The sequence below is a fragment of the Lissotriton vulgaris genome, chromosome 7, assembly GCF_964263255.1.
Source record: "Lissotriton vulgaris chromosome 7, aLisVul1.2, whole genome shotgun sequence".
Lineage (NCBI taxonomy): Eukaryota > Metazoa > Chordata > Amphibia > Caudata > Salamandridae > Lissotriton > Lissotriton vulgaris.
The window spans coordinates 492180316-492468673 of NC_141695.1; the positions used below are offsets into that span (position 1 = coordinate 492180316).

The 288358-nt window shown below is 47.1% G+C and overlaps 1 protein-coding gene across 4 annotated transcripts; it reads right to left on the reverse strand.

The window, feature by feature from the left end:
* Nucleotides 1-420: 420 nt before the first annotated feature.
* Nucleotides 421-216609, reverse strand: TMEM220 (transmembrane protein 220). Of its 4 annotated transcripts, XM_086930567.1 has the most exons (7): nucleotides 216255-216605; nucleotides 168153-168182; nucleotides 133439-133499; nucleotides 115557-115680; nucleotides 75380-75439; nucleotides 45976-46127; nucleotides 421-2688 (listed from the first exon to the last, which is right to left on the reverse strand). In XM_086930567.1, exons 1-6 carry the CDS (start codon nucleotides 216369-216371, stop codon nucleotides 45995-45997), a joined length of 525 nt encoding a protein of 174 aa, XP_086786693.1. In that variant the 5' UTR covers nucleotides 216372-216605; the 3' UTR covers nucleotides 421-2688; nucleotides 45976-45994. The 4 variants fall into 4 exon arrangements, with proteins under 4 accessions (XP_086786693.1, XP_086786694.1, XP_086786695.1 ...); XM_086930568.1 differs by lacking the exon at nucleotides 168153-168182; XM_086930569.1 differs by lacking the exon at nucleotides 75380-75439.
* Nucleotides 216610-288358: the final 71749 nt, after the last annotated feature.

Here is a 288358-nt window from a genome sequence, read left to right on the forward strand (position 1 = left end):
CACACACAAGGATCAGACAAATCCTGTAGGTAAGCACTTTGAAACAGTATATGACAGTAGGATAGATGACTTGAGCTATTGTGTACTAGATTAAGTGCCAAATAGAATCAGAGGGGGCAACAGGGAATGTTGCCTGAGGCAATTGGAGTCCAAACATATTCTTAGATTTAATGCCAAAGTTCCGGCAGGATTTAATACAGAAGAGGATCTGTATATTCATATATAGAACAGTGACAACAAACAGTGGTTTAGATTCAAGTAGGCAACAGCAGTGATGATGTGTAATCCTAGTTTAATCCTAGTGGTGCGAGCCTGCATGGAAGTCTGCACTATTAATGATTGGTTCATAGACTCTTTATTTCGATTATAAAATCATAAAAGACAATCCAGCATAAATGAATCCAGTAAAAACACATTGTATACATTTTAACTATTTATTCTAAACAACCCTAAAACAAGTATTAAACTACAAGTCAAGACTCACTATTAAATGACCATGATTAGTAGACAATCAATAAATAAAATAGAACACTCAGCAGCTCTAGTTTTATGCCATAAAGAAGTTAAAAAAAAAGAAAAAAGAAATGTACACAACCCCAGAGCTGAATTCAGAATAAAAGGACACATCTTTAGGCCCTGAGTTTGTTGGCCCGCAACCGCCATGCCCACCCAAGAAATTCTGCGGTAGCAATAACAATGGCATACTGGGGGCATGACTGTAGGATCCTCAAGGCTTCACTGGCAACCCTTGTACCGATGACAAGACATATAGGTTTAAGCCATATCCTCCTCAGGACACTCTAAGCCGAACAAGCAAATAGCATGTGGGAAATAGTTTCAGAGTAGGCCTGACATAGCAGGCATAGGTCCAGAGTGGGTCTAAGCCATCTGCTTGGGAAGGCTCTTGTGGGTAGGGAACTGACCCTAAACTGATGAAAGAGCTTCCTATCCAGCGGTTTTAAAATAAGATCCCAGTAGGGCTCAAACTCAGGTACATGCTTGACGGATAGGAAGTCACTGTTGATGATCAAAAGAGCTTCTTTTTAATCCTGATCTTGCATACATCTAGCGTACACTGCATGCCAATTTGCACAAATGCACTGTATGGAAATGGGCACATGCCCCTAATTCTTTGTGTATGCATGATATTGGGTTATTTTATGTTTAAATGAAGTTTGTTGATAACATAAGTTAAAATAAATAATACAAACATCTGCAGGATTTTGCACGTTTTTACACATTTGCAAAATTTTGCACATTGCTGTATAACATTTTGCACTATATGCATCTTTGCACATATAATATATTTGATTGAACATTCCGTACCTGTGTGCAGAATGACATTTGCCGACATAGTGGCCAGGAAGTAAAAAAAAATGAGTGCAATGTTGTCATGCAAATAATAAGTCTGATAAATACACTCTTTGATTCTAGAATAATCATCAATCACTATTTAATTTCTATTATTTTATTTCATTTCACTTTATTATAACATTGTATGTAACAGTTGGAAGAGTGATCCTTATAAACGATTCAATGAGCAGCATTATATTGTGTTACATGGGTGTTGAAATGAAATGCACTGTCACTTTAATTTTAATGTCACAAGTATAAAAAGGCCAAAATGGTACTTTGCATTTGTTGTGAAAAAGACCACAAAGACGTCCGAAACGCGTCGACTGAGCTACAATAAAAGTCTACTGGAAGCAAACCTGAGCATGTTGGAGCCTGGTTTGTAAGAGTAAACGGGTGTGTGGAAATAAATATATATGTGTATATATCCCCCCTTTTATACTCAACGACTGGGTGGCTAAGATCTGTGTCGGCAAGCCAAGAGTCTAATATGAAATTCAAAAAACATGTTCAATTATGTAACAGTTACAAGCCTGTGACTAATTCATGAAGACAAAAAGGTACAACACAAAGTGTTAATCAGTATCCGCACAACAGTGCCTTTGAAAATGTTCATTCCTCATCAGTTGAGAATTTGTGATCATAGTTATAAAATGAATTTTTTGCATTTGAACTTGTGGCAATCTGATGTATATTTGGAAGCCTACACACTGCATGTCGTTATAGTCAACGAGAGAGACCTTCCAACACGACACAGTCCTGTTTTCTGGCCTTAAGGAACATTTGACAGATGGTGCGGTCTGTGAGCGTGCAATGCGAAAAACAATGTGGCCCAAAATGAGATGTCTATATATAAACAGTTAATCTCTTCCATGATAAAAATACTCTGTGTACACCAGAAGGACACTTCTTAATTCTCCACCCAGGTTTCCTGCTCTGTTTTTAATTTAATCTAGCAGTGTTTAAAGATATCTCAACGGGACCTCCAGCACACACCTAACAAGCACTCTGACCTCCATGGCCGGAACAAGAATGTTCATAATGTTCAACGAAATATGCATAGTGGAGGAAGGTTCTCAGCAGCAGATATTCCACAGTGAAAAGGCTTATGCCTCGTTGGTTGTTCAGGACTTGATAAGTTTATGGTGAGTATTGGAAGCCTTACATTAAGGTAGACGTGGCTTTGTCTAAAATAACTTTTTTTGAACTGGCGCCAGATGATTTAAGACATAAATACGTTGATGTGATTCAGATCCCAACCATCTTCGGAAACTTATTCTGTTTCGTGAAGACACAGATAAGCGTGATCTTTAAGTTTACCTGCTCCTGTATTTCCTGAAACAGTAAACACACACTGGTTAAGTATATTAAAACTGGTTTTCCTTAGATCTTTTGAACACTCATGCAACATGCATTTCCACCACTTATAAGACTAGAAACACTCTACTGATGTTGAAAACCGGCCAGTGCCAGTTTTAATATCTAAGTACATCTTACCAAATGCGCACAATACTTGCTCTAATTAGTGTGAATCATGAAGCCCTGAATCAGGCCTTAACCATATAAACCAGTGCCTAAGGCTCTCTAATGGTTGACAGGCTTGATTTAAAACACCAGTATATGCTACAGCTCACCTGAATTCTGACTCTATTGAGCCCACAGAAGACTTGCTCAAATATCCATGAAATGCCTTCCAATAGCGTCTACAAGTACTTCCAAAATGGCGTCCCTGATCTATGATGGAGGGAATATAAATTGCTCTAGATACCTTTTCTAGAAAATACAAACTTTGAGTGAGCAGAGGACCCTTGAGAACCTAGGCACCCATAAGCTTTATAGCTGCCAAGGTTTCAGATTGCTATGTGTGACATTTTCATAATTTCACTGTAATTATGAGTGACATTTCAGCGACTATGAGTGACACTTTATCGCGAGCAAAATCAAGCAATGAAGAGGAGGGAAACCTATAATTATCAGAAACTACACCCTCAAATGGTCCATATTGTATAGGGATAAATATTTTATTGACCCAGATTCTGAAATCACACGCATGTGAAGACTTGAGCTGAGCTTAATGCTGTGCCGTCCCACAGCTTTGTTACTCTCATACTTCACTAGAGCCTAGGGCCATATAAACGTTAGATTTAGATTGGGTCCCAGCATACGTGTGTATTGAAAAAGTTTGTCTCCCCCCCTTTACCGTCCTCCCCACCCCCGGCAGCTATGCCCCCCTCTCCCCTCGGAAGACCACGAGCACATCTGCAGCTCCAACATCAACGTTGGGAACATAACATCGTTCACAACCTCCCTGCTGCGCCAACGTGGTGCACACTCCCCTGCAGTTCTTTCGTGGTCGTTCTACGATTCTCTGTAATACATTTTTGCTGAAGCTCGAGCTGATGATCGGCGGGAGTTTTAACGCTGCAGATTACAGCGCATCAGTCTTTCATTTGTGATTCCTGACATTAATCATTCAGTTTACCAGTGCTCTATCTTTCAATGGGACTTGTTGCACTCTCACCTTTCTCTTTAACTTTACATACGCCGATCCCTTGACCCCACCAGTGAAGGGCTGAGGTGGGCACAGCCCTATAAAAGTGAGCACCAGGCGCACAGTTAACTGCCGAAAACGAGAAGCCCTTAACCTTTTAAAACCTTTATTTCACTTACACATAAACATAGCCCGTCACTTTAGCCGAAAGAGACACCTACCTGCACAAGAGCGCGTATCACCTCATCCTGCTGGGGTGAGAGCGACGAGGTCAGGAGGAGCAGGAGCTGCGCAGAACATCGAGAAGCGCGGGCGGCAGGAAGTATTAACTTCAGCAGCGCGGGCAGTGACGTCAGTTTAATTTCGACGCCACGTGCCTCTACAATTTAGATATATTGTACCAGTAATTGCAGAACTACAAGCAGCCCCATTAGCCTCTGCCTGCTGAGAGCAGTGTGTAAAGTAACCATTGCGCTGACAGGCGCTGGAGCTCAGTTCATCATGGGCATTTATATAGCAGCACAGGAGACGCTATAATGCGTGACAATGCATTTAAGTGCGGTGATGCGGATCACCACACTGAAATGCGTACGCGTCACACCTGATGCGTGATGTTTGGCAGGACTGAAGCTTAAGAAGCAGAAAACCCTGCTACAATCCTTGGAGTGCACCACTGCGATCTGGAATTCCCAGCTTTCCCACACATGCCCTTCTATAGAATTGCTTGATTAAAAAAAAAAAACAGAAGAAAATGCTTTTGAAATCCCAAACAAAGCTATTCTCTTCAACACACCTCAGGGAAGTGTGTACACTTTCGGCTGTTGTCCTACTCCCTGACGTTCAAAGCCTGTTGCAGGCACTGGACGTATGCCCTTAGGGTCTCAAGCAAGCTGGCTGCAATTCCTACCCTCATTCTGCTTTCCATGGACATATTGAGTAGTTTTCTCCGATCTCTATTTACCCCCTTCTGACTTAGGTACAGAACAGAAAACAGCATTATCTGTATTTGTTTACAGTGGTACGTCCTCCTTCCCTCTGCTAATGGCGTCGCTCAAGCGTTCTTTACCAGTACATCTAAGCTTCAAATTATATATGTAAATCTTCACCTCCTCTAACGCAATAATACGAATGTGAATATGTAAACACGGTTAGCACGTACAGTCCCTTCGACAACCAATCTAGCTCAGCACCGGACACTGCTGTGGATGTTGTCTGCACCTTAGGAAACAGTCAAATAATAGAAATGTTTAAATAAATATTAAAAGATAAATTTGGCTTCCATGAACATGCCAGTGTGGCAAATAAATGTATTCTGCCTGAAGCCATTCATTAGAAGTAGCTGATCATATAGCGTTGTCAAATACTGGCATCATGTTTTTCACAGGAACATGGAGTAGTAGTAGTAGAAAGCTTTATTCGATTTTAAAACTGGATAAAATCATAAAAGCAACAGTCATAATGTACAATTTCATACACAATCATAAACATACAATAAAAGACAGTATTAAACATGTTGTTTACGTTAACAGAGTAAAGTCTTTCATAACTACGGTTACAGAAAAAAATTTGTTTCAGCCGAATAGTTAGATAATGCCAGACAAAATTGCTATACACACTTCAGTTTTCCGCCATGAAAGTAAGTAAAACACTGGGGCTACAGTTAATCATGTTTGCGACGAATTTTCAAGCAGTTTTTAAGAAACATAGCTATGCTTTTGGCATTAGATACTGAGTCTAGATGTTGTAGCGCCATAAGGACAGGGCGGCATCTACGCAAACCCTGGGATAACAATATTGGGTTAATCCAACGCTTCTGTGGAGATTCATATAATTTACAAAACAATAGTACGTGAATAGTGGTCTGTTCAGAAATACCATCACAAGGGCACCGGGTAATTGGGGAGGACCAATCTTGTCTCTTTGGGAATGTAACCAAACGGAAAAACATATTGAGCCTAAACCGTGTCAGCAAATATTTTTCATAGCTGGTCAGACAAAAGGTAAGATATGGTTGAATGCCTTGGGTACATTGAATAGTTAAAATATGTTGGTTTGAAACTTTATTAATTTCTTGAGTTATGCGCAGTTCCCTTAAATGTGACAAACATAACGTCCTCAAGGTCTTTCTTGTAATAGTGGATAAAATAGCAGGTTCTTTCAAATAAATAGAAAGATCCAAGTCCTTAAGAAATTTGTGTACAAAGGACAGCCACGGAACATCTGACCAGTTGTCTAGGCCCAAATAATCTAAAATTAGCACTCGTGTTAGACTACACTGCTCCGTAGTCCAAATACGGTGCCATAGTAAAATTGGCTGAATTTTAATATAATCAGCAATGTAATCCATGCCCAATTCGACATGGCAGGCAAACGTTGGTGAACACTGTGGAACGGCCAACAAAAAACGAATGAAATTGTTCTATACCCTCTGTAAAATATCCACGGGTACGTGTCCCCACACCTCAGCACCGAATACAGCAACACTGTGACACTTTGCATAATATATTTGTAAAAGTTCTTTTGGGGGAGGCTTCCCTATTTTACGCGCAAAGGCAATAAGGGCAGAAATAACTCTCAGGAATAAGAGGTGCCTGCTGTCAATGGGCGGTTTCCAGGAAGAAATGTTATCAAAAAGAATACCTAAATATGAGTAGGTCTTAGTGCAGTCCAGCTTGGTTTCTTCAATAAGTATCGTTTTTTTTCCTGGCTGTTTTTTTACAAAAATGCATAGGAAAGGTCCATTAGACCCAAAGAGGTCATAAATTTACAGTAGGAGTTTAACTGTTTCTGAAGTTGTAATGGGGTAAACGCCATAAACACTGCGTCGTCCGCGTAAAGTAACACAGGAATGGGACGACGGGCGATTGCTGGCAAGTCCTGACTCCCCTCTAACATGGCCTTCTCAAGACCGTTGGTATAGAGGTTAAATAAGAAGGGAACCAGGACACATCCCTGTCTAACTCCCTTGGTGACTGCGAAAGGGGGAGTCTCACCCTGGCTGATGCTTCCGAATACATCTCGCGTAGGAAAGATATTATCGGTGGATCTACGCCCAGTTCTGTTAAGATTGACCACAGCTTTGAGTGAGAAACACAGTCAAAGGCTGCGGTCAAGTCAATGTAGACTAAGTGGAGATTACCTTTCTTAGCCTGGGCATATTTCCCGATAAGAAGGGAGAGATTCAGCACCTGCTCCACAGTGCCCAGGCCCTCCCGGAAACCGTATTGTAGGTCTGTCATGATGTTGTTGTCCTCAGACCAGGCCCGCAATCTATCTAGGATCAAACGTCCAACGACTTTGCCAAGAGAATCCAGGAGGGAAATGGGTCTGTAGAATGCGGGGTTGTTACGGTCTCCCTTCTTGAAAATAGGCAACAGGATGGAACTTGACCAAGATTTTACAAGCCCCCCTTTTAAAGCTGCTTCGATTACTGGCGACCAGAGCTCCTGAGTATGGGTATAGATGTCCATGGGTACACCGTCCGGCCCGGGGGCTTTGCCAGACTTTGAGGATGTCAGGGCATTGGTTACTTCATCATGATTGAAGGATAGTTCAATAGGATAAGGTGATGAGTAAGTAATAGCTTCCTCCCCACTTTCATTTGGATTGACACCTTCAGCTAGGAATATTTTTGAGAAGTGAGAGACCCAACCCTCTGCTGTGATTGCTACATCAATGTTGGGGCCAAGGTTCCCATCATTCAAGAAGGGTGAGTTTACCACTTTCCAAAACATTAAACTATCCTTTCTATTACAGCTCTCATAGAGCTTTGCCCGTAGATCTTTTTTCCTTTCTTGCCTACATTCTTTTTTGGCCAAATTATAAAGCTTTCTCAGCTTCCTAACTTCCAGTTGATCTCTCACGGGTTTGCGTAAGGCTATTTTTAGGGTCGAAAGGACCTTAGGACATTCAGTATTGAACCACCCTTTTTCTTGCGAGAAATTCTGCTTTTGTTTCCAAAGCAACTCCTTGCTAATACCTTGGTAATGTTAATAAAACTAGTTGTAATCTGGTCTGCGGAGGAATCAAAATTTAGACATGTTTCTAGTAAGGGAAGGGCGCTGGTAATGACCTTGGCTGTGACAGCATCCGGATCTACTTTAGACCATTTAACCGAATAGCCGTTGATTTTGTCTATAATTATGGACTTTTGGTTTAGTAATCCAGGGTTACCAATTGTATTGCGTGCAGTTTGCACTGAGAAGGTAACACTGTTGGGAAAGTGATCACTACTGGTAATATCATCTCCGGTTAAAAATGTAAGTAGCATGTCCTTCATTTGATTGGAGATCAAAATGAAGTCAATTATGCTGTTACAGCCCCTGCCATGAAAGGTGGGGGAGAAGTCAATTGAGGGTTCAACTAAGTCAATCGCAAATCCCAGTCTAATGAAAAGAACTTTTCATTTAGAATGTTCCCAGCACTGGAGTGAGTGAAATGTGTCAGAGGTCTCCCTTCCTCATCTACAATACCACAATTTGGATTATTATGATCTTTACACAAGGTAATATTAAAGTCGCCACCCCAAATCAATTTAAAAGGCAGAGAGGAATGTCTGTTCCGGTGCTCATCTAAAACATTGGTAAGCCTATTTAGAACTTTCACAAACTCAGGTGGTGACAAGTTGTTATAGACATTTACCAGTAAATATGTATGCCCTTGGTACATTGAGAGTTTGAGTATCTGATAGTTCTCTTCATTTAGTATTTCTACAATTTCCTTAAATGAAGCGGTATTGGATACGTATACTGATAAACCTCCCTTGGGTCTACCAAAAAGGGAAGGGCGTGCACCTGAGTGGTACAATCTGTAGCCCTGAAGATGGATAGGGGATACCGCCCATGTTTCCTGGCAGCATATTATATTAAAGTTTCTAATTAATTCTAGCCAGTTAGGTTGGTTGATTTTATGACGCAGACCTGCTATGTTCCAGAAAATAATGGAAAGAGTCATACTACTAGATAATAGTACTTTGGGAGGGGAATGCGGTTGTTTAGAGAGGATTTGGGTTATCGCAGTTTGACCTTGAGGCAACAGAGAAGGATCTTGTATTAAGTTCCCAGGCCCTTCAGTCAAGATACTATTTTCCAGGGCCTTAATTAAAAGAATGCTGAGGGGAGAAAGGCTGCCACAGTAGTCCTCAGATAAAAAAATATTTTGAGGTACGGTCAGCTTATCTAGAGGGCATAAATTAAGATTATTCAAAGAGGTTGGGGTGGTTGTCAGTCATTCTATATCGTCTATTCCGGACAGAATATTAAATCGATTCTGGGTAGGAATCAGGAATGGTCTTGAAGACGATTGATGTTTGAAACTGCGTTCCTGAATAGGAAAATTGTTCCATAGTGGAGGATAGTGAATACCTGGGGGCTTGAAATAATCATTCTGATATTGGGATGGAGATCTGTAGTAATCGATCTGATGTGAGGGTAGGGGTCTAAAGCAGGCTTCCTGATGTTGCGATAGAGATCTAAAGTGGCATCTCGTGGTTAAATTGTAGCCTAAAACGATCGACCTCACATTGGAATAGGGGTCTTGTGTAATCATCCTGAAGATGGACAGGCGGCCTAGAATTATTAGCAGGGGTTAACATATTTCTTGGATAAAAATAGGTCAGATCACGGGCGGTGATTGCATTACTGCCATTGTGAGGAAACCAATCTAATATATGTCTAACTGCCCTTGTATCTCTAAAATGTATTATGATGATGTCCCCCGTGATATTCTTTATAATGGGACCTAGCCAGGAAAGGTGCCTGGCGTATAGAATTTCGCCATTCACGTTTGGAGGTAGTGGTCTGTTCGTCCTGAGCCAGAATATAACTTTCTTTTTTAGCTGGTTGTGGTTTTCATTTTTACCAACCTCCAAAACTGGGACTCCAGTAAGGACCACCACCAGCGTAGCTGCTTCCAGAGGTAGTTCCACTTTGTGCCTCTTAGAAAAGGATGGCCTCACAGAATCTTCATGATCTGTAGTTTTATGAAGATTTCCTGGAGGATTAGGTTTTCCAGGAGAATTAGGTTTTCCAGGAGGATTAGGTTTTCCAGGAGTATTTAGTTTTCCACCCACCTGAGCACCATTATCACTATTTTTCGCCTTTTGCCGGGATGATTTGGAGGGCATTAATTTTGGGGTTTTTGGATTAATTTGATTTGTGGTTTTAGCCACCAGTTGATCGGTAATGTTTAGGGGTGGTACGATAGTCGAGGGCACTGATGGGGGCACTGGGACTCCCTTAATTCCTTCTTTGATTTCATCGGTTACCTGTTCTTAGTTCTCCAGCTGTTTGGCTATTTTTTGTAATCGCTACTAAAGGCAGTATGAAAGATCTAACTAGCTTTTCAATGCTTCCCAATAAGTCAATACTAGAAAGATCTAATAATGGGAAGGGGGATTCGATAGCTGGTACAGATACTATAGGTGTGTTAGATGAGGGGCTCTTGGGTTTGACAGAATTAATGAGATTGTTCTTCTTTGTCTGTGATCTACTACCCCCCTTTCTCCTTCTTTTCGGGGGAGGACCTTGTAGACGTGGGTTTTTAGAAGATTTATTACGTTTTTTAATAGGTTCTACAGTTGGTAACGATAAATCTACCGGGGCTTCTGCCTCTCGTGTCGTGTTCCCTGAAGAGACAGTGAGGTTAATGGGCAAATAATTATTTAGATTTGGAGGGGGTGTTATGTCTTGGAAGAGTAATGGAATGCTATCCCCAAGTGATAAGTCTGGAGCCTCGCTATCACATTGCACACTGGGGAGTGGGGACATGGCTAGCTGTAGCGGGCCCAGAGATGAGTGTTTGTTCTTAATTAGCTCAACAGAGCGACGTCTCTCGGCCCGTCGTTCAGCGAGTGCGATGTCCCTATCAGTTCCTGTAACAGCCCTGGTAAAATAATGGTCTAATGTCCCTTGTTTTTCTCCTCCGCCTACTGAGGGTGTTACTATGGGGGCAGGTGATGTCATTATGTCAACTTGGTATTGTGGGTACCTCGCCAAAACACACTTAGGCTATAATATAATCACAGACCAAGCAGTTAACACACAATGTTCAGTACTCAGGTTATTCAGATATACCATGAAAGGGTGTAAATAGATCGAATTACTAGAAACAGGTACGCACGATAACAATCAGTCTTTCCTCACCGTGATTAGCACTTCAAAGGGGGGGGCCCAGCCCGGCCTCCTCTGGCCTGAGAGGGCCCGCCCTTTGCCCGGGCTTAGCCCAGCTTGCCTGCCCGCGTCCCGCGTGCGCACAGCTGTTAGCAATTAAATAGGGAATAGGAGATGAGGGCGGGAAGAGGACCAGCTGCGGCAGATTGGACCACGCACTGCCCGCTGGTCCTCGAAGTCCCGCAGGGGTCCGGGGTGAGTCTCCTTTCAGCAATGTCTTCACTCTTGAGTGGCGCCCGCAGAGCAGGGGCCGCGAGAAGTGGGCTGGAGACCAGGGGCAGAAAGAACAGCACAGCAATCCCAGAGGACAGATGTCAGCGAAATCCCACGTCGCGATGATCAAACCAATCCACCGAAATGCGGTCTAAACGGCGTTTTAGTCACTCCTGGGAGATGGGGGCGGGAAGAGGACCAGCTGCGGCAGATTGGACCATGCACTGCCCGCTGGTCCTCGCAGTCCCACAGGGGTTCGGGGTGAGTCTCCTTTCAGCAATGTCTTCACTCTCGAGCGGCGCCCGCGAGAAGTGGGCTGGAGACCAGGGGCAAAAAGAACAGCACAGCAATCCCAGAGGACAGATGTCAGCGAAATCCCACGACGCGATGATCAAACCAATAACATGGAGGCATATTAGCAAGGGCCATATCGCCGCTTTAACAGCACTTTTTGCCGCTAAAGCGGTGATATGTTTAGCGCCCTATCAGCAAGCTGTCGCGAACAGCAGTTAGCGTTCTCCAAAACCTTTGCACCCCCGAGAGTAAGCGAGGACATTGAGCTGGACAAGTCGGTACTAGACTTTGACTCCACAATCAGTAAGACTCTAGACCTTATAGCCCCTAAACGCCAAATAAACTGCCCGAAAATGAAATCGCCCTGGTTCACTGATGAGTTGAAAACCACTAAACCATCTACGAGGAAAGCGGAACGACTATGGCGCAAAACAAAAAACATTGATGACAAATTACAATACAAAATTGCACATAAAGAATATATGAGCAAAATAGCCACTGCTAAGAAAACCTATCTCGGGAAAAAAATTAAAGCAGCAGGAAATTCACAGAAAGAACTCTATTCTATCGTAAAAGAGTTCTCTAACCCCCTTGCCTGCCAAAAGGTCGCACAGGAGTCTCAGGACTGGGCCGACAAATTAGCTATCTATTTCAAAGATAAAATAAATATAATTCATGAATCATTCCCCACAGAAACAGGCACAACAAGTGAAGTATGCCACGCAGACCTCTCCTACACAAACCCCATAAAGCAGAACCTATCTGACTTTGGAACAATTTCTGAGGACGAGGTAGCTGATAAGCTAAAAAAAGCTAAATATGGATCTCCTAAAGACCCAGCGTCCGCCCAGATCTTAGCAAAACTAGCACCCGCCCTGGTTCAAATACTAACATCTATTTTTAATGCGTCCCTAACACGCGCCACCTTCCCCACTCCCTGGAAAGAAGCCATTGTGAGACCAATCCTGAAGAAAAATAACACAGACCCTAAGCAACCGATAAATTACCGCCCCATATCTCTGTTACCACTTTTCGGTAAAACGATGGAATTCATTATCAACGCGAAGCTAGCCAAATACCTGGAAGGACATACGCTCTTGGACTCCTCGCAGTCAGGATTCAGAGCGTCTCACAGCACAGAGACTGCACTGATAGAGGTGGTGGACAACTTTCAGCTGGCGCAGGACTCCAAACAGTCGGCTATCCTCATCCTGCTAGACCTCTTGGCGGCCTTCGACACCATATCCCACAGAGTCCTATTAAAGCGACTGGCGGGGATAGGTGTCGAAGGCCAAGCCCTAGGTTGGATCCAAAGCTATCTTGCGGGGCGAAGCTCCAGGGTCAAATCAGGACCTTTTTTATCAATGGCGATCGATAACGATAAGGGAGTGCCCCAGGGCTCAATTCTGAGCCCGACTCTATTTAATATTTACGTATCACCATTGGCCAAAATAATCAGGGACTTCGGCTTCGACACAGTGTTGTACGCCAACGACACTCAAATCCTCATAACCCTTGGCCCTGAACCATCAGAGAGAAGAGTGAGATTCAGGAATTGCATGTTCGAGATAAAGGCCTGGATAACCAATAATTTCCTGATGCTGAATGCAGGCAAAACCGAAATAATGCTTTTTGGCGCTGCTAAATCCATCTGGTCTCAGGAGTGGTGGCCACAGGAACTCGGACCTTGCCCCATCCCCGAAAAGCACCATTCGGAACTTGGGCATCACCCTAGACGACAAGCTGACCATGGCATCCCACATACACAAAGTAGTCCATACCTGCATAGGCCTTATGAGAAGCCTAAGGAAAATATTCAAATGGCTACCCCTGCCTTACCGTAAACCACTGATACAAGGCCTAATCACCAGCTGCCTTGATTATGGCAATGCACTTTTGGCAGATGCGAATGAAGGTATACTAACTAAACTGCAGACACTCCACAATGCAGCAGCTAGACTGACTTTCGACCTGCCCCCACGCACTCCCTCTGCCCCATGCCTGAAGAAATTGCACTGGCTTCCAGTCAGAAAACGCATAAGGTTCAAGATCTGCTGCTTAGTGCACAAATCAATATATGGACAGGGCCCCAAATATCTAAAAAACAAACTTCAGGGATACTGCCCGGAAAGAACACTGCGCTCTTCAAAACAAAAATCTCCTAAAAATAACTGTTAGAAATGGAGATAGGAGCTTCTCAAAGGTTGGCCTTCGGCATGGAACTCCCTGCCTATGGTCTTAAGATCCAACCAGAATCATAAAATCTTCCGGAGAGAACTCAAAACACTACTATTTAAGGCACTGGCGTAATACCCCTTTTTTTCTGCATCTCCCAAACCCTCTGTCAGCGCTATGAGACCGAATGGTGATATGTGCGCTTTATAAAAATAAATACATACAAAAATACATACAGTTAGCGACAGCTTTTAGGCGATAGCGGACGGTTTTGGGCCCATTTTGCATGTCAGCGATATTTATCGCTAATGACATGCAAAGTGGGCGTACCCAAACTGTTATCGACTGAAAGCCGTCGCTAACACAGCTATCGCCTATTAGCAAGGCAGGCAAAGCGATATAAAAAAACAAGCTAAGCGCGATTATCGCTATATTTTAACGCCTGTTAAAAACATGACTTACCTGTTTATCCAATGGGAGGTGGATTGTAAGGTCAAGTCCCCATTGGCGTTAATTCATGAATATCGCTGGATTTCCAGCGATATTCACGCATTTCGCCGCTATCGCAGGATATTTTAGCACAATGGAGAAAAACGTTGCTAATAGCATGTTTTCTCCGCTAACATATCCTGCGATAGGCAGCGATAAAAAAAATGCGCTAAGCGCATTTTACGATAAATATCGCTATTCCTTGCTAATATGCCCCATGGTTTTTCCTCTTCTTCATCAGAAGATGCTTAGATCGGGCTGATGCATTTTAATAATGCATAAGATACATACTGCGAAATGCCCCACCTTAAGTCTTTTCATTATCTTGAACCTAAAAATCCAGAGGTTTTGAGAAACTGCAATACTCCAACAGGAGGGTTAATACTCCAAAGAATGTCATCCAGGTTTGGCGAAAAGCGGATAGTCATCAAAGGGTTAATATCAAGAGTTTCCCTTGCACTTCTGGGAAAAAAAGCCTTGTCCTATAGCCATCTTCGCCTTCCGAGACCCATTCCCGCTAATTGCCAGGGGCCTGCATTAGACGCAAGTGTGACGGCATCAATGATGGCTGCCAAGGCACTAGCCTCTTCCTCATGGTCGCTTTTGCCACATAGCCCTTGTCTTCTGAAATGGGTTTCATTACCAGAGCAATGATGCACCACATGCCACAATAATAGCTGCGAATAAAGCAAGATTATTCTCCGCCTCACTAGATGTTGCAGAATGAAGTTCACTCTCTTGCAAAGGGCATCAATACACCCCGTCTTGGTCAGGACACAGTGGCGGTACTTATTCTCCAAGTGCTGGACCATATCAAGGACAGTGGCCTTCTTCATTAGCTGAATTCCTTCTTTCAGCCAGAGTCCACAAGGGGGATGAGTTTAATACATTTCATAGACTGCTTCTGAGGGTTGTATAACAAAACCTTGCTGCACCATTCAAGTCATGGGTATGCCAAACTTCTTTGCCGTGCTGCCAAGTAGGGAGTGAAACCCGTTGATATTGTCCAGTGGGGAATTAACCTGTGGTGGCATCTTCAACCCACTGCCAGGTTAAGGCATAATCCCTACATTCCTCTTTCCGCTGTCCTCTGGGTCTTCGTGATCACTTTATTGCCCCTCCTGCACTGCTTCACTGTGATCACCAATATAGTCCGGTTTGGACAGAAACTGTTTCTGAGGCGATCATTTAGGCTATAGTGCATACTTGTGCAGTAGAGATATGGACATACCATGTGCTGTGATAGTGGATGTGACTAAATGAATGTGGAATAGGTTGCCACTGAGGTTGGACATTGGGTTGTCTAGTCTTGAGCAGATCATCTCTTGAAAGGATCTGGAGTAATCTACTAAAACATATGCCATCTGTTAGAAATGGGATTTCTGGTTGGCTAAGGTATGCATCCAGGCTAGGCAGGAACCACCATTCAAGTCAGGGTAAGCTAAATAACCTGTGCTCACCCTCTGGTAGCTTGACACAGAGCAGTCAGGCTTATATAAAGAGGTAATGTGTAAAGTGTGTGTGCAAAACACACACAGACACACACCGACCCACCCCCTACCCCCCCAGATGACAAAACTCCAATCAGTAGAAGCCAATGTATGAATTTTTAAAGATTAAATGCAAAAATAATGCTTAGAAGTCACTAGCGGTCTAAAGGATACTTGAGGTAGTGAGGGACCGGTGCAAATTCAAAGTTCAGGCCGACCGCAAAGGAGAGCAGGCTGGCTACGGGACCCATGTAGGGCCCACTGAGAAAGTACCTTGGATGGAGCAAAGCGTCGACTCTGAGGGCATGATGCGTTTATCTTTTCCAAGCAGTCGTGTCGCTGCGTCGTCAACGAGCTTTGCTGAGGTGTAGAAAATGCGTCATCGCCCGCCTGCGCTGAGCATCGGGCTGCTAAGGCTGTGGAACTACTGTCGTCGAACAGCGTTGGTGTCGAAGGGCGATGTGTCAGTTCTGACTAGTGTAGTGGTGGTGATGATGTCAGCTTTGTACAGCAGCAATTGCAGGAAGTCTTTTGCGTCCCTGAGACTTCAGAAAACAGGAGGCAAGTGAGCAAGCCCTTGGAGATCACTTGCAGGAAAGGCAGAGTCCAGTCCTTCTTCCACAGAGTCAGGGAGCAGCAGACAGAAGGGCAATAAGCGGAAAAGCAGTCCTTCCAGACAATAAGTCCAGTTGAGTCCTTTAAGCAGCACAGCAGTCCTTCTGACAAGAGGTTCAGCACACAATCCTGAAGTGTCTGATTTCAGAGACCCAGTACTTATACCCAAATATACCTTTGATGTTGGAGGTAATTTCAAAGCAACTCTGAAGTGTACAAGGATACCTTTCAACCCAGTCCTGTCTGCCAGGCTACCCATCAGAATGCAGATGAGTGCTCAGAATGCAGATGAGCTTCACCTTCCTGTATTTGTGACAGTCTAGAAGGAATGCACAAAGTGTAGCTGTCGCCCTACTCAGATGTGTATTGGAGACAGGCTGTCAGGCACAGAGAGCAGTAGGTGCAGAGAAATGTCCACTTGCTAAAACAGTAACGTTAAATCCAACTTCACCAGTAAGGAGGATTTATCATTACCATTCGAAACATGTGAAGCATGAAAAAACTACTATTCTCGGATCAGGAATTACAGCTTAAAAGGGTATTAAGTATTTCCCAATGCTGGCTTACGAGAAGTACAGGCCCTACCTTTTACTTACATGGCACCCTGTACAGATCCTTGTACTGGGGTGAATGTATGACATTGTTCTACATTCTGTCCATCAACTGTGTTTTTTGCAATTTTCACAGCGAGTGTGCTGGGTATACTCAGACGTGAGTCCCAGGCTCTCCACACCACTGGAGTCAAGCTATCCAGGCTGAATGAAGGCTGATAGCCAGAAACCGGTCCTTGGATGCTTGATTCCGGTCTGGGAAAGACATGGCTTGGTAGTTCGGACTGGACTGTTCCCATGGGGCACAGGGTCAGAGCTGATTTGCATATAGCCAGTGTCTAACCCAGGGTGGTGTGGAGTGCAAAATAACGATGGATTTAGGCCCAGATCCTTGTACTGGGGTGAATGTATGACATTGTTCTACATTCTGTCCATCAACTGTGTTTTTTGCAATTTTCACAGCGAGTGTGCTGGGTATACTCAGACGTGAGTCCCAGGCTCTCCACACCACTGGAGTCAAGCTATCCAGGCTGAATGAAGGCTGATAGCCAGAAACCGGTCCTTGGATGCTTGATTCCGGTCTGGGAAAGACATGGCTTGGTAGTTCGGACTGGACTGTTCCCATGGGGCACAGGGTCAGAGCTGATTTGCATATAGCCAGTGTCTAACCCAGGGTGGTGTGGAGTGCAAAAAAACGATGGATTTAGGCCCAGATCCTTGTACTGGGGTGAATGTATGACATTGTTCTACATTCTGTCCATCAACTGTGTTTTTTGCAATTTTCACAGCGAGTGTGCTGGGTATACTCAGACGTGAGTCCCGGGCTCTCCACACCACTGGAGTCAAGCTATCCAGGCTGAATGAAGGCTGATAGCCAGAAACCGGTCCTTGGATGCTTGATTCCGGTCTGGGAAAGACATGGCTTGGTAGTTCGGACTGGACTGTTCCCATGGGGCACAGGGTCAGAGCTGATTTGCATATAGCCAGTGTCTAACCCAGGGTGGTGTGGAGTGCAAAAAAACGATGGATTTAGGCCCAGATCCTTGTACTGGGGTGAATGTATGACATTGTTCTACATTCTGTCCATCAACTGTGTTTTTTGCAATTTTCACAGCGAGTGTGCTGGGTATACTCAGACGTGAGTCCCAGGCTCTCCACACCACTGGAGTCAAGCTATCCAGGCTGAATGAAGGCTGATAGCCAGAAACCGGTCCTTGGATGCTTGATTCCGGTCTGGGAAAGACATGGCTTGGTAGTTCGGACTGGACTGTTCCCATGGGGCACAGGGTCAGAGCTGATTTGCATATAGCCAGTGTCTAACCCAGGGTGGTGTGGAGTGCAAAAAAACGATGGATTTAGGCCCAGATCCTTGTACTGGGGTGAATGTATGACATTGTTCTACATTCTGTCCATCAACTGTGTTTTTTGCAATTTTCACAGCGAGTGTGCTGGGTATACTCAGACGTGAGTCCCAGGCTCTCCACACCACTGGAGTCAAGCTATCCAGGCTGAATGAAGGCTGATAGCCAGAAACCGGTCCTTGGATGCTTGATTCCGGTCTGGGAAAGACATGGCTTGGTAGTTCGGACTGGACTGTTCCCATGGGGCACAGGGTCAGAGCTGATTTGCATATAGCCAGTGTCTAACCCAGGGTGGTGTGGAGTGCAAAAAAACGATGGATTTAGGCCCAGATCCTTGTACTGGGGTGAATGTATGACATTGTTCTACATTCTGTCCATCAACTGTGTTTTTTGCAATTTTCACAGCGAGTGTGCTGGGTATACTCAGACGTGAGTCCCAGGCTCTCCACATCACTGGAGTCAAGCTATCCAGGCTGAATGAAGGCTGATAGCCAGAAACCGGTCCTTGAATGCTTGATTCCGGTCTGGGAAAGACATGGCTTGGTAGTTCGGACTGGACTGTTCCCATGGGGCACAGGGTCAGAGCTGATTTGCATATAGCCAGTGTCTAACCCAGGGTGGTGTGGAGTGCAAAAAAACGATGGATTTAGGCCCAGATCCTTGTACTGGGGTGAATGTATGACATTGTTCTACATTCTGTCCATCAACTGTGTTTTTTGCAATTTTCACAGCGAGTGTGCTGGGTATACTCAGACGTGAGTCCCAGGCTCTCCACACCACTGGAGTCAAGCTATCCAGGCTGAATGAAGGCTGATAGCCAGAAACCGGTCCTTGGATGCTTGATTCCAGTCTGGGAAAGACATGGCTTGGTAGTTCGGACTGGACTGTTCCCATGGGGCACAGGGTCAGAGCTGATTTGCATATAGCCAGTGTCTAACCCAGGGTGGTGTGGAGTGCAAAAAAACGATGGATTTAGGCCCAGATCCTTGTACTGGGGTGAATGTATGACATTGTTCTACATTCTGTCCATCAACTGTGTTTTTTGCAATTTTCACAGCGAGTGTGCTGGGTATACTCAGACGTGAGTCCCAGGCTCTCCACACCACTGGAGTCAAGCTATCCAGGCTGAATGAAGGCTGATAGCCAGAAACCGGTCCTTGGATGCTTGATTCCGGTCTGGGAAAGACATGGCTTGGTAGTTCGGACTGGACTGTTCCCATGGGGCACAGGGTCAGAGCTGATTTGCATATAGCCAGTGTCTAACCCAGGGTGGTGTGGAGTGCAAAAAAACGATGGATTTAGGCCCAGATCCTTGTACTGGGGTGAATGTATGACATTGTTCTACATTCTGTCCATCAACTGTGTTTTTTGCAATTTTCACAGCGAGTGTGCTGGGTATACTCAGACGTGAGTCCCAGGCTCTCCACACCACTGGAGTCAAGCTATCCAGGCTGAATGAAGGCTGATAGCCAGAAACCGGTCCTGGGATGCTTGATTCCGGTCTGGGAAAGACATGGCTTGGTAGTTCGGATTGGACTGTTCCCATGGGGCACAGGGTCAGAGCTGATTTGCATATAGCCAGTGTCTAACCCAGGGTGGTGTGGAGTGCAAAAAAACGATGGATTTAGGCCCAGATCCTTGTACTGGGGTGAATGTATGACATTGTTCTACATTCTGTCCATCAACTGTGTTTTTTGCAATTTTCTTAGGATTACTTAGAGCCTACCTTAAGGATGGAATAAAAGTGGAGTTTAAGCCTTGGCAAGTAGTTTTAAATGCCAGGTCGAAAAGGCAGTAAACCACACACACAGGTACTGCAGTGGCAGACCCGAGACAAGTTTGAAAGGCTACTTCTGTGGGTGGCACTGTCACTGCTGCTGCCTACTAGTAGCATTTGAAGTACAGGCCCTGGGTATATGGTATACCAATTTACAAGAGACTTACCAGTACAACAAGTATGCCAATCAGGTGTACACCAATGCCATCATTCTTAGGGGAGAAGCAAATACACTTTAGCACTGGTTAGCAGTGGTAAAGTCCTCAGAGTTTAGAGGCCAACAAAAAGAATAAGCAAAACTTGCAGGCAAAAGGCAAACTGTTCAGGGCAAGACCACCCTAAGGATGACAGGTCTAACACCATCTGAGGATCTCTGGGATACACTTCAGGGTAACGGCATGGTTAGTGGGGATCAGAATTTCCATAATGTTTTGAGTTGTCATAATGTAACAGCTTCTCGTATTGATCTTTTGTTGTCTCTGCAGTGCCTCCTGCTCATATTTTAGGATATAGTGGTGGATGTTTAGTTTGTAAATGTAAATGTAAATGTACATGTATTTATATAGCGCAAATCGCCCACATCGCAGGCATCTATGCGCTTGCTTAGGGAACCCATCCTGGTATTCCCCTGTGAGATACCCCGGCAGGGTATCCACAAGGTGAAAGCCAGGCATCCCGCCGCGAGGGGCCGTTGTGGAGATTAAGCAAGCTATTGCCCAGAGTCGCAGAGTGTGAACCCGTGAGTCGAGTAGGCACCGGAGCGAGAATTATCGAGTCCGTGGAATTATTGAGCCCAACCCCCGTCGGGGCGGGGAATTGAACCCTGGTCCAGGGCCGATCTCAGCTTCCGGGTCTGCCGCCTCTAACCCCTGAGCCACACTTCTCCACCTGTTGGCATAAACTGTATGCTGTCCTTTCCAGAGATAGTGGAATGGCATCATTGACAGTGTAGGATTTGGCACTGTCAGTGACTGTGTCACTTTTGCTGGGGAGTTGTGTTTGAGGACATCAATGAAAAGATGATCATAGATGATGCAGTTGTGGTTGATGATAAGGTGGCCTTCAATGAAGGTGGGATGGTCAACATTGGGGCACTGACCTTCCCACAAAGAGGGAACTGTAGGAGAGGTCATTGACATGTATAGAGATAACTATACCATTTTTGACAAGGCTGCCCGACAAAAGTTTCAGCAAGAGAGGTGACTTGATGCCTGCCACAGTCGATATTTGTACCAATTTTTTGAATGAAGGGCCAGAATGATGTTTGGATGCCTTACAACAAGCAGCAATATTCTTTTCTGAAGCAGCTCGTCATGAGCACACGGGAACCGTGGCTCATGACGAGCTGAGCTCGTCATGAGCATGGGAGGGGTTAAAGTCTGTCGACTTTTTACGACGAAGCTGTGTGGCTCTGTGGGGCTTTTCTAAAAAAATACTCCTAGGGTGGGGGCCAGGCGCCGGAGGTCAGCGCAAGATTGTATATGAAAATGTTTCCCAGGTAGGGGGCATGCATGGGTCCCCTATCAGGCCCTCCTTCGAGCCCGGGCTGTATTTGTAATAGAGCGGACCAGGACCCAATCTCCAACCAGCAACGGACAGAAGGAGCGCAATCATACTTACTCCCAGTGGTGGTGGGATTGCGGGTGGAAATCACACAAGGAGGAACGTCTGACAGCAGGAGCGCTCCATAATACCATGAGGGGCTTATGTATGTGCTTGATTTTCTTTCTCACTTGTGGTGGCCCCAGGATGGCAGATACACCACCAATGAAATAAAGCAAGCATGGGGGTGCAGCAGGAGCACAGCAGCTCTCCCTGAAGCATCTTTATAAGGCACTGAGTCTGTGTTTGCGGGGGTTCTAGAAATTAGGACCCATCTGAACCTTTTATCACTGTTTTTAAAACTCTCCCCAGGCTGGAGCTTAGGCTGTACAGCTGGGAGTGCAGTGCCCTCTAGGGGCTTATTTTATGGTTGCATGTATTGTGACCTAAAGTTGGCTTAAAGAAGGCACTTGTTGTACATCCGTCAAAAAGTAGAAGTCCCCTTGGGTACATAAATTTGAGTAAAACTACTCACATCAAATTACAAATCACAGTATGCTAGGTATATATGTAGTAATCAAAGAAGGCAATGCAACAATCCTAAATATACTGAATACATATCACAAATTTATTAAATACAGCAGACATTAAAGAAAACCAAAATGGTCCATATAAAAAAAACATGTCATAATACATTAAAATTGCATATAGTTAAACAAATCATATATAATACATTGTAACGGGACAGAGGTATAAGGAAAAATTAGGTTCCTATTGGTAAAAAAAAGGAGACACAAGAAAATGATGAGCACAATTAAGCTTTGCGTCAGAACTGTTCTCTCTCAAATTATAATGTGTTTCTCCTTAAGCATCGACGCGTTTCGGTGAACCACACAGATATCGTCACCTTCTTCAGGAAAATGTATTACCATCCCTTAAAATCTTTAAAAATAATTCACTCGCGTTCCATCGTTAGAATTCCTGCATGAACATACGGGGAACACGTCTCCCGATACCACGATGCAATATCTGCCTGAAGATGGAATATGCTGTACCCGGACACTTTGTCGATATCACGTATTCTTTTGGGGATATCGAGCTGCAAAAGCCACCAAAATTAGCCGGTAAGTATACAGCAACGTGCCAACGTCTTTAACTTCCTAGCACGTTCGTTACTTAAACATCCTTAACAAACAGGCAGCCGCATGGTCCATGTATCTCGTTTGTTCGAAGACTTGTTGTACATCCCCCTCTAAGGGCTAAGCCTATGCTTAGATTTTATTTATTTATTTATTTTATTTTTAGAGTTTTATATAGCGCGAACTTGAACCGATTAGGTTATCAGAGCGCTTTACATAGCACCAGTTCCGTTACATGTTATCAATGCACTTTACATAGAATTAGTTACAAATACATAAAGACCACATTTCTTTTTGTTCTAGTGAATAGGGTATCTCTTCACACGAGGGAAGGTATACACCTGGCTATACTCCGACAGTCACCCAGGCGACTAGTCGTTAAAGCTATATCTCTAAACACAGGGAGGGGATACACTTGGATATAGCGCGAACTTGAACCGATTAGGTTATCAGAGCGCTTTACATAGCACCAGTTCCGTTACATGTTATCAATGCACTTTACATAGAATCAGTTACAAATAGATGTAAGGTAATCAAAATGTGACGCCCTCGAGGAGCTGATTTTATAGCTGCAGTTTCATTGTTGGAAAGTTTATAAAAAACGCACAGTAACATGTTTTGCTCATTTGTAATGCTTTATCAACAAAATAATCACAGTGAATAAGGATTCCTAGTAAATATGCTTTATTAGCAATAAGTCCATTTTTTAGTATTGATGATTGCATTTACCGCCAAAATGATGTCTTTAACATGTGGATTGTTCATCTTGAACGTTTGGCAAAGCCAGTAGACTTATCTTGTATATTTCATCTATGTTATTTTCCATCCACCAAAGTGCATAATTGTAAATTACTGCATAGTATTTAGTAGTGTGTGTAATAAATGTACTCTTCATTTTTTGTAAAGGAAAGGCACTGACTGTACAATCATTTATTGAGTGTTATTGTTGTGTACCAGTGAATGCTGAATACTAGCCCAAACCCCCTCCCCTGAGTAGGCCTTAGACTGCTCTGCTTCGCTACCCTGAGGGAGTCAAATGCTACAATGAGGTGCTTGGTTCTCAGTAAGTAGAACTGTGGACTTATTTCTTGTGGAGGCCGCACAACTAATAACCCAATTACCCAACTTAACTTGATACCACTGAAAATGAGTGTTTGTGCTCTCTCACTTGCATATGGTAATATTGGCTTACACCCAACTAACACATTTAATTTCTTGTGGGTCCCTTGTACAGCGGTATTACATGCAGCCAGGGCCTGTAATTAGATTCTTGTCTTCCAACCCAGAGAAATAAGTCGCAGATCCATCATCCTCCAGCACCCTGGTTTAATGATTCACTCCGCCAGGAAAAATCTCGTTGCAGGAAATTGGAGCACATCTGGCGCTCCAATTATTGTACGGATAAGAAAACAAAATACAAGGCCGCCCTCCTGGCTTACCACTCTGCCTGTGATACCGCCAGAACTAATCATGCTAATAGTACCATACTCAATGCCCAAAATAGACCGAAGGCCTTGTTCAAAGTAGTAAAAGATCTTTCTGGCGTGTCTTCTGCACCTAAAGACCCTTCTCTGGACACAATACAATGTAACGCCCTGGCAAACTTCTTTCTGGAGAAAATAGATAAGATCTATGCCATCTTTAGCGCTACTCCCATTGTATCTACCACTCTTGAGCCCTTACTACCTATCCCTTGTTTCGCCGATGCTTCTAGTTTAACTCCCACTGCCCCCCAACTCCACTCTTGGGAGCCGATCTCTCCCATGCTCTTTCAAAAATATCTACATGAAATAAAATCTGGCTCTCCCCTTGATCCTATGCCCCCTCAAATATTGTGCACCCTGGATCCAGCCATACTCCAGATCATCCTAGATATTTTGAATGCTTCACTGGTCGAAGTCACTGTCCCTAATGAATGGAAACATGCGATGGTGGTTCCATTGCTAAAAAAGGCCAACTCGGACCCAAACAATCCCTCTAATTTCCGTCCTATCTCACTGCTCTCGTGCTACTCTAAGGTTCTTGAAAAGCACGTTAACTCTCTTCTTAGCTCGAATCTTCTAATCTTCTTCACTGTTCACAGTCTGGGTTCAGGGCTGGCTTCTCCACTGAGACCACGCTCCTTGGTGTGTCTGAGACCATCAAAAGACAGGTGGACAACGGGGAGACAGTGGCACTCATTTTGCTAGATTTGAGTGCCGCATTTGACACCGTCTCCCATTCCATCTTGTTGTCCACCCTGAAATCTGTGGGGATTGACGGTCCTGCTTTGCTGGATTGCTAGTTTTCTCTCTAATCGCACCTTTCAAGTCTTTTCCTCCACTTCTGTTTCCTCTATCTTTACCTCCCCTCACGGTGTTCCCCAGGGGTCTATTCTCAGTCCTCTTTTTTTCAATCTTTATGTGAGACCTCTTGCTTTCTTGGCAGAGCAAGCAGGCCTCACAATCTATTCTTACGCAGACGACACGCAAATCGTCTACTCGCTTTCCACTAATAAACATCTCCCCACGTCTTCCCTGCAGTCTGGACTGAAACATATCTCTAACTGGATGCACAGACATAAATTAAAATTAAATGGTGACAAAACAGAGCTGCTCCTATTCGGTCCAAATACATCGCTCTGGGGCCCGCAACACTGGCCTCTTCAGATGGGCCCCTTACCCACCCCTTCAGCCACAGCCCGCAACCTCGGGGTTCTTCTTGACAACCAGCTGTCACTGAAGCAACATGTTGTAAAAGTCTCTGCCACCTGTACCACCATCATCAGGTGGCTGAGAAAAATCACGTGGATGCTTCCAGCTGATACCCTGAGGACCGTGGTCTAGGCCCTTGTCACCTCACGTATGGACTACGGGAACATTCTACTTCTGGGCGCCTGTAAGGAGGTAATAAAGAAATTTCAGGTGGTTCAGAACATGGCAGCTCGCCTTATCTGCAACTTACCTGTCAGGTCCTCGGCCGCCATCCATCTGCGCAAGCTGCACTGGCTGCGAATTGAGAGCCGAGTAAAATTTAAAGCCCTCTGCATAATGCACCACATCAAAATGGGTAAAGCTCCGAAATATTTGTCCTCTTTGGTGCAGCAATATGTCCCCTCCCGTACGTTGAGATCTTCCACACAAAACAAGTTTCAGATCCCCCGCGTCAACAGAGCCAAAATGGGCGGTCGCTCGTTCGCCTTACTGGCTCCCTCCCTATGGAACTCCATGCCTCAATCCTTGCGATCTGAAATCTGTTATCTGACATTCCGTAAAGGAATTAAGACCTGGCTTTTTAATACTTAACATGTATGCTCATAGTCTCTTAAACTTAGCTCATCTTCTGTTTGCTTTAGCGCCGGGAAACCTCCGGGTAGCTGCGGCTCAATAAATGCAATTATAATAATAATAATAAGTTAAATGCTAAAGTGGGCCTACAACACTGATTGTGCCACCCACTTAAGTAGCATTTTAAACATATCTCATGCATGCCATTGCAGCATGTGTGTAGTTTTAAACTGCCATTTCGACTTTGCAAAATAAACCTTTTTGCCAGGCCCAACCCTTTCTTTTTAATAGATATAAGTCACCCCTAGGATAAGCCCTAAATAGTGCAAAATAAACCTTTTTGCCAGACCCAACCCTTTCTTTTTAATAGATATAAGTCGCCCCTAGGATAAGCCCTAAATAGCCCATAGGATAAGGTGCAGTGTATCTAAAAAGTTAAGACATGTACCTTTCACATTTTACATGTCCTGGTAGTGAAAAACTCTTATTACATTTAATAAGTGCTAACTTTCATTTGGCAGCAAGTAGGAATATCAAGTTTAGTGTCTAAAGAATTGTAATATTAAACCCTCTTTACTGTTAAAGTCGGATTTTAAGTCACTATTCTGAAAATGCCACTGTTGAAAGTTTGCATTATCTTGTCCTAACCATTTGGTGCCTGCAGACTGTCTCCTGGGTGTTGGTGACTCAACGACCGTGCACCGCCTCCAAGAACCAATGCATCACTCAGCTATGGTGACACCTCACCTCCTTTACGCAATACATCATCCCTGAGCACCAATGTGCCAACGACCTGCATAGCAGTAAAGAACCAACGCATCACCTGACTTTGTGACGCCTCACCTCCTCTATGCATCGCTCTGTCTTTGACTTTGTGAAGCATCGAAGGTCCTGTACTGGGGCCAGTGCAAACTCCTGTAGCTAGCCCGTACCTGTGGGTTTGTCTTGGTCAAGCACGACCAAATAGCCTCAGTTGGAGCTATTGTTTTCTAAATGCTATAACTGCTTTTAATATTGAAGGATTTGTATGTTGAATCTTTATTGTTCTGGTCTTGTTTTACTCAGATCAATATTGACTATTTTTCTAAACTGGTGTGGAGTACTTTTGTGGTGTCTACACTGTTACTGTGTGTGTGTGGGGAAGATGCTGACTTCCTCCATACCCTCTCTTTCATTTAGTGTGGTATGAGACTCGACATACCTGTTTCTCTTGTTGTCATTGGCGGGTCACTAGGTTATACCCTAATATGAATCTTCGTGTCTCCTGAGGCGGAAGCCGGGAGCTTGTTTGCCGCATTTTTAATATTTGAATGTCACCATTACTTGTGTGTTCTTTTATTTTTAAAAAGCAGAGACTTCCTTACCCACACTCACGCTCCTCTCATCACCCGTGCAGCGGATATTAGCGCTGCCGCGGGAACGCAAATAACAAAACTCTTTTCCGCCATTACCGGCGCGAACCACGGCCACGCCCCTTTTTGAGGCCAAGCCCACCGCCACTCCTCTACTTAAGTGAAGCTGAATACGAGCGACACTTAGAATCTTCGTGTCTCTTGAAGCGGAAGCCGGGAGCTTGTTTGCGCATTTTTAATATTTGAGTGTGACCATTACTTGTGTGTTATTTTTAAAAAGCAGAGACTTCCTTACCCACACTCACGCTCCTCTCATCACCCGCGCAGCGGATATTAGCGCTGCCGCGGGAACGCAAATAACAAAACTCTTTTCTGCCATTACCGGCGCGAACCACGGCCACGCCCCTTTTTGAAGCCAGGCCCACCGCCACTCCTCTACTTAAGTGAAGCTGAATACGAGCGACACTTAGAATCTTCGTGTCTCTTGAAGCGGAAGCCGGGAGCTTGTTTGCGCATTTTTAATATTTGAGTGTGACCATTACTTGTGTGTTATTTTTAAAAAGCAGAGACTTCCTTACCCACACTCACGCTCCTCTCATCACCCGCGCAGCGGATATTAGCGCTGCCGCGGGAACGCAAATAACAAAACTCTTTTCCGCCATTACCGGCGCGAACCATGGCCACGCCCCTTTTTGAAGCCACGCCCACCGCCACTCCTCTACTTAAGTGACGCTGAATACGAGCGACACTTAGAATCTTCGTGTCTCCTGAGGCGGAAGCCGGGAGCTTGTTTGCCGCATTTTTAATATTTGAGTGTCACCATTACTTGTGTGTTATTTTTAAAAAGCAGAGACTTCCTTACCCACACTCACGCTCCTCCCATTACCCGCGCAGCGGATATTAGCGCTGCCGCGGGAACGCAAATAACAAAACTCTTTGCCGCCATTACCGGCGCGAACCACGGCCACGTCCCTTTTTGAAGCCACGCCCACCGCCACTCCTCTACTTAAGTGACGCTGAATACGAGCGACACTTAGAATCTTCGTGTCTCCTGAGGCGGAAGCCGGGAGCTTGTTTGCCGCATTTTTAATATTTGAGTGTCACCATTACTTGTGTGTTATTTTAAAAAAGCAGAGACTTCCTTACCCACACTCACGCTCCTCTCATCACCTGTGCAGAGGATATTAGCGCTGCCGCGGGAACGCAAATAACAAAATCCTTTTCCGCCATTACCGGCGCGAACCACGGGCACGTCCCTTTTTGAAGCCACACCCTCTCTAGGTGATATCCTACACCCATAAATATGTGCCTTTTCCGGACGCGCAGCGGACGAGCGCAGCGGGCGCGCCTAAGGCAAGCCCGTCTGTGCCCGTCCGTGCCTCGGCCGGGACTAGGGCTAGCCACTCTGTCCAAAACTCGTCCACCACAGCGAAAATATTGACTTTCACTAGGGAAGAGATTCTCTCCTTAAATTGCCAGACTAAACATTCCCCCAAATTAATAAATGTTGATCACTGGCTAGGACCAATTTGCTGTTGCAAGTGTAGAACTTATCTTACCCCAGAGCCGTGGTCAGCTAACACGGGAAAACACATTCTCCTTCAGGGAGGACTGATCAATGCCAGATCTATGTGCAAAAATGGGGCGCATATTCATGATTTAATCACGGAGACCGATCTCGATATGCTTTTCGTGACAGAAACATGGCTTAAAGCCTGGTGTAACCCGGTAATCACCCTAACAGTTCCTCAAGGCTATCTTATTCAGAGGGTGGATAGACAGGAACAGAGAGGGGGTGGTCTCGCCATCATTTACCGAGATTCCATTAAATGCACCATGTTCGAACTCTCTGACATTAAGCGGGCAGAAAGCATGGGCTTCTGCATCCAGATTAATGAGGAGACTACCTTTTCAGGAGCTTTAATTTATCGTCCACCAGGATCACAGAATGACTTCCTGGAAAGTCTTGGGGAAGCACTCAGCAACCTCACTCTCAATTTGGCTAATTTTACATTACTAGGCGACCTAAATCTCCACCTTGATGAGGCTGAGGACCCTAACGCAGTATGGTTGAGAGATCTAACTAGTGTCCTGGGACTCATAATACTGACTAAAGAACCCACTCACAAAGCGGGGCACATCTGAAAGTTGATTCCCCCCGTATCCAGACCTGGACTGACCATTTGCTGGTCCCCTTTAATCTAACTGTAGAAAGGAAAGGGATCAAAACGGACCATATGAAAATCAAAGTCTACACAAAGAAAGACTGGAAAAAGATTAGGGATACTCCCAACCTGTACCTAATCGCCGAGGACAGTAAACCCCCTTTGACTGGAAACACGGAGACTGATTATAATAGCTTCTGTAAATGGGTCACAGGATTCTGCGGACCAGAGGATTCCAGTAAAGTGAGCAAAAAGCGGAATAAAAGGTCCGCTCCCTGGTTCTCCCTCCCCCTAAAAGAAAAACAAAAGGAGGTCAGACTCATGGAAAGGAAATGGCGTCGTGCATACGGAAACGAAGAACTCATCATCTATAAAACATCTAGAAGGCAGTACCATGCAATGATTAAAAGTGCCAAAAAAAACAACTTTTTAGAAGCCATTAACTCCTCCAATAACAAACAAAAAGAAATCTTTAAAATTATCAATGACTTCATGAATCCTAAGATCATTAGACAAGTGATCCCCCCTTCGCTTCCTTTATGTAACTCAATTGCTAACTACTTTGAACAGAAAATATCCGACCTCACTAAAGACTTCCCAGATACGCCAGCACTGCCCCTCGTAGAGCCCATAAGACTTGACATGGAGAAACCCCAGCTTACCAAATTCACTCAGGTTAGTCTGGAAGAAACCCGCCAGGCCATTCTATCCAGCAAATCCAGCTCCCCATTTGATCCCTGCCCTCCCTTGCTGTTACATGCTCTAGTGGACACAGTAAACCCGAGCATAAATGCCATCATTAATTCATCCCTGGCTACTGCCGTTATTCCACCCGATTGGAAACTAGCCGCTGTCAAACCTCTGCAAAAAAAAACCCTAGCAGACCCCACTATGCTTTCAAACCTCCGTCCCATTTCGCTGCTCCCAATTCTCTTTAAACTTACGGAAGCAGCAGTGAATAAGCAACTGACTAGGTATCTGGAGGAAAATTACATCTTGCATCCCAACCAGGCGGGGTTCAGGGCTAAACACTCCACGGAGTCGGCACTACTGCACACTGTGGAGACCCTGAAGACTGCTATGGACCAAGGAAAAAAAGCTGTTCTGGTGCTACTCGATTTATCGGCAGTCTTTGATATGGTCTCACACCCCGTATTAATTGGCCGCCTAGCAGAATCAGGAATAACAGGAGTTGCTCTTGAATGGCTATAAAACTTTCTCAGCCACAGGAAGCAAGTTACTGTACTAGGGAAATACCGCTCAGAGGAGAAAGCATTAAAAACAGGGGTACCACAGGGCTCTAGTCTGAGCCCAGTACTATTTAATCTGTACATGACCCCCCTGATAGAGCTTTTTACATCTTTTCACATCAGCACTATATCTTATGCTGATGATACTCAGCTCATCCTCGTGCTAGACAGCAATACAACAAAGGCAGAGGAAAATCTGAGAGATTGTCTTACCGCCACATTCGACTGGATGAGAAAACACCATCTCAAATGTAATTCGGGCAAGACCTAAATTTTACCATTCGGACAACAAAACCTTTTTTCCCCCAAATCATGGTGGCCACAGGATGCAGAAGTCCCCCCAAACACCATCACTAGCCCGCAACCTTAGGATTAGGTTTGACGAGGCCTTGTCATTTAGGCAACAAGCAGGTGCTGTGGCAGGGAACTGCTTTAGCATAATCAAAGGCCTTAGAAAATTCTTCGACCTTCTCCTGCTGACAGCCAGAAAGACGGTTACGGTGGCTCTTATTACATCTCGTCTGGACTACTGCAACAGTCTATATGCAGGCTCCAGTAAAGCAGTACTGCATAGACTGCAGATGGTCCAGAATGCCACCGCCCGCCTCGTGCTGAGATGGCCCAGGAAGTCATCAGCATCAGCAGCACTCAAGATCCTGCACTGGCTGCCCATCCACAAAAGGGTGCTATTCAAAATCTTAGTTATCACCTTTAGGTCCTACCACCAGCTGGGCCCTACCTACCTGTCAAAAAGGTTTGGAAGATATGTGCCCTCCCGTCCCGTTAGATCCTCCAACCTGAACCTGCTGGTGACCCCCAAATTTAGACTGGCTAAGAAAGGAGGAAAATCCCTTGGAGTACTGGGAGCCAGGGCCTGGAATAAACTACCACTCCGATTGCGCCAGATCCCGTCAGAGACCCTTTTCCGAAAGGCTCTAAAGACATGGATTTTCAAACTCACAGACACAGCCTGTTTAGCCCTAGTCTAAAACTAACCCCCAGAGACACCAGACATTGTACTACCGGTGCCCCACTAGCTCCCTGGTCAATCACCTCTGACATGAGTAGTCAGCGCCAAGATGCTCCGCGGAGTGTAAGTTGGGCTTTACAAAAATAAAATTACATTACAATTACATATGAACACCAGGGCCGGACTGGCTGTAGCGGGCACCGGGCATTTACCCGCTGGGCCGCCAGTGTGGGGGACAGTTTTGGACCACTAGGGACTATTTCTGTTACTGGGGGCCGGTTTTACAGCACAGCTGCAAGATTGGCCCCCTGTGACAAAAGCATCACCAGTGTTTCCCATGCCAACACCCCCTATCCCCACGGCCGGCCCGACAATTGCCAGGGCCGGTATGCGTTCCCAGTCAGGCCCTGATAAACACTGGTTGGCTGCCCCTGCTGCTGGGATGGAGGACCCACCAAGCCATGCTGCAGTCAGGTTTGCTGCACTTGCCGTGTCCTTGCTACGCTGCTACCCTCTTGCCCCTGCAAGAGCTGATTGGCCCACTCATGCTTTCCTCCACACCCTCCCCCAGTCTTCATGCCTCTTGCTGTTGCGTAATTGTGGCCATTGTGGTACCCAACAACCCTACATTGGGTTTCTGTGCCTGCATGGTTGCTGCACTTTGTTGCTACATAGAGGAATTCGGAGTTTGTGTACTCAATGAGCCCTGCTGCTGCGCATCATGGTCCCATGCTGCTCCTTGCAATGTAGGGCCTGACTAGCTTGTGGCATGACCTGCATTACAGTCTGCCCAGCCCCTTAGCCTAATCCTGGATTGGTCATGTGCATCATATCAAAAGCCTGTGAAGCTTCATTGACCCTAGTGCAATGCATTAGTAGAGGTGCCTTAAGTGCTGTCATTAAAAAGGGGTGGACCCAATGCCGCCCGCCTATGCAAGGCTCCCACCTGATGTCCCATCTGCTGCTCTGCGTACCCCCAGAATGCCTGCAGCACCACTTTCCTGCTCGATTCAGCTGCCTGAGCTAGGGCTTTGTGAACGCATAGTTTTGACCCGGGTGCGTTGTTGTGACACTGTTTACTACCAACACCTGAGTGCTGTAACTGCTTATGCTCATCGCTGGGCCCTGCACTGTCACTATTCTGAGCTGCTCACTATTTGTTTGCTGTTGTTGCCCCATGTTCATCGTGCCTACATAGTGGGCAACCATGATGGCTTCAGGTGCTGCAGTATTGTTACCTATTTCTATCACCGGCCGTTCCAGTGCTAGGTACAGTTGCACAGGGGCGCTACCTTCTGGGCTGATTTCCAGTTGCCCTTCTCCCATCTTGACCCTCTTTGTTTTCCAGCTATGTTTGCCTTGTTTACATGGGCCAAGTTCTTCATAGTGCCCTGATCAGCGACCTTGACCTCTTGTTGCTGAGCCTGCTGCGGGGGAGCTCCAAAGACCTGCCCCAAAACCAATCCTGGCAGTGTGGTCCAACAAATGTGCATGTCTTCTAGATCACCAGCTGCATTTTGCTTTCAGTGTCGAGCTCTCAGAGGTTGGTCTCTGGTCTTGGTAGATGTTGACTGAGCTCCACCCGATGCTTGGTGGGGTTGCTACCATCTCCTTTCCATCCCCCTCTCTGCAGTCGGCTCGTCCTGTCGGTAGAGGTCCAGAATCTGATACCGACGTAGGGTTGCAGTTCCTCACCTACTGCCTGCCTGTCTGGGCCCTGTAGGTGCCAATAGCACTGACTTGCTGCTTGCCTGAGAGGTCTGCTGCTGCTGTGCCTACTAGATTGCTGCACCAGGCCTCCCTTTCCTGCTATACCGGTAATTCCTCTACAGCGAGTAGTGTCTAAACGCCCTTAAGCAGTACTAGCTCCAGGAAATCCTCCTGCTGATCAGCTCTGCTTCAGCTTCCAAAGTGTGTGGCTTTACTACCATACACAAAGCTTTTGTCCACTGCTGCTGGGTCCACCCATTGGCCCCTTCAAATCCTATGTGCTAATGGGGATTTGGGGGGTAGCAGACTGTAAGGAGGTCTTCCCCGGGTAATTATGGGAAGTTGGATCAGTCTCACAACTGCTCTGGGGTTGTGCGAGTTTTGGGATACCTATGTAGCCCAAGGAGTATATAGCCGGGCATTTTGTAGATACCAGCCACGATTATGTCTAGGTGACATGGTGGCTACTGACAGTTTTTTGCTGTTGTGATGTAAGAGTTCTAGTTGACAGGCAGGTGCAGTTTAGCATAGCTATTCATCAGCGTTAATATTTTACTGGTAACAACATTCGCTATAAGAGCTTACCAGGATGTTGTCTGCAGTAGCCAGAGAACGGAATGGTAGTGCAGGTCTTGCGGCTTGTAGAGGCCGCTGGAGCTTGGACTTAGTTGTGGATGGTGGGCCGCATCATAGCAGTCGCCCCATGAGGATGCCGCTGAGCGGGTCACGGCCGCATCATGGTGAATCCTTTGCCGCGCTAGTCCCTCAATCGAAGCAGCCTCCAGGCAGGCAAAAGGTGCCGATCACTTTTTGGCTAGACTTTGTCTCCTTTCTTATCAATTGGCACGATAACAGACGTCCTCCATGATTCGGGTGGACCCACATTGGTGATTACATTGAAAACATTAGTGAGCACCAGCCCCCCAAGAGTCAAGGGGCTCCTGGAAAAAATAAACAGTGGTGCTGTCCGGACCAGGGGCTCTGTTGGTAAAGGGCTGTGAGAGGGCCAATCTAATTACCTGGAGGTTAAAAGACAGAGGCAAATTTATAGAGTGTTTATTTGACAATAGCTGGCTGACCGACCCCTCTGTATGAGCATTAAAAATAGAGGAAAAATGTGTGATCCAGGAGTCCTCGTCCACATGGCACGCAATACCCGGATCCTCTGGAGATTTGAGAAATGGAGTGTTAATGACTCTCCAAAAATCCCTAGGGTTTTTTGAGAGAGCCGCTTGATGGAGTTTTTCCCAGGCATCTTCCTTGATGGTATTATTTCTTTGCTTCCTGGCCTCAAAGTAATGATGCTGTAAGGTCTTGACCAGTGCTGGATCCCTTGGGGTAAATCTAAGAGCTTGATGTAAATTTGAAAGGGACTTTGTGCAGGAGTGGTCAAACCATTTAGGACCCGAAATATTAGGGGTTCTTCTTTCCATAGTTAATATCTTTTTTGCTTCTGATACTATCCTCTCAAAGGCTGTCATTGTTGGTATTGGGTCAGGGGTAGCTGCTAAACAGACCATGATGTCATCAGGAATGTTACCGACCACATCTCTAATGAGTTTCCTTTTATCATTTCGCATTTTAGGATTATCCCATTTTTCCTTGCTATCTCTGGGTTAATGTGTCTTAAATGCTCCGGAGGAGTTCCTCCACATACCAGATTAGCAAGTAAAGCACAGTGGTCACTGAGTCCATATGACATGGTTGCAGTGTTAAAGATAGATTCGGTCAGAGATGAAGAAATCAGTACATAGTCTAGAGTTGAACCCTGACTGGGTGATCCAAAGGTGTGCTGAGGAAGACCAGAACTAGGGTCTATATGGTTTATGAGTTCCAAATGATTAATAAAGAATAATCTACTCAAAGCATCACCATAGGCATCGTGTACAAAATGGAGAGTTGAGTCACCTAGATCATTAAACATAATGTATGCTGTTTTATATGGGAGAGTACAGCAATGTGCATTAAAGCACAAGTTACTACTTGTGTAATGATATATCTGTAAGAGACATTAGTTAGTGATAGATTCCTTACCTTAGATTACTTACCTTAAAATATCCCCAGGGGTCAGACTAGATCCAGAAAGTTTTGCTTGGCAGTACCCCTGCGCGTCAGTGGGTGGCCTCCTGCGGGTCCGCGTCCGTCACTGGTGTTGTCAGCACCGAGATGACAACACGGAGGGTACTTAGACAAAACCCATGCATGCGGACGTTAGTTCTGTACATGAATTTCTGCGCCAGAAACGCAGAGCCATGCAAGATACTGACCATTGGTGCATAAAACCAGGGCCCTGAAAGGGATGACCTTAACCCTAGTAATCAGTTCGCAGAACGGGGAGGTTGGGTGGGGCAGTAAGGAATCTATCACTAACTAATGTCTCTTACAGTTATATTGTTACACAAGTAGTAACTTGTGCATCTGAAAGAGACACGTTAGTGATAGATTCCTTACCTTAGAATAGATACCCCAGCAATACCAATACCGGAGGTGGGTCTGCGAACAAGATTACACTAGAAAGTCACAGAGCACAGAATGGCCAAATAAAACGTCTCTCCGGACCTGACTGTCAAGGCAGTAGAGCTTTGTAAATGTGTGCATTGAGGCCCACGTAGCTGCCTGACAAAGGTCCTGCAAGGGAACGCCGCGTCCCAAGCACGTAGTCGCTGCAGTTGCCCTGGTTGAATGGGCATGCAGCCCTACAGGAGGCTCCTTCTTGGCTAAGGAGTAACATGCTTTGATGCACAGAACGACACACCGGGAAATGGTCTGTTTGTGCACAGCCCGACCTTTTTTGGCACCCACATAGCCAACAAAGAGCTAATCATCCACCCGGAACTGTTGTGTACGCTGCAGATAGAATGCAAGCGCACGTTTTGGGTCCAGACGGCGGAGCTCCTCCTCCCTGGAAGGATGCAGAAGCGAAAAGAAGGTGGGCAAAGTGATGGTATGCCCGATGTGAAAGGGCATGACAACCTTTGGCAAGAAAGAAGGACGGGTCCTTAGAACCACCTTGTCCGGATGAACTGAAAGGAAAAGAGGTTTGGAAGAAAGAGCTTGGAGCTCACTCACTCTTCTGGCAGAGGTGATAGCTACCAGGAAGGCCGTCTTGAAGGTGAGAAGACGTAAGGGACAGTTATGAAGGGGCATAAAGGGAGCGCACATCAGGTAAGTTAAGACAAGATTCAAGTCCCACTGAGGCATTATGAAAGGGACGGGAGGAAACGTATGTGTAATGCCTTTGAGGAAACGGTTAACAACCGGGGACTTAAAAAGAGAAGGCTGATCAGGAAGCCTCAGAAAGGCAGAGATGGCAGAAAGATAATCTGTGATAGTGCCCAGAGCAGAGCCCTGCTGGGCCAAAGACAGAAGAAACAGAAGAACCTCAGAAAGAGGGCCGAAAGGGGATCCACAGCCTTTGCTGTGCACCATGCCACAAATTTGTTCCACCTGCAGGCGTATACCGTTTTAGTGGAGGGACACCTGGCTGCCAGAATGACATTACAGACTTCGGGAGGAAGATCAAAAGCAGTCAACTGTCGCTGCTCAATCTCCATGCATGGAGGTGGAGGCTGGACAGGTTCGGGTGAAGGACCGTCCCCTGCAACTGAGACAGAAGATCCTCCCGTAGAGGCAGTCGAGGATCAGTGCTCATACTGAGTAGGTCGGGATACCATACTCTTCTAACCCAATCCGGAGCCACAAGGATGACTAGGGCCCGGTCACGCCTGATCTTCTTCAGCACTCTGGGCAGAAGTGGTATAGGCGGAAAGGCGTACAACAGACCGCAACTCCACTCGCGACGAAAAGCGTCATCGAGCGAGTGCCGCCTTGGAAATTCCAATACAAAAAACGATGATCCTAGACCTTCATTTGAAAAAGGACACAAATCAAATTCTCTGCTTAGTATATTTGATAGATCATTTCATGAGCATTCTTAAAAACGATTTATCAGCTCACAGTACTTAATACATTTTTCAAAATTGAAGGAAGCGTTTTATTCTAATATCAAATGGTGAAAAATCAAAAAATTACTGTATAATATTGATATTTAAGAGGAAAAGAAGGTTGCTCCAGGGGGAACGTGCAAAAAAGAGGGTACTCTGGTGTAGAGGTGGTGAAAGAGAATATTCATGGCAGTGACATAAGGGAAGAACCTTAATACATTCAAAAGTTGGACTGGTTGTAATTCAACGTCCTTTCGGGCCTGGCCACGTCACAGTAAATAATCTTATTCCTATACAATTTTAGTTTACACAGAAATATATTCCTATGTGGCACGTTAGGGGTGGGCTCGTGGTCTAGGCTAATTACAGGAGCGTCGATGTTTCGACCCGTCTAATGGCCACGAGGGTGGTTTGAACCTCGGCCTTGCGGGTCTTCTTCAGGACAGACTGGGGCAACCTGAGTAGGTATGGGGTCTTGTCACATAAATGCTGTGACTTGCGGGATGTAGATTCCTTGTCAATGTAAGGATGAGACAGTCAACATAGGTTCCAGGACCGTGTAGGCAATTCAGTTGGTAATTGCACATACAAGCTAGTGGCCGAAGTTTCAAGTCAGCTAAGCCGGGGTATTCCGAATTTAAGTGAAGACGGTCCACTTAGTTAAACGATCGTTGTGTAATGCCATCTGTAAATGCAGAAATGTACAGTCAATGCTGAAGCTACAATGCCTCTGAGTCGGCGTCCGTGTTCCGCCTCGTGCGGCTGGATAATCCGCAGAACTGATGACATTGTGCGTTCTCTTCGGTGGCGAATAGATCTAATCAAGGCTCTCCCCACTGCTGAAAGAGAACTTGCGCCACGTCCGAGTTCAGACACCATTTGTGATCCATCAAGCACCGGCGGCTGAGTTTGTCCGCCCTGGCGTTCAGAGAACCTGCCAGGTGTTGAACCACCAAGGTAATGCCTTGATGTTCCAGCCATGTCCAGAGGCGCAGAGACTCTTGAGATAGGGTCCAGGACCCCACCCGCCCTGTTTGTTGCAATACCAAATGGCGGTGGTCTTGTCCGTGAACACCTGCACTACACTTCCCCGGACAGAGGGAAGGAATGCCTTCAGTGCAAGTCGGATCGCCCGAAGCTCCAAAAGGTTGATATGGAGCTGGGACTCCGCCAGAGACTAGAGGCCTCTGAGCTCCGCCTCTCTCCAAGTGACCCCCCATCTCAGGAGGGACGCATCCGTCACCACTGTGTGCTCCGGTTGGGGAAGGGAGAGGGATCTGCCATTGACCCAATCGCGATTTGTGAGCCATCACTGCAAATGTTTTGCAGTTTCCTCAGAGATCTGGGCATGATCGGACAGGTTGCCCTGATGCTGCGCCCACTGGAACGTCAGGTCCCACTGCAGAGCCCGCATATGCCACCTGGCATGTTGCACTAACAGGATGCAGGAGGCCATCAGGCCCAGGAGCCGGAGGGTCAACCTGACTGGAATCCGGGATAGAGGCTGAAAGATCGGAATCATAGCCTGAATATCCCGGACTCGCTGTTCGGGAAGATAGACCCGAAACTGCATCGAATTCAGAACCGCTCCGATGAAGGGGAGCTTCTGAGAGGGACTCAGGTGCGACTTCTGCACATTGATGGAAAACCCGAGCAAGTGCAGGAGGTCGGCCGTAGTCTGAAGGTGGGAGACGACAGCCTGTGGCGAGCCCACCTTCAACAACCACTTGTCGAGGTAGGGGAAGACTGATACCCCTGACCTGCACAGATGAGCTGCAACCATCGCCATCACTTTGGTGAACACCCGTGGGGCGCTGGTAAGGCCGAAGGGGAGCACAGTAAACTGAAAATGCTCCTGGTCTACGGTGAACCGCAGGTAATGCCGGTGGGCCGGCAGGACGGGGATGTGAAACTATGCGTCCTGCAAGTCCCACGCTACCATCCAGTCTCCAGGGTCAAGGGCAGCCAAGACCTGAGCCAGAGTTAGCATCTTGAACTGAAGGTGGTAGTGGATCCTGCCACCGCCAGCGTGGGGTACTCCCTGAAGGTCAGATTAGGAAAGGTTTGGAGGTGGACGGACCCGGACGCTGGTAAATCGCTCCAGTGCACTGTGAGTCTTGTCGCCAAACAGGCGGGTGCCATCAAAAGGCATGTCCATGAGTGAGCTCTGGACATTGGGCGAGAATCCAGTCGAACCCAACCAGGCGTGGCACCGCAATGCCACAGTCGTAGAAATCGCCCTGCCCAATGAGTTGGCGGTGTCCAACCCACACCAAATGGCGAACTTAGCCACATCCTAAACCTTAGCAATCGCCTGAGAAAAGGACGCCTGCACCTCCTCAGGACACTGAGGCAACATCTGAGCAACGGCAACCCACACAGCGTGGGAGTAGCAGCCCAACAAGCAGGCGGTGTTCACTGACCGCAGCCCAGGCTGGCCGAAGAGAACAACCACTTCCCAAATCTGGTCCAGCCTTTTAGAGTCCTTATCCGGCGGAGCCGTGGGAAAGGCACTCTGCGACGTAGAGGCCAGAATGACCAGGCTCTCAGGCGTAGGGTGAGTGGTCAAGAAAGAAGGGTCACCGGGCGCCGGGTGCTGCGTCTGGCGACGTTTTTATCCACCGAGGTCCCGTGGCTGGCCTCAACCAAGTGCCTAAGAGGACTTCTGTAAGGGCATCATTAAAGGGAAGCAACTGCTCCGACGAAGGAGACGCCGTCTGGAGCACCTTGGTGAGGAGGTTGGTCTTGAGGGCCACTGTGGGGAGGTCAAGGTTGAGGGCCTCAGCAGGCCGTCGGAGCACCATCGTGTAGGAGGCACCCTCCTCCATCGTAGGCGGGGGAGAGGCGAACCCCGGGCAGAGGAGACATCGAGGTCGCCTGCATCCTCCAAGACGTCCACCCAATCTTGTTCGGAGTCACATTGCCGAGCAAGCGGTTCCTCGGACCCTTCCCAGTCGTCGTCCGCCTCTGGCGTAGAGGGGGCCGGTCGCTGCAGCAGAGCCGGAGAAGGGACGAACGGTGCCGAGAACGGCGCCGGCAGGGGTCGGACCAGTGCCTGCTCCCAATGTGGATCCCAGGCCAGAACAAAATGGTTCGGGAACCGGGACAAAGGTGGGATAAATGGCACCCAGTGCAGCGCCGAGGGCGGCGCCGGAGCTGGCAATGCTGCATCTTGTGGTGCCGGGGCTGGAGCCAGCGGTGTAGGATCCTGTGGTTACGGGGCTGGAGCCGGTGGTGGAGCCGCCGAACCAGTAGGATCTGGACACGGAACCGCAGGGCCCAAACGCATGCCGGCGGTAGCCCGAAGCCTGTAAAGGCAGTCCATGGCAGCAAGGAACTCTTGCATCTGTTCGGGAGTCGCCGACGGACCCGGGTATGGCGGGTAGGCCATGGGACTACCAGGCTCCAGAGCTCCCTGTCCCCCTCATCCGCCTCCGAGGAGCGACGGGGGGACTTCAGAGAGCGAACACGCTTCTTCGACTTCGTTTTATGGTGACGCTTACCGGAATCCGAAGGTGAAGACTTGGAGTCCAAGGAGCGATGGCTCCGGTCCCGAACGGCCCTTGACCTGGAACAGCGACGTGACGAATGCTGGACCTCCAGCAACTTCCGGCGCCACTCCCGCAAGGCCTTGGGGACCATGGCACGACAGTCACGGGAGTCGTGATCGGTCTCCAGGCAGTAGAGGCAAACATTGTGGGGGTCCGCCACCGACATAGTTTAGCGACAAGCCCCACAAGACTTAAAGCTGGGCATCCCTACGTGCACCAGGAGAAAATGTGGGGAGACAAAAGTCTCAAAATAGCGGTCAAAAAGTGACCAAGGTATGTGCTCAATCCAGATCTGCGCTTACTGGCGCGGAAAAAGAAAGAACTGACGTCAGCGCGCATGGGGAGTGCCTAAGTACCCTCCGTGACATCATCTTGGCGCCGACGACGCCAGTGACGACAGACGCGGAGCAGCAGGACGCCACCTACTGACGCGCAGGGGTACTGCTAAGCAAAACTTTCTGGATCCAGTCTGACGCCTGGGGATATTCTAAGGTAAGGAATCTAAGGTAAGGAATCCATCACTAACGTGTCTCCTTCAGATATCACCTACCCACAAGATTTTTGGGGGCTGCTTTTAAGGCTCTTAAAGAAAGTATTAGCGTCTCTTTCCAACATAATCTACAATCTCTGTCATATTCCCATTTAAGTGGTTATTATAAAATTAATTAAAAGAATAGTATCACCAGATAGTTCTTTTAAATAAAGGAAATGATAATAGAGAGAGACGTTCGAATAGGACAAGACTGCTAATTTTAAGGTGTCTTTTAACAAGGTTAGAATGCCTCCCTTGGCACGTCCAGAAGCAGAAGGGAGTATAGAAAGAGCGATAGCCGTCTAGATGGGTTAAAACTATTTACCATGTTTCATGGAGACAAACCAGGTTGTATTTATTAATAATTGCTAGCCAATCTGGATTAGATATTTTGGAACTTAGTTCGGCAATATTCCAGGAAACTAGTTTGATATATTTGCTAGAAGTGGCCGTATTGTTTGAAGTTGCCACAGGAGAGTTAGTGAAATTGGGTCCCAGGTCTCTGGGAATTTGAAGTTGATCAATATTGGTCGCGTCCTCCCCTGTCAATCACACCCGTCCAGATCTATTAGAGGACTAAAGCGGTTATTAATGGGGAGGTCAGTAACCCACATAACAGACAAAGTCGGCAGTCCAAGTGAGATACTTACCTAGTACACCGAGGTCACATATGAGGCTACTGATAGAATTCAATTTCTGGACGAAATAGCCATGGCATGGCTTAGCTCCACCCACCAGCAGTTTCTCAGAGAACTCTTCACAGTGGAGGAAATAGTTCAAGCTTTAGAAGCAATGGATGGCATGAAGGTGCCGTGCCTAGATGGGTTCTCAAGCACTTTTTATAAAATTATAAACACTTACTAGCACCACACTTCCTTGAACTGTACTGGGTGGCGCTAGGGAACAAGATATTTCCACCTACACTCCTCGAAGCAGTGATTATACTGCTCCCCAGCACAGGAAAGACCCGCAGGTATGCAGGTCGTATAGGCTGCTCTACTTATTAAACTTCAACAACAAAATCCTGGCTAAAATGATAGCAATGCAGCTTTCCCTCTTGCTTGATCAAATAATATGTACGGCCCAATCAGGCTTTGTTCCGCATAGATCTACAGCCTTGAATCTGCGTACACTGTTCGCAGTTTTGCACAGTATCTCCCCCACCATACCTGCAACTGCTGCAATGTTGGATGCTGAGAAAGCGTTTGAATCACTGGAATGGCAGTTCTTGCAGTCCACTCTGCGTAGGCTGGGCATCCCATCGGGGTTCGCAGCCCTCATTACTTTGCTGTACACCCAGCCTATTGCGCGTTTCCACCTGAATGGGACGCTGTTGGCCTCCTTCCTCTTAACACGGAGAACAAGACAAGGATGCCCGCTTTCGCCTTTACTATTTATTATAGCATTGGATGCTGTCAATCATCACCTGCAGGAATGGCACCTCCACAGGGGGCTACAGTTTAAAACTGGCCTGCTCCTAATCACACTATACGCTGATGACATCATTCTATATCTGAGTCATTCAAACGACAACCTGGCCCCAATTTTAAGGGAAATACTTAAATTTGGGACACTATCCAGGATGCACATCAACTGAGGTAAATCTGAGATGTTTCCCCTGACGGAAGAGGCGGTTGGCGTGGATTGCGAATTCCAACTCGCATGGTGTGACACATCCATTAAACACATAGGGATCCATGTCCACAAAGAGGCAGAGTAGATAATACGCCTCAACTATGGGCGAGCATTGGAAAAACTCTCCATGCAAGTGGAACGCTGGCGGAAACTTCAATTATCTAAAGCCGGCCATATTGCCATTATAACAATGGTAGTATTGCCTAAGTTCCTGTACATGTTTCATAACATTCTCATCCTGCTCACTAACATGTTTTTAATACACTCCATACCACCCTTAAACGTCTGATTTAGGGGGGGGGGGGGGGGGCCGGCGGGCAGCTCCGCATCAGCTGGGAACCATGACCTTACTATATGAACGTGGGGGGGTTCGGCATCCTAAATATTCATCTGTACTACCTGGTGGCCCAGTGCAGTTTTGCACACCACTGGCATCATTCCGACGCCCGGATACTGTATGCAAAGCCAGAGGCGGACCTTTCTGACACAGTCCCTCTGGCTGCACTGTTGCCTGCAGGACTGCCACAGGACCCTCCTGACATCCAGACGGTATCCACGACTAGCTGGGCATGGGAGCGGCTGGTCTGATTGACCAGCGGCCATTTACTGAATTCGTCAGCCCTCCCTCTGGCTGCCAATCCCTGGCTGCCCATCACATAAGAGATGCTGGTGCGCCAAACCCTTAATAAATACTCTTTGATTACCATAGGCAACCTTTTTTCTGGCGCACGTCTTCTCAAGAACGGAAGATAACCGTTTCCGGATGGCATCCTTAATGGACCAGTTTGTACTGAGGTGGCTACAGGAGGCGCTTAGAGGTCAGCTTCCAGGCTACCCCTTGGATTCGCACTACTTCCCCCAACGCTCTTTTCACAGACCAGGTGGGGATCACCTGATATCTAAACTCTACAAGACAAGTAAGGCCCTCTTTCCGACCAGGGACGCAGCGCTCCGCACGTCCTGGGAGTGCGCCCTTGGCCACCCACTACCTGGCTCTCCGTGGCACTACTGCTGTGCGCAGACATGGAAAATTTCCCTCAATCATCATAATAAATTACTCCACTTCAAATTCAATTGGAGGGTGTACGCTACGCTAACACATCTACACAAGATTGACCCCTCAAGCTCTCATGCATTCCCCAAATGCTGCGCACCACTAGCGGACTTTGCACAGATGACCTGGACCTGTGATAAGATAGAGCGTTACTGTCGGACCATATTTACAGAGCTGTCAAACATGACCAAAACCATTGTCACACCCTCACCAGGGTTATGTACATGATATCCCTAAATCCATGCACTGTTTTGTTGGCTAAACAGGAGATTGCCATTCAATGAGGCAGCAGACTCCCCCTTACACAAATAGCATGGCTCAATAGCTTAATTCACTGTAATACTAACAGTGATCTACAAGCTGACCTGCAACCAATGTCGTTTAGACATCCTGACATATGGAAGCCGTTGCAGGACTATCTTCTTATGATGCAAAATACCCCCAGCTCCCGATTTCAGTGACCTCACTCTCCCTCAAAACTCAGAGACACTACACGAGCACTGTGCCAAAGGATGGCACTACACCGGACAACGTTCACAATCCCCTGACACTTAATGTATGTCTGTGTGGATTGGGGGGTAACAAAAGCTGTACTGTCTATTCATAATTGTTAAAGTTTAATCTATGAGTGGTGCCATTCTTGTTACTGTAAAAATGAAATGTTTTTAAAAAAAAGTATTTCATACAAATTATCTGTGGAGTGGGGGGACTGCAGTCGTTGGAAAAAGAGGGATGATGTTGAAAGAAGAGGACTCTTAGATTTAAATAACATATGTAAGATATGCACACACATATATATCTAATCTAACATATTTCCTGAGTGATTCAGTGCCATCAGAATAGGGAATAGTAAACAACAACTGAGAAGATTAGAATCCAGATATATTTTTAAATCTTAATTATAAGATACTTGCAGGACTAAACGCTGAAGAGGAACTTTATGTACGTTTGTAAGGTCAGCCTTCTCCCTGTTCTTTATGGACAAGTTTAAAGTTTTACGATAGTAAGGAGCAACAGTGCTTAAAAAACTACAAGACAGAATGTTTTCTGACATAATTCTTAAGTGGTACATCACGAAATAATGGTACATTTTGAGTTTTCTTCGGTATGCACATGTTGTGCCCATACATTTTTGGAGAAATAATTTCAACATCATAGAACGATTGTTCATGTTGAAAATATTTGCAGGAACTCTTTTCAATGGCAACTTACACTATTATGAACTCATTTCATAAAAATGACATTTAGGGGCAGCTTTATTCATTTTTCATGCAACTCAACAACCAAATTTTCTGTGCTACTTTGAGCAAGAGGAAAAGCACAGTGTGAAGCCATATCTATTAAGAGTGGCATGCTGCTGCTGTTAGTCCAGGCAAAGGCACTCTAAAAAAAGATGGCTAGCATGACACAGAGATCAGTAAACATTGTCTAGCCTAGGATGTGTACCAGTAGCATACCATTTCAGTACAAATTCCTATGTCTAGACATAGAGGGATCCCACACACTGCATGTTTTTTTCTGAACTAAATATGTTATTTATTATTAGCACCTGGTTCAAGGACGTAAAACGTTGCCCGGCCATATCAGTAGATAGGCTTTGTGTCAAAACCTACAGTATTTGCGCTGATCTGTCCAATTAACGCCCAAGTAATGCCTCCTTTATGCAAAACAATGATAAACAGCACAATGGGCTATTCACGCTAAAAAGGGGGCACCTTCCCAATGCAACTTTGCTTTTGCACCCGAAAGTAAATACTAATGCATTCTTTTGCATGATCTTGCGTCACTTTGCAACAGCACAGAGATTTAGTAAATACGGGCTTTAAACTGTTTAGCACAACAGCTCTGAACTTTGTGCACGCCCAAAGCAAGGCAGGCATTACTTACTTCTTTTTTTATTCCTGTGTCATATAACCGTTTTGCAGTGACTCGGCCACGATTTGCGCATCTCCTTATTAACATAAATGTAGAGCCACGAAACGAACGGAAGGAGAGCGATGGCTGCCGCCAAAGTCAAACGAAATGTACCAATGGAATGACTGCAAAACAAAAACAGATATTCAACAATTACATAAAGCAGATGACACTATCACTTCCAAGATATTGCAAATCTACGATGCACTCCTGTTTGATTCAACCTCTCCATGTTGCTGTGAGAGTTTCAGAGTTAAAACAATATTATCAAAATGGGTTTACCAAGGATTTCCATAATGCAGTTTTTGGCTTTCATTTGTAGAATGTTATAAAGAATATACCGAATATTGCACATAATATGTAGTCATAAATCGACCCATAAATTGGTATCCCATGTAAAAAGATGGATTAAAATATTGAAAGCAAAGACGGTAAAAAAAATAAACCAAAACAGTTGGGCACTGGGTGCTCTGAAACGCAAAAATTAATAAAAGTGACACAAACTACATACAATTATATGCAGCAATGACGTTCAATAAGATGTTTAGTAGTTAGGATGTGGAGTTACCGTCATCTTTTACCGTCTTTGTTGGATCTGACTCATTGCAGACCACGGGAAAATAGGTGCATGTCTCCAATCTAAAAGATTAAATCTTAGAATTCCTTAAGACATGGACGCCTTTCTCCTAATGGTCATTTGGCCTTTTCAATGTGAATTTACCTTAGTACAAAATTTTAACCCCTTGCATCTTGTTGGTGACATTTTTTTTTTTAACAAATAAGGATAAAAAATGTAAAGCATTAAATCATATATGTAGATCCAGAGTACAGTATGCTTTATTTCCAGTGTTGAGGAAGGGGATGGGAATCATGACAGACTCGAGGCTTCGCATCTAGTGACTCACCCCACACTCAACAATAGTAATAAATAGCATATTACAGTCTGCACTATGCAACCCAAGGCAGGAAATAACCATATATAAATCAGTGTGGTTCTGTTCCAAAGGGAACAGTCCAGTTTGAACTGCCAGGCATACATGGGACCAGAGACAGCTCTCTACACTACCAACTGATATAAATTATTTAAAAAATATATACATTTGACTTTGACTCCACCTTGAGAAGAACTTCTCTCTCACCCCATGTCAATGGCTGTTTGATGCGTCAATCCTCCTCCGCTGCAATGCTTATATTGCAATGCATGAAAGACATTTAATATCTCAAAAGTGTGGTGAGTGATTACACAAGTTATTTAACCCATAAGTACACTGTATACAGAAAACAATATTTTTTTTCACAGTGCACTTAAAAACTGTTTTTGCTTTGTTTAAACACATATTTGATTATCAATTATGGCATTTATGGCATTTGCTCCTCCTAAAAGCTCAAAGGCCAAAAGCATATTGTAGATAATACACATCTTGAAAAATAGATCCCAGTCGCTATCTCCAGATAAAATCATGGAACTGAAAGCTCTCTGAGCTACCCTAAACTATGAGCAGTATATATCCACCTCGATCCTACACATTTCGTCACAAATTATCTACCAGAAATGAATCTAGACTCAATGAAAATCATCTAAATCCTTCAGGCAAAAAAATGAGCACTCTTTATTTTCAGCTCTTCATGGTTAAAAAAAAATGTGAAGGCATCTTTGGAATCTAAGAATAAACTGTCATAGTAGTGTGCCACCTGACACACAAGTGAAGACACAAGTAAAGACAAATGCTTGTCATCGTCGCAACAACAAACGAGCGAGCTGACACACACAAGCCCAGTCTTTGCAGCTCCATGCACCAAGAGCTCTTTCCCTTAGGTACGTCACAACGCCTCAACACTGCGGGGAGCTTTATACTGATCAGACTGAGGATCACCAAGTGGATGACAAACCTTTTTATGGGATTCTCTGGTTTCCAAAACGGAAAGGTGGGCCAGACTAGATAGGTCTCTTTTTGTATAACAAGCATTGGCATAGCCAATAGGTCTCGACTTTGGGACCTTATAAGTGATTATTCATGCAATAGTTAATATTGTTGCACCACGGATATTGTGCTGGATAACTAAACACATATAAGGTATCAAAGGTAAGACCTATTGGCTATGCCAATGCTTGTTAGCTTAGTGAATGGCACACCATGTATGCAGCCAACAGATGACATTCAAATTCCCCATGCCCTTAGTGTGTTTCCTATGCCAAGCATTCCATCCAACTGTTAGAAGCTGTCTGCCTTATCCGTGGGAAGAGATCTTATCTTGACAGTTAAAGGGGCTTAAACAGTGTGAACAGCTTTATTAGAAGCATTGTAAATGTGTGCAGCTAGGTGAAGTTAACCACAAAAAAATGTTCCACACAAAAGTGAATGAACACAGAAATTTGGCAACTGATGAGTCCCTTTTTAAGATATATTAAATACAAGCGATTTAGGTGAAACCTAAACAGCACTCAAGAGAACTCACACACACAGATACAAGAGCAGGGGAAGGGAGGGATAGTAATGAGCACCACAAGGGTATCAATATAGCAATGGTTATCATCAATAATGTAAACATCATGCCAACACTACATTTAACAGATAGGGCTACTACAAATGCCTCAGTCTACTTGATGCTTGTTTAGTAAAACTCCCAGGTCATTCATCACTAGTGAATATTAAAGAAAAAGACAATTTTTTTCAATGGTCAAAACATCTTTTAAAAGACAATATCAAAGCCTCCCTGGGGTGTGGGTGCCATGCAGAAAGCAATTAGTATATGTGTGCCAAGAAGAATATATGACCCGTGTATGAGTGCTATGCAGATTATCACATGCCTGGGTACCATGACAAATGTGACCTGTCACAGTCCACCCTAGTAGGGATGTCACAAAAAGTTTGATCTGCTGTCTGAAACACCACGGAGCAGTCAATGTAGCACTAAGGTACGCATCAAACAAAAACACAAAGCAAACATAATAAGCAGGGTCAGTAAATGCCACATTCGCCTCAGAGAACTGCCACTCCATCTTCTGCCGTACACAGCTGGGCTCCTTTAGGTGCCAAATCCAGAAAGAATTACAAAGGCAACGCTGTCAATCGTGAACACACTAGGACAGGGTCCAACCATTGTTCAATGTAACAAAACGGTGCCCTACTACAAACTGCCCCCACCCACCTTTCCACTGGCCCTAAAACACACAACAATGCCCAGTCAGTGACTAATCTTCATCTCTGAACTAGGCAGACGGTATCCAACAGCTTAAGAGGAAGGAGGGCTTGGACAAAGGCATGTACAGACCCCCTCAGCCAATCAGCTTTGGAACTGTGTGCTGCGCTACAATTGGCTGAGGTGCTTCCTATGCCACAACCCAAAATCATCATACAAATTACCAGTATCTGCCTTTGGCGTAGGCATTGTCCCGCATTTGTCCCAGCCCGGCTTGGCTTTGTTCCGCCCCCACTTTCAGGAGCGGTCAGCGGCGGGGGTAAGCTTGGGCTGTGCAGTGGACATTGTGGGAACTGCCTGCATGCTGCCTGTTGTGTGCCTATGCCTAGAGAAGCAGAGATAAAACTACACAGCCACTTAGTGCATTACCATCACTCTACGTGACAATATAATTGGGACAGAGATAGAGATAGAGACAGAAATTATCCGGCAGGGACAGAAAACTGTGCCGCAGGGATCATACAATTGGCCGAGTCTTCTCTGGCCAAAAATATTGTAGAAAATCTTGGAGTAGTCAGATGGGCTCGGTTCTGGGCTGCATCTTACTTTATAATAGCCTATAATATCTCGGTAATTTGTGTCTTTCTGTCCACACTTGATTACCCCTTAATTTCTTGTTAACTTTATTATATTTGTCCTTGTCCTAGTCTTTAATACACCTCTTTGAATAACCCCTAAATATAATGACAGCAAAAAAACTAAGGTCTGGGCGATAAATGGTGGGTAGGACTTGTGCAAAAACTAAATCAAATCCTTTACAAAACAATTATGTCTCTGGCATGCTGTTGAAAGAAAAATGTCAACTATTTAGTTTGTGGGAAAGGGGAAAGGATAGAAATCCCCAAGTTGGATCATATACTGTAACTACTGGAGACGGAGACGGAGGAAAAAATACGAGCGGGAACAGAAATGATGTTGAAACGGTTGAAATGGTAAATACTGTTGAGGCTGCAGAATCACATACTACTGGAGGAGGAGAATCCCGAGAACCCCCAGACTGCCAGAGGCAGACCCCCAGAGGCACCCAGCACGGGGCCCCGGGTATCTAATCAGCTCTCCAATCCTCCAGGGATCCCTTGGACCGGCTTTTAAAACAGTAGATGTGATTCTGCACAGACCTCTACACATTCCCTGTGGAATCATAGAAGAGCCCCTTGGTCCCCATCCAGCTGAGGATGTTCAGAGTAAAGATTTTACTCTTCCGGATCTAGATCTAGAACTTTGCAAGCAATATATTTCTTGTGATACAAGCAAGATTTTAGAACTAGCGAATAGCCAGCAATAACAGTTTCTAAAGGACTACAATTATTCAGCAGTACTCAATCGAATAAATCAAATTATTCTCTTTTGCAGTCACACACCTCAATGAGCCCAGATTTAAATATTAACGAAACTCAACTCAGTCAAACTATCAGGAAGGATGTATTAGTCTCAGACTCACTATTATCCCTAGAGCATCTATTATCCTCGATTCTAACGCTACTTGAAAAATTCGTAGGAGGTTCAGCCTGTGTGCTGGAAACTGTATCTCAAATATTAAAGGTATTGTTAAAAAGTAAACAGGAGAAGGTTAGTTCAAAAACTGATTCTAAAGAAGTAGAAGCGGAAGTAAAGGTAGAAGAGGTTGTGGAGAATATACTTGAGAATACTAATTGTATTTTAACCTATACTGATCATGATGGCAATCCCCAAACTGATAAGCAAATGATTAAAGTGGTGATGCGAGACCCCTGAACCCTCATCCAAATCTATACAGGTTAATTATGATTCAGCTCAAGAAGTAAAAGACTCTGTGGACTCAGTAAAAAGGATAGATAAGGAAGTATTTCCTATTTTTAAAACCCAGTTAAGTGATGAGAAAGAAGATGTTTTAGAAGCTTTATGTTTGGAAAAAAGGAGAGAAATGGGAAAAATAAAAAGAATAGAGGGAAAAAAATGAAACCAATACGAAGATTCTCAAAAAAGAAGCAAAGGAGGAGGAGCTTCGCCGGCGATCAAGATGGCCGCGTGAGCTCGGAGCTCCGAAGACCTCCCGGTCCTCCGCAATAATCCTGCTATCTATCCTGTCCCACGATGGTGGGAATCGACTGCTGAGTGGGTCCTGATGCGGCGCCCGCTTTCGGAATGGAAATCGGACATTCCTGGACTTAGTTAGCTCGACGAAGCCCGGAGGCTCCTCCCGTGTCATTGCACATCATTGAGGGGTACAGCGGTGCTTCCGCACGGGCGCCTCTTTGTCTGAGCTTAGTTCCACCGGGGAGCAACTCTGATATCTGCATGCCCCGCTACTCGGCCAACGTACCGGACCCTGGTTTTATCATCGTGTGTGTGGCGCGCCTACCGAGAGGATCCTTACCCCTGCTGGCCGTCTGACCCGAGGTACCAACATGGCGGGCAAAGGAGACCTGGACAGAGGCAAGTCCCAGCGGGTCACCAAAAAACCGTCCCAGTCCCAGTCTACTATCCCGGAACGCTTTTCCCAGTCAAGAAGCTCGCCGGCGCAGGCGGGCTGCACTACTGACTCGAAACGGGATGGATCACCGGACGATTCTGCCATAACGCTTCGGGACGTTCTGGGTGCGATCACGGGAGTGCAGACGGAGATGCACGCACTCCGGGAGGAACTGTCCAGTAAGGTCGACTCCCTGAAGATCGATATGAACCTCATCAGGACGGACCTCGGGAAAACCAATGACCGGGTGAAGTCGTTGGATCTCAAGACGACTAGCCTGGTCACTGATGTGTCCGATATTCAGACGGAGGTACGTGGCCTGAAATTGGCGAACGGAATGCTGGCGCGCCGACTGGACGAGTTTGAAGGCCGCGCGCGGCGCCAGAACGTCCGTATTACTGGGGTACCGGAGAAGGCCGAGGAGGACTCGGCTGAACTTTTCGTGGAGGAGCTGGTGCTTAAGAACTTAGCGCCGGGGGGCCTGAGTAAGTTCTTCTCGGTGGAACGGGCACACAGGATACCGGGGGGACCACCCAAGTCTGGCACTTTCCCTCGCCCCATCATCGCACGGCTCTTTAACTTCAGGGACAGAGACGCTATCCTGCAGGCGTCGAGAGCCGCGGGTCCTTTGCGATTCCAGAACTCAGACGTGAACTTTTTTCCGGATTTCACCCAGGCTGTGCAAAAACAGCGTCAGAGCTTTACCGGGGTGAAACGGAGACTGAGAGAAATGGGCCTGCGGTACTCCATGCTCTACCCTGCCAAGCTCCGCATCGAGCGGGACCACCGGACTTTGTTTTTTGACTATCCAGACGAGGTGGGGCACTGGCTGGATACCCTGCCACAGGAGCGACGCGAACCGGCTGACCAGACGGAGGAGTCCACCGGGGGCGCGGAAGCGCAGGAATGATTATTTGTTGTTTGACGTTCGGTGAGCTGGGTAGCCGTATGGGACTTTCACTTCAGACACTGCTGCTATGGTTTGACTCGTTTTGTCGATAATATGGGGGATGACGGGGGGTGATAGGAAGTCTCCTTTCTCCTCTGTGGGCTTTTTGTAGGTTAGTTAAGGGGCGACAGGCACACTGCTAGTTGGGGTGGATTTTAGTCTTATGCAGGGGTGCAGGGTGGTGGGTAGTTGGGGTGTGTTTTCTCTACTTCTTTTCTTGTCTTATTCTTTGTCCTGGCTGAGGTCTTATTGCGCTGCTATGTTACTGCTGTGGGCGCCATTGCGGGCATGGGTGGGGGGAAGGGGGCGGAACGTCCCTGATGATGGGGGGTAGAACTCTTAACTTGTTAAGCTGGAATGTAAACGGGTTGGGGGACCGTATTAAAAGGGGTGTGGTGTTGCAAATGCTCAAACGTTGTTCACCAGATGTGGTTTTCCTGCAAGAGACCCACCTAGTGGGGCACACTTGTAAAGCTCTGACCAGACGTGGTTTCAAAATGGTGGCACACTCAGGGTTCTCTTCGGGATCACGAGGGGTGGGCATCATGGTGCGCATGTCCCTCCCGCTGGAGGTGGAGTCGGTGCTTGCGGATGAGAGGGGCAGATATGTTGCTGTGGTGGGCAAATGGGAGGGCCGCACGCTAGTTTTAGTTTCGGTTTATGTTCCCCCGGGGCTACAAGAGACTACTTTCAGGGATCTAGCTGGCGTCATTTTGGGTCTCCCTGAGGGGCTGCTGCTTGTGGGTGGTGACTTTAATTCTGTCATTTCCGGGGACCTGGACCGCTTCCCATCCAGAGATCTGCGTCCTTCCCAGTCCTGGCTGTCTGATTTCTTAGATTCCATGGGGATGGTTGACTGCTGGCGTCTGTTGCACCCCTCCCAGAGACAGTACACGTTCCTCTCCGGCGCCCATGGTAGCCTTTCTAGACTGGACTACGTCCTCACTCCGGCTGCCCAGGCGCAGTCCGTGTCCACTGCGCGTCTCCTGGCTAGGGGCATTTCGGATCACTCCCCGGTTTGGGTCTCCTTTGACTTTCGAACCCCCGTGTCCTAGCGGGTGGCTCCCATCAACCCTTGGTATTTTCGCGACCCGAAGACCAGGTCGCTCCTGGCTAAGGCTATGGATCGGTACTTCATCGAGAATACAGGATCAGTTGCCTCGTCTGTTTCCCTTTGGGAGGCCTTCAAAACTGTGCTTCGCGGCGAGGCCTTCTCCCTGATTGCGGAGGTCCGCCGGCGGCGGGACGAGGACGTAGTTCGATTGGAATCTGACATTGCTGCATTAAACTCCCAGCTGGAGCTGGGCCCGTCTCCCGAGCTGCTCCACGCTCTCTCCCTCAAACAGTCTGAGCTTCGGGCGACCGCCACTGACGCGGCGAAAGCCCTGAGCAGGGAGCAGCAAGGCAGAATTTATGACGCGGGTGACAAGGCTGGCAAGCTCCTGGCGTGGCTAGATAGAAGGGAACTCGCGTCTCGGGTGGTCCCGGAGCTGACCAGTGCGGAGGGCCTGTCCCTCACGGACCCGGCGGCTATAGTTGGGTCCTTCGCGGACTACTTTGGGGAGGTTTACGCCTCGGCGGACCCCCTCCCGGAGTCTGCGTCGGCATCCTTCTTGGAGGACATTGAGCTTCCCTGCCTCTCGGACCTCGAGCGCGACGATATGGATAGGGACCTAACGGTGGATGAGACGGCCTTGGCTATTAAATCATTACGCTCGGGCAAAGCGCCGGGGCCAAACGGCATCCCGGTTGAGCTCTACAAACTCAGGGCCGATGCACTTGCGACACCTCTGTTAAACATGTTCCTTGAGGCCCGCGAGGTGGGAGAACTCCCCCCCGACCAGCGGCTGGCCACCATTGTGGTGATACATAAGGAGGGGAAGCCTCGCGATCTTTGTCGATCCTACCGACCCATCTCCCTCTTAAACGCCGAACCCAAAATTCTGGCCAAACTATTGGCTAATCGGTTAGTGGGAGTGATCTCGGACCTGGTGCACCCGGACCAGTCCGGTTTCATCCCGCATCGGAATACGGCGCTCAATCTGAGACGGCTTCACGCAGTAATGGCGCGTGTCCATCTGCTCCGAGAACCCGCTGTCCTCGCCTCCCTCGATGCCACTATGGCATTCGACTCGTTGGAGTGGAACTACCTGTGGGCAGTTCTGGCCAAGTTGGGGTTTGGCCCCGCTTTCATCGGCTGGGTCCGGCTGCTGTACTCCGCTCCAATGGCCAATGTGACGGTCAATGGTCGGTTGTCTGCCTCCTTTGCGCTGCACAGGGGCACTAGGCAAGGCTGCCCGCTTTCCCCGCTCCTATTTGCCTTAGCACTTGAGCCACTGGCGGCCTGGATTAGAACGCACCCCGATATCTCTGGAATACCGTGGTCCCCGGGTTTCGAGGACCGGATATCGCTCTATGCGGACGACATCCTTCTGTACCTCTCCTCTCCATGCCACTCGCTCATAATGGCCTTTGAACTCTTGCGGACCTTCGGGACCCACTCGGGCCTGGCGATCAATTGGTCTAAATCCTCGTTGTACGTACTGTCCGGAGACACGCCGCGCCTCCCCCGTGGGTGCTCAATTCAGGTGGCCCAGCAGGGCTTTCGGTACTTGGGCATCTACGTGTCGCGGGACTCCCGAGCCCGGTACTCGCACAACCTCCTCCCGCCGTTGGAGCGATTGCGCCGGGACGTCGAAGGCTGGAAGAAGTTGCCGATCTCCCTGATGGGTAGAGCCGCGCTTTTTAAGATGATGGCGCTGCCTCGCTTCTTATATGCCCTGCAGAATACACAGGATCCCGTACCGGCGAAATACTTTACTGATATCGAATCACTGCAGCGGGCGTTGTTGTGGGATGGTAGGCCGAGAATCTCGTTGGCTAAGTTGACTATACCGAGTTATGACGGGGGCATTGCCCTACCTGACGTAAGGCGCTACTATTGGGCGTCCCAGCTGGCGGCAATCAATCATGGCCTCTACGGCCCGGCGGTTAACCCGGGCTATGCTATGGATCGGTGGCTAGTGGGAGATGGGAATTACTATAGAGCGTTGTACTCCGGATCTCTGGATCGGAAGCTGACGGGTCCCACTATGACGATGGTGCGTATATGGCGCACAATTACTAAAACTCTGGGCTGGCATAATAAGGTTACTATGGCCACCCCGCTGTTTGATTCGGATATACTGGGGAAGCTGTGGCATACTAAGGGCTTCGACAGGTGGGACACCATTGGGATTTCCAAGGTGGGGGACATGGTGGCCAGAGGACGGGTCAAGTCGTTTGAAGTGCTGCAGTCTGAACACCAACTGGCGGCGACGGAATACTTCCGACACGCCCAGCTTAGTCATGCCCTCTCTCCCTATGTAGTGGTAGGGGAGCCTATCCCTGAATCATCCCCCCTGGAGGATCGGGTGCTGGACGGCCATATGCCGGACAGCGCTATCTCCCTAACGTATAAAAAACTTATTAATGTACGAGTGGACTTGCTGGTGCGACTGAGAGAGCTGTGGGTGCATGACGGTATAGAGGTGGATGACGAGGAGTGGCAATCGGCGATCTCCTCCCCTAGGGAGGTGGCCATATCTGCACGGCTCCGCCTGGTGCAGCTGAAGATACTGCACAGAGTGTATGTCACCGGCCCAAGACTTCTACGTATGGGGCTTTCTATGGACGGCATGTGCCGGCGGGGGTGTGGTATGCTTGGGACCTTCCTGCACATCATATGGGAGTGTCCGGATGTGGCCCGTTATTGGAAGCGTGTGCATGAGATTATGGAAGAAGTGACTGGTGTAGCCCTGCCGGCAGAGGCCCGGAGATGCCTCCTTAACATCTGGGGCCCGACCGACTACAATGTCGCACAGACCCGCTGGATCACCCTGGGCAATATGGTGGCTAAGAGAGACATCGCCCAGAAATGGGGTGCGCCTGCTCCTCCCTCGCTCAGCCTATGGGAAACTAATATGGACTGGTGCATGCTGCGTGAAAAGACGGTGTATGTAGCCAGGGGTAAACCTAAAATGTGGAGATCTGTTTGGGGTGCCTGGAACACTTATAGAGGTGATATTTGCGACCCCCCCGTTGAACTTGATCCCGAGCTCCAGCTTTCCCCGTAGTGCCCCCTACCTGTGGCTCCAGATTGTTTATCCTGCGGTACTACTTCCCACATGCCTCATTGTTGTCATTGTCAGTGTGTTACCTTGGGTGTGCAGCCCCCGACCTCCTGCCGCCACGCAAGTCCGCTGAATCTGTATTGTCCTCAGCCTACCCTCTCTTCCCTTCCTTTTCTCCTGTGCCTCTTGCACACTTCTTTTTCTTGGCCTTATGGGCCCTTTTACCTTAGGGTTTACTTGTTTCAGCTTTGATGTTATTTAAAAATTAAACCTGATTGCTCCTGCTTCCGATATGGTACATGACCTATCCTATTGTCTTAATGCTGCCTGGCCTCCGGGATGTATGGCTGAATAGCGGTGTACTTTTTCCTATAAATAAAGGTTTTCCAAAAAAAACAAAAAAAAAAAAAAAAAAGAAGCAAAGGAGAATTTGCTTTAAAGAAAACTTTGAGGCCTCAGACAGTAAGGATTTTCTCCCAGAGATGCCGCAAAATGTATCACAACATATGAACCAGAAAGATGAAGCTGATCTTGTGATTCCAGAGATCAAAGATCTAGCAATAGAGCCAATGATGGTCTACGAAGCTCTCCCTTCGAATATTGCATATCCCATAACAGTTTCTAATAATCCCGTACTAGAGGGGTTTCCATCAGTTAAAATAGTGGTGCAGCCAGGGCCTGTTAGCCTATTTCCTTCAGTACTTAATCCCTTGCCAATCCCTTTCTCTGACATCGTAAAAATTAGAGGCGAACCCGAGATAACTGATGATGAAATCATCAGGGAAAGTATAGACACACTCCAGTTAGATTTCATGCCTCTGTTTGATACAGATCTAATATTAAATAGGACTTCGCTTCTTAAATGTCTTCTGGAGATTGAAAGTTTGAAACTTATTCAAAGTAGTGATATACGTTTAGTCTCCATTTTAAAAACAGAAGTTGGCTATAAATCGAGGGTAAGGTTTAATTCGAAAATCATTGTAAACCTTATATTACAATGGTCAGAATGCCTACAAAGTAGGGGGATTGATGTTATGCCTTTTTTTAGTTTTAAATAGTTTTTATTGGGCCAAAATAAAGCATAGTAAAGCATCGCAGTATAGAGTACATGTGACATGCAAATCAGTCGTGGTTCGAAAACACGCGTCCGCATAGTGCTAAGAAAGAATCGGTATGGGAAACAGGCATTCAGCAATAGCAAAGTGATACAGATGAGGCGCATGACATGTTGTTGTGGCCAACAATTTAGAACTAACCAACGCCACAAGACCCCCCCCCGACCCACCAACCAATCTCCCGCCCCCTCCCCAACCAGTGTGCCATATGTCCGAGGTCCCATGACTATGGAGCAGACAGAGACATGTCCTGCAAACCTTAGAAGTAATTAGGTGTCTATCGCCGGGTCCGTAAGGCGCAGCAGCCGTAGATATTTTGGACACGTAATTTCGTTAAATTCTTTGGACAGCAGCGAGATGAAAGGTTGCCAGACTTTTTGAAACGTGGCTGCCTAATGGGAGAGAGTAGCCTGAATACGCTTCATGCCCAAGGTGAACCAGAGTTTGTGTAGCCACCCTGTGTGGGTGGGTTTGGATGTGGACCCCCAGAGTGAGAGGATGTGTTGCGTGGCGGCTTGCATGGCGATGCCCATCTGTCGGCCCCGGACCGATTTCAGAGGGAAGGTAAGTGCATTGGGTAGCCCCAGGATGGCATATGCGGGAAAGCGAGGGATTTCTGTGTCAAAGGTCGCGTCAATGTCATCTAAAACTGAGTCCCAGTAATCTCGAACCTCCCTGCAGTCCCAGAGGATGTGTGTCATAGTGCCTTTTTCCCCACACCCCCTCCAACACAGGTCGCTCCTAGATGGGTTGCCTTTATGAAGTCTGACTGGCGTAAGGTGCCAATAGGTTGCCAATTTCACGGCCGTTTCTTTGCCCGCCGTGTTCCGTGTGGTGTGGGATGCTCTGTAGTATACCTGGCCCCATTCTTTAGGTGACAATGGTCTGCGGAGCTCGGATTCCCACCTTTTCTGTCCAGCGGTCTTGTGTGATTCCATTGGAGGCGTAAGCATTTTGTATATATCAGAGATCAGGTGGCGGTCAGTGTCTCTGGTCAGGAGCTATTTCTCGAAATGAGTCATGGGGCGCCCCACCAAAGTGACAGTAGTTGGGTCGGTGAGCCAGTGTCGTAGTTGAAAGTATTGGAAAAGATGGGGGTCAGTGATGTCATAGTTTTGTTTAGTGGTGGAGAGGGAGAGGAAGCCCTGTAAATCAAAAAGATCTCCAGCGCACCTGCATGTCGTGCCTCGCCATTGTGTGAAAGCCCGGGGGTCGTTACCCGGAGGGAAGTCCGGGTTGTCTAGTAGTGGGGAAAATGGAGAGGGAAAGGTGGTGAGGCCGCGTCCAATGGCCACTGCGTCCCACACCTTGGTGACTGTGCGAGTTATGGGGGAGTTGGTGAGGTAAGTTGGTCTGTGCTTCTTGGGTAAAAAGGAGATCACCCACAGGGACCGCTGGGCCATGGCTCTGTCCTGGAATAGCCATCTCTTCTCTGACTCTGGCCTGTACCACTCCACCAGGTAGCGGAGCTGTGTGGCGTGAAAGTACTGTAGTAAGTTGGGGATCCCCAGGCCTCCCTCATCTGTGCTTCGGTGAGCTAGCTGTTTGTTAAGTCGCGCCCTTTTACCCTCCCAAATAAAGTGGTGCAGTGCTGCTTGAAGATCGGAGATGGTGCCTTTTGGGGGGAATATTGGGAGAGTCTGGAAGATGTATAGGATTTTGGGTAGGGCCGACATTTTCACCGCCGCCACTCTGCCCAGGAGGGACAGAGGCTGCTTAGACCAGCGCGTGAGATCTGCCTTGATCTGGGCGGCGAGAGAGTTGTAGTTCAGAGCCGCAGTCAATGCGGTCGAGTGGGTAAGGGTGACCCCCAAGTAAGGGAGTTCCGAGGTGACCTGGAGGTCACAGCCATAGTCAGAGCCTGGAGTGTTCGTATGGGCGTTGCCTCCTAGCGGCAAAATGAGGGACTTACCCCTATTGATCTTGAAGCCCGCGACCGTGCCAAATGCGTCCAGCTCCCTTAGGAAGGCAGGTATCGAGTGGGTGGGTCGGGCAAGAGCAACTATGATGTCATCAGCGTACAGACTAATTGTGTGTGGTTCGCCCCCGAAAGTGATTCCAGTAATGTCAGGATTGTCTCGGACTTTCTGCGCCAAGGGTTCAATGTAGAGGGCAAATAAAAGAGGAGAGAGGGGACAGCCCTGTCTCGTCCCGCGTTGGATCTCGAAGGGGTCTGAGCGTGTCCCGCCCAGTCGGACCCGGGCCTGTGGTCGGTGGTAACAGCTGGCTATCCAGGATCGAAAGCGGTCGCCGAGACCGAAGCGGAGTAACACCTGCTGTAAGTATGCCCAGTCGACTCGGTCGAAGGCCTTCTCCGCATCAATGGCCACGAGGGCCGCGTCGGAGTCCTGGAAGTGCGTTTTATCTATAAGATCTAGCATTCATTTAGTGTTGTCGCTACATTGGCGGTTGGGTACGAAGCCCGACTGGTCCGGTTCCAGGATACCGGGTAGTAGCGGGCCCAAACGGGCCGCCAGCACTCCAGTGAAAAGCTTGAGATCTAAATTCAGTAAGGAGATCGGGCGGAATGCCGAACAGTGAGTCGGTTTTTTGCCTGGTTTGGGCAGGACGATCACCTCAGCTGCCAGCATGTCTGGGGGGATAGAGCCTGGACCTTCAAAGGAATTGAAGAGTCGGGTAAGGACCGGGGCCACAAGGTGACTGAACGTCTTGTAAAAGCCCGCTGAGAAACCATCCGGGCCCGGGGACTTCAATGGGCGAAGCCTGGATATGGCTGCTGTGACCTCCTCCAGTCTAATGGGGGCATCCAACACGCCCGCGCTGGACTGGGACAGCTCCGTGATGGCTGCTGAGGACAGGTACGTGTCCACCTCCCTAAGGGGCGGTGTATCAGCCTTATACAATGAGGCGTAGTAGGTTCGAAACTCGTTAGCTATCTGGGAGTCCTCCGTGAGAATGTTCCCAGCTCCGTCAGTGAGGTCTGTGATCTTTGTGCGGTGGGTTTTGGCTTTGAGGGCGCTGGCCAGTAAAGCGTCCAGTCATGTTGCCCCCGACGTAGTATGTATGTCGGAGGCGAAGTGCAGCAAATTCCGCCCTATCTGTGTCAAGGGAGGCTAGTTGGGCCCTGGTCGCTTTCAGCTGTCGCCAGACACGTGGGGCGCCTGTGCGACTGTGGACTCTCTCGAGTTCCTCGACCTGGGTTGTGAGTTGGGACCTTTTTTCCCTATGATCTCTAGCTTCCCCTGCAGCTATAGCGATGAGCTCCCCACGTACCACTGATTTCAGGGCTCCCCATAAGGACTAATACAAAGCTCCCCCCATTTGGAAGGAGACACCCTGTTGCACAGCTTGAAACATAGACAGGATTGTCTATAAACAGTTCATCAAAATTGATTCCACCTCATGTTAGGGTTCCAAGAGTATTTAATACTTCATCAAAAGTTCAACATAATTCAAAGTTCATAAATTTCATCCAACGCAAAAATCATCCAGTCATAGATCCTCCCCAATGCATTTCGGGCAGATGACAAGCCCTTCCTCAGGGGACAACTCTACAAAAAAAGGAACATATCATAATATCACTATGTATGCCATGAATTGCACCTCTACAATCACCTAATTGTGTCATTAGCCACATATAACAAAATCAGCCTTAAAAGTGAACACAAGGCTATAGAATCAAGATCAAGGCACGTGTGCCGTAAAAGTAACGTGGTCCCCAGTGTGGAGTACTTACAAAGTAATGCGGCTGTTAAGGAGCGAAATGTTATCTGCCTCGGGAACCCACGAGTGATCAAGCCAGGCGGCGATTAATACCGGCTTGCAAATGCATACAAAAGTGAATACGGACTAAAATGAAAACAAGTGAAAACGGACTAAAGGAGAAAGGGTGCGGCCATGTTAAGTAAGGAAAGTGAAGCGAAACGGGTAAAGGGTTAGAGCCTAACGGGGCCAGTATGGTACAATGATCAGTGCAGAACTAGAGCGCATATGAGGTAATTGCAAATGTATCAAAATAACACACAACGACTATAGACAGATACAATACTGGGTACATGCGTATATCTACAACAGAGTCACAAATAACATAAAAATTCCATACGGTCATTGAGGCCGTGTGGTTGCATCGATGCCATATAGCGAATGCAGACATTTTCTCTCTTAAGCAAAGTCTGTTTGTTGTTGTGTGTGGGGGTGATTTGTTCAAGTACCAGGTATTTGAGTTGGGCTACAGAGTGTTTTTGTTCAACGAAATGTGAAGCAACAGTGGATTTCATGTTCCCAGTCCTTATGTTGCTTTTGTGTTCGAGTAGACGGGTTCTGATCTTTCTTTCAGTATGTCCAACATAACACTTCCCACAGGGGCATTTGAGCATGTAGATTAGATTGGCCGAGTTACAGGTGGCATTAACCCTCAGTTTGACGGGATGGCCCTTCATTGGATGGTTGATGACATTTCCTTGGATGCAATTGTTGCAATTGCTGCAATTATAACAAGGCCGTAGACCTTTGAACGATGTTGGTTCACTTTGTTTGTTTGCTTTCTTCAAGATTTCTTTCAGGTTCCGTCCCCTGGTGTACGCAAACATCGGTGGTTGGTTGAAGATGCCTTGGAAGTCAGGTTCTAGACTCAGCAAAGACCAGTGTTTACAAATGATGTTTTTGATGAAGTATTAAATACTCTTGGAACCCTAACATGAGGTGGAATCAATTTTGATGAACTGTTTATAGACAATCCTGTCTATGTTTCAAGCTGTGCAACAGGGTGTCTCCTTCCAAATGGGGGGAGCTTTGTATTAGTTCATTGATTCACGCTGTGAGGTACAGACAGCGTATTACCCCGTTAGCACGCCACAAAATTAACATTTGGACTGAACTATTAAATTATCCTGCTGTGCAAGTCCCGCCCTCACTGCTCCCCATAAGGACGGCAAGGACACCTCTGGCGTGTCATTATTTGTTAGATAATCAATGATACAGGTGTTGAGGCGCTCGCGGATCGCTGGCCGCTGCAGCATGGTTTCCCGAAGCCGCCACGTACCGCGAGGGCGGGGGGTGACAGGGGCAGAGAGAGTTAGCTCTATAGCATCATGGTCTGAGAGCGCTGCGGGGACAATGTCAGCACTGGATATCTTGGGCAGCAGCTCAGACGAGCCTATGAAATGGTATAGTCTGGCGTAGGTGCGGTGGACGTGGGAGTAGAAGGTATATTTGTGTCGTGGTCGGGTGTACATTGCGCCATATGTCTACTAGGCCTCGCTCCTGCAACCAGTCCGCCCCAGCAGTGGTGATAGCCCCTGTATCCCCATAACGGTGTCCTGATCTGTCTTTGGTGGTGTCCATGACCAGGTTAAGGTCCCCCCGATAAGTATGAGTGAGTCAGATGACTGAAGGAATTCAGAAATAGCGTTTTTCAAAAAGGTTTCCTGGCCTGTGTTGGGAGCGTAAACTGACCCGATCGTGAGGTGTAGGTCTCCAAGTTGAAAGGAGTGTGCGAGGAGGCGGCCCTTAACTTCCCCCAATTTGGCCCCCACCTTCCCCTTAAAGTGCCTAGAGATCAGGATGCCTACCCCCGCTTTCTTAGTAGGAAGGGAAGAGAAAAACTGTTGGGGAAAGGCACACAAGCGTAGTCTATGCCAGTCCTTGGGTAGCAGGTGGGTCTCCTGGAGTAGGCACAGATCCGCTCCAGAGTGTTCCAGGTAAGAGATTATCGCTCGTCTCTTAATAGGGTTATTTAGGCCTTTGACGTTAAGTGTCAGTATCTTCAGTGTAGGGTTAACCATTATTGAAGAGGGCGGGCATAGGAGCGTTATTACGTGCTTGTGTACTTGGTCTAGATGCATAGTGTTGTGGAGACGGCTGTGGGCCGATGTTAAGCAATAGGACAAAGAAATTGAGTCTCAACATTCCAGCAATAGTTAGTCCCCCCCGGCACACTGGTTCCCCCCCAACTCCCCCCAAAACCATCCCCCCACTCCCCCATTGCGTCCAAAACTGTTCTCCATGAGATAAGGATACATTCAACTGTTCTCCCAAACTCCCACTCCCACCTGATTCCCCAACGCCCACGAGGTTGTGGGTATAGTCCCAGTCCTGTCAGTTCGCACAGGGCTGTGGTGAAGTCTTCCATTCGGGTCGCGGTTTGTGGCGGACACTTCGGCTCCCCGCCCAAAACCCAACCCTCGTTCAGGAGCGAGTGAAGCTAAAGATGATCTCCCGAGCTTTGCCATTGTCAGCCGGAGGAGGAAGTCCCTTTGGCCACCTCCGCCACCGCCGTGGCGCGTTCCTGGGTGATAGTAGAGGCGTCCGGCTTCAGGGGTCGTGAGGGTGACCGCCTCCGACTCGCAGTCTGCCATCCATTGTCTCGGGGTCCACTGGCGGGCTCAGGGTCGGGTCATCTACTTCGTGCTCAAGGCCCAGGAGGGCGCATGTGTCCCTGAGCGAGCGCAGTTGGTATAGTTTTCCTTCCCCTTTGAAAATGAGGCGAAACGGGTGGCCCCAAGAATATGGAGTCTCATGCTGCCGCAGGAAATCAGTCACTTTACGAAATTCCTTGCACTTCTGCAGGGTGATGGCAGACAGGTCCTGGTAGAGAGCAATGGGTTATCCCTGGAATTGAAGAGGCTGGGCTCGTCGCGCCTCCCTGAGGATTCGCTCCTTTAAGGGGAAGTCGGGCAGAAAGGCTAATATGTCTGGTGGGGGCGCCGAGGACCGTCTGGGCAGTCCTACCCTGTGGGCTCTGTCAATGCGTATCTCGAAGTCCGCCGTTTCGCCCAGAATTGACCGGAAGAGAGTCTGTAGGTAGCCCGTGATGTCCGAACCCTCTGATTTTTGAGGGACCCCCCGGACCCGTATGTTGTTCCGGCGGGAACGGTTCTCGAGGTCTTCCGCGTGGGTCTGGAGGTCCATTTGCTGGTCAGTGAGACGCACAATTTCTTGCTGGAGGTGCGTGATTTCCATGCTCCTGGACTGATCCGCTTCCTCCACCACGGCCACTCGCTCCCCTAGACCCTCCACATCACGCCGGAGCTCCCGGACCTCTCCCGCCACTTCTTGTTTCAGAGATCGAAAATCATCCCTCAGGGAATTAAAGAGGCTTTCTAGGAAAGTTCTAGTGATGGGTGAGTGGTCCTCCGTAGGTGCAGGCATCTGTTTTGTGGTCTGGGGGGAAGGAGGGTCCTTTCCGGGCTTGGACTGCGTTTTGGCCAGAAGCTTCGGGAGCGTCTGCGACCCTTTCTTCGACCGTTGCCCCGCCATGTTGTCTGTAGGGTCGCAACAGTCCCTGGCGTAGGGGTGCGGGGGATGAAGCGTGGGTATGCGACCTACGGGCCCCGGCGGATAGGCCCTGGGCTGGAGTTGGGCAGGTGATGCCTCCTCTGTCGCGTCGGGTAGGCGGGATCCCAGAAGGCTTGTCAAGGGAGGCACCTGGCTGTGGAGCTATGTAGGCGGCGATTTCCCAAATGAGCGGTAAAGGAGTTAGGAGCAACCCCTGTGGTGGCTCCCCCCGGTGACGATCAGGGCAAACTTGGAGATGGGGGCCCCTTGGAGTCAATCGCCGGGGGCTCGAGCGTGCCCCCCGAGGTCCGGTATAATGCCCCCTCCGCGCTCCTCACCTGCGTTTCTCAGTTTTCCGTGGCGGTGTAGCTGCAGTCCGGTGCCTCGACTAGCCACTCAGCTTTCTCCCGCAGGATGCGCCGTCGCAGCGACCCCCGTGGATCAGGGTATCATCCGTGCAGCGGCACCACAGTGGCTGCGTTGTCCAGGGTGGCACGGCCCCCCGCAGCCTGCCCCCCGGGTGGCGCTGGTAGGCCCAAGGCCGGGGGGTCGAGTTCGAGGATGACCGGCCGGCACCAGCCTCACCGCCAGCCAGGCTGCAGAGTCAGGGACACTCCACAGGTGGCGGGGCCGACCCTTGGGTCTCGTCAGAGTGTGACTGTGGGCGCTGTAGTGGAGCACAGGAGCTGTGTCGTGACAGGACACAGGAGCAGCGCAGGCCGCGGGGGTAGGGCACGCCGGCTCCTACCGGACCACCGCCGTCCGGTTGCCAGGCGCCCGCCCGGCAGAGATGTTGGTGGTCGGGCCTCCGCGGGAGCCAGCTGAGTGTACGGCGGGGGAGTCGCTGCAGTGGGTGGTCTCGGTCGTGTCCGGCGGCGCGGGACTCCAGGCGGACAGGTCTCCCAAGGTGCTTGTAGGCCCAAAAGCCGGGGAGTCGATTTCCGTGACTCCCGGCTATCGCCCGGCTCCGCTGCCGGACGTGTCGCTGAGCTGGGGGCGGTCCGCAATCGGGAGTCGGGAGCCACCCGGGTGTACACAGGCGCGCTGGAGCCTCAGCAGGCCACGGGTCTCCCTTCGGGCTCCGGCGTCAGAGCGCGCCGGTTCTCATAGGGCCGCGGCGGGCGCCATGTTGCGGTCGCGGCCTGCCAACTTCGGCTCCCTCGAGCTCCGGCACTGCCTCAGCGGCAGCAAGCAGGCACCGGACGGTTCAGTAAAAGACTGGCCGCAGACTCAGCCGTTTTGGGTGCGTTAGGGAGATCAGGCTGGTGAAAAGGGTGCAATTTGGCGGGATCGGGCAGGGAGCCTCCGGGACCTGCGACCGATCATGCCGCCATCTTAGCCACGCCCCCCTTATGCCTTTTTTTAAGAAACCCTGAAATAGAGCCCTCGACAATAAGTCTTTGTTAGCTCATATAGATTCATGCAGTAGAGATCTTCCATATGAGACAGAGGAATTAAAAATCTGTATTACAAAAAATGGAAGCCAAGTGAAATTTAAAGATGTCATCCCACTTTCCTTTCAATGGAACTCCAAAGAAGAGAGCCCACAATGGAACTGGTTACCTGGTGTTCTATCGAGCAGATCCAATAATAAACTTCCACAACAGCCATCCTTCTAGCAATGAATTAAAAATAATATCATGGAAAGCTGCAGGAATAAAGAATAGTAGGGAGAAGTTACAATACTTATATGCACTAGAGTCAAACGTGATTTATCTTCAAGAGTCCTGGTGTACAGAGGAACTACTGTGTAAGGATTATTTTACTCTAGATTGTAAAGCAATTCCACCCAGGAGAGGACATGCAGAGGGAGGGGTGGCATGCCTGCTGTCAAATAAGATAAAAAGGAATTATAATTACTACAAAGATCCGAGCAACCTTTTTTTGGCAATAACATTGTATAATGCTGATATTAATGTAAAATGTAAACCATTGATGTTGATAAATGCTTATATTCACTTTCAGTTTATAAACTTTATTTCGATTTTAAAAAAAAATCACAAAACATACATAGAAACCAGGTAGGAGAATACATCAAATCCCTATATCAACACAATTGATTATAACATGGACATACAATGATCACCATTAAGAATATAAATAATATAAAAAGTCTAAAACCCTCCCTTATATTCCACCTGACGCCTGTCACGATGTACTCTTGAAGACGGTTTTTTCATACATTAAGAAAGCAAATGAAGTAGAACCCTCCCCTCATATAGTATTGGTAGGGGATCTCAATTGTAAAATCTCTCATTTTAATTTGGACATATTCCGAAATAAGGAAAAAGAAGAATCCTTACAGATTCCACAAGCACTCTTTCCACAAACTATTAGGACAAATAAGAGAGGGAAAATGCTCCTTGATGAAGTAAAGAAAGTTGATGGCACTATAGCAAATGGAAGATTGCCTTCAGATACACCGGCGAACTTCACCTGTAAATCTAACAGTAGAGAATCTATCCTAGACTATGTGGTAGTGGGAAGTACCTCCTTCTTCTGATTGAAAGATCTTAAGGTTTCCAATACTCTCTACAGTGACCATAAAGTACTAACTCTCAACGTAAATCTAAATTTACCACAGAGCGATTCATGGGCACTAAACAGTGAATCTGTCGGTTTTGGTAAGAAATCAGGGAGATGCTATTGGGATACCAAGGCTATCTTGGGCCTGGAAAGTATCTTAGAGGTCACTGTAGAGAACTTTTCTAACTTGAATGGGTTGGAAATCGCCAGTTTTAATGCTTTTATGATTAAGGTGATTGTTATTGCAAAGAAGTCGAATGAAAGAAGAAGTACTAAAGTAGTCCCCAGATCTCTACGTCCGTTTAATATTGAAATAAACAAATTAATTAGAGAACAGTACTTGACCTACTCCTCTGATATCATAGAATATTACTATTAAAGAGGAGAAGGACTAGAGCAAAGGTTAAGGTGAAAAAAGAGAGGGGAGCTAACATCTGGATTAAACTGAGAGAAGCAGTGTTGAAAGGCCAAGTAAGAACGTATTGGTCTCATCGGGGAGGGATGTGGAGTTAGATCAAGACGACTTCCAGTTACTATTGAGGGGCATAAATGGGTTGGTTATATTCAGAACTTATATGCAAGTAATGTAACTGTAATTGACTGTACTGGGCTAAAGGAAGACCCCTCATCGTATGGCCCGCCATCTGAAAAAGATATTGAAATGGCGATCAAGGGGATGCGATCCTCAGGGGCGTTGGGCCGGATGAGCTACCAACTACAGTTTTGAAACAAAACACTACATTGTGGAGTAAAATCCTTTACCCAATGTTCAATTACTGCTATGCAAATAAAATGGTTCCCCCGTCTTGGAAGTAGAGCATATTAGTCCCCCTGTTCAAGAAGGGAGACCAAGATGTTCCACATAACTACCGTCAAATTGCACTTTTAGACGCAGTGGGTAAAAGTTTTGCGAAATGCCTCTTGATGCAAATTAATGACTGGGTGGACGCAGGTAAAATCTTACCTTTTGAACCAACCAGGTTTAGGACAAAGCATGGAACTATCGATAACCTAACGGCACTACAGGTAATAAATGAAAAATATGTTAAAGTTAGAGGAGGAAGAGTGTACACAGCTTTTATAGACTCCTCCACAGCATTTGATAAAGTAGATTGACTTTTGCTGTGGAGAAAACTGTAGGACCTGGGTATGCCGACCATCTTTTTGAAGTTAGTCCGCATTCTCCATACTAACACTTGGTGAAGAGTCTTGATGGGAGGGGAAAGAGGTCCCAAACTATCCCCACTATAAATGGCTTAAAACAAGGTTGTTTATTAGCCCCTCTATTATTCTCCCTATATATATCTGACCTCCCCAATGCTTTGATTTGAGGGTATCGCCCTTTACTGGGGGGAAAACCAATTGTCTGTTTACTTTATGCTGACGACATACTAATATTGGATCTGACACCGAGGGGATTATATAGTCGTCTGCAGGTACTACACGAATATGCAGAGGCTCACTACTTAAAGATAAATGTATCTAAAAGTAAAGTAATGTGCATGCATGGAAGAAAGTTGAAGTATGGGAATTTTTTTTGGTCTGTAGGTGGAAAAAAAATTGGAACTTGTAAAATCATATGTTTTCCTGGTAAAAATGGTGTGTGGAAATTTAAGTGATAAAGCCCATATAGAAAATAATATCCGTAAATCAATTACACAGGGGAAAAGTCTGGGTTCGCTTTATAGATCAACAGGAAAGAAAACACTTTGCACTTTTATTAGAGGTATTTTGTGCTAAAATTCCTGCTTCCCTGTTGTATGGTATTGAACTACTTGACTTAGGAAAATTGAGTTTTTTAAATACAACAGAAGGTAAAAATTTACAGCGCCTAGCCTCAGTCAAATCTGCTTGTCCCATGGCTACACTAAGGTTGGAATTTGGTCTGAGAAGTATTTGGGTATAGGGTCTTGCAGGGATAGTGCGATGGGTTATAAGCCTTGTATAGGGTGATCCTGGTACATTAAGATCTTTTATTCTGAAAGAATTATTAGGAAGCTTAAATCATTAATTGTTAAAAATTTTAGAATTGCGGTTGACTTTCTACAACTGGATGAATCTGTACTTTTTACACTATCGCCATATCAATTAAAGGCCACTTTGAAACAGGCCACCTGGAAATTAAGTTTCACCATGGATAGGGAAGCCCATATTCTAAAGAGAGGCGCTCATCCAGCTATTGATTCCTGTGCGATAAACAAAGTACAGGCTTATATCACTTGGAACCTGCCCCATGGAGTGCGCCGCTTTTGGTTATTATTGTGGCAGGGTATCCTCCCTTTAAACAACGTATTATCTAAATGGTATTGTTCCTCTCCAGTTTGTAATTTGTGCAATAATTCTATCCAGGATGTTACCCATGTGCTATTTATCTGCCCCGCCCTATTATTGTATCGACATAAATGGATGAGGCCAATCTGTTTACAATTATCCATTCTTTCTGCCTCTGCATTAACAGACTATTTATGAACCACCAAATTAAATGTTTTGTCATAGGATTTTAAACTTTTTTTCGTGCTTTTTAGATATGTATTAAAACATTTATATGGAAAGGATGTATGACGTTACAACGCATGCTTTTACCACGCATGCCTTTACAACGCATAGTGCTTTGGGGCGCTGGATAGTGAATAGTTTAATTCACTATTCCAACTCCAGTCCCCGTGGATAGTAGGGAAGGTGTTGGATAGTAAATTAAACCTATTCCCTATCCTCGACCGCCCCCCAGCGCAATGCGTTGTAAAAGTTGCGTCGTAAAGGCACAGCGTGGTAAAAGTTGCTTTGTAAAGGATGTTTCCCATCTGGAGATCATGATTATTAAAATTGGTTTTATCTGATGTTTTATAATATTTAGTGCATTTGTAAATCATATTTTACTGCTTGTAAATGTAAACTTCATTTTTTATGTGGATCTCTTTTGAGTTCCAAAATCATTAAATAAACTTGTTGTTGTTGTTACCAGTACTTCCATATCTCAGACTGCTTACTGAATATGTTCAGGAGATGGATTGGCTGTTATGCGACCCGGACGTGCTAAAATTACGTATTAATAAGGTCAACAAAATCGGGAAAATGCTTCACTCTGCCACATACAACACACTTTCTATAAAGGTGGAAAGAAATTTTATATAGAAACATGGGTCACTGACCCATACCAGTAACACATTTCAATGCTTCTATTATTACTATTACTGCAACCGGGAACAAGTTTTTTTTCACCCAAATCCTTTCCATTTGTTTCTAAAAATTAAACAGTATTACTACATGCACAGTTTCTTCATCTGCCTTTTGAGCACTTTTGCAGACTCCTCAGACTGCTCTAAGCTTTTGGCAATATACACCACCTTCTCATTTAAAATGATGTCAATTAAATACTTTACTATGAAACCATACCATTACTTGGTTCCTTATAAATTGAGCGGTAACATTTTCAAAAATGAAATACTTGAAATAGTCATCAAAACTGTAAGAACAGCGATATAGTGAACAATCAATTTAGTTGCTTGTAACACCTAAAGTACTGAAATGTTTTTCCAAATATCTCCCACCTTCGTGAGATTTACTTGAGTCAGTCTTTCCCTGACTTTTAGCCCATACAGTCATTTTGTTCGTCTATCCCAATTGAATGAATATGCATAATGAGTATGCTTGCAGCTCTGTGTACTGATAAATCGTACATGCCATTCCATTGTAACAAAGTGTCATGAAGACCGCCATTCCATTGTAACAAAGTCTCATTAAGACTTCACCCTTCTTTCTGGCAAACGAGGTACTTTACATTCATATTATTCAAACTATTTCCTTGCCTATTTTTTCCTAATCCATTGTCCTGGGCAGAGAGGTTGTCACTTACTTTTGACGTGAAAAGGGTTTTAAGTTACTAATTTAATCAGACTAAATAGGTTTGCAAGTTCTAACAACGCTTCGTCACTTATAGTGCTGTTCAATCTACTCTCCCTATTTATCCTGGCCCTCGAACCCCTGCTCTGTAAACTTCGGACGGCGGCCCCCCGCTGTGGTATTCGGAGGCACGGGACGGAACACGTAGTGTCCGCCTACGCCGACGATATCATCTTATATCTCCGTGAACTGCGGGGCAACCTGGACCCTATACCTCAAATATTTGAGGACTTCAGGTCATTATCAGGCCTCACCATAAGCGAACCCAAGTCCTACGGATTCACCTTTGCGGATGCAGGCTTGTCCGCTCCTCTACCCGTCGCCCCACACACATTCCAGATGGCAGACACCACTTTCCGATACCTCGGGATACACATTTATAGGGATGCCGAAGTGATGATAGATGGCAATCTCGGGAGGGCCATAAGGGCACTGAAATCGCAAATCCAATTTTGGCTGTCGCTGCCCCTTTCGATAGCCGGCAGAGTGGCCATCTCCAAAATGGTAATGCTTCCCCGCCTCATTTACTACTTCACCAATCTACCATTCCTGACCCCTGCAGCGACATTTAAAACTCTAGACACACTACTCACGGAACTTGTGTGGGGGCCGGGGCGCAGGCGCATAGGCCTAACTAAACTACAGCTCCCCCCTGGATCCGGAGGCATGGGAGTACCGGACTTCAGGGCTTACAACTACGCGTGCCAACTACAATGGCTGGCCTACTGGATAGCGGGCCGCAACCTCCAAGAGATTAATATGACGGAGGACGATCATGCTAAAGGGGGAATCCATACACTGCTCTTACCCCGCTCGGACCTGCCGAGAGATGCCCCACCGCTCCTCCGACTAGCTGTATCATACTGGCGGAAGGCATTAAAATACACGTCCCCGACGACGTCCTATGTCCCCACGATTCCGCTTTTGGGAATCCCACTAGAGTCGGGTCCACTCACAACGAACAAACTTATGTCCTGGCACGATGCTGGGGTGACGCATGTAGGCGACCTGTTTGCTGAGGGACATCTGCTGTCCTTTGAAGACTTCAGGGCCACACATGGTGTTCCTGGAGGCTCGTTCCTCCTGCATGCTGGCCTTCGCCATTATGTAACGTGTAGGTGGGCATCTGAGGGGCGAGAACCGCTTACAAACCCCTTGACAACGATGCAATACCTCATGGGGACGGGGGGACACCTAACTAAGTGGCTCACCGCTAGCATCAGAACAGGGAGGGCGATCCCTCTATCGCCTCTAAGGGCGAAATGGGAAGGAGATATAGGGAGGCCACTGAGGGACAAGGAATGGGAACGTGTCCTCCAGTTTCCCAAGAAGGTAGCTAGGAACCCCAAGTTCAAGTTCATCCAGCTGATGTTGCTACATAGAGCCTACTTGACCCCACACAGCATACACATGATGTTCCCTGATGCAGTTGGCGCATGCCCCCGATGCGAAACAGATGACGCATCGCTAATACACATGCTGTGGCAATGCCCCAAACTGGGTTATTACTGGACTACTATTAGTGACATGCTTGAGGGAGCAGGCTCCCTGCCCCAACCACTCACCCTAGAATATGCACTCCTGGGGCTGGGACCATCGTCACGCACAAGAAGCGTAGCAACACGTTTTACTGACATGGCCCTATTACTAGCGAAACAAGCAATCACGATGAGGTGGAAGTCACCTAGGCCGCCTGATCCCGATTTATGGAAAGCGGAGGTGACCTGATGGGGTAGGGCGGAAGGTGAAGCACTGCAGCGAGAGGAACGCAGAGGCCTCAGGAAAACACCGATTTCTCTGGATTGGTTTGCCATTGTGGGAATGTTTGAAGCAGGGGACGATGGGGACTCTAATGACTCGTTGCACATGTAATACATACGTCCTGCCATTCTTGAGATTCCATGTACCGTCACGAACTGTGGTGCACTCGGAGATAGTACGGGAAATCCCGTACTGCTATTGACTCTACCCCAGCCTGACTGTGTGGATAGACTTTACCGCAATGCACAGTAACATGGGTGTGGCCGATGTACATTCTATGTTTATGCGCATGCAAAAGGAGTGTCGGGAGAGATTCTTGAGGGTGGAGGGTGGGTTTATCTCGAATCGTATGGGTTTGTTATGTTCAATTAATAAGGAAAAAGATCAAAATCGAAATGTACTATGTACCTGCAAATACTGTGTAAGCGGAAACATGTTACACCCTGATTTATTGATGCGATCATACCTTTATGTTTTTGCTCTGATCACTATGCTAATAAACAGATTTTCAAAAAAAAAAAAATAGTGCTGTTCAATCAATCCTAGCCCTTTCTATGCAGACCTGATGTATTTCTTGCATTATCACCTGTTATGAAAAAGCTAATAGGTTGTGAACTGGCAAGCCTAGGGTCACTTCAACGAGGGGGAAGTCAGCTTTGATCAGAAATGTCTGTATTAGTGAGATTGATAAGACTGCTTATTGGACGCAAGTCCATACCTTTGCTAAAGATTATTGTCTGGAATCTGCAACCAGGATAGATCCTTTGCTGGATCAGGCTTCTAATTGTAACAAAAAAACACAATTTGGACTGGATTAGCTTGCTACTCTACTCTTCTTTTTATGAATATCAGGGTGAATTTCAATGTGAAGGAGGACAAGTTGCTTATTATTCTAGTTCTTAACCATGGGCATTTCCTCTGAATTCATAAAAGTCTCACCTGTTTTTATGACAACAGCTTAAGAACTGTAGCTGTCACCCTGATGCACATGATGGGGTAGAGTAGCTTCTAAGATTAGAACAAAAACCAGGCTTGATTCTTTACTACTTTATAATGTATTGGAAATTTGGCTTTTTTAATGCTTTCTTTTAGGTATTTTCTCACTTTTCTACGTGGTTTCTCAACCAAATGTACTTTATGATTAGTAAATTGGCTACAATAAAAAAGAAAAGCGCCAGGAGGACTCTTATTCAGGTGCTATTAATTAGTTGCCTTGACTACGGTAATTCCTTGTTGGTAGGAATTAGGGAGGACCTATTATCCAAACTACAGGTTGTGCAAAATACAGCTACCCGTCTTGCCCTTGATAAACCAGCTCAAACTCCTTCTTTGCCTCTCCTATGCCAATTACATTGGCTTCCAGTCAAGAAACGGGCCACCTTTTAGTTGTTGTGACTGGTCTTTAGGTCCTTGCACTGTTTGGGATCGGCTTATTTGACTAATAAACTTAAATGGTTTCACCCTGCACGTCTGCTCAGATTCAGTTATTGTATGCTGCTGTGCTGCCATAGAATCAGGAATGTAAAAATGGGAGGTCGTGCCCTTCTCCTATCTGGCATCTAAACTCTGGAACGACCTCCCTGAACAAATTCGGGAATGCCCGAATCTGTCCCAATTTAAAAAATTGCTAAAAACCTAATTTGCTCCTCACAGACTGCCTGTCTTTCTCAGGCGCCGAGAGATCCCCATAGGGATGATTCGAGTGCGATACAAATGACCTAAATAAATAAAAAAAACATTGCCAATTTGGCGATATTTTCTGCTTATTTGGCTAATAGTAAAATATTAAAAATGTCTTGAAAAGTTGAGTTCTTGGCTCTACACATGAACAGGTATTTTCTACCTTTTATGATGAACATCAGAGGGTCTCCCATGGTGGAGAAACTGATTTTTCACTTTGTTCTTTCAATATTTCTTTCTGTTTGTTCAAATCCTCACAGTACCTTTTGTTCTTTTGTGTACTCAAGTTCTTCAGACATATTACCCATACTTGTCCGCATGTTAACCTGTATCATGGCACATTATGCTTACTGTACAGTGCTCTGAAAACCGCATAAATTACGTTCGATCTTTACAAAATATTTATTTGTTCAAAAATATATATAAATATGTAAAAGATACTTACTATGAGGTACTGCGGCAAAGAATCATCCAGACAGTGATAATCAGCAATCCAGACAGCTCTCTGCGTAGAAATATTGTGCATGTTAAACATTCATTATTTAAAAATTTTACTTACCCTGTTAAACAATCTGTTCGTGGCATAAAGTTCTGTACATGCACATGCTGTGCATGCTCCTTCCACCTAATATTTGGCTTGGATAGATCCAATTTCTTTTTGTTCGTAGAAGTCTTTTGAGTCACAAGTTATAGTGACTTTTCTTTTAGTTGGTAACGCACATGGGCATCAACTCCACAGTTAGATTTTTTTCCCGCACATGGAGTGAAGAAGGAGGTAAAACAAGGGAATGCCTAAAGATATCCACGCAACAGAAAAAAAAGAAAGACAATATCTGCAACAACCAAAGCCTTCCAGGGAGGCGGGTGGCCCATGCCTGCTGCTGCACCTCTGGTGTGGGCTTAGCAATGCTTTTGCCAAGTGAGGGTGAATGAACAGCCTTTGATGCCGAGAATCCAACTCCTCCTGGATGTTGTAAGATGGGAAGCTCTTGGATTTTATAGTCTGCTGTGGACAGGTGACTGGGCACAGGAGTCTTTTTTGGCTTTGAGATTGCTTTTAACATCGATTTATGTGCTCAGAGCCGCAGTTGAGCCACCAGTGGCACTGATGGAGTGTTGGCGTCGAGGCAGGGCAAGTCCTATGCGGATGGCTTGGAGTTGGAGTCGGCTCCGAAGCCTTCGGTTGGTGCCAGCCATAGCTGGAAGCCAGTGGTGGCCTGAAAGGCTGTGTTCCCAAAAGCGGGCTCGACACCCGGCCCCCAGCGGGTTTGTGAACGCCTTGGTGTTATGTGGCACTCACTGCGGTCGTCTTCTGACACTCAGCTGAGGCAGGCTGCAAATTTGTGTTCTCTGAGTCCGACAAAGACTCAGGTTTCGAGGCTGATGGTCACAGCCTGTTCGGCGTCAACGTCCCCCTCTGCTTTATCCCTTTGGACCTCTTCCATGAAGATGTGGGGGATATAATTGTCACAATGCAGTTCCATGGAACGATGCACGAGTCGATGGTCCTGTCGATTCTGGATGATCTTTTTCAACCAGAACGCAAGGCAGGCGGAGCAGGAAGCCTTTTTATTAGGCCTGGGCGGTAAATTCCGTTCCGTTTGCGGAATTTGGGTAATTTCGCGTTCCACGGAGAACGTGAAATTGCCCAAAATTCTGCATTCCGCGACTTCGCAAAATTTTTTGCTTGTTCACGTTCACAAAATGCGTGTTTGCGAGATATTTCCCCCCCGAGCACGCAGACAGCGATTGCGAACAGTAAAAAAGCTTCGCGAACAAGTAATTCCGCATGCTCGCGGAAATTCTGCTTGTTCGCGGAGATTTTTTACCGTTCCGCTGAGATTTGCGTAACGCGATTACACAAATTCCGCTCACCCCTACTTTTTATGGTGTGGGAACAAACCAAGGTTGCAGACCATGTAATGGTCTGTCCATGAGTACTTCTAATGGCACTATAAAAAGTATCAGAAAGGTGTTTTATCCATCACAGTTTTAACATTCTTGAGCGTGAGACTCAACCAAATAGTCCTGAAAGGGGCCAGGTCGTGTGCGGCACGTCGACGACACGGTTGGTGTGAATCCGAAGGAGGAACTATGACTGTGAGAAAAAACGTATGTGCACCGAAGGATTCTTCGAAGGCTACCAGGAACAGAGAATTAGAAAGGCTATGATGAAGACTGCTACTTGGCATTGACTCAAAGCCCCGGGGAGCATGTCTGACCCCAACGACAGAAGAAAACAATCTAACTTTGGAGTTGATGTCCATGCGCATTACCAGGTAAGGAAGGAGTCACTATATCATCATAATTCAAAAGACTTCTTTGAACAAAAACAAGTTGTGCACGTCCGAGCCCAACACCAGATGTTAGGAGTATGCGCAGCAAATGTATCAGGAGTATGCACAGCAAGTGTATCTAGAGCAACACATGCCACAAACATATATTTTGGGGAAATTTGGAGGACTGAATTTAAAGTCATATGAAAGACACCAAAGCACGTCATGCATTTCATACAGAAATCAAAGTATTTTTAGGTAGAAGGTTATTTTGCCCTGACTGGCATGTACATGTTAATATTTCTTGCAAATCCAGTGATGAGAGTGGAAGGTACATTACAATAAAATTCATATGCAAAACATACAGTAAACAAATACAAATACAATAATTTTATTATAGCTTTAACCACCCAGTTTGGAAAGCCTGTGACAAATGAGTGATGAATCAGAAACGGTACCTCCGCGTCAGTGGCAGGTGTTTTGTGTAACTTTCTAGTCTATACTGCTGGAGATACACAGTGGCCTGTCTTTTTGTCAAAATCACTCAGGATAATTCACAGACATGTGCACAATTCCTTCATAGGCACTATCACACCATATTTGCAGCAACTTTGGTCACCATTCCAGTTCACCCATGATCACTTTGCCCTTAATTTTTATTTTTACATATTTAGATGGGGATTGTTAACCCTAAAAGGCGAAGCCCAATTAACATATTGCACACAAGGAATATTGGTTAGAGATAGTACTTTAAAGCGATAGGTGAGGACAAATTAAAAAGAGTGCTTGCAGTAACGTAATTAACATTGGTGTGAGAGTGGAGATGTATAGTGGTAATCAGAAACAGATGCTAGATTTTAATATGTATGTAATTCAAGAGGAGTGGTGGTGATGAAGGATATGATCAGATCAGGGAAATGCAGGGGTGTGGGAGCGAAGGAGTAGCTATATCAGCCAAAATGTCAGATGGAGTACAAACAGGTATGCCTTACTCATTCAAAGTGGATAGACCAACAGGAAGGAGAACAAGCATTGGCATAGCCAGTACGTCTCGCCTTTGGGACTTTATAAGTGTTTAGCTATGCAACAGTTAATGTTGTTGTAGTAAGGATATTGTGCTGCATAACTAAATACGTATAAGGTCACAAAGACGAGACCTATTGGCTATTCCAATGCTTGTTACCTCTGGAATTGCAGGCAGAAATCCAACAACATGGTCTCCGGGAATCACTTCAGCGAGCAGCAGCACAAGGGATATGATGGGATGCACGGTGCATGCCCGGAGTAGCCATGCCCTGTCAAGCAACTTGACACTCCTCCTGCGAAAGAATCCCTAAAAAAAAAAAAAAACTACAGAAGGAAATGTTTATACCATGATTATAAAAGGCAGTCAAGCATGTTCATGCACTGCATGCTGCAGAGTGACTATAAAAATATGACACCTTTTAAGGAAAACTCTCAAATATAATTCCCTGAACATTCTTAGAAGAAGCTGCGAGGTTATTTATCCGCTGTAGGGGTCAGGAGGAGGAGGGAAAATGCAATTGAATAAGGTGCCAAAGCTGAACACGAGCAGGAACTAAATAGAAACAAGTGTGTGGGCACTATTAAAGTATGGTGCACTTTTAAACACGCCAAATTAATATGTATAAGTCGACATGTGCGCCGGTCTCGAGGAAGCCCACCGCACTAGAAAGGCACACAGATGTGGATGCCTGCTTTGGCCTCGGGTGCACAGGAGAATGCACAAAGAACATGGGAGACCGCAAGGAGGTCCTTGCTTGTGCCCTGGGGGAATGGTGGCTCGCTCAATCAGAGCGTGAAACTAACCCAGGCAGAGTGTGAAAACGGTGAGGTGGAGAGAGAGGGTTTTGAATCAGAGAAGGAGGAGGAACGAGGCAATCAAAAGTAATGTGAAGCCGTCAGCAAAAAAAGCGCACACGTAGCCACTGAAAACATGGTGAAACAAGCCCGGGAGTTGTGCGTGCGACGCGGCCGTTAAAGTAAAAGTGATTGCCTGCTGCAAGGGTCCCCGCGAGCGATGTGAGGAAAGCCAGCTGGCGCCTGTGCGCGTAACCGCACGCTCTAGGCCACACAAAAAGCGTGTGGTCAGATTTTTGAAGCCCACTAAAGTCTAGCCAGAGCAGCGCATGCACTGGCACAGGCGAGACCTAAAAAGGGGAGTAGGGTTTAGGAATTTGGCAGAACTTGCAACTCGGGTTGAAGGGAGGTTAAACAATAGTTAAGATAGTAAAATGGGTATGCAGCTATTTCAGGGTGAGGAGAAGCACAAAATCAAATAGTGGTCCTCAGTTCTCAACATTCAAGGAAGGTGGTCAGTACGTTTATTGTGTGATGTGTATCTTATTGAGTAACATCTTACACTCTATGACAACCACCTTCACAGCATCCCTGAGCAACTGTGAGCAACATACCACCATGTCCATCTAGCCTCTTAGAGAACAGCACCAACACGTACGGTCGTGTCCGAACGTGCCTACCACAAATCTCCATTTCCCTATTACTTCTGTTCTGCACCCTCATATTTATTTATTTATTTATAATTACATTTGTTAAGCGCGCAGCTACCCGGAGGTTTCCCGGCGCTAAGGCAAACTGAATGGTATAAAGGGTGGGAGGAACGTCATACCATAAGATTAGGTATTGAAAAGCCAGGTTTTAATTCCTTTACGGAATGTCAAAAAGCACAATTCAGAACGCAAAAATTGGGGTAGAGAGTTCCATAAGGAGGGTGCCAGCAGGGAAAACGAACGTCCTCCCATTTTGGCTCTGTTGATGCGTGGAGTCCTGAACTTGTTCTGAGTGGAAGACCTAAGTGTGCGGGGGGGAATGTATTGCTGCATCAGAGCAGAGAGATAGTGAGGGGCTCTTCCAGTCATAATCTTGTGCATGTAGCAAAGTGCTTTGAATTTAATTCTGCTCTCGATTCGCAACCAGTGCAATTTACGCATATGCTGTGTGACCGAGGATCTGGCAGGCAGGTGACAGATAAGGCGAACTGCCATATTCTGTACCACCTGGTACTTCCTGGTTACCTCCTTGCCGGCACCCAGGAGAAGAATATTCCCATAGTCCAGGCGAGAGATGACAAGAGCCTGGACTACAGTCCTCAGGGTGTCAGCAGGCAGCATCAGTGGTGTGGAATTTAATAAAATATCTACTTGTCCATGGGGCAGGATGCTTAATAAATCTACTTGTCCTGTAACAAAATCCACTTGTCCCCTTTGTGCCATGTAATTCGGCAACAAATTACGCAGCAATCTCATTATATAAGAGTTCTGATATAGCCTCTCTGATTATGCCAGGGTTCATACCATAGTATTGTTTGAATACTAGCAATTCCCTTATGCTGCTATGTTTCTGCAGGTCTACATACTGGGGCTGAAGGTAATGGTAAGCAATAGTTCCAGGGTTGGAATGCCCTTTTTAGTCTGTGCAAACCTACTAACGTGCATGTTTTAAGGGTTTTCACCAATTCTTCTCTAATCATTTCTCATACTGAGAATGGTTGGAAATTTACTACGGACAGTGGCAGACTTAAAACTTCTTCCAGGGTTGGGAAAAAAGTGGTTGGAGGAATAGTGAACCTGAAAATATTCAGATTTTCACATAAGCAAATCTACACCTGCATATTTGCTCATGCTAAAATGCAGTTCACAAATATTTTCTGGGAGTATTATTTCTTGGTCTACTTCTGTAAATTCTTGTGAATTCATGGAAACTGTACATATGCACTTAATGCAGGGATATATACCATGGATGCACTTTTGAGTCTTTCTTTAGTAATTGGGTCTCTAATTAGGCCTGGCATTAACCATGACCTTTAGTTTTGTTTGTTATTCTGTTTCTCTGTCTGTCTATCAGCTGGTGTCCCTGTAAGTGACAGTATTTTGCTCTTTTAGAAGAAGCATTGGCACACAAAGTAGTTTTGTTCAGTGCCCAGAACCGCTGTGGCAATGTGTGCTGAAACCAACATTTTTTTGTTTTGCTTTTGCCAATGCTTGTTAGAATGTTGAGGACCCAGCAGCACCCAAACTATTAAGGTTTTACAAAAACTATGCCTAAACAAGTCACTCCTTGACAAAACTAAAAGGCTGACCACCAATTTCAGACCCACTGGCTTTGCCAATGCTTGTTTATTCTTGTTTTACATATTCGTATTTAAACTGGTTACACTGATATTCCATTCTGAATATTTTTGGGAAATACTATCATACATCAACATGTTACTAAATGATGCTGCAAAGATACGGTACCTGAAATCTTACAGTAGTTTAGCTAAATGTTTTCTTGTCTTACATGCATTTTTTGTGAACATTTTATTTTGAAAGCAAGAATCATCACTCTTGCTTTCAAGCTTCTGCAAATATTTGCATATAATCAGAGAGCATTCTGGGATCATTATACAGAGCCTCATATTATTAAACTTTGAAAATGTGTGAACACTTATATGAGCTTAAAACATTTACTTTTAGTGCCCACCCTAATAATGAAGGCTTTGCGTTAATCAACCATATATACAAGTTTGAACAGCGTTAACACACATATTTACATATAACACACACTTTACCTTAATTGTAGAGAATGCCCTTCCCTGAGCCACAATGTGGTACTGTAACCTGGCATCCAAAGGGTTTGTGTTGCAGGGGGTTGAGCCTACTTGTCCCAAGGACAAAATGCACATTAAAACTTGTTGCCCTTGACCCCAAACAATATGTCCCGGGCATCGGGCTATAGGAATTCCTCATCCTGAGCATCCACGTGATTTTCCTCAGCCACCTGATGATGGTGGTATAGGTGGCGGAGACTTTAACAACGTGTTGCTTGAAGGATAGTTGGTTGTCGAGGAGAACCCCAAGATTACGAGCAGACACGGTTGGAATAGGTAGAGGGCCCATCTCCGGTGGCCAATGTTGTGGGCCCCAGAGCGAGGTGTCTGAGCCAAACAGGAGCTGTTCTGTTTTGTCCCCGTTTAATTTTAATTTGTGCTTCAGCATCCAATCAGATATTTGTTTCAGCCCGGATTGAAGGGAGGAGGAGGGAAGGTTTTTTTGGTAGAAAGTGAGTAGATGACTTGAGTGTCATCAGCATAGGAATAAATTGTGAGACCAGCCTGTTCCGCCAAAAAAGCAAGAGGTCTCACATAAAGGTTAAAGAAAAGGGGACTAAGGATAGAGCCTTGGGGAACACCGTGAGTGGAGGGGAGTATGGATGAAACAGATGTGGAAGAAAAGACTTGGAACGTGCGATCAGAAAGGAAATTAGCAATCCAGGCCAGGGCGGAACCACCGACTCCAACAGCCTTCAATGTGGACAACAAGATGGAATGGGAGACGGTGTCAAATGCGGCACTCAAGTCAAGCAAGATGAGTTCCACAGTCTCCCCATTGTCCACCTGACGTCTGATGGTCTCCGACACACCAAGGAGAGTGGTTTCCGTAGAGAAGCCAGCCCTGAACCCGGATTGAGAAGCATGAAGAAGATTAGAAGTTTCAACATAGGAATTGAGCCTATACCCTATATACCCTATCTATATGATTACCATTTTAATGGACACAATCCTCTGCACTGAACACCCAGGTTGTTTTAAAATCCCACCTAGCACATCTATCCTGCCCTATAAAATCTTACAAGCCAATCTTTGTCCATGAGTTTGCTGAAATCCTTAGGACTCGAATCACCTGAATCCAATTTCAAGATGTTGGTCAAAGATTAAACATTCTGACACCAGATGAGAGACATATTATAGCAGGGCAAGGTGCTTAGAGTAGGAAAGTAAGTGTGCCTTTCTGTTCGTCTGTCTCCATTCTGAAACGTACTTGCTGCTAACGATGTGCCTGTTCCTCTGTGACCATCCACTCAGCTGCTGTCATCTGGACTCTACGATTTGCTGCTTCTCTTCTAGGTGGGTAGGAAAAGACGTGCTTCAAGCTTGGAGGCATGGGGCAAGATTCTACAGCAACTACTCAGAGGGTTAGGCCATGAGCCCAGGGCCTTATGAAGCACCTTTCTAGAGTGAGTTTTAATTCCTGTTGAGGTACTCCCCCGGAGTGAGGAGTTCCTTTAGTTGGCCACAACAACTGAATGTTCCGATAACCATCCCTTAGGGAAATTATAGGTTGCCCAGAAGCAGAATGTACAGGCATTCTCTTCCGGCTTCAGTAAATTTCAGTCACAGAAAATCACAGCCATCACATATTCTATGCTACAGATTAGAGCATGAAAAGGAAGTCATAATACTTGTTTTTTACAATGGGTAGTAGTGACTGTGGCAGTCGATGGTTGGAGGCGGTCATGGTATGCAAGTAAGACAAAGAAGTAGGTGAGGAAGAGAGGGAGAGAGGGAAATGTGAGAGGGAGAGAGGGAAATGTGAGAGACACCGTGAGAGAAAAGATAAGGAACACAAGCATCTTGCTTCTCTGCTTACTGCCAAGATCAAGTTCATTCCGTTCTCTATCATGCCAGCAGGTCTACAGTAGATCTCAGAGTACTGTAATAGCCTGCCCACTTGCCCTACAAAAATGTCATTTTCCGCCCTACAACAGATCTCTTCTTTCTAGGAAAAATAGTAAAGCAAATGTATTATATAATAAAAAGCCTGCCCAGGGGCTTGTTCCAAAGAGAACTGCATGTGAATGCTCTATGGTAATATTTATTCTGGAACTAATGCCCCCCCAGAGGATGCATGGCTCATTTGCGGTTTGCAACTTAATTAGTACTAAGCGTTATCAATTAAGATCTGGCCTTTCGGCATTAAGACTCTCATGGTGCATTCTCTTTAACAAAATAATGCATATTGAATGGGCAGTTAGAAAAAGAAGGCTAAGTTTTGGGTGCTTCGGCTTCTGTCAGTAACACAATGTCGCCCTATCTGTATGCTTGAACAGCATGGCAAACATTATATCATCTCGTTGATCTTATTAATTCACAAGCCTGTTCATGTGTTATACTGGATTTACACTTCCTTCCTTCACATTAGTTGGCTGAACCCATTGCTCAACAGGCCTGTCCGTGTGATACGCAGTGGCTTCTTTTTAATCCCATCTCAGCCAGGATTTCCTGGGATAAATTAAAGAATCTAATGCCCATTGGATACTAATTTTATGGAGTTATTGACAAATATTTTTAACATTTCTTATGTCTCATAATATGAAGTTGATTATATTTCCAGTTTCACTCCTGTGCCTCTGAAATGCATGTGAGGCGAAGGTACAACTGGGGTAACACTGAACATGTTGTTATGATATCACATTATCCCTGTTTAAGGGTTATCTCAGGAAATGTTGCGTGCTCACCTCACCTTACACATGTGCTTCTTGCAGTGACATACACTTGGGTTTGACTTGTTAATACCAGCTGTTTTGTCTTTTGACTTGACTAATGTGTCTTTTACCAGGTCCACCCCAGATAAAAGCTGTGTTCCTCTGATGGATTTACTGGCTTAGTATTGGCATTTCAAGATACTGATTTTGTCACTCAAACAAGTATTATAATCAGAGAGGTTTGGTCTTTAAGAAAGCCCAATGCCAACATACTGAACACACAATTAAATAAAAGTTGTTAGGTTAACAGTAGGTAGTTGCATTTTACCTGTTTTGCCTCTTCACCAATCACATCACACATCAGGAATTCTAGGTCCCCACAAACACACTGATTTCATTTCTACCCGAAGAGCTCCCCTGTTTCCTACGGTTGTAGCCAGTAGCGGCTGCTACTGGACCGGGGTAGTGTGGCAGGAGAGACACAAAAACCCTAAAAAACACTTACCTGAAATGGCTGCTGCCTCTCCTTCGTCCTCAGTCTCTCCAACATCACCCTGCGCTCCCGGCCAGCAGAAAGAACCCGCCCTCCTAGGATCCCCATACCCAATCACAATGCTACAAAGCAGCGTTGTGATTGGTCCGAGCGCCGTGGATTGGCGTTCAGCTGGGAATGGGAGGGTTTGAATGTTCCTCACCAGCCTGGGTAATGCAGCCTGGTGGGGAAGATGCAAAGTGCGCTGAACTGCTTGACTGGGCCAAGAGGGCCGGCCAAGCACTCGTGCAAACTTCAGGAGTGAAAATCACTCTTTTTCCTAGTCTGCAGAGCCCCACCCCGCCCGAGAGACATTAAAGTATATTGGGGAAAAAATTATAATAACAATAGTTAATATAATTTTATTTTTTCCTCTGCCTTAGTGGAGGAGCCACCATTGTTTTTAGCCCACTTTGATAGAATCTTTCTACTAATGTAAGGAGGGACTTTATGGTGAAGCATGCCACCTCTGGGTGGGTGAGGGCTTTCATCCAATGTAAATGTAAATGTAAATGTATTGCGACTTATATAGCGCACGTATCACCCAAAGGCATGAAGGTGCTTGCCTTGGGAACCCGTCCTGGCTTTTTCCCTGTGAGATAACCCCTACTGGGCATCCCCAAGGTGGAAGCCAGGCATCCCGCAGCGGGTGGGCCGCCGTAGTGGAGATTAAGCAAGCTATTGCCCAGAGTTGCAGCGTGGGACCCCATGATTAGAGTAGGCACCGAGGCGAGAATTATCGAGTCCGTGGACATTATTGGGCTTAGGACCCTGCCGCGTCGGGAATTGAACCCTGGTCCCGGGCAAGACCTCTGCATCAGGGTCTGCCGCTCTAATCAGTGAGCCACACTCCTCCAATGAGAAATAAGAAATGACCATACAACATTGGTCACCAAGGCTTAAGACCTTCACATGCATCTGTCCAAATGGAAGGACATCTGTGGGACCACAGTATGCTCCTTCAGAGGCCACTCAACTCGTTTCCCAAAGGGGAAGGTGCAGGAGCCATTAACAGTTCAATGGTTTGCAACTGCAGCTACAAGTATTGATATGTCTCATGCAAAATCACAATTAGGAGGCGATGCACCTGTCACGCCCTCCTTATTATAATTCAAATGAGTCCCAAACACCTTTTACAATTCGGAAAGCCTAGTACAAACTGCAAAATGTACTTAGTACATACTAAACCATCATTTTGCAGTTGCAAACTGTGTGCTTTGTGAACTGCAGAGTTTGCAATAAGCGAAATGCTTAAGTATATCAGGTCATTTGTCCCAAAGATGACCAGCAAGCTGACATGGGTAATGAGACTATGTCCCTCGCTATTCGTACACACAGAGCTTAGGCAACAGTGTTGTCTGTTAGATTGTGAACAATTCAACACCACTGTTATTTTATTGCTTTTCATTCAAAGAGTGTTAGCAGCAGTGTAGCTTACTCCAAGGTGGTGCAACAGCTTCTTTGTTTTGTGCCCTTTTTATTTTACTATACTATTAGCAAATAATAAACTATTAATCCCTATATAACAATCGCCTCCCTTTTCTGCGAAAGAATGTTAAGCAGCAGCTTGTGGCAGTACATCTATCTGACGCAGGTGCACAAAGACACCTGCACTACCAGTAGGAGAAATCTCCAAGGGCTGGAGAAGTTCCAGCTCATCATAAGAGGACAGACTTGCACCGGGGTTGCACATCTGTACACACATCGCAGCACTATTTGTAAAGGTAGCCCCAAGCGATTTAGGCTTCAGCCCTGTAGTGTTCAGCATTGCCAATTGGGCAGGGACCACCTGTTTTTATCCCATCACACAGTGGGTTCAGGAATCTTAGAGACCACACCCCAACCCGTAACAAGTTGGAAAAGGGAGAGGTGACCAAGCAAAAGGTTTAACTATGGAGCCTGCACAGGTTTCAACTTTCACTTTTGTGAAGTAGAAGGGAGATGTACCTGACCTGAGGGTGATCTAGCTAGAGGTGCGGGTGAACAGGAGTATGAATGTATGTGTGAGAACATACGTGTGAGTGAATGAGTGACAGTGAGTGACAAGGGGGGATTCAGAATGGGTGACAGTAAGTGTAACTGTGAGTGACAATGAGTAAGTCAGAATGATAGTAGGAGCGAGACAAAGTGAGTGTAAGTAGATGTCTAAGTGATAGTGAGTGAGAGTAAGTGACAAACAAGGAGTGACAAGAGCATGAAGTGTTAGTGATTATCAAACCTGGCATCTGTTGGTGTGGTTTCCTGACTTTTTGCTTCTGACCTGTTTTTGACTGTGTGCTGAACTTCGTTTTACATGGTTTTAGGACTCTGGGCACTTTACAACTGCTGATCAGTGCTAAGTGCATGTGTTCTGTGTCTTAAATGTCATGGCTTTTTGTTTCTCCATGAATGGCATATATGATTTACTAATAAGTCCCAAGTACAGTGCACTACATGTGCCCAGGGTCTATAAGCCAACTGCTACTAGTGGGCCTGCCACACTGTTTGTGCTGCCCAAATCAGTAGCAATTCAAACCTGTATCAGGACTGCCACTGAAGAGCCCATGTGTGCAGTTATAAATTGCCATGTCAACCTGGCAAGTTAACCTACTAGCTAGGCCCAAATCTTCCATTTTATTACAAAGTTACCTTGGGCCTATTCCTAAGGTAAGCTCAAGGTAGCCCTATGGGCAGGGTTCAGTGCAATTAAAAGAAAGAACATGCACTTTTTAAGGTTTTACATATCCTGGCAGTGAAAAACTGCTAAATTCTTTTTTCACTACAGTGAGGCCTATCTCTTCCATAGGTTAGCATTTGAGCCGCCTTATAACACTTTACAAGGCTAACTTCCAATTGGGAGCAGATATCAAATTAAATTGTGGTTTGGCGTCTCTGGACTTACAATTTGGAAACACAGATTTTAGTGAAGTTGGTTTTTAAACTGCAGGTCTGAAAATGCCACTTTTAGAAAGCTGGCATTTTTTTATTTCAACTTTTCTGTGCCTTTGCCTGTCCTTAGAATACACGTCTGTGTTGAATGACAGCCACGCTTTGTGAATTCACTTTATGTTTTAAATGTCTTTATTGATTTTATAAAAGAGAAACATACATTCATCTCCATGTGCAGTGCAACTGTCAACCCTCCAGATCAATAAAGTGCAAGCGAGCAGCGTCGACAAGACCCATGGGTTCAGGGTACAAGATGAAATTGGGCAAGTGCTCGTACATGGTATGAGAAATTAAGAACAAGAAAAAGAAAGGTGGAAACACTACCCCCCCCTGCTGACTGAGACTTCTGCTTTTTGACACCGGGTGCTCCTTTTGCTGCTTTCAACCCACGCCTCACGGCCCCCGCTTCGCGGGTGCCGTTCAATGTATTGCCATCACCGGATTGCCTGAACTCGAGAGGTAACCGCCGAGGGAACAGCACTGTATTAGGGACTGCGAGGACCAGCGGGCGCTGCGTTAACAAACTCGCGGCAGCTGGTCCTCTTCCCGCCCCCTCCTGCCGGACTTTAAGAGAGGAGGGTTGAACTTACTCTGTGTGCCTGCTGACTGAAACTTCTGCTTTTTGACACCGGGTGCTCCTTTTGCTGCTTTCAACCCACGCCTCACGGCCCCCGCTTCGCGGGAGCCGTTCGATGTATTGCCATCACCGGATTGCCTGAACTCAAGAGGTAACCGCCGAGGGAACAGCACTGTCTTAGGGACTGCGAGGACCAGCGGGCGCTGCGTTAACAAACTCGCCGCAGCTGGTCCTCTTCCCGCCCCCTCGTAGTATAATAAGCTAGTCAAAGACGCGCTAGCGGGACGCGCGCGGAGCAAAGCGCGGAGCGAAGCCCGGGCAAAGGGCGGGCCCTCTGAGAACCGAGGAGACCGGACCGGACATTACCCCCTGGTATTTTATCTTCTTACTTTAGTTGTTGCTAAAACTTGTTGGACTTCCTAGAATTTTGTCTTGTACTTCAAAAACATTGTGTTTATCATGTCTGACAAGCAGGGAGGGTTGCTAAACAAAACGCTTGATAACTATTTCACTAAGGCCTCTCCAGACATCCCTTTGGAAACTGCCTTGGCAGAGCGTCGAGCCGAACGCCGTCGCTCTGTGGAAAGCATGAAAAATCGGCCAATGTCACCATTACTTTTAGCCCCTTCTTGCCCTAATGAAAATTCCCAGCTAGCCAATGTTATTGTACATATATCGGATAGTCAGCCACCAGAAGTAATCAATATTACATCCTCCCAAATCACTTTCCCTGAGCTGGCTACGAATGGCACCCCCTCAATTATCCATATGAGTACCCCTAATGAAACAAAGCCACCTGCCCATATACCAACCAAAACAACGCGTAATAGGGCAAAGAAACCCATGCCTGTATCAAGGATACATGGACCTCCTCCCTGCAAGAAGAGGCGTAAAGGGGGGAACTTACAACAACCAAAGATAAGTCACTCTGACTTTGGGAAAAAGACGAAGACTTCTACCAATAACACTGATAATCCACTAGTAGCTACAGAAGGGTCTATCACTACACCATTGCTCTTACCCAATATGCTTATAGATGCAGAGGGCGACATGGATGCCTCTATGATGGATAAAGCGCCCCAAGTAAATCGTGACCTTGTTACCTTAGACACTCTAGATAGTTTAATTAAAACCTACTCTGCTTCAATTCTAGAGAGGCTGATTGAAGTGGAACTTAGACTAAGCAAAATTGAGCGGGCACTGGGAAACAAGGGTGTTGATAACATCATAACTCCTAACAATGTATTGCATAAAACCACTATACAACCTGAATCTATCCCTGTTGCACCAGTTTCTATTCCTAAATCTATCTCGCTGCCGAATCCTTCCACTTCTAAGCCCACAGGGAACAAAACGATTGTCCAGTCAATTCCACCACCCAAACACCCACATAACAAACCAGATCCTACACCGGTTACCCTAGCAAGCAAACCTCTCAATGGTATGGCAAATACTCCCCAGGAAAGATCCTCAACAGAGGCGGGGGGCCCTAAGTCCAGCTGGGGGAGACCTAAACAAGCTCCTTTTCCTGAATTACCACCAGAGGCAGTGCCCTTTGTGGTAGTCCTAACAGGGGTCCCTGTGTTGCAACCTAACAAGCGGGAGGGTTTTGCACAATTAAAAAATAAGATTATGCATTGGCTAAGTCTTTACAGGCCAATAGCAAACCATGTAAATGGCGAAATTGTGCATGTTCGCCGTCTCCAATGGCTGGGGGGCATACCCAAAAACATCGAGGGCGACGTGGTGGTTGTGAACTTTAGGGATCCCAATGCTGTTCAATTTATATTAAACTGGCCGCCAGGCACTGCCAACAACTGCATAATCCCTAGACCACTGACGTATTTTTATCCTAGGTCAGTGGTATTTCCTTCCCAGCACCAACCACCCCCGCATATAACATCCCAAACCCACCCTAGTTGCTATCCACCAATTATACAGAGGGCTGGTAACACTCAACACACACTGTACCCGCCAACTAGACAGAATCCTAGGGACTTCTATTATCCACCAAACCCCGTGCCCGCACCTGATTCCCTTGGATGGAATTGTGTACCTTTCAGACCCCTCAATCCCAGCAACAGAAGAATGGACCATCTAAAGCCATTCACACCTCTAGAAACCACCAATAGATTTGATATATTCAGTGGACTAGATGATTGTGATTGATGCCATATGTCATTGGGGGGGCGAGGGAAATGGATTAAGAACTGTCAACACCGGGGGGGTGGGGGGAGTGGAAAAAGAACCACGTTTACTGAGCGATGGGGGTATTATTAATGAAATTGAACTCTTGGGGAACATAGGATCCTTACCTGTGGCTGTATTAACAACTAGGGATAGATCTATATTGAATGAAAGTGTCACATACCCAAATGACCTGCTGCCTCCCCAGGACAATCTGAATAGTTCAGAAGGTTCCCTGGTTGTGCAACCTGAGGTTCTCCCCAATCGCAAGGAGGTGGAAAAGGTATCTCTAGAAAAGGCTCCTGCAACAAGGCAGTCATTTAAACTGGTCTCCTGGAACATAGCGGGGGTCTCAAAAAATCTGAGGGACCCAGAATGGGCAAGCTATATCGATTCCTTTGACTTCTGCATGTTACAGGAGACTTGGACAGTTGAAATTATACATAGACTAGGGTATAAAACGTATGGAACTAGTGCTATTCCATCTAGGAGTGGAAGGCCTTCGGGTGGTTTAATAACCTGGGTGAAAGTTAACTTAAGGGTGAACATTGAGGTGGTGGATGTAAATTCCCCAGATATATTGGTTTTAAAAATTACTGCACGAGAAGGAAAAAACCTATTTCTAGTAAATATTTACAATAGGCCATCATCCATAACAAGAGAATCCCCAACACTATCCCATCTAGATCTCTTTTTGAGTAATCTGGATACCAGGGAGGACTTTATTATTGTGGCTGGCGATTTAAATTGCAACTATGAGCCAGTCATGGGACTCAGTGATATTTTTGTAGAAGAAGACGAGGCTAATAAAATCCCTGCCTTAGACAATGTTAAACCAGTTAAATGTTCAACTATGGCCCTCCAAATGACCAAAATATGTGCAGAACATTGCCTTAGGGCCTGCAATGGACGTTTACCGTCGGATAGTTTGAAGAAGCCTACCTTTTTTAGGAGGAATTACAAAAGTAACATAGATTTCGTTATTGCCTCCATACCAACTTGGGCATACCTCCTCGACATGGAAGTAATAGAAAGATTAGAAAGTGATCACTTCCCTCTAGATCTTAAAATGGATGTTTCACTGTTAGAAGCTATAACTTCCTCCATGTCCCAAGAAGGAATTAATGGTGACAACAATGAGACCCACATTAGCAACAATAGGCGATCTTTAAAATGGCCACTTATACTGGATAACGGCGAAATTGTTACAGAAATATATATACTTTTCGCATGTACCTTTGGTCCATATTTAAACCTTACATTAGACGAGGAAAATAATAGTCATTTCAAGATGTTACATCAAAAATTCTTTGATGCTCTTAAGCCTCTAGTTACCAAAATGCCCAAGAAAAGTCCGCAAAAGACACACAACCTGTCTCATAGCAAACCCTGGTACAACAAAGCCTGTAGGGAGTCCAAAAGGGCACTTTTAACCGCGATTAAATCTAAGGCATTTTTAGACATCAAAACAGCTAGGAACAATTATAAATTGGTACAAAGGGCATCCAAAATAGCTTGGGAAGAAGAAAAATGGGCTGATTTGCTGCTCGCAGCAAAATCACGTGATAATGCAGCCTTTTGGAGGCTAGTAGCTAATGGAAATCATATAGGGAGAGTGGCCAAGGACGTCTATTTGGACGAACAAACCTGGGTTAACCACTTCACTAGCCTTTACAAAAAATACGAAGATCTCCCCACTGATATGATTCTCCCAAGCAATGCTCTTCCAACAGATAATCTGGATTTTACTCTAGGAGAAACAGAGCTGGCAATAAGCCAAATAAAATCTGGTAAAGCCCCTGGGTTAGACAAGATTCCGGGAGACTTGTATAAACACGATCTAAAAGTATGGGTACCCTACATTAATTACCTGTGCAATAAGTTATCCCGCAACCTAGACTTCCCAGAGAGTTGGAAGGGAGCCGAAATTGTTTTAATTTTTAAAAAAGGAGACAGGATGGACCCCTCAAATTACCGGCCAATAAGCTTAATGGATATTCTGCAGAAAATCTTTGCACGACATATCTTATTTCGTGTCAATGACTGGCTGGATGAAAATGCAATTTTAACTAGATATCAAGCTGGATTCAGACCCAAAGTAAGCACAATAGACCAAATCTTCCGATTCTGTTGCCTTTACTGGAAATATGTAAAGATCAAAAAGGGCCAATTATATGTTGCGTTTGTCGATCTAAGGGCAGCATTCGATTTAGTGCCTCGCAAGTTACTATGGGAAGCATTGAGTGCAGTAGGGATGCCAATTACCTTAATAGTCCAGATCAAAGAGCTCCGTAGAGATAACTTTGCGAGAATACGCTGGGGCCCAAACGGAGAACTAACCCCAAAAATTCCTATCGAGCGTGGTGTCCTCCAGGGGTGCGTTCTGGCCCCTACACTCTTTTCCCTTTTCGTGAATGACATTCCCTCACATCTTGAGGGATGTAAAAACGACTCCCCTAAACTAAATGGAGAAAAGGTAACTTCCCTATTATTTGCTGACGACACTATTCTGATTTCCCAGACAAAAAAAGGTCTCCAAGCTTTACTAAACTCCTTCAGTGAGTATTGTAGCAAGAAGGGACTGGAGATAAACGGGAAAAAGACTAAATGTATGGCCCTAAATCCTATTAAAAGAGATAAAGGCTGCTTAACCCTAAATGGATTAAAATTAGAATCGGTCCCTTACTTTGCATACTTAGGGGTGACATTGGATTCCAAATTTTCCTGGAAAGCCCAATTGGAAAAAAGTAAGATGACATTTTCCCAGAATGCAAAACCTATTCTCAGGGAACAAAGTCTGAGCACTAGCAAAGCTGTGTCTCCTGCGGTTGAACTTTTTAAATTTAAAGTACAGCCAGCAGTGCTTTATGGCTCAGAAATTTGGGGCCCTGGGTCCAAGGGCACTTTCAGTGTCCTGGACAATAATTTTATGAGAAGTTTGGTTAGGGTCCCTAGAAGTACTCCCCTGGTGCCCCTTCAACTGGACCTAAATTTTCGAAGAATGAACCACCACATTATAATACGCCCACTGCTGCTATGGGTTAGGCTATGGCGGGTACCAGAATTACAAGATTACAGGGATGGGCTAAAAGAAATTATGGAGCTTGACAACTTCAAAGTAATACCGTGGTTCAAACATGTCAAAACTTGGCTTAATAATTTAGGTCTGAAACATTTTGGGGAAAACCCGGACCTATTACCACCTAACTCGAAACAAATATTAACAAGCATTTGCAATGCAATAGGTCTCGCATTATGAAAGTTTGAGCTATTGGTCTTGTAAATGACAATATTTTTATTTATGTGTTGGTTTTGAAAATAGCTAAATTAATAGCTTTGTCATTTACAATGCCAATAGTTATAACTTTCGCAAATGTGACACCTATAGCATTTGTAATGCAACATTTGTATTTACGTGACTTAGATGTATTGATATTACAAATAACAATGGCTTTTAATTTTTTTTAATACTTAATAAAAGTGATTGTAATTTATAATGGCAATAGCTTAAACCTTTGTAAATAACTTTTGTGAAGATTATGTTCAGTGTATTTTATTGTAACGAAATCCAAGAACAGAAGTGAAATATTAACATCTTTTTGTGACATTTGTAATAAAGCTTGAAACATTGAGAGAACATATTTGTGCTGTGGTGGTGCTGAGTGATGCTGTGGTGGTGCTGAATGGGGCTGTGGTGATGCTGAGTGATGTTGTGGTGGTGCTGAGTGGTGCTATGGTGGTGCTGACTGGTGCTGTGGTGGTTCTGAGTGATGCTGTGGTGGTTCTGAGTGATAATGTGGTGGTGCTGAGTGACTGTACTCACTGTCACTCTGCACTCACTGTCACTCTGCACTCACTGTCACTCTGCACGCACTCTGCACTCACTGTCACTTTGCACTCACTGTCACTCTGCACTCACTGTCACTCTGCACTCACTGTCACTCTGCATTCACTCTGCACTCACTGTCACTCTGCACTCATTCTGCACTCACTGTCACTCTGCACTCACTGTCACTCTGCACTCACTGTCACTCTGCACTCACTGTCACTCTGCACGCACTGTCACTCTGCACGCACTCTGCACTCACTGTCACTCTGCACGCACTCTGCACTCACTGTCACTCTGCACTCACTGTCACTCTGCACTCAGTCACTCTGCACTCAGTCACTCTGCACTCACTGTCACTCTGCACTCACTGTCACTACACTCACTCTGCACTCACTGTCACCCTGCACTCACTGTCACTCTGCACTCACTCTGCACTCACTGTCACTCTGCACTCACCCTGCACTCACTGTCACTCTGCACGCACTCTGCACTCACTGTTTCTGCACGCACTCTGCACTCACTGTCACTCTGCACTCACTGTTTCTGCACGCACTCTGCACTCACTGTCACTCTGCACTCACTGTCACTCTGCACTCACTGTCACTCTGCACTCACTGTCACTCCACACTCACTCTGCACTCACTGTCACTCTGCACGCACTCTGCACTCACTGTCACTCTGCATGCACTCTGCACTCACTGTCACTCTGCACGCACTCTGTACTCACTGTTTCTGCACTCACTGTCACGCTGCACTCACTGTCACTCTGCACTCACTGTCACTCTCCACTCACTGTCACTCTCTCTGCACTCACTGTCACTCTGCATTCACTCTGCACTCACTGTCACTCTGCACTCACTCTGCACTCACTGTCACTCTGCACTCACTGTCACTCTGCATGCACTCTGCACTCACTGTCACTCTGCACTCACTCTGCACTCACTGTCACTCTGCACTCACTGTCACTCTGCACTCACTCTGCACTCACTGTCACTCTGCACTCACTCTGCACTCACTGTCACTCTGCACTCACTGTCACTCTGCACGCACTCTGCACTCACTGTCACTCTGCACGCACTCTGCACTCACTGTTTCTGCACGCACTCTGCACTCACTGTCACTCTGCACTCACTGTCACTCTGCACTCACATTTCTATTATGATATAATGCGATTTTAAGTGATATAGTGCCGGCTCATACTATCGATTCAGTATATTATAAAGCGATGAATACAACACTTTAGAATATTTCCGTTCCCCACGTGGCATGTCAAAAGCCTGGCATTTCTTGCCCACATCGATGCCGTGGCTGTCACAGCCTTCTGGGAAGCCGAACCTTTTGTTTCCCCGCCACAGAATGAGATCTGCATATTCAGTGGAATGCAGTCACATCACAGTTGCTGTTTTGGGGTGAGACGTGTTGCCAAACAGCTGCTGCTTTGTCTTGCTGTCCCAGAGGTCCCACGGGAGCGGGCCATTTTTCGGGTTGTGTTTTTTGGACACGCATGGGATACGCTGTGTAAAGGACGAATCTGAGGAGCGGCACGTACACGCGCAAAAATAAACAACATGGAGTGTAGGGGGTTTGGGAGTAGAGTTGGGGGTCGGTGTAAGTGGTGCTGGGTAATTAACATTGAGGGGGGTGCTAATAATGCAGGCTTTGAAGGGGACAAACGCAAACCAACAATCGCAAAAGTAGAAACTCTTCAGCAACACAAACCTCCCCAATACCCTCCTCAGGAAATAGAACGCTACTTAACATTTTGATGAACTGATCATTCTTACAGAGTGCAAGTATCCTTTTCTCTCACAATTACACTGTGATTACTATTCAACTGAATGATACTACTTTTATCAACCTCACAAGGGGGAATGGTTGAATCGGCTATGCTGAGATTCATACCAGTGGCCTACGTGCAACCCTATTATCTCGGAATCCAGTGTTTAATCCGGCAAATTATTGTACTGTGAAATTCTGCTACAAATATGATATCAATTCGTGGCACTACCGATATAAACTGCAATTCAACAGATGTTCTCTATTTTAAATGCACACTGCCTTCTGAGGCGTGCTTTAGGGACTAAATAAATGGAAGAAGATTCATACATGCGATTTTGGCCTCATTACTGAAAATATTGGGGGATGCAAAAAGACTAGCAGCGCACACGGCTATATAGCATAGGTGGTTACCATTTCCGGATGTTTACATTTTAGAGAGCGGTGTTGGCAACAATTAGAATTAACAATTGAAACCCAATAATGAACAAGCAGAACATGTGCCAGTTTACAAATAATACAATGTTCACAACTTCGCTTAAAAAGTGATTCTGTATACCTTCAGTTCTCATTCCTAAAAGAGCATCTAAAACTAAAGGAAGCAAATTTACTATCAGCTGTCCAGTCACCAGTGTACACAACGACTTCACACGCTGGCCAATACACTTGGATGTCCGCTATCCCGAAGTCCCGTACCTGAAACTGCTTGATGGTCTTGAGCGGCTCTGTGCAATTGGATAGGGTGTCTTTAAGATCGTCTCCGTTAGCTACACCCAGGTCCTGCAGCCCGGAAAACATTCTACGCGTCCGAAGGGCTCCAGCACCCGTCCCGGTCAATTCGCTTCCGAGGCTGCCCGTAAACCTTCTTTCAATGCACTGAGTTTAGATCGCCGCTCTCAAACAAGCGACTTCCGGTGTACACCAGACTAATTCTTCCCCTAACTCCTGATTCGAGCCCCAGGTTCCGGTTGTAGGTCTCCATAGGAAAGACTACGTTACATAAAATGAAAAGCTGTGTAATAGACGTGAACGAACCACGTAAATCTAAAGAACAAGTACATCTTTTAGGGCTGCCAACTTAATCTAATTACATTTTTCCCCACTTCAGTGCCTGAATAAAGTAATTGCGAACTGAAAAGTGTTGCATTACCTTTGCAGACAGTTACATGTGGAGACTGCGTTATAACACCCAGTTCAGCAGTAGAATTCTCCTGCGACCAGGAAGTCAGGCAGGCCGGGGGCGGTACTGCGGGACACCTCTGTGACGTCATTCCCGGGCCGCGCTCTGATTGGCTGCTGGCCCGGGACCTGACGTGCAACCAGGAAGAGGAGCCGGCAGGAAGTGGTGTGAGCATTGCGGCCCGGGGCTCCCGTGACCAGGAAGGAGCCCTGGATACTGTTTCCCTTAAAGTCCCGGTCCCGAGATGGGGGACCGGGTGAAGACCCGCGGGGCGAAGCGGGCGCACTGAGGAGGCGGGACTCCCATGTGGAGAGAGAGTCCCGCCGAGCGCTACCGCCGCCCGGCCACAGAGAAGCCTTCTGTCCAGCAGCGGGCCCGGTGATGTGGGGAGAGCCTGCAGCTGCGGAGGAAGGGAAGGAGCCTGGAGAGCCTGGAGACCCGGGGAGCGCCCGCCAGACACCGGTGAGTGGAGCCGGGAGGAGAGGGGCTGGTGTGTGTGGAGGGGTCTCTGTGTATGCGTGTAGGTGCGGCGGCGACGGGGGGGGTGTGCCTGTGTATGCGTGTGTATGTGCGCATGCGTGAGTGCTGTGTATGCGTGTGGCTGTGATGTGCGCATGCGTGAGTGTGGGTGCGCGTGCACGCAGCTGAATCCAGCCGGAGAGAAGCTCGTAACAGTTTCTTGTCCTTCATTCCCCCGTGTCAGCTAGCTATAAGTCTCCAACCTGGATTTCCAGGCGAGACCTAAAAAGGGCCTTCTGGACTTACATCACAAACATGATCACAAGTGCCTCAACCAGTGGGACATTAGTAACAAAGTTCCTCACCTTTAAAGACGAACCAATCTTTGAGACCTTTTGGATGAAATAGAACCGCCACTTGCAAAAACTCTATTTTTAAAATTTAGATATGCCAACCTCCAAATAGGCTCAACATTGGCTCGCTGGACCAGCGGTCCAAATATTTCAAATTTAGTGACAGACGAACTTTGCCCCATGTGTGGAAGCCACCAAAAAGAAAATGAGCAACATATCCTCTTTTTCTGCCCATTATATGCTCAGGCCAGGAAAAGATGGATTAAACCAATATGCCTAGCGCTAGGCGTGAGATCATGTTCACAGGCTCTGAGAATTTTATCTACTAACACAACTCAACCTATAATATTTAGTGTTAGTAGATTTTTGCATTGTATCTTTTTCCAAAGAAAAAAACTGGGATATCAATTGTAAATGGGTTTAATTCCAGAGACAGAATTGTCAAAATTCTCTTTTAACACCTTGGCTGCTAGGCGTTTTCCCCCTCCTGTGCTGGGAATTACCATTTTGCTGTTTCCATGACGAGCTCAGCTCGTCATCAGCACACAACACCCGTGGGTGATGACGAGCTGAGCTCGTCATCAGCATCGAAAGGGTTAAGTAATTAATGGGGGGTCCATTGCAGAACTCTAATGTTGTTGTCCATAATTGTCTCTAACATAAATTATTTGTTTTTAATCAATGGTTTTATGTTCCACGCTGTACAGTTTTATTATGCTTTTATTGTATGTATATGAATTGTTTCTTTTATGGCATTAATGCCGAAATAAAGAATCTTTGAATTGAATTGAGTGAGAGTAAGTGACAAACAAGGAGTGACAAGAGCATGAAGTGTTAGTGATTATCAAACCTGGCATCTGTTGGCGTGGTTTCCTGACTTTTTGCTTCTGACCTGTTTTTGACTGTGTGCTGAACTTCGTTTTACATGGTTTTAGGACTCTGGGCACTTTACAACTGCTGATCAGTGCTAAGTGCATGTGCTCTGTGTCTTAAATGTCATGGCTTTTTGTTTCTCCATGAATGGCATATATGATTTACTAATAAGTCCCAAGTACAGTGGACTACATGTGCCCAGGGCCTATAAGCCAACTGCTACTAGTGGGCCTGCCACACTGTTTGTGCTGCCCAAATCAGTAGCAAACCTGAATCAGGACTGCCACTGAAGAGCCCATGTGTGTAGTTTTAAATTGCCATGTCAACCTGGCAAGTTAACCTACTAGCTAGGCCCAAATCTTCCATTTTATTACAAAGTTACCTTGGGCCTATTCCTAAGGTAAGCTCAAGGTAGCCCTATGGGCAGGGTGCAGTGCAATTAAAAGAAAGAACATGCACTTTTTAAGGTTTTACATATCCTGGCAGTGAAAAACTGCTAAATTCTTTTTTTACTACAGTGAGGCCTTTCTCTTCCATAGGTTAGCATTTGAGCCGCCTTATAACACTTTACAAGGCTAACTTCCAATTGGGAGCAGATATCAAATTAAATTGTGGTTTGGCGTCTCTGGACTTACAATTTGGAAACACAGATTTTAGTGAAGTTGGTTTTTAAACTGCAGGTCTGAAAATGCCACTTTTAGAAAGCTGGCATTTTTTAATTTCAACTTTCCTGTGCCTTTGCCTGTCCTTAGAATACACGTCTGTGTTGAATGACAGCCACGCTTTGTGAATTCACTTTATGTTTTAAATGTCTTTATTGATTTTATAAAAGAGAAACATACACTCATCTCTATGTGCAGTGCAACTGTCAACCCTCCAGATCAATAAAGTGCAAGCGAGCAACGTCGACAAGAGCCATGGGTTCAGGGTACAAGATGAAATTGGGCAAGTGCTCGTACATGGTATGAGAAATTAAGAACAAGAAAAAGAAAGGTGGAAACACTACCCCCCCTATCCCAAGTACCCCCTCCCTCCCCCTGTCCAGCGCTCCCCATCAGCCCTTCCATCCCCCCTCCATCCTCTCCCCCCAACTGTGCTAAGCCCTCACTGATCTACTGAACAGTCCGTTTTCCATGGTTCCGTGAGCCTCAACAATCTAAGATACCGGGGACATGTGATTTCCCGGAATTCGGTGGTCAGGAGTGACAGCAATGGTTGCCACAGGTCATCATATTTATTTCCCTCTCCCGCCATAGTGAGTGACAGTTTCTCCATTCCGAGCATGTGCCATAACCGATGCAGCCATCCTACAAAGGAGGGTTGGACAGGGGAACGCCAGTGAGTGAGTATGTTTTGTACTGCAGAACCTAGTGCGATGGCCATCTGTCTGCCTCTGCGTGATCGTAAAGTGTAAGTCAGGGAGTTAGGGAGACCTAGTAGTACATAGGCCGGGAAGCGCTGGATCTCTGTCTCTAAGTCTTTGTCTATTTCATCCAACACTTAAGCCCAGTTGGGTTTAATCTGTATGCATTCCCACAACAAATGCACCAGGTTGCCAACCTGGCCACAGCCACGCCAACAGGTCACCTCCCGGTTGCGGTCCATCGCATGCAGCCTTTCTGGGGTGTAATACCAATATGTCACCACTTTCGTGAATGTCTCTGTGAGTCTCATATGGTATGTGGAGTGTTGGGCCCTGTAGTAGTTCCCCTCCCATTCTGTATGACTGTGAGTCCTGCCTAATTCTCTCTCCCATCGCTCCCTGCCCGGGTTGCGTATGTGCGCCTACGGGGCCTGTAGCATCTTGTAAAGGTCGAAGAGGAGTTTGGCATCTGACGTGCGGGTTATGAGCCATCGTTCACATGTAGAGAGGAGTCTGTCCGCACATGCGCGGACTTGCGGGTGCAATGCCCAATGCCGGGCCTGTAAATAGCGGAGCCGTTCGGTCTCGGGAAAACCACTCTCCTGCCGGAATTGGGGAAAGGGAACGACCCCTTCCGCTCCATACATGTGGTACAAGAAGCGGCAACCAGCAGTCCGCCAATGTGCAAAGGCAGTCCCCACCGCGCCCGGGGTAAAATCGGGATTGTCGACCAGCGGGGTGAGTGGAGATGGAAAGGTTGTAAGGTCAGGTGCGATGTTAGTGGCATCCCATACCTCAAGAGGGACCCGTGTTATGTGCGAGGCATACAAGTTAGGGGGCCTGTGAGGCTTGCGTAGAAAAGGGATTTCCTGCAATGGCCTTGCCGCCACCGCCTGGTCTTAAAAAAAAACAGTGTTTCTCTGATTCCCATTTACTCCATTCGACTAAATATCGCAATTGTGACGCTTGGTAATACAGATGAAGATCGGGGACACCCAGTCCTCCCATCTCTGGGGTAAGCGTCACCATCAATCTCCGCATTCGCGGTTTCCGGCCATGCCATATAAATTGGGCCAAGTCGGATTGTGTCTGCCGGATTCATCCAGCAGGCGGCCGAAGGGGGAGGGCGCCGAAAAGGTAGAGGATCTGGGGCACAATAGTCATTTTGACCGCCGCAATCCTGCTTAACCAGGAGAGAGGTAGTGCCTCCATAGGTTAACCTCGCTTCGGATTTTCCGGCAAAGGGTGGCATAATTGGTGGTGACTATAGCAGGAAGCGAGGAAACCAGCTGGATTCCCAGGTATGGGACCGTATCCGTCGCCCATTGAATGGGAAACAAACACTGCAAGAAAGCCCGGGTAGGAGGGGACAGTGAGAGATCGAGAGCTATGGATTTGTCCGTGTTTATTTTGAAACCGGGAAATCCGGGCTAAGGTGTCCAAATCAGCCATACACGCTGGCAAGGCAGTCTTTGGGGTAGCTAGTGAGATCAATACATCGTCTGCGTATAAACTGATTTTGTGGACGTAACCCCCAAATTGGATCCCCTCGCCTGCCGGATTCTGCTGTATTTTCTGTGCCAGCGGCTCCATGTACAGGGCAAAAAGAAGAGGCGAAAGTGGGCATCACTGCCTCGTGTTCCTTTCGATGGCAAAACTGGTAGATGTGTGCCCATTCACTCTGACCACTGCTGTAGGGAACTTGTAGCAATTAAAAATAAAGGTACGGAATTTCTCTCGTATCCCCACCCTCTCAAGGACCTGCTCTAGGTTCGGCCAGTGGACGCGATCAAACGCCTTTTCAGCGTCTATGGCCAGCATCATGTATTCCCCAGGCACTCGCACAGCTTTCTCTATAAGGTGGAGGATTCGTTTGGTCCGGGTCGATAAGGCCGGGCAAATGAGGGGATAGTCTAGCGGCCAAGAGTCCTGTGTACAATTTGAGGTCAACATTAAGTAGGGATATCGGGGCGATATGCCCCGCATTTAGTTCTATCTTTCCCGGGTTTCGGGATGACTGCAATGGAGGCCCCTAGGAGATCATTCGGTATCAACCCTCTTTCAGCAAATGCGTTAAACAGTCGGGTGAGGATCAGAGCGAGCACCGCGCAAAACTTCTTGTAGAAAATAGCTGGAAAGCCATCCGGCCCTGAGGCCTTTCCCAACTGAAGGCAGGAGATAGCAGCGATGACCTCCTCTGAGTGGATAGTTCTCTCTAGGTGCTCAGCTTGAGCTTCTGTCAGAGAAGGTAAGGAAACTGAGTTCAGAAAAGATGCGCCCGCGGCACTATCCAGCTGGTCTCCCGTGTAAAGAGTGGCATAGAAGTCGCGAAAAGTTTCCGCAATCTCAGCGTCATCTGAGACGCAAGTCCCATCAGTCCTGACTATCTTTTTGACCCCTTGTTTCTGCCGGACCTCCCGCAATCTGTTGGCCAACAGGCAGCCACACCTGTTGCCTCCAGTATAGTAAGCGTGTCTCAGCCTCAGGGTCGCGTATTCCGCCCTGTCTTGGTCGAGTGCAGTCAATTGGTGGCGCACGGCTTTAAGCTGTCGCCACACTCTCGGGGCTCCTGTCCTCTGGTGCATCTGCTCTAATTCTCGGACGTGTTGCATAAACTTATCGCGTTTGCACGGGCGCTCCCTATTATCAGCTGTTGAGAGGGCAATAAATTCTCCCCTAACCACCGCTTTCAAAGCAGCCCACTGGGTTGCAAGGGTCGTTTTGGGGTTGGCATTGTGAGAGAGATAGTCGCTAATGGTGTCCTGTATGTGCTTCACGACATCAACCCTGTGTAATAAAGTGTCTCTAAGACGCCATACCCTGGAGGGGCGCGATGAGGGTAGGAGAGTGAGAGTGGCGAGCATCGGGGCGTGATCCGAAAGTGAGGCTACCCCCATGTCAACTGTGGTCGTGAGCACGCCCTCCAGGCCCGAGACCAGTAAATGATCAAATCTAGCGTAGGTCTTGTGTGCATTAGAGTAATAAGAATACTCCCATACTGGGGATGGAAACTGCGCCAAAGATCGTGTATGCCTAAGTCATGCAGTCGTTCGAGTCCTTCTGTAGAGAGTGCGCCTACCTGATGAGTGCGCTGGCTGGATCTGTCCAAGAGATTATCGAACACCAGGTTTAAGTCTCCCCCTAAGATAATATTGCTGTCTGGCGTGGCCGTGGCCTCAGTAAGGGCAGACTGTAGGAACTTCTCTTGGCCTTCATTTGGGGCGTACAAGGAGCCAATCGTAAATGTCAGACTGCCTAAGGCGAGGCGGTAGGTCAAAAGCCTCCCCTTAATTTCGGCAGATTTATGCAATACTTCCCCTTTAAATCGCTGTGCCAACAATATCGCCACCCCGCTGTCTTGGTAGCACATGAGGAGAAGAACTGAGGGGGGAACTTGCGGGACCGCAGTCTATGGCAATCGCGCACCAGCAAGTGGGTCTCTTGAAGTAAGCATATGTCAGCCTGTGCGCTCTCTAAACATGACAATACTGCCCTTCACTTTACTGGGTTATTAAGACCCCTCACATTGAGGGTTAAAATCCTAAGGGTAGCAGCTGGCATATTCAGTAGTCGGCTGGGTCATGCTTGTGCTTGAAGACCGATAAACCAAAACTGGGTATGGGTTTCCAGACAGTAAGGCCAAACCCTGCCTTAACTAGTAATCCAAAACAAAATGCCAGTACTGCCAAGTGATTTCTATACACCTATTTGACACCGTGCATATGGACAAGACTGTATGCAAGGAGGAATTTATCTCTTCAGACTGAATCAATTCAAATCTGCATTTTATTTGCACATTTCATCATTTGGTTATTTTTTTCAAAATATTTTTACTTTTTCAAAGATACTTTTTTTGAAGCACATTACAAATCAACAATACAAAAGATAATCATGTCACAACTCACCTATATATACCATTCATACCAAAAAGACATTGCAATCATACTGTGAACTCATTCAAACTCCTAACACTCTAAAAGGCAAAGAACACTTTTTGTACAAATATATACAATATATGGGAGAGAAACCATAGATATACAATTTAATATGAATCACTTTGATCTACGGATTTATTTGATTCTCTTATGGTTTCCACGAGAGAAACGTGATATCAAAAGGGTCTACGCGTTTCAAACTCCTGGTTTTAGGAGTTCTCGTCAGGACCAGTAGCTGCGAATGACAAAAACAGGGGGACCTGTGTTAGTGTGTAGCCTGTTTGTGCATGAACCTACATGGGTTCAACACCCGCATATCTGCCTCTTACCTCTCTAAGTATAGCAAGAAGTGCCTCATATATTTCACATCAGTCACGGAGCGGGACCACCTGTGTAGCAATTAGATGCATTTACTAAATTAGCTTACAAATGACACCATTTCATTACATTCATGCTCAACCTCATACTTACTTAAAGTGAGTTGTTGTTAGTCCTTGATACTATAATGGAAAAAGGACAAGGATTCCATCAATGAATGTTCCAACAGAATTTATTATACAGCTAGCACAGTTTGCCTTGAAGTACAATTACTTTCTTTTTGATGGAGATTTCTATTTCCAGACAGGAGGCGTAGCTATGGGCTGTCCATTTGCCCCCGAACTAGCTATTCTCTTTATGTCCATCTACGAAGAGAAATTCATTTACCAAAACAACCCATTCCAACACGCCATTAAACATTGGAGTCGTTTCATCGACGATGTTTTCTTCATATGGTCTGACACGGAGGAAGAAATAAAATTATTCAATCAATGGCTCAATAACAGAACCCAAGAGATCCAATTCAGTCTTGTCTACTCCAGAGATAAAATCCCATTTCTAGATGTGGAAATATACCCCTCGGACGATGGAGACTTAATAACTACTCTCTACAAAAAAGACACAGACCGCAATAGACTGCTACATTTCACCAGCAACCATCTCCGCAGTCTCAAAGAAAACCTACCCTACGGACAATACTTGAGAATTCGGAGGAATTGTCATGACAGACAAGAGTACGAGATAAATGCCGACAAACTGACAAACAACCTAATAGAGAGGGGATACCCCAAAAAACTCCTACACCGCTCCAAAAAACGTGCTTGGTGGACTCCAAGAGAACACCTACTGGAAAAAAAGCCCAAAAAAACACAGGACCGAATAGTCCTAGTGACCACCTACTGCCCAAATTCAAATATGCTAAAAAAGGTAATTAACAACAATTGGCATCTGGTGAAAAATCTAAGCGAAGAACTTAAAAAACCACCACTTTTCGCCTTCAAAAAAGAATCTAACTTGGCCAATAAACTGGTGAGAGCCGTACTACCGACAAAACCACCCACCAATTTAAGAAGCATGATGGGCTTACCCCCAGTGAAGGGCCACCATAAATGTGGAGGATGTAACTGTTGTGATTCAACCGAAGAAGGATCAGTGTTTAAACACAATGGATTATCCTGGAAACATGAGCAATTTACTAATTGCAAAACAAAATCTGTAATTTATGGGATCAAATGCCCATGTAACCTCCTATATATTGGGAAAACCAATCAGGAGGTACGCTCCCGCATTCAACAACATAAATCCAGGATAAAACGGAAGGTACCCAACGCTCCACTGGTCAGTCATTGGCAACTAAAAAACCATGATGACAAAGATGTCCGATGGACTGTGCTTATCAAAGTTGAACAAGATCCCAGAGGAGGAGATCTAGACATGAAACTGTCCAAAAAAGAAGCCTCAATGATTGTCAGATTCAATACGGCCATCAATGGGTTAAATGAAATTTCTGAGATGTTCAAACTGTAAGAATACATTAATACTGACGACATACTTGAGGAAGAGGTCCTAATTGAAGATAAGGTCCCCTATCACAAGACACCCCCCATCGGAGAAACCGCCGACCTGAATTCCTAACCTGACACGTGTTAATGCTCAAAATCCAACTTAATAAGAAGAACCACAAAAAAAACCCATAGAGATTCCAAGCAATTATACCAGCAAACATAAAAAAGTTAAATGTGAAATGCAAGAACTACACCACTCAAATATGGCGACCATGATTAGATCACGTGACGCCGGAAACCAGGAAGTAAATAGATCCTCGGGCGTCTCTGCCACCGGATCGGAGGACGAGACCCGACCGGAGCATCCAGCGACTCGAAGGTAGGAGCCCCAACCTGAATTTAGAACACTTCAAGCCGCCGAATTTGCGCACACATTCACTAAATCGCTCTCGGTTTTCAACCCCTTAGACGCGACTGAAATCCGCGCACGAACAGACACAGATGTCGGCGCCCAGCGTTACATTTACCGGTAAGGCTACGCTGTAAAGGAAGTTTAAACTCGTAATGCATTTAAAGGATGTGAATTTTCATGCTCACAACGCGCACTAAGATTGTCCCGTTCTTGGCCCCCACAGACGCCCTGAGATCATCAATTTGATTGATTTAAAGCAAACTTTCTCGGCGCCACCATTGAACTACCTGGTAAGAAACACCTAGTTTCACACGGGAATTCCCAACCCCAGTTTTAATTGCATTCATTGATGGAATCCTTGTCCTTTTTCCATTATAGTATCAAGGACTAACAACAACTCACTTTAAGTAAGTATGAGGTTGAGCATGAATGTAATGAAATGGTGTCATTTGTAAGCTATTTTAGTAAATGCATCTAATTGCTACACAGGTGGTCCCGCTCCGTGACTGATGTGAAATATATGAGGCACTTCTTGCTATACTTAGAGAGGTAAGAGGCAGATATGCGGGTGTTGAACCCATGTAGGTTCATGCACAAACAGGCTACACACTAACACAGGTCCCCCTGTTTTTGTCATTCGCAGCTACTGGTCCTGACGAGAACTCCTAAAACCAGGAGTTTGAAACGCGTAGACCCTTTTGATATCACGTTTCTCTCGTGGAAACCATAAGAGAATCAAATAAATCTGTAGATCAAAGTGATTCATATTAAATTGTATATCTATGGTTTCTCTCCCATATATTGTATATATTTGTACAAAAAGTGTTCTTTGCCTTTTAGAGTGTTAGGAGTTTGAATGAGTTCACAGTATGATTGCAATGTCTTTTTGGTATGAATGGTATATATAGGTGAGTTGTGACATGATTATCTTTTGTATTGTTGATTTGTAATGTGCTTCAAAAAAAGTATCTTTGAAAAAGTAAAAATATTTTGAAAAAATAACCAAATGATGAAATGTGCAAATAAAATGCAGATTTGAATTGATTCAGTCTGAAGAGATAAATTCCTCCTTGCATACAGTCTTGTCCATATGCACGGTGTCAAATAGGTGTATAGAAATCACTTGGCAGTACTGGCATTTTGTTTTGGATTACTGGTTGTGCTTGAAGACCGGCCTGTCATCTGTGCAATTAAACTCTGATTATGGAAAGACTGCTAGTGCATGTAGGGCTAAGCTAGCATTAGATAGAAGTCGAACCTGGAGAGCTGGACACCCACCCCCCACGCCCCTAACAATTCCCAAACTGCAAAGCCTGCAAAGGAAACAAAAGAGAACAAAACCACATAGTCTATCAACCATAGTTGATCAGCAAAAAGGTATCAGGTGAGGTATCAACCGGATAGTCCTCTCACTCCCGCCAACGGCCAGGGCCTTAGGGACTCCAGCAATCGGCCAGGTGTAGTAGCTAGAGTCAGCTGGGCTGGGTGCTGGGAAGATCTGCGGAAACTGCCTCCAGAGCCGACCTATTGCCCTCCATTACTTCTGTGGCTTGGGGTTTCCTGAGTCGACGCCTGTGGTCTTGCTGCCGCCTCCGGGGCCGGGAATAGTCCACTTCCTCCTTGGGGACCTCGTCGCCACTGTCGGACTCCGGCAGCTCCACACCCAGCAACCTGCTAGCCTCGGTCAGAGAACGCAGCTGGTCTGGTACAGTTTATTGTCCATGTGGAACACCAGCCTGAATGGGTGACCCCAGCTATAGGTGATATTACGCTGTTGGAGGTGCATAGTGATAGGCTTGAAGGTCCTCCTCCTCTGCAGGGTGAGAGCGGATAGGTCTTGATAAAGCACAGGAGAACTCCCCCAAAACTCCAAAGGATGTAGCTGCCGTGCTCTCTAGAGGATGGCCTCTTTGGTGCGGAAATCTTGGACACAAGCTAGAATGTCTGGTGGAGGTGCCGATGAAGCCCTCGGGAGACCAACTCTGTGTGCTCGGTCCAGTCTCATCTCCGTCTCCGATGGCCTGCCCAGAATGTGATTGAAAAGGGCTCTGGAGTAGGAGGAGAGGTCCTTCGTTTCATCATCCATCTTCACCACTCGGATGCGGATATTGGGGCGCCGGGATCTATTTTCCAAGTCCTCGACGTGGGCTTGTAGGTCTACTTGTTGATCATGTATCCATAGGATCTATTGTTGTAGAGCCGCTATCTTTGTGCCCTTCCCGTTGCTTTTACCTTCCAAGTCAGCTACCCTTTCGCCGATGCCATCCATCTCTCGTCTGACCTCCTGGATCTCCGACGTGAACTCTTGTTTGAGGGTATGTATATCCTCCCTTAGGGTGACAAACATGGAATCAAGGAAAGCCTTAGTGATGGGTTCCGATCCATTTTCCTTCCCTGGCTTCGGGTCCGAGGACCCTGTCACCTCGGAGGAGGCCATGGAATCCACTTGGGTTTTGAAGAACAGGTCTTTAATGGCCGACATAGCACTCTCTGGTGGGGTTCAGATAAGGCGTAGATATTCCCCCACCTCCGTCAGCTCTCCTGCAGCAGTTATCAGCAGGTGGGGGGCTCCTCCGGTGTGTCAGCTCACCAGCAGCAGTTATCAGCAGGTGGGGGCTCCTCCGGTGTATGAGGGAGGTGGGTGGGCTTGAAATGCGTGGGGGTCAATAAGTCAGCCCAGTTTAAATCGGGTTAGGTCCGCCACCCCTACCCCGATGGCCGCCACACACCCCAGAAGCAGTGACTCACCCTCGCAGTCCAACAGGCAGTCTGTATCGCGTGGGCAATCTCCCGTATCCCAGGCGGTGCAGGGTAGGGCGCTCCACTCACTGGCAGTATCGCTGGGTCCACGCCAGTGACCTTGGTCGTCCGGGCTGCAACACTTTCGCAAGATGGCGGCTCTGCCGCGCTCTCACTGCTTCTCCACCGGGCCACTCTTCCCAAGGGGCAACAGGGTCAATGATCTCCTTCTTCGCAGTGGATGTGTTCCATCCCCAGGCTCCCAACTGTGTGTCTCCTGGGAGGCCCCAAGTCTCTACGCTGGCTGCCCCTACTGAGTCTAGGCGGGATCCCGCCAAGTTCCCGCAGCTGGTTCCAGGCCCAGGCAACCTAGAGTGCTGCTCCAGACTTAAGATGGCGTCACCAGGTCCGATTCCCACGCCAATGCCCACTGCGTGTTAACAAAGAGCCCCTCCACATCTCCCTTCAACGACGACATGGCTCTGTCCTGCTGGCCTCTGTCGCCTTCAGGGAGGCCTCGAACCGCCGCAGCCGCTCCGGAGTCCCACCAGCCACAGCGGAGCGTGCTAGTTCCCCAGCCTCGGTCCAGGCTCCCGGGGGGCACTCCCTCAAGACCTCGCCAGACCTCCAGGGGACAGGCACTCAGCCCCCTCAGCGCCGGCTCACCCTCAACGACGTCAGGCAGTCTCACTGGGATCCTCCGCTATGTAGGCCCCTAAGTGTCTCCGGCCCCCTCGGGACTGCCCTCCGCACTGACCTCTCAAGAGGCCCGCGGGACGGGTTTCGCCGCGTCTCGGCTCAGCTCCTCAAACCGGGCACCGCCACCCAGGGGGATTGCTGAGCACTCTCAGGTCTCTTTTGTACTGGGTGTCTCCCCGCAGGGCTCCTTACTCTGTTGCCGGGAGTCCAGCTGGGCTCCGTCACTGCCTCCCGTTCTCCCCGCTGGCCCCACTCTGAAGGGTAGTCACCCTGTCCACTGCTAAGGGCTTGACTGAGCCTGCCTCCTGTTGCTAAAGTCTCAGCGACACAAAAGACTTTACCTTCATCTTGCTGCCAGCACCAGGGCTCCTCTGCTGTGAGTCCTGGTCTGCCAAGTGGGGCCAAATCCAGACCTGGGTTAGAAGTGAGTTTCTGTGCTGCAACAAGAAACAACGCATCCACTTCGAGAGCATCAGTTTGGAACCTGTGTATCTCTGCGAAACTTTCGCATCGGCGCTGCCTGAACCGAAACCGTGGACACCACTCGCCGAGTGCACAACGCAACAACCTCGACTACACGATAATTCGTCTTTGATTTCTGATGCATCCAAGGTACTGTAAGGGGGTTTGCGGGATTCCTGTATCTAGCCCGCGCTCCATCATGGCCAAACTGAACTTTTGGATTTGTCCAGGTCAAGCGCGACCAGATAGCTCCAGTTAGAGCTATTGACTTCTAAGTGATGCATTTTGATTTAATCTTTAAAATTTCATAACTTGACTTGTGTATGTTGGATTTTCGTTGTTCTTGTTTTACTTCGTTATTGGGTACTTTTGGGGTGTTTACACTGTTACTGAGTGTGAGCAAAAATACTTTTCCTATTGCCTCCTTAGTTTAGCCTGACTGCTCTGTGCCAAGCTACCAGAGAGTGAGCACAGGCAAACCCTTTTAGAGTGTACTACACTTACCTTGACTAGAGTGTGTGTCCCTACCTGAACAGGATGAATACCTCTGCCAACAAGAGACTCCCAGTTCTAACAGTGATGAATGAATGTGAGGGAGTGTGAGGATCAGCAAGAGTTAGAATAAGTGAGCAAGACTGAATTTGTGGAAATGAGAAAGTGAGTGAGCGACTGTGAGGATGAGTGTGGGTGAGAATGAATATGAAGGAGTGAGAACGAGTTTAACTGAAAATGACTGAGGTAAGGGCTTGTAAGTGAAAAAAAAGAGTGTGAGTGAATGAGAATGAGCGTGTGGGTGACAAGAAGTAGGAATGTGATTTTGTCACTGTAAAAATATAAAAACCAGAGAGGTGTTGTCTTTAAGAGAGCCCCATTTGGATAATTAAGTGGTTTGGGTGTTATCATCAGGGCTTTGTAGAGCTGTGCTATCCCATTCTTTTCTATTTTTTCTATTGTAATTTTAGGCCACTGCACATGTGATTCAATCTGACCTTATATTATACGGTGCATGTCTTAAATGTAGATATTTAGAAACTAGTGACTTGTGGAGATCGAAGTCAACTGCCAATTTCTCACAGGATATCATGTGGCTGGAAACCAACACATACCTGATTTTTTAAAAGTATACCCTATTTCATGCTTGAAACTCTTCAAGCTCAGCTGTCCCCTTGTTCCATGCTAGAGAGGCATTCCCTCATCACCTTTAAATCCTACCTGACCCAGTTCAGAGCCTGGTGGGATTCACGGCTATCTTCAAAGAGCCAGTCATCAATAGAGGCAGGTGGGGCGCCCCATTGTATAGATTTATATCAACTATTCCCAAGACCCTATCATGTGGGCAATTTCCCACACTTCTTTTATGAGACCCGAGCCAGGGCCACCAGCAAATAGTAAGCTTGTCAGAGTAAACTGTAATGTAGTGAAAAACTAGAGAGGAGTGTGCAAGGATAATTTTGCAGCATATACAGACACTGGGGCAATGCTATCATCTTGGCAGAATACAGTGGTGCCCCAATATTGGCAGTGGCAATTTACTCCAGGCATCCAATTGCACCGTCATTTTTGTTGCAGAGGGTCAATGCTCAAGATCCAACATTGCTGTGGGTCTCTCGAGATCTAGATACATAAATATAAAAAATGGCTCTGAGCGCAAATAAGCAGGGGGGGGCTTACAAGCTCAAATGTATCCCTTGAGTAAGTGTTGATTTACCCAATTACATTTAATATAAGTTGGTCTTCAATTCCAGCAGACCAATGTATCCTGCGTCATCCCTGTCTCATACCGTGTTCTATGGTCAAAGGTCTGGATAGTATTTCATTCACCCAGACTTGTGCCCAAGGAGGACAACACAACCTAATAAAAGCATGGAAGAGAAGGCCAAAGTTAATTTTCTCTAGCACCTAGTGGAGACAACAGTAATCGAAAGAATAAAAGGCCTGCACAAAATCCACCAGGTCAAAATCAGCTCGGTCCCAAAACCTGTACACATGTGTCAAGACCCTGCCACATTATCCATCCTGTATACGAGAATTTTAACCTCTATGTTAATTAGCAAGATTGGTCCTATGTAAGGGATGACTGTGATCATGGCCCCACAGAGGTCATGGTGGTAGTTTCCAGACTGCAGGAGTTCATCAGTCATAGTTACACTGTTGAACTAGACAGGAGGTTTTTTGTTAACAAATTGTAAAGACCTGCCGATTTCCCTGATGGCGTATCTGTGATTGCCTCCGACATCTCGTCCATTATCAGGAGTTCCAGCTCTAACCCCCAGATGCATCAAGCATCCATTTTGCGATTCCTTATTAGCGAAAAATAAGGATTGGCTAATAAGGAATAGCAAAAGGCTATGCATGAAGAAATCACTAAAAAAATGGCGATTTCTTAAAACTCATTAATTGCGACTGGCAAATTGCGAGTCGAAATTAAGGAATACCGCCCCATTCATTCCTATGGGTAACTTTCCTGTCCACATAATTCAGGACTCCAATAATCATAGGTTGCGGAGGGGCACATAGAGGAGGCTCAGGAGTTCTTGCTCTGTGGGCTCTTTCCAGCACAAACTATATAGACAAGTCATTTTCCAGGATCCACAATTTAAAGTCGCCCTAAACTGCTCTGGGGCCCAATAGCCGTCTGGAATTCCCACCAGACTCTGGTTATTTGTCCAGGAACCTCCCTCAGCATGCGGTGACCGTCTCTCTAGTATAGCTTTGGTGTTCTGCAGGTTTTTGATTCTTTGGTGAAGTGGCGTAAACATCATCCACGTGGTCCTCAGCCTCTCTGGCGCAATACATCAGTTTGTGAAGATTCTGTCGGAGTATCAAAACCACTACTTCCGCATCCCCCATCTTCTCATCATAAGCTTGGCGAGTGTCCTTGGATTGCTTGCAGGATTGTGGCTGGGAGATAGTCTCATTCGGGGGACCAAATCATTTGGATCTTCTGAGGAATGACCTATCTAAGGGGCGTCGATTTGGTGTATTTCTCAATCTTGTTGAGAGGCCCCCACACCCTTATAGTGGCCCATCTCCCATCCTGTGATGCAGCACATTTAATGCTGAGCAATAACCTGGGAGGTAAAGGGGGCTCTTGGATGCACTTAAGGAATCTCTGTTGACATCCCACAGGACCTCCCAAGGAGACATCAGCATTACCTTTTGGTTTGCATTCTGCTCAAGGCAGAGGGATAAACCAAGCAGGGACCACATTTCCTGTCTGTACCACCCAGCCCCAACAGGTTTTGCTTCTTACGACCCATGGATGGAGAAATGGGAAGTTCCACGTACTCACCCGGTTAGATGAGCAACCTCAGTTTAAGGTGGGCGGAGTGCCCTTCCAAATGGGTAGCATCTTCTTCCTGTAATGTAAGTCCCAGTTAGTACAGCTTCTTTGGCATCCACAGGAAGGCTACCCGGTTCAGATAACCTCATTATGCCCCTCGACACTTGCCAATATATTTATCCTCATCTCACCTCCCCACGGGTCTTTCACTTCTGATGCAACCTGTCATTCTACAAACCACTGCTCACATCACAAGTGTGTTCAGCAGCCTCACTACACTCTAAGCAAAGACCACAGCAAATGTAAGGCTGTACCGGATGCCTGGCTGTCAGGCGCTCCTTGTGTCAGCTGGGGGGGCACTACTGAGCCGCACATGCTATGGCACTTTACCGACTGACCCAGGCAAGCCCACTAAACTCCACTTCCACCAAGGCCTACTCAACAGCACAGCTTCTCTTCCTGGCACACTCCTCATAACAGAGCATCACTCCAGAAGTACTGCCAGTGGAAATGAAATGGCCCAGCAGGCGCACAGAGATAGCAAGAATACTCATGATGGTGACAGCAAGGGTGATCACTCTTGTTGAGGCAAGATTTTATAGGATATAGACAGCCAGGCACAGAGGTTTATTTAACTGTCACTTCTGCTTTTATGGTTGGAGTTTATACATATCTTTAAAACCCCAACTCTGACCCTGGCCTCTTGACATGGTAGGCAGTCTTCTTGTTTTCATCACTTTTCCAAAAAAGACTAGAGGACTTCTGGGACTTCCTTCAAGAGAGCCTCTTTTCAAAAACATTACATCTAAGGAAGGAAATAACTTAGCAGAGAACATTCTACACGACCCGTATGTTTTCTGAAGTCCTAAATTCTCTATGAAAAGAACAATTTACTTCAAGAAGTCAGATAATCTTGTAATCGTCTATGATGGTCAGCACGACCACCTATAGCACATAGGCAACACAGCAGGTGGTAAACCTTTGGGCAAATCCAAAGTTCCCCACAGATAACTGATTCAACTTCGGAGGCTTTATCCTCATGCCACCAGAGGTAAGAAAGCAATCGTGGCATTCTATAGGCAAATGTTCACTGCAGAGTTTTGTATGTTAACCACGTGGGCCATCCGCATAACCTTTGTAACCATTACTCCTTGGATGCAGAAGTTCTTTGAAGCCTGATCTGACATATGCTGCCTTGCCCTTCCAGCATTTGTGAGTTTGGAATACAATTACTAATCAGTTAGGAAGGAAGTTTAGCTACATCCGGCTAAGACTTTCATGGTGACTGCAGTAGTTGTGGTTCTGGCTCTCCCTACTTTATAACATACATCCAGACAAAAAATAATCTATGCTACAACCATATTTAACAGAAAAATATATGGAACTGGCTTGGGGCAGTTGATGACAGGTTAGGTGGCAGGGACTGTGTGCGAGTAGGGGATCCATACAAAGTGTCTTTTGCAGAAACGTTTAAAAGCCCTTTGTGTACTGCAGGGCAATTCTGATCAGTTGTGAAAGGGGTTGTGCAAGAATTTGAGTACTGATCAATATAAAGATATTTTTTCGCTCATTTTAAAACACACCCACTTCCATTTCTTTAATCAAACAAAAATAAGCCACCATAATTTAAAGTAGGAAAAATAAAACCTCACCTGCCTTCCTCTTCATGGATGAGGTTTCTTTCCGTATGAATGATCAGATACCATGCAAGGAATATAGACCACAGAATACAAGCGATGGAATGCAGATCAGATAATCCTCTCCAAATAATGTTATCTAAAGAGATTTTAAAAATTGTCATTACAGGTTACAACTTAAAGGTAAAGAACATGTAAATGGAAATGACTGCCAGTAAAACAGATTAGAGGGTCAATCACATGTTACTTAGTCCTATATATTCTGCAGGGTGACCTCAGAGGTTGAAAAAAAACATACAATTTCCCATGGGAAGCAACTGTAGCTAAATATGCTTTGTAGATTATTTGAATAAAAAAACTCTTACCTTTGTTCAGGACATAAGGGGTCAAATTCGCAAATGAATTTGTGCACTTAAGTTGAACTAAAGTGAACCAATACACTCATTTTGTAAACTCATGTTTATGTTCACAAAACATTACTGACAACTGTAAAGGAGGAGTGGTTTGTGGTCATTTTACAACAGGAATTGCTGCCTAGACACTAAGGGCTAGATGTAGGTAATTCCCATTTACAGACTCTTAAATACCGAATTTTACCGATTCGGTATTTAAGAGTCTGTAAATGGGAAGGGGGCAGATTTAGGTAATTTTAAAATCTGAATTACTGAATCTGTAAATACAGAATCGGTATTTCCCATTGATTCCTATGGGCTTTGAAGCCCATAGGAATCAATGGGAAATACCGATTCTGTATTTACAGAATCGGTAAATACCGAATCCTGCAAGGGTGCAGGGGGTGTCACTTTGACACCCTCTAGCACCCCAAGTACAGGCTTGTGTGCAATGTGGCACACATACATGCCCTAAGGGCATGTCTGTGTGTCACATTGCACAGGTGTGCATGCACAGATGTGCATGCACACAATAATAGGATTGTGTGGTAAAATACCGACCCTTAAGGGCCTGTGGCACTGTAAACTGTGCCACCTACATTTGTAATAACAGAATCGGTATATTTACCAATTCGGTAATTTACCGAATCGGTAAATATACCAATTCTGCATTTTTCAACCCCCTACATCTGAAAACCCTAATACCGGTCGGAAACGGCCGAAATCGGCCGTTTCCGACCGGTATTAGGGCTCCTACATCTGGCCCCAACATACTAGTTTGTGGGTATTCACAAACACTTGGCAGGCACATTCCTAATATGTTTTGTTTTGTTATTAGTTTGAGATGGGAGGTCCTTACCAAATAAATAAACACACCTTGGTTAGGTCTCAACACAAGTCTCAGATGCTTTAACCCTGGTAGCGAAGTCACAAGCGGCAGGCAATTTCCCAGAGAAATGCATGCTATGTTCCAGCAGTACCAACACATTTTTTTTAAACATCTTTTTATTGATAAAGCTCAGGGTCTCATACAATGTACAACAGTGATCAGTAGCAACATGTAAAAACATCAGTACAAATATCTGGAATGGACACTGTGGTAGCAGAATGGACAATTGATGACCGCAGCCTTAAACCATCCCCGCCCGCTCGGCCCGGTATCTGCGCCAAGGGCCCACAACTTCTTCCATTTCTTGACACACCCTCTAGATTTATAGATAGTCTCCTCCGCCCTCTGGCACCAATCCAGGTCCCTGATCCATTGCTCCCATGAGGGGGGCGCCCACGCCCCCCAGTTGCAGGCTATATTTCTATTCGCCACTAGCCATATCTCTTTATATCTGGACCAGTCAGTTGCCCCTTTAATTATTAACAACAGCCACCTCGGGTCCACTGGCACAGCGGATCCCACCACCAACTCCATCGTCTGGGAGACTTTGGTCCAGAAGGGCTTTCTAAACGGGCAGTCCCAGAGCGTATGGCAAAAGGACCCTTCCTCCTGGCAGCCACTTACAGACAGGGGTGACAGACACCTCCTCAGGAGAACAAGTGAGTGCGTGCGTAGTAAACTCGGTGGAAAATCTTCAACTGCACCTATCGAAACCTGATCCTGATTGCAATTTCACGAGAACTCTGAGTGCGTCCTGCCAGTCCTCGTCTTTGATGCTACCAATGTCGCCCTCCCATCTCTCCCGCAGGGACGGCAGGGGGTCAGGCATGTTATTAATTAACTTACGATAAATGGTTGAGGTAGGCTTATCCGGAATAGGGTCAAGAAGGAGTCTGTCCTCTAATGGGGAATATTCTGGGAGCACTACGTCTCTGTGTATGCATGCTCGTAAGGCATGAGTGAGGCGCAGATAGTGGTAGCGCTGGGAGTCGTGCAGGCGGTACTCCTTTTGGAGATAAGAAAAGGATCTGGGTGCGCTCCCCTTCCACACATCGCCCAGGTAGTCAATCCCGATGAGCCTCTAGCCCTTGAAGACAGAGTACCAACAATTTTGAAGTAATAAACACAGCAAATTAAAATTCTCAAATCACTTAGAAAGAGAGAGAAAAAACCTCAGTGCGCATAAAGACACCAAACTATTAAAATCAGATAAGGGGAAACTAAGAATGTGTTTTTTAGGTTTTATGGCAAAATAGCCTAGAAAAGTATAGTTCCATTGAAGAATATCAGTTTGTAGTTGACCGGGACCTGGATTTGATTTTAGGGTAACTGAGATGGAGCAAAGTTCAGAACCACCAGGTGCGTCATCCAGGTCAACATTACCGTCTTACGCAGTCTTTATTCTGAAACTTAGAATCCTCCAGCAGGGTTAGGTTCAAGGATGAAGCCAGCGAAGAACCATGAAAGTTAGAGACTTTGTCGTTGAGCTCCTGCTGAAGCCCCTGGTTGTGGCACCTACAGCTCAGAGTGGGACAAATTTGGATTTTTTAGTCGCTGAGATTGATTTGCCTCCTCACCGCACTCCGAAGTTTATCTTCAAACATAGGTACATTTAGTTCTCAAAATCCTACACCACGACAAGGCTGGAAGTTGCAGACGAGCAGGGCTCCATGAGGTGGATACCTTTTGCGTGAGGTCCGGCTTAACCAGTTTTCACTGCAGCAAAAAGCCCCAGGCAGGAAGAACCTGGTTGTTTTCTTGCCCACTTTGTGTACAACCTACCTGGGCAGACCTCAGCACTATGCTCTCCAGAGTGGTTAAAAATAAGTTTTCTCCAACTGCTAGGAAAGTTCCTTCTGGTCACTCCTGGATCCCACAGGGCCTCAGGGCAGGCAAGTACGTCTCTAGCTTAGTCAGTTTGGCTCTTTTGTAGTCAAGAGTTTTTGTGTCCCTGAAACAGGCAGACTGGAGGCCATCCTGACCCTTGGACAGCAGTTCCTGTAGCTAGGGTGATAGGCAAAAGTTGTTTTTTTTCTTCCACCCTGACCTTCTACTTTAGGTGCAGTGTTCCAAGGTTCAGGAATGTTCTAAGGAGCTTGTGGTTAAATCACAATCTTATCCAGTACACTAGCACGTTATTGGAGAAATTTCCACACCCAGTCCTGTTTACGTTCTTGTTTTATGGCCACATCCTTTTGCAGAACTTCCTTTTTGCATCACAGTTAAATTTACCAGAAGCTGTCAATTTAGGATAGCTGACCCTAACTTATACAAGGAGTGATTCTTGCCAAACAACCTCCCTATTTAGATGATGCTTTCTCCCCTGGTTCTCTGTCATGCTTGGGTAGCTACTAAGCGGTTTAGGAGTACTCCAGAAATGAATACTCAGATATAGTGTCAAGGTGGCCCTTGCTTTGCCATCTGTTCATGCCTTCCCCAGTTACGCTAAAGCGGCTGAATCAATCGTTGCTGGAACGTCCCCTACCTTTCTGATTCCAAGGGCCAGGCTAATCTCCTCTGGCAGGCAGAGTCACTAACTCCAGACAAAAATATGTATTGAACTATGCAGATGTGAGGAATGGTGGAATTGGTTCTAAGCCAATTTGGCTTAAACAGAACGTACATTTTAAAAAAGTTACTTTTCCACAAGAGTTATAAAAAAAATCACATTTGCAAATAAAATGGATTTTGAAAACAGAGTGGAAAAAACTTGTATTCATTTTGCCAGTATTTTTCAAAGTAAAGATATAAAATATTAATTTTAACTGTGGCCTGTTCCTGGAAAATGCAGCTTAGGCCTACATAATGTAAAGAGCTTTTAGGCCTTCCGTTAGTGTACGGGCACTTATTTATATATGTAGGATGCCACTTTTTTCTACATTTTTGGGAAGCCTGCTCAATAGGCTCACAAGGCACACAGAGGTGACTTAATATATAACAGTAGGTTTCTTATACGCAAAGGCCCATTTTGCTTACATGCATCTCTGCAGTATGTTTTCAACCTCAGACGAGCAAAGGCGCAGTGATGCTCCAAGATGTTAGGCATTTTTGCCATATTTGTGGGTGGCATAAATGCACACTACAGTCCACATTTGACAGTCAATTTCCATGCCAATGGTTGATTTTCTGCTCCATTAACTATGTGTTGGAAATGGCCCTTTTAAGATTAGTTAACCCCAAACCTTTTGCTTCTTCCTCCTATTTTTTCCTGACCTGCTGTTGTTGGCTTTAGGACTCTGGGCACTTTACCACTGTTGATCAGTGCTAAAGTGCATATGCTCTCTGTGTAATGTTTTATCATGATTAGTTCTCCCTGATTGGAATATTTAAAAAAAAAGAAACTTTTTATTAAACACGTCAAACATGGTTGAGATCAACATCATATAACTGTAGAGACAGGGTAATTTTAGTCTATTTTCAGACTGGTGGCGACTATAATTTACTACCATTTCAGTCCTAGTTGCATTTGCGTTTATTTGTAGGGCTTAACTATGTGCTTTGACAGGGTTTAGTGCCTTTTTCCGTTTTCCCGGGCCTACAGGCCCGAAAGCTAGAGAGAAGCCATTTTGTATCTCTGCCTCGGCTGTCCGAGGCGCTTGCAGGGTAAAGGTAATGTTTAGAATTCATCCTGTTGTTCGCTAGAGAGGAACCGGTCAAGACTGGCTCTTATTGAAGGAATGTGTTTGTCTCCCTGGCTCTAGACGCAATACGCAGGTGGCCACTGCGGAGGGCGTAGGGGGCCGGGGACTGGTACAGGAATTCGGTGGGAGTCGGCCTAATACCGGAATTTTCCATAGAGAAAGTGAGCTCTATAATATCAAGGAGCGAGTAGAGTAGAGAGAGAGAGCAACGTGTGGAGAAGACCGATGAAGTTGGTCTGAAGGCTGGTGCATAGAGATTGATACCATCAGCTAATCGAAATCCTGAAGTGAAGAAGGAGAGTGATTGAAAGTCCTTTAGTGACATCATACAGGAGTGGCAGAGACTAAGACCAGAAGAGGGTTCGAGTATTCTGGAACCATGGCAGCGTAGACGAGGCATAGCGGTGCAGACGTGTATTCGTGAGCCATAGAGGTAGAGAAGAGTCCCAAGCGCATAGAAGAGAACGAGAGAGAGAGGGAACAGCTCCGCTGCTGAGATGGAAAGACACACGACTAAGGTGAGGCGTTCTGAGCTTAGTGTAGAATGCATTTAACTATTCATCTTTATTCCCCTTTTTAGGTTATAGGTATTGACTAACTTAATTCATTTGTCTTTTGCTCATTCTGTCATGTTTGATTGTAGAATAAAGATTTAATGACCAATATCTTTGAATGTTGTTTTCAGGAATGAAATTAACCTTTCCTTTTAACCAGGTGCTGACATACAGAAGGATGGGATATGCCCTTCCGCAAAGGTAACTGATGATTGGGGGAGAGTGTGAACTTCATTTGGGAAATAACTCTTAAAGGTGAACCCCTATTAGTTATCCCCATTAGTGTAGATCGTCGGGTGACGTTAAAGATATCGTCAGGTGACGTTAAAGAGATCGTCGGGTGACGTTAAAGAGATCGTCGGGTGACGTTAAAGATATCGTCGGATGACGTTAAAGAGATCGGCGGGTGACGTTAAAGAGATCGTCGGGTGACGTTAAAGAGATCGTCGGGTGTCGTTAAAGAGATCGTCCGGTGACGTTAAAGAGACCGTCGGGTGACGTTAAAGAGACCGTCGGGTGACGTTAAAGATACAGTCTTACGGGACTATAAAGATAGAAGATATCATCGGGAGACGTTAAAGAATATAAAATGAGGTAAATATAGGATAAGATATGGACTCTATTAGGTATTAGTGATATGTTTGACTATACAGGCATGTAAATAGCTTATTTTCACTTTCTCAGGTGAGTATTCTAGATGTCTTGTAAATAGTGGCCTGGGAAGAGTGTCGTTACGTGACGACTGGGTTAGCCACGGTTGGTGAGCTGCCTGTTCTGAGAATCCGGTTGTTACAATAACAGCGTACATATGAAGGATTTACGGTTACAACACGTATCATGAAGTGCATAAGCCTGATTGGCATATTTGATTCACTAGTAGGTCCCTAGTAAAGTGCACCTAGTGTGCCAGAGCTGGTAAAGCAAATACTATTTTATTTATTTATTTTTAGAGTTTTCTATAGCGCGAACCAGACCCAAGGTAGGGTATCAGAGCGCTTTACATAGTGAGCAAAATATTGGATAGCACATACAGTAAACACATGGCATACAAAAAACCATGTCATAACGGTGGTCAACACAGCATAAATGAGTTCAGGGAAAAAGCAGAAGAGAAAGTATTTCTGAGCGATAACAGTCAATTCGAGACATTGCGAGTCTTAGCTTCTGAATATCTGTAGACGGCGAGTGTAGTCAAGTTTTGAGGTTGTGAGCTGGTGTGGTGATTGTGCAGATTTTTTTATTTTTTTTAAATTTTATTTATTGTTTTTTTCCCCCTTTCATCCCGTGGTGGTGGGAAGAGGTAGAACAGCAAAACATAAATCAAACATGAACATATAGAAAAAGATATTATATAAGCAACATAAGGACATATCAATGAAATTAATTAATTAATTTGCAACCCATTTTTTCAAATGGTGCCCAGTTCTTAGAGGCAATTAGGCGTCTTCTTTTTCCTCTAAAAGGCTGCACTGAAGTCTCAAGTTTATACCAAGCCAGCATCTTGGCTTTCCAATGACAAAAAGTAGGAGGTTCAGGATTAATCCAAAGTGAAGTAACACAGAGTCTGATCATTGCCATAGAAATAAAAAGAAAAGCTTGCAAATGTCTTGTTTTTCCAGGAGCCGTAGAATATTCATAGCCGGTGATTACCATTTCAGCGGTTATTTTAACAGAAGTTTGAGTAATCTGCATGAGAAAAGTTTCAATTTGATTGAAAAAAATAGATAACTCTGGACAACTGAAAAACATATGAACGGAATCTGCAGAAGGAAATTTACATCTGGCACAGAATGACCCTTTACCCCCACAAACCACCCCACCTTTTAACAAGTTTTAGCGGTGTATAATAAAGATTGAACATAGACATATAACTTTGAGCTCGGAGGGTGCCTGATACCAAGACCGATCTGGCTAATACAAGTGGATACTTTAGGTCGATAATAGGAACTCCAAATTTTGTCGCCCATTTGTCATTCTGGGAATTAAGGTCATCAGGAAGTTGGGATAGAAAGTTTTGATATAAATTGCCAATTTTCAATTTCCTTCTGATGGATTCTACTATAACAAGTTTTTGGAACATTATTGGGTGTTGAGGAAGCTTGTTATCTAGAAAACTTCTTAATTGAAGATATTTGAAAAAGTGATTAACATGGAGATGAAATTTCTCCTTTAAAAACGAAAAAGAGGCTATTTGGCCTGAATCGGATAAATCACCTATCTCCCTTACACCAAGAGTTATCCAGATATTTGCTACCCCCTCTTGAAAGATCGTTGGAAGTACTCTAGAGGCTGTTAATGGGGTATAATACATTATCTTAGAAATGTTAAAGTGACGTCGGACTTTTTGCCATATTGAGAATAATGTCCATAGTACCTTGAATTTAGTTTTTTTTAAATAACTAGGTTCGAGTATACGTGTGAGTATCCCTTTTATAGAGTCTCCCAAGGATATTGAATATATCGAGGGAGAAAGATGAGCTGGTAGTTCAGCAGCATCCCCTAAAAGAGGGACAGCAAAATGTTGAATCATGGCTGCCCAGTAGTAGAATGTTAGGTTTGGGACTGTCCACCCCCCGCGCTCCTGTGGGAGGCATGTCCATTTAGCGGCCCGTCTTGGTTTACGGTATGACCATAGAAATCGTTGGCATATTCTTTCCGCTTTTTTCAAAATTGGAGGTGGTATTAATAATGGGATAGATCTAAAAAAATATAAAAATTTAGGGAGAACGATCATTTTAAGGATATTAGATCGACCAAAGAGCGAGAGGTGTAGATGATCAAGACGTTCCAATTTATTATGGAGTGAGTCAATTGCAGAAGAGTAGTTCAACTCTAGGATCTGATCTACATCAGACGCTATTTGGACCCCAAGATATGTTGCAACAGTGGTGATAGGAGCTTGTGAGATGGGCATGGCCATGGATTGTAGAATTTGGGTTTTTGCAATGTTTAATTTGTACCCCGAAATTAAACCAAATTGAGCTGCCAGAGTCTCGAGTGCAGGAAAAGATTGAGAGACATTGTTGGTTAACACTACGATATCATCAGCATATGCCAATGACTTATATTTAGTTCCATGCACTGTGACAGGGGTAATGAGACGGGAATTTTCTATCAGGGATAAAAATGGGTCAATAAATAAAGCAAAAAGAAGGGGGAGCAAGGGCAACCTTGCTTGGTACCCCTACTGATGGAAAAATAATGTGATTCATTAGCTGAAATACGAATTTTGGCCATTGGGGATATGTATAAAGCTTGTAGAGCTTGGATGAATTCGGGTGCATAGCCCTTCCAGGACATAACGGACCACAGATACCCCCAGGAGACCCTGTCAAATGCCTTCTCGGCATCCAACAGGATCACCCCGAGGGCAGAGTTTGTGGTCTCTGCCCAATCCAGAAGTGCCACTAATCGCCTGATGTGATCCGTCGTATCCCGACCAGAAATAAACCTATGTTGGTGAATAGAGACCAGAGGGAGAATTGTTTGGTTTAAACGGTGGGCGAGTATCCTTGAATAGATTTTGCTGTCTGTATTAAATAACGCGATCGGACGATATGAAGATGGGTTTAATTCATCCTTACCTTTTTTCCTAAAAAGTACGATAGTAGAATGTCGCCATGAGTCGGGAATTGACCCAGACTGGGCAAGACGAAAGACTTCTAATATTTGCTGCCTAAATAGATGTGAGAAGGTCTTATAAAATTCAAGATGAATAAGATCTGGTCCTGCAGCTTTGCCATTAGAGAGAGATTTCATGGCAATCAGAACTTCCTCCCAACTGATAGGTTCGGTGAGGATTTGGTTCTGGTCGTCTGTGACTCTGAGAGTATCCAAGGATTGAAAAAATTGATCTAGCCCAGTTTGTTGCTGTAGAGTTATATTAGTTTCTTCCGTATATAAGGTTGTGTAGAAGTCAACAAAAACATCTAAAACACCGACACTTGTATCCTGAATATTACCAGAACTATCTTTAACCTTAATTATCTGATTGGCTATGGCCTTTTGTCGTAAACGTTTTGCTAAAACCTTACCCGAATTTTCACCGAGTTCATACATGGTAGTGCGAAATTGGAAATATTTAGTAGCTACATCTTTATATAAGGGTTCTAATAAATTCGATTTGGCTATGGCAACTAATTTCATACTAGCTGCTATGTCTTCACCCCTACGAATATTAGAGCTTAGATCGAGTTCAGCTTGTTGAAGAACTGAAAGTCTAGTTTTTACGGCTCGCTGCTCAGTCTTCCAGCGATAAGAGGCAAATCTTTTGGTTTCGCCGCGTAACGCGGCCTTAAATGTATCCCAGGCGATACCGACCGAGGCAGTACCAGTGTTAATTGAAAAAAACTCTATAATCCATGAGTTAAGTTGTTCTTGATATAGTTTATCAACTAAGAGTTTCCTATCAAATGTCCATGATCTGATCTGATTCATTGGACGATCCCAGGGAAAGCTAAAAGAGATAGGGTTATGATCAGATATAGTCCTTGGATTAATTTCAATCTTACCAGACCCAGCAATTGAAAGAGAAGTAAAGACATAATCGATGCGGACCATTTTGCTATGAGGTATCGAGTAATAAGTAAAACCCGGTTGGTTTGGATGATGATAGTGCCATATATCCGACAAACCATGTTCAACCAGGAGAGTCCGTAGCGCCTTATAGACTTGAGGTTTCCGTCCTATATATATATCATGTTTTGTTATATCCAAATGACTGGGAATATTTATATTGAAATCTCCACAAAAAAACAGGGGATGAGGCCACATAGCTAGCTCTAAATTTAGATCCCTTATGACCTGTGGGTCATCCAGATTAGAAGCATAGATTGAGCAGATAGAGAAAGGACGGCCCTTAATCGATAATTCTGCTATTAACCATCTGCCACAATTATCTTGTTTTACTCTTTTAACAAGTCCTAACCCAGTCTTTGAAATGATAGCGACTCCCCTGATTGTAGAGGTCTGTCGGGTACACGCCAGCAACTCATAACACGGAAATCTAAGACATGCACGATTACCCCATGGTATATGGGTTTCCTGCAGGCAAATAATATCGACCTGCATTATCTTTAACAGCTCAAGGAAAACTCTACGTTTCTTAGGATCATTTAGACCGCATATGTTCCAAGTTACAAACTTCAATCTAGAAGCAGCCATAATGTTTGATACAACACCAATAGCAATAAATAAACATGAGACTTTTTATAACCAGAAAGAATACAGTCAAGCTGTTTTTTGCAGAAAAGTATGCTAATTGATATGACCTCAGATGCATTTGAAAAATGACACAAATAATGAAAAAACAGGATGCTCAACTCTGAGCGCCACCACCACCACCACCACCATACCACCACCCCACAACCCACCTCGGTTGGACCACCCTCCCTATGAGATCCACCCCCCCTACCCAGGGAACCCCGCCTCCCTTTCCCCCCATAGTGGGTATCAGGACCAGAGTCCTTGTGATGGTTGAGTTAGCGTTACACACACACCGCTGAACCTATAGTGTTCCCCCATTTTCAGACTACCGATGACCCTAAACAACTTAGATGAGCGGAAAATACCATATATATATTTGATGGGTCATCGAGTAAAAAGAGAAGTATGATGTAGAGTAAGTCACAAAAGAAATAATTACTGTCATGTGTTACTTAATCAGAAAAAATTTGCCAAAACTAGAATTATATTGAGTCCAGAAACTCCTTAGCAACAATCTCCGACATGAAAAACCTTGTCTGGCCTTGAAAAAGAACTTTCAGTTTTGCAGGAAAAAGCAAATACGCCTGGGCCCCCTTAGCCTGGAATAGAGGAATTTGTTGCCGGAGGTGCCAGCGACGAGTAACCGTCTCTGAACAGAAATCTGGACGCACAAAAAATTGACATCCCTTGGCGGATCGTTTCTTGTTAGGTCTAGCAAGGTCAAATATACGTTCACGGGCAAGAAAGTTGTTAAAGCAGATCAAGATGGCGCGAGGATAGGTGTTTTTTGCAGTGGTAGATTGTTTCCTACTATTTAGCGGAAAGCGATGTGCTCTTTGGATCTCGAGGTTCCAATCCCACTGAGTGACCTCGGGAAAGGCTTCAGAGAAGAGCTCCACTATAAACCGCCGTGGATCGTCACCTTCATTATTTTCCTCTATCCCCAGGACGCGAAGATTATTCCTTCTTGCGCGATTTTCAAGATCAGTAAGCTTCCAAAGATTGTGCAGAATTAAGTGAGGAATTTGTTCAAGTGGGCCTGCAGCACTGATTGTGCCACCCACATGAGTAGCCCTGAAAAGATGTTTCAGGCCTGCCACTGCGGTGCCTGTGCGAAGTTTGTTAACTGCCATGTCAACCTGGCATTTCTACCTACTTGCCAGGCCTTAACATTCCCTTTTCGTACATGGTAGTCACCCCTAAGGTAGGCCCAAAGTACCCCTGTGGGCAGGGTGCAGTGTATGTGAAAGGTAGGACATCCCCAGTGTGTGTGCCATTTCCCGATAGTGAAATACTATCAATTTCGTTTTTCACTATTGAAAGGCTATCTTGCCCCATAGGACAGAATGGGAGTTTATTCATAACATCTTATAAATATAACTTCCCATTGGAACAAGATAAAGAATTAAAGTTTAGCCTCTCTGAACTCAGAATGTATTAACACATCTTTTAGTAAAGATGGTTTTTAACTTGTGTGTTTGAAAATGGCACTTTTAGAAAGTGGGCATTTTCTTGTTTAACCAATCTGTGTGCCTCTGCCTATTTGTGGATTGACTGTCTGGTTTTGGAGTGACAGGGCTGGGGATGTGCATTCTCTCAGATGGCCACCAAGGGGGGAGGGATGCATGTCCTGTCTTTCCTGAATGAGTCAGAGCTGAGCTGAATAGACCTGGGCTGCAATCAGAGTAGTGAAAGGAATTTTCACCAATTCACCAACACCTGAATAGGCCGGTCTGCATTATTTAAAGTGGTAGGAGGAAATTTTTCTTGCACCTAAATAAAGCCTGTCTCCCTTGCACAATGATGTCTCCACCCCCTGTGGTCATACCACGCCAGTGAGGACAGAGCTTTTTCGGACTGGGCTCAGAGACCCTTGCACAAAGAGAACATAGACAAAATGGGGTATAAATATTAGACCTAAAACCCCTGAACTAGATCATTCCTGGAGTTCAAGAGGACCCTTTGCCAAGGAGAGCTGGAGACTGAGGAGAAGTACTGCCCCTTTGCTGTGTGCTCTGTGGGGTTTGTCTGCAGTTGCTGTTTCTGCCAAGAAAAGGAGAAGGTCTTTGCTGTGTGCTGTGTCCAGGGGTGGCCTTAGGCATGTGCAAGCTGTGCACCTGCACAGGGCCACCAAATCCCAGGGGCCACCATGCCACTAAATATCCTTAATATTATCCATCCTCTGAGGATGGATACATATTTGCGTGGCGGCCTCTGCAGGGATTTGGCAGCCTCTGGCTCTGTTCCACTTCCAAACACCCCGACCCCCCCATGCCACCCCCCTCTTCACTGGCCTCCGCGCTCCGCCCCACACGGACCCTCTCTTCCGGGGCCCCCTACCTACACCCTGCCCAGGGCCGCCATGAGCCTAGAGCTGCCCCTGCTGTGTCCCCTGCTTGAAGGAGATCTCCATGGGCCTGTGAGGGCTGGCCTCCTGTTCTGAAGTCTCAGGGACCCCCAGCACCCCTGAACTCTGCTGCTGTGAGTTCTGACCCTCCAGGAGGTGCCTGTGTCAGTTTGTGCCTCTGGAGGTTGTAGTTGCTGTTTGGGAGCTGGAAGACAGAAGAAACTTCAAGAACTGCGAAAATCGAAGCATCGCTCTTCTTGCGGCTGTTTTTCCGATGCATCTTCATGGCGCGAGAAGAATTTACACCCCCGCTGTGCCACTGTGAAAACAGACGCAGTGCCTGTCGCTGCTGCAAGAATCGATGGATTGAGGGATCACGGCTGAAGAAATTGCCGCTGCATCGATTACCGACGCATCCCGGATTTCCACGCATTACACCTGTGCAGTAAGTTTTCCCGACGCATCACCTGCAGACCGGAACCATCACCAAGAATCGACGCATCACTTCCTCCTACAGACCGAATTCGACGCATCAATTCTCCTTGCGTGCAGCAGAACTGTTGCATCGCCTCCCCAAGTTCTCAGGAACGGACGCATCTCTTTGTTTTCGACGCTTCTTCACTCTGCGGCTGTTTTGCCTTGTGAAATTTGACGCAACTACAGGTACTTTGTGTAAAAGTCACGCATCCATTGTTTTCTATGGTACAAGTTCTTGAAACCGTTTGAAAGTCATATTTGTAGCTGTGTATGTTAGTTTTTTGTCGATAGAGGTCGTTTTAAGATTAGATAAAGATTATTATATTATTTTCCTAAACTGGTGTGGTGTCCATTTGTGGTGTTTTCACTGTTACTGTGAGTGTTGTTACAAATACTTTACACATTGCCTTTGGGATAAGCATGCCTGCTTGTGCCAAGCTACCAAGGAGGTGAGCAGAAGCTATCTAAAGTGGGAATCCCCCTTACCCTGACTAGAAGCAAGGGTCCCTATTTGGACAAAGGTACCTACCTCTGTCAACTAGAGAGCCCCATTTCTAACACTATCGCCTTAAACTAGGAAAGTAAATGCCAATACTATTTTAGGGCCACAGCGCATACATACTGGGGCACTGAATAACAGTGTTGCGGTGCATCTCCACCCTTGAATATTGGGCTGATTGTCAAGCCTTGCCAGGTTTCCGGAATTATTTATGTATGAAAGGTGTAATGTATGCTCAGTTTTCTGCCTAAATCTCAGATTCATTCCTATATAGGGCTTGGGGAATTACATTCAGGTGGGTGCACTTTCTCGTCGGCTTAGACTTATGACATCACAATTCTGTTTTGGGGCAATGGGGGAGAACTTGCTTCCACAATTATACCCGCGTGACTTACTGACCCCCCCTCTTTTTGCGGATTACTACCTTTAAAATGTTTTGTTAAATGTTTGATTCAGTCTGTGTTTTGTACATAATGGAAACAGAGTGGCATCACAGGACTACTAGCACCATTAGCCATGTACTAGCAAATCTTGGAGTTACATTTTTTGAAGGGCTCAATACGTTTCGGCCAGTACAGATCCTATTGTGATGTGGAGTCTTCCCAGTGTTGACTTCCTCAGACAACGTAACTCGGCAAGATGATGCACATTGGCATCTAATAGTGCTTGGTTAAGATCCTTCTTTGCCAGCTGCACCAATGCAGAGTGGCGTCTTGATCCAACAGGGCAGATTGCAACTGACTGAGAGCAGACATTAACTCTTACAGAAAGACTAGTTTTCTGACTATCTTTCAGCAAATTTTTTTTAGTTGCTTACTCAAATTGCAGTTCTTCACGATCCCCATTTCAGTCGTATTTATCATAGTAAGCAACCATGAATCGTAGATTGATGTAGTAGCTTTTCTGCGAGAATGAATTGTTGAGTTGACCAAAGTTACATTGAACTGTATGGGCTGTAGCCACTGCCAATCTGGACATATGCGGCATTGTAAAATGATTTGGTTGACTAGGAGAGTGAATTGTTTACTGTGGAAATTGATTTACATGTACCTGATAGTCTCTGTAAGATTTGTTTTCCTTTATTTATGAAGGTGCAATGCTAATGAAAGCAAAAACAAGATCTAAAAAAATACTTTTCCTACTTTTTTTTTTTAGACTCAGTAACTTCACCGTTCAGTAATATATCCCCGTTGGATACTATGGCCTAATGTAAATGCTAATAAGGATATTTACATTCTTGTATGTACTGTCCATGGTAGCTACCCCAACTCTAATCTTATGTATTCTATTCACAGTTTTATAAGTCTAAATGATCTCTTAGCAAAAAAAGAAGTGCTTGTCACAGTGTACCTACGTTCAATGTGTGGTTCCTCCTTCTAAACAATAAATTATAATTCAGCCTCAGTTTTATCTTTTTTTCATTTGTTGTAGAAGATTTTGTGGATCTTTTATTCAATTGATATCACCCTCTGTCCGACAGTATGATTATGAGCCGAAACGTGCTAACGCCCGTACTAATACCATTCTGGATAGGCTTTTTAACAACAAATTATGCGTCAGATAAGTATCTTTTCCTGTATAGTCTGATCAATTAATTACCTCACCGAATGTTACATGAACCACTTGCACATTTACCTCTTTATATACATTAAAACCACAAGCATCTTGTTAGACTGAACATCGTTGGCATGAAATTACGCCAAACTTTTCCCCTTCACACCTTCTTTTTGCTGAATTTGTTTTTTTTGGCCTTAAGGCTCTGTGCACTTTACCCCAGCTAACCAGTGGTAGAGTACATGTACTCTCTCTCTAAATCATAGCAAAACTGGCCAACACCTAACAGGTATCTTTAATTTACTGATAAGTCTCTAGTAGATGTTACTACATGCTCCAGACCTTACCTTAAATTAAATGTTACTAGTGGGCTACAGCACTCACTGTGCCACCCACTAAATCAGCCTTTTAAAACATGTCTCAGGCATGCTTCTGCAGTCTGTAGAGCAGTTTTATACTGCCAGGGTGCATTCCATTTAAAATGTGGGTCATATGTTTTTAAGTTTTACATGTCCTGGCAGGAACAATTCGTTTTTCACTTCTGTAAGGTTATCACCCCCACACACTAACACTGGGTTACCTTATTACACTTAATGAATGCTAGTTTCAGTTAGGGACAAGATAGGGAAATTATGTTCAACAATAAATTACAATTTATTTAAGTGTAAAGTCGGATTTTAAGGTACTATTCTGAAAATGCCACTTTTAGAAAATTGACATTTTTTCTGCCTCCACCAAATGTGCAGTTCTGCCGATTTCCACGGTCACAGGAATTTGAATGTCTCTCCTGTAGTGTTTTGAGCATTCCTTCCAGACTTGGAGACAAACATGCCTTTGGTGTGGGGCAGAGTGTTGCTCTTCTGAGCAGGATATCATGGGGAGTTGCACTCAGCGTTCCTGGGCTTCAAAGGGTAGCCTTGAGCCTTGACAACCCCTTCCTGACTTCTAAGGGTTGCCTGCCCTTCCACTGACGTATGTAATTCACACGTAAGCCTACCTGCTCTTTATTACCTTAGACAGTTTGGAGCCAACTCTAGTAAAGGGGGAAGGTTAGGCAAAGGGGGCATCCTCCACCCACAGGCTATCACTGAGGATAAACGTGACACCCTCAGAATTTCACATTGAAGCACTCCTGGACATATAGAAGATTCAAAAGAAGGAGTGCCCTGCTGTCTTAAGAAGAAAGATTGGACCTACTTTCCTTGAACTCAGGCTCTCCAGGAGCAACTCCAATTGTCAGTTGGCTGTCCTTGAGTTTGAACTACATGAACACAACTAGCTTCCAGAGGCCTCCCTGCAACTGCACAGCTGACCAGCACAACTGGATCTGCTGGCACCTGCCTGAGCCCTGCTTCTGACCTTTGCTGGAGTCAATCCCGATTCCCAAGTAGTGCCCCTAGGTCCTGGACCTTTGGCTGTTCTCAAAGTGTGCTTCTTCTGAAGAAATGGTGAAGATACAGAAGTTTTGGACTCCTCTTCATGCTGAAAAATCGGCCACCCGCTATGACAACCAATGCGAGGATTAAGCGGACCTGAACATCGTGTCGACATCGATAGCCTGTGTGTCTAGCGATGACTGGCTCTTCGCTTTACAGCAGTGGGCGTCTGTGACGCTCACCCGCTCCTAGCACAAACAGCATCCATTCACGGCACCCAAGAATGGCACACTTGCGAGGACTTGAGAAGGTAATTCTTCAGTGGGACAAACCTGTATCCAACCCACTCGCCATCTAGGTCGGCTTGAATTTCTGACTTTCCCACGTCCAGTGCGACCAGATGACTGAGTGGTGCTTTGTGTGTTTTGGTGCTATTCTAACTGAAAACATTAAAAACTCATATCTTCGATTCAACTGATTGGAGTTTTGTCGTTTTGGTGACATTTTATGTATTAAATTTTACTCTATATTTCTAAATTGGTTTGGGATTTTTCTTTTGTTATGTTGTCTCTAAGTTAAGTCAGACTGCTTTGTGCGAAACTACCAGAGGATTAAGCGAAGGAAAATTTAGTGACTTTTGAGTTTCACCCAAATAAGGATTGTGTTTATTATTTTATGGGGCTTCCACCCCTCTCAACTAGGAACCCAATTTCTTACATGTCTCAAACACATGTCAATCCTGCTTTATAGAATGTTTTAAGATCTTATTAAAATGAAGCTACTGTACAAAGATTTTGACAATGTAAAGAAACATAGGTGGCGCCACTTTGGGACACTTACTTAAAACTATCAGCTACACAATATTAAATACAAGTGTAATTCAATGAAAATGCAAAAGGTTAGTACAACTGCAAAACTCACAGAGACTGAGGTATTACTATAAATTAAATTCCAAAGCAGTACCTGTAATCTGTGGGTTGAAAGAAACAAACATACTTAAAGCAGCAGGAATTGAGTATGCCACCTGCACAAATGTGAAATAAAAAATAACAATCAATTAATTATCTGAATAGTATTAATAACGATTATTAAACTACGGGAACACTAACTATTGCAATACATACATTTATTGCTAAAGCTGCTATCGCTCAAGTAAATAAATGCAGATGTCCCACACCCTCAGTTCTAATATCCTGTAAAATAAATAGTAGTTAAAGCTGAAGAGAAAAGCAATGATACTTCAAACCAAATATATGGCAATATTAGGACCTCTTTACATTTTGATTTCCTTTACTTTTCACCTCCTTCAAATGTGTGCTTGCTTTGACTAAAGTTAACAGACTGTTGTATAGGGTCAACGGCAAGGATATAATCAATCAGTTATTGGAGCGTTACTTTGGGTCCAAGGGCGGAACTGAACTACTACTTTGTTGTCAACTAGTGTGTTTAAGGAGGTACGTGTGGTATCTTGCATACGTTTACTTATGGAATGCACCACGTTGGAATGTTGTTGTACAAAGGGAGCAGGGAATGCCAAAGTAAAGCAGTTGTTGCTCTAACTGTGGCTGGGGTGGTTGGATAACCCCCCTTACCTTCCATTATTTAGTTCTGAACGTCGTTTGATTGCTTCTTTACACTGACCCTAAAAAGCTAGCCATACCTCACACGTCAGAGAATGCGAGCGGAGTGTGGTCAAAAACTCCAAGGGGTGGAGACTGCAGTTCTAGTGGCTGCCATCAAGTAAAGGGACTGACTTGCCAGGAATGACGACATTCAGGAGCAGAGATGGTATAACAGAGAATGACAGATGCCCTCTGTGACAGTTGCAGTGTGTTATGTAAATGTAAATGTATTGCGACTTATATAGCGCACGTATCACCCGAAGGCATCAAGGCGCTTGCCTTGGGAACCCGTCCTGGCTTTTTCCCTGTGAGATAACCCCTACTGGGCATCCCCAAGGTGAAAGCCAGGCATCCCGCAGCGGGTGGGCCGCCGTAGTGGAGATTAAGCAAGCTATTGCCCAGAGTTGCAGCGTGGGACCCCATGATTAGAGTAGGCACCGAGGCGAGAATTATCGAGTCCGGGGACATTTTGGGCTCAGGACCCTGCCGCGTCGGGAATTGAACCCTCTGCATCAGGGTCTGCCGCTCTAATCAGTGAGCCACACTTCTCCTACAGTTACACTCCTGTTACAGTGACTAAGGGCCAGACGTACGAAACTTCCAACTTTCATTTCCTAAATTGTGAATCCTAAGAAATTGCTATTTGGAAAATGCAAAAAGTAATGTACAAAAATAAAGATTTCCCAATAGCGAATCCTACACAGTAGGAACTGCTATTATGACATCGCTATTTAGGAAACTCTAAACCATTTGTTCCATAGGCCTAGATGTATCAAGCCGTTTGGCCTTTGCAAATCGCAAAAGGTCTATTTGCATGTTTTGGCATGCATCAAAAATTAGCAAAATAAGGAATCGCAAAAATTTGCGATTCCTTATTTTGCCATAGCATTTAAGGAATCGCAATTTTGCGATTCCTTAAATGCTATGTTATAGCATTTTTCAATTGCGAATTTTGGTTAAGAAATCGCAAATTAACTCCATCTTGAGGTTGATGTTAATTTGCGAATTCTTTTAAAAATGCACAATTTGGAATTTTTGAAGGTGGCATGTGATGCACACACATGCCCATAGGGCATGTATGTGCGCCAGATGCACACACATGTACATTTCAGGGGTGCAGCAGGGTGTCCTTGAGACACCCTTGCACCCTTGAAATTATTCTCAATTTGTGATTAGCAAATTGCAAATCGCAAATTGAGATTAATTTCACAATAATTCCTATGGGCCTCCTGGCCCATAGGAATGAATGGGAAATTATTCCTTAATTGCGAATTCGCAAATAAGAAAGATTAAGAAATCGCTAAAAATTGTGATTTTTTACATACATCCCAATTTGCGATTTCTAAATAGCGATTCCTTAAAAATCGCTATTTAGAAATCGCAAAATGGAATCTTGATACATCTGCCCCATCGCACCTAAGGCCTTAAGTCCATACGTACAAATGGTTTTGCATTTCCAAATTTGCGATTTCCTAATAGTAAATGGTAAACTTGGAACTGCAAAACCAAGGGCACCTATGAACATAAGGCACTACTTGAGGCACACCCAAAATAAATGGTGCACATGTAAAGCGCACAAATGCCCTAGGGGCATGTGCATGCTACATGGCACTTAAAACAATGAATTTTGGGTGTTTTTTTTAAATTGCACATGGTTACGATTGACTTGGAGTCGAGCTATTGGCACTTCCCAAATGCCCATTTTTCATTTAGAAAAGGGTTTGTACATGTGCTTAGGAAATCACAAATAGGAAATTCCTATTTGCAATTTCCTATTTAGGAATCGCAAAAAGTGATTTCTACTGGGTGGAAATCGTATTTTGCAACTGTGTTTATGACTTTGCACATACTGAAAGGCAGCATTGCATTTCTTAACGGCCTGAAATTGCGATTCCGTCCGTTAAGAAGACACTTTCCTTTCCTACATGTGGCCCTAGGTTTCAGGTGACATTGAAGGAAGTATGAGTAAACGTGTATCGCAGAGTGCAGAAGTGCATCGCAGAGTAGTACGGGGATTGTCGATCAACCAGTTGTTGTCATCAAGCTAACAGGTAGATGTCAATGTAGGAATTCACACAGCGAGGCTTCAATGGGTCTTGTTAGCGAAAAGGTTCAAAAAGAAGTGACTGCATCATTTTGTAGGTGTGCATGATCTATTACATCTCCCTACAAATGATAAGGCATCCCTTTTTTGATTTACCGATCTGAGATGGAGCAATTAAAAAAATCTTTTGAGGCACATGGGCTAGTAGCAATATGCAATGTAGTCCACCGCCCCAAAACAAAAACACAATGTAAAAAAAAAAAAAAGACTGCGGTGGAGCACCAGGGAGCAGAAGCATCCCATGATTTAAGGAAAAGAGAAGGCGGATGGGAGAGAGAAGCAGCACTCAAGGGACAAGCACAAGATAGAGAAAGCAACAAGAGAACAGAAGAGAAAGAGGACAAGCGCAACACCACGGGAGTGAGGATACAGGTGAGAGTGAGTAACACAGAGCGCGGGGTGGCACAGAAGTACACAGACACTGACGAAAAAAATGCATGCAATCTCATTGTGTGCTGAACCAAAATGAGAAAATTAGTGCCTGAAGAGTAAGCAGTGGAAATATACTAGTAAAGGGACAGAAACACATGAAGAGGATGGAAAGCCCACACAAGCCAACAATCAGAGAGCAAAGTGTCAGAACTCCTTTCAGAGGGACACAGAGCGAGCAAGAGCTACTGGGCCCAAACATGGGGTACGAGAACCTTTACTCCCGATGTCCTGGGGCCTGACTTTCAATGGGTCCTGAGCAACTGGGCCAAGTGGCCAAGTACTGCTTCAGCACTTGACTCTCAGTAGTAAGGCGAGTTGAGCAGTCCTAGTAGATGCAGGGGATGAAGACATGCTCACAACTAAAATTACGTTCAATAGCAGCCTTAAATGATTGTCCAGTCAAATACTTTTTATGAAAAAGTATTATTTACATACAAAAACAAAGTAAAATACAGCATGCACAAATAATACACAATTCCCTGACGTCAGTACTCTAGTGTTCAATAGGCAGATCCCTAGTCCCACTTCCCTCTTGCTAACAATAGTCGTTATCCTCATTTACCATAGGCAACATTCAGCTTAGGTTCCACTAGCAGCCCGATTCTCAGGAGTCCCACTCCTACTCTTCCAAAGTCAAAAGTGTTCCAGCGCTTAAAGATCTATGAGTTAGAACAAGTTTCTTTTGACCCTTGGGCCCTGTTAACAGCCTTACCCTCTCCTGAGCATCCAGAAGCTTTCCACACTCAGACATCACAGAGGTCTGCAGGGTTCAGGCGGTGAGTAGCACACTTTGCTTCGCAATGGCAGTGGCTGGCCATCCACAGTGCTTCCTCCAGTCACAAGGTAAGTTCCCCTGATCCTTCTTACAGGTAGGAGGATGAGAGCTCTGGTTCGGACACTTTAGTCGTGGCTCAGGCACACATATGTCCCCACAGGGTCCTTATCTTCCGACGTCTGTGAAAACAAGCAACAATCCTAGCTCTTGATGGAAGTCCCATCTGGTATAGGGGGTTGCTGACTTTAGCCTGCACATGGGCGGCGGATCGATTAGGGTGACCAACTGGCTAGGGTGTAAATTCATGATGGTGAGTGTAAAAATTCAGGACAAAGGGTCAAAATTCAGAACAGAAATTTAGGACAGAAGGTCAAATATCAGGACAAAAATTTAGGACAAAAGGTAAGTTTTACAGACACATTGGAGGAGGTCGCACAATAGTATGTAAGTAAGTAAGTAAATAGACAACCAACATAAGTACAAGTCAAAATAAGTTTATATTAGGTTGAGACAATCGTACACTCAAAGTTTTTCTGTATGCGTTCAGCTTTGAGCAACTGTGGTATTTCATATGATTATTCTCTATTTATATGGTTACAGCACTGAGTTGTCCAGTCTGATATTTTATTTACAGTTTATGGTCCTGAGCAGGCATGTTTGGTGAGAGAAGTGGTCGGGAATATCCGCTCAGATAGACTTTGTTATTAGCATCCCATGTCTAAGTGTCATTGTGAGATGTAAAGCAGCACGCATAGAATGTAGCTAATTGGGACTAGAGTGCAGTCCTCTGAGTGGTGAGCTTTTTGCGTCAATCGCTTCAGGTATTCATTGTCTGTTCAGCTGGTGATTGTTGGTTGTGGAAGTGGGAGGGTTCTGAACACAGGTGTGGGGCTTAAATACTGGCGGGTCAAAGCAACGTGAAATCTTTTTGTGGAAAATAGTTCAGGATGGATGTTTTTTAGCAGGTACGTGAGTCAGGATTTGTAGATAACATGCAATGCAGTAAATAATAGAGGATATCGGGTGTTGGAATTGGGGTTAATATGAGCGAGGATGGGACAGGATTTAAGTGGTTGCTAGAAGCACCTGAGAGACAGGGGTTATTTAAAATTGAAACAAGCAGTTGCCAGCAAGAAGATGGATAATGTATAGCGCGGAGCATACAGTTTAAACAAACATAAGAGGGTCTGTGCAAAAGGTTCAGGAAAGGTTAGATACAGCGAGGGGGCAGAGTTGCACAGGTTTACATATGAGAGAAAAGACGAGGGCATTTCTGCGCTTAATAGGAGGGTTCAGTACACCGAGGAAAGGACGAGGGTACAATTTGGGAGGAGGAGTGTGTGTTCAGGGCAATTAAAGCGGGAGTGATTTGGAGAATAACGTGAAGGTGTAATGGATGTGAAGAAGTGGGATTGTATTTCAATAGAGGTTCGTGCTACTGCATAACGGGGTGTAATTATATTCTAATGGTGTCATTAGGATTGTGACAATTATGTTTAACTTTCACATGAATGTTTTAAATGTTGTTGTATAATACATTTTGACTAATGGATTTGTAATGTATGTTTTATAAAAGCAATCGCAACCTGTTGCGATTTTTTGTAATTGACAGGGTTGTTCCATCAAGCAGAGGATCCGCAGACTACGTCAATTATAAGCATGGGCGAATTTGGAGAATTCGCAATTTGCGGATTTGTGAATTCGCAATCTGCAAAATTCACGAATTTGCGCAAATTTGCGAATTTTTTATTTTTGCGTGTTCGCGGGGAACTTTGCGTATTCGCGGGGCGCTTTGCGTGTTCGCAGGTTTTTTTTTGCCTGGTTCATCACTGCCACCCTCTCGTTTTTTATGCCCTTCTGCCCTCTGTACCACTTGTTTTTGTGCCTTTCTGCCCTCTGCCCCACTCTTGTTTGTGCTCTTTTGCCCTCTGCCCCACTGGTTTCTGTGCCCTTCTGCCCTCTGCCTAACTCATGCCCTCTGTCCCACTTTGTACCCTTCTGCCCTCAGCCATAAGTCAGCTTGAACAGGAAGCACTAATAGATAAAGTATAGCAGGTGCTTGAGTTGAAGGTCAAATTAAGTTGCACAGTCATTAATCACCCCAAGTTTGGGGTGATTAATGATTGTGTAACTGAATTTGAGATTCAACTCTAGCACCTGCTTTACTTTATCTATTAGTGCTTCCTGTTGAAGCTGACTTTTTGTAACTATTTTAGAGGCTCTGGCAGCTTGCCGGCGCCATTCTAAAATAGTTACAAAAAGTCAGCTTGAAATTTTAACCCAATCCGTTCCGCTCGCGGAATTTGCGGGAAATTCGCGAATCTCACGGATTGCGAATTTACCAAAAATTCGCAAAATCCGCGAGCGGAACGGATTTTCCGCCCATGCTTAGTCAATTAGTATCCAAGTACATTATGGAACTGGACACTAACATCCCTGGGGGCTTGAATTCTGAGGAAGAATTGTCTTGGCATTTAGGTGAATGAGCACATAGTATCTCAATTTTGGAATTTGCGTCTGTGGGAGACAAAGGCTTTGGGCCTTATTCCTCATGTATATAATGCTGGTTATTTCTTTTTCTTTTCATTCTGCAATGTATAAAGTATGATTTCAATAACTTGGGGAACAGCACTGCACTCTGGAATAGTCTCCTACTAGGTTTATTCTGTATTGATTTTAAATTGTTTTTAAATCACTCGCACTAGAGTTAATGTAATATGTTTGTAAAATTGGGCTGGCCGTGGAAACTGTTTACATTCTTTTGTTTTCCCCTTCTCTTTCCGTTTAAGTGGGACTACAGCCTGGAGGTGAGATTCCATATAGGACTATAAAATTCACAATTTTTTTATTTCATTGCCCATTTGGTCACAGTATGGATTATGGACTGATGATCAAACATTATGATTTCTTGTGTGTATTTATTTGCATATATCTTTTTTCTTGGAAAAGATGTCAGGAATGATGTTATTTATTGCCCACTTGGGAACAATATGAATTGAATTAACTTTACTGAGGCTCGCTCAGCCAGATTTTGAATTTAACCCACTTGGTTACGTTTTGAATAAAATAGTATTCTCCGTGATTCTAGGAGATACTGCTTAATATTTAAGCGTAATTTAATTGGGCAGAGGCTTGTACGAAAACATGCAAAAATATGCAATGAATGGGGTATTTATTTATAAAAGGAAATACTTCTGTACTTTCGTTTTGAATTCCAGGGATTGACCGTATAACCCACTAGCGTGTTTAATACACCTGAGAATCAAGTTTTGGGCGTTCTGAATTGTTGTAATGTATTAGCGAAGGGGAAGAGTTAGGCGACAGAATAATGTGATATATATATATATATATATATTTTTCGAACAAAGAGGGCGGCACAACTGGATACTTTATGAAGCTTTATTCAAACACAAACACTCCACCAACGCGTTTCAGCCTCACGGCTTTTTTCACGGTCAGCAAGTCCTTTTTTGCTTTTTGTTTATATACTGCCCCATGTTAGCCATTAAGTGGCATTATGTGATATGTAGTTCATCAAGCAATATGTTGCAAAAAGTTAAATTAAAATTAAGGTTAAAACAAAGGACTGGTGTGCTATGGTTATATGAGTATAGTACTCAAAGCATCTTAAGTTGTTTTCACTTAGGGCTTATTGCTTTGCAGTTCATAATACTGTGTCACTGTCATGAACTGCAAAGCAATAAGCCCTAAGTGAAAACAACTTAAGATGCTTTGAGTACTATACTCATATAACCATAGCACACCAGTCCTTTGTTTTAACCTTAATTTTAATTTAACTTTTTGCAACATATTGCTTGATGAACTACATATCCCATAATGCCACTTAATGGCTAACATGGGGCAGTATATAAACAAAAAGCAAAAAAAGGACTTGCTGACCGTGAAAAAAGCCGTGAGGCTGAAACGCGTTGGTGGAGTGTTTGTGTGTGAATAAAGCTTCATAAAGTATCCAGTTGTGCCGCCCTCTTTGTTCGAAAATTAATTTGGGGCTATGATCCAGCTCCCGGGTTGAGCACACACTGTGGAGCGCTCTCAGGCTTGGAAGGATCGATTTGGATTGATATATATATATATATATATATATATGAGCCTTAAAATTTACCAAAAGCATGTACGGCGGCATGACAACATATATATAGATGGTTACAGGCTTTTGCTGCTCATGTAAATCGTCAATACTTTTATGTTCACCACTACAAGATGGCCGACAGTTCTATGAGACACGCTTAGGGTATTTTCTTGGCTTATACACAAATAAATCATTTTGAGCAAATTGCTGTGACGGTGTCTATTTCGAAAGGAGTGCACGCGTGCTGTCTGCGGCATGGTGAGACTTTATGGATGACAAGGGAACCTTGGACCCTGTGGTGCACTGCCGCGTTTGTGTCCCGGCAAACCTGAGGAGGTGAAACGGTTATATATATATATATATATATATATATATATATATATATATATATATATATATAATGTCAGTTCTTTCACTCTACCATCCAGCCTTTCATCCATCCATTCCCCCTTTTCACTATGCATACATTCTTTTACTCATCCAACCTTTTATCCAGCCTTTAAGACATTCATCCATTCATCTACCTATCAGCCATCCTTTAACTCACCCATCCATCCACCCTTTCACTCACATATCCATTCTTTCACTCACTCACCTTCGTCTGCCAAGTTGCAGACAGAAGAGGCCCATCAGGAACTCCACCGCGCTGTAGCTTATAAAGTTGGGGATTCACAGTGTCCCAGCATCAATCCTTTCAGCCATCCATACTTTTGCACATTCATCGATCTACCTTTTCAATCCATCCATCTATCCACCTTTTCACTCCACCCATCCATCCTTTCACTAATCCATCCTCATCATCCATCCACCTTTTCACTCATCCATCCATTCATCCTCCCTTTCATCCATTCTTTAACCTATTCACCCATCCACATGTATCCATACACCCCCTTTCACTCATTCATTCTTTCACTCATTCTTCCATCATTCACTCTTTCATTCATCCATCCATCCATACACTGGTTCCACTAATACATCCACCCTTTCACTAAGACACCTATTCATCAGTCCGTTCACTTACCCAACCAATTTCACGTTAATTGGAGCCTTTTTTTCAGCCAAATTGCAGACACAAGAGGCCCATCACAAACTCAACCCCCGCTTTAGCTGCTAAAGTGGTGGGTTCACCACGCCCCTGCATGAGGAAAGTAAAAAGCAATATGATCACAGGAAGGCTACCAGTGAGCTGCAAGTGTTTGTGGAAAGCACAAGTTGAGGCTGAAAAGTGGTCCATGCCTACCATATGCATTTAAGTTGTAAAAATGTTCAAGAATGTAGTGATTATACAAGATGAGAAAATTTGGAATTTGAATAGAACTACTAATGTGTCAAAGAAGGGATAAGGAATGATTACAAGAGAAGTGTGCTGTAATGGAAGGAAATTGTATTCAGAAGGATGATGGTAGAGAAATTGAACCTACAATGTTTGAACAATGCCACCGGCTGGGCAACAGAAGAGTGTTGAAGAAACCAGTTTATTTAAGAGATTATGTTACATTCTGAACTTCTGTGAATCCATTTTCTTTATTGTCTGGGTATATGTCTCTAATGTACAATGTTATTGCTTACTGTTATCATTTGTTTCAGTAAACTCTTAAAGTTGCTCATGAAAAGAAAAACGTGTGGTATCCTGTATGCCTTTAATTATGGAATGGTCCTGTTGGAATGCTGTTATACAAAGAGAGTTAATAGTTCACTAGTAAAGCCAGCTGCTGCTAGAACTGTGGCTGAATAAAGTGGCTCAACTTTTACCATTCAAACGTGGATGCCATTTGATTGCTTCTTTTCAGTGCCCAGTTGTTAGACCTGACCTTAGGATGGTCTTTCCCCCAACTTTGTGCATTCCTCCTCCACTTTTCTGACCTCACTGTTGCTGTTATTAGGACTTTGCACACTTTACCACTGCTAACAAGTGCTAATATGCTTGTGCTCCTTTCCCTAAACATGGCAATATTGGTTCATCCCCAATGCGCTCTTTCACCTCATAAGGGGCCGTACAGCGATCCTGAAGATCCCTGGTCTCCACAGGCTTCATGGCCCATACATTCTGGTCAGGTTGAAACTCCACCAAAGTGGCCTTTTGGTCATGCCAGAGCTACATGACCTCTTGGCTAGTCTCAAGGTTGCATTTTGCCTTTTTCCAGAGGCAGTGAATTTGGTTACAGAGGGCCAGCATGTACCTGACCTCATCCAGGGGAGGTTTCCTGGGAGCTTGCTCAAACCCCTCCCTCAAAAGGCTCAGCAGTCCCCTAACAGGGTGGCTATAGAGGAGTTCAAAGGGGCTAAACCCAACTCCTTTCTGTAGGCTAAGAGAAGGTATGGAAGGAGGACGTCCCACTTATGCCTCATGGGCTCAAGTAGGCCCATTATTATGCCTTTCAAGGTCTTGTTGAATCTCTCCACAAGACCATTGGTTTGGGGGGGGGATATAGTCTGATTTACCCCACACTCGTTCCACATGGACTTCATGTACGCTGATATGAAGTTAGTGCCCCGGTCAGACACTACCTCCTTGGGGAATCCCACATGGGTAAAAATTCCCATCAGAGCTCTGGCCACCACAGGTAAAGTCACTGACCTCAACGGGTGGCATGGTCCACCACGACCAAGACAAACCTTTTGCCTAATGCTTTCTTGGGGTCAAAGGGTCCAATGATGTAGATGACTACCATTTCAAATGGAGTGTCAACGACATGTAGCGTGTCAGGGGAGCTTTGTGCCTTTTCCTTGACTTTCTACTGGCCTGGCAGGTGGGGTAGGACCTACAGAATGCAACGGAGGCAGTCTTTATCCGGGCGAATAAAAGCGGACAAGAAACCTGGCAATGTCTTGTCTTGGATAACTGAAATATTTTGCGCACAACCTATTAGAAATTAATTAAAACAATTACAATTGCATACTGATTGCCAAAATTATCAACTGGTTCGCGTGCAGGTCAGGAAAGAGGCTGTCTTCCTCTTTGAACAATCTGAACGCTTTGCAACATACGATTTGCATTTGATACCTGGCAGCACAGTACAAACATTCAATCAACAGTATAATACATGTTTACAGTGTATTTTGTCTGATTACAAGAAAGCGATACAGATGGAATATTTTCCACAACAGTAAGCAAAGTTGAATTATGACCTTTAATTTGATTATTTGAATGTACAGTACACTGAAAACATGTAATATACTGCTAAATGAATTTTTGTGCTGTGCAGCCAAGTAACAAGAGTAATTGACACTGGTGAAGTGTTCAAAATGTCTTGTCTTTCCATACATGTCCTACCAGGAGTTCGTCTTGAGCCAAACCCCGTAGGAAGGTCCTGTAACTCCGGGGGACCATCAGCACACGGGCTGCCCTAGAACCAGGTGCCTTAGGCTAACTATATAAGAGGAATTCTCCCAATAGATCAGGTGATCCCCAAGTGATCCCCAGAGGTGTCACCTGCTGCCTGGGCTTCGACTTGCGCCCCAGCCCTCTAGAGAGGGGTACTCTTTCAGCATCTTCCAGAATTCTTCCCTTGTTGGCCCACCCTCAACTTGCCAACAAGCAAGTTCAGGCAGGTCATCCAGGCCTGCAAAGTCTTCCCTGTTTGGCTCTGGGGTCTTCTCCTCAGGTGCCCGGTCAACCTTGACCGTGGGAACTTCAAGGGTTGGTTTTAATCAACCCCAGCCCGTGTGTTTCTTGGCAGCTATCTATTGTAATGTTCCAATCTCCAGGCACCCTAGTCTCCCTTCCCAGGCAGCCATGTACCATGTGGCCATACAGACCCACTCAGGCAATCTAAACATCTCCAAGTGAGAACTGAGCTCTACCTCCCTCCAGGTAGTGTGCTTTAGTTTGCTGCCTAACAGACAATTTACAGGCATGGCAGAGCTCACAGCTACTTTCATAGAACCCAAGACCTTCCCCCACACTCAAAGTTAACCAGAGCCACCTGTAGATGGCTCCAACTGCAGGCAACTATAACTTGGTGGAATGTTTTAGAAAGACCTGCTCTAAGGACACCAGCTGACTCTTTACAGTAATCATGCTGGCTCCTGAATCTCGCAGAGCCTCTACTCGTTACCCATTGATGGTGACCCACAGCCTGAACTTGGAAGTATTGGCAGGCATATTGGCTTTTGGCACAATCTCCTTATCACTCTGGGGCTATTTCCTTCCTGAGCACTACATTCACCCGCCTTGGTGTCTGCTTATCAAAAAAAACCTTCTTCCTAGGGAAGGCATGGACTGGTTACCGCAACTCCCTTGAAAATTATTTTTGGGGTCTTTAGAGAACACCTAATTTTTACGTTTTTCTCCCCCGCCTTCTTTTAGTTGGAACCCTGGCCACCTCTGTGGGAGCCCCTTAGATAACTTCTTGGACACTCTGTTGCTAGCCTCGAGGTCCGACTCATCAGCCTACTGTCAACTGGGTGCTGGCACAACTCAGCTAAACAAATACTGAGCATTTGCTCTCTCATAATCAGATTGTACAACCCATTTTAATCATTCACTTAGTTGCCCCCCACCCAACCATTCAGTGCCTTGATGGAGTAATCCACAAAATCTACCCAGGACTAGTTGGGGAGCTTCTAGCGGTCCCTGAATCTCTGGTGGTAATTTCAGGGGTAAGCCCAAATTTGCAATTAAAATTGCTTTCACTGGGGGTGTGGCTTCGACAGCCAACATGGCGGACACCGCCCAAGCCGACAATATGCATTAATCCTTCCAATATACCCTCCCCATTGGTCCACATTAATGGCGTCAACTCTCAGAGTGGAGCCCCTGAATCTGGTGTGGCGGAAGGCTGAAGACTGTGCGCGGCCACGACTGGAGACATGGAGGTCGTGGCCCGGCGCTTGGGCAGTCGTCTTCGGAGTCTCTCTCCGCCGCGGGAACCTGGTGAGGGGTGCGCGGCCCCGGGAGAAAACCGTACGTTGTCCTGAGGATCCCGCAGCCGAGGTGGGGTGGGGACTGTGGCGCACCAGTTCCGGGGTGGTTGGGGCCCGTTTCAGGGGAAAAGCTGTGGTTGCCTTGAAGTCTGTGGGCCTTGCGAGGGTGTGTGGTGTGGCAACGCCCGGGTGACTGAGGCAGAGTGAGGATTCCTGCACTACCCGCCCATCGTAGAGGGACTGGACAGTAAGGCATAATTATTTTCAGCTGCACTGAAAATAGCACAGAACCTTTCTTGTAAACCCCACCTTCCTTGCGTAGTCAGCACAGCTCAGTGAGTTGAGTGCATTCAAAAGTCAAAAATATGTATTCTTCAAGGCGATAATATTCCTCTTCAAAGTCACAGGGAAACAGAGGAGTCTGGCGCTTTAATGTGTGAAACTCTCTTATAAGTTAATATATTCTTAGTGGCAGATCTCTACTGTACGCAGAAGCTTGATGCGGTTGGGGCAAGGAGACACAGGATGTGGAACTCTTGTGGACTGTGCAGTAAATGAGCAAGAGCAGAAAGGTACGGTGCCGCAGGAGGCCTATTGACTCACTTGGAACATCTGTGCAATACATCTTGGTTCTCACCTCCACCCTGCTTGCCGATGGCCAGCTGTTGACATGTCTTCAGCGTTCCTCGAGTTCCACACCAAGAAGCTGACACTGGTGAGAACTTTTGAGATATAAATTAGGAGGTGCTCGCCCAGGGTGTTGGTTCTGTGGGGGCCCGGATACGGCCAGTGACTGAGGCCGAAGACGTGCTGTACCGGGCCACGTGCCGCCCATACTAGGCCGGGTGCCGTCCCGCGGGGGCTTAGTTACTTCTGTCGCATAGAGTGTGTGGCGGCGCCGCGCTGCTCCATGACTGCATGCCCAGCCCAAACTGAGTAACTGGAGCGGCATGTGGGCCGGAAGACAGGGCCCAATTGTGGACGAGTCATGGCCAAGGATAAACCGTCGGGTTCCAGCCCCAAGCAAAGTACTTTGGATCAGTTCACTACGACTCCAGGCGGAACGAGTGGGGGAGATGCTGGGAACCCAGTCCCCCACAATGCAGCATTGCTGGCTGCAATCACTCAGGCCTGTGATACCCTCAACGCAAAGATAGGTGCTGTGGATTCGGAAGTTTCCTTTCTACGCCAGGATATCTGTAAGGCGGTGGACCGCATCACAGGGGTGGAGACCCGCTTCTCAACTGTGGAAGATACAGTGACTTCATTGCAAAACAAGCATTGGCAAAGCAAATAGGTCTCACCTTTTTGATCTTTTGGCTTTACCACATGCTTTTTGTGCAGACCTCCAACCCTTCCCAAAAAGGAGAGAGAGGACATGACTATTTCATTTTGTAGGCACACGCATGCATGCCGACACATGGAAATATAAGGCCGCCATTTTCTTTTTTTTATTTACCAAATGTAGATGTCTGGGAGCCACTTACACTGGTAAGAGAAGTCTCCTTACTTTTTATGAAAGGGCATTTTAAAGTGGGGATTGACCAGCAGCAAATGGCAGGCGCCAGACTATCCAGAAAGCTTCAAGTCAAATAAATTATTTTAAATGAACAAGAGGAGAGGGGGAGCAACAGAGGAGCGAGTTAGGGCTATGGATAGTGTTGTAGCCTGTGTTGTTTGTATCTGGTTACTTTCTCCCTAGCTGCTCAGCCAGTGTGAATGTGATATGTGGAATGTTGGTGTGATGGACATGAATGGAATGTTTGGGTGCCTGGATGCTTGAGTGTGACAGTTGGAGTATGGGCTGAGCAGCAGGCAGACTGTCCCTAGTGGGGCTGTATCTCTACAACTCAAATAACTGAACTTAGTAAATTTACTGAACTATACATCCTGACTGCGGACTCCATCACTACAGATAGGAAGGAAAGCAATAGGTAGTGGGCAGGGGACGAAAGAGCAATACAGGCGCTTGAGTCTGGGGAAGAAAAAAAACAGTAAAAAGAAAAGCCAGGGAGGGGTAGGGAAAGCAATGGGCGAGTCTGGAAGGGGAGAGAGGGGGCAACAAGAGTGCACATGGGGAACAGTAGTTTTTGGGTGAGAAGCAGCACACTGGGAAAGAGGTAGAAAACAACAACGACAAAGGAAAGTATCACAAATAAAACCAACAAATTAAAAACACTTTGAAGCATGATTCCTGCATAAAATGTACATGACACGTGCTTTTAAAAATATGAATGCGGGATAACTTCAGGACTCTTATAGTAATAGGGACACGGGTAGTAAACATAAATAAACTGGCGCTTGGTATATGGCTAAATCAATAGGATTCCTGCTGTTTCTAGAATGGCCAGCCAGCCGACTTCAGTAACTCATTTTCTCGTAGTGAAACAATTAGTGTGATGCTACAGGCCTTGGGGGCTCCCACTAAAGCACCTGAAATGCAGTTAACAGCATATCAAGCTCATCTTGTATTGCTGTACTGCGAGCTAGTCAATGGTAACCACACCGCCTCCATATTCCACCAGAAAGTAAAAGTCCTGCTGCTCTGGAACGATGATAAGCCTTCACACACCCCCAGAACGGAGCAATAGGAGGCAGGCGGTTCAGCACAGCACAGAAACATGAGGCTGGCTTTGGGTCTGGTTTAACCAGCACTTTATTTGTATCGTATTGCCATTGTTAAGCGCTCTGATACCCACGGGTCTTGTTCGCGCTATACAAAACACTATAAATAAAATAAATAAATAAATAAATAAAAATTGTAACTGGTCAGAGAGCCATACCCCTGACGAAGAGCGAAGCGCACTAGTGTCAATTAGGGGCAGATTCCGATTCGGGAAAAACCGCTCCGAATAGCCGTTCGGAGCGTTTTTCCTATACGAATCGTACCCAGCAACGGACCCCGTACGTATGACGAAGTACGATTCGTACCAGGAGCCGTACTCCGTACGAGTCGTACAGAGACCGTACGACTCTAATCGCCAATCGATTCTCCCTCGGAACCCACTGTACGCGATATCTGTACGGTTCGTGGCTGGTTTTTATGTCCCAGCATGTACGATACGTGTTGGGTACGCACCGTACGACCCTTTTGCTACGGGAGCTGAAAACAGCCGTAAAAGCAGAGTTCGCACCATAACAGGTACGGAACGGCCCCCCGGGTATGGTGCGTACCGCCCATGATCGCAGGGGTACGCACCGTACACCAATCGTACATGTGGTACAGCTCGTACACCCATCGTACATGGGGTACGGCTCGTACACCCCATGATCGCAGGGGTACGCACCATACCCCTGCGATCATGGGGTGTACGGACCGTACGGTGTGTATGTGTTAGTGTGCTTTTCTGTACGACTCGCCCTTACCTGACGTGGACCGTACGAATCGCGTCCTCATACCCCGGTCCGGATCGTACTCGTCGGGTCGTACGGCATGTGTACGAGTTGTACTGCATGTGTGCGAGTCGTACGGCATGTGTACGAGTCGTACGGTTCACGGTTTCAGCCTTGCAATACGTACGGATCGCGACGATTCGGACAGATTCACGGAATACGGATCGTACTACGCGACTCGGATGGACGGGTACGATTCGTACGGAGAGGGCTTCGGATACAAATCGTACGAACGGTTTTCCCCCGAATCGGAATCAACCCCGTAGTCTACATTTCCCAAGATGTAATGACTTTGGGACCCACTGATTCAGGGATTCAAGTGGTCAAAGGAGCGGTCGGACAGAATCGAGTTATACATAGACAATGTGTTGTTTTTCCTGGCGGATCCGTGGTTTTCTGGGTCGCGAGTTCTCCAAATACTCCAGGTGTTTGGGGTGTTTATCGCACGCTATGTGAGGTTTCAAATATCTAGGTGTCTCAATCTCGCCTTGCCCAACAACATTGTGGAAACATCAACATTAATCTGTTGCTTTCAGGTACCCGAGAGGAGACCAAGATATGGTCCCCTCTAGCGCTGTCCAAGTACGGGCGCTCAGCAAAATTTAAGATGGTCTTGACTCGGTTACTCTATTGGTTGCAAAATGTTACTTACCATATCCCACGCACTTGGTTCGCCCAAGCCAAAGCACTCCTAAACAACTTCCTAAGGAGGGTGGGGGTGCCTTCTGAGTAGTACATACTGCGGCGGTATTGCTACAGCCAATATTTATGCTTATTATGCAGTATCCCACCTGCTGACATCAATGAGTGGTGGTACAGCCCACACACAGACCCAACATTTGCTGTGAAGCACCTGGCGATGATGGACATACCCCTCCTGAAGCTTCTCTATAATGGCATAAATCTAAACTTCCTACACCCCGCCAGCAGATCGGTTGTTTAGCTTTGGCGCTATGCCGTTGAGAAAATGGGCTGGGATGGACATCTGACACAGATAACCCTGCTATGGCAGGGAACTTATCTAAGTCCCATTGCCAAACTCCCAGGAATCAACAAATGGGATCTTCTTGCTATCCCCACCCTAGGGGACATTATCCAGGGATCCACCCTCAAATCGTTTCAGCAACTGCAAAAAGAATTGCAGTTGCACCGGACACAGTTTTATAAATACCCGAGAGGCATGGGAGGCGGACTTGCCCGACATGACCGGCGATGACTGGACAGAGGCCCTAGCTAGTCCTATGAAGCCACTATTACCACACAGTATCAACTTATCCTGTTTAAATATCTCCACCGGGCATACTTCACCCGCTCCCGCCTCTGGAGGATGGGAGTCATCCAGTCCCCTATGTGCCTCAGATGCAGGAATGCGGAGGGTACCTTTTTTCACACAGTGTAGAACTGTAGGGCATTGCAGCAGTTCTGGCAGAAAATGTCATCTTTCCTGGCCCGGGTCCTATCCTGGAGTCTCACATTTGACCCTAAACTGTTCCTGCTCCATAGTACAGAGAGGGTAGGCGGGAACCGCTATAAACAGCAATTATTGTTTTTGGGCCTTAAGCTTGCCAAACGAGACCGCCTGATTATGTAAGAGGTCCTCCCCGCCAACAATGAGTGGGTGGAGGGCTGCTATGATTTAAGATTTAAGATTTGTTTATTGTACAGTTAATGAAAACTCACAATTATTAAAACCAGCAAATTATAAGACAATCACTAGCTATAGTGTTTGTGATTAAAATAACAGGTGAATCTCCTTATTAGTTCATAAAAACACAATTTGGTTTGATGCTGTCCTTTGGGGCGACTGGATGCTAACAGTTTTTTTATTTTAGGCAGTGCTTCCAGTTGGCCCGGCAGCTGTTTCTTTTAGTCTTTTGGCCACAATGTCAAAGAATTTTGTTATTCTGCAGTTTAACTGGGTTTCTCCGGGGTTAAAGCAGAGCATCACAACCTGCCTGCAGCTTGTTGTTCCCTTCTGAATCCATAGGGGCCGAAGCAGGGAGCGTCTTATATCCAGGAGATTTGTGCAGATGCAGATTATATACGTCAGGTCCTCTTTTCCAGTGAAGCAGAGTCGGCAGCAGTTTGCTGCGTTTTCTCTTTTCCAGGGTGCTAAATGAGGCATTATGGGTATATTGCCCAGGCGCATGTTGAGGAACTTATTTTTTGTTGTCTGTGTAAGACCCGTTGTTAAATACTGTTGTGGCTTGAGAGCTGTGTAGCCTTCCAAAACCACCCATCCATATGCTCTCTTAGCAAGAGTTGCTTTATCCTGATTGATGAGACCATCTTGGTGACTTTCGATACCATTTTTTTGAAAGTTTTGGGGTCAGTTGCTGACTCCCATAAGTGTGTTAGTCCTAAGGTCTCCAATGTTTCCATTAGATATTTTCTTGCTGGTGAATTTTCTCTAGTGGATAGTTCGGTCCAGAGGTGGGTGTTTAGGGATCCGTGCTCTGCATCTCTGATTTTCCGCCAGCTTTTAATGTATGCGCCTCTTCTCTCCACCGTTTGTTTCTGCAGCCCGAATTCAAGGCGGATTTGGGCGGGCGAGGTGTAAGTAGGCAGATGGAATATTGCCCTGTAGGCTCGACTGATGGTGTTGTCTAGTGTCATTGCGTCTTTGCCACGCATAGGTTCGCTGCCGTAAGTGAGCATTGGCTGTAGGCGAGCTCTTATTACCTGTAGGAGGGGGCCCAGTGTCCGGTCAGGAAGAGCTTTCTGCAGCGGCTTTATCGACAGGTGGAATGTTGTGCCCTTCCGCCGGATAGCCTCTAATTGTTGTTTAAATGAGCCGTTGCTGTCTAGTATGACGCCTACGTATTTGTAGGAGGTTACCTGCTCTAACTTCTGTCCATTCAGTAGCCATGTAAAGTTCCATTTTCTGTGGTGATTAATTGTCATGATTATTGTTTTGTTTAGGTTAATTGTCAATGAGTTGTTTTTGGAAAACGTGTTAGTTTTGTCCAGCAGGTGTTGAAGGCCTATAGTGGACCGGCTAATGAAAACTAAATCGTCTGCGTAAAGAAGATTTGACAATGTGGTGTTGCCCAGTCGTGGTGCATGAGATTTAACTACCTCTAGCTCACCGGGGAGATCTGCAAGGAAGAGGTTGAACAACATTGGGGCTAGGACGCAGCCTTGTTTCAGTCCTTTGCTGGTCCCAATTTCTCTTGAGAGGTGCGTTCCAGGTCCCAGTTTTATCCTGACCCAGGTGTTGCTGTATAGCAGTATTAACTGCTGTAGGAGTGGGCCTGGGATTCCCCAATCGCTCAGTTTCTGCCAGAGTTTGCGACGGTTTACGTGATCGAATGCAGCGCTTTAATCGATGAAGCACAAACACAGAGAGGTCTTGGTGACTTTTGCCGTGTCTGCCAGGGGGGTTAGCGCCATGATGTTTGTCGTAGTGCCCTGGCCGCTGCGAAATCCAGTTTGACTGATGCTTGGGGGTAAATATGGTCCCATTGGGAAACTTATCAGGGTACAGACCTACCCCTCTACCACCATCAGACCCTCTATAAACTCGGCAACTACATCTCACTGACTCCTATTTATCCAATGTGAGCCATTCTGTCATCATTACACATACCCTTAGACACATCACGTTCCATGAATCACGTGGTAACCTGTGCCTAGTTTTAGTTATTGGGCCTATAGGTTTGCAGGCTAACTTGTTGATTAAATATAACTGGTATTACCTAAGTGAAATTGTATTCGTAATGTGTGCTTCAGGCTTTCACTGGATTGTCCCTGGTTTTGGCTCCATCCTCTAGAATGGGAAGTGTGTCCACGTCCCACATTAGGCATGCATTTCCATAGACCCCTGCCCACCCAATGCTCTTATGACACCTTGTGGACCCTCAGGGCTACCTTTAAGGCAGAAAACCATTTCATTTGCCTATGTCATCTTCCACCACATAACTGGGCACCAGATCCAGGTATGCAAACCCTTGTATCATCTTTAGACACTGTAAGTATGCTGCCACCATCACTACTGGAATCCGCCTGCCTGGCTTTGATGTTCTGCTTTTACAGGCTCAGTTTATGCTAGTAAAAAAAACTACTCTTCCAAGGCTCTTTCAGCCTTTTTCTTTGGCCGTATGCAGCTTGAATTCCCTCTCCTCCCTCCTCTCCACCAGTTATTCTGGGGGTAGGCCATGGGAGGGGACATTGCTCCCTGCCCTGGCTCCTTTCCAGGTGTCTAGTCATCTCTTTCCATTTCAGGTGTCTCTTCCATTTCCTCATCCTCTCCATTGGTCTCACCCAGTATTGAGTGAGCTTCTGCCCAGGCCCTCAGTGCCTTTTGCATTTCCACCATCCAGGTGATGCTCTTGGCAGGAAGTCTAAAGTCCTTGTAGAAGTCCTTGAGCTGGGCTACAGTTTTGAGCTCTTATGTTAGCCAGCGCAAATCCCATGCTTGCAGGTGTAGTTTCAGATCAGACAGACAGAGATACGTTTTGGAAAATCAAAACTGCCAATCAGGGAGAATTAAAAATTCGACTTGGTCTTAGTTATGGAATGGTAGTGTACACCAAATCACTGTATGGCACTGCACAAATGCAATTCCTATTCTCGCCAATGTTAGAAATGGGATAACTGGTTGACTGGGGTAGGAGCCCTGAGCAAGCAGTAACCACAATTCTAGTCATGGTAAGGGGCAGGCAAACCCTAAATTAAACTGTGCTTTCCCCTCTTGTAGCTTGGCACAAAGCAGTAGACTGAACTTTAGAGGCAGTGTGTAAAGTATCTGTGTAACACTTCAAACAGTAAAAATACTGCACAAAATTATTCCACACTAGGTTAGAATGGAGTGAAAAATATTGTCAAAAAGCACTATTGGGGATATGTGGTAGATCCAGACCAGGACAAAGTTACAAGTTTACACCGACCACATTGGAGCTTGAGCTGGCTACTGGAACCCAGTTGTGCCCGCAGCAAGGAGTACCCATTGTGTGGATCCACGTTGAAGATGCCTCGCGAAGCTGAGACGATGCGGCGGTTCCGAGATGCGGTGGTTCAAGGTCCTGATGTGTTGTTGTTGAGGATCCTGTCAATGAAGCTTATGATGCTAAGTCCGGTGTCAAAGATGCGAGGCACAGCTAAGGCGATGTGTTGATTCCAATGGGAAGTGAACCTGCGATGCGAGGTGTTTCAGCATTATCGTTGAGGCTGCCGTCGACAAGGAATATGAGGAGCTTGTGCCAGGAAAAGCATTGCAGAGCAGCGATATCGAAGACGATGTGTCGGTTCCAAGATGCAGGGGGCAGCGACGATTGTACTTCTTTTGCGAAGGGTCCAATCCACGCAGCACGGGTGATAAGTCGTGGCAGGGTATGCTCAGACGCGAGTCCCTTGCTCACTTTGCCACTGGATTCAAGCAAGCTGGGCTGAAGACGGCTGGAATGCCAGAAACCGGTCCTCGGAAGCTTGTTTCCGGTCCAGGGAAGACATGGCTTGGTAGTTCGGGCTGGACTGTTCCCATGAGGCACAGGGTCAGACTGATTTGCATATAGCCATGTCTGAACTGGGGTGGTAAAGTGGGCTAAAGAACGGTGATGGATTAAACCCAGATCTTTTGACTGGGTGTGAGTGTTTGATTGATTCAGATGCTCCGTCCATCACCACCCCCTTTTGTACCACTTTTGGCCGCCATAAGTGTGGCAGCGTATGCTCAGACGCGAGTCCCTTGCTCACTTTGCCACTGGATTCAAGCAAGCTGGGCTGAAGCCGGCTGGAATGCCAGAAACAGGTCCTCGGAAGCTTGTTTCCGGTCCAGGGAAGACATGGCTTGGCAGTTAGGGCTGGACTGTTCCCATGAGGCACAGGGTCAGACTGATTTGCATATAGCCATGTCTGAACTGGGGTGGCAGAGTGGGCTAAAGGACGGTGATGGATTAAACCCAGATCTTTTGACTGGGTGTGAGTGTTTGATTGATTCAGATGCTCCGTCCATCACCACCTCCTTTTGTACCGCTTTTGGCCGCCATAAGTGTGGCAGGGTATGCTCAGACGTGAGTCCCTTGCTCACTTTGCCACTGGATTCAAGCAAGCTGGGCTGAGGACGGCTGGAATGCCAGAAACAGGTCCTCGGAAGCTTGTTTCCGGTCCAGGGAAAACATGGCTTGGCAGTTCGGGCTGGACTGTTCCCATGAGGCACAGGGTCAGACTGATTTGCATATAGCCATGTCTGAACTGGGGTGGCAGAGTGGGCTAAAGAACGGTGATGGATTAAACCCAGACCTTTTGACTGGGTGTGAGTGTTTGATTGATTCAGATGCTCCGTCTATCACCACCCCCTTTTGTACCAACTTTCTAAAAGTGGCAGTTTCAGAATTGCAATTTAAAATCCAACTTCACCATAGTTTGGATTTTAAATTGTGATTCCAGAGACACCAGACTTGAAGAATTTCTCTTTTCAATTGGAAATTACACTTATAATTGTAATAAGGTAATCCCAATGTTATCCTATGGGAAGGATAGACCTTGCAGAAGTGAAAAATTAATTTGAAAGTTTTTCCATACCAGGACATGTAAAACTTAAAAGTGCATGTTGTGCCATTTAGATATATTGCACCCTGCTCCCTGGAGTGTCCAGGGCATGCCTGAGGGGTGACATATGTATAAAGAGGGAAGGTCTGTGCCTAGCAAAATAACTACATGGCAGTGTAAGCTGCACACACAGGCAGGTGAGTAAATAATGTGGCAAGACATGGGTCCCGTGCTCACTATGCCACTGGATTCAAGCTAGCCTGGCTGATGAGCGGTGATACCCCAAATCTGGTCCCAGGATGCTTGGTTTCCAGTCCAGGGAGGACCTGGCCTGGATGTTCGGGATGGACTGTTCCCATGGAAAGTAGGGTCAAGACTGATTTGCATATGGCTGGGTCCAAACTGGGGTGGGATGGTGAGCAAAGATACGAGGGGGTTTAACCCAGATCTGTGACTAGGGGTCAATGTTTGACATGTTTAGCATTCCATCCATCATCTTTTTGCGTTGCTATAGTTGCCCTAAGCGGGAAGGGTATTCCTACACATGGGTCCCGTGCTTGCTATGCCACTGGATTCAGGCTAGCTGGCTGGTATGGAGTAATACCCCAAAACCGGTCCCTGGAAGCTTGTTTTCCGGTCCAGGGAGGACCTGGCCTGGATGTTCGGGCTGGACTGCTCCCATGAAAGCAAGCTCAAGACTGACTTGCATATGGCTGGGTCAAAACTAGGGGGGCCATAGTGAGAAAAAAAATCAATGGATTTAACCCAGATCTGTGACTGGGGGTAAATGGTTGACAATGTTTAGCATTCCGTCCAACATCTTTCTGTGTTACTACTGTCATTAAGTCACAGCATATAATAATTGTATCTGTCGCTTCTCAATTTAGGAAGAATCACTATGCGCTCTTGAATGTAGGGACTACTAGTCAACATTCAACAAATCTTCAAGCTATAACATGTTGAGACGGCTCTTACCAGGGTTTGTGGGGAATATTCTGGATGTAATGAAACACAATTGCCCAACAGCGAATGGATTCGTTCTCTGATGATCAAACATTTTTTACCCCAATCTTTAAACAGAACCATTAGTGATTCACCTAGAATCCCATATATCCATTCTTAGCTTGGGGAAAACACTACTATATGCTTTTAACTTCCCTTGCCATTGGAAACAACTGCAAAATTATATTTTCCCGTATCTTTAAGGGCATCACTCTTCCAGATATTTTGTATGTGGAATGGAATGTGGGACATGTTTGACCAGTTGGTTAGATTCACTGTTTCAAAGCAGAAAATGCATGAGATATTTATAAAGAACAACCGCAGACAAAAAAGAGGAGCATAGAGTAAGCTCCAATCTGCCATTGCATTTCGGTAGATTTCTCTCCTTCCAGACCGATAGAAATATCAAAAATGCCATCTTTTATGGTCTGAGTTAAAGGTGCTCCACTTTTATTCATGGCAAGAACTATTCTAGTCATATCTATTTTTGCGTGTCATTAATTAATTGTCCAAAGAAGGGTCGTCGAGAGGAGAAATGGTATCACATAAAATAAACACAACTAACGAGTTCCCGAGTCTCACAAATGACAACCAACTACAGGCATCTGCAACAAGACCAATAGTATCGCCTGTGATACTCCATTGGAAGAAGCACTCACAAGGTAAATAAACAAAAGGGTAAAGAACAGATGAAGACTGATAAAGCAAGATTCAACCTTTCTTTGGTAAGCCACCACAGAAGAGTGTATTTAACACCAAAGGCCTGGAATAAACAGCCCAGATTATTGATCAAATCAGCCTACCGCATGGCCAGTGTCCGAAAGGCAAACAAATCAAGACTTAAGTTCCAGTGAGCACAAATCCTTATATTGATATCTACCAAAGAGGAGGCAATGCCATCAACTGAAAATATGAACACCACAACCAAGACCTCTGAACCTGAAATTTTTTAGAAGGATCACGAAGTTCAATGATCATCTCCGATACCTAAATCACTGCAAAGAAGATGTTCATCACAATTTCCTCTTCAACCCTCTTCCACTATGGAAAAGTTGAGAAATGTACTTTTGTCATTGGCAGTGGTTAATCCCTTTCCAAAGTGGAAAACGGATCTGAAGCGCCTCCCAAAAAATGGCCGTTTTGCCTAGGGAGAAAAAAAAATAATTGTACAGTTGCTCATGAAAATGGAATTCACAACATTTTCTAGAAATTGCTTTTCTAGAAATTATTTATCAATCTGCAAATATTGCGTATTTTCAGTCTTAATGCTGGGATATTTTGTGAATTCTTGAATCTGCACCCATATGTGGTTGTAGCCCTCCAAGTGCATTTTTACGACTTTCTGTATAATCTAATTTAAATGAAGTACACGATGTCTTTCCAGTAGGATTTCGGTTTCCCTCTATAATTTTGAAACAGATGAATGGCAAACCCACCAAAAAGGCACTAGTGCAACTGAAATATTAGATGAATTGGAAAAGCAGGTGCATTACTTGACATATTAGACATTTGTTTACAAGGGTTTCAAGGTAAAACCTTTTAGACTCCTAAAAAAAATCATCTAAAAAACACTCACTTCCAGTGTATATACATGATTTATATATGTATCACGGTGCGTGTCATAACCCAGTCTCTTACTGCTCCTTCATCTCATCACATTTTTACGCTCCGTCTGTAGCGGTAATTGAGATTTTTAACTCACCCTAACGCAGATTTTCATCACTAAATTCTGCGCTTTCAGATACTAAATTAAGACTTCCAAGAATATTATGCCTACATTCACCAATAAAATCTGATTATGCGTGACCCTAACTGCACATGTCTATTTAGGAGTGGAAACTCACCTTTGTGTTTCACAAAAATAAAACATTTACACTGAAAAGCAATGCTTACTTGCAAAAGCGGTCAACACGTGCAAAAATGCTACTTTACGATTAGGGCTCCCGGTTATATGGTATTTACTTTCTTAACATTTCCGTCTGTTTATACACTATGATAAATCTCTGTTATAAATTGCTGAAAACGCAAGTTGAGTGTTATATTTTTGAGGGGAGGAGGAGGGTGTGATACGGGTTATTTCAACATAGGAAACATTTTCTCCCAGAGCGAACACACAGAACAATGGAACTCAACCTAAAGATCTAGGGGACCTTTACCTGAGCGCCAGCTGTATTTCATCCGGTCATTTGCATTGTTTAGCAGCATGTGGAAATGAAGTGATATGCCGAGAATCACATGATGCTTTGCCGATGCAGCGGCCTCACTGTAAATGTTGGATGTGCTTTTTAGTGGCACTGAAAACCATTCCTAAAACTGCCATCCACCCTCATCCTCATGGCATCAAAGTCACAACAGCACCACTTCGTGCACACCAATTAACGTTAATGTGCAGCGGATGGTGTAGCATCGCCTGCCCAGTCTTGTAACTAAATTCTAATTCTGTAGCAGTCGGTTTTACCAGAGACATTAACCCCCCTTCACCCACTCCCTGTGGACCAGAAGAACAATGGGGTTGCGAAAATGCACTCTCTATAAAGCAATGCACTCCCCACTGGGAGAGCGCGCCAGATGAGAATGACTACAGCAGGCTCCCCACAGGGTTCCACTCTTAATGAATGGCATGTAGGGAGAGAGTGCCAAATGCAGCGTTTAAGAGCCTGCACGATTAGCAAGGCGCCTTTCATGCGCTGAGGGTAGCTGCATTCCTCTATGCACCAGGGGCGTAACAAACGCCCCCGCAGCCCCCGCAGTGCGGGGGGGCCTCACTCCCTTCATTAAATTAAGGGGCCCCCCGGCCCCCCTCAGCTCTTCTTAGGGCTGTGAGAGAGGCGCTGAAGCAAGCCTCTCTCCGTCTTGTCTCGTGTGAAGCAGGTGCAGGCTCTGTGAAGCCTGCTCGGATCCCCTCGCCCCCTCCCTCTGACTGAAGAGAAACTAAGTATCAACATACATTGTTTCTCTTCAGTCAGAGCAGCGAGGCCGGAAAGAGGATGGGGTGGGGCCCCCAGAGAGCAGGAGGCAGCACAGCACGACTGTGGATAAAAGCCATTTACAAGAATTTGGGGTGAATACTCCCTGTGTCTGTGGGTTTTAAGTCCCAAAAATTGTAAATCTCTGCAGGTATTTTACAAAAACTCTTCCAGCCAATTCAGACAAGCAGGCCAAAAAAAACCTGGGATTTCTTATTCTTCCAGTTTGAGGGGATATGGCCGGGCAGATTGGGTTGAAATGCCCTGTTCAGGCAGGGCCAAGGCTGATTTCTGTACGACTAATCCTTGTGTGTTATGGCACAGATGGAGCTAAAAACGACGGAATAGAATTCAATGTGAGTTATTACCAGTGTTTTTAGTGAGTCAGAAGACATACATTAACTACATCTCTCATCAGCCAAACATAGGCTACTCAAATACAAATACTTTTATATAAAAAGATAGACATTCAACATATGTTGAAAGTACATAATGCGCCAACATTAAAACCCTTCTGCACAGATAGAATGAATGAAAGGCTTATAGTATCATCCCTTCAATAAACAGGATACACATTAAACAAATCTCACACATTGCCTGCTATAAGTTAATGTACTCATGTTAAATGTAAACTATTTTCCACTTTATACTTTGTGTCACACAGTGCCTTAAATGAAGTCTCTTGTGTTCAGGCTTGGCCATAGCTTACTATTTCTCCATTAATATGTTTTTCAAAAAAAAACTCTGAAAATGTTTATAGCCACAACCTTTCTAATGATAAAACAATTCCTCCGTAATTACAACAATTCTGAACTTCTCTATCCTTCCAAACTGTAAGAGCTTTCCAACTCTTCCTTCTTGAAAAATAAGTCTTGTCATTAACGAGCCACAGACAGGGGCGTAACAAACGCCCCCGCGGTGGGGGGGTGGGCGGGCGGGGCCCACTCTCTTTGGTAAATGAAGAGTGCAAGGCTGAGGGGAGAAGGGTGCAAGGCAGAGGGGAGAAGGGTGCAGGGCAGAGGGGAGAAGGGTGCAGGGCAGAGGGGGGAAGGGTGCAAGGCAGAGTGGAGAAGGGTGCAAGGCGGAGAGGAGAAGGGTGCAAGGCGGAGAGGAGAAGGGTGCAAGGCGGAGGGGAGAAGGGTGCAAGGCGGAGGGAGAAGGTGCAAGGCAGAGGGAGAAGGGTGCAAGGCAGAGGGGAGAAGGGGAGAAGGGTGAAAGGCAGAGGGGAGAAGGGTACAAGGCAGAGAGGAGAAGGGTGCAAGGCGGAGAGGAGAAGGGTGCAAGGGGGAGTGGAGAATGGGGCAAGGCAGAGGGGAGAATGGTGCAAGGTAGAAAAGGGTGCAAGGCGGAGAGGAGAAGGGTGCAAGGCGGAGGGGAGAAGGGTGCAAGGCGGAGGGGAGAAGGGTGGAAGGCAGAGGGGAGAAGGGTGCAAGGCAGAGGGAGAAGGGTGCAAGGCAGAGGGGAGAAGGGGAGAAGGATGCAAGGCAGAGGGGAGAAGGGTGCAAGGCGGAGGTGGAGTAGGGTGGAAGGCAGAGGGGAGAAGGGTGCAAGGCAGAGGGAGAAGGGTGCAAGGCAGAGGGGAGAAGGGGAGAAGGATGCAAGGCAGAGGGGAGAAGGGTGCAAGGCGGAGAGGAGAAGGGTGCAAAGGGGGAGTGGAGAATGGGGCAAGGCAGAGGGGAGAATGGTGCAAGGTAGAAAAGGGTGCAAGGCGGAGGTGAAGTAGGGTGCAAGGCAGAGGGTAGAAGGGTGCAAGGCAGAGGGTAGAAGGGTGCAAGGTAGAGAAGGGTGCAAGGCGGAGGAAGAGAAGGGTGCAAGGCGGAGGAGGAGAAGGGTGCAAGGCGGAGGGGGAGAAGGGTTCAAGGCGGAGGGGAGAAGGGGACAAGGCAGAGGGGAGAAGGGTGCAAGGCAGAGTGGAGAAGGGTGCAAGGCAGAGGGGAGAATGGTGCAAGGTAGAAAAGGGTGCAAGGCGGAGGGGGAGAAGGGTGCAAAGGGGAGGGAGAGAAGGGTGCAAGGGGGAGGTCGAGAAGGGTGCAAGGCAGAGGGGAGAAGAGTGCAAGGGGGATGGTGATGAAGTTAAGAATGTGCCCCCACCCACAAAACATTTCTGCGGACGCCCATGGCAACGCATACTACTTTGTGAGAGATAGTGGAGTGAGAGAGATAGTGGAGTGAGAGAGATAGTGGAGTGAGAGAGAGTGGAGAGAGAGAGAGAGTGGAGAAAGAGAGAGTGGAGAGAGAGAGAGTGGAGAGACAGTGGAGAGAGAGAGAGAGAGAGTAGAGAGAGAGAGAGAGAGAGAGAGAGAGAGAGAGGAGAGAGACAGTGGAGAGTGGCGAGCGAGAGTGGAGAGTGAGAGTGGAGAGAGAGAGAGAGAGAGGAGAGAGAGAGAGAGAGAGTGGAGAGAGAGTGGAGAGAGAGTGGAGGGAGAGAGAGGAAAGAGAGAGTGGAAAGAGAGAGAGTGGAGAGAGAGTGGAGAGAGACAGTGGAGAGAGAGAGAGAGTGGAGAGAGAGAGTGGAGAGAGAGAGAGAGAGGAGGGAGAGAGGAGAGAGAGTAAAGAGAGGTGAGAGAGAGAGTAGAGAAAGAGAGTGGAGAGAGAGTGGAGAGAGAGTGGAGAAAGAGAGGAGAGAGAGGGGAGAGAGAGTGGAGAGAGAGTGGAGAGAGAGTGGAGAGAGAATGTAGAGAGAGGAAGTGGAGAGAGTAGATAGAGTGAGAGACAGTGGAGAGACAGTGGAGAGAGACAGTGGAGAGAGAGAGTGGAGAGAGAGGGAGTGGAGAGAGAGAGTGGAGAGAGAGAGTGGAGAGAGAGAGTGGAGAGAGGGAGAGTGGAGCGAGAGAAAGTGGAGAGAGTAGAGAGAGGTAGAGAGAGTGGAGAGAGAGACAGTGGAGAGAGAGTGGAGAGAGAGTGGAGAGAGAGAAAGAGAGAGTAGAGAGAGAGAGAGTAGAAGGGGTGGAGAGAGTAGAGAGAGTGGAGACAGTGGAGAGAGAGAGACAGTGGAGAGAGATTGGAGAGCGAGTGGAGAGAGAGAGAGAGAGAGAGAGAGAGTGGAGAGAGGTGGAGAGAGAGAGAGTGGAGAGAGTGGAGAGAGAGAGTAGAGAGAGAGAGAGTGTGTAGAGAGTGAGAGACTGGAGAGAGAGAGAGAGTGGAGAGAGAGAGTGGAGAAAGAGAGAGTGGAGAAAGAGAGAGTGGAGAGAGAGAGAGTGGAGAGAGAGTAGAGAGAGAGAGAGTGGAGAGAGAGAGTGGAGAGAGAGAGTGGAGAGAGAGAGAGTGGAGAGAGAGAGAGTGGAGAGAGAGAGAGTGGAGAGAAAGAGAGAGAGAGTGGAGAGAGAGAGAGTGGAGAGAGCGGAGAGAGAGCAGAGAGAGAGAGAGTGGAGGGAGAGAGGAGAGAGAGAGTTAAGAGAGAGTAGAGAGAGGGAGAGAGTAGCGAGAGTAGAGAGAGAGAGAGAGTAGGGAGAGTGGAGAGAGAGTAGAGAGAGAGAAGGGAGAGAGAGTGGAGGGAGACAGTGGAGACAGAGTGGAGAGAGAGAGTGGAGAGAGAGAGAGGGTGGAGAGACAGTGTAGGTAGAGAGAGTGGAGGGAGAGACAGTGGAGAGAGAGACAGTGGAGAGAGAGACGGTGGAGAGAGAGACAGTGGAGAGAGAGAGTGGAGAGTGGAGATAGAGAGGGTGGAGAGACAGTGTAGGGAGAGACAGTGGAGGGAGAGACAGTGGAAAGAGAGTGGAGAGAGAGACCGTGGAGATAGTGGACAGAGTTGAGAGAGAGATAGAGTTGAGAGAGAGTAGAGACTGATTGACTCAGAGACTGAATATTGACTGACGGAGAGACTGACTGGCTGAGAAACTGACAGAGAGAGAGACTGACTGACTGAGAGAGACTGACTGACAGACTGAGAGAGATAGAGAGACTGACAGAGAGAGAGAGAGACCGACTGACTGACAGACTGACAGAGAGAGAGAGAGAGAGAGAGAGAGACTGACAGACTGACTGACTGACTGACAGACTGACTGACTGAGAGAGACGGAATGACAGAGAGAGAGAGACTGACTGAGAGAGAGAGAGAGACTGATTGACTGAGAGAGAGAGAGACTGACAGACTGAGAGAGAGAGAGAGAGAGAGAGAGAGACTGTGATGGAATTGTGGTCAAAGTGTGTATGTAGCTATGCAATGCCTCTTAAGATTGCTATTGTCTACTAATAAAAATGTATTATCAAAATGTGCTCTTTGTAGTTACATCTGCTTTTGAAATACTGCATTGTCGCATTGTCTAATGTTTTAAAACGGAAAGGAGAAGGAGCAGTGGATGCACTTTTGTCAAAACTGAAGGATGAGTGGGCCTGATGTTGTATATCATGACAGGAGTCTGCATCAGGAAAACCACCTAAAATTGGGAAAACTTCCCCGGCGTACTGATGGCAGGGACCCTGTAATGAATGGACCACCACCTATGATAGCCTGCGGGCAGACTAAGCCCAACTGTGAACTCCACCATCCAGTGTTACTTATAACGGCTGTATTGGTGACATTGGCGTAACAATAGCCCGCATCCCCTGCAGTATGGCGGGTCGCTGGCCTGAGTGCTCTAGACTGGCACGGAGGATGGGAGGGGGGCCCCCTCCATGTAGTTTGCAGGGGGGCCCCCTCAAGTTTTGTTACGCCACTGCTATGCACCAGATTAGGCAACCCAGGCAGGAGGGGTTTGTCAGTATTTTTCCGGTTATATTTATAAATGCAGACAAAGGAAAAAAAGTTTTCTGTCTGCATTTATATGTAAATATCTGTTTAAACAGAAAACCGGGAGCCTTATTTATGGTCAATCGTTTGCCAGCAGTGTACCAAACTGCCGAGTTGATGGTGCAGCGAGCGCAAGGTAAATAGTTTTATTTATTTAATTACTTACTTTACTCGTGTAGGTGGTATGTCCGAGTCCACTACCGCCCACCCTGCCCCTCCCCTGCTCTACCTCACCTCACTCCCTCTGCGAGATGCCACTGCATTCTTTTAGTTACTGGAACTGGATCAGGGCACGTTCTCCCGGCCACTTTTGTTAGCAGAGTCACCTGCCCGGTGACAACTGTGATGGATGGAAGTGGGGTGCGTACGGAACCCCTTAGGGCAGTGGTTCCCAATCTGTGCGCCGCGGGGCCCTGGTGCGCCATGAAATCTAGCCAAGGGAGCCACGGACAGATGCTCACACAGTTTGGGAATCACAAAGAAATAGTATGTTTTTCACTTACGTGCATCTAAATTTAACACTGCTCCGTGTGGTCAGGCCTGCAGTGGTTGCCCTGGGCCATGAGAGGGCAGTGTAACCTCACTTTCAATGTGTCTACTATCAGAACAGGAGGGAGGCGAGGATGTTTCAATGTCTTTGCTTTCATTCTGTCCGGGCAGGTGAAGTCCGCTGTCTGACCTGACCAGCAGAGACATCAGACAGCCTGTCGGTCATTTTGCACTCAGTAGTGCATGTACACACAGTGGGCATCAGCTGTCTTCATTGAGCTGCAGTCCACAGGCTAAACAAGTTGTTCACGCTTCCTTTACCAAAATGGTAGTGGTAAAAAGGGAAGTGCTTGTCCGCATTCCAAGAGTTCCACCAAGTCAAATTGCCCACAGATTCGGTCCGGCACTGTTTTCCTGCTGAGTTCCTTTTTCTGTTCTACTCTAGAGGGTTTTTGCCCAGAATTGCAGTGTAGCTCAACCCAGACTCTCCTGAGGTCTTTCAAACTTTTAAAGCTGCTGCTGAGGCCTTTGCCAGAGATACGCGGTAAGAGACAGTATCTCTTTGCAAGAACGGACATGTATTACTTATTCACTTATTCGTAAAAAGGTGGGGGAGAGGGGTGGGGAGCAGGTGATATGTAACAGTACCACTTACAGTATACAAAAAACATGCTCCGATCTCAGTAAGATCATTCAGAGGGTTGAGAGTCTGAAGCAGTCATATGCGAGCAACAGACCTGCAGGTGACTGCAAATGCCAGTAGTAGCCTTTTGGGTTAACGGGGCAGTAGCAAACAGCGCAATAAAATATCTGTTTTACACTGCTTTTTTTATCACAAACATTTACAATTTAGGGAGCATAAAAACACAGAAGTTTGTCCACAATTGCATGGTTTTTGACCCAATAGAAACCAGGGTTAACTCCATGTGTCTAAATTCCAAAGCTGCTTTAGGATTTATTTATTTGTAAGTGAAAAAATCTGCTTATTCACTTTAGAAAATGTTTCAGGTATACACCTTTACCTTTACAGTCGACATATTATTGTAAGTAAACAATCCGTTATCACTCCTTCGCTTTAGCTCCCTATTGGGCCTTTCTTATTCTCTTTCCTGAATCTAGCACCCAGGAGCCTAGCAAACAGAATCGCCTGCGACCATCAAATCAAATGAGATAATATTGAAATTGCAGGAAAACCATGTGCATTGCCAGTGCCCAATATAATGTTTTTTGTTTGCCTTTTCTGTTTGCCAAAAATTGCTGCAGACTTACTCCAAACCTTGATTGTGCTTGAATGTGTCTAGATTATGTTCGTTTTAATTCTTATTTTCCATTGTCCTCTCTTTACACATAATATTTAAAAGGAAATTGGAATAAACAGCCAGAGAACAGTGGTCACTATTAATAGTATCAATCAATATATATTTGTTTGCAAAAGTGAATATTTAGGTCCGCAAGCTATGGCATATTTTGTTTCTCACAAAGTGTTGGTAATTCCTTTGTGAATCCCTCACCTGCTGTCTTTTTCAGAATTTGTAAATGGCTAAGAAACATGGTATGCTCTGATTTGAGGTGAATTAACCCTGTCTGGGTTTCGTCTGATGAAGCTCACAGTGTGTCAAACAGTCTGCAGTGCACACCCCAATGTGTTTTAGGCATGCACACTGACGTGCATTTACAGTTCACTTCTCTGAGAACACTGTCTCTCCAATTAGTCCAATCAGTTGTTGATACTGCATGAGGCTTTGCAGTGACCAGGATATGATTGCATCTATGTTTTAGAATACCGTCAGCTTCATCCCAATTATTTTTTAGGGAAAAACACGAAAGTACTCCCGAGAATGAGCTTACATTCACCACTCGCCACAAAAAGTACCATAATGGGGAGCCGCGGCCAACAGTCAATAGGTAAAGGGAGCCACAGGTTGGGAAAGTTTGGGAACCACTGCCTTAGGGAGTGGCTGGTGAGGTGCCACTTTTATTGGAACACTAGGACGTGTCCCGCAACACACTACAGCAGCTTCGACATTCGCAGCTTCCCACTGTTGGTTTTGGAATTCATTATGAAAATGGGAAATTGGCTTAAAAAATTGCAGTAACTTCATAGCAGCAATTTTTAAAAATTTTTAGGGAACAGGGCTCAATATATAACATCTTTTAATGCATCTGCGGAATTCAGGTTGCTCTGTTTTTCACAACGTTTTTACAGCTTAACCATGTTTTGAACTTATTATATAACCTGACAGCCCTAGGAGACAGACATGAAGGCGAAACTATATTGAGATAAAGTAACATCAGCAGCCAATGGGGTATTTATAAACATAGGCGATGTGGGTGATGATATCTTTATAGAGACTGGTGCCTCGAAGACAAAACTTCAGAAAGTTTTTTCTTTCAATGTAAACTCCCTCCATTCATATAATGATGCAATGGCCCCATCTTGTGGAAGATACCAGAAATTCTCACCTGTAGGGGATACAATTGTATTTGACACTTTTTCCATGGCAGACCATGCGCGTAAGTGCATATAAATAGAGATGGCTGGACAAATTATTTAAAATAGGAGCTGGACGCAGGGAAGATGGTTTGTACTGAGGGTATAGCAAAGAAGGACGTACACAAAAGACCTATAAGACCTGGCTAAAATAAAAACATTTGTTTCTAACAATGTGACGGTCAGCTGTTTCTATTCACTCTTACGGCGTTCCCCATATCATACTTACTATCCACGTGGCTGCATCTGGATCATTTATCTGTAAAATAAAATAGAGCTGTAATTTCCACAAGCTAAAAAATTATTTGGTCGATAAAGATACATTCGAGTTTTTCGACGCCTCGTTAAGGGTAGTAAGCGCTATAAAATTACAATTACAATTAGTCGTTCGACACTTGTGGTTCGCTTGAAGCAAAGAAACTTAATTGAGACAGGAACCTTCATAAAGGATTCAAGCACCCAGCAGCCAAAAGTCCACATAACGTGAAAGCGTGCACTCATTTACCTGACGCCTTCCCGCTTTTCGAGCCACGCACGTGTTTCATAGAAAATAACAATATGTTACTTCAGTTCACGATGGCTCTGACGCGCACAGGCAAAAGGCAGTAAATATGAAACCGGTTGGCTCTGCTCCCTTCTCAGTGTCGGCGCATCGGCTACCAGATGCAATTCTTTATTCAGACGGTGGCCAGCACACTTGTGCATAAATGTTAGTCTCAGCCTAAATAGTTGTTCTTCACACGAATGCGTTTATACTATCACCATACTTCTCTGCATGCACGTGGAGTCAGAGTTTACATTGAAAGTTCGCTTTGTATTTCTTGAATAACAAGCATTGGAAATGCAATAGGTCTCGCATTAGAAAAGTTGGAGTTATTGGTATTGTAAATGACATATGTTATTTATTTGTTGGTTTTTAAAATTGCTAAATTGATGGCTTTGACATTTACAATGCCAATAGTTATAACTTTTGCGAATGTGACACCTATAGCATTTGGAATGCAACATATTTTGTATTTACGTGACTTAGATGGCAGCTCTTGTCGTTAGGCCACATCTCTAGAGAGCAGGAGAGTGCAGCAGGGGAGAGAAGCACAGCAATGCAATAGGTCTTGCATTAGGAAAGTTTGAGCTATTGGTATTGTAAAGGACACATTTTTTATTTATGTGCTTGTTTTGAAAATAGCGAATTAATAGCTTTGTTATTTACAATGCCAATAGTTTTATCTTTTGCAAATGTGACACCTATTGTAACACAATATGTGTTGTGAGGGTGAGTGAGGGTGAGGGTGAGGGGTTGAGGGTGAGGTGTTGAGGGTGAGTGAGGGTGAGGTGTTGAGGGTGAGTGAGGGTGAGTTGTTGAGAGTGAGTGAGGCTGAGTGAGGGTGAGGGGTTAAGGGTGAGGTGTTGAGGGTGAGTGAGGCTGAGTGAGGGTGAGGGGTTAAGGGGGAGGGGTCGAGGGTGAGGGGTTGAGGGTGAGGGGGGGTGAGGGGTTGAGGGTGAGGGAGGGTGAGGGGTTGAGGGTGAGTGAGGGTGAGGTGTTGAGGGTGAGTGAGGGTGAGGGTGGGTGAGGGGTTAAGAGTGAGTGAGGGTGAGTGAGGGTGAGGTGAGGTGTTGAGGGTGGGTGAGGGTGAGGGTGAGGCTGAGGGGTTGAGGTTGAGTGAGGGTGAGTGAGAGTGAGGGTGAGTGAGGGGTTGAGGGTGAGGGGTTGAGGGTGAGGGGTTGAGGGTGAGTGAGGGTGAGGGGTTGAGGGTGAGTGAGGGTGAGGTGTTGAGGGTGAGAGAGGGTGAGGGTGAGTGAGGGTGAGGGGTTGAGAGTGAGGGTGAGGGTGAGTGAGGGTGAGGTGTTGAGGGTGAGGCTGAGGGGTTGAGGGTGAGTGAGGGTGAGTGAGGGTGAGGTGTTGAGGGTGAGAGGGTGAGGGTGAGTGAGGGTGAGTGAGGGTGAGTGAGGGTGAGTGAGTGAGGGTGAGTGAGTGAGGGTGAGTGAGGGTGAGTGAGTGAGGGTGAGTGAGGGTGAGTGAGGGTGAGTGAGGGTGAGTGAGTGAGGGTGAGTGAGGGTGAGTGAGGGTGAGTGAGGGTGAGTGAGGGTGAGTGAGGGTGAGTGAGGGTGAGTGAGGGTGAGTGAGGGTGAGTGAGGGTGAGTGAGTGAGGGTGAGTGAGGGTGAGTGAGGGTGAGTGAGGGTGAGTGAGGGTGAGTGAGGGTGAGTGAGGGTGAGGGTGAGGGGTTGAGGGTGAGTGAGGGTGAGGGGTTGAGGGTGAGTGAGGGTGAGGGATTGAGGGTGAGGGGTTGAGGGTGAGGGGTTGAGGGTGAGTGAGGGTGAGGGTGAGTGAGGGTGAGTGAGGGTGAGGTGTTGAGGGTGAGTGAGGGTGAGGGGTTGAGGGTGAGTGAGGATGAGGGTGAGTGAGGATGAGGGGTTGAGGGTGAGTGAGGGTGAGGGTGAGTGAGGGTGAGGGTGAGGTTGAGTGAGGGTGAGGGTGAGGGTGAGTGAGGGTGAGTGAGGGTGAGTGAGGGTGAGGGTGAATGTGAGTGAGGGTGAGTGAGGGTGAGGGTGAGTGAGGGTGAGTGAGGGTGAGGGTGAGTGAGGGTGAGTGAGGGTGAGGGTGAGGATGAGGGGTTGAGGGTGAGTGAGGGTGAGGGGTTGAGGGTGAGTGAGGGTGAGGGGTTGAGGGTGAGTGAGGGTGAGTGAGGGTGAGTGAGGATGAGGGGTTGAGGGTGGGTGAGGGTGAGTGAGGTTGAGGGTGAGTGAGGTTGAGGGTGAGTGAGGGTGAGGGTGCGTGAGGGTGAGGGTGAGTAAGGGTGAGGGTGAGTGAGGGTGAGTGTGAGTGTGAGTGAGGGTGAGTGAGGGTGAGGATGAGGGGTTGAGGGTGAGTGAGGGTGAGGGGTTGAGGGTGAGTGAGGGTGAGGGGTTGAGGGTGAGTGAGGGTGAGGGTGAGTTAGGGTGAGGGGTTGAGGGTGGGTGAGGGTGAGTGAGGGTGAGGTGTTGAGGGTGAGTGAGGGTGAGTTAGAGTGAGGGTGAGTGAGGGGTTGAGGGTGAGGTGTTGAGGGTGAGTGAGGGTGAGGCATTGAGGGTGAGTGAGGGTGAGGTGTTGAGGGTGAGTGAGGGTGAGGGTGAGTGAGGGTGAGTGAGGGTGAGTGAGGGCGAGTGAGGGTGAGTGAGGGTGAGTGATGGTGTGGGTGAGGGGTTGAGGGTGAGTGAGGGTGAGGGGGTTGAGGGTGAGTGAGGGTGAGGGGTTGAGGGTGAGTGAGGGTGACTGAGGGTGAGGGATTGAGGGTGAGAGATTGAGGGTGAGGGGTTGAGGGTGAGTGAGGGTGAGGGTGAGTGAGGGTGAGGGTGAGTGAGGGTGAGGGGTTGAGGGTGAGTGAGGGTGAGGGGTTGAGGGTGAGTGAGGGTGAGGGGTTGAGGGTGAGTGAGGGTGAGGGTGAGTGAGGATGAGGGGTTGAGGGTGGGTGAGGGTGAGTGAGGTTGAGGGTGAGTGAGGGTGAGTGAGGGTGAGGGTGAGTGAGGGTGAGGGTGAGGGTGAGTGAGGGTGAGTGAGGGCGTGTGAGGGCGAGTGAGGGTGAGTGAGGGTGAGTGATGGTGTGGGTGAGGGGTTGAGGGTGAGTGAGGGTGAGGGGTTGAGGGTGAGTGAGGGTGAGGGTGAGTGAGGGTGAGGTATTGAGGGTGAGGGGTTGAGGTTGGGTGAGGGTGAGGGTGAGGTATTGAGGGTGAGGGGTTGAGGTTGAGTGAGGGTGAGGGTGAGGGTGAGGGGTTGAGGGTGAGTGAGGGTGAGGGGTTGAGGGTGAGTGAGGGTGAGGGTGAGTGAGGATGAGGGGTTGAGGGTGGGTGAGGGTGAGTGAGGTTGAGGGTGAGTGAGGGTGAGTGAGGGTGAGGGTGAGTGAGGGTGAGTGAGGGTGAGTGAGGGTGAGGGTGAGTGTGAGTGAGGGTGAGGGGTTGAGGGTGAGTGAGGGTGAGGGGTTGAGGGTGAGTGAGGGTGAGTGAGGGTGAGGGGTTGAGGGTGAGTGAGGGTGAGGGTGAGTTAGGGTGAGGGGTTGAGGGTGGGTGAGGGTGAGTGAGGGTGAGGGGTTGAGGGTGAGTGAGGATGAGTGAGAGTGAGGGTGAGTGAGGGGTTGAGGGTGAGTGAGGGTGAGGGTGAGGGGTTGAGGGTGAGTGAGGGTGAGGGGTTGAGGGTGAGTGAGGGTGAGTGAGGGTGAGGGTGAGTGAGGGTGAGTGGTTGAGGGTGAGTGAGGGTGAGTGAGGGTGAGGGTGAGTGAGGGTGAGGGTGAGTGAGGGTGAGTGCGGGTGAGTGAGGGTGAGGGTGAGTGAGGGTGAGGGTGAGGTGTTGAGGGTGAGTGAGGGTGAGTGAGGGTGAGGGGTTGAGGGTGAGTGAGGGTGAGTGGTTGAGGGTGAGTGAGGGTGAGTGAGGGTATGTATGTATGTATGTATGTTGAGTTTGAGGGTGAGTGAGGGTGAGGTGTTGAGGGTGAGTGAGGGTGAGTGAGGGTGAGGGTGAGGTGTTGAGGGTGAGTGAGGGTGTGTGAGTGAGGGTGAGTGAGGGTGAGGGGTTGAGGGCGAGTGAGGGTGAGGGGTTGAGGGTGAGTGAGGGTGAGTGAGGGTGAGGGTGAGTGAGGGTGAGGGGGTGAGGGGTTGAGGGTGAGTGAGGGTGAGTGAGGGTGGGTGAGGGTGAGGGGTTGAGGGTGAGTGAGGGTGAGGTGTTGAGGGTGAGTGAGGGTGAGTGAGGGTGAGGGTGAGGTGTTGAGGGTGAGTGAGGGTGGGTGAGGGTGAGTGAGGGTGAGTGAGGGTGAGGGGTTGAGGGTGAGTGAGGGTGAGGGTGAGTGAGGGTGAGGGGTTGAGGGTGAGGGGCTGAGGGTGAGTGAGGGTGAGGGGTTGAGGGTGAGTGAGGGTGAGGGGTTGAGGGTGAGTGAGGGTGAGAGGTTGAGGGTGAGTGAGGGTGAGAGGTTGAGGGTGAGTGAGGGTGAGGGTGGGTGAGCGTGAGGGAGGGGTTGAGGGTGAGGGGTTGAGGGTGAGTGAGGGTGAGTGAGGGTGGGTGAGGGTGAGGGGTTGAGGGTGAGTGAGGGTGAGGGTGAGTGAGGGTGTGGGTGAGGGGTTGAGGGTGAGGGGTTGAGGGTGAGTGAGGGTGAGTGAGGGTGGGTGAGGGGTTGAGGGTGAGTGAGGGTGAGGTGTTGAGGGTGAGTGAGGGTGAGGGTGAGGTGTTGAGGGTGAGTGAGGGTGGGTGAGTGAGGGTGGGTGAGGGTGAGGGGTTGAGGGTGAGTGAGGGTGAGGGTGAGTGAGGGTGAGGGGTTGAGGGTGAGGGGCTGAGGGTGAGTGAGGGTGAGGGGTTGAGGGTGAGTGAGGGTGAGGGGTTGAGGGTGAGTGAGGGTGAGGGGTTGAGGGTGAGTGAGGGTGAGGGGTTGAGGGTGAGTGAGGGTGAGGGTGAGGTGTTGAGGGTGAATGAGGGTGGGTGAGGGTGAGTGAGGGTGAGTGAGGGTGGGTGAGGGTGAGTGAGGGTGAGTGAGGGTGAGGGGTTGAGGGTGAGTGAGGGTGAGGGTGAGTGAGGGTGAGGGGTTGAGGGTGAGGGGCTGAGGGTGAGTGAGGGTGAGGGGTTGAGGGTGAGTGAGGGTGAGTGAGGGTGAGGGGTTGAGGGTGAGTGAGGGTGAGAGGTTGAGGGTGAGTGAGGGTGAGGGGTTGAGGGTGATAGAGGATGAGTGAGAGTGAGGGTGAGTGAGGGGTTGAGGGTGAGGGGTTGAGGGTGAGTGAGGGTGAGGGGTTGAGGGTGAGTGAGGGTGAGGTGTTGAGGGTGAGGGTGGGTGAGCGTGAGGGTGAGCGTGAGGGTGAGTGAGGTGTTGAGGGTGAGGAGTTGAGGGTGAGTGAGGGTGAGGGGTTGAGGGTGAGTGAGGGTGAGTGGTTGAGGGTGAGTGAGGGTGAGGGGTTGAGGGTGAGTGAGGGTGAGGTGTTGAGGGTGAGTGAGGGTGGGTGAGCGTGAGGGAGGGGTTGAGGGTGAGGTGTTGAGGGTGAGTGTGGGTGAGGGGTTGAGGGTGAGGGGTTGAGGGTAAGTGAGGGTGGGTGAGGGTGAGGGGTTGAGGGTGAGTGAGGGTGAGGTGTTGAGGGTGAGTGAGGGTGAGGGTGAGGTGTTGAGGGTGAGTGAGGGTGGGTGAGTGAGGGTGAGTGAGGGTGAGGGGTTGAGGGTGAGTGAGGGTGAGGGTGAGGGTGAGGGTGAGTGAGGGTGAGGGGTTGAGGGTGAGGAGCTGAGGGTGAGTGAGGGTGAGGGGTTGAGGGTGAGTGAGGGTGAGGGGTTGAGGGTGAGTGAGGGTGAGAGGTTGAGGGTGAGGGGTTGAGGGTGAGTGATGGTGAGGGGTTGAGGGTGAGTGAGGGTGAGTGAGGGTGAGGGGTTGAGGGTGAGTGAGGGTGAGAGGTTGAGGGTGAGTGAGGGTGAGGTGTTGAGGGTGAGTGAGGGTGAGGGTGGGTGAGGGAGGGGTTGAGGGTGAGGGGTTGAGGGTGAGTGAGGGTGAGTGAGGGTGGGTGAGGGTGAGGGGTTGAGGGTGAGTGAGGGTGAGGGTGAGTGAGGGTGTGGGTGAGGGGTTGAGGGTGAGGGGTTGAGGGTGAGTGAGGGTGAGTGAGGGTGGGTGAGGGGTTGAGGGTGAGTGAGGGTGAGGTGTTGAGGGTGAGTGAGGGTGAGTGAGGGTGAGGGTGAGGTGTTGAGGGTGAGTGAGGGTGGGTGAGTGAGGGTGGGTGAGGGTGAGGGGTTGAGGGTGAGTGAGGGTGAGGGTGAGTGAGGGTGAGGGGTTGAGGGTGAGGGGCTGAGGGTGAGTGAGGGTGAGGGGTTGAGGGTGAGTGAGGGTGAGGGGTTGAGGGTGAGTGAGGGTGAGAGGTTGAGGGTGAGGGGTTGAGGGTGAGTGAGGGTGAGGGGTTGAGGGTGAGTGAGGGTGAGGTGTTGAGGGTGAGTGAGGGTGGGTGAGGGTGAGTGAGGGTGAGTGAGGGTGAGTGAGGGTGAGTGAGGGTGAGGGGTTGAGGGTGAGTGAGGGTGAGGGTGAGGGTGAGGGTGAGTGAGGGTGAGGGGTTGAGGGTGAGGGGCTGAGGGTGAGTGAGGGTGAGAAGTTGAGGGTGAGTGAGGGTGAGTGAGGGTGAGGGGTTGAGGGTGAGTGAGGGTGAGAGGTTGAGGGTGCGTGAGGGTGAGGGGTTGAGGGTGATAGAGGATGAGTGAGAGTGAGGGTGAGTGAGGGGTTGAGGGTGAGGGGTTGAGGGTGAGTGAGGGTGAGGGGTTGAGGGTGAGTGAGGGTGAGGTGTTGAGGGTGAGGGTGGGTGAGCGTGAGGGTGAGCGTGAGGGTGAGTGAGGTGTTGAGGGTGAGGAGTTGAGGGTGAGTGAGGGTGAGGGGTTGAGGGTGAGTGAGGGTGAGTGGTTGAGGGTGAGTGAGGGTGAGGGGTTGAGGGTGAGTGAGGGTGAGGTGTTGAGGGTGAGTGAGGGTGAGGGTGGGTGAGCGTGAGGGAGGGGTTGAGGGTGAGGTGTTGAGGGTGAGTGAGGGTGTGGGTGAGGGGTTGAGGGTGAGGGGTTGAGGGTGAGTGAGGGTGGGTGAGGGTGAGGGGTTGAGGGTGAGTGAGGGTGAGGTGTTGAGGGTGAGTGAGGGTGAGGGTGAGGTGTTGAGGGTGAGTGAGGGTGGGTGAGTGAGGGTGAGTGAGGGTGAGGGGTTGAGGGTGAGTGAGGGTGAGGGTGAGGGTGAGTGAGGGTGAGGGGTTGAGGGTGAGGGGCTGAGGGTGAGTGAGGGTGAGGGGTTGAGGGTGAGTGAGGGTGAGGGGTTGAGGGTGAGTGAGGGTGAGAGGTTGAGGGTGAGGGGTTGAGGGTGATAGAGGATGAGTGAGAGTGAGGGTGAGTGAGGGGTTGAGGGTGAGGGGTTGAGGGTGAGTGAGGGTGAGGGGTTGAGGGTGAGTGAGGGTGAGGTGTTGAGGGTGAGGGTGGGTGAGCGTGAGGGTGAGCGTGGGGGTGAGTGAGGTGTTGAGGGTGAGGAGTTGAGGGTGAGTGAGGGTGAGGGGTTGAGGGTGAGTGAGGGTGAGGGTGAGGGGTTGAGGGTGAGTGAGGGTGAGGGGTTGAGGGTGAGTGAGGGTGAGGTGTTGAGGGTGAGTGAGGGTGAGGGTGGGTGAGCGTGAGGGAGGGGTTGAGGGTGAGGTGTTGAGGGTGAGTGAGGGTGTGGGTGAGGGGTTGAGGGTGAGTGAGGGTGAGGGGTTGAGGGTGAGTGAGGGTGTGACCATATCCATTCCAGACACTGATAATTAATTGGCGACAAAAGTTATTATTTGACGTGGCATATCTTAATTGCTAGGTTTTTTAATTACTAGTTGATGTTTAATTTTTGTAATCATTTTTTAAAGTATGCACCTCTTAAAAAATAAATAAAAATATTGCTTGTTATGTATTTCCATTTGTAGACCTAGAATAGTTATGGTGCATTGTATGTAGCTTTAAAAAATAAAAATGTAGACTGCTCAATGTATTTCCGTGAATAGATGCAGGTTGCCTCTTTCTGTCAAATAATATCCCTTGTTCAACTTACTATAGTGGCGCGGCATACTATGAAGCAGAGGAGGACTGACTGTCAGAGCCTTGCTCTTTCCTCTCTTGCCAACAGGGCTACTCCAGAATAAGACCACGAAAACCATAATTTGTGAAACATGGCCATTTGACTCGCAGCCCGGTCAGTGGAGGGGCTCCGCTTTCTGATCCGTAGAGGCTGATGCGCAGTCACTTTCTTGAAGAGGAAATGGGGAATAAAAACTTTACTTTTGCAGTGATGTCGATGAACCTGGCTTGATGTCACACTGCTGCATTGTGCTGATTTCCTAAGTAAAAACATGCATAGTGAGGAGCACTAATACGGGTTTGAGATGGTGGAAGAGCTGCTTATCTCTTATGGAGATAGATTATCTGGGGGGAGGAAGGGCTCCTAATGGGAAGTGTAGACGGGGAGAAATTGAGAAAAAAAAGCTGAGCAGGGAGGGTGTTATTGCGGCTATCTGTTTGCCCGAGGGGAGGAGAAATGCAGGCCTGAGGCAGAGCACACGCTGAGAAGCTTGTGGGAGGGGGGCTGGGCTGCCTTTGATCTGGTAATGCGAGGCAGGCAGGCAGGGGGCTGGTGGCATTGTGCACGCGCTTTTTAGGGCTTGCGCTTGCGCAATGACCTAAAAAGCACATGCACTTGAAGAAATCGCCAGTGGAATCGCCAGTGGTGGATCAACACTGGATAAGCCGTAATAGAGCTTCGCCAGCGATGCGCAGAAGCGCATCAGCAGGCGAGCCCTAAAAAGGTGAGGTTCGAGTCGTTTTTTCATTGGACAGTAATGTAGGATAAAATAAACCAGAACCAAACCCAAACACGTCATTTAGACCCCATAACACACAACATAAAAACACAGAAATGTAAATGTAAATGTATTTGAGCTTATATAGCGCACAGCTACCCGCAGTGGGTATTCCCCTGTGAGATAACCCCGGCAGGGTATCCACAAGGTGAACGCCAGGCATCCCACCGCGAGGGGCCGTTGTGGAGATTAAGCAAACTATTGCCCAGAGTCGCAGAGTGTGAACCCGTGAGTCGAGAAGGCACCGGAGCGAGAATTGTCGAGTCCATGGACATTTTAGGACACAAGACCCCGCCGAGCCGGGAATTGAACCCTGGTCCAGGGCTGATCTCAGCTTCCAGGTCTGCCGCCTCTAACCCCTGTGCACACATTCAGCTAAACCTATGCACTAAGGCTCTGTGAGTTTATTGTCATATAGTACATTCTGAATTATAGCGGAGGATGCAATTTAAACTTTTAAGGGCCTAACAAGAGTAAAATCAACGAGTACCAGATCATCCTCAAATATTAAAAGAGGTCATTTAGTAGGACCTACTCTTGGGGAGCTGTAGTCTGCTATTTAGAGCAGTAGGCACATCCGATAAGTAGAAAATAACCATAGAGTCAGACGGCAATCTGTGCATAAACCATTTTTACTTGGTATTCTTTGAATTATGCTACAGTCTGAGCCCATTAGGGACTTTTGATAAAGCATTACAATGGACGACAATAATACCAATGGGTCTTTTGGTTCCCTTTTGGGAGTTAATAGACCGAATACCAGAACACTGTCCATGCCATTTTGTCTTTCCCTAAACTTGTTTGGTCTCTAGGTATTATGTAACTCTTCTTCAAATCACTCTTGGAGTTTGATTAGAAGGTGTAGTATGTCACTAGAGTCTGGGCGATTAAAGATAGCAAAAGGCCAGCTCAACATTGTGGTAGCTTGTTTATTGTGAACATTAGTAATGCAACAGGGCTCACTACCCTTACATTTCTAGCTTTCATTATTTATGGAATTATCTCAGGTACAGAGGGTGCAAATATTGAAATACAATGTTTTGATAATCTTTAGACAATAGTCCCCTGAGGTGGGATTATCCTCGAATAAAGTATATATAAATTCAACCCAAGCAGACTCATCCATAGGCAGATCATGCTTTTTTAAAAGTTGCCCCGATTCAATGGCAAATTATCACTAAAAACGTACTGATATTAACCTGTATTAGGGATTTTATGATGGCGCTCAGTCTTCCTTTATGTGTTTGAGGAGCTCCTTACTATGTTCTTTCCTTTTTACCCTGATTGGTGTCTCTAACTCGGGAGTTTTGTGGACACAAGTTTTACTATTTTTACAGCTGGAAGGATTAGTGGGCCATGGGATTGAATCTCTCATTCTGGGTGTTCTTTATTTGCTATTGTTATAAAGTTTTATTATGAATTCTCAAAATCATTTAACTAAACACTGGCCAAAGATATGGCATTTAAGACCATTTGATCGATGGATTTGTTTAACAGTAACACAGAAGCATGCAACCATCTTACTTCTTTCAGTTTATAGATGCTGAATGCTTCATACTTTAGCCCCTGGACATGACTGAAAATATTTTCTGCACTAAAACTAAACTTCTAAGATAAGTAACTAATCACAAAAATCAGTCTTGTTTCATTTTAATAACTTGCAGGTCTGAAAAAAAATCGTAATTTACCATAATCAATTCTGGAGGGACAGCGTCAAGCGCCAAGCCGCTCCATCTTTTATTTTGATATTTTGTTACAAACACTTGTTGGTGGCAAGTTCCTGTAGACATCTTGAAGCATGTTTTGTAAGGTATTTGCCACGTTAGTGATTTTGGCATTGAAATCATCTGCACCTATAAATAAGATCTGTATGTGGACTCTGTACCGAAAGCTCTTCCAAAATCTTCTTTAATTTTTTCAGTACATGATTGTGCTCTTTCTTAAAGGGCGGAGGAAGCGGTGGGATAGGCATTAAAAACCAGTAGATTATTCTGGGCTCTTTTACATAAGCATTTTATTTTTTTGTTTTGTACATTAAATTTGCTATATTCATGCTGGCAAATGACCAGTTTTATTACTGGCTATTAATATTGCAAAGCCTCGTTTAGCATGACCAATGAGAACGAGTTGAACAGGGGTATGAAATGAATAATTCTTTTTTAAGGTTTCCTGGATGCACTGAATATAAATTGCAATTACTTAAAGCTGGTCAACTTATCAAAGTTTATTCATGAACACTTCATAGAGACTGCTATTTTAAAAATCCCTTTGCATCTTTGGCCTTTAGGGGAGGTGTTCAGTACTACTCCCAGCTAAATCTATTCTGTAACATCAACCTTTTGTATTTTGGTGGATTCAGTTCAATGTCTACATTCCAATGATCATTGTCACAATGAGAACTCAAGGATGTCTGGCACTATGTCTATTGTTCGGTCTTGAGTGCCCATTTTATTTTTTTTCAAGCATTTTTTAATACTTTTTTATTGATTTTCAGCAATTTATACAAGTAAGCTATATCAATGGTAAGACGCCCAGTATTATACAAGCAATTACAAGAGCACCTTTGGTGGGGTCAACTAGCTGTAGTACAAATAGTAATCTCAAAACCAATATTGACATTTTATATTGCAGTTCCACATTTTTCTAACATCAACAACATTATTTTTTTTTATTTTTATTTTTTTTGAAAACCTTTATTGTAGCATTCAATAAAATACAAGCATGGGCCTACAACCGCGGGGGCCGGCCGCTAGATAAATTAAAACCACCGATATTACAGTACTACACATCTTATCAGTCGACAACCCAAAGGTTCGGCAGCGATTCAGGACAAAACTGGTATAAGAATGCACAACTAAGTTGCAGAATGAGTCAGAGGTTTCGTTTTATATTATATAAGAGAGGATCAGGTGCCATACAATCAAACCAGAGAATGCGGGGGACAGGGTAAGAAACAGGATATACATATAATATCAACTGTGATGGAGAATCGGCGCCAAAGCATACAGATCGATGCAAATGAACACACAATATACATTCCATGTTGCGCCAATTCTTGGAGCCTGCCCACCCGGAAATCGGACATCATAAAAGCATGAGCACTTGAAACAAGCATACAATAAAAGTCCGAATGATTCGTAGCTATACTGATACTTAAGAAAGAAAGAGAAGGAAAAGAAAGGCCATAGAAAATAAAAAAGGCAAAATAAAAAACTCCTGTCCAGCCCCCCACCCTGTACCCCTGCAGATGGCTACAGCCTAACCCCACTAGCAGCGTGCCTGTCGCCCCTAATAACTAAAACCCTAAAGGAAGGAAAAAGAATGGAGGAGTGCATATACATTTGGGCTCCCAGCCCCTTTAGACCCCCCGCCAGGTACAGCCACCCCCTATCACTAAAAGCGCACTTATGCTAAGAGGAGCCAAGCTCGCGACCGTGATGGCCGCACTGTAGCTCGGCTCCGTCAACCTTCTCGCCTGAAGCGCATATCCTGTACCTTATCCTGCCCCGAGGAGACACAATCGACTAAATATGGGAAGGTGAAACATTGCTGGCACTTACCGTCTGTCCTGGGGGCTCCTGGGTGCGGTGGATCTGGAGTTGTGCCCTTGTTTGTTCCGGAGCCTCCGTGGCGTGCAGGCCGGGGACTTGCCTGTGACGGCCGGCCGGAGTGGTGTGTCGACGCCGGCCCCCGGTGGTGGCGAGGGGTCGGCTGAAGAGGCCGTTGTGCGGTTGTTCCGGTGGCGACTGACCGGGCCCGGTCTGGTGGCCCGAGGGTTCTGTGGTGGGGCGCGGCCCGCCTCGGATGGGGGTAGGCCGTATAGGAGGCTGGTCCCCCCTTTGTTGCCTTGTCCGGCCATCTTGAAGCCCTCCGCCCGGACACGGCGGGCGGCACCCGTGAGACGGTGGCGCTGGCGACCCCTGTTTTTTGGTGGCCCATCTTTCTGCACCAAGATTGCCATTGCTGGGGTTCGAGGAGAATCCGGTGGACCTCATTCGGACGCCCGGTCCAGAAGTTAAGGAGCGGAGAGTCCCTGCTGCACTGACAAGATGGCCGCCGGCGCCCCGGGTCCCGGACCGGCTTGGGGCGGCAAACCTAGTTTGTCGAGCCACGCGATGGCTGAGGCTGGTGGGCGTGAGCCCACGATCGGTGAGGTCTTGGCCGCCCTATGTTCTTTACGTGCGGCCATGGCCCTCGACGTTGTTCTGCTGGACAGCTGTTCTACCGCCGTGCCTGCTGGCCCGTCCCCCATGAGGATGGCTCGACTGATGGTGAGTGCTGATTCGCTCCCCTCGGCTGCTGCAAAGAGCGATGCTGTCGTGCACCCACGAGACTGTATGTCAGTGGCCCCGAATCTCCAGGAAGCTTTGGCTGTGGCGACCAGGAGCAGGGGCCCCACGTTGAGACCCGTCCATGCCGGTCGGGCCGGGGAGCCCGGCGGATGTTTGCATCGAACTGCTTTAGTGAGGTCCCGTGGCTGACTTACAGGGGTTACCTCGCCGTGTTGGACGGCGGGGCCGCACACAGTCTGTTGACTGCTCCTGATGTTGCTACTTGACAGTCTGTTTCACTGCAGCCACTACTTGCTTTGCTGTTTGAGACTGGGGTCCCCTAGACCACACCCTTGGCCTGCCTTGTTTCGATCCTGTGTGTACTCCATGCTGAACTGCTTGCTACCTACCACCTTATTGCGCACAAACGTTATGCTCAGGAAAGGACAGGGGTGAAACAGAATTGCTTCGGCTAACTACTGGTCAATGTACGTGGACGAGGACTACCCGTAGTTGGGACAATATGGCCGACTCCTTTTCCTGTTCCTGATATTTGAGGCTGTGTCTCTCTCGCTTTGCTGTGGGTTTCAACTGTGTTAAGGCGAGGGGTAGGAGCTGAATGTTCGACTGCTGGTCTCCTCTCCCACTGGATTCCTTTCCCCTCTCCCTTCTCTTCTTCCTTTGGTCTGGTGTTTTCTTTTTCTTACTTTCTGATTCTTCTATATTTCGGGTTCTAGTTAGGGCGACAGGCACGCTGCTGGGGGGTAGGCCGTAGCCTTCTGCAGGGGTGCAGGGTGGGGTGGGAGGGACGGGATCTTTCTGATGTTGGTTTTCCTTTTTCTTTAGTTCCATGGCTCTTTTGTATCCCTTTATCGGGGCGCGGTTTCTGCGTGTGTCTTCCATGGAGCGTTAGCGGGTAGTAAGGAGTTGCTTTCCCGCTTCTACAATATTTACTGCACATATAACATGTTTTACATGACTTGCCCGATAGCGGGTCCTCCAGCTCTGCGTGCTCTACCTGCCGTGAGGCGGGTGCAATGTCGCCGCGTTCTTTCTTTCCCTCTTTTTGACATTCTCTTTCTTCCCTCCCCTCTCTTTTCCTTATTTGGGTTAGTATAGTGGATGGTTATTACTTTGCTGCTCTGACTCTTCTGATCCGTGCCAGCTCGTATTCAGGTGGTAGCGGGTGTGTGGCGGGCCGTGGTGGGTACTGATCTGAAATGGGGCGATCATAAGTTGCTTTCTGTCAATTGCTGCTAGTATTTCCGTTTATCAAAGCCCTTTTGTATTGATGCTTTCCTTATAATCCGCCATGGGAATTGAGACGTTGAAAGTTGCAACTGATCCTACTATACTTCCTATTATATTAAAAAACGTAACCTTATTTAATCCTGCCTCTAGCGGTTGCACTCGGCCTCTTTATTTTGGATTGCTTGCTTATTTACCACTGGATGACTGCTGAGGAACTTAAATGTGGACTCCAGTGCGTTTATAATGTGTCGTGGCCAGCCTGATTGGTTGTAGGCCCGTATTTGTATGCTTCTATTCGCACAATAAAGGTTTTCAAAAACAAAAAAGAACACTTATGACAACACTATAGAAGAAAGTAGAGGGTAGCGGAAAACACCGCCCAGCCTCTTAGAGCAAACAGTTACAGGTCGAACACTTGTGAAAGCCACTCCAACCCTTCCCGACCTAGTCAATCTTAACCTTGGCCCTTCCGAACAAGAACACGAACCCCCCCCCCATCGAGACCCAACGGCACACAAAGGAGGAATAATAAAGGAGAAAAGAGTCATCAAAACTCAATCCATGGCGACTCGCAGGCAGTGGGTCCACGGGAACTTTAGACGCTGAAGAACTCTCCCTCCTGGATGAACAGTCCCAATGTATCCAGCACAGGAGTCGTAGAGTCACCAAGAAAGGAGAAGACGACCACAAAGTGAAAGGAAAGTCACAAACAGAAGTCTCCGGGAGGGGAACACCTTTTGATATCTCCAGAGCCGATAGTGGTGGAAGGTACCGTGATACCATGACATCCTCGGGAACACGGCCTCCCAGGGCACCATCCGATGGTTCCAATGCTTGTTTCCTCACGGGGCTCTCGCACGGAGTCAAAATGGCCACAGTTTGAATGGCTGCAGATTCCTGTTCCAACCGTAAGGCCGGGTCCGGTTCTACCATGAGCATCTCAGATAGGCACGAGTCTAATTTGCTCAACAAGATATCCACATGTGAGCGAAACGCCCAAATTTCCGCCAGTACTGACCTCAGCGATGGCTCATGCATCGTTCGATCCACAGTCTCATGCCCGACATCAATCCCAATCACCTCCCCGGGTGAATCCGGCATCCTCGGGGGGGGGACAAACAGGATCGCGATCGTGCAGATGCGGAGGGTGACCGGTCTTTGTTCGCAGCCACGGTCCACACCGTTAAGGCCGCATGCCAGAGGCCCCGAACCACGAACCCCATCGGCCCCAATACCGGGTCCGCGGGACGGGGACCCCCACTCACAGCCAGCAATAAGCAGAATCACTCCTCCATCGATAATGAGCAATAGAGACGATCGCCGCCAAATTCGGGCTTAAACAAAGCCTCCACTCCGGTTGACCGGACCCAGCCTGGTTCTTCTGGCCGATGTTGTTGCACTGCAGCCCGGCTGTGAAAGCAGTCAAGGCCCCGGCTTCACCGCTGGAGCAGGCCGCAAACTTCAACACAACAGAACTTCATCCAACAAGCCGATAAAAGTTTCCGGATTTCACCATCGGAGTGCGGAACAGTTCATGCATACAGAGACCATGGTTACGGAGGTCGGCGGAGCCGGGAGCCTAAGCAGCCATCTTGTTTGCTGACGTAGCTCCTCTATCAACAACATTATTAATGAAATCTGTTCAAAGTTGACTGCTCATTCATGCCGTATATCTAAGATTTACAGCTAGATGTAAGCGGTCGGGTGTGAGTTAACAGGTATGAGCCTAGGGACGCTAACGGGGGAGAATTTTTGCCACATGTGATTGTGTATGTAATTCCAACAATTTTGGGCCTGGTTGGGGGGCGTGGCCGGCTGCCGAGGTAAATGGCCGCCGACTAGAGTAGCTCCGTCTCGCCCCAGATCGTTCCCATGAAAATTCGATCACAAATCCACAGGCGACACATAAAAAGTGGTGGAGGAACACTCGGTATTAGCGGGGCCAGTTCGAATGGATCGTAGGCCGGAAACAGTGAAGAGTCAACTGGCTACGCCGTGGATAAAATTGTGGCTTGGACGACGGCGTGAAGCAGGGGCCTCGAGTGGAGGTGAAGCCGAAGCAAAGCCGTCACAATCCTCCCCCTGCTGCCGGATTGCGAGAGACCTGGGTCGGCGGAGGAATGGTTGGAACCTGCGACGACCGGCATGACACCCATGCAGACCTGCATCAGCAGCCATACACTTGTCTGGGACATTGGTAAAACTGCGGCCTAGGCATCAGTGTGAGGCAGGGGCCGCAAGTACAGGCAGGACCAATAGTGAAACTGCCGGGAAACCGGCCCCATGAGCCAAGACGCTGGAGATTCGGGGAGACCCACAGAAAGAGTGCCCTTCCCGGCTCGCCTGTGCCTGTTAGCAGAAGGAGGACTGGAATCGAGCTCCGGTGGGCAGAGACCGCACCAGAGCCCAGCTGAGGCTCTATGGCCAGCACATCAGGTCAGGAGGTAGGAGGCACTTTGCGGAGCGAGGGGAGCAGCCGGGCCATCTCGGACACTCTAAATAGCCGATAGCAGAGGGAACTGCGCTCTACAAGGCACCACTGACTGCACGCATATTGTGAAATAAAGCAAGGAACCCACTCACGAGACATAAGTGGGGCAAGACAAATAACACCCATAACAACAGCATACCAGGTATCCAGCGGGAACATCAAAGGCATACCACAGGCGAGGGAGGAGAGAAGCCCCTATTATGGTGGACCTCAGTGAGTGATAAAACCAGCACTAAAAAGGCATTCAGGGTGGAAAAGAGTCGCAGTAGAAAGGGCCAGTGAAGCGCGCTCACAGTGACCCCACAGACGGTGAGGGCACCCCCGTGACACATTATGTTAAGGGTCCTCCCCTGTTGAGGAGGATGGAAGTCCACAGGAGCAAAGATGAATGTCCCCCACACTTCCAAACAGCAACGACCCAAGTGAGAAGAGATAACACACTCAAAGTCAGTTGCTCCCAAAAAGTGTGGGGGGAATTTCCCAGGGAGTATACCAACTCTCCCCCAGCAGGGACATTGTAGCTGCAGTCTCGATGGCAGGAGATGGCTGTAACCAAACATACAATAGGACTAAACTCTCTAGTAATTTGCAGGACTAGTACACAAGTGTTCAATATAGAATTCCACTTACCTCACCAGGTGAGTGTCACAGAAACGCTAATGACCAGAGAAAGCCTCCGTCCACTCATAAACTGAAGACCGAGTGGAACGGAGCAGAAAGAATGGCCCGAAGACGAACCAATCACCATTAACGGGGCATAGGGACAGAACAAGTCGCTAAGGCGGAAAGTCGAGCAAGGCACCGGGGAGAACTGAGAAGTGGGAAGGGAGACAGGGAGACTAAGTATCGGGAACAGATTAGGCATCGAAATTCGGGTTAAAGGGTAGGGAAGAAATACCGGGAATCCAACAGGGAAACAAAGAAGATACCACGGGCTCAGGAATCAGGGAACAAACTGGAACAGGAAGGCAGACAGGAACCAAGAACGCTACGGGAACCTCACAAAGCAGGACGCTGAGTAAAGGGGGCGTGGTCACTAACCAAGCAGTAAGCCAAGCAATGTAAAGCAATGAAAGTTTGCCAACACAACCCAGCACGCTGTTAGGGAATGTCACAAAAGGACTCAACATAGTTCTCATGGAGTTCAATAGGAAATGCTGGAAGGAGAACTCCGATTTAGCCCTGTGGAATGATAATAATAATAATACAGAATTTTGTATAGCGCGATCAGCCTACGTTGAGCACTTGTTTTTTAGGTCAAATCCGACCACCCCTAACACATTACGCTTGACCCCCAGGAGTGACCAGCGACGATTTCCGGAGTGGGAGCTATCCATCAAATCCATCATGCAGGGAGGGGGAGGGACTGTGGGTAGGAGTATACAGTCATTGTATTCTTAGTTATAGCTGTTCAACACTGTCAATAGCAGAAATTGGTAGACATCACCTGACCACACAGTTTCGATATCCTGACAAATTCGTACACAGAGGACCTAAATAACGTATATGACTGCACCGATTGACCACACTACACCCACACCCACATTTCACATAGCCTGTACCTACAGCTCCTTTCATGGAACGTGATTGGAGTTAGGAACAAATTGAAGAGAGGGCTCATTCTACAATACATCAAACGACAAGCACCTATGGTGGTCCTACTTCAAAAGACACACCTGGTGGGCACATCATGTAAGGCCCTAAATAGATTGGGCTTAAAGTTAGAGGTACACTATGGTTTCACATCAGGCTCAAGAGGGGTGGGATTTCTGGTGAGGAAACAATTCCTTATCATTGCTCAACAAACGTGGACAGATAAACAGGGGCGATTTGCAGCAGTATCAGGCCAATGGGAGGGGGGACCAATCAATATAGTCACAGTGTATATACCCCCAGAACTTCACTCAATAGCTTTACCTGCACTGAGTACTTTCCTTCTTAAACTACCAGAGGGTGAGCTGATAGTGGGGGCGACTTCAATACTTCCTTAAATAAAAACAAATGGATTGAGGGTAGAGGCTATAGAAGTCCGCAACTGACAGATGTAGTGTGTCTCTTAGTATATCCAGATAGTGCAAAGAACCAAGGAGCACTCCCCTCTATGCTCCTTACCTAGGAATAAATTCCTATATCAACATTAAGCACAAAAAGGTTCAGCACTTTCAATAATTATAACAAGCAGTGTCCAAACAGTGAGCACACAAGATGTCCAGATCCAAGATGTTGGTTTCTTAAAAAGGATTGTTCATTTGTTAAAAATCAAAGGCATACAATCAGGAAAAGCCTTGGGACCGAACGGTATCCCTATTGAACTGTATAAAAAGGCAGTCACAAAATAAACGCCACACCTACTAGAAATGAACAGGGCCAGCTTGGAGGTGGGAGAGCTCACTGGAGACCAACGCATGGCTACAACAATAACCATCCTTAAGCTGGGTAAGCCGGCCCAAAAATGCGCGTCTTATCGGCCCATTTCGTTGCTCAACGCTGAAGCTAAAATCTTGGCTAAAGTGCTTGCCTACAGCCTGACCCCACCACCTCACTAAGTTAGTACACCCAGACCAATCTGACTTTATGACGGGCAGAAACACAGCGCTCAAGTTGCGTTGCTCACATAGAGTATTAGGCCATAGATACACTATCCAGGAAGAAGCTATTGTCCTTTACCTCGACGCACGTATGGCCATTCCTCTTTGCAGTCTTAGACCACATGGGGCTAGGCCCCAAATTTATATCCTGGGTACGGCTAGTACACACAAAGCCATTGGCGCAGGTGGTGGTGAACGGTAAACTCTGATACGTTTCCCCTGGGGAGAGGGACGAGACAGGGTTGTCCATTGTCCCCACTCATCTTTGCCCTAGTGTTAGAACCGTTGGCAGCCTGTGTCAGAAGAGATCCCATCCTCCATGGACTCTAATGGATGGAGCAGTGGGAGGACCGGATATCACTGTTTGCGCATGATGTGATGTTATACATGGCATCCCCGATGCACTCCCTGGCTACAATACTGAACATCTTTGAGAACTATGTGGAGTACTCCAGATACACAATTAATAGGAGCAAGTCAACCCTATATGTCTTGAATGGCCCTCCCTCGGACATGCCCAGAGCTGCTATTGGAGTACACGCTGCGTCGGTCAATAACCAAGCAACTTCGTTCCAGAATGTCCTGAGTCAAGGGCGCGTTCATAACATATGGGGGAATGTAGCATCCGTAGCTAGACACCTAGGGCAAATGTCAATGGAAGTGGGGTACATGCATGCCAATCTCTGCAGTGTCAGATACGTGTGGTGAAGGAAATTAAATTGAGCGTATTTCAGCCTAGAATTAATGGATATAGTTTTGGGGTAGCTTATGCATTGTGTCCACTGCTTATCAGTCTTACTGATCGTCAGTGCCAAATCCCAATATTCTCGCAGTGGTGCCAGCAGGAATGTCGAGACGGGCCTGAAAGAATTGTAAATTTCTGTGATTGCCTTTTTACCCCGACCATGCGTTAAAAGGGTTTGCAGTACCTGGGATGTAACGGATCAGCGCGCGTGTTAACCCATGTCTGGAGAATTTGCGGCATCAGAGTTGCATGCAGTAAGAATGTCCCTGGTGGTACACCGAAGTAATCCATTAGGGTCTCAAAATCACAGAAGGTCGAGTCTACAACTAAGTGCCCCCATGTATTTTGTCCTTCCTTCCATCACATTTCCAGTTCCGGGCACTTGTGACAGGTATATGAACCCGGGAATACTTCAAGAGGGAGATTTGGAGAGTATGGTGCAGACAGGCCACTAGGCAATACATATTTCAGTTAGCAGCGTCTAGCCGTTGTTATTAAGAAATTGCCCTGTGTTTTCTGCAGCAATGTTTTGGAGCCTGATAATCATTCTATAATGGCTGGCTGTCGCATTGTAACCGCCAGGGGTCTAACTCAGTCAGGTTACTATTCGCGAGCCACCTCATGGGCCATTGCAACTGCGCCGCTGCGTAGTAGTGTTCGTAGTTCGGCACCTCTAGGCCTCCTTCAGATAGAGGGAGATATAGATTCTGGAGTGCCACTCTGGTTCTAGAGTCACCCAAAATCAAGGACACCGGGAGCAACTCCAGGTTTTAGACGAACCTATGTGGCTGCCTATAGGGAACAGTAGAGAAAAAAATATAGTAAACGGAGGAGTAAAAGCATCTTGGAGATGGTGACTCTGTTGTAAATCAACAGCGATTAGGTTAAGCATTAGCAGAAGACATGCTGTGTTTAACCATTATCGTAACAAATGTACCGACTCCATTTTGTATTTGTAGCGGCCATTTTGTATGCCATACATCGCCATGTGCTCATCATGTGCTTTGTCCTACCTCCTTGTTAACTGCGCCTGAAGTCTGCCCGGCATCAGGCTATATTTAGCATCCCCCGCTTCCAGCATGTCCAGACATGCGCAGTAGGGTCTACGACCGTTACTAATTAGTTCCAGATAGGAATGGGTTTACTAGTTTCCGAAGACTGTTAACTGCACCCACCTATCGATTGTGCCTTCCAATATGTCCTTGTATGGTCATGAAACTGCTCTTGTCTTCTATACCGCCTTCTTTTGAGGCCCCTCATTGTGTATAAAAGGGGCCATGTGCTTTAGTTCGGTGTGCTACTCTATACAATACTGAAGGGCGTTGTGTGGACTGTAGTACCACCTTTAAAGTCTTAATAAACTTTGCTTTTGTATTTTCCAGTTTCATTGCCAACTTCTTCCTATGGTCTGAGGACTCCGTGCAGAGAAGGGCGAACCCCTTGCACTAAGTAGGCCTAGCTGAGGTTTGCTTACAACAAATCGGCCCATAGGGGATAAGGGCAAACTCAACCAAAATGGGAGAGCAGCTCGGGCTCTAGTGATCGCCCTCCCCAAGTTGCCCTCTATCAGATCTGCCAGAGATTGGTAAATGTGGACTCCCTAATATGTGAAGGTGTCGAAAGCCCAAGGGAGTGGGGTGCAGGGTAAAGAGCAGGGGTTTAATTGGAAATACTACAGGATTGGATTAATTAACCAGTAGGCCAGATATTTGAGCGTGTTCGTACAGCAGCTCCTTTAGTTCTTGCAGGACTATGGTCTGCCCTCGCAGATAGAGTAACACGTCATCTGCATAGAGAGAGGCTATATGCCATGGCCTGTACGCTTGTATGCCCCAGTCTAAGATACAACAGCGAGGCTTGCACACCAGGGGTTCCATGGCCAAGGCAAAAATATGCATGATATAAGGGAATCCTTGTCTCGTTCCGCGATCTATTACAAAAGATAGAGAAATGAGCGACCCGTCTTAACTCTGGCCTACGGCTTTGTGTATAGTATCTTCACCCATCTCAAGAAGTTATGGCCCATGCCTATCCTTGCCAACACTGCTATTAAGAATTGCTATCCCAAGGTATTGAATGCCTTTTTGATATCTAGGACAGCTATCCATGGCAAGTCCATTTCTGTTCGAGCCCATTCCAGCAAATTAAAAATTCGACGTTGATTCAGACCGGAGTTTCTTCCTGGGATGAACCTATTTTGGTCATTGTGGACCAGTATTTGTACTGCGTCCATTAATCTATTGGCTAATATCTTACGCAGGATTTTGTAATCCGAATTTAGTAGGGATAATGGTTAAAAGAGCCCATTTGGAACGGGTGCCTGCCAGACCTTGGTAATACAATAAGTATCGCCTCTCGCAGAGAGGGTGGAAGTTCTCCCCGCTCAAATGCCTCACAATATAGGGTGCATAACCGTGGCATAAGTTGTTCTGAGTAAGTTGAATAGAATTCTGATGGCCAGTGATCTGCCCCCGCAGCCCTACCCTTAGTTAACTGCTTGATGGTTTCAGATATCTTGTCTACAGATATGGGGGCCTTGAGCGACGTGTATTTGGCTTGCGTAACTTGCGGGAGACTTACATGTGACAGGAACTGCTGGATGGTGAAAGAATCCCCAGGGTTGGGAGCTTTGTAATGAGAAATATAGTATTTATAGACAGAATCATTGATTGTTTACTGCATGTTTACAAATTGGCCATTGGAGGTGTGTATTACAGTAATAGGGGGTTGCAAGGTGTCGGCTTTTAATAACCACGCCAGCATCCTACCCGCTTTGTCTACCTCAGTATCCTGGCATGCCAAGTATTGTTTATAGTCTAAAGCACAAAGCCTGTCCAAAGTCTCCTTATATGCTAGGTGGGCTTTGGCCAGTGTGGGTATAATGTGCAGATCTGTAGGGGAATGTCGTTCACAACGCTGCATCTCTGTCTCCTTTTCCGGAGTTCTGACATGAGCGCCAATGCGGGATCCGTAAACTGCTTTGATGACCTGCCCACGGAGGACCGTCTTGAATGCATCCCAATCTATGCCAGCCGTCGAGGCAGAGCCTGCCTTTGTTTGGAAGTATAAATTGATGGATTGCGTTAAAGATGTGCCAAGTGTTATAGCTCTGAGTGCTTCCAAGGGAGGCGTCAGGTCGGGATAATGGTCCTATGTGTTCCTCACGACAGTTGCAACTGTAGTGGGCTGTGGTTCGATATCGCGCGGGCTAGGTACTCTGCTCCTGATACCCTAGATATGGCAGACTCAGAGCAATATATGGCATCTATTCTCATATGTAGGTCATGAATCGTAGAATAGTGTGAGTAAGTTTGAGTTGTGGGGAGTTTGCTACGCCAGGCCTCACTTAACTTCATGTTGTTGGCCCAATCCTTCATATATTTTGCCAGGTTAACAGATTGTGCCCCCGAGAGTGACAGGCATGAGCGGTCTAAGTCAAGGTTAACTATGCTATTATAGTCCCCGCCCCAGTATGATGGTGCCATTGGGTCTCTAAGTAATGACGGCATTGGTGCATACAGAAACGATTAGAAGATAGCCCTGAATTTGGAGCATATTATGAGATCAATGTCATTAGTGGGAGCCATCCAGCAGTCCCTCAAGGATTGCGTAGCTCCCCTGTGTGATATCTGTAAGGGGATCCCCGGTGCAATCCATATCAGGGTGCCCCCAGCATATCCCAAGTATGTGGTTCCTATCACTGTGTCCCTCCATCGCTTGTGCAATGATGCAAGGGTTTGCACAGTTAGATGTGTTTCCTGGATCAATGCTACTGAGATATAATGTCTGCGTAGATATTTATACACCTGGTGGCATTTAACACACCAGCTAGACCCCTTACATTCCAGGTAAAATAAAAGGTAGTTGTTTCCGGTCATCTGCTTTGTTAGCGATTATGAGTGAGAGAGTATGTATGCACCCAGCCTTCTTCCCATGTTGGCCAGGGCATAATGCCATCGTCCAACCCATGAGTTTTATTACGGCCAGAGTGAATGTATTGTGTGTGACATATCGGAACAAACAGATGGCAATAAACATATGTGCTACCAAACTCCCCACTCCAGGGCGTTTTGCTAATGGGCAACAGGCCAGCTGCACTAAGATGCAAATAGACAAAACTGTAAATAACAGAAAACAGAAGAAAGGAAAATTCATTTGTACAATTGAATATTTTGTAGAGAAACAATAAATGAGCAGAGAGATAAAAGTAAAATGTAAGGCTGCTATATCAGCCACTTATCGTCTGTGGGTGCGTAGCAGGTCTTCGCATTCAGCTTCGTAATGGCCGCCATAACAGTTCATGCCTACGATAGCCATGGCTCAATCCTGCAGTGGTCACCCAAAGTCTAGTTCACCGAGTTCTGTATTGTTACTGTATTAATGTCACAGTGTATGGGTCCTTGAGTATTACACGCAAGGTCACCCAAGCTCTTCAGTGGTTTGCTGGGTAACTATCGACCCTCCTTCAGACAGTGCTGCATGTTGTGAGTCAGTTAGTTGGAGTATTTGGTCCAGAGACGTATACGTTTCGGACTCGGATCTTGATGGGGATGCAGAGGCACTCAAGTGTTCTGCCTGTTTGATGGCTTGTTCCCTTTCTCTCGCCACCTGGGCATTAGTTGGGCATTGCACTCTCCCTTTCCCGCGAGTACTACCTGTGCTCGTAGTTTTCCATGTCTGCCGGGAGTCCTTCGAGGATGTGGTCGGGCATGTGCCAAACCATTCTGATCTATCCTGCTCTACTCCTTAGGAGTAGAGCAAATGAAAGTGTTGTCTTTGTGCCGGATAAGTAGCTTGGCGGGGCATTGCAACGAGTATTGTATTTCATGATCTCAGAGGCATTTTTTTACTTCCAAGTAAGAGGATCTGCATCATTGTACTGACAGCGTATAGTCCGGGTAAATGTGTACTGTGGCATTTTCAACGTGCCGTGGACCGTGGGGCTTTTGTTACTTCAAGGATGTGGTCCCTGTCATGATAATTGAACATTCTGGTGATCACAGGCCTGGGGGGTAGCCTGGACAGGGAGGGCCATCCCGTACCCTGAGTGCCCTTTTGACTGAGAAATATTTGGAGAACTCTTTAGGTTTTCCACCTCTTTTTGTAGAGATTTGATCTGATCCATTGCTATAGACACCGTGGGCTGAAGTGATGCTAACGCCCATTCCGATTCCTCCACTATGTCCTTTAATTTTTTGAGGTCTTCACTTAAGAACCCCATTTCAACACAAAACGAGTCTATTTTGGGGCCTAAAGTGGACTTAATATCCAGTACCGCTGCCATTATCTCATCGACTCGATGCGAGTGGTCCAAATGATATGCAGGTTTATGGGCCGCTGTGTGTGTGATATGGTCTGTGCCTGCCGAATGGAACTGCGCTTTATCTGTTCTGGGCTTTCCCATTGCTGTACTTTGTGTTGGAGCGTTATGCTGCTGGTCAGTAGTGTTGGAAAAATGGTCCCCTTGATGAGTTATGGTTATCCCTCAATTGTTAGGATACGGACGGGCAGGCTACGGACGGGACGAGTCTGGAGGGATGTAGGGCTCTTAGAGTGCCAGGATAGGTCAGAGTATACCGGTGAATTCGCATAAATGGGCTCCAGGGCACTATGTCTGTTGTACTGCTGTTGGCTGGTCTTGCTGTATCACTCTTTGCGAGGATGGGGAACTTGGTAGGGCTCGTATATCTCGACTAGCAGAAGTGCAGCAAGTCCCAATAGGCAGTGATTAAAGATATTGCAAAGGTAGGAAATCCAGACAAAGAGTTATTCAAAGGTGGCAATATGCGGTATTGCCGCAATATTGAGCGTGTGGCCGTATGGGGATGCAGGCTCTCAGTGAACTTTGTGTGGTGCCGCTGTCCTGATGGGCTCTCACAGCTGATCAGCAATACGCGGTCACACCACCGGGCAGCTCAAGGGATCAGGGCTACATTTCAGCGTCAACGAGATGTAATCTGCAGCGACGTTGCTTGCAGCCAGCCTTTGCAGGCCTGGTACCGGGCCTGTTGAGGAACTGATTACTGTGCGCCAGCACTTGGCCACATCCCTGTTTAGAGCTTAAGGAAAAGTTCTACTACACTGCTCACATAAGAGGCTAGAGGATAATCCATGGGCCAATGAATTTAAACTTTTTATTCTTCGAGAGGTGGTTGACCCTATCTAGCTCAACTACCCTTTAATCTTTCAGGGGCTATAAGACTGCCGCTAGTTGGTTAGAGTTAGTCTGTTGCACACTAATTAATGCGCATTCCCTAATCAAGCACTCGTTGGAGTTTTCTGATTCCATGGATTCGCAAGCGATTGACATTGCGTTTGTAATGGAGTCCTGGACAGATGAGCCATCGGGACCTGATCTATCTATAGCAGTTTAGACAGGTTTTGCAATCCTCAGGCAAGATCGAGTTGGAAAGAGAGGTAGCCGTATAGCGGTGATATATGGGAGCGTCTGGAAAAGGGTTTTTGTAAATCAGAGAACTACTACATTCCAAGAAACCCTGTCCTTTAAGATCCAACTTAATAACCAATATTGATTATCTATGGGACCCTGTGCCCAGGGCAGCTTTCTTACATACTAGGAGTCAGATGCTGGATATCATCTCACAGTCTTCCAATTTCCCATTTGTAGGTGATTAACATCTTCATTTATAGGACACTCTGGATGGTGATGCTATCCATCTTATGGATGTCATGGAAAGCATAGGGCTTACCCAATATGTTATTGATGATACACATTCAGCAGGTCAACTGTTGGATGGGGTATTCTCGAATAATGACTCCCTCCAGATCCGACCCTCTCTTCCCCTGGTCTGGTCGGACCATAAAGCGGTCATGTTTACGCTTAACCCCCAATTGTCACCACCAAAGAGTGGCCAGGCAGCTAACCACAAATGGGTCTGCATTGAAACTATATTACTGTAGAAGCCCTGGATAGATCCCTGACCTAGAAATACCCGCCTTTAAATAATGATACAAATGAAGCTGTTAGTGCTTCTGAGCAATGGCTACATGTATCAAAGTATCTAGAAAATGTGTGCAGTTCCTGTGAGGACGTAGGGGGAAGACAGGTTTTTCTTCGTGATGCCCTCACATACCCCGAGCGGTGTCATGCTTCATCATCGGGCGTTTGCCCCTCGCCAGGCCGGCACTGCAATGCCTGACAGGCTCCTGAAACCGGGGCTCTTAGCAGAGGATCTTTTGAAGAAGAAGCCAAAAGGTGCATGCGGTGTGGGGGCTGGGTAGTGCAAAATGAGGTGAAAATAATTAAAATAGGTATAGAGCAGTCCTCTTGAATCAAATTTTAATAAACTAGGTAGATATTCGCCTTTCTTGTGAGCCTGTGTGCAGGACCTCACAACTCCGGCTCTCTGTCCCTCCCTCTAGAAAAAATACATTTATCAAAGCCCATTTAGTACCACAAAAAAACACCTAACTGAAAGACCTAAACTTTTGAACAGTGGTTTTCAGAAACCCTTAAGATGCAAAAACAAGATTGCCGCCGACTGCAGAAGAAATGGAGACTCCATTATAGTACAAGTAATAAGGAAGATTACAAACAGTCCTTGACAACTTATAAGGGGCTAATTTTTAAGGAAGAAACTTGCATTTATACTACGTCCATAAAAGCATCAAAACATTCTTCCAAAGAACTTTTCGCAACAGTGTGAAGTTAGCCAAACCCCCAGAGGTTTTAAACACTAATGCAAGCCAAGGGTTCAGGAACTCTTTGGCCACTTTCTTTCAGGACAGGATTAAGGTAGTATACAAAAAAAATTTAGGGACCCCGTCTTTGGGACCAGTTCCCTCAGTGTCCACAGGCTACAGCTGACATCTTCAATGATATTAAAGAGACTGCAACCGACTACCTCAATACCCCCAACTTTATCATCTTTCTCGCACTGGACTTTAAAACTTTGCTTCTTCTCACCAAATTCGGTTCCCCCCTCGTAATCTTAAGTAAAAGTCCTGAAAGCATGAATACAAAGGCAGCGTTGGAATAAGGACAGTTTCACAAGCCCCAAAAACATGCATCTCAATCAGCCTAATTACCTTACTATGGTGGTACTCAAATGTGATACTGTTTAATCGGTCTTGAAAATCTAGGAATGAGAAGTTGCTACACATGCCCAGAGAGCAGTGCAGCAGAGATGTATGCAACTCTCAGGAAGGATAGATAGAAAGTTATGGGTATCTAAATATGTAGAGGTAAAAGCACCCCTGTCTATGGGGTTCCTTTCCAATGGATAAGTCTAAGGACTTGCACCTATGGCATGCATGTGTACAGGAAGGTGAGCTCTGTGGCTAGCCTGTAAGGAACAAAGTCCAGCTGTGCATGCAGAGGGTAGTTTATTCAATCTTTGCCCCTTCAGATATTGCTTTTTGTTTGCATCTTGCTCTGTGACTGACTCTTCACTCAACCATTCATTCATCCATTCTTTCACTTATTCAAAAATTAAATGTTTATGAAGAGGGCCACTGACTGACCCATCCATCCATGCATGCACACATTCATTGACCCTTCATATGAAGACGGCAGTTTCCAAAATCGAAAACCGGGACTGCCTATAGTTAGAAATATTACTACAAGTTAGTAGAGAATTCTGTTAATCAGGTTCTTGTGTCAGGCAGAAGGTGGTTTGACCGCAATTGTTTGAAGGGCCACAGAAATGTAATTTGTTTCCTGAAGGCCCTACCCAGATATAGGACACTGATTGAGCATTGTTGTGCTAGATACAAACAGGAACTAATCTGTCTTAAAAACTGCTTGAAGAAGGATGCTTAGTATCAGCTACATCAAGTGCAACTTATTCAGGAGGGAAAATTAGCATGCATACCACGTCTGACAGTTGGATTCAGCACGTTTGGGGAATATACAACCAGTCTGTGAGACCTGGCATCCTTGGTATGGTTTCCCCTGACTTTTTGCCTTCAGATCTTCTGTTTTTGCGGACTTCATTTTTGCTGACCTTAGGATTCTGCACTTTACCACTGCTGACCAGTGCTAAAGTGCTTGTGCTCCTTCCCTCGTGGTAACATTGACTTATCCACACATGGCATATTTAATGTACTGATAAGTCCCTAGTAAAATGCACCACATGTGCCCGGGGCCTGTAAATTAAATGCTACTAGTTGACCTGCTGCACTCGTTGTGCCACTCACTTAAGTAGCCCTTTAAAACATGTGTCAGGCCTGCCTTTGCAGCCTGTGTTTGCAGCTTAAAGCGGTCATGATGACCTGGAAAGTTAAACCTCTTGCATGGCCCAACCCTTCCTTTTTAATTCATATGGCAATAAAATAGAGGTTTTTTTTCCCACAACATAGAGCACCCGTAGTGCCCATATAGAATAACAAAAATGGAAAAAATGGATATCAACATTTTCAGCATGAACATGATAATAATCATATACAAAATGATGTGTAAAGAAAGAAAACATCAGAAAAAACAAATAACTGCGCCATGTTGCTTCTGCCAGATAGGAAGAAATATTGTACATATATGGAGAGTCCGTGCCACGGGTAGTCACATCTAGCGTGTATCCTACACATAGTCCAGTTCGCTGGAGTCACAACAATGAGTCTGCAATATCAGGAGATGGGAGGAGGAGGCTCGAGATATAGACCCTATAGTCAGCCCACCTCTTCCAGATCTTATAGTGTTTCCGAGGGAACCCCCTCGCTTAAAAAGACCAGGAGTTCCAGGCCCATACAGAAGTCTAAGCCCTTTTTCCATACTCCAATCAAAGGCGGGGAAACCTCTTTCCAGGCTCGGGCGATGCCACTCTTTGCCAAAGTAAGGCCTAAGAATAAAAGGTGTTACAGCAAACAAATGATGGACGGAATGCTGACAATGCAAACATTCTCCTCCAGTCAAAAGATCTTGTTTAAATCCATTGTTCTTTTGCCCACTATGCCACCCCAGTTAGACCCAGCCATATGCACATCAGTCCTGACCCTGTGCCCCATTGGAACAGTCCAGACCGAACTGCCCGGGGGGCAGCCCGGAGCCTCTAAGTATGGATTTAGAAGTTTTGGGTGGTAATTCTGGAAGAACTCGCAAGGAAAGCCACTCTGCCCGGGGCCTTACCCGGTCACATACTTAGCAGTGCAGTCAGCAGTTTTTCTACGGACAAAGAAACGTCCAATGTGTCTTGCACCTCATCGGATAAGGCCCAAGGTGGAAAGTCGTCTATACATTTCTGGACAAGTGTCGCGGGCAAAACCTCACACGGAGCATACAAGTCTGCAAGATATGAAGCTAAACAGTCAGCAATGGCAGACGGGTCCATAAGAACGGTCTCGTCAGGACCACGTATACATGGGAGCGTCTGAGGGCACAGGGTCTGTTGACACAGACAGTGCAGTAAGGCACTAGATTTGTCCCCCCACCGGTATATCCAGCTACGAGTGGCAAGCCAGTACAGACGGGCTTCATCCAGAAGTTCTCTGGCGTACATCTGTTGTATATTGACTAGTTGCCCTTTTGCAGCGCTTCCCTCCGCACTCCTACCCGTGCGTTCCAGGTCAAGTAACTGGTCTTCAATTTGTATTAGCTTGTCGCTGCGCTGTCAGCGCCTTGCCGTACCGAAGGCGATATCCGCCCCCGAGAGTGGGTTTCAGCGCCTACCGTAGAATAACTGGAGAATCTGCCAAGCCTGTGTTTAATGAAAGGTCATCTGAGAGAGATTTATGGATATGTGCTCCATATTCATCGTCTAGTAGCAGCCACAGTGACAATTGCCACCGAAACTGGGAGCGCCTAGGATCCCAAGACAAGAGAAGAAAAACCTGTGTGTGATTCGACAAGCCCCGAGGGAGAATGTTGGCTGCGAGCAGTCTATGGGTATGTGCCCCTGAGAGAAAGAGGTAGTCGAGCCTTGAGAAGGACTTGTGGGCAACGGAGAAGAATGTATACACGCATGTAGTGGGGTGTAGGGTCCTCCAGGAGCCATCCATCCCAATCCCTGGACTAAGGGTAACAGTTTGGACGAGGCGTGGCATGCCACCTATCTTGCGACAGAGACAGAACATCATTCCAATCTCCGCCAACCAGGGTTAAACCTGACTGGAGTTCAGTCCAAAGTGTCATAAATTTTTCAACAATGCACCACGAGGGGGGGGGGCATAAATACTACCCAGAACAATGGGTTCCCCATACAGAGTCCCATAGATCACAAGAAACCTGCCCTGGAGGGGCGTGGCCAAGATGGCGACATAGTCGGACACGGGTCCTGTGAGCTTCCCGGCCCGTCGCCCCCTTTCCTGATTTCCCGCACAGTGTCCCCCCAGAAAAAGCCATTCTCAGCGCCCGGACTGCCCCCGGAGGCTTGGGGACATAGCGGCAGTGCCTCACGAGCCCCCTGCAGCAGTGCAAGGACGCGGCTCGCTGGCCACGGTATTGAGGCGGCCGTTGGAAGCCCGAGCCGTGAGACGCCCACGGCAGATCCGAGTACCCCCAGCTAACCTATCAACCCTGGGGTGCTCGAGGACGCAGGGAGCCTGGTTCCGGTCAGTGGAGCAGCGGAAGCGCAGCCGCGGCGGACCTGAAGCCGCAAGGCCCCCCCCACCGCCCCTCCCGAGGCGGCGAAAGCACCCAACCGGCGGGGGAAAAGAGGAAGCTACTACAGCGAAAGGCCCTCGATCAGTGAGGTGAGGAGTCGGGGGTTCGGAGGCGGGGAGAAGAAGGCCCACAGACAACCACCGGTGCGGGTCCTAGGTCACCGGCGGGAAAGCGCTCACGCTCGGACGGCGGCGCCTGGAGGGGAGACGGCGCCGCGGCCTTACAACAGCATTCCGGCCCGCTGGGCCCCAAACACTGGGCAGGCCACACCACCAGGTCGCCTCCCGCCTACCCAAGAGCGCCAGGCATAAGGGGTCCAGAGAGCAGCACCAGCTTACAACACAGGGTCGCGCTGGGCCAGGACTCCACGGGGGAAGGCCCCACATCATCAGCAATCGTAGGGAAAGAGAGGCAGCGCTGCAGGGCCCACCATCACTGCTTTCCACCTCTGGGCCTCTAGGCTCACTGGAATCGGCACACATTGTGTTTCCCTCACCAGCAGAAGCCCCCAGCAGAGCGACAGACCCCAGGCGCACGCCCGAAAAGCCTCCCTCAGCCGGACAAGACAAGAGGCCTACCCACCGCCCCACAAGACAGGCCCAGACGCCAGGAAGCCCCGAGGGGCAGATAGAGGAGGGCCCACAGCGGGACTGGGGGCAACATGGCGGGCCAATGCAAAAAAGGGGACTGCACGCTCCCAGAGATGCTAGCGAAGGGCCAAACAAAGACCAACAAAGGGCCACCCTCTCCAGAAACCGCGAAGCAACAGCTTAGTCCCTCCGGAGCGGACGTTCCGATCACTAAGTCCTTCCTAGAAACTTTATTCAATTCGCTCAGGGACTTCAGGACGCTACAACAAGAAGTGGCACAAGAAGTCAGGGAGATCAGACAGGAGGTGGACGGCCTTGGAGAACGAGTGGCGGCCATGGAAGTGACAGGCCAGGTCAGGAGCGAGGAGATAGAACAACTAGAACAAGAGGTCATCCGTTTGAAGGACCAACAGCTTGATCAACAGGCACACGCGGAGGACTTGAAAAACTGGTTCCGCCGGAACAACATATGGGTCCGAGGGGTCCCGCTGACATCGCCGGCTATTTACAAGCTCTCTTCCGCGACATTCTGGGGGAACCATCAGACTTTGAAATAAGGATTGACAGAGCACACCGAGTGGGTCTCCCTAGGCGCTCACCAGCTCCCCCCGGACATCCTAGCTTTTTTGCCGGACTTCCCTCTTAAGGAAAGGATCCTTAGGGAAGCAAGACTGAAACAACCCCTACGGTTCCGCAACTGCCCTGTGGCCCTATATCAAGACCTCTCGGCCATTACCCTCCAGAAGCGGAAATCCTTCAAGGTAGCTACAGACTTTTTGCGTAAGGAAGATATCCCATACTTCTGGGGCCACCCATTCAGGTTGGTTTTTAAATAGAACGGAACTCTGCAACAATTGCGATCGCTTCAGGACACTTGCGCACTTCTAGGGATAGAGCAACCGGAAGACCAATCGCCCAAGCACCAGCCACAGGGGCAAGCCTCGGAAGCATGGCGGACAGTCAAACGCAGGCGTACACTCAAATTGCAATCGAAGCCCGAAGCCCACGTCATCTCACAGGAGAGGGCCACTGCCATTCGGGAGGTGGCCAAAGAAACGTCGCCCTCTGAATAAGTTCCAGCCAGGGGGGACAACTCAACTCATCTACACTGTACGCACGGGGGGGCGGGGGGCCACGATGGCCGCCACTTGGAACCGCTCCACCAGATAACGTTACCACAGCCCTGCGACTGGCAGGTCTGGGACACTGACCTTTCACTGTTTGGTGTTGGGAAGGGCGGGGTTGTCGTTGGGGGTTTCTAAGGGGGGGTGGGGGAAAGAGTTGTGACAGGGGGATGATTTCGGGTTGAAGGGGGGGCTCTGGTGTGGTGAAACATAGGCAGTGCAGGACTGGTTGTCTGGCCAGAGATGCCCAGTGGTGAAGAGAACTCTACCTACAGTGCCTGTGCGACTGAACCCACTCTGCAGATCATTTCCCTTAATGTCAAGGGGCTTAACAACCCCATCAAACGCAGGGCTGTCTTATCCTTCCTAGAAAACTCCAGGGCGGAGATATGCCTTCTGCAAGAAACGCATCTACTACCCAAAGACTGGCATCATATGCATTCCAGGGCATTCCCAACACAATACTATTCCTCCACCGCAGAGAAAAAAGCAGGGGTGGCCATTCTGATTGCGCGCCATTTCAAGGGACATGTGGGGACAAAGTCGCGGACATAAAAGGGAGGCTCCTAGCTTATAAAATACAAATAGGGGGGTGGTCAGCTGTCATCGGGTCAATTTATTCACCCAATACCAAACAAGAATCCTTTCTCACAGGGGCTCTGGCGGACACATTGTCTCACAACATCAATTCAACGCTAGTGGGGGGCGACATTAACCTCGTGATGGACTCCACGAAAGACAGGTCAGGCCAAAGGTTTGGTGCTACGGGGGCGATATCCAAGGAATGGGAGCAATGGTTAGTGAGCAGAGGGTTTGTGGACCTCTGGAGGAAGACACACCCTGACACCCCGGGATACACCTTCTACTCACACGTAAACACGTACGCATGCATAGACTATTTCCTCGGAAGTGGCATCCCTGATCATGGACACTGAAGTCATCCCTGCAGCACTCTCCGACCACGACGCACTCACACTACACATACGAGTTCCGAGAACCAAGACACAGAAGGGTAGATGGAGCCTTAAGGAAACTCTCTTGCTTCGCAAAGGCGTCACACAACAGCTCAACACGCGCATCACTGATTATTTAACCACAAACAACATGGCAGACATTCCACTGACAGCATTGTGGGGGGCTTTGAAGGCGGTAGTGTGTGGAGAACTGATCGCGGTAGCGGCAGCTGAAGCCCGGGAACGCAGAGACAAACGACAGACGCTGTCCGACCAAGTGCTTGAGCTGGAGCGGGTCCACAGCAGAACAGGGCCCCCAGAATATGGCGCAAGCTTACAGCGGCAAGGGCCCAGCTGGCGAGCCTTGATCTGGATAGAGCGGAATACGCAGCGCTGCGATTGCGTCATACATATAACGTGGGCAGAGACAGAACGGGCCGCTTGCTCGCCAGTAGACTCAAGGCTAAGGCCCTACGCTCAAAGATCACCTCCATCCGGAATAGCAACGGGCGAGAGCTACAGGAAGACGAGCAGATCGTTGAAACGGTTCGGGCATTTATGAATATAAGAACAGGCACATCCCGTCCGCGCAGCGGGCGCGCCAGCGGCGCGCCAAAGGCAAGCCCGTCTGCGCCCGTCCGCGTCGGACCCGGGCCGAGGGCCCAGACCCCTAGTCCGATTTCGAAAACTCGCCATCTGGTCTACACTCAATCGTCCTTGATTAGCTCTCGACCACTCATAGACCCGGCATGTACCTTACTAGACTTAGCTAGCAATACTAAGGAAGCGGCATACAGTTGCTCACACTGTCAGTATACAACATCAATCAACCATGACAGAACCCATCCCAAGCCACATGCCAAGGGCTCGGATACAACTATAACCATAGCCCTCATTAACGCAAGATCCCTATGTAAACATAGTCATGAAATAGCAGACCTAATAACAGACTTCAATCTGGACATCCTCTTTATAACAGAGACATGGACTGACGATTCGTCTGAACCGGATTTGGTGACTGCAACACCGAGCGGTTATAAAGCCTATAGACAGGATAGACCCAAAAAACGGGGTGGCGGGCTAGCTATTATAGCCAGAGACAGATTCGGGGTTATGACCTCACTTATTCCAGATACCTCCTGCGAGGCCCTTTGGTATACAATCAAACTCAGTCCCCTTTATAATTTTAAGGGTCTACTTTTATATAGACGCCCAGGAGCCAAGACTGGCTTTCTGGCAAACTTAAGTTCAACATTAGAATCACTTGCGCTCGAGAGTTCCATTACGGTGTTGGGCGATATGAACTTTCACCTAGATGACAAAAACCACAAAGATACCTTAGCCCTTATTTCGGATATGGAAACCATGGGACTTAAACAACTGGTCACATCGCCGACGCACCAGGCGGGACATATTCTAGATGGGATCTTTTCCAATGTTCAGGGTCTACAGGTCTCGGATATCTTACCGATGACATGGACGGACCATTACGCGGTATTCTGCACTTTGACAATAAATACCTCCGCGAACAAGGCAACCACTGTTGCTCGCCAGGGTCCCTTTAAAGCATGGCATAATATTAAACAGCCAGAGCTAATAAAACAGCTTGACAGCACACGCCCGCGGATTCCTTCAGATTCGGCTATGGCAACACAGCTACTCCAGGACTGGCTGAGCCAGGCCATAAACCCTCTCGTCCCTACTAAGACAATCTCTAAGAACAGGTCCACTCCTACCGCACCATGGTTCACAGAGGAACTAAAAAAACAAAAACAACAAAAGACATTTTGAAAGGCAATGGAGGAAGAATTATGACCAGACATGTAGGACACGTTACAAAGAATCACTGGCCATTTATAAAACCTTGATTATAGCCGCAAAAAAATCCTTTTACTCAGATCAAATTGAGCAAGCAAAAAACTCCAGCCGAAAACTCTATGAAATTGCCAAATCCCTTTCAGGCCACATCCCTGACCTGACTCCACCACCATCCCAAATCCTGTGCGATGCGTTGGCAAACTTCTTTTTTTCAAAAGTGGATGACATTTACCAGGCTTTTACCCTTAAATCTACATGTACTCAACCTATCGAAACAATGCCTTCTGTTTCGAATATACCTCAAGCTATAATTTTACCCAGTTTTATGACCAAATACTGAGTATTGTCTCCACAATCAAATCGGGATCCATACTGGACCCTTGTCCATTTTCGGTTCTTCCTCCTGTGATGGACTCAATCACACCGGTCCTGACACAAGTATGCAACTCCATCTTGTGTTCGAGGAGATACCCTCAGTCCTTAAAAACCACGCTGCTCAAACCTCTCTTAAAGAAACCGGGACTGGAGAAGACCGAGTTAAAAAACTATCGGCCAATTGCCAGCCTGCCTTTTTTGGCCAAAGTGGTGGAAAAGGCCATGAATATGCAATTATCAGAGCATATTGAGACACATAGATTGCTGGGCGATACTCAGTTCGGATTTCGGAAATATCATGGCACCGAAACCGCCTTAATCAAAGCCTCCGATGACGTGCGCCGAATTAGAGACCTTGGGGGGACTGCAGTGCTGGTACTGCTGGACCTCTCGGCGGCTTTCGACGCGGTCGACCACAAGATCTTGGTCGATCGTGTCGAAAAGATGGGCATTTGCCACACAGCTAAGGATCTCCTGGCCTCGTTTCTTTCTGATAGAACTCAGGCCGTCACCCTTGGACCTTACCAATCTGCTAAGTTGACGCTGCCATGTGGGGTACTTCAAGGCTCATCCCTGAGTCCGACACTATTTAACATCTATGTGTCGGACCTTGCTAATGTCATCAAAGCACATGGGATGGGCCTTACCTCTTATGCGGACGACACGCAATTGGTTCTGGCCATCAGGGGCGATGGAGCAGAAGTTGCCCAACGCTTTCAAAATGGAATGATGGAGATAGGAGAATGGATGGCAACTAATTGCCTGAAACTCAACTCAGAAAAAACTGAGGTTGTGATATTTGGCCCCCTTTCACCGGACTGGTCAGCTCAGTGGTGGCCTGCCACATTTGGAGCAATCCCTAAACCAGTCTCCAAAGTAAGAAATTTGGGAGTCATCTTTGATGATGGCCTTAATTTTATGGACCGTGCAAATAAAGTGGCCTTTACAGCCCACTATAAACTACGCATGATACGAAAAATCAGTCCCTACCGCCCAGGGGCGGCCATCAAAACTTTAGTTAGCTCCCTGGTTCTAACGTCACTGGATTATTGTAATGGCTTACTTCTAAACACACAAACCAGAGTCTTGAGAAAACTACAGTCAATACAAAATGCGGCGGCTCGCCTGGTTTTCGGAATCCCAAAGTATGCGGCCATTTCGGATGCCATTTCACGACTTCACTGGCTGACGATCCAGAATCGGATCAAGTTCAAGTCATTGTGTATAGTGTATAAAGCGCTCAACAGGCAAGGCCCACATTCTTTAAGTGGGCAACTGATGCCATATCTACCTTCCCGTCAACTCCGGTCCTCCAACTGCAACCACCTAGTGGTTCCTCGCGTCAAAACAGTGTCATGGGGCGACCGTCGATTTACGGTCGCTGCACCAAAACTGTGGAACACTCTCCCGCTGGACATTAGAGCTTGTCCAACCCTTCTCCAATTTCGCCAGAGACTCAAGACGTGGTTGTTCACCCAATAACTTCTATAAATACAGAGCACTTTATCACCGATCTGAATTTTGCAAATTAACCAGCGCCAAGACGCCTACGGGTATTTGTTGCGCTTTACAAATAGCAATAAAAAATAAATAAATAAATAAATATTTATGGTTTCTGAAACTTGGTCACCAGGATTGATAGTCTGCTCTTAATATAGATTGCCAGGCACTCATCCATTTATCCCACTGTTAGCCATTATATGGGCCATCCACTGATGATATTTAATTCTTATAAGTCACCCCAAAAAGTAGACACTGGACAATCCAAGGGTAGGGTGCAGTGTATTTTAAAAGTTAGACATGTACTTTTAAGTTTTACATGTCCTGGTAGTAAAAAACTCTTAAGTTTGTTTTTCACTACTGCAAGGCCTTTCTCTCCCATAGGATAATGTTGGGATTACATCATTACATTTTAGAAGTGTAATTTCAAATAGGGATAAGACTCCCCACTTAGATGTCTCTGGAATCAGAATTTAAAATCAAAACTTACGGTGAAGTTGAATTTAAATTGCAATTCTGAAAACACCATTTTTAGAATGTTGGCATTTTCTTACTTTAGCCATTTGGTGCTTGCTGCCTGTCTCTACTCACGTGTCTGGGGTGGGGCCCGGTCCTGCACGACCATATAGGCTCAATTGGCGCTTTATGCTTTTAAGTGCTATTCTACGGTTTATTCTTTAAGCATTCATAATTTCAGTTTTACGCATTGGATTTTTGTCATTTTGTTTTATTTAGAAAATCAAGCTCAATTTTTCTAACCTGGTGTGGAGTCTTTTTGAGTGGTGTTGTCAAAGTTTTACTGTTTGGAGTGTTTCGCAATAATTTTTGTATTGCCTCCAAGGTTAAGCCTGACTGCTCTGTGCCAAGCTACCAGAGGGTGAGCACATGTTAATTTAGGGTGTGCTCCCGAGGATTGTGCGTCATATCGCCCTATTTCACTTCTGAATGTGGAGGTCAAACTCCTGGCGACGATTTTGGCGCTTAGGCTTAGACGGGTGATCCCGGATCTGGTCCAATTGGATCAGACTAGCTTCCTGCCAGACAGGACAACCAGGTTAAATCTGAGAAGAACCCATAACTGGCTGATGGAGGTGTGTGACCGACAGGATCCCCACATGTTCTTGTCTTTGGACGCGGAAAAAGCGTTTGACGCAGTTCAATGGCCCTTCCTTGAGGGAGTACGGACCAAGTTCGGGTTTGGGCCCAAGTTCAGGAAGTGGGTGAACCTTCTATATACAGACCCGAGAGCACGGGTAAGGGTTAACAGGGTCCAATCAGCGGATTTCCCTATACGAAGAGTGACCTGTCAGGGGTGCCCCCTCTCTCCGCTACTGTTCGCCCTTACTATAGAGATCCTGGCGTGCGAAATAAGACAGCAAAGTGGGATAAGGGGGTTCAAAATTGCAAACATCCGAGGAGAAAATCCCGCTTTATGCGGATGACATACTCCTATACGTTACCCACCCAACTGTTTCGATCCCACTGCTATTTACCCTATTAGGCCGGTATGGCTCTTATTCAGGCTACATGATTAATTGGCACAAATCGATTCTGTACAGCCTCAGAGAGATAGAGGTGTGGTTCCCCCCTTGCCCGGCGCTCTTCGGGCCACAGATGAAGGGTTTACATATCTGGGGGTATATGTGACAAAGGATAAAACAATCTCCTATCAGAAAAACATACAGCGAGTACTTAAGAATTTTGTCAATGATGCCAGTAGATGGAAGATTCTCCCCCTTACGTTTCTAGGCCTTGCCGCAATGTTCAAATTGATAACGTTGCCCCGGTTCCATTATACCCTACAGAATGAATATTTCCCTCTTCCCCGACAGGTTTTTAAAGATATAAACGCCGAGCTTCGGTCATTGCTCTGGTTAGGGAAACAATCCAGGATAGCCCTAGAGACGTTGCAAAGGAATCATTATAATATTATGTTATGTTATGTTATTATACACTTATATAGCGCATTATCACCCTGAGGTATCTAAGCGCTATCAGCGGACATACACAACCCAAAAGAATGCAAAGCCATCAAATCAAAGGGGCCCCCAGGCTTCCAGGAAAAGCACAGTCTTCAAAGTTTTCCACAAAAGGAGTAGATTGGTTTCCTTCCGAAGTTTCACTGGAAGGCGGTTCTAAGCCTGAGGAATGGTACTGGAGAACGCTCTACCGCCCATGGACACGAGGTTGAACTGGGGGCAAACCAGATTACAAGCATCAGTTGACCGGAGGACCCTACTCGGCGTGTGACTGATTAGTCGGTCCTTAATATAGCTAGGGGCCGAGCCGTAAATGGCCTTGTGTGTAATACATAGGCTTTTAAATTTAGTTCTCTGGGCAATTGGAAGCCAATGTGAGTCCTGAAGTAGAGGCGTGGCCCGGGTTCGCCGAGGTTTTTTAAAAATTAGTCTGGCAGCATCGTTCAACACAACTTGTAGCCTGGCCAGCAGGTTTTTAGGCAGGCCATAATATCAAGAATTGCCAAAGTCGAGGCTTGCCAGAATCAGGGCAGAAACCGCTAATCTTAGAGTGGAAAAGGACAAAAATGAAGATAATTTCCAAAGTTGGCGCAACAGGTTAACGCAAGTACCCACCACCGCCGATACCTGCTGTGTCATGGATAACCGGGCATCAATTTTGATGCCCAGGCTTTTTACAGCCCCCGCAGCTACTGGAAAAGGCCCCACTTCCGCTGGCCAAAACGACTCACACACGGATTAGCAGCAGTGGTGACGGCTAGGACTTCGGTTTTATCAGGGTTTATTTTTAATGAATTATCCGACATCCAGTTGATGGTAAATTTGAGAATGTCTTGCATTCTCAAGTAAGCCATAGGTGAATGGTCGATCTGGATCAAGATTTGAGTATCGTCGGCATAATTATAAAACCTGCAGTCCATCCGGTTAAGTGTTGCTATCAGGGGCTGCAAATAGATGTTAAAAAGCAGGGGTGATAAGGCTGAACCCTGAGGCACTCCACAAGTCAGCTTGGCTGGATTAGACACAAGATCAGCTAGTTGGACTCGCTGAGATCGGTCCTTAAGAAAGGAAGTCAACCAAGCCAAAATTCAGCCCTGGATCCCTTGCTCCTTGATCCGCGAGAGTAGGCGGCCATAATTGACGGTATTAAACGCCGCGGATAAGTCCAATAGGACCAAAGCACACGGCATTTTCTTATGAGCCCTGAGTCGAAAGTCATCCAGCACGGAAAGCATGACCAATTCCGTGCTGTGATGGGCTCTAAACCCAGCCTGATTAGGCTCCAGAGAATTGTTGCCTCCCAAATAGTGGGTGAGAGAATGTAAAACATGCTATTCTAAAACTTTTGCCAAGAAAGGCAGCTGGGAGATTGGCCTAAAGTTCTTTAAAAATTTCGGGTCAGCACCTGGTTTCTTTAGAAGCTGAACCACCCGTGCTTCCTTGAAGTTGGAGGGGACGCTTCCCGTCTCCAAGGACTGGTTCAAAAGGGCAAGCACTTTATCCTCCATATGCAACCATCCCAGCTTGAAATTTTTTGGAGGGCAAGGGTCCGCTGGTGAGCTAGATTTCACCCGGCCCACCAGGGAGACCAGGGACTCCTTGGTAAGGAGGGGTACACTAGTCAGGAGATTCGTAAGTGGCCTAGGTAAAATGGGTGGAGGCTCAACAGAGCAGAGGAGGGTGAAAGAAAGACTAATTTCTGTCATCAAATCCTCTATCTTATCCGAAAAAAAGGTTTGAAAAAGATTACAGTCCTTTTGGCTAAAAGTCGGGTTGGGCACCCTAACTGTCCTCAAATCATTTAGGACTTTAAACACCTCTTTCTGCGGATTGGTAGCCTCAGTAATTGTCGCCTCATAAAATTCGGCCTTCCTTGCGCGGATGGCTTTTTTGTATGCAGCGAACTTCAGAGCATATGCTGAAAGGGCACTAGGATTATGAGACTTACGCCAAGCTCTCTCGCATTGGCAGAGAGCTTGTTTTTGTTCCCTAAGAGCAGTATTAAACCATAATGCCCCCTTGCCCCTATCAGCTAACCTGATTTTATGGGACGGTGCTACAACCTCGATGGCCTCCTTAAGTGTGGACAGCAGGGCAGCGCTTTCCATGTGCAGGTCGGCCTTCGTAGGCGAAGAGCTAACGGAGTGACGTAAAATAGTTATCAGGTCAGATGCTATGATCCGCCTCCAGCTCCGCACATTTTTCCATTCTGGTTTACCTTTACCTCTTCCCGTAGAAAGAGGGTACTGGCCTTCAATCAGATAATGATCTGACAGGGACAAGGCAATGCCACTAAAGGACCTGCAAGTGGGCAAGTAGACCACACTAAATCCAAAGTGTGGCCCTTCTCATGTGTGGGCCCGACCACCATCTGACTGAGTCCCAGAGATACTAACACCTCTTCCAGGTCTTTAGTCGGGCCATCCCTCGGGGATACTTCCCAGTGGAAGTTAAAATCCCCGAGCCCCACCAGTTCTTCATAGCGGGTGCGGAAGTCATGAACCAATTTCAAAAAAGGTTCCATAAACCTAGCAGTTGTGTTAGGTGGACGATACACTAAGAGGAATACCACACAGTAAGTAGGCGAGCAAAACTTGACTCCTAATACATCGGCGCCCTCAATACATTCGGAGCATAGTAGTTCAGTTTTCAGCGCAACATTAACCAAGAACGCAACACCACCCCCCTCATATTATCCGGGCGGTTAGCATAAATGGCAGTGAAATTAGAGGGCAAGGCCGCCACCAAATTCGGCATAGAGGAATCATTAAGCCAGGATTCGGTGACACAAAGGAGATCCAGGTTGTCCTCTAGCAACAGCGAGAAGACCTCCAGGCAGTGCCTCTGTAATGAGCTGGTGTTAAGCAGTGCGAACCTGCACCCTTGGCTGCTTGCCTGCTTTACGGGGACGGACGATACAGGGGCAGGTATTGAATTCATGGAAATCCCATGAGATCTCAACAACCCCTCCTGATCGATAATGGGGGTATCTCCTTGCCAAATATTGAAGCGTACTATTGGGCAGAACACTTATCGCCGATCAATGACTGGCTCCATGCCCCGGCGGATCACCCCACGTATAGACTGGAGAGAGGGGTGATGGTTCAACGCACCTGTCTGCAATATATCTATGGGGGTAGAGGGAAAGAGAGACTTCTCTCGGCAACACGGGTTTCAGTGGAGGTGTGGGGGAGGGGGACCAAGGCGATTGGCTGGACTCACAAACCTACGAAACAGACCCCGATATGGCACTGTGCATGGCTAAAGGAACTGCATAAGTTGAGGGGGTTCAAAAGATGGGATGACATTGGCATCTCTGTACTGGGAGACTTGTTGAAAAGGGGAGAGTTTAAGTCCTTCCAGGTGCTGAGGGTGGAACACGGGCTGCACCACACCCAATACTTGAAATATGCGCAGCTGCGTCATGCTTGGAGGGAGGGCAGAGAAGGTGCTCTCTTGCCCCTTCCAGAGTATGCCCGGCTTGAGGGCCGTCTACTGCAGGAATACGTCCCTGGCAAATTATTCTCTCAGACCTATAAAACTTTGATTAATAATATGCCAGATGGACTGGTGAAATTGAAAGAAGCATGGGAACTAAACTTGGGGAAATGGACACGCTCCACTGGGAGACGGCCCTGATGCACCTGAGGAAGGTTGCTATAAATTCCCACCTTGGGCTCATTCAATATAAAATTCTACATAGGAGTTATTATGATAGACAGCGACTGCACAGAATGGTGTGTGCTAGTGATGCCAACTGTCTAAGATGCAGGCATGTGAAGGGAGACTTATCATACCATCTGGGAATGTGGCGTAATCCAGGGATACTGGGCCGGGACCTTAAGAGAATTAAGCGACATATTGGAGACGGCTCTCCCGGTGGAGCCCAAATTGGTTCTCCTGGGAATAACGAACGATGTGGACCTGAATCGCCCACTTCTGATTTTTGTATCATTGGCCCTGATGGTGGCCAAAAGGGACGTGGCCCGGGAGTGGGGCGCTCCTACACCTCCTCAGCTAGAGGATTGGAGACAGGGCATGGACATGTACATGGCAGCGGAAAGGGTCACTTACAAGGCCAGGGGGTGCCCCAAGAAGGTTACCAGAGTATGGGGGAAATGGAGACGATATAATGGATTGGATGGGGGACTGTGAAAGTAGGAGGACGGGTATCCGGGTTGCATGTGGGATATGCCCTAACTGATTTGTGTAATACGGAGACTGGTGGGGCGTCATTTTATTACAGTCTAATAATACTGGTGGGAATATGGGTCTGGTGGGTGGGGGGAGGAGGGTGGATTGAGGGGCAAAGTATGGAGGATGGATTCATGTGACATGCTTGTTTTGTTCATGCATTTTAAAAAAGCAAATAAAAATATATTTAAAAAACCCACTGCCACCTAGTGTTTAAAATGTGGAGTAAAGTCTTGCGATGTTAAGACTCGTGTGGAAACAGTCTAATCGAACTATAAAATGCGTGGTAAATGTATGTTGAAGTAAAATCTACGGAGTAAAGGCTGTTTCCTGTGTTAAGCAGCTTGTTTTACCAGTTTAATCATGCAGTGTAGGTTAAACGAAAAAGAACCACACAGTGTACATATAAAAATATGTCTATTTATTACACAACATTCAATAACACATTGGTATATCTCCTACCCCGAGAGATCAACACAAATACACAACAATAGTTCGATTGCAATAAGGTAAGCAGCACAAAATACAGTGGTCTCTAGGGGGAGAGCAAACCATATATTAAGAAAGTGGAATGCAAACTGCAGGAGGGGACTGGATTTGGACCAGAAGACCCAGAGGAGCTGGGGACACAAGGAACCACCCAAGGTAAGTACCCAGGAAACCCACCGACGTTGTGTGCAGAGTGGGAACACTGACTTTCAATGGAAGTCAATGGAGAAGTTTTGCAGAAGGACCATTCCCAGAGAGCCCAGAAGTATTCCCATAGAGAACGAAAGGTTGGAGAGCCACCCCACCTGTGGATGTCCCAGAGACCAGGTTACCTACACCAGGGAATGCAGGTACATAGGGGTGAAGGAATGTCGGAAACCTCCGTAGACGACAATGGAAGTCCCTCTGGAGAAGAAGGTGAAGAAGTCTGGTGGAATCAAAGGATGAATTCCTTTGATTCCAGAGGGGACAGAGTCTATGCCACTCTGAAGTGACCAGGAGGCACAGGAGAGCAATGCCCACCGATGTAGGACAGTTCAGATGAGTTGACGGTGTCCTTGTTGCTGCAGCTGTGAAGACCAGGTGATGCTGAGAAGGCCAGGGACATGCACGAGCTGTCCCACATGGGTGACCAGTGGGGTCAGTGTCCAGCGGGCGCACCAACAAACCTTGGTAGCCAGAGAACGAAGAAGGAGCAACGTCGGGATCAGCAACGACCAAGAGACTCAACACAAGCAAGAGAGTCAGAGAAGGCCCGAACAAGCAGGGGAGCCCACTGAAGCAGGAGAAGACCCTCAGGAGGACCCACAGGCCGAAGGCATAGGAGTTGCAAGAGGACCTCGAGCAGCTCACCAAGAAGGAAGACCCATGGTGCAGAGGATGCAGTGAGGACGCTGTACTTGACAGTAAGAGATGCTGGAGACTAGAGCTTCTTGTAACCCAAAGATCTCTGTAGTGCAGAGCCAACAAGCCTTGGCAACGGCAAGTTGGCGACGTGTATAGGGGTTTGGTCCTAGCGGGTCCAACGAGGGATACTGGCCTAAAAGTTGCAGAGACAACAGGTCAGGTCTCAAAGGAGTTGCAGAACCACCACCAGTGTCGCTGAGCCTTTCGAAGTCCGTAGGAAATCAGGAGCAGCAAACAGGTCAGCTTTGTTGCGGTGCCTGCAGATGCAGAGGAGTAACGCCTTTACTCCAAGGTGGATAACTTCGGGTGTCCTTGATGCCCACAGGTCTGGTGAAGATCCTAGAAGTACAAACACAGACAATGAAGAATACTTGCAGAACAGCGAGAGCAGGAGTTTTCCTTGATGCATTCTCAATTTCAGGCGAAGTCCAGCGCAGTCCAAGTGACCAGACAATCGAAGGGTGATGTGGTTGCAGGCTTGGGAACCACCCACAGGTAAACCCTTAAGCAGCCTGGGAAAGGGTTGGCACAACTCAGGGTCCCTCCCAGAGGAGGGCTGGACAGAGTTTAGGATACTCCCAAGCCCTTTGTCCTGTTCTGAGCCAGAGCGGAACTGGCTCAAACTGGAGTATGGAAGGAAAGCACCAAATGTGCTTTTCAAAGCAGTTTGGTGGAGCTAGCAAGCGCCCCCAGCCCAATACACTAAGTCCTATGTAGGAGGTGGTCACACCTCTCTGTGACAGCAAACCTATTGTTCTACCTTCCCCTGCTCAAGCTTGGCTCATCAGCAGGAGGGCAGAATCGTGTCTGTAGTCGGCAGCAGTACTAGCTTGCTGTCAGACCCTGAAAGGCTGCCGGTAGTACAGATGGTACCCCAAGGGAGCCCCCCAATACATGTGATCATACTTACAACAGTAGAATCGGTTTTGGGGTATGATTCCAACATGTTTGATACCAAACAAGACCCGGTTTGGCGCAGCCACTATATAATTCAACATCTTGTAATGGCTGATGTCCACTATGTGTATTAAAATGGCAGACTGCACTTACAAAGCCTGGATAATCGACTCTGAGGTTTGTAGGGGCGTCCTGCTCTTGCACGGGCACCCTCACATTTACAAGCACGCCCCCTGACCTCAGGACTGTAGAGCCTGCCATAGGGGTGATTTACAGGTTTTAGGTGTGGTAATCTCAGGTATAAGAAAACATCTGTCTTGAGAGGTACAAGCGCCACCTCACACTGGTTGCAATAGCAGGCCTGTAGTCACAGTTTTGGTGGTCCCTCATGGGTGGAACAATGCATGCTTCAGCCCATGGGAGACCACTGGTGTACCTATGCCCTGGGTACCGAAGTACCAAATACTAGGTACATACAAGGGTACACCAGTAGCGAATTGTGGATATATGGTTACGATGGTCAATTTAGTGAGAAAGCACAATGACTGGTATCCTGATTAGCAGGTTCCCAGTCAGACTAGTCAAAAACATACTGAAATCAAGCAAAAAGTAGGAGTAACAATGAAAGCAGATCCTACTTTCGTAAACTTACTAAATGTGTTTTCCCATACCCCAGAAGATAAATATCTATATACACAATGTGACAGTTATTCCAGAACAGTGAGAACTAGGAGGAATTTGAGGTCGAAAACATTTGCAAGAAACTAAAAGTGTACTGATTTTACAATCTGTTAACAGGGCAGTTTAAAGTCATTTTGCTAGTAAGGGAGTCTGCGCTCTTTGGAGAAAAGTGGAGAAGCATAAAATAGTGTTCAGACATTAAAAAAAACAGCGAATCTGCATTTATTTATAACCAAATGGCTGACAGGAGGTGAGGATGAATACCGGTGGGCTACATGAATAGGCTAATGCTACACTGCTTTTGCTATTATAAAGAGGGCAACTTCTCATGAGGCGGGGCAGGTGAAACTGAGCATGTGCAACGTTTAACTATGATGCATGCTCAATTGAAGATTTCCCAAACAAAAAAAACGTGCTACTAGCTGCCCTTTATTATAATCACCCAGCCACTTTCCCATGCACACAATCACAAAGATGAACTGTCAATCACTGAAAAAGAACAGCGATGTTAACAGGTACACTAAGTTTACTTTGACAAGACACGATAACGTGGTATTACAAATGACCCAGCAGAAAACGACTCTATAATTAAAGTACCTGCACATAAGCTGCCATTCCGAAGAAGAGGGACATGCAGAAGTTGCAACACCTCCAGAGTCCCTGTGCTCGAGAGGCTGCAGGGCTCCCCTTTAATATCTGCACATCCATGGTCATCAGATTCCCCTTACAGCCCCGCACTGCGCTCTCACAACAGAAGCAGCGGTTGTTTATTTACCCACGAACAAGGGTAAAAGCGATTCATGCTAAAGGTTACGTTGCAACAGCACAACTGCTTCGGTATGACAAAACTCGCAGTACAGTGTTATAGACACAAAAAGCAGACTACAATTCCGCCCTGAAAAACAAATAGAAGAAAGACTGGCAAAGATTAAGAAACTTTCTAGGGACTCTAGAGTGGCAGCCGTTGTGTAATATGTGGTATCCCCTCGCGATCGGCAACCTCCGGAGGTCTTGCCGATTGGACAGCTCGGACGGGCCCCCAGCAGCTCCGCCCTCCTCAGGAGAAGCGAGCCTCGGCTCTAGCAGGCAGGAGCAGCAGCGCACCGAGCCGAGCAGCTGAAGGAATGCACACAACTCTCTCGCTCTGCTTACAGACTCTCAGAAAGGGTTTCAGTAAAGAAACGAACTGTTTCTTTTGTTTATTCCGCCGTGACCTCTGACTAATTGGGTAGAGTGATAATAATGACACCCATTCAAAATGTAACATGTATTCTAGGTGTAGAATAATTTGACTGTACCGCTGGGCAATAACGAAGTTAATCATCCTACCCCATGATATCTGGTCAGATTTGCAAAGGAGGGCCCATTTCAATGGTATTATTATTACGTATTATTTGTAAAGAGCAGCTGACAGCCAGCCAGAGGTCTTGGCACTAAGGCGCTATAAAGAAAGCCGGGTGACAAACACGAATGGAAGTTTAGCGAAACATTAAAGTTTTCAAAGAATGCAGACCCAAATGCGCCAGGGAAAGTTAAACAAGCATTTGCATAGCCAAAAGGTCTCGACTTTGGGACCTTATAAGTGTTTAGCCTGAGATTTTTGTAATGCTTTAGAGGTATGTTATAGAGCAATGTAGCTGTTGTCTTTAATACTGTAAAGTTTGTGTGCAAGTTGTGATTAGTTTAGTGACGTAAGGGTAGTGGAATATAGTGGTGAGTTGTGATATGATGTGTGTCGGTGGGATGTGTGTGTGTATTGTGTTTTGCTAGTGTGTATGTTGGTGGTATATGCAAGTTTACACCCCCCCAAAAAAAACAATTGTAATTATATTAGTTATGTGCGTAGTTTGATGGTATTAAAGAGAAGAGGGGAGCAAAAGACAGAGAAAAGGGATAAAATCTGGGTATGAGAGAAAGTAGCAGGGAAACAGAAAGGCCAAGAAACAGGGGGACTGAAAAGAGAGGAGGCAGAGGAACGAGAAGAAAGACGGTCCTAGGCGCTGTTCCTAGGCACGGGGTGGTTACGTGTTTTGCTCTGAATCACAGGCTGTTGAGTCTACGCAGACCGCCAGCTCCAAAGTCGGCCTCTCTGGCCGTTACGTCACACCTTCAACTCTCAGCCCTTGTTACCTACTCTGGTTGTTTGTCTCTTTCAGAAAAGGGCCATGGTTATGAGTCAGGCAGAAAGGAATTACTGTAGGATCAGGAGTGGATCAGCATTAAAGCACCTGGTATTCCTAGTTGCTGGAACACCGGACCACATTTTACAGGAAGTAATTCTACTTAGTAAAATCGTAGGGGACTTTAGCTGCAGAAGTCAAGCCTTGTCACCCGATTTGTTTTTTTTATTTCTGGTGGGGACGTATTAAGTTCTACCCCCTGCCCCACCTTCAATGCCCCTTTCCTTCCTAATCCCCACAGCCTTTCCCTCCATCCACACCCCACACAGACGCTCCCACATACATTGATCAGGTGGTAAATGTATGCGTGAAATCCCATGGAATTTAGAATTCTGCATCGTTTTGTGACCGTAAATCCAGTTCCACATGGTAATTCCCCATTCCAACTCATATTGTAAGACAGGTGGAACAGGTTTACCTATGGAATTCTAATCCAACTGATAATGATTGGTGGGGCGTTCCAGCGTCTGATCTGATTTTACCAGGCGCTAATTTTTCTCAGAGCAAGTGTGAATGTATGCCTTAAAATCCATAAAACTGGGAATTCTGTGTGGCTTTACAACCAGGAAGTCCAGCTCCACAGACCAATTCCCCATTCCAATACATAATGTTATGGTACTGGTGCAATGTTACTGCACGGAAATTCAAATTTCACCTGCAGATTTACCTCCACGCCCTAAACAAGTACCGTGCAATTCCTAATTAGCCCCAAAGAGTCAGAAATGCATCTCTTCCCATTTGCATCTGCTAATTAAGTTTGTTTTAATGTTTCCCTTAGCTTGAAGATGGTAGCTGCCTTACACACAACTATTTACAACAAGGGGTGGTGAGGGACAGAGTCTCTGAATTAAACAGAATACTCTCACCCAGTCAAGAGATCAGGGCTAGATCCAACACCGTTTTTTAGCTCACTGCACCATCCCAGTTTCAGAACCTGACTGTATGCAAATTAGTCTGTTCCTGTCCCAGTGCATGATGGGAACAGGGCAAACCAAACTACAAAAGCCAATTCTTACACTGGGAAGGAAACAAGCTACCGGGGACCGGTTTCTGGCATTTCAGCCTCTTCGGCCCGGCTTGCTTGAATCCTGATGGTGCAATGAGCAAGGGACTCACATCTGAGTATACCCTTCCACGCTTAGGGTGGACAAAAATATTTACAACAAGGGGTGGTGAGGGACAGAGTCTCTGAATTAAACAGAATACTCTCACCCAGTCAAGAGATCAGGGCTAGATCCAACACCGTTTTTTAGCTCACTGCACCATCCCAGTTTCAGAACCTGACTGTATGCAAATTAGTCTGTTCCTGTCCCAGTGCATGATGGGAACAGGGCAAACCAAACTACAAAAGCCAATTCTTACACTGGGAAGGAAACAAGCTACCGGGGACCGGTTTCTGGCATTTCAGCCTCTTCGGCCCGGCTTGCTTGAATCCTGATGGTGCAATGAGCAAGGGACTCACATCTGAGTATACCCTTCCACGCTTAGGGTGGACAAAAATATTTACAACAAGGGGTGGTGAGGGACAGAGTCTCTGAATTAAACAGAATACTCTCACCCAGTCAAGAGATCAGGGCTAGATCCAACACCGTTTTTTAGCTCACTGCACCATCCCAGTTTCAGAACCTGACTGTATGCAAATTAGTCTGTTCCTGTCCCAGTGCATGATGGGAACAGGGCAAACCAAACTACAAAAGCCAATTCTTACACTGGGAAGGAAACAAGCTACCGGGGACCGGTTTCTGGCATTTCAGCCTCTTCGGCCCGGCTTGCTTGAATCCTGATGGTGCAATGAGCAAGGGACTCACATCTGAGTATACCCTTCCACGCTTAGGGTGGACAAAAATATTTACAACAAGGGGTGGTGAGGGACAGAGTCTCTGAATTAAACAGAATACTCTCACCCAGTCAAGAGATCAGGGCTAGATCCAACACCGTTTTTTAGCTCACTGCACCATCCCAGTTTCAGAACCTGACTGTATGCAAATTAGTCTGTTCCTGTCCCAGTGCATGATGGGAACAGGGCAAACCAAACTACAAAAGCCAATTCTTACACTGGGAAGGAAACAAGCTACCGGGGACCGGTTTCTGGCATTTCAGCCTCTTCGGCCCGGCTTGCTTGAATCCTGATGGTGCAATGAGCAAGGGACTCACATCTGAGTATACCCTTCCACGCTTAGGGTGGACAAAAATATTTACAACAAGGGGTGGTGAGGGACAGAGTCTCTGAATTAAACAGAATACTCTCACCCAGTCAAGAGATCAGGGCTAGATCCAACACCGTTTTTTAGCTCACTGCACCATCCCAGTTTCAGAACCTGACTGTATGCAAATTAGTCTGTTCCTGTCCCAGTGCATGATGGGAACAGGGCAAACCAAACTACAAAAGCCAATTCTTACACTGGGAAGGAAACAAGCTACCGGGGACCGGTTTCTGGCATTTCAGCCTCTTCGGCCCGGCTTGCTTGAATCCTGATGGTGCAATGAGCAAGGGACTCACATCTGAGTATACCCTTCCACGCTTAGGGTGGACAAAAATATTTACAACAAGGGGTGGTGAGGGACAGAGTCTCTGAATTAAACAGAATACTCTCACCCAGTCAAGAGATCAGGGCTAGATCCAACACCGTTTTTTAGCTCACTGCACCATCCCAGTTTCAGAACCTGACTGTATGCAAATTAGTCTGTTCCTGTCCCAGTGCATGATGGGAACAGGGCAAACCAAACTACAAAAGCCAATTCTTACACTGGGAAGGAAACAAGCTACCGGGGACCGGTTTCTGGCATTTCAGCCTCTTCGGCCCGGCTTGCTTGAATCCTGATGGTGCAATGAGCAAGGGACTCACATCTGAGTATACCCTTCCACGCTTAGGGTGGACAAAAATATTTACAACAAGGGGTGGTGAGGGACAGAGTCTCTGAATTAAACAGAATACTCTCACCCAGTCAAGAGATCAGGGCTAGATCCAACACCGTTTTTTAGCTCACTGCACCATCCCAGTTTCAGAACCTGACTGTATGCAAATTAGTCTGTTCCTGTCCCAGTGCATGATGGGAACAGGGCAAACCAAACTACAAAAGCCAATTCTTACACTGGGAAGGAAACAAGCTACCGGGGACCGGTTTCTGGCATTTCAGCCTCTTCGGCCCGGCTTGCTTGAATCCTGATAGTGCAATGAGCAAGGGACTCACATCTGAGTATACCCTTCCACGCTTAGGGTGGACAAAAATATTTACAACAAGGGGTGGTGAGGGACAGAGTCTCTGAATTAAACAGAATACTCTCACCCAGTCAAGAGATCAGGGCTAGATCCAACACCGTTTTTTAGCTCACTGCACCATCCCAGTTTCAGAACCTGACTGTATGCAAATTAGTCTGTTCCTGTCCCAGTGCATGATGGGAACAGGGCAAACCAAACTACAAAAGCCAATTCTTACACTGGGAAGGAAACAAGCTACCGGGGACCGGTTTCTGGCATTTCAGCCTCTTCGGCCCGGCTTGCTTGAATCCTGATGATCACCACCCCCTTTTGTAAATCGATTTTGGCCACTATAGGTGTGGCAGGGTATACTCAGACATGAGTCCCTTTCTCACTGCTCCATCAGGATTCAAGCAAGCCGGGCCGAAGAGGCTGAAATGCCAGAAACCGGTCCCCGGTAGCTTGTCTCCTTTCTGGTAAAGAATTGGCTTGGTAGTTTAGTCTGCCCTGTTCCCATGATGCACTGGGCCAGGGACAGACTGATTTGCATATAGCCAGGTTCTGAGCTGGGATGGGGCAGTGAGATAAATAACGGTGATGGATCAAGCCCTGATCTTTGGACTGGGTAAGAGTGGTCTGCTCAATTCAGACACTCTGTTCATCACCACCCCCTTTTGTAAATCGATTTTGGCCACTATAGGTGTGGCAGGGTATACTCAGACATGAGTCCCTTTCTCACTGCTCCATCAGGATTCAAGCAAGCCGGGCCGAAGAGGCTGAAATGCCAGAAACCGGTCCCCGGTAGCTTGTCTCCTTTCTGGTAAAGAATTGGCTTGGTAGTTTAGTCTGCCCTGTTCCCATGATGCACTGGGCCAGGGACAGACTGATTTGCATATAGCCAGGTTCTGAGCTGGGATGGGGCAGTGAGATAAATAACGGTGATGGATCAAGCCCTGATCTTTGGACTGGGTAAGAGTGGTCTGCTCAATTCAGACACTCTGTTCATCACCACCCCCTTTTGTAAATCGATTTTGGCCACTATAGGTGTGGCAGGGTATACTCAGACATGAGTCCCTTTCTCACTGCTCCATCAGGATTCAAGCAAGCCGGGCCGAAGAGGCTGAAATGCCAGAAACCGGTCCCCGGTAGCTTGTCTCCTTTCTGGTAAAGAATTGGCTTGGTAGTTTAGTCTGCCCTGTTCCCATGATGCACTGGGCCAGGGACAGACTGATTTGCATATAGCCAGGTTCTGAGCTGGGATGGGGCAGTGAGATAAATAACGGTGATGGATCAAGCCCTGATCTTTGGACTGGGTAAGAGTGGTCTGCTCAATTCAGACACTCTGTTCATCACCACCCCCTTTTGTAAATCGATTTTGGCCACTATAGGTGTGGCAGGGTATACTCAGACATGAGTCCCTTTCTCACTGCTCCATCAGGATTCAAGCAAGCCGGGCCGAAGAGGCTGAAATGCCAGAAACCGGTCCCCGGTAGCTTGTCTCCTTTCTGGTAAAGAATTGGCTTGGTAGTTTAGTCTGCCCTGTTCCCATGATGCACTGGGCCAGGGACAGACTGATTTGCATATAGCCAGGTTCTGAGCTGGGATGGGGCAGTGAGATAAATAACGGTGATGGATCAAGCCCTGATCTTTGGACTGGGTAAGAGTGGTCTGCTCAATTCAGACACTCTGTTCATCACCACCCCCTTTTGTAAATCGATTTTGGCCACTATAGGTGTGGCAGGGTATACTCAGACATGAGTCCCTTTCTCACTGCTCCATCAGGATTCAAGCAAGCCGGGCCGAAGAGGCTGAAATGCCAGAAACCGGTCCCCGGTAGCTTGTCTCCTTTCTGGTAAAGAATTGGCTTGGTAGTTTAGTCTGCCCTGTTCCCATGATGCACTGGGCCAGGGACAGACTGATTTGCATATAGCCAGGTTCTGAGCTGGGATGGGGCAGTGAGATAAATAACGGTGATGGATCAAGCCCTGATCTTTGGACTGGGTAAGAGTGGTCTGCTCAATTCAGACACTCTGTTCATCACCACCCCCTTTTGTAAATCGATTTTGGCCACTATAGGTGTGGCAGGGTATACTCAGACATGAGTCCCTTTCTCACTGCTCCATCAGGATTCAAGCAAGCCGGGCCGAAGAGGCTGAAATGCCAGAAACCGGTCCCCGGTAGCTTGTCTCCTTTCTGGTAAAGAATTGGCTTGGTAGTTTAGTCTGCCCTGTTCCCATGATGCACTGGGCCAGGGACAGACTGATTTGCATATAGCCAGGTTCTGAGCTGGGATGGGGCAGTGAGATAAATAACGGTGATGGATCAAGCCCTGATCTTTGGACTGGGTAAGAGTGGTCTGCTCAATTCAGACACTCTGTTCATCACCACCCCCTTTTGTAAATCGATTTTGGCCACTATAGGTGTGGCAGGGTATACTCAGACATGAGTCCCTTTCTCACTGCTCCATCAGGATTCAAGCAAGCCGGGCCGAAGAGGCTGAAATGCCAGAAACCGGTCCCCGGTAGCTTGTCTCCTTTCTGGTAAAGAATTGGCTTGGTAGTTTAGTCTGCCCTGTTCCCATGATGCACTGGGCCAGGGACAGACTGATTTGCATATAGCCAGGTTCTGAGCTGGGATGGGGCAGTGAGATAAATAACGGTGATGGATCAAGCCCTGATCTTTGGACTGGGTAAGAGTGGTCTGCTCAATTCAGACACTCTGTTCATCACCACCCCCTTTTGTAAATCGATTTTGGCCACTATAGGTGTGGCAGGGTATACTCAGACATGAGTCCCTTTCTCACTGCTCCATCAGGATTCAAGCAAGCCGGGCCGAAGAGGCTGAAATGCCAGAAACCGGTCCCCGGTAGCTTGTCTCCTTTCTGGTAAAGAATTGGCTTGGTAGTTTAGTCTGCCCTGTTCCCATGATGCACTGGGCCAGGGACAGACTGATTTGCATATAGCCAGGTTCTGAGCTGGGATGGGGCAGTGAGATAAATAACGGTGATGGATCAAGCCCTGATCTTTGGACTGGGTAAGAGTGGTCTGCTCAATTCAGACACTCTGTTCATCACCACCCCCTTTTGTAAATCGATTTTGGCCACTATAGGTGTGGCAGGGTATACTCAGACATGAGTCCCTTTCTCACTGCTCCATCAGGATTCAAGCAAGCCGGGCCGAAGAGGCTGAAATGCCAGAAACCGGTCCCCGGTAGCTTGTCTCCTTTCTGGTAAAGAATTGGCTTGGTAGTTTAGTCTGCCCTGTTCCCATGATGCACTGGGCCAGGGACAGACTGATTTGCATATAGCCAGGTTCTGAGCTGGGATGGGGCAGTGAGATAAATAACGGTGATGGATCAAGCCCTGATCTTTGGACTGGGTAAGAGTGGTCTGCTCAATTCAGACACTCTGTTCATCACCACCCCCTTTTGTAAATCGATTTTGGCCACTATAGGTGTGGCAGGGTATACTCAGACATGAGTCCCTTTCTCACTGCTCCATCAGGATTCAAGCAAGCCGGGCCGAAGAGGCTGAAATGCCAGAAACCGGTCCCCGGTAGCTTGTCTCCTTTCTGGTAAAGAATTGGCTTGGTAGTTTAGTCTGCCCTGTTCCCATGATGCACTGGGCCAGGGACAGACTGATTTGCATATAGCCAGGTTCTGAGCTGGGATGGGGCAGTGAGATAAATAACGGTGATGGATCAAGCCCTGATCTTTGGACTGGGTAAGAGTGGTCTGCTCAATTCAGACACTCTGTTCATCACCACCCCCTTTTGTAAATCGATTTTGGCCACTATAGGTGTGGCAGGGTATACTCAGACATGAGTCCCTTTCTCACTGCTCCATCAGGATTCAAGCAAGCCGGGCCGAAGAGGCTGAAATGCCAGAAACCGGTCCCCGGTAGCTTGTCTCCTTTCTGGTAAAGAATTGGCTTGGTAGTTTAGTCTGCCCTGTTCCCATGATGCACTGGGCCAGGGACAGACTGATTTGCATATAGCCAGGTTCTGAGCTGGGATGGGGCAGTGAGATAAATAACGGTGATGGATCAAGCCCTGATCTTTGGACTGGGTAAGAGTGGTCTGCTCAATTCAGACACTCTGTTCATCACCACCCCCTTTTGTAAATCGATTTTGGCCACTATAGGTGTGGCAGGGTATACTCAGACATGAGTCCCTTTCTCACTGCTCCATCAGGATTCAAGCAAGCCGGGCCGAAGAGGCTGAAATGCCAGAAACCGGTCCCCGGTAGCTTGTCTCCTTTCTGGTAAAGAATTGGCTTGGTAGTTTAGTCTGCCCTGTTCCCATGATGCACTGGGCCAGGGACAGACTGATTTGCATATAGCCAGGTTCTGAGCTGGGATGGGGCAGTGAGATAAATAACGGTGATGGATCAAGCCCTGATCTTTGGACTGGGTAAGAGTGGTCTGCTCAATTCAGACACTCTGTTCATCACCACCCCCTTTTGTAAATCGATTTTGGCCACTATAGGTGTGGCAGGGTATACTCAGACATGAGTCCCTTTCTCACTGCTCCATCAGGATTCAAGCAAGCCGGGCCGAAGAGGCTGAAATGCCAGAAACCGGTCCCCGGTAGCTTGTCTCCTTTCTGGTAAAGAATTGGCTTGGTAGTTTAGTCTGCCCTGTTCCCATGATGCACTGGGCCAGGGACAGACTGATTTGCATATAGCCAGGTTCTGAGCTGGGATGGGGCAGTGAGATAAATAACGGTGATGGATCAAGCCCTGATCTTTGGACTGGGTAAGAGTGGTCTGCTCAATTCAGACACTCTGTTCATCACCACCCCCTTTTGTAAATCGATTTTGGCCACTATAGGTGTGGCAGGGTATACTCAGACATGAGTCCCTTTCTCACTGCTCCATCAGGATTCAAGCAAGCCGGGCCGAAGAGGCTGAAATGCCAGAAACCGGTCCCCGGTAGCTTGTCTCCTTTCTGGTAAAGAATTGGCTTGGTAGTTTAGTCTGCCCTGTTCCCATGATGCACTGGGCCAGGGACAGACTGATTTGCATATAGCCAGGTTCTGAGCTGGGATGGGGCAGTGAGATAAATAACGGTGATGGATCAAGCCCTGATCTTTGGACTGGGTAAGAGTGGTCTGCTCAATTCAGACACTCTGTTCATCACCACCCCCTTTTGTAAATCGATTTTGGCCACTATAGGTGTGGCAGGGTATACTCAGACATGAGTCCCTTTCTCACTGCTCCATCAGGATTCAAGCAAGCCGGGCCGAAGAGGCTGAAATGCCAGAAACCGGTCCCCGGTAGCTTGTCTCCTTTCTGGTAAAGAATTGGCTTGGTAGTTTAGTCTGCCCTGTTCCCATGATGCACTGGGCCAGGGACAGACTGATTTGCATATAGCCAGGTTCTGAGCTGGGATGGGGCAGTGAGATAAATAACGGTGATGGATCAAGCCCTGATCTTTGGACTGGGTAAGAGTGGTCTGCTCAATTCAGACACTCTGTTCATCACCACCCCCTTTTGTAAATCGATTTTGGCCACTATAGGTGTGGCAGGGTATACTCAGACATGAGTCCCTTTCTCACTGCTCCATCAGGATTCAAGCAAGCCGGGCCGAAGAGGCTGAAATGCCAGAAACCGGTCCCCGGTAGCTTGTCTCCTTTCTGGTAAAGAATTGGCTTGGTAGTTTAGTCTGCCCTGTTCCCATGATGCACTGGGCCAGGGACAGACTGATTTGCATATAGCCAGGTTCTGAGCTGGGATGGGGCAGTGAGATAAATAACGGTGATGGATCAAGCCCTGATCTTTGGACTGGGTAAGAGTGGTCTGCTCAATTCAGACACTCTGTTCATCACCACCCCCTTTTGTAAATCGATTTTGGCCACTATAGGTGTGGCAGGGTATACTCAGACATGAGTCCCTTTCTCACTGCTCCATCAGGATTCAAGCAAGCCGGGCCGAAGAGGCTGAAATGCCAGAAACCGGTCCCCGGTAGCTTGTCTCCTTTCTGGTAAAGAATTGGCTTGGTAGTTTAGTCTGCCCTGTTCCCATGATGCACTGGGCCAGGGACAGACTGATTTGCATATAGCCAGGTTCTGAGCTGGGATGGGGCAGTGAGATAAATAACGGTGATGGATCAAGCCCTGATCTTTGGACTGGGTAAGAGTGGTCTGCTCAATTCAGACACTCTGTTCATCACCACCCCCTTTTGTAAATCGATTTTGGCCACTATAGGTGTGGCAGGGTATACTCAGACATGAGTCCCTTTCTCACTGCTCCATCAGGATTCAAGCAAGCCGGGCCGAAGAGGCTGAAATGCCAGAAACCGGTCCCCGGTAGCTTGTCTCCTTTCTGGTAAAGAATTGGCTTGGTAGTTTAGTCTGCCCTGTTCCCATGATGCACTGGGCCAGGGACAGACTGATTTGCATATAGCCAGGTTCTGAGCTGGGATGGGGCAGTGAGATAAATAACGGTGATGGATCAAGCCCTGATCTTTGGACTGGGTAAGAGTGGTCTGCTCAATTCAGACACTCTGTTCATCACCACCCCCTTTTGTAAATCGATTTTGGCCACTATAGGTGTGGCAGGGTATACTCAGACATGAGTCCCTTTCTCACTGCTCCATCAGGATTCAAGCAAGCCGGGCCGAAGAGGCTGAAATGCCAGAAACCGGTCCCCGGTAGCTTGTCTCCTTTCTGGTAAAGAATTGGCTTGGTAGTTTAGTCTGCCCTGTTCCCATGATGCACTGGGCCAGGGACAGACTGATTTGCATATAGCCAGGTTCTGAGCTGGGATGGGGCAGTGAGATAAATAACGGTGATGGATCAAGCCCTGATCTTTGGACTGGGTAAGAGTGGTCTGCTCAATTCAGACACTCTGTTCATCACCACCCCCTTTTGTAAATCGATTTTGGCCACTATAGGTGTGGCAGGGTATACTCAGACATGAGTCCCTTTCTCACTGCTCCATCAGGATTCAAGCAAGCCGGGCCGAAGAGGCTGAAATGCCAGAAACCGGTCCCCGGTAGCTTGTCTCCTTTCTGGTAAAGAATTGGCTTGGTAGTTTAGTCTGCCCTGTTCCCATGATGCACTGGGCCAGGGACAGACTGATTTGCATATAGCCAGGTTCTGAGCTGGGATGGGGCAGTGAGATAAATAACGGTGATGGATCAAGCCCTGATCTTTGGACTGGGTAAGAGTGGTCTGCTCAATTCAGACACTCTGTTCATCACCACCCCCTTTTGTAAATCGATTTTGGCCACTATAGGTGTGGCAGGGTATACTCAGACATGAGTCCCTTTCTCACTGCTCCATCAGGATTCAAGCAAGCCGGGCCGAAGAGGCTGAAATGCCAGAAACCGGTCCCCGGTAGCTTGTCTCCTTTCTGGTAAAGAATTGGCTTGGTAGTTTAGTCTGCCCTGTTCCCATGATGCACTGGGCCAGGGACAGACTGATTTGCATATAGCCAGGTTCTGAGCTGGGATGGGGCAGTGAGATAAATAACGGTGATGGATCAAGCCCTGATCTTTGGACTGGGTAAGAGTGGTCTGCTCAATTCAGACACTCTGTTCATCACCACCCCCTTTTGTAAATCGATTTTGGCCACTATAGGTGTGGCAGGGTATACTCAGACATGAGTCCCTTTCTCACTGCTCCATCAGGATTCAAGCAAGCCGGGCCGAAGAGGCTGAAATGCCAGAAACCGGTCCCCGGTAGCTTGTCTCCTTTCTGGTAAAGAATTGGCTTGGTAGTTTAGTCTGCCCTGTTCCCATGATGCACTGGGCCAGGGACAGACTGATTTGCATATAGCCAGGTTCTGAGCTGGGATGGGGCAGTGAGATAAATAACGGTGATGGATCAAGCCCTGATCTTTGGACTGGGTAAGAGTGGTCTGCTCAATTCAGACACTCTGTTCATCACCACCCCCTTTTGTAAATCGATTTTGGCCACTATAGGTGTGGCAGGGTATACTCAGACATGAGTCCCTTTCTCACTGCTCCATCAGGATTCAAGCAAGCCGGGACGAAGAGGCTGAAATGCCAGAAACCGGTCCCCGGTAGCTTGTCTCCTTTCTGGTAAAGAATTGGCTTGGTAGTTTAGTCTGCCCTGTTCCCATGATGCACTGGGCCAGGGACAGACTGATTTGCATATAGCCAGGTTCTGAGCTGGGATGGGGCAGTGAGATAAATAACGGTGATGGATCAAGCCCTGATCTTTGGACTGGGTAAGAGTGGTCTGCTCAATTCAGACACTCTGTTCATCACCACCCCCTTTTGTAAATCGATTTTGGCCACTATAGGTGTGGCAGGGTATACTCAGACATGAGTCCCTTTCTCACTGCTCCATCAGGATTCAAGCAAGCCGGGCCGAAGAGGCTGAAATGCCAGAAACCGGTCCCCGGTAGCTTGTCTCCTTTCTGGTAAAGAATTGGCTTGGTAGTTTAGTCTGCCCTGTTCCCATGATGCACTGGGCCAGGGACAGACTGATTTGCATATAGCCAGGTTCTGAGCTGGGATGGGGCAGTGAGATAAATAACGGTGATGGATCAAGCCCTGATCTTTGGACTGGGTAAGAGTGGTCTGCTCAATTCAGACACTCTGTTCATCACCACCCCCTTTTGTAAATCGCCTTACACACAACAGCAGCTCTCTGGTGCTTTTAACATACAAAGATGCCCACATGGAAGAAGAAATGCAGATGACTTATGGAACTTCCAAATATTTTTACCTTATGAGGTGTTCAGTTTTGGAATGGAATGGAATGAGGATTTGTAAAGCGCGATGGCTACCCGAAGGCGTCACAGCGCTGTAGAAACTGATAAGTTGAGCTGTAGGGGTGGGAGTGCGGGAAGCAGAGGAGCAGGTTAAGTGAGGGATTTGTTAAAAAGCCAAGTTTTTAAGAGTTTTCGAAAAGTAAGCAAGTTGGGTTCTGACCTAATTGCAAGGGGAAAAGAGTTCCAGATCCTGGCTAGGTTGTAGGAAAGCGAGCGGCCTCCGCATCTGGCTCTTCTTATGCGTGGTACGGAGGTTAGGTAGGAGGTCGCGGATCTGAGGGCTCGAGAAGGACAGTAGGCTTCTACCAGGCGGTAATTTATGGCGGGCCTGCGGTGTGCAACGCACATGCTCTTGAATTCTATTCTGGCTTTCACAGGGAGTCAGTGAAGGTCCTTCAGTCTGGGTTTGACTGGGGATCGGCGGGGAAGGTTCAAGAGAATTCTTGCACAAACCTATTGTCTTTCTCCCCTCACTTTCACACCCAAGGCTCATCTGTATACGATTTAGGGCATCACATTTCATCTCCAGCGTACCCGCTGCCTTCCTGACCTCCAGATTAATATTTGGACGAAGCCAATTAAAAGTTCCTCTCAATGTAAATATATATGCAGCTGGCAACAGGTGCTGGAATAAATTCTCAAAGATTTTCCTGACAGTACCACAATTCTCACTTATTTAGGTGAAAACATATGTTTATTTCCGGTCCATATGCTTCATTATCACCTCCAAGACACGTCATATACGAGCTTCATGAAGAAGAAAAGCAAATAAATGTGCATTCATAATAAGACGGAGCGGCCTAAGAATGCGCCTTGTGTTTTGCTGGTAAAGTGTCATGATTGCTCTTTTAGTGAAACGCTCGCTGCTGATGTTGACAGTGATCGGGTTATCACGTGTGACCCTCTTAGTGATTAAATTGGCCAAATAATACAGCCTGATATTTGTATCCTTTGAAAGCCGCAAAAGGGTAGTATAAACTGTGGTAAGCAAACAGGCTTTTGTTTTCAGAGGGCAGCTACTGTTGTCTAATTCATGCTTGTTTGTGCTTTATTATCACCTCCAAGACACGTCATATACGAGCTTCATGAATAAAAAAAGCAAATAAATGTGCATTCATAATAAGACAGAGCCGCCTAAGAATGCGCCTTGTGTTTTGCTGGTAAAGTGTCATGATTGCTCTTTTAGTGAAAAGCTCGCTGCTGATGTCGACGGTGATCTGGTTATCACGTGTGACCCTCTTAGTGATTAAATTGGGCAAATAATACAGCCTGATATTTGTATCCTTTGAAATCCGCAAAAGGGTGGTATAAAGTGTGATAAACAGGCTTTTGTTTTCAGAGGGCAGCTATTGTCTTGTAACATGTAACATTGAGAAAACAAAGATGTTGAAAGTAAAACTGTGAATCACCTGCCAGACAGGGCGGTGTCCAGGGGAAGTCAGCATCAAGTGTGTACAGAATTCACCTTCTTTCAGACACTTGGAGTGTGTAATATCCTGATTTAGTTGCTATTTCTCAAGAGGAGATGTTAGTCGGCAGCGATGAGGAGAAACAGATTTAATGTATAATAATCCGTCCTACGGCCAGCATCTGCCCACAGAAAGCCAGGGATCTGACTGTCAGAGGGATAGAAACCAACAGCTGCCGAGAATACTGAAGCATGAGGCAAGCACACCACAATTGCCACAAGAATTGAGACATATACTTATAAATCGTCAGCTGTACGAAACATATTATGGAAATACAATATTAGATTTTTTGCAGTTTTAGCATTTTCTCAAAACAAAAAGCGTAGTTATCCAAAGATGGGGTGAAAATCTGAGTACATTCTATTATGCTCTCCTTGGCAGTCACCACTAAGCGTCTAAAAAGAGTAAAACTCCAGCCTCTTGTCCCGTGCTCTACGGCGAATGAGGAACCTAGAGGAAAAGTCCCTGCGACAGGAGAGGGTGGACTCACCGGATGAGTACTGTTACCGGCGAAGGACTGGGACGGAGGCCTACGGATGCACAGATGGATGATGGCAGTGACAACTCGGGCGTCATCGGCTAATGCAGGCCTTCATACACAAATGGCCGTACATCGGTGGGAGTCGCAGCACTGGGAGGGGAGTCACACTACCGGAAGTAGCAGGGGCTAGTGAAGGAGGAGATGATGTTCTGACATACAAGTAAGGGCCGTGTGGCTCTTGCATAGTAGCTATGGCATCAGCGATGCAGTCTAAGCAGCTCTCTGAACCTGTCTTAGTGGATTTACTTACCACCAGAAATCTTGTTGACACGAGTCATGCGTATCCTTTAATTGGCCACAGTCCTTCTCCCAGGCTTAGTAGGCAAACAAGCTGTATTAGCCTGCGCCGCTAGCTTCTTCAAGCTGAGTTAGTCACTCTGTATAAGGCGTCAGGTCACTTTACTTTTGTCGCTAGAACCCGCCCACAGCAGCAGCTAAACACCGAGCTATGGGCACGTGCAACTCTTAGAGGCACGCAACCAATGAAACAGGAGGTGGAGGGGGGCCTGCGCGATTCATTTGCGGGAGCGCGTGGCTGGCGCCGTGAGAATTGCTACCATATGGTGCCAGCCGTGCACTCCCGCAAGTGGATCGCCACACATGCACGCGTTGCCATTGATGGCAATGGAACGCGTGCACGTTCTTGGCTGAAAAGACAAAGCGATCGGAAAAGGTCTTTATGTGCACTGCGTAGGCGAGACCTAAAAAACGGGCCTGTTTGTTTATTTTCGCTCAAGTTCTTCAGCACTCTTAAATACAATTTACAATTACAATTTGTACTTACACTTTCCTCAGGGCATAGGACGGGGTGGGCCAGTATGGAGTGACAGCAGGAGCCGCTTCTGCTCAGAGAGCTGCTAATGTGGCCATAGCGGCTTATGGCACCAGGTCGCCTCCGGCTGGGGCTGGCTTCCAAGATGTGGCGAGAACTGTAGAGTACCCGGGAGCTGCCAGCCACAGCATGTTACCTTTGCGGACCTATTACCACAGTCACTGCAAGCCCGAGGTCTTGGGAGGCCCAATTATGCGGCATGGATGACAACATGTGTGGCAATAGGAGCGAATTATGCAGCATAACATGGTGCAACCTTCAGCAATTCTATGTCATTATTTTGTCACTTTAACAACTATTAGTGATCAATCACGGCTCTCATACTCGGGGGAGGGTCGCGCGGGGGAGCTTAAAATAAAATGACAGATTAAAATAAAGCAAACTTACCTGACCGGGTGACCTGGACCGGGGTCCCACGTTGGGGGCTGCTTGGCGCCTTCTGTGCTTCTCTGTCCTGGGCCGGTCCCGCTCCCGGTCCCGCGCCTTTTGAACAACAGCCCTCAGGCTGCCCGGTGTCTCAGGCAGCCAATCCAGATGCTGCATTAGCAGCGCCAGGATTGGCTAGGGCACGAAGATGACCCGCCCATTAGAGACCAGGGGTTGCTGCATGAAGCAACCCTCAGCCTCTCGGGTCCCGACTCTCCCCTCGCTCTCCTGGTCCTTAGGAGGTGGCTTTAGTGCGCATGTTCGGGCTGGTCATAATAATGACCAGCCCAAAATCGCACTATTGCAGCTGCGCTTTAGTAAGCGCTGCTGTCAGTCACCCTCCTTGCTGCCGCAGCCAGACCTGCCCCCACCCCACCCCCCCTTCAGCGCCGATTGAATGCCTGCCTGAGCAGAGTAGCAAGCACTTGTCTTTAAAGTTTGCTATTTTGATTGCGCGCAGTGCGACCTGAGGCCACGTGGCCAGGTGGGGCAACGCCCCAGCACCCCAATGGACGCACCCCCTGCTAGTTGATCAGGCAGCCTCTCTAGATGTTAACTAAATGTGAAACAAAGGACAAAAATACACGGAGATCTTGAATGCTTGAACATCATTACTTAACATAAATTGTTACTTGTCAAATGATCATTTACTTAACATATTTGTTTAAGTGTTCATATTTGGCCGGACAATAGTTCACAATTTGTTTTATTTTCAATAGTGTTTATGGACTCAGCTGTTTCAGAAGTCTATAAAGTGTGGTTTGCAAATCATTTTGCATTTATTATTTATAACCTTGGGAACAAAGGGGATCAGGTTAGGGGGACAAGCTTTCTCCGTATTGTGGACATTTTCTCCCTTCCAATTACTATACTAATCTTCCACTCAAGAGGTGTGAGAAGTAACACCTAAAAGCAAGCTCGGATGAAATGTGCAACCCCTGTGGGTTAGCTTCATGTGCAGGCCATGTTAAGTTTCAGTGTGTGTGGTCTTGTGCTTCGGAAGGCAGATGTTTAAAACAATCATTTGCAATGCAATAGGTCTCACTTTTTTCTGTTAGAGCTAGTGGCATTGAAATGGAAATGTTTTTAACAGTTATGACTTTTGTATTAGCAATGTAGAGGCAATAGAAATTGATCCAATCCTTTTTTACATTACTGATGCCAACCTTGTTTGTGTCACTGAGGTGGTTCACTGTTGGGGATAAAAAGGCCACTAATGTAAACTTGCCTGATAGGCTGACTATTACAACAGTAATAACAGTAGCTTGTGATGCGAGCAGCAACTGCCACTGTATCTGTCCAGTTCCATATTGTGCAGTGTAACACGGGTATATAGATTAATCTAAGCACTCACTGGGTTCAATGTTTGTCAGAGAATGGGGACAAAGAGATGATAGGCGATTTGGCCAGGGTCACACAGTGTGAACATGTGATCAATAAAAGCGGTATGTGACAGAAGTCTAAGGTGAGGTGGGAAGGGAAGGGAGCACTTACGACTACGTATTGGGGGAAGAGAAGAGGTAAAAACATAAATGAAGATTTTCCACATGTAATACACATGGTTGGTTTAATTAAAAACTCTTCCTTGTTTTTAGGTAGTAGGAAGCAATGGATGAACAGTGTCAAAGTGCAGTAAGCCGGAACTTTGGTTTCCTCATCCCACATGTGAGAATTTTTCCATAGAACAAATTCTAAATGGGGTACTGGGAGAGGTTGTGAAGGAGCAGCAACAAAGGTCAATATATGGGATCAGTCCTGGATGGGGAAAAATGTGGTTTATCTGTGGCTGCATTATGCCAGGCACTTGCATCATATGTGCCCTGGCACTGACTGGCCGCTGGACACAGGGCTAGTAGTATTTAAAAAACAACCCCTAACACTCCTGCCTGGGCTCAGCTGTGCTACCAGATGTCCTTACAAGGGCACCATGGGTGCAGAGCACCTCACTAGTGTCCACTGTCCATCCTCATCATGGCAGCAGTGCCACCCGCCACGCGGCTCCCCTATGGATACCGTGGACACTGTTTGATCTACTGCATATTTGTGTATGCATGTGTGTCTGCGTGCATGTGTGTGTGTGAGAGGCTGTCTGTGTGTGTGTGTGTCTGTCTGTCTGTCTATGTTTCTGTGTGGATGTAGATTTTAGGCAAACCAGGTAAAGCATCAGAGACTACAAAACGGATGGAAGCTGCAGGCTTGTCTGGGCAGTTTGGGGGCTAACTTGCAGGCATGTCCGAGCTATGCAACAGCATTCCAGCGTGAGGGAGAGAGCAGCAGGGAGGGTGGAGGAAAAATAGAGAAGGAGAGTTGGATAGAAAAAGCAGCACAGCCCAGACGGCATGTTGCACTGCCTACGAAAAGCATAACATTTTGTAAAAAAAAAAACAGTTGGGCGAGCCGCTCCTTTATTTTATTTAGCGAAGTTCAAAAATCTCTGTTGGGCATTCTTCAAGCCCCGCCTCGCCCCACTCTAAAAAGCGCATCTCGACAAAATCTTTTTTTTCAATATTTTATGCTTTTAGTCAGCAGCATAGCATGTGGCCTGTTCTGCCCTGCTCATTAAAAGCATAAAATATGATAAGAATAGAGTTTCGTTGGGAGTGGGCTGCTGCTTACAGAGATGAAGGCGAAAGGCTCGCTCGCCAATGTTGCACGTGTCCCAGGAGAAGAAGCTGTATGCAGCACTCGCACACCCATACAATTCCTTGTTTTTCCCCTTTGCTGAAAAGGAGGGCCATCACATGCAGATGGGAGGAGGGAATAGAGGCCACCACATGCTGTACTGGTTGATGGCCGACCAAAATGCTCTCTGAGTGAACTTGCCGGAAACGGAGATGAACACACAAAGGAGGGACTTTTACAGAAATACACCAATAAGAAGCCAGCATTTTTGATTACCACATATAGTAACCCATGGCAATCAGTGGGTTTGCCAGACCCGACAAATGAGACATAACAGGTCGATCGAAGCTCGACCTAAAAAAGGCTGGCACCCAGACTATAACAGTTTTGTGAGCCCTCTGAATTAAATGAGCTACTGTCAGTGAAAGACTTAAACTATCTGTGGAAATGTTTGGTATAGGAGTGGTACAAAGTGAAAACATGTTTTACGTGTTTTTATATTTTATAAAAAGTGTTTGTATTAGTACAATTTTGGGGGCAAGAATGTGTATTAAGTGTACTTTTATTGTTTGTGAGTGTTTAATCTATATGTAATGCTACTTGTTATTGAGCACCCATGTATGTTGAAAGAACATACGTTGGGAGATAAGAATTCAACACCCATGCCCTTAACCACCCATACTAGTATTTTACAAACGATTCTGGCATATAATCCCTCAGTCTGAGCAGGAGTAATGATTTCATGTATTGCACACTGCACCAGGTCTGCTTGCCTGTCAGAGATGATCTTGACTTGTTTCTGCTGTGCTGCAAAGTTGGCTTATGTTTTATGTGACACTTTCAGTTAGTTCATGCTTTTGAGTCCATGCTTTTGAGCCATCAGCACAATGCCTTCTGGGTATTGTAGTTTTCCTTCTCTCCTTAATAAACATGGGCTTTCATGGCTAAGCAGGCAAAACGCTGTTTACTGATAAGCCAGAAATTGCTGCAGGTTTAGCACTTGGCACAAGGGCATTGACCTGATATATAAATGATTGCACCACAGCTCTACCAAACTTTCAGAGGTAGCTTATGGAAAGGCAGGCACTTACTTGATGGAATACAAATTTTTTGTAACATATATATAGTCTCATTAAACACAAGTATTGTAATTGCATTTATCTAGCGCTTATTTTTCCATTTCCATTTCCAAGCTTTATTTCATTCTTATAGACCATAAAAGCAAAAATATAAAATACATACATCACTAAATTTGGGCAATAAAAACATCAATGGACATTACAGGATATAGCCATGTACAGTGAGTTGAACACATTTCATAACAGTTAGAAAGATATTACAATTTAAAAAGCGAATTTAACAGTGATTTCATATATTAGTAAGATCAAGACAGTAGGAAATGGCAAAGGAACATATATCATGTGCAGGGAGCGATTTAAAACTTGCAGCGCCTATGCCACATAGAGTTAAGGAAACGGAACACAGCAAAAACAATCTGAGGGTGAGTGTCGGTTCTCAAAAGTCTAAAGGCCTCCCATGACTGTCTGTACCCCAGGATCCTGCACATTGGTAAAAGCCAGTACCTCCTAGGTACATCATTTCCTGGACAAAAGAAGAAAACATGAATGGGAGTCTCTTCTTGGCTATTGCAGGCAGGACATCCAACAGGGGAAGCTTTTGCCCAATTCTTTGTAAGTGCATCGACCGGCAAGCAACCCAGTCTGAATTAAACATAGAGTGTCCTTGCCATGAACGGATGTACATCATCAAGGAACTGTTCAAATAAATACTGGTCTTTGAAATTAAGGAAGTCAGAGGTTAAATGGCCTGTTATTTTGTGCTCCTTTGGATTTCAGCCAATCTAAACTGTCTGTAAGTTTCGACTAGTTCGAGCCGTGTTATTGTCGGGGACACTTCCTCAGGGTGGGTCCATAGGTTCGGCCGGCCTAGTCTACGGCACAGATCTTTTATGTGGGTGAACCAGGATAGTTTTCCCACCCCTGGGAGCCCAATGATCGCCTTTAGTTCCGACTGGAAGGCTATTAGCTCTGGAGTCGCCCATAGCCTTCTCCAAAAAGTCAGGGGTCACAGTCCTATCTCCTCATCTATGGGTCTTATCCCGAGGTCCATGTTATATTGTGAGCAGTCTAGTAGCTGGGTGGGTGGAGCTAGTGGGGTGGAAGGGAAGAGGAGGGGCGTAAGCAGGATAAGGGTAGGGACAGGGACGAGAGAAGAAGTAGAAAATAAAGGCTGATAAATAATCACTAAAGTGTCTGTCGTCATTGGCTCCAAGACACTACAACTGGCGACGAGGGTGGGATGGGCATAAATACAGCCCACAGAACCCCACAAGAGTGCCCTGTCCCGTTCGGCGCCGAAGAGAAGAAAACGCCACCGAGTGGATCTGCCGCCTGAGAGATAGGCCAACAGCCGGTGACCCTGTCCCTCCAGTAGTGTTCAGGGAGTGAAGAGGAAGCCGCCGTAACGAGCGTTGAAACGCTCGAGAGAGGTGTAGCAGCAAGCGCTGGAACGCTCGAAGGGCGAGAGCCGTTCGCGCCGAAACGTGACCCCGCCGGATGCGTGTGATCCGGCGTGCGAGGAGAGAACAGAGGTCGGGAGCCCACTCCGACTCTGTCCAGTGCCCCAAGAAGTGCAGGACCACTGCCTCGAGTGAGGGACGTGACCGCGAAGAAGTCCGGCGGTGAGCGCAGCTGAGCGCGGTGGAACCGGAGCTTCCAGAGCCGCCGGCATTGGAAATCTCACGCCCGATGCGTGAGCTTTGGCATCGTGTCGCCGCGTTTTAGCGGCAGCTAGAGCAGCAAGGCGGGAGCCCACCCCAACCTCGCCTGACTGTGGCAGTGGTTGAAGAAGTCTGAATCCAGAGGTCTGCTGTCCCCGGGAGTCGTCTGCTGGTGAGCTCTGAGTGATCTGGGGGCTGAATGAGCAGAGAGAAGATACGGCATGCAGACAACAACGGCGGCCATCTTGAAGTCAGGCAGCTTTCAGGACAGACTCATTTGTTGCTATGGGGCGGCCATTTTGAAGTCAGGCATGGTCTTTTTCTAGTGAAATAACACACCTGACAAAAGTAAAACGAAACAAGAGGGCCAGATAAACAAGCACAAGCAAAGTCAAAGTTAAGTGGAAAGAGAAACGATCGTAATTAACCGATCCAAGCGACCCTGAACAGGTTGGCTAGGGGCAGAAAAGGCGGAAAGCACGCGTCGCCAAGATGGTGACCCCCAACGTATCCCCACAGCGAAATGAAGTAAAGCCCGTCGTCGCGGGAGGGTCGCACCTACGGGCCCCGGAACCCCTAACATTGAACACAGGAGGGGGCATGGGCCCCATGTGGCAAGAGTGGCTTGAAGATTTCGAAAATTACATTGAGGGATCTAAAGTGACTGTTGATAAAGAGAAATTGATTGCCCTTCACAACCTGGCAGGTCGAGAGATAGAAAAAGGATGGAGGCAGCACCAAATATGAAGTAAACCAGGACCACGTTGTATCAAAAATATATTTTCTTTTATTTTTTCATTTTTAAGACAGCCAACGCGTTTCGCTCCCCAACCATGGGAGCTTCGTCAGGGCAAGGAAATTAGTAGATCTTGAAGTGACGAAACGACGTAGATGAAACAGTTTAACCAATACAGTAGTATGGATGCCGATATCAAGAATTCCGATATCCGGATAATATTATACACATGTCAAGGGCCTTTGGGTAAATGACACGATTAACCAAGGAGGTAATATTTCCAAAAAATGATGTGAACTTTGCGTCCAATATCAGGCACGTGCGCAGATCTTAATAAGCTGCTACCACAAATGCTCCATGCTTCCTGTTACGGCAGTGTCCCCTTGACGGATTCGGTCGAGAGATAAGCAAAATAATTAAGGACCTTCCCCCTGCAGATGCCGATACCTATGACAGTGCGCGAAGCGCTGAACAAGAAATTTCTCCACAAAAGAAACGTGGACTACGAACGACATGCGTTTCACTAAGCGCGCCAAGGAAAGGACGAGGCGATGAGTGCCTTCATCACCCGACTGCAACGGCTATCCAGGCATTGTGAATTCGACACCTTTTCAACAGATGCTGCCATAAAATCACAAATCATAGACGGGTGTCATTCAGAAACTCTCAGAAGGCGGCTGCTAAGAAAAGCCCACAACATAGACGAGATTGAAGAAATGACGTGGATATTTGATCAAGCAGAGGAACACGCCACCACCATTGAAACAGGATGCCACGTGAGCCATGAACAAGTGCATCGCGTCCAAGCTGAAGGCAACAGTTGAAGAAGCTCGAAAGATAAGCAGTGGAGATCACAACCATCATCGTATCAAAGATACCCAGAGCACAAAAGGCGAGAACCTGGGCGGAGAGAAAGGAGACCAGAAAAGACAAGAAAATGCTACAGATGTGGATATGATTACCCTAATGTGGATACCTGTCCTGCCATGGGTCAGAGATGTAGGAAGTGCGGGCGGATGAACCACTTCGAAGCCATGTGTGGGGACTATCACAAAGAGAGGCGAAGTGAACCGACCAGGTTGTCTCGCTCGGACACCAGGAAACACCACATAAGGAAGGAAAGTCCACCGTATCCTCAGGTTCATCTCACTCAAGCCGAGAATCGCGAAGATCCAGGTGGGAACGTCGATCACCATCCCGGGACTCGAGATCCTCATCCAGAGACTCTGTATATACAGTTGAATACGTGAACATGATTGCAGACCCTGACCAATTCAAAAAGTATCCACGTTTAGATATAAAAGTAGGGAATCATGACACAAAATTTGTGCTAGATAGTGGGGCCTCGCTGAACTATATCCCGGTCACAGAGTATGAAAGGATGAGTCCCAAGCCTCCACTGTCGTTTGCACCAGTCCGAGTTTTCACTTGTATGTCCAAAAGACCACTTCAATGCCTGGGAATATTCCCAACGACACTACAACATGACACCATCACCATACCGGCGGTCATACACGTCATCAAGGGCCCAGAGGCTGACTGTCTACTCAGCTTACCAACCGCAGAGCGCCTCCGCCTTGTTGAAATCCTCTTTAAGGTCAACGATGAACAAGACATTGTCAGCAAATTTCCAAGGCTGTTTCAAGGACTTGGTAAGCTAAAGGGTTGTCAAATACGTCTGCACATCAATGAACAGATAAGGCCCGTGGCACAGCATCCTCGACGTGTACCATTCCATCTCCAGAAAGCTGTTGAGGATGAACTTCATGACCTCCTGTCAGCAGACATTATTGAGCGGACAGACTCCTTGGGTATCGCCAGTAGTTATCGTACCCAAAAAGGGCACCAATAACAAAGTGAGACTGTGTGTTGACATGCGATTGCCCAATACTGCGATTGAAAGAGAGCGCCATCCTGGGCCACATCTGAGCGATATGATCTCCGCTTTGAATGGGGCGAGGGTGTTCTCGAAGCTGGATTTAAATAAAGGCTATCACCAGCTAGAATTAGATGCCAAGTCCCGCTACATCACAACTTTTGCGACTCACTTGGGCCTTTTCAGATACAAAAGACTGAGTTTTGGGGTCTCTTCAGCCGCAGAAATTTTTCAGGAAGCAATCAGGCAAATCATCCAACACATTCCAAACACTTTAAATTACAGCGACAACATCCTTGTGTATGGCTCGGATGTTCGTGAACACGACATAGCACTTGATCGCATCTGCCACGCTCTACTAGATGCGAACCTGACATTAAACAAAGACAAGTGTGAGTTCCATCAGTCCACATTGAAATTCTTTGGCCACATCTTCTCGAGTGCAGGGATGAAGCCTGATCCGGATAAAATAGCGACTCTGAACAACACCAAGAGTCCTCAGGATGTCAGCGAGCTGCGGTCGTTCCTAGGGATGGCGAGCTATTGTGCTCGTTATATCAGAGACTATGCGACCATCAGCCATCCTCTTCGCATCCTCACCAAACAAGGCCAACCATTTGACAGGACGTCACAGTGTGAACAGGCGTTCAGGGAGATCAAACGTGCAGTGGAGTCTGCTGATAATCTCTCGTACTTTAACCCTAAACGGAAGACCGAAATCACCGTAGATGCTAGCCCCGTGGGGCTGGGGGCTATCCTGGCACAGTATGATAATGACTCCGACCAGAGGTGCATCGTAGCCTATGCCAGTCGCAGTTTGTCCGATCCTGAAAGGGCATACTCGCAACCTGAGAAAGAGAGTCTTGCGGTGGTCTGGGCATGCGAACATTTTCATGTTTTCGTTTACGGCAAGCACTTTACATTGATAACCGACCATCAGGCGCTAGTCACCATCTACGGCAACCCCAGATCTAAAATGCCTCAGAGAATCGAGAGGTGGGGCCTGAGACTCCAGGAATATACTTTCACTATTGTTCACAAGCCCGGGAAGGGAGAGAACCCGGCCGATTATATGTCCCATCATCCTCATGCATCATCAGACTCCAACCCTTCCATCGCCGAGGAATACATCCACTTCGTGGCCGACCAAGCATTGCCACCAGCCATTCCAATGGAAGTCATCCGAGAAGTCACAATGCAAGATGCTATTCTACAAAAAGTACTCCGGAGAATTCAAACCAACCGGTGGAGACATGATCCTCAAGAAGAAGACAATGACCCGGCTGTCAAGCAGGAAATGCAAGCATTCCGACACGTCTGCGACAAACTATCTGCTACCACAGACGGGATCATACTACGAGGTCAGCGGATCGTGGTCCCCAGTCAAGTGCGGCAAGGTGTCATCGACCTTGCACACGAAGGGCATCGGGGAGTAGTATCAACCAAGCGAGCCCTCAGGGAACGCGTGTGGTTTCCTGCCCTCGATCAAATGGTGGAGGCCACCTTGAAAGATTGTCATCTATGCCAGCTAACCAACAAAGGTGACGCCCCCGGCCCCACTACAAATGACCACTCTACCAAATGGAGTATGGCAAGGGCTTGCCATGGACTTCTATGGACCATTACCCTCTGGAAAATACGTGCTAGCCATAATCGACGAATACTCGCGATACCCCATCGAGCAGTTTGTGTCATCCACAAGCGCCGCCAGCACTCTCAAGGTACTGGATGAAGTGTTCGCAACATGGGGCGTCCCCAGAGAGGTGAAAACAGACAATGGTCCCCCATTCAATGGACATGAATTCAGTGCGTTTGCAAAGCACTTGGACTTTAATCACAGAAAAATCGCACCTCTGTGGCCACAGGCCAATGGCACTATTGAAAGGTTCATGGCCACGATCAAAAAGACATTCCAACAAGCTACAGCTGACAAGAAGGACCTGCAAGTGGCCCTCAACGAGGTTCTCAGGGCATATAGGACAACCCCTCACTCGACCACTGGAAAGTCTCCTGCAACACTCCTGTTAGGGCGTCCTATGAGAAATCGCATCCCGACTTGGGAAGGGGCCTTGCAAACTACCTCACCAATCCACGACCATCAAGAGATGATGGTGACTGACAAACGCAACAAGGACAAAATGAAATCATATGCTGACACTAAAAGAAGAGCGAGGTCACCGTCCTTGCACGAAGGAGATTATGTCTTTGTCAAACAAGAACAACAAAGGAAAACTGACTGTCGATTCCGAGATGAACCCTTGCTGGTCACACAACAGAAGGGTACAATGCTAACTGCTGAATCTGAGCAACGGCGAGTTACCAGAAACGTTTCGCATTTCAAGAAGTGCTCTCGCAACATGAAAGGACCTGTGATGAGTGGAACTGACATGCTTGCTCCGGAAGAGTGTGACCAAAGTGATCGAGAGAGCAGGGGTCAGCCAAGTGAAACCCTAATTGGCACTACTACTGGAACCATGTCCATGCGACCCCGGCGAGATATCCATCCGCCGAAGAGACTCATCGAAGAAATGGATTAGAACGCTGTTGTGTCATTTTGTTAAGAAAGGGGGAGATGTTATATTGTGAGCAGTCTAGTAGCTGGGTGGGTGGAGCTAGTGGGGTGGAAGGGAAGAGGAGGGGCGCAAGCAGGATATGGGCAGTTAGAGTAGGGACAGGGACGAGAGAAGAAGTAGAAAATAAAGGCTGATAAATAATCACTAAAGTGTCTGTCGTCATTGGCTCCAAGACACTACAGTCCATACGTAGGGGGATGAGAGGGGTGTTTTGTGGTAGGCCCAAGAGCTGCCTCATGAACTTATTCTCGGTTTTGACCAATCCACCTATAGGGAGGTGTCCCCAAAGTTCTGCCCAGTACATTACAGCACTCCTGATTTGGACTTTGTATATCTCAGTCAATGGGCTCGGTTGTCTAGATGTGGAGTGTCTGTATAGTTTTGCTATTCCCCCTGCCATCTGTGCTAACGTTAGGACTGCCTTTTCTTGCTGTGGGCCCCAACCAAAGGTTTCCGTCAGCATAACACCCAGGTAATCGAAGACAGCTACCCTCTCTAGCTGGATACCATTTAGGGTAGGGTTAGGGCTATATCAACTTGCTATTCAGAGGCTTGTCATTCGTGTGCTGTTGGGAACTGCTGTGGCGGTCCTACCGTGTTTTTAAACTTTCACTCACTCACTTTAGGGTTGCTTAGGGGGTAACTTTGCTCATTTCCCTCTCTCACACCAGGATCATTCCGCTCTCCTTGATTCGGCGGGTCCGTCCGTGCGAGCGGACCCGCCATCTCGGAGTTAGCGGTCTAGTCTTTGTTGCCTGGGCTGGATAAAAATCGATGCCGACGCGAGCGCACAGCGTTCGATTGGCTATTCAGAGGCTTGTCATCTGTGTGCTGTTGGGAACTGCTGTGGTGGACCTACCGTGTTTTTAATGTTGTTTTCAAAATTTCACTCACTCACTTTAGGGTTGCTTAGGGGGTAACTTTGCTTACTTCCCTCTCTCACTCCAGGATCATTCCACTCTCCTTGATTCGCGGGGTCTGTCCGTGCGAGCGGACCAGCCATCTTAGAGTTAGCGGTCTAGTCTTTCTTGCCTGGGCTGGATAAAAATCGATGCTGAAGCGAGCGCGCAGCGTTCGATTGGCTATTCAGAGGCTTGTCATCTGTGTGCTGTTGGGAACTGTTGTGGTGGTCCTACCGTGTTTTTAATGTTGTTTTTAAACTTTCACTCACTCACTTTAGGGTTGCTTAGGGGGTAACTTTGCTTATTTCCCTCTCTCACTCCAGGATCATTCCACTCTCCTTGATTCGCGGGGTCCGTCCATCCGTGCGGACCCGCCATCTTGAAGTTAGCGGTCTAGTCTTTCTTTCCTGGGCTGGATAAAAATCGATGCTGACTCGAGCGCGCAGCGGACGCGTGCAGCGGCGTGCCAAAGGCAAGCCTGTCTGAGCCCGTCCGTGATAAGGACACGCTCAGCGCCATCCACGCTGCTCCTTTCTCTGCCTGCATGGGATCTGATAGAGGGTGTTGCCCGTTAAGCTACTCCAGTGAAGAGCTCCACCATATTGATGAGGTAGGTAATGGTAAGGGGGCTCTTTGCTTTGCTGAGTCTGACTTCCTTGTCAAATTTTTTTATCCTGTGGGACTTAAACGTCAGATCGCTGCCTAAGCACAATGTAGAAATTCAGTTGTTGCTTGAAGTTATTGAACTTGAAGTTCTGCTCATGACAGAAACCTGGACCCACCCAGATTGTGAGGTTAACTCCGGTTGGGCCTGTCCACCCGGCTACAAAATTTGCCATAAACCGAGAATGAGGGGGAGGGGTGATGGGGTTGGGGTGATCTATAAGGATACCCTGACTCTAGTGAGCATAGATATTGATGTGGTCATAGGTTTCAAACTACTTGGCTTTGTCATCAAGAATGATCATGGTCAGGGGGAGGAGCCAAGCCAGCGACTGAGATGGCCGCATAGACGCTCGGCTCCGTGAGCCCTTTCACCCCGCGCATATATCCTGGCAACTATCCTGAGCCGTAACGGCATATTTAAGTAGGCGAAGGAGAACTGCCACTTACCGTCTGCTCCTGAGGCTTCTACGTGGGCCGGACCCGGAGATATGTCCCCTACTCTTCTGAGGCCCTCGCGGCGCTGAGACCGGGGTGTTGATTTAAAGGCGCAGCCGGCCGCGAATGCGACAACAGCAGCCACTGGTGGTGGTAAGTAGTCGGCCGGAGGGCGCCGGTGAATTGATGGGCCGATAGCGGCAGTGACGACCCAGTCCACTTAACGGAGTGCCCCGTGGGGCTGCGTGGCAAAGCAGGGTCGAGGGGGGTGCATGATATCTGCCCCTCCCTCCCCAGTGTCCGGGCATAATCAAGGACTACCCCCGGAATCGGCGGGCGGCTCCCGGGGGGGGGGCAGAGATTTTGTTTTGACCTTTGGTGACTCTTCTCCGGGGAGCCTCCCTTGCATTTTTGAGCACCGGTTGTGCATCCCGTAGCGCCCTGGTTTGGGGCCTGGACCCTGAGGTGAGGTGTAGAGGGACGTGGCCGGATTGGCTAAGATGGCGGCCGGCGACCTCCTATGCGGACCACATCCAGGTCCAACAGCTGCCGTGTGGATGAGATCAGGGGACTGGCGGCGCGAGAAGGAGCCCACGTCCAAAGATGTACTGGCTGCACTAACGAATATGCACGAACCCCTGATCTGTAATGCCCGAGACTTGGGAAGAAGGATGGCCGCCATTGCTGTCCCGCCGTTTCATGCGGGCACAGTTCGACCTCAACGGAGTGCCGCCGTGCCCGCCTCTGTGTCCGTGCGGAGTGCTCCAGCTACACCTAATTTCCTGGAGCCGCTGAAAGACCCGGCTCCTTTTATCGCCCTGGACAGCTTGGTGGTGCATGCGAGTGTCTCTTCGGGGCACATGTCTACCTGGAGGCTGGGAAAACAACGCCGATCGCTTTTTTGGACTGCCCCGGCGCTGTCTCAGCGCTTGCCGGGTTGTGTGACTCTCCCTCCCTGGACGATGAGACTGTGTTCGGCCTTGGGGATGTTCTCGGGGACAATGTCGACGCAAACGGATTTCCGCCATGCTTGTTCGGATGGGTTCGGGCTGCTGAAGTCCCATGCAGCGGTAACTCGGCCTTGCCCGTCCGGATCACTTGGACCCTCCATGCCGCTCTATGTACCAATTGATAAGTGGACGTACGTTGGTTCCATTGATAGACAAGGCCAGGGATGACACCGTCTAGAGTCTAGTGGACTTATTGTTGGCTGACGGTGCTTGGGAGACATTCGACCGGGACTGTAAGGCTGGTTTGGTCGATGATTGACATTCTCCACGGTTATTCTGCTCTCGCATTTGGGATGTCTCCTGGGCATAGGGGTGTAGGGCGGGCCGGGTGGTAAGATTGAGGGCCCTCATCCACTTTTTTCTTCTCTTCTTCTTTCTCCTCTTTCTACATTTCGGGTCTCCATTAGCGCTGCTGGGGGGGTAGGCCGTGGCATTCTGCAGGGGTGCAGGGTGGGGGGTAAGGGGGATGGGGTTTGTTAAATGTCTGTTATTTGTTTCTATGGCCCTTTACTCTTTCTCCTTCTTTAGTGTCGTCGATCGTCATGTCTCTTACAATATGTTTCGTATTGAGGGGTGGGGTTGAGCTTTGCTACGTAACGGGTTTGTGCCTACATTTATCCTGATTTGTTTACCTTCTCCCCACTGCTTCATTTGTATTTGTACTATTTGCGGATATCCTGATTTATGCTCACTATTGTGGGACCATGTATGACTGTATGGCACTTACTTTTAGTTTTTCCCTTATTATAAAATGAACCTTTATACTCCTGCATTCACACCTGTACGCCTCAATACAAGTCAAGTCCTGCACATTTGTAAGACCCCGGTTCTCGAACTGCTACAACTTTTTACATTGCTATGCTGTACTTTTGCTCTGACTAGCGGCCGGCCGGGGTGGTTGTAGGCCCATACTTGTAATTGCTTGAAGTAATAAAAAAAAAAGAATGATCATGGTCAGGCTTTAACTGGGATTATCTGCTACAGACCCCCCGTGGTCTATGGTGTGCAGCAGCAGTAACTGCTGCTGGAGACTTTTACTAATATGGCGGCCACTCACCACAGATTGGTGATTTTGGGTGACTTTATCCTCTGGTTAAATGGCTCCCTTGATTCAGGCTATGCCAATATTCACCAGTCTTGCGAAGACCTTGGCCTATTCCAGCAGGTGTCCATGGTCACTCACAAGGGAGGTCACCTACTTGATTTAATTTTCTCAGAGGCTACTCATCTGATTATTGGAGAAATTCTGCCTCTGGACTGGACAGACCATTTCCAGATTAAATTCTATATGAACTTTGCTACTCAAAATACTCAGGTAGCCAACTCTACGTGTGAATATGTGAGTAGAGACTGGAAGGCTCTCCTGCGTAAGAGGGGCCATGCCCTGTTGTTTCAGGTAGAGGATTGTTTCTCCCTGGATTTGCATGTAGAGGAGAACTATGCATCTCTATGTACGAAAATTACCTCGGTTTTGGATTCATTAGTCCCTCTAAAAAAACACCATAGTAGGGGCAGACCTTCGGCCCCGTGGTTTAATGATAGTCTAAAAAACATGAAACTTAAATGTAAGCTTGCAGAGAGGAGGTGGAGACAAGGCTATCTGGAGGAGGATAAGCTCACATGGAAATCGAAGATTGTGGGCTATAAGAAGGCGATTAACAGGGCCAAGGCGGAATATTTCTCCACTTTGATCCTTAATGTCCCTAATAGCTCCAGAAGTATTTTTAACATCCTGCATAGCTTGAGCAGCCCAGATTGTTCTAAGTACGTGATACCTCCCCTCTCAAAAACGATGTGAGAACCTGGCTAGGTTCTTGCATGATACAATTAAAATAATTACTGATGATTTGGGAGGGGCTCATCAACAATCTGAGGCTGTAAACACTATGACTTTGGGCATTGATGATATGGTGGTAAATGGCTCTGAGGCTTCGGGTGCCATCTTGGAATGCGGGGCCGTTAATTACCTTTCTGAGTTTGTGCCTCTGGAAGTGGAGGACTTTAATAGGTTAGCTTGTGGTATTCCTTCTGGATCTCCTCTAGACCTGGTGCCACACAAAATTTGGAAAGAGTTTAAGGCAGAGTTGTTTCCTACCCTCCATCTGATCTGTAATCAGTCTCTTTCTTATGGAGTGGTCCCTTCTCAGTGGAAACAAGCACTGGTGACACCCCTGCTAAAGAAGCCCTCTCTTGACCTGGAGTGCCACAAAAACTATAGGCCCATCTCTCCCTTGCCTTTTCCGGCTAAAATTGTGGAACGAGTAGTGAGTAGCACTCTGTCCAAGCATTTGGAACAACATAATTTACTGGAGGAGGTACAGTTTGGCTTTCGGCCGACCAATGGTACCGAGACAGCCTTGGTGACTGTGATGGACGAGCTTCGGATGCGGGCAGACAGGGGTCAGGCAGCTGTGCTTATTCTGCTCGACCTGTCTGTCGCCTTCGATGTGATCAACCATGGGATCCTGCTGAGAAGACTGAGAGAGGTGGGGCTGACAGGCTGTGCTTTGAGGTGGTTCCAGTCTTTTTTATTGGACAGACAGGAAGCAGTTTAGCTCTCCGCTGCCTGCGTGATGCAGCACTTTGGCTGAAGGAAAACTCGCTGCAATTCAATGCAGGTAAGACGGAGGTGCTCTACTGCCCTATGGAAAGGGTCCCCTCCGTGATGCCCACTAACTTCTGGCCTACCGACACCTCGATTGTTGTTCAGCCAGTAAAGACGGTTCGTAATCTGGGCGTTATGTTTGACAACAAACTTACTATAGAGGCTCAGGTGATGAAAACAGTGAGCTGCTGCTTAGCCATTATTAGATCATTGCGGAAGATCTTCCCTCTGCTACCCCCTCATGCATGTGCGTTAGCACATAGTACTATTCTTAGTAGACTAGATTATTGCAACGCCTTGCTACTTGAGTCTCTGAAATTTCTTCTTGATAGACTGCAGTGGATTCAGTCAACGGCAGCCAAGTTAGCGCTAGGCTGGACAGAAGGTCCTCTTCTTCCTCGGCCTTGGCGGAGTTGCACTGGCTCCCATTGAGATGGAGAGTTCAGTTCAAGTCTCTTTGTTTAGTGTTTAAAGCCTTGCATGGGCTGGAGCCTCTCTCTATGCAAAGAAAGTTCGAGTGGTATGTTCCTGTGAGAACTCTTTTTTTCTTCATTCTCGAGACTGGTGAAGGTACCTAGATTCAGGAAAGTTAGGTCAGGTGGTAAGTCCTTCGGGGTAACAGCTGCCAAACTTTGGAATGCACTCCCACTGGAGCTCAGACAAGTCAGTGACCTCCTTCTTTTTAGAAGGAGATTAAAAACATGGTTGTTTCCTAAGACCTAGTTGGTTGTCGGCAGTGGGGGCACACCTTTTTTCTATTTGTACTCTGAGTTGCTAGCGCCAGGTGACAGCGGCGTTTATAAATAAAATAAATAGATAAATAAGGGTGAGATGTTTGACTAGGATTAAATACCATGTACTTGGTTTTTAGTGTATTAATATCTAGGCCCCTATTCTTGCAAAACAGAGAGAAGCTGTCAAGGGTCCTTTGGATGCCCATGGGCGATTTAGATAGTAACAAGGTGTTGTCCGCAAATATCATTGCTGGCACCTTGCCACGGGCGAGCCCTGGGGCATCGGTGTTGGCTACCTCATTTAGTGGGTCCACCAGGGCATTAATAAAAAGACAGAACAGAGTGGGGGCCAGAACACACCCCTGCCTTACACCCCTATTCACTGGGGAAGGCAGAGTCAATTCTCCATATTTCCCATATCTCACCTGGGCAAAAATTTTAGTGTGTAGTCGCTTGATCAAAGAGAGCAAGTAGGGCGGAATGCCCAGTTGCTCTAGAACTGCCCAAAGTTTGTCATGGGGCACCAAATCAAAGGCTGATTTAAAATCAGCAAAGATCAAATCGAGGCTCCCACCCTCTAAAGTCAAAGTCTTCCAATATAATAATTGGAGTCTAAAGATTTGGTCTATGGTGGAAATATTTTTACGAAAGTCTGCCTGGTACGCACTCAGAATCTTACGCTCATCCACCCAGGGATGGAGGCACTCCAGGACAATCCTGGCTAACAACTTCTGGGTTATATCAATCAGGCTTGTTGGCCTGTAGTTGGTGGGCAGGAGGGGTTATCCCTTCTTATATACTGGGAAAATGTCTGCCCCTAACCAAGTATCCGGGATTTTCATGCCATTTAAAATGTCATAAAATATTACACATAAATATGGGCCCCAGATATTGGACTGCTCCCGAAATAGGACCCCGGGAATCTTATGTAATCCAGGGGCCTTTCCAAGAGGAAGCTTCCCAATTGCACTAAGCACTTCAGTCAGGGTAAACCCTATATCATCTTCGAGGGGGTTTCCCACAACAGTTGGCGATTTTCCCCCTGATGGCTCTATAATGTCCTGGGTTGAATACAATTGGAAACAAAGTTTCCAAGCGTCTGCTGCAACGTTCGGCTCAATGGGTGAGCTCTCGGAGGAACTAGCTGTTCGAACCAGGGTCCAGAACGCCCTCATATCTCTATTAGTGAGAGCCTGTTTAATTGCATCCCATCTTTAAGACTCCCACTCTGTTTTGGCTAACTTTAAAGTATCACTGTATAAGGCCCTCTTGATTTTTATCAGAGATCTATCTGTCTTTTGTTTTTATGGCGTCAATGAGGGCACCCATTGCCATTCGGCAGGAATTATTAAACCAAGTGGATTTAGGGGTCCTCTTGCCTTTGGAGTGTATCAAGGGATTAAAGATGTTGGTCAGGCTAGTGGTCAGATCTGTGTAGATAGCTGTAAGTTGAGCGATAGCACCACGAGAGTTAGGGGTCTGTGCAGCATTCTCCATTACCAGTAAAGGTGGAATAATTAGGAAATACAGGGCAGCAGTCTTGCCTGGTGACTGCTTCAGGGTTTCCCACCTAATTCTCCTCCTGTTATTGTCTAAAGATAGGTTGGTACCAGAGAAGTGGCTAGTGGTTGGGGGACTATGAAGTTCCGGAACCTTAAGATCAAGTACCAGAGTGTTATGGTCGCTGTCATGTCTTGGCCAGGCAGCAAAGTCGACACCCAATGCCATATACTTGCTTCCACCAGAATATAGTCCAATAAAGATGCTTGCCCAGGTCTATTAAAAGTGGGTTTTCCAGGCTGGTCTGACTAAGTACGACTGTTGCATGCCCTCAGTGCATGAGTTAGTGTGACTGCATTGACCTGTAATACCAGGGGGTCAAAGCTCTCATCGGAGAAATCAGCGGTTCAAGAATTAGCCAAAGAGAATCCTCGGCAGTGAGCGAAGGGTCGGTAGGGAGGGCTAGAGGCTCAAACTGACAATTAAATTCACCTCCTATCACCATCCTGGTGTTCGGGGGAACTAGCTCAACGAATGTGGTAAGCATATCTATGGTCTGGGATTCCTGGGCAAAGGACACCGGATAGGGATTGATGTTAATAAATGCAATTTTAATCCCAGTATTAAAAGTAAGGAGGGTACACTGGATATCATCCATAAAGGTGTTCAGCTGTTCAACAGTACAGTCCAAGTGTGTGGCAACCCATGTGCCTAACCCTCCCGATGGTCTATCTCTGTCCCCCATAGTTGCTAGCACATTAAAAGTTGCAGAGCCCCTCGTGAGAGAGTCCTCTCTAGCCCAGGTCTCTTGGAACATACATACATCATGATTTTGTACAAACTGTATCCAATCAGGATTTTGAAGTTGGTTTTTGATACCAGCAATGCTCCATGTCAACACCCTCAGCTGGAGACCCAAGTTCGAAGTGGCATCGCACACAATAGTACCAGAAGGGTTCGTAGTTTGTGTGATGTTTGGCTCAATCTCGGGGTCAGGTACTCCCACTTTCGCTAAGGATCTATTCCCGTCCTTAGTTGCTATTGTCAGTTTGGAGATAAAAGGGGCTTGGTTATTTAATACCTCTAGGGTAGCACCTACCGAGCCTTGGAATCCCGGGTGAGATTTATGATGGGGTTCGCCTAAAGCAACTTGTGTCTCACAAGCGATGTTTAGGGACTTCAACCCAGTGATTTTCAGATTAGGCTCTCTATCGGTCCTCCCTAGCCCCTGGGTAGAAGAGGAATCAGATGGGGTCGAAAGTCAATCTACCTCTTCAAGGGCCCCAAACCTGTTTGCTACTGCAACGTTATACAGTATTCTGGAGGACTGGCCAAATGTAGGATGGGGTTGTAACCAGTGTGTTGGAGCTCTAGTGCAAGAAGTCCAAGGTGTGTAGTTAGATCCCTGTGGGCGGTGCACGAAAGCTGTGGGACTGGTCAGCCGAAATTCGGACTGTCCGGGGATGACTAAAGTTAATAACTATATAGCCTCCTTTGAATGACTTAGGGCTCTTGCCAACCCAACCCAATCTCCGAACTAGTAATATCTCACCCGCCCTCTCATAGGGAAAATATCCGTGCCTTGTGAGCCAGAAAAGGCACTTGTTTCTCAATTCCAGCTGTGTTTCTTCCTGTCCAATTTTTATTTCAGGTGCACCAGTAACATAAGGGAGTCAGGCTGGGGTAAATCGATTATTGGGAGGGCCGGGGGGACTGGGCCTGGTGCGCGTTGTCTGCTGTGTTGGCCACTTCCCTGTCCATCATCTGATGAGAATGGAAACTTGCACTCTGCGTGCTGGGACACCTGGTGCTAGGAACGTCCCTCCTTATTTGAGCCCGTTGTGTACCGGGTTCCTCACCAGGAGAGTGAATGTTGCCCTCTTGGGCAGCGCCGAAAGTCCCTATCTTGACAGCAATCATAGTGGCAGGGCATGATGGAATGGTGGAAGTACCACCTCTGGCTAGTGGAAGGTGCCATACTTTGTCCTTCTGTGTACTGCAATCTTTCTTCTCCACTGGAGCCGGCAAAATATTGACCAGAGGGTTACCAGGTTTGCACGGGGTGGGCATCTGACTGCTAGCTCTGTTCCCAAGGTGGAGCGATAACTCTTCTTTAACAATACCTCTCATCTGTGCCTCTAGTTCCACAATCAAGTACCTCACCCATGAAGGGAAGTCGGGGTTTTTGTGAGAGTTGGAGGGGGGTTCTACCACTCTTCCCAGTCTGACTGATTCACCCTCACTTAGCCTAATTTCTGGACTGGGCTTTTTATTTGATCCTGTCCCATTGCCTGTTTTTCACCTTGTGGCTTTGGGTAATGTAGTGTTTGTTCTACCTTTGCGGGATTTTGTATTTACTGGGGAGGTATGTATGGGTGATGACAAAGTCTCACTTGGTCCAGGAAGGGATTTTAATGGGCGAAGGATAGATCCCGGACTGGGGGCGTGGCTAGCCGAGCAGCGAGATGGCCGCTCTCTGAGTGAGCTCCGCCGGCTACTCCAATTAATCCTCTAGTTATCCTGCTCCTGGTGCCTGCAGACCCCCATTCCTCCCGAGTTCAGCTCAGTACACCCGGGTGATCCTTCAGCCTGAGTTTGGAGCGCGAGGGCGACTCTCCTTGGAAGCGGAGACGGACTGAATTTTCGCCGACCGGCGCGCTGATCTTGACCCTCACCGGAAGTGCCTCTCGCTGGGAGCCGCGAGACACTGTGGGCCGCGGCTGCGGAGGCCCCTGCAGCTTGGGCGGACTTCACGGAGGGACGACGCTTGCCGCGACACTGCCGCAGATATTTTCCCGGTGGACCCCCGCTGCAGCCGACAACGGACTAAGCTGGTGAGAGGCTGTGGGGTGCTTGCAGAGACTGGCACGGCTTGGCGGGGCCGGCCGCGTCGTGGCGGAGGGATACGGCGTCCACCTGAAGCGGCACGGACCTGTGGGGGGCCCGGTGACGGACGAAGAGATCGCGCCTGCACCACCTGCATTGCTGCGGAGGCCGGAGAGGAGGTGAAAAGGGGCTGCGGCGGGACGGGGTTAGCTTGGTGATCCTCCCGCTTCGCCGCCGCGCCTGGACCTACCGCAGATCTTAGACTGAGCGGAGCGGACCTCCGCACACACGGTGGGGTGCCTTGCAGCCCTGATCCCCTGGAACCCCTGGGCTGCGTTCTTCCTGCCCGGTGAGTGGATTTCCCATTGAGCTACGGGAGCCCGCCATTTTGAGCCCTGAGGAGGCCCGCTCCGCGCACTGCAGTTTGGTGAACTCACTGGCCACCTGCGGCTATCCTCAACGCGGCTGGCCCGAATTACCACGTTCGCATCATCACGCCTGGCGCGCCCAGTCACCACCTGGACATTCACGAGCAGGCTGAGCACTTGCTGACAGTGGTGCTAGATAGGTGCTGCCCCATTGCGTGGCCGGCGGATTTCTTCGGACTGCGAAGATGGGGAAAAACGACGCCAAACAATCTAAACTAAGCTTTGACAACAGAAAGCCACCGAAAAACACGGCGATGGAGTCGAATAATGGCGCATCGTCATCGCAAGGTGCTACCCCGGACATTGACTTTGGGGCACTCATCATGGAGGTGAGAACCAGCTTGAAGAGCATAGACGCCAAGCTTGATAATATGGCCGCGCAACTTGAATCCGTGAAGGCTAAGGTGGACACCCACGAGACGAGACTGGACTGTCTCGAAAATAGGCAAACTGAATGTTGCGAATTCCAGCAACAGGCCAAGCGACATATCACGACACTGGAGCGGGAAATCGACAATCTGCGCGCCAAGTCGGACGATTTGGAAGCACGTTCCAGAAGATCCAACATCCGCATCACAGGCATTCCGGAGACTACCAATACAGGAAAGATGGAATCGTTTGTATCGGGCCTCCTACATGACCTGTTCGATCCAGATCTGTCCCCGGTTTTCACGGTGGAAAGAGCGCACAGATCCCTTGGGAAAAAACCCCCGGTGGGCGCCCCTCCGCGTCCAATTCTGGCTAAACTGCTCAACTACCAGGATAGGGACGTCATTCTGCGCTTGGCGAGAGAGAAGGGTAAGATCACACACCAAGGCAATCACATCTCCTTCTACCCGGATTTCACCCCACTGGTGCAAGCGGCCCGTAAAGAATTCCTGCCAGCAAAGAAAATTCTGCTGCAAGCTGGCGTGCCCTACTCTCTCCTATACCCGGCAAAGTTGAAGGTTCAACACGAAAACACCTCCCACTTCTTCACTGACGCCAAGTCTGCCCTCAAGTTCGCCAAACACATTTGTGCTGGAGCCAGGAGAAAATCGCCAAGACTTGAGGAAGCTTCAGACCACCTCAGTGACAATGACTGAGGACACTACGACGCCCACCCTGCACGGCTGCAAATTTACTCTTTGCCTCGAAGTTGGGAGCCTGAGTCAGCCTTGCACACAGGTCTGTTCCTCCCGAACTGACTCACCGGGGGTAAGTCATTGGGACGCTTTTGAGCGCCAAATTTAGCTGCTGCCACCGCACCTCCTTTGGGACATTGGTTGCTTGCGGAATTTGTGGACCAAGGGATGGGGGCACTGCTAGAACCCAGGAACTCTAAAGTTTGACTGTAGCCACCCCGCGTATACGGGGGTGTTTGCCGAGCGCACCACGCCTCATGGGGTGCCTCCCTTTGTTGTTGATGTTGGGGTATTTCCATGCTATGCGTGCATGTTTCTGGGATATGTCACGACCTAATTGGGGGGTTGCTGAGGGAGGGGGGATGAGGGGTGGATTTCACAAGTTGCGAGTTTTAGTTCTTATCTGGTGCAATGTACTACTACACATGCCTATATATTTGCGCGCTGTGCCTGCAGCTATGGTGTCTGGGTGCCCGTCTGGCCTTCGGGGGCGGGGATATGTGGGGGGTTTCGACGCTGTCAAGCATTCTGAATGGGGGGTATCAAACTCTGGACTTGGAACATTAGAGGCCTTGGGGACTTCAAGAAGGCCAGTTTGCTGCATGGCATGTTGTCCAGACACAATGTCGATATTTGCTTCCTACAAGAAACGCATTTAAACGTGACCCCCTCACCTCGATTGAAAAATTCCAGATGGGCTCACGTCTATTCTTCCATATACTCCAATTATGCAAGGGGCGTTGCTATACTCATTCGCAGAGGGTTGGATTGGCGGGAGTACTCCCAGGTGCGTGATGTGGAGGGAAGGTATGTCTTGCTACATGGGTCTTTACAGGGGCGACCCATTGTCCTGGCTGCAATCTATGGCCCCAATGTGGACGATCCTGACTTTTTCAGAAGTGTGTGGGCGAAGATTGAGTTGCTGAACTGCCAGACGGTTGTGCTAGGGGGTGATTTCAACATTGTATTGAATGACGACTTGGATCGTAGGGGTGTGAGCAGACCACAGCATACTAAAGCGCGTCAGGCGATCTTTGATGTCATGAATGAGGGTCTGCTTTCGGATGTGTGGCGAGCTAGGAATCCGGGAGTCAAAATGGGGACCTGCTACACCTGCCATAAGGCTGCCTGGTCCAGGTTAGACTTCTGGCTGGTGTCTCCTGAAGTTGCAACATGGGTGTCGAATGTTGATATCATGGCTAGATCACTGTCAGACCATGCTCCGTGTATGTTGGAACTGCGCCCCCCCGACACTATACACAGGGCGTTCCAATGGCGCCTTCCCCCACACGTGCTCACAGACCCAGTGTTCGTAGAGGAGATCAGAGATGATATCACTAAATATTTTGCTGAGAATGCTGGGTCTGCCACATCTGAGGCTATTGTGTGGGATGCCTTTAAAGCTGTAATCAGAGGTCAATGTATAGCACGAAAAGCAGGGGTCCTGCGCACCATCAGGGACACGTTAGCTAAACTTGAGGGGGAACTGAAAGACCTTGATGTTGCTTTTAGCTCTGACCCGTCGTTGGAGATTGCTGGTGCTCTAAAAACCAAATTGTTGGCCTTTAGTGAGGAAGCGGAGCGGGAGGTGCGATTTCTGGGGAAACAAGCTGAAGCGCGCAGATATGGGGAGGGGGACAGGCCGAGCAGGACCCTTGCCAGGCTGATTGCTCCTCGCACACAATCAAACTATATCCACACTATTTATGACAGCTCCGGACACTTAGTGATGGGCCAAGAGGCTGTGTTAGGCGCCTTCGCGGACTTCTATGCTACCCTATACACCTCAAAACAACCCACGACACCGACGTCACTGCGAGAATTTCTTGACTCCATAGCACTCGTATGGTTTAACAACAATCACAGACAGTACATGGACCTCACCGTCACAGTACAAGATATCGCTCAGGTGATTAAAGGCATGCCGGCCAATAAAGCCCCTGGCCCAGATGGCCTGACCACCTCCTTCTATAAAACCTATGTAGCTGAACTGGCGCCGAGACTACACTCCGTATTTGTCGAGGCTCTTGAATTAAATTCCCTTCCAGACTCCATGCGTGAGGCTCTAATTATTACACTACTCAAGCCGGATAAAGATGAACAACAGCTAGACTCCTACAGGCCCCTATCTCTTATAAACGTTGATGCTAAAATATACGCGAAGGTCATTGCAGATAGATTACAACCGATGTTGCCTATGATTGCGCTTCCAGATCAATCGGGATTCATCCCTGGCCGCGCGACATCACATAATCTCAGAACTATCTTCTCTGTCCTTCACTATTTACACCCATCAGTACAGGCGGCGGTGGTGTTTCTTGACGCCACCAAGGCTTTCGACTCCTTAGAGTGGCCTTACCTCTTTAGTGTCCTAGGGCGGATGGGCTTCAGCCAAAACTTCATGACCCTGATCAAGCTCCTCTACACGGAACCCAGAGCCCGGGTGAGTGTTAATGGACTCGTCTCCAAGCCATTTAGAGTCTCAAGAGGTACCAGGCAGGGATGTCCTCTATCCCCGCTCCTCTTTGCGATTGCGATGGAGCCGCTTGCGGCTCGAATAAGGCAACACCATACCGCCAGGGGCATTGGATTTAGCGCTAGAAGCTTACTGATTTCGCTATACGCGGATGATGTCACCTTGTACGTCCTAAATCCTAAAGATAACCTGAGTCCGCTACTCCGCGAATTTGTAAGATTTGAGGGCCTGGCGGGGGTATCTATCAACTGGTCAAAGTCAGTAGCCTTCCCCCTGACGGAGAGCACTGATCGCCCTGCTCCTGACTACCCCCTCAGATGGGAGACGGAAGCTGTCAAGTATTTGGGCATCTGGATCAGCCGGGATGTGCAGGAGTTGTGGTCGCTGAATTTCGGGAGGGCGGTGGACTGGTTGGAAGGGAAGGTCGAGGTCTGGAACAAATTACCGCTGTCCCTGGTCGCGAGAATTGCACTGGCTAAAATGGTGGTTCTCCCCAAATTCTTGTATTTGTTCGTAAACGTACCACTGCCTATGACAGCGTACTTCCACGCTCGTGTCCGCTCACTGCTGCTGAAGCTGGTGTGGGCCGGCGGTCAGGCCAGAGTCTCCTGGGACCTACTCACGCTTCCGCTCCGACAAGGGGGCCTGGGTGCCCCGGACTTGAAGCTCTACTCCCTCTGTGCGCAGGCTCAGTTCTTGCATTTCTGGGCCTACTCCACTCCCTACCAGCCGCATGCGGCGGTGGAACTAGCAGTGGTCGCCCCCTTGCCACTACGAGTGGCACTATACGGAAAAGTTACATGCCCGTCGCGTGAAGTAGACACAGTGGAAATGGTCCGCTGGACCTGGCGCGAACTTCTGAAAAGAGCCGGACTATCCCTACTTTATGCGCCAGCCGTCCCCCTGAGGGGTAACCCGATGCTGCCTTGTTTGACAGCAAGAGGTGACGTCCTCACTATCCGTGGAAATCGACTTCTCACCTTCGCTGACCTATATCCTGACGGCACTTTTTTCGAGATGCCCGCAGGTGGGGACGACCAGCCCTACTCGTTCGCTGACACGTTACTATATCATTCCCTTAGGGAGTCTTGCAAGAAGTTAGGACCGAGTTTCCCGGAGGAACCTTGCACACTAGCCGCCCTCCAAAACTTGCTTTCACGACCTTCCCCCAAAAAGCTGGTGTCCAGACTGTATAATTGCATGCAGGAACAGGCCCCGGCGACGGTGGCCGCGGCCAAGCATGCTTGGGCTGCGGACCTGGAGAGCCAGCTGCCGGACGATACATGGGAGTATTGCTGTACGCAACTCACAGCCCTATCCCCAAATTATCGGTTGCGGCTCATCCACTTCAAATTCCTACACCGATATTACCGCACGCCGACACTATTACACCGTATGGGCATCCGTGAGGACGCCTCTTGCTGGAAGTGTGGGGGTGAGGGTGCGTCCTTTATCCATGTGGCTTGGAGCTGCCCCAAGCTGAGTACATACTGGTCGGAGGTCTTCACTGCCATCAATCACATCATACATAGGAATGACTCACCGTCCCCACTACTGGGTCTGCTGGGGTACGTTAAAGACACTGAACCCTGCGACAGGAAACTGCATGCATTACTCCTTTTATACGCCAAACGACAGGTCGCACTGCACTGGGGCAGACCGGCCCTCCCCTCTTTCGAGAGCTGGATTAGAGATGTGACATACGGCCACACACAACTGACGCACTACTGGGAGACCATGCCCACCGCTTCCAGACCTACTGACATATGGGGCCCGTTTCTACAGTGGACTAGAGAACGCACGGGTTCAGACACCCCAGGTACCTCACGTGCTACGAGTGTTTCAGACGACATGGGCTGAATGTGCGCACTGCGTAGATTAATGATTGTAATCCCATGGACCCGCGCTGCCGCGGACAGGCCCTGCCCCGACGCGCGCTCTGCGTTTGCTGCCCCCCACTGACCCCGGTTATATCCCTGGCCCCCCCCTCCCACTGGCCCTCCTGTGGCCTAATCATTGCCCCTCACCCCCCTTCCCCCCCCCCACACGCCCTCTGGCCTATACGTGCACAGAAAAGATGCCATCGCACGCCCGCCCTGACTATGGCTTGCCCTCTATCTGGATGATCCGGGGCAGGCCCACGAGACCTTCTTGTTGGCTGAAGTGTTGTATGGCTGCTGTCTCTACGTACTTGCACCTATGTTTGATGTTTTTGGTTTAGCTTGTTGGGGGGTCATGTTGGGAGAAAAATGGTGCTGATAGACACATCCTTTACGCATGCCGCTGCAGCTGGTGGTTGACCGCTGCTTATCTAGGGGCGGCTTCATTGATTTCTGCTATCTTTCAAATGTCAGAAGCACTGTGAGAAAAGTAAGACCGTTTACTCGCTGAAGTCGCACTGCACACACTTAAGATTTTATTGTGTTGCATGTTTACCTCTGAATGCTTAACCCGGCCGGATGAAGGCCTCTGTTCTGTTTTTCTGATGTTTCTGTATAACTTGCCTGATAGCGGCCTGCCTCCGGGTTGTTGGCGTGACGCAGTGTGAATCTTCTCTTTCACTTGTTTACAATAAATGTCTTACAAAAAAAAAAAAAAAAAAAAAAAGGATAGATCCCGGACTAGATTGCACAGAGATAGTTGGCCCTAGGGATTGAGGAAAGATATCTGGGGTTAAGGATAGTTGCCTCTCAGTGAGCTCGATTTCAGTCGAGACTACCCCAATAGCTCTCTGAAGCATCCTATCAATTGCGGTTTGGTGGAGTGGGGCTGGTAATAAAACCAAAGGCTTTTTTTTGGGTACACGACCACGCTTCCCCATATCCAAAGCAAGAGGAAAAACAATCATACAAATAATACAAAAAGGAAAACGGATAAACACAGACCCAAGGGCCGAGTTGACAAATAACCAATCAACTGGATTTCAGTGTTGGTCAGAAACCAAACGAAACCTTGACCCTAGGGACACAAGTGCAATGTGCTAATGGGTTTGGCAGCAAAAGGGCATGTAAACACAGACCATAAAGTACAAAATACTGAGGCTAGCAAGCTCTGGCCCCAAAGGACAAAAGTGCGACGTGCTTAATATGTTGGCACCAAAAATGGGCATTTAAGCAGATTACTGTCGATTAAAGTGCATATAATGTCCCTGTTTTAGGTATATAACAAGTCCAATAGGGTCCAATCAGCCCATGCTGGAATAGAAGGTATGTTATTAATATTATACCCAATCACTTTGGCCGCGAAGCCTGCCTGTTTCAATTGTCTACGCGAGGGGAAGTGCCAATTGCAAATGCAAGGGCGGTTAAAGAAAAGTCTCACAATACCTGTCTGCCGTCTCTTGTGGAGGATGAAGACCTGGGCCCTTAGAAGTAGGGGTGGGGGCCCTGCCCTGCCTCTTCCTGGCAATGACGGGCAAGGACGGGCCTGACCTTGGCCCGGGGTTCGCCCGGGTGCTGTCCCGAGCTGCCGTAGTGCAGCAGCACTTTTCATGGTGCAGCAGGCGCACCAGTGATGCTCCCTCCTTGCACCAGCCAGGGATTGCTTGGAAATGTACTTCATTGCCTTCATGGCGGTCCAGGTAAGTGCTGAGCCATTCCCCTCACGGCGTTGAGATGATCAGCCCAGCCGTTCCCCTCACGGCGGGTGAAAAGTTTCAGAAAGCACGTCCTGATGAGGCATTAAAGCACTTTACTGTGAGTCATACCCTACTCTGGAACCCAACGTTAGTGGTTAATCCAGTGGTTAAATGTGTGTTATGGCGATTGGTCATGTGCGATTGCATCACCGTAAAATGCTAAGACCATTATATCTGAAATTGTTTTTGCGATCATCCTCTGAGTTTTTGCAATTAATGTTTAAACCCCCCACCCCTCCAATGAAATGTTCTGCTGTCTACGTTTCTTAATCATATATTGATCTTTTAGCACAAACTAAGTTTCAAGCTGTTAATGTCTCTTATGACTCATATGACTTCAACAATTTTTGGCTTCCCTAAAGATATTGATGTTTTATGTCGTCCACTATAATTGAAATTGTTCTGTGTATTTTGTATTATTTTGTGGATACCAGTTAGGTGTCATCATTAACAGCGGCTATGTAGTTTCAGATGAATGGTTGGTGAGAGAGGCTGGGGGAGATTAGATAATGTTAGGTTGTAAGGATAGGGTTTTAAAGCAGCAGAAATATATCTACTTGGTGATGGGACAGGTTGCTTCATAAATCTACTTGTCCTGTAAAAACGTCTACTTGTCCCTTTGGTGCCATGTAGTGCGGCCACAAATTATGGCAGCAATCTCATTCCATAGGAGTTCTGATAATGGCCTCTCTTATTATACCAGTGCTAATACCATAGTAGGGCTTGCATGCTAATAATTTCCTAATTTTCCCACGTTTTTGCAAATCTACATACTGGGGCTGGAGGTAGCAGTTAGCAGTTCCAGGTTGGAATGCCCTTTTGAGTCTGTGAAAAGCTAATAACTTTAATTTTTTAAGGGTTTTCAACAGTTCTTCACTAGTCTTTTCCCATACAGAGAAAGGTTAAAAATGTACTCTTTATGAGGGTCAGGAGCAAAACTTCTTTCAGGGTTGGGAAAAAGTGGTTGGAAAGAAAGTGAACTTGTCAACGCTCAACAGATTTTTGCATGAGCAAACATACACATGGATAATGCTTCTGCTAAAATATAGTTTACAAATATTTTCTAGGACTACGATTTTCTGTTCTACTTATATAAATTCTTGTGAATTCATGAAATACGTAAATCCATGGGTGCACTTTTGTGACTTTCTTTAAGATTTAGGCCCCTAATTAGGTCTCGCGTCAACTGAGATCTTTTGTTTACATTAAAATTCTACCACTCTCTCTCTCTCTCTACTCATCTAACGACTGGCTTCATTATAAATGATCACAATCTGCTCTTTCACAAAGGCATATCAGCACAGAAAGTATTTTTGTTCAGTGTCAGGAACTTCAATGGCAATGTGTGCTTTTTGAGACTGATAGAAATGGGGAAATCTTGTTGGCAGTGGTATGCATCCTGTCCAAATAGAGACCCCTCCTTCTAGTCAGGGTAAGGGAGTTACACACCCAAGATAACCCCTGCTCACCCCCTTTGCAGCTTGGCACGAGTAGTCATGCCTATCTCAAAAGCAATGTGTAAAGGATTTGTTTATAACACACAAAGTAACACCGTGAAAACACTACAAATGGACACCACACCACTTTAGAAAAATAAATCTTTATTTAAATCAAACAAGACCAAAATGACAAAAACCCAACATACAGAAATTGAAGTTGCTTTTTGGAGCCTGTCCGAAACTGGTCGGGACTAGGACCAGAAATGGTGGCCAAATTTACATACACCAGCACCCACCTTACCCCATCCACAACCAGGTTGACACACTCAAAGCACATGTATTCTACTCATTTACTATAAAGCAACCCTAGACAAAGTTCAATATCTCAGCACCCACTACAAAACCCTAGAAACCACACCAATACGCCCTTCTAACCCAGCTACACATTTGCACCATCACTTACAAACAATACACAAATCTATCTTATACCACTGATCAATCCACTCATCAGTAACAGAACCCAATTCCACCCCAGACCTAACTATATCCCATTCAGAAACACACTCCCTGCTTTAATTACTCCTAACAGACCCCTTTTTGTCACTAACAAACCTTTACTCAGCCTTCCATCTTTTCAGCCACCAACACCCTACTCTTCTTTCTCCTGCAATAACACAACCACACAACACTTACACTCCACTGCACCAAACATATTACCTCTTTCAGTAATCAAATCTAACACAACTCCAGTTCACGCCCTCTTACACGCAAGATAGAGTATTCACAAACACATCATCACCACCTTTATCTGATAACTTCCACTCACCAGCAATACTTTACATACAAGTCCTTCTGAGAAAACAAATACATCAGCACTTTCTTTCAGTACTCCTAAAAACTTAACACACTATAGCACAACAAATTCTCTCACACACAACACCCTTGTCGGAAGGCAGGATCCTTCTACATTGGTACACCCACTTTCTGCCTAGTGCTATGCTGTTTCTGACTCCTCTGACTGGGCTCCTGCTAATCAGGACCCCAGTCTCTGTGCTCTCTCCTCTAAATTGGTTATGGTAAGTACCTATTATGTACCTCCCAGATTGGATACTTGTGAACACTTATAAGTCCCTAGTGTATGGTACTGAGGTACCCAGGGCATAGGTATACCAGGGATCCCCCATGGGCTGAAGCATGTATTATACTACCCTTGGGAGACCAGTCAAAATGTAACTACAGGAATGCCATTCCAGCTTGTGTAAGCTGGTTTTAGCATCACTTACGAAATATATAGGTTTCCCTATATTTAAGGTCACTGCACGTAAATCCTATAAGTCACCCCTAAATTAGGCCTTTCAATCCTGAAGGCATGTTGCTCAGTTCTAAGTGTGAGGGTGCACCTGCATGAGCAGGACACCCCTACAACCTTCAGAGTCTATTCTCCCGAGTTGTAAGTGCATCAGCCATTATGATACATAGAGTGGCCATGCGTCATTACACGATGACCATCTCTAAACTGGCTGTAACAAACCCTGTCATGTTTGGTATCAAACATGTTGGAATCATGTGTGGGAGGTATGATTCCACGCACTGTACAGCTCTTCTGTGAGGCCCCAGTACTTCCTATACCAGCCTTCCCGACCTGGACAGCATAACATGGCTAATGCTGACGACAGACACAATTCTGCCCTCCTGCTGCTGAGCCAAGCTTGAGCAGGGGAAGGCAGAATAATAGGTATCCTGTCACAGGGAGGTGTGACAACCTCCCAGACAGGGTTTAGTGTATTGGGGCAGGGTGGGAGCACTTGCCAGTGCCACTCAGTCTGCTTGAAGGGCACAGTTGGTGCCCTCCTTGCATAGTCCAGTTCAAACCAGCTCAGGAAGCCATTGGCACCCGCTCTGACGTGAAACTGGATAAAGGACATGGGAGTATCTTCCCCACTGACCAACCCCTCTCCTGGGAGGGAACCATGAATAATCCCAACCCTTTCTTTCAAGTACTTAAGGGCTTACCTGAGGGTGTGTCTATAGATTAGTCATGGAACACGATTCATTTCAATGCACCACTTCTTCTTGGACCATTTGGGCAATCTGGACTTTGCTCTGGACATCAAGGCTGCAACTGGGAAGACACCTGCTGCTCCTGATCACGTCGCCCTGCCTGTCTGCTGCAACGTCCATGACTGTGCTCCATACTGGAACCTTCCAAGGCCTGTGAACATCCAAGACACCTGAAGGAATCTCCTTTGAAGTGAAGGAATCACTTCCCTGCATCTGCAGGCACTGCAACTAAGCTGACCGGTCTGCTGATCCTGGGCTCCCACAGACTCTGAAAGGTTCAGCAACACAGGTGACATTTCTTCACATCACGTGAGGCCTGCCCTGTCTGTCACCAAGTTTGAGGCCAGTATCCCTCGTCGTAGCAGCAGGAACTGAATTCCTGTGCACTGCATCGACTTGCTGTTGCAAACGCTTGGTGGCTTCCTTCCATCAAGATCTTCAGGCTCAAAGTAGCCCTCCACTTCAAGCATCTCCTGTGACCAAGATCTTTATCCTCATCATCTCACTTCCACTGTGGGCCGGCACACAGAAAAGCTATACCATAGCTATCCTCATATCTAATACCAACACTAAGGACTCACCAGATACAAGCCCACAAAATACTGCTCACTCTTCCACAAAACAAAGTCACACTATCACCAAAGCACATTCTCTAAACTCCGAGTGAGGGATCCCGACAGTGCTCGTCTTAAGCGATGTGCCAAAGGACACATCGCTTAAGATAAGCACTGCTGGGACCCTCACTCGGAGGTCTCCGCCACACAGACAAACCCGCCTGTGCCCTCTTCCCTCATCCACTTCACCGTATCTATGGCCCATTGACTACCCGCTGACCGGGTTGGAATTATCACTGGTCCCCTGCTTTATGATTAACGCCCAGTGCAGCCCTGATGAGTCACAGGTATCGCCCTGTTTGACAAAACACATGTCGGCTGGCGTTGTACAAATCTCAAGAAAAGATCTACATAAAATGATGTGTTTTATCACACCACCGGTGTCGTATTACTTTGCTGTAAACTCCTTAAGTATCAAAACTGTGTATTATACGTGTGCCCAGTAACTGATAGACATTTTCCTGGTGCCAAGGTTTCTCTTCCTTGGTTTTTCAAGAGGTTTAGGGTTTTTCCTCTATACTGGTTGCACCGTCCGAAAACTATACGAATCCACCACCCCTCACCAATTCATGCACTGCTAGAGCGCCTGTTAGACCCGGGACCCCGGGCTGGCCAAGGCTCACGCCAAAGTCAGTCAGAGACCACCATGTCTAAGTCAGGGCAAGGGAGTTACACACCAAGATAACCCCTGCTCACCCTCTAGGTAACGTGACGCGAGCAGCAAGGCTAATCTCGGAAGCGATGTGTAAAGCGTTTGCGCGCGCACCCAGCAACAACACCCAAGGCCCACCACAAAGGAAACTCCACACAAGGTTATATAGAAAATAGCCTTTGTATTATAGTAAAAACACATTAGATAACACACACACTTTACAATGTGCCAACAGGCATGGGCAGAATTTACAAGGGATTATGTACAGGACAGGGCCACATGGACCACTGTCAGGGGTAGGCACTTGTTAGAAATAATACTTGTAGGTATAACACTTAGCACATAAACATATAATGACTGTAGCACTAAAATAGTAAATGCAGCACACAACCAGTAATCACTGGTAAAGAGAAAATACCTCCTACGCAACCCTAAACACTGTAGGAAAATCGCGCAGGGAACTAGGACATTATTATCAGGGCCTATAGAAGGAAAACCATCACCTAAGCAGGTCACTTTTAGCAAAGGGAAGGAAACCTAAACAATCACCTAAGCAGGTCACATTTAGCAAAGGTAATAAAACACAAACAATCCTCTAAGCAGGTCACTTTTAGCAAAGGGGATAAAACATAAAATACCTGAGCAGGTCACTTTTAGCAAAGGTAATGGAACATAAACAATCCTCTAAGCAGGTCACTTTTAGCAAAGGGGATAAAACATAGAATACCTAAGCAGGTCACTTTTAGCAAAGGTAATGGAACATAAACAATCCTCTAAGCAGGTCACTTTTAGCAAAGCGGATAAAACATCAACACATTGCACGAGGCATTAAAACATATTCAGAGGTGCAGGTAGAACATTTGCGCAGGAATCAAATAAGCAGTAAATCACAATGCGCAGGGTGCACATAGCACAACACTAGAACTGTCCCTCAGGCCAACTGGCCTCGCAAGGGCTGAAATGCCCTGAGTCCAAATTGTCAGGGAAGGCTGCGCAGGCAACACAGGACACAAAGCCTAAACGTAGCAACTGTCCACTAAGTGCTGGACAGTTGTAAATTACAGATGGCCAACGTTGGAGCCTCGTGGGCTCAAGAACACAGGTGAGGGCAAGAACTGTGTGGGAGCCTCGGGGCTCTGACCACACTCGTGTCCTCTAAGAGCCTCTCAGGGCTCTCAAAACAAATATGCTGGCAAATGTGGGCGCTCAAGAGCCTTTCTGGGGCTCTAAAACAAATATGGCACTCAGGAGCCTCTCTCAGGGCTCAAGGAACACGGGTGCCGGCACTCGAGCCTCTCTGGGCTCGCAACGCAAGGAAATGCCCCCAGAGCCTCTTAGCCTCGTAAATCAAGATGCGGCGGGGAGCCTCGTGGCTCTACACACTAATTGCCCCCAGGAGCCTCGGGGCTCCAAGCACCAAAAATGCGGGTCGTTGGAGTCCCTCACGAGGGACTCAGGAATCAAAGGCGAATGCCCCACGAGCCTCTCTGGGCCCGAACACAACGGGGGCCTCGCTCGGCCCGGCCCGCACACGGAAGGGGAGGGGCGGGCACCGGCAATGTTCCCAGACGCCCTCCTCCCTTCCCTCCATTCACCATCTGTCTCGCTGGGGCGGCTCTCTTTCCCGGCAGCGTGGGGCTCCTCTCTCCTAACGGGGAGCCTCGGACACGGCGGGCTGCTTCCTGATTCTCCGCTCCTCCCCCGATGATGCAGCGGGAGGCTCGGCCGGCTGGGCCAATCCCAGCGCGGCCTGGCGGTGACTTCGGCGGCTGCTTCCTCTCGGCCCGGTGCTGCGGCGGTGATTACGGGGCAATGCCGGGTGGGCACCGGCTTCCAATAATTAAAATAACACGGGGCAATGCCGGGTAGGCACCGGCCTTTGCAATTAAAGCGCTCACGAGCGCAGGAAGTAAAATAAAGCGCTCCTTAGCGCTAAAGGCAGGTAAAGCGCTCCCCAAGCGCTGTAAGCAAAGAAAAGCGCTCTCAAGCGCTAGGGGCCCAGGTAAAGTGCTCTCAGCGCTAGAAATATAAGTAAAGCGCTCCAAGCAAAAAGTCAAGCTCCAGCAGGGTCTGGTGGCAGGCAGGGGGCAAGGCTGGGCCCAGAGCCAGCTCACTGGGTCTCCAGGCAGGGAGACAATCCAAGTGGCGGTCCTCCTGGCCCCAGCAACAGCAGCAGCCCCCTCTGGCAAGGATCCAAAAGCAGAACAAATTGTATGGGGACAAAGCCCCTTCTTATACTGTACATTCCTTTGTCTGTAGGTGCAGGGTGGGGGAGAAACCAGTCGCAGCTGGTTTTGAAGTACCCTTGATAGCTCAACCACCCATTTCATTCACTGGCAGGGCTAGGGTCATCAGTCACACTACAGGGGGTGGAGCCAGAATTGTGTGGGGAAAGTCCAGCCCCATCAGGGACCAGGTGCACTCCTCCCAAGCCAGCAACATGCTAATATCACACTCACCACCGGGCAGACCCATCCAGCCTTCCTGGAGCCAGGCTCACCAGCCAGCTCCAGCCAATCACACACCAGGCATATTTTACATTAATATGCCAAGTCCTAGAAGTGGCATTTCTACACATGACACACTCATGCCACATACATCATGGCGAAGCATTCATTCTCACGAGCTCGTACATACCAAATTCGAGTCTGCACTCCCCACGCATCAGGAACTATCAGGGACACAGACATTCCCCATGCATCCCTATGGGAGAGTAGGCCAGCCTAACTACATGCACGCACTTTACTCTGGGACACAGGGAAAAAGTGCGCAGAGACCAGAAAATCATTAACACAGATCATAGATTAAAAATCAAAAAGATTAGGGGTGAACCTGCCAGAAGGGCCAAGTCCAACAGCGCCCTACACCTGCTCGCCTCAAACACTTAGCCGACCTGGCACATTCTCTAAACTGTCTACTAATGAATGCTTGATCGCTCTATAAAAACAAACATCACATCTACCACCTTCTCACTGACACATAACCTGACATACTCTTCATAACTGGATCATGGTTGGGAGATGGTATTGCTCCAGTCTTGGATGAAGCTTATCCTCTAGGCTATCAAACTATCACACAAAATCCTATAGGCAAAAAAGGAGGTGGCCTAACGGTTGTGTACAAGCAAACATTAAATATCAGTAAAAATCATCTCAATACAAGGTTGTGAGGCCCTCTTCACCAAATGCAACCCTACACTATCTTCCTTCTGGTGCTTCCAGCTTCTTTACAGACCTCCACCTAGCAATGCAACATTCTCCGATACACTTCTAGGCACAGTTTCAAACATGATAACACTATATTCCAACCTATGCAATCTGGGTGACCTCAACATTTGGTTTGACAACTCAATATGCCCCCATCCAAAAAGGATCCTCATTGGCCTAGACGCACTGAACGTGCATCAGATCTTCCACACACCCACACACATTACTGGGCACATCCTAAATGTTACTTTTGACTCACATCGTCAGACCACCATTTGCTTCCTTTCCAACATAAAGCAACTCACCTATAACCACTTTACGTGCATCCACCTAACGACCGTGGAACAAACTCAATTTGGAACACTTAGAAACACTGCTAACATCCAATACAGATCTAGATACAACAAATTCAGTTATAAAACGATATGAGTGGCTACAGGAAGCTTTTAATATCCTAATACCACTCAAATCTAAACAACAGAACAAAAGAAAACAGGCGCCTTGGAGAAATACAGAGATAAAATAACAAATTAGAAAGCTACAACATGCCTGACTACAAACAAAAACCAATCAAGACAAACTGTGCCTACAGATACTTAACAGATTATACAAGTCAGCAATCACAAAATCTAAGAAAAGGTACTATTCAGACTGAATTCTAAATGCTATAAATAAAGAATTCTATAAAAGTCTCACTAAATTATTTCGTAAACCAAATTGCCTAGAAGGAGCTCATCCTGTTACTCAAGATTTCACAGACAAACTGTCAAATCATTATAAGGCCACAGCAGAACCATTGGACTCATTTAAAACAAATAAAGCACCATCACTGACCTTTTTCTAAAACAAACAACCCAAGAATACTCTAACCCAGCCTCTCCATTTCTTCCATCAAATGTCACACGATTAATTTATCAACCTGTACAAAACAAGTAGGCCTGCCGGCCACGCTTCTGACCCCTGTCCACCGCACACATTCAAGAGTATTCTTCTAACAACCTCTACTGTTACACCAGTAAGAACAATCATCAACAATTCCCAATTGCCCAGATGTCCCAGTTCATTGAAGATAATGCCATACTTTCAGATTTCCAAACGGGATTCTGTCTAGGAAGAGTGTAAGAAGCTGGCTCTGTATATAATATACCAAAGTAAGATATAGTATGCGCACAGAGTCCAGGGAGTCCACAGAGGTATAGCAGAGGCTATCTTTGAGGTAGTGTGGGTGAACAGTTAGGCTTATCCAGAGAGTGTGTTAAGCATTTATTGTATTCACTTAATCAAAGACTAATACACACACTCAGAGACAGATTCCAGACCAATGAGGTAAGTATAAAAAAGATATACTTATGTTTTATTTTAGAAACAAGCAGGACTTGCCACAGGTGAGTAAAATGAACCGTAAAATGCAATAGTGTTCAAGGAAATGCAATTATACTAGAAATTGCAGTTGTTACAGGTTTGTATCACTTTTAAATGTAGTTTGTATCATACAGTTAGTACTTTCAGATTACGTTTTATTTACTTCAGGATTACAGTGAGTACACCTTAAGATCCCTAAATACAAGGTAAGTATGACTTTTTTTATACTTTGCAGGAATTCCTTTTCTTCATACAACAGAGTTCAACACTTAGATATTTTTAGGCCCAATACCTCTTTATTACATGGGTTCCTATGTGAGAAAAGTGTTAGTGGTTTTGGAGGTAAGTACACAATCTACAAGGGTGAGTTTTTGGGGTTAGGACCAAGGTCTACATGGAGACTCAATTTGCACCACTAACGGCACTGGAGCGGCCGGATGTAGAGTGCAGGGACCCAATGTTAGCCAATGGGCCTAAGGGGGCCTTCGGTTAGGGACTGCTGACACGCAGGCCATTCGGTTGTGGGAGACAATCTCTTGGGGTTAAGATCAGCACTGCAGGAGTCAATGTCCAGCACAGTTGCACCACCTGCGTTACTCGGGCGGCCGGGTGCAGGGTGCAAAAATGGACATTAGGAACCCTGTGCTTTCCAATGGAGAACTTCGGTTTCTGAAAGATGCTGCAGGATCGGGCAGGAAACTGTTTGAAGGGGACCTGGACACAATTGGTTTGGCCACCCAAGGCCATGGGGGTTTGGGTGCAGGGGTGTCTTCTGGCGTCTGCTTTTCTTACCAGCTCTTGTCGCGGCTGGGAGACCCTTCAGGTATCATCTAGAGTCTTGTGGGAGGTTGAGGATTGCCAGATTCCAGGTCAGGATCACTGGGGAGCCCTCCTTGGGGTGTCGGGACACTCAAACTCGGGTCATGGGCGTCCGGTGCAGAGTGGTGCAATGGAATCTAGATTCTGGAGGTGAGTCTTTCGTTGAGCAAATCCGGTGTTCATGGGAGACAGAGTCTGTGGGAAGGTTGCAGGGCAGGTCTTCTGGGCTGTGGGGGTTTCTGGCTGCTGACCTAGCCATGGTTCTTGCTGTTGGCAGGTCATAGACAGGCTGGTAGGGCTGGGGCCAAGGCAGTTGGTGTCCTCTTCTCCTTCCTGGATCAGCACGGATCTTCAGTCCTTCTTCTTTCTTCTCAAATCTGAGGAGGCAAGGTTCAGAGTTGCCCCTAAATACGAGATTTAAGGGCATTACAGTAATGTGCAGGTCTGGACCAATAGGTCCCTTCCTTGGGTGGGTACACCCCCTATCATGCCACCCTCTACTGGGAGGGGGAATGAGCCTCTTCCTACTTGGCTGAGTCTCAACATCTTCAATATGGAGGGGACTGAGATGTGTGGTTGGCATAGGTGGGCGCTTCTCTCTTCCTAGCTTGGATTTACTGCCTCTTCGCCTGCCCAGTGTTTCGGTAGTAGGAGGCAGCCATGGGTTGTCCAGTAAGGGCAAATCCGGAGAGTAAAAATGTTCAGTCCCTAAATATTTACAAATATGTCCCCAAGCCCAGCTAGAGGTTTGCAAAGTGTGGATTTCAGCAGGAGTCCTAGTGAGCCTAAGCAGGAGAATGGAGGAGAGGGGAGAAGGGCGATCCTGTTTAAACTCCGGTTTAAGAAATCGCAAATGCGCATCTGGATAATACCAATAATAAGCGTAGTGTGTCTGCACCACGAAATAGTATAAATATGAATCGGTAACTCCAAACCCACCCCGCTCAAACGGCTGAGTGAGCATCTGCCATTTCACCCGTGCCTGACTCCCTGCCCAAATCAGTCTTGTGAACATGCCATGGAGGTTGTTGAACAAAGTAACTGTGAGTGGTATCGGGAAATTCATGAACAAATACAGAAAACTGGGCAGTACTAACATTTTAATGATCGCTATGCGACCAGCGATAGATAATGGAAGCCCTATCCAGCGGTCTTTTTATCCCGCCAGCCGGACTATGGCCCTGCCGTAATTAACCTGATGTGACCGTTGAAGGACTCTGAGCTGTATTTGCAGCAGACACCTAGTAGGTGTATTCATGAAGCCCTCACCCACCAACCTAGTTGGTGGCATGCTTCATCATCGGGCCCACCCAGTGACATCTAACATGTCCCGGATGTTCTTCAACGCCTGATTACAGCGGAGCAGGTATTTTACTGAGTGTGCAGTGAGGTGAGTGATAAAGTGAAAATGAAAACGGCTGCTTGATAGTCCCAGTACGCGAGGGTAAATTAAAGTTTAATAACTGGGCCTCCAAGGGCGGTTAAAAACAAGGCAGGGGGATGTGTGGTGCTTAAGTTAAGACCACCTACATCCAGTGTAGGTCGACATGTTTCAGCCAGTGCCTTTATTAATGCTGGCTTTCCTCAGGACCAAAGAGTGGTGATTAAAAATATTTTAAAGTGAGTGTTGCGCAGACTATGTGTTGCACACACTAAGGTGCTCTAGGTGTGTGAGGGGGATTCCCTCACCACGCATACCTGAACACATAACATAAAATGACAAAACAGGACATACAAGGTAGAGAGTCATTTAGCAATTGTTGTGGTCACAGAAAATAATTGCCGGAAGTAAGTGCTCCGTGGGTGGGGGACTATAGCACAGCAAAAGTGTAGCAGCAATGGTGTTGCTACTAGTGGTTTATGCGGGATATCTGGCGTGGTGAGGCTAAGAAACGAGCATCACACCCACTCTATGAAGTGATGAGGACGTAAGGGTAAGTATCTCACGCTAGTGTTTTAGCTTAGTTGCCTTCCTGGAGAGATGCAGTGGGAGGATTGACCCTGGGAGGGAGGACAGGGGGTTTAAACAACCTGTGGGAGAGAAGAAGCGCTTAACCGGTAGTCGTGTCGGGTGAATCTCATACGCACGGGATTTCCAGTCAAAGCCTGCCGTGTACCTGAACTGCTGTCATCGACCTCCGGAACCCGGCTGAGGTTTGCGGGGATCTGAAATAGTGTCCCGTAAGTGCCGGCACCTGGAGAGGGGGAAATGGTAAACAGACTCCCTTGACGGTAGCGAGACTGGTGTGCGCATGCGCGAATTGGGTGCGCTATGGATTTGCTAGCGCATGCTCAGTGGCGGGATATTGATGTGCATCGAATGTGGCATATGGGTAAATTCCCGGGTATTTGGACAATGCCTATTGCGGATAGGCGTGCCAGCAAGGTGTAACACATGGCGAACCCGGTATCTGGCAAAGCACGTACAAGTGTGGGAGCAAGGAGTGTATGCATCAGGTGATTACGTAAGGCATGACACGTGGGAGTTAGGGGGTAGGCAGCGACGTGACACAGTGGTGCACGTGCAGAAGACATGACATCTTGTCAGGACGTAATGTAGAGCACGTGGGGAGCATGTGGGTTGGGGGTAAGAGTAGGTGGCCCACAGTGCACCTGACCATGATAGCAGAGCAAAAGTCATGGATGAGTCAGAAGAGATAGCAAGAGTCATGGGTTGAGGGAGTTCCACGGCAGAGAGTCATTTAATCCGTGTTTGTGAAGCGAGAGGCGATAAATCCACCGTTGCTCCTTATTAAGGAGGAATTTTTCATTGTCAGTACCGCTAGTGTTGAATTGTTCTACCACAGTCCAGGATAGGTCATTGGGGGTGTGGTTGAGATTGAGGAAATGGTCTGTCAATTTGCTGATGTTCTTTTTACATCTGATGGTACTCATGTGTTCCAACACACAGGTGCATACTTTCCTGGTGGTCATGCCGATATATCTGAGGCCATATGGGCATGTGAGGAGATAGATGACATTACTGGAGTTACAATTGGTGTGGGTTCGTTGGGTCCATACTTTGCCCGGTTTAAGTTCCAGAGTTTTGGTGTGTCGGGTAAGATGGAATATGCTACACTCGTTGCAGGAGTAGTGTCCCATGATCTTGGGCAGTCCCCAGGTGTTGGTGATGATGTTGGTGTCCATTGTGGGCTGGGGTTTGTGGCGGGTGAATACGAGTTGGTCTCTCAGATTGCTAGAACTCTTGGAGGGTGACATCAGCAGGGAAGAAATACAGGCAGCCATTGCCAATCTGCCCTATCCAAAAAACTCGGGTGATGACGGCTTCCAGCTGAGTATTACAAGTGGACCGGGGAGGAAGCACTAGACACCCTACATGCGGCCCTACAGGTAGCCAACAGAACTTCTTTGTTGGGTCCTATCTCCAACAGGGCCGTTATCGCGGTCTTGCCTAAACCGGGGAGGGATCCTCTCCTTTGTGGCAGTTACCTCCCTATTTAACTTCTAAATGGAAACATTAAAATAGTGTCCTCGCTGCATGTCTAATGAAAGTCATACCTTCTCTCATCCTTTATGAGCAGGCTGGTTTTGTTCCAGGGCGATTTTCTAGAAAGCATCTCTGCACACTTGCTCATACGCTATGGACAGCAAAAGATCTTTCAGAAGATGCAGCAGTCCTCTCCCTTGATGTGGGAAAGGCGTTCGACCGCATAGGTTGGAATTACCTTTTCGCCACTATGAAACGCTTTGAGCACGGTGACAAATTCATCTCCAAGGTCCATTTAATCTACGACTTACAGAGGCCCAGGTCAAATGCGGAGGGTTTCTGTTTGTTACTTTTAGGATGCAAAGAGGCACATGTCAGGGATGCCCACTCTCTCCCCTCCTGTTTATTCAGGCCATGGAACCCCTGGCCTATGTCATACGTCACTCGCCAAGAGTAACAGGTATCCCCATAGTGGCTGGCCTCTCTAAAATATATCTGTACGCAGATGACATACTACTCACCCTCAGAGACCTACCACGCTCCCTCCCGGAACTATTGGACCTCATAAAAGACTTTGTAACTCTGTCGGGCTATAAGGTAAACTTGGAAAAAACTTTGTCCCTCCCGCTCTCCTCAGGAACCATGAAAGCCGCAATACAGGGATACCCTTTTCGGTGGAAGTCCTCTCGGCTTACATACCCCAGAGTGCTAGTCAACAGAGGCCTGGAGGGAATGGTCGTAGATAACCTAACACCCCTAATTGCACAAAATAAAAATAGACTTTGATAAATGGTCCCTACTAGGATTCTCAATGTGGGGCTGGGTACAGGCTGTGTGCATGATGACGTTTCCATGCTTCACTTATTCACTTATTTGCAGGGAACATTAGGCTGTGTGAGGAGCCGATTTAGGGCTTCTACAACCTTTAATCCTCGTTCCCCTTTTCGAATCATTGCGGCCGCCATCTTTGGTGTGGGCGATGACAGCGCTCTAGTGTTCGGCAGATTGGGGGCCAGAACACGACAAAATGGATCCCCCTCCTTGCCCGCGCAGTGGGCGGGCGCGAGGCGCGCCAGAGGCAAGCCCGTCTGGGCCCGTCCGGGCCTGGACCGGGACCAGGGCCACGCACCCTGATCCTATTCATACCCACACCATCTTCACCCGATACTCGGCATCTCAGCTACGAGCACTAAACATCCCTATTACTAACTCGTGCTGTCAGAACCTGTCACCCCCCAGCTGCCTCATGTCTGTCCCTGTTTCATGTTCTGGATGTAAATACACTCTACCCCGCCCTACCCCGTCTACCCTTAACATCTGTCCCAGACCCAAGCTTAACTATCGCTTGGCCCTTCTTAATGTCCGCTCCCTCCCGAAACATAGCCTAGATATTAGAGACTTGATCGGAAGTCAGGAGCTGGACATTCTATTTATAACTGAAATGTGGGGTGACGAGGCTTCTGGCCCGGATTTCTGTGCAGCCACTCCTGAAGGTTATTGCGTGGTAAGACAGGACAGAACCCCGGGTAGAGGAGGCGGATTAGCCATTATTTATAGAATGACCTTCCAAACTAAAATCGAAGTTATTCCCAGAACCAACTGTGAAGCATGTACTTTTTCGATCATACTGAATCACAAACAAGTCTTCAAGGGAATTCTTATTTATCGCCCCCCGGTCCACACAGCGGTTTCTTGTCGACCCTTGGTGATCTTACGGAACTCTCTGAGTTATCCGGACTATACCATGTTGGGGGATTTCAACTTCCATCTGGAAGCCCTAGGGGATAAAGATACGGCCCAATTGATCACTGATTTACATTCTGTAGGTCTACAGCAGCTGGTTGCAACTCCTACTCATCAGGCAGGACACATACTCGATGGCCTCTTCACCAATAACCCTACTATCGCACTGATCACAGTTCTCCCGGTAGTCTGGTCAGACCATTCGGCAATTATCTTTACCATTCTGGCCCACAATCTTAACCCCCCCGCAACATACTTCTCGCACCCCCATTACTATGAGAGCCTGGAAAAATGTAGATCTTCCGCTCTTGGCCAAAACCTTGGCTGATTCCTCTTATGAGCCATCACTAAATCCTATCCTGTTGTCTAGTAGATATCAGGACTGGATTCTGGACGCCATCAATAAAGAAGCCCCGGTTAAATCCTTCAACTCCAACGGGCTAAGCCATCTGCCCAATGGTTCACTGAGGATCTTCGGCTACAACGCCAATACTGTAGAAACTTGGAAAGGCGATGGCGCAAACATTATACCATTGCAGATAAACAAATTTATAAAGATGCGCTTGCATTATACAAAAAAGCAATCGTCAGGCACAAGAGCGCTTTCTTTTGTGATCAGATTGAATCTGCTCAGAATTCGTCTAGAAGGCTTTTTCAAGTCGTTGAAGCTCTCTCCAATCCCCCAGTAGGCCTTTGAAATGAACCATCTCAAGACCTTTGCAATATGCTGGCTAACTTTTTCCTTACCAAGGTTACGAACATCTACTCATCTTTCTCCCCTGCAACGAGTTCCGATCATGCTGAACCTCTCTCTCAGCCCCTCCCCCTCACTCCCTTCTTTTCTAATTTCCTTCCGACTACGGCAGATCAGATTACTATCCTAATCAATTCTATTAAATCTGGGTCTCCTCTAGATCCATGTCCCCCTTCTATCCTGTGCGCCTTAAAAGAGGTTATTACTTCCTCTCTTACAGACTTGTGCAATTCCATCTTCCAAACAGGTATATACCCTGAAATCTGGAAAACTGCGATCATCAAGCCCTTGTTAAAGAAACCTTCCCTGGACCCCTCTGATTCAGTCAACTACAGACCGATTGCTTGCCTTCCCTTCCCGGCCAAAATATTCCAATCCATCATGAATAAACAACTGGCGAATTTCATCGATCACCATCAGCTCCTAGATGACACTCAGTTTGGTTTCAGGAAGGGCCATGGGACTGAGACAGCTTTGATAAAGGCCTCAGATGAGATCAGGACCATACTGGACCAGGGCGGGGCAGCGATCCTGGTTCTTCTAGATCTCTCTGCCGCCTTTGACACGGTCGATCATTCCATCCTGATCGACCGTGTCACCTCCCTGGGAGTGACCCACCATGCCAGGGACCTCATTGCCTCCTTTTTGGCTAATTGTACCCAGGCAGGAAAGCTAGGCCCCTTCTACTCTCCAACATTTACCATACCATGTGGGGTGCCGCAGGGCTCTGCACTAAGTCCCACTTTATTTAATACATATGTGGCAGATTTGGCAAGAGTCATTAAAGCTCAGGGTCTCCGCTTAACCACCTATGCGGATGATACCCAATTGGTGTTGGCAATACACAAAGATGGGCCAGCTGTGGCTGCCAGATTTCAGGAAGGAATGAGGACCATCAGTTCATGGATGTCTAGTAATTGCTTGAAGCTAAACTCGGACAAGACCGAGGTTATGACCTTTGGCAACCTTGCACCAGAATGGTCCTCCAGCTGGTGGCCCAGTGAAATGGGCCCACCCCCGACCCCGGTTGCCAAGGTCAGGAACCTCGGCGTTGTGTTCGACGAGAAGCTGCTGTTCAAACACCATGTGAACATGCTAAGAAAAATTAGAAAACTGCTGCCGTACCTCCCGGCAGGAGCTGGGAAAACTTTGATTACCGCCCTTGTCTTCTCAAAATTGGACTATGGCAATGCCCTTTTTCTTGGCACACAGGAACAGATTCTAGCCAAAATGCAGTCCATGCAAAATGTAGCGGCCAGAATTCTGCTTAATATCCCCAGTCGCCGCTCAACTACCATGGCCATACGCCATCTGCATTGGCTAAGAGTCAAGAATCGCATAAAATTTGAAGCTCTGGCATTGCTTACCAAGCTATTCATGACTCCGGGCCAAGGTTCCTCAAAGATGCCTTTCGAATTTATGCCCCACAAAGACACCTTCGCTCTGCTAGTACCTATCTTCTTGCTGTCCCGCGTACCAGAACTGCCAGCTGGGGGGGACAGGCGTTTTCTAGTAGCCACCCCCAAGCTATGGAACTCCCTTCTTCTGCCCATGCAGAGGAAGGGAGTTCCATAGCTTGGGGTGGCTATAAATCGCAAAAACATAAACATAAACATAAACTTACATCCGAGTTATGCTGCCCATGGTGATACCCCCGTCAACTTTACACACTATTGATGCAAGAATACGGGCCTTTGTCTGTGGTACTACCTTCCCCTGTCCGGCTGCACCTAAGCTCATGGCCTTCTGCTCTTGTGGTAGCCTGGGCTTTCCATCAGTAGAAGACTACAGTTTGGCCCTACATCTTCCCAAACTTGCCTACCTCCACCTAGCAACACCAGACCCCTCCAGTAGGTGACAACGGAAAGATCACTCCTCAATCATGGCAAATGATTGGGCCTCTTATATGGGGATACCAACATGCACGAACCAGTTTCACACCTAGTGTTACAGGCCACACACAAGGCATGACACCGCGCACACCACCTCTTAGGCACCAGCCACCATCTACATGCCAAGGCACCGATCTGGGGTAATGATAGCATTAGAATTGACAAAAAGACACTCCATTGGCCTGTATCGAAAGCCCTGAACATACATTTCCTCGATCAGGTCATCCTCAACGGTGATATAAAACCCTTCACAATACTGCATTACCCCCACAGCAGGCCGGGAGATACCTGCAGTTGCAAGACTGTCTACAAAGATGCCTTGGCCACCGACCTTGGGCCCTTCCATCCTCCCCGGTGGTGGAATATCTGGCGCAGACACAAAGGTGTCATGTCAGGACTCTACGGTATCCTAATCAATCACTTGTTCTCGCATCCCCTCCTATACAGTCTCCACGCCAAATGGCAGGCACAGCTACAACACACAGATGCGGCAGAAGATTGACAGATATTGTTGAAGACCTCGACAAGGGAACTCAAGGAGACAGATTAAAATGTTGTCTCTTTAAAACTCTAAACAACAGGTACTGGACCCCAGTGAAACTGAACAGGGCCGGCTGCTACCACATTCCAAGTGCTGGCGGTGCCCATTTGTGCAAAGTGATCTCCCCATATACCATGCGAGTGTCCCTCTGGCCAATCCTTTTAGTTCTTTGTAAGGACCACACCGGGAGCGGTGATACCCCTCTGCCTACCTCTCCAACCCCCAGTTATACTCCTGCATGACATACAGCACTGTCCACCGCTAAACTCTGCATCTTAAGGAAATGGAGATCGCCTGACCCTCTCTCCCAAGAGGAATGGATGGCGGCGATGATCCAAACGGCCTCATACGAATGTGTTATATACGGCTTCAGGACCAGACGAAGGTATATACACAGACGTGGGCCCCCATTCTCTGAGAGGCCACAGAAAGAAGACTCTGCAGCCCGACCCAGCCCAATTCCATCTGTCAGTTCGATAACCACAGCTAGAAGAAGCACCCATTCCCCCGCCATACATGCCACTTAGTCCTATAGTAACTCACTTTCATATGTCCTCTACAATGCCTCTCCCCTCCCCCTTCTCTTCCTCTCCTCTTGCTATCACTTCTGTTTTCCACACTTCCTTTCTCCATCCACCTTCCACAGCCCATTTACCCCCAGACTTCTTGCTATGACCTCAGCTACCATCTGGACACGTAGGCAGGCACCCCTTCACACCATGCCCCCCTCCCATCTAGAGGTGATTACCACTATCCCATCCCATCACAGCATGTTGGCATGCAACCATTACATGAGGGATTGCGGACTACTCTGCCCCCTCTTGGTTTTGTACCAACACCCCGCACACCCTGAGACTCAGACACAACCTATCCCCTGCATCCCCCCTGCACAACAATACGTGCCCACCCTTTTCTCTTTCCTTCCAATGATACCATCTAATCATTGTTGCTCCCCCTACACCCGAATAAGACCAGGGGCTGCCTGACCTCGTCCACTTATCACCCTCACTCCTACCTGCCTCCAGTACCTGTTCCATAAAGATCATTGACCCCTCCCAACATGAGGATCCCTTTCCGTGAGAATGACTCTGAGTCTGTTGGGCCTCATAACATCCTTCTGGTAAACCATGCAAGGTGGCAAATGCGGGCTGTGCAGTAAGACCTGAAGTTCCAATGGGCACAGCATCGAGGAAATCTATCGTGATCTCATGCAGGTTTACACTAACCTGTTTAGCCGGGTACAGCAGGAGCGATGAAGGTAGCTAATTCTCCTTATCCCTTCGCAATGGCACACTCAGCGAGTATATACATATGAACTCCACTAAGTGTATCACCACCAGGGAAGGGAGAAAAAGGGACAAAAGAAACAATAAAGTAGCAGCAGCTTAAATCAGCAGGTAGGTATGTTTGGATACAGATACGCTGTATAACCTCCCTGGTAACTGGTGATGAACCCTGCAGAGGGAGAAACACGGGGTCACACATGCATTCAATTCTTCTATGATTAAGTTAAATGCCATATACGTATATGCCCTTACACTTGAAACTGCTGCCCAGGCTCATAGAAAACAGAGAAAAAGGTAAAAATAAAGCATAAAAGAAAAGAAGCGCAATTTCTGCATGGTGCTTAACATTCTCGAACAAAGGTTAAGTCACCTCCTAGTGCTACCAAATGTTTATAACACGTTCGGGATTCTTAAGAAAACGTAGTCTGAATGTTCAATAGCACCCCGCTATTGAATGGTAGCAAAGTTCTGTGTGCTCATAACTCTGCCACCATTACCCTCGCTTGATTTAATAAGCGTTTTAGTGTTTTTTACTCGTGGTGCCTTTTCGCTTGATTATTAAGCGTTTTACCTGGCAGACACTTCAGCCTCATCTCTTCGCTGCTCGAGCCCACTCTCAGCCGAGCATTGACGCTGAGAGTGTGGTCCCGGGGAGTCGAAGCCTCTACAGCGGCCATCTTGGGTGTGACTGAGCGCTCTGGTGCGCTCTAGCTTCCTATAAAAGGGGCATCTTTCGTTTTCTGCGCCTTAGCAAGCTGCGCTTATTTCACCCTCTTGAGGTGGAAGCCGGGAGGTCCTCTCTCACTCGTTTTTAATTCTGTGTGCTCATAACTCTGCCACCATCACCCTCGCTTGATTTAATAAGCGTTTTAGTGTTTTTTACTCGTGGTGCCTTTCTGCTTGATTATTAAGCGTTTTACCTGGCAGACATTCCAGCCTCAACTCTTCGCTGCTCGAGCCCACTCTCAGCCAAGCATTGACGCTGAGTGTGGTCCTGGGGAGTCGAAGCCTCTACAGCGGCCATCTTGGGTGTGACTGAGCACTCTGGTGTGCTCTAGCTTCCTATAAAAGGGGACGGCCTCCCTCGGCGTAGCGGACGCGAGTGGCGGACGTGCCGGACTCACACCGGAGTCATGCCAGAGTCCTGCCCGTCTGCGCCAGGATGGGCCCAGGGACCAGTTACCCTGTCCTTCCCACGTTTGGCCCAATTACTTACTCGCACTCCTACCTTCTGCAACTAAATTACGCCTCGACCCTCCCCAACTCCCTGTGCAAACATTCGTTAGACCCTTCACACAATCAATATCACTGCCGACACTGTCCCTATCAACTGATCAAACCGGCAGAGATCAGGCAGAAACAAGCTCACAAAAGCTAAATATGGCACTTTTGAACTGCCGCTCCCTGCCAAAACCTGCCTCTGAGATCTCATTTCTTCTGCAGGACGCGGCACTGGATGCACTGTTTCTTACCGAAACATGGTTAGGACCCAGTTCAGGCCCAGTTCAGGCCCAGATATTGTCCAGGCCCTGCCTCCGGGCTACTTAATCCAGCACCTTGATCGAACAGGGAACGTAGGTGGTGGGATCGTTATCCTCTATAAGGATCATTTAGTCTGTCGCCTCTTAGGCAGCCCATTACTGGACTGTGAAAACGTCCATTTCTCGATCACTCTCTCACCCTCAGCCTCCTTTAGGGGCTTCTACTTTACCGTCCCCCAGGATCCCTACGACAATTTCACAGGACACTGCTAGAAACGGTCGTGAACCTCACCAGCTCAGCATCCAACTTCACTATATTGGGAGATCTGAACCTCCACTTCGACGATCCACATGACACAATAGCTGCGGATCTGGCCCAAGATCTAGAGACTTGCGAAACGGTTCAAAGAATTCAAAAGCCCACACATATAAAGGGACACCTGCTTGACCCCATTTTTTCCAATATCATCAATCTAACTACCTTGCACCCGAACCCCATCCCATGGTCAGACCACTTCATCATACCTTTCACCTGGAACGTCCCTCCCCCAGCCCCGGTCAACCCTTTTAGTACTAAACAGAAAAGACACTGGTCCAAACTCAAGATAAACGAATGGTCGGAAGCACTAAGGATCACTTTACATCAATATAGCGAACTCAGAGTTCAACCAGTGGATAGAGAACTCACTGGACGCCACCCTACCCAGGAAATCCGTATCCCAAAAAAGGGGATCTATCAATCATCCTTGGTTTAGTCCAGAGCTCCGAAAACTCAAACAGAGCTGCAAAAAAGAGGAGAGATTATGGAGGAAAGACTTCGATCCAGAGATAAAAACTAAATATAGAGCCTCCATCAAAGCCTATAAAGCTGCGCTAAAGGCTACAAAAATAGCTTTCTACGCCGAGAAAATCATTGCATCCCCCAACTCATCGAAAGAGATCTTCACAATTGTCAAAAGTCTGTTCAAACCCCCTGATCCCCCCCTGGCCCCACAAGCATCTGGGCCTCGCTGTGAAGAACTGGCACTCTTCTTCCACACTAAAATTCAAAACATTCTTCTGGTCCTCCCACCCATCACCACCCCCGTTTCTCCTCCGCTACCTAAACCCCTCTCTCAAGGCCCCACTCCCGAACTCTCTTCTTTTGTTCTGCTCACCAAGGATTTGTTACCCCCCCTCCTCAACTCAATCAAAAGTGGCTCCCCCCTTGACCCTGTCCCAATTAACACCTTGAAGCTAGTCCTGCCTGTCATGGAGTCTCCAGTTATCAACCTGATCAACACCTCGATCGAAACAGGCACAGTCCCACAGGACTGGAAAATGGCCATGGTCAAACCGCTGTTAAAAAAACCCAACCTTGACCCTGGAGACCTATCCAACTACCGTCCCATCTCCCTTCTCCCGGGCATTAGTAAACTGGCAGAAAAATGTATAAACCAGCAACTGTCTTCATTCCTGGAAGCCTCTAATTTACTCCATCCTTCTCAAACAGGCTTCCGCCCGGGCCCAGGGACGGAGACGGCACTCCTCAAGGTGGTGGAAGAGTCTAGGAGGATCCTGGACACAGGTGGCAATGTGGCCATCATCCTCCTAGACCTTAGTGCTGCCTTTGATACAGTAAGTCACCGTATCCTTCTAGCCCGCCTAAACGAAATCAGAGTCTCGGAAAAAGCTCTTTCTTGGCTTGAATCCTTTCTTTGTGAGAGGCATTTTAAAGTATTTGAAGGGGACTGCCACTCTTCGCCACTACTCCTGCAGTGTGGGGTTCCACAGGGCTCCTCCCTTAGCCCCACACTTTTTAATGTGTATATGTCCCCCTTGGCTGAGATAGTGGCCCCTTACGGAATTGAACTGATCAGCTATGCTGATGACACTCAGCTCGTGGTCTCTCTGAAGCAGGCTGATCTGTCCCACACGAGTCTGAGTGACTGTCCTGAAGAGGTATCAAAGTGGATGGGCTTGTCCCAGCTAAAACTTAATAATCAAAAGACTGAACTGATGTTACTGGGCAGGAAGGCATCATTCAATTACCCCACGCTATGGCCCCCCTCTATGGGTGCTAGTCCGACTCCAAAAAACGTGATCAAGAGCCTGGGCTTCTGGTTAGATGATGATCTCACATAAGTACAAGCCAGAAAAACTGCGGCCACCTGCTTTGGCTTGCTTAAATCTATACGTAAAATCCTCCCTCAACTTCCGGACACAGCCAAAAAAATCTTGGTCCAAGCCATGGTTCTGTCGAGGCTGGATTACGGTAAGGCGCTCTACCTGGGAGCCCCGGTTTCTGTAATCCAGAAACTACAGGTGGTGCGGAACTCTGCCGCTAGATTGCTGACGAGAACTAACCACCGCTCCTCAGCCAAGCCAGCGCTGAGATCACTCCACTGGTTACCTATAAAAGAACGGGTACACTTCAAAGCCCTCTGTATTGCCCATAAAAATCTGCAGGGCAAAGGCCCCCCCATTCTTGCCAATTTGATCAAACCTCACAAAACCTCCAGAAACCTCCGTTCCAACGATCTCAACCTGGCACGAGTCAGTAGAATCAATAAGGCTCGTACGGGTGGTCGCCTCTTTTCTTAAAACACCTCAAAGTTGTGGAACTCCCTGCCCCCCCCTCTTCGACAGGAGCCCAATCATCTTTCTTTTCGTAAGAAAATAAAAACTTGGCTCTTCTAACTAACGATTTCTGACCTCGTCCACCTCTGACCTTTTCTTGTCGTAGCTGCAAGCACTAGGATGCCTCCGGGTAGCCATGCGCTATAAAAGAGTTATTTTCATTTCATTTCATTTCAAAGTAGTGGAACTGCATAAAATCCTGCTCGGTACTCGATGAAGGACAAAGTTAAATGAGTACTTGATATAGGAAATCTCCACGCGCCTCACCCGAGTATTATGGCCATACTGGAGTAAAGCAAGTCCATCAAAATCATCAACGATGCGGTCGAGGCAGGGAGAACAAGGGAATCAAGTACATAGGAATTTCTAAAGGGAACTGTAGAGCGGCCACTCTATAACCAAATCTTACAGATTAAGCAAGAAGCATATAAGAACGGAACTGGATGGACATTTCCTGCTCCAACATTTACGAGCAGGCACAATCCCCTGGGGCTTACAAGTTAAAAATACCCCAGTCATATTTGTGGATGATCCTGAATATAAAAAAGGATTTAGTGGGATTAGTATTAAGTGCAGCAGAGATCTGATGGTCCACACGATAGAAACTACCGCCAGATTATGCAAAAAAGAACTTGAGAAATTAGAAATATTGACTGAAGAACTTAAAAAGAATCACTCAGACACTGAAGCTAGGACCCTGTTGGAGAAAATTGAGAAGGAAAACGTTACCTTCAAAGATAATACGATAAGTTAACAAAACATTTAAGTTTGAAAAGGATAGCAAAGCATTCAGCGTGGAACAGGCGTACCCGTATTTGAAAGAGGATTACTATACATCAGGGGAATCTCGAAGAGCACTGGTTAATTACCAAGGCCGTTCCAGGAATAGGTTTAAAACATTCTCCGAAACTTCCTCATTTGACTCTTCAACGGACTCAGATTCTAGACCAGGGCAACAACAACAAAAGAAACAAGGAGGCGGGCCTTTTTTAGAAAAGGGCCAGCAAAAAAACAAAGTGAGGTTCAAGCAAGTCCCATGGGAAATGCGGACCAGGAGACAATTCTACAAATCATAGAAAAAAGTTCAATTGTAAATTTGTCAACAAAATCATTAACTCCAAGTGAGTGTTCAGTTCTAGAACTAGACCTGAAGTTTGTCCCTAATCGGTTGATGGACTTTACGAAGTTGAAATTAGAAACATTGGAGTTTTGTCGCAAAATTCGCCTAAAGGCTTTTTTTGCAGATAAGGAATATAAGCAGAATTTAGAAACAACTGGACTGGCGAATAAGTCCAAGTTTACTCCTCCGCCGTCTAGCGTTCCAAAAGCGATAGGAGCATATGAACAAGCAGTGATGTCATCATTGACACAATTAGAGAAACGTTCTAAGTATCTCAAAAGAAATATAACAGTAGACCAAAAAAAAGCACTTGTGGACCTTAAGAATGACAGTTCTGTCATAATAAAACAGGCAGACAAAGGGGGAGCCCTTGTTGTATGGCCAAAAGACATGTATGTTAAGGAAGGGATGTCCCACGTGGACAATAAAGAATGTTATCGACAAATAGCCAATGACCCTACCTGAGATATACAGGAGCAGATTTCGGTGATTGTCAAACAGGGCTTAGAAGAAAATTGGGTGGGCCCTAAAGAAGCAGACTTCTTGTGTAAGTAGTTCCCTAAGGTGCCAATAATGTATTTCCTCTCGAAGATACATAAGAGACTCAACGACCCTCCTGGTCGTCCAATCGTCTCGGGAGTGGATTCAGTACTAGAACCACTCTCTAAGTACGTGGATGTATTCTTGAAACCCTTTCTTACAGGGGTGCGCTCTTACCTAAGGGACACGACTGAATTTATACAGAAAGTGGAAACTGTGGAGTTTAATGATCAGAAACAGTGGATGGTGAGTTTTAACGTCACCTCACTGTATACACAAATACCTCAAGAAGAGGCTCTTGAGGAATTGTACCTTGAAAGAAGAGAAAGGCCTCACTGTGTTCCAACTGAGTTCATTCTCAGTTTGGCGACCCTTGCCCTTAAAAAGAATTACTTCAAATTCAAAAATTCATTCTATTTGCAGGTGAAGGGGACCACCATGGGATGTCCTTTTGCCCCAGAGATGGCGGTCCTCTACATGGCGGAATTTGAAGAGAGATTTATCTATGCCAACAATCCTTTTTCACAAAACATTACACAATGGCTTCGTTATATTGACGACGTCTAGTGCCTGTGGAGGGTGTCTAATGCTGAACTAGATCAGATTTTAATATGGCTAAATGCCAGACACAGAGACATTAAATTTTGCTGTTCTAAAAGCCAAACAAAATTAAAATTTTTGGATGTGGATGTGGTCCCTAAGGAAGGGCAGTTAGCAGTTACTCTACACCGCAAGCCCACAGACAAGAATACTATTCTTCATTTTGGGAGCGCACATCCCAAAAGCCTAAAAGAAAACCTCCCCTATGGTCAGCTACTGCGGATTCGTAGGAATTGCTCCTCCA

Coding starts and splice junctions, on each gene's coding strand:
- TMEM220 (XM_086930567.1), bottom strand. CDS start 216,371: ATGACCATGGATGTGCAGATATTAAAGGGGAGCCCTGCAGCCTCTCGA. Junction 168,183..216,254: donor GAATGGCAGCTTATGTGCAG/GTACTTTAATTA, acceptor TTTATTTTACAG/ATAAATGATCCAGATGCAGC. Junction 46,128..75,379: donor CTTTGCCGCAGTACCTCATA/GTAAGTATCTTT, acceptor TTTGTTTTGCAG/TCATTCCATTGGTACATTTC.